Source organism: Neurospora tetraspora, assembly GCF_033439725.1.
Source record: "Neurospora tetraspora strain CBS 560.94 chromosome Unknown B0H65scaffold_5, whole genome shotgun sequence".
NCBI lineage: Eukaryota > Fungi > Ascomycota > Sordariomycetes > Sordariales > Sordariaceae > Neurospora > Neurospora tetraspora.
In genome coordinates, this window is record NW_026944387.1 from 40,393 (window position 1) to 274,664 (window position 234,272).

Below are 234,272 nucleotides of genomic sequence, written 5' to 3' on the forward strand. Positions count from 1 at the left end.
TATTATAATTATACACTATCTGTAGCCTTGGTAATGTAAAGAGCATTGAAGATAAACCAAATTAACTTTTAACATTAAGTTTTTACTCCTACCATAGGAGTATAATGAGCTATAAGGGAGGTGTTGACTTAGTAATATAAAATAAAAATTATCAAATTTTCTGACCCTACTATTGTATTCGTAGACCTAAGTTTGGCTAATTTATACTTGGTTCAATTTTGGATAGCAGTGTCTGAAGACAATAATAGCGGTGCGAAAAGACTTTCTCTTTAAATTATATTAAAAGGTTCGAAATATCGTGTAAATAGTTAAAGAAGTTAATTAATTCGGTTAAATAAATTGATAATCTCGTTGCTAATTAACCTTAATCCTTCTTTAAAACTATCAAAGTTTCCTAAATAAATTAAGTCTTCGTTAAAAAGTATATTATAAATATAAATAACACGGTTAATCTACGGGTTCTAAACTTAATAAATAAAGGAGGTAGTGTAGCTGACTAAGAATCTAATCTAAGCTTTTAATTAAAGTTTTTTAAACTATTACTCTTTCTTTTATATAGTACCTATTATCGCGTATACTTTATAGTTGTAAATACGTAAATAATTGAAATTAAGCTTACGAGGCTCGGTTTATATCCTCTAATAATAAGTAACGAAAGTATAGTATTTTTCGTATAGTAACTTCCAATTATAGAAATATTTAAACGATTAATTAGTAAAATAAATTATTATAGAGATAATTTAGGATTAGAAGTTATAAAAAAATTTATACTATTCGTTATTATCATAGGGCTAGCCTGTAATATAGTTACACTACATTAACTGCACATATACTATACCAAAGCTAATACTATAGCTTAGAACTATATATTCACGCACTAATTATATATCCTAATTACGTGTAGCTTCACATACGCGCGTACGGACTAGCCTACTAAGCTCTCGCCCATATAACTAATCCTCTACGTACACTTTCCTTTCTTTCTTTCGTATAATAATATATATTTTACCCTACCCCTAATAGTACCCTCTCGCCCTATAACAATTTATTATACTTTACTATTATATTACGTGCATTTACTTAAAGGAAGAGTAATTATAATTAATTTTAATCGTTATAATGTTATTAATTTAATATTATCGATTTATAGTCAAGATTTGTCCCTATACGATTAAAATTCCGCGTTACAATCCTAGTTTCGAATTAAGTAAATTATTAAGCCGAATATCGCTATTAAGCAACTTATATTCTCTTTTTCTCTTTTACTTACCCGGCGTATTAATTTAGCAATTAATATTTAACGATATTATTTTATACGCTCCCTTGGTAACTGATAACCTTTTTACTATTATTACGGTCGGTACCCTCGCTATTCTAAATCTAACTAATTAAAAATATTATTCTAACGTTATTTAAGCCTTCGAATCCTTTAATAATTAAATAATTTAAATCAATATCGCTACCGATTATACGTTTAGCCTTACTTAATTCCCCGTTTTTAAAATAATTTTTAAGGCCTTTAATTACCTTCTTTATAATAATATTATTGCTACCTGTATTTAAGGTTAAAAACTATAGGAAGAATTTAAAATTTACGAAGCTAAATTCGCTACTATCTAATATAATATTAAATGTCGTAATAGTAATATTATTATAATTTAAATTTAAGCCCTCTTTTATACGTAGGAAATAATTAAGAATTATGATAAAATTATTCGCGACTTTTGTAATAGTTACGCCGACGAATTTACTACTATTTTTGGTATTTATTCTAGTGTTATTAATACCCTTATTAATAATATTATTGCTTTAAAATAAGAACTCGACGATTTCCGTAAAAATTCGAAAAAGGCATATAAAAATAATGTAATAAATATTTAAAGTACGTTAATGATTTTTATTAATGTTTTATTGCCGTTTTTAAGGCTAAGCCCGTTTCTAAACCCGAATTTATTATTCCCCCCCTTAACGAAGATCCTAATAACGATGAGGACCCTAAAGACTTTAAAATAATAATTTCTAATAACGATAGTAGTTATAAATTAGTATTACGTATTATTATATTTCCTACTTTCGATAGTAAAAATATTTTTATCGAGCGCGCTGCCAAATACTATACTTAATATCTCTATATTAAATTAATTTAAGTTAATAAACCTAAAAGTTTCGTTACTGAACACATTAAATTCTCGTTAATTACCTACCCTATCGAGGGCCCTCCCTTCGAAGCTATCGAAACCGAATTTAATAAAGTTTTTATTAGCGAACCTACTAGATATAGTATAGCCTTCGAATTGTTTCATAAATTTAATAAAAAGTACGATAACGTTAATATTATTGTTTACTCTCGTTGTCAGTTAAAAGAGTTAAAAATAATTAAAGGAATAAAATAGTAGGACTTCGAAAAGAAATTTACCCTCCTTATTGATCGCTATAATTTCGATAATAGTATAAAAGTTTACTATTTCTATTAGAAGATTAATAAGCGAATCCGTATTACCTTCGTTTATTAGAGCAATTAATCTGCTAATAATAAGTATAAGGAGTAGTTTATTAAAGCCTATAATTTAATTAAGAATTTGGAACATAACAATTGGTATAAGAAGAACGTTAACCCCTTCTATAAAATTAGTATTACTATTAATACCGGTACTACTACTTCCGCTCCTAAAACTAATATTAATTAGGGCGGTAACGCTATAGACTTTAGTACTATATCCGCTTCTAATATTTAATTCTCCTATATAATCAATAATAAAGTTTTAAAATTTCGTATAAAGAACGGAATATATATTCGCTATAATAAGAAGGGTTATGTTTCGGCCGAATACCGCTTTCGTATTAATTTTAAGAAAGAAGTTAAATCCTCTAATTGTAATAAAAATAAAAATAAGAATAAGAACGGCGGTAATAATAATAATAATAATAATAATAATAGCGGTTAGTAATCCGCCTAGGGTTAATATAATTATAGCTAATAACGTCTTTATAACGGCGGCGGCTACTAAATTAATACTATAAGTACTATTCCCCCTATAAATATCTTAACGGGCGTTCTAACTCCTAATACCCCTAACCCTAGCAATTACTACTACTTAGTTCCTATATATTAGCCCGGCTTTGTTAATCCTATTATAGGCGACGAAAACGGCTCCGTTTACAATTAAGGAAATATATAGCTTCCTAATTAAATTACGTTTAGAAATACTAATCTATAGGGTAAAGAAAGAAAGGAAAATAGGGGCCTATCCTTATGTAGTTAAATATTATTAAAATAAATAAATTTTTAATAAATAACCGTTATGAATACCCTAATATATTGAGTCTCTCTATCTACCTCTCTTATAAATTATATAAATTATATAATTATACCCTTATTAATAGTAATTATACTATTTTTAATTTTATTAACCGTAATTTTATTTATTATTACTAGCTCCCTTATTTTAAATTCATAACCCCCAAAATCCTTTATTTCATTAATAATTATATTAAAAGTAGTATTATTTACTTTTTTAAATTAATAATATAGGTAGGCGTTTATTACAAAATAACCGACCTATTTATTTACAATTTAATAGAAGATAACCCTATTACTTTAAAATACCCTTAATTAATTTATTACACTCCTAGTATCGATTAACTTAGCAATTCATTCCGCTTTAACCCTACTTTCGAATAGTACAACTACTTCCCTTATAAAATCCTAATTTACTTTCATTACGCCCCACTAATTAAATAGTATACGCTTCCTATTAAAGTAATTAATATATACCCCGTATATAAAAAGCCTTCTTATAAAGAAATTCCTAACGAAAAGGAATTAGAATTATTATAATTAAAGTCTATACCTCGCTTTTTTATTTCTCTAATTATAAAGAGAGCCGTCCGCTAGTAATTTAATTACTTTGAAAATCGGGTTACTACCTGACTAGGGACTACGCCTATTAGTAAAACCCTTAGCAGTTTAAATTAAATATTAATATTCGCTATTATACTGCCCCAAACTAATCCCTACATTTCTCTAATTCCTTATCGAGTAATTGGAAGGGTCTATATTAATAATACTAAGAAATTATCTATACCGAATTTTATTTAATTAGCCGAAAAATATAAATTGTAAATTATCTATACGATTCGAACTAATATAAAGGAGGATATTAAAAGAATAATTGAAGAAGAAAAAATAGAAGAGGAAGGAAGAACTTTAGACCCTAATAATATTAATGACGGTCTAATAGAAGATATAATAAAGGAAGTATTATAAAGAAAAGGTTAAAAGTATAAGCGATTCTTTAGTAACAATTTCTATTATTAAATCAACGCTCTAGTTAATAAAGGGGACAAAACCGCGCTACGAACAATAAAAGGAATTAATTCTATATACTTTACTAGTAGGGACGAAGACTTTCCCCGCTATAAAAAATTTACTAATAATTACTTTATAATTAATAATATTTCTATTAGTAAAATTATATTAGAGAACGTTATTAAATTCTATAAAAAAGTTAATAAACCCCTTAAAACCGACACCCAAATCTAAACGAAGTTACTTAAATAATATTAGTATTATACTAATACTTTTTAATAAGAAGGTTTTAAAATCCTACCCTTAAACCCGTCCTACGATTTAAAATTCGAATTCCGCCTAGGAGTTATACCCTTAGCAGCCCGCGGCTAACTTTTTACCCCCGACGAATTAAACGTTCTTAAAAAAAATTAATAATAGTTTTAAGAAAAGATTTATTGAACCCTTGTAATTAAAAGCTTCCGCTCTAATATTATTTATAAAGAAGCCGGGTAAAAGTGTCCGTATTTGCGTTGATTATAGAAGTATTCATAATATAATTTTAAAATCCTACTATTTATTCCCGTTTATTAAAGAAATATTTAACGTAATTTTTCATATTAAAATATTTACTAAATTCGATATTATCGCTACTTTTGACCATATTTATATTAAATAAGACTACAAATAATTAACTGCATTGATTATACGGTTTAGCCTCTTCGAATCTTTAGTAATACTATTCAGCTTATAGGGCGTACCGGGAGCGTTCTAAAACTATATTAATAATATCTTATATAATATTTTCAATATTTATAAGATTACTTACTTTAATAATGTTTTTATTTATTCCAATAACGTTCGAAACTGTAAACGCTATATTAATAATATTTTCGACCGATTAATTAAAGCGGGCTTTAATATTAATATTAATAAATATAAATTCTATATAATAAATACGAAATATTTAAGCTTAATTATTACCCTGGAAAGTATTGAAATAAATTTAGAGAAAGTAAAAGCTATTATTAAATAGGCGGTTCCAAAGTTTAAGAAATCCCTATAGTCCTTTTTAGGCTTCGCGAATTTTTATAAACGTTTTATAAAGGATTTTTCGATTATAGCGACCTTATTTTACGAATTTACTAAGAAAAATACTACATAGGCCTAGAATAATATTTATTAATAATGTTTTAGAATATTAAAGAAAGTTTTTATAGAAGGACCCGTACTTAAAATTTATAATTAGATTAAGAAAACGGTTATAGAAATAAATACTTTTAATTAGGCTATAGGAAATACTCTTTCCTAATATAGAGATAATAGCGTCTTCTATTTAATAATTTAATTTTTAATAAAGTATACATCCTAAAAGTATAATTACAACGTTTATAACAAAGAATTATTCGCTATTATTAAAGCGTTAGAAGAATAGAGGTTAAAATTCGAAAGGGTTTAATAACTTTTTAATATCCTAACGGATTATAAAAATTTATAAACTTTGTAATTAATAGATAATTTACTTAGCATTATATATAGTAGTCCTAATGCTTATCCCGTTTTAACTTTTTAATTAAATATATATTAGGCTTTAAAAACTTCTGCCTAAACGTATTGAGTTGCATATGGAACGATTACCCTAACAATATAGAAAACAATAGGTTTATAGTATATAAGCGGGCCCTATTAGACCCCTTATAATTTAAATACAATTATTTCTCTAAGGAAGACTCCGCTGCCAACTTCTCTCTATATTTATTAGGTATAAACAATATTAATAATAAATCGATTAACGACTTAATCTAAGCAAATTACGAAACCTCTATCTTCTTATAAAAATTAGTTTTTTACTTAAGGAACGAAATAAAGCGTTAATAGCTATTAATTATCGGGAAACTTTTTTATTACGCTTCCTTAGAATATTATATCATTAATAGTATTACGAAATAGGGGAATGGAATTATTATTAACCTTTATAATACAGAATTTCAATTTTAATTAATTAATTATTAATATAATTCCTTAAGTACCGGCTACCCTAATTATAATGCTATTTACGAATTTTTATAATAAGAATTCTATTAGAAAAGTATATATAACGATATAAAGATCTTTCATAAAAGCTATTTCCAGTATACGAAAACTAAATTAGTAAAGCGAGGCTCCGTTAGCTATTTTAAATCCGTAGCCGTATTTTTATTATTACAAAAGGATATTATAATTAATTATATTACTCCGCTATTAGGAAGAATTTATTTTAACTAAACCTTTAAATATATCATTATTACCGTCGACCGCTTAATTAAAATATAAAACTATATCCTAACTATAATTTTAAAAGTAGAGGAGTTCGCAGACCGTTTTATCGATTATATTTATTCGATTTATAGTCTATTAAATAGTATTTTATCCGATAAAGGCACCTAATTCGTATTACGCTTCTAATTTACCCTCTATAAAAAATTATTAATTATTTATAAATTAACGTCCGCTTTCTACCCCCAAACTAACGCTTAAACCGAAAGGATTAATATAGAAATAGAATAATTCTATTATAGAGCTAGCCTATAATGTAGTTGCACTGCACTAACTATATATGTACTATACTAGAGCTGGTACTATAGCCTAGAGCTATATAATTACGTACTAATTACATATTCTAATTACGTATAGCCTCACGTACGCGCGTACAAACGAGCCTACTAGGCTCTCGCCTATATAGTTAATCTTCTACGTATATTTCCCTTTCTTTCCTTCGTATAATAACGTATATTTTACTTTACCCCTAATAGTACCCTTTTGCCTTGTAATAATTTATTATGTTTTATCATTATACTACGTACGTTTATTTAAGGGAAGAGCGATGATAATCAAATCTTAATCGTTATGGCGTCGCTAATTTAGTATTATTAATTCGAAATTAATTAAAACTTTTCTCTACGCGATTAAGACTCCGCGTTGTAATCATAGCCTCGAATTAAGTAAATTATTAAGCTGAATATTGCTATTAAATAATTTATACTCTCTTTTCTTTCCACTTTTTATTTACCTAGCGTATTAATTTAATAATTAATATTTACCGATATCGTTTTGCGCGCTCCTCTAATAACCGATAATTTTTTTATCATTATTATAATTGGCGCCCTCGCTATTTTAAACTTAGTTAATTAGAAATATTATTCTAATATTGCCTAAGCCTTCGAATGCCTTAATAATTAAACGGTTTAAATCGATATCGCTACCGAATACGCGTTTAGTTTTACTCAATTCTCCGTTTTTGAAACAAATTTTAAGGCTTTTAACTGCCTTCTCTATAATAATATTATCGTTGCCTATATTTAGGCCTAAGAAGTATAGAACGAATTTGAGGCTTATAAAGCTAAATTTATTACCGCCTAATATAATATTAAACGTTATAAAAGTAATACTACTATAATTTAAATTCAAACCCTCCTCTACGTATTAAAAGTAATTAAAAATTATAATAAAATTATTAATAACCTCCGTAATAATTACGCTAACGAATTTAAAACTATTTATAATATTTATTCCGGTATTATTAAGTCTTTTAATAATAATATTATTGTATTAAAGTAAAGATTCGCTGACTTTCGCGCCAATTTTAAGAAAGTATATAAGACATAACGTAATAAGTATTTAAAATATATTAATAATTTTCGTTAATACTTTATTGCCACTTCTAAGGCTAAGCCCGCCCCCGAATTTATTATTCTACCCTCTGATAAAAATCCTAGTAACGACGAAAACGAAATAATAATTTCTATTAATAATAGTAATTATAGGTCGGTATTATATATTATTATATTTTCTATTTTTTAATAATAAAGGTACTTCTATCGAATATACTATTAAATACCATACTTAATATTTCTATATTAAATTTTTTAAATTTTTAAATTAAGGAGTTTTGTTAATAAATATATAAAGTTCTCGTTAATTGCCCGCGCTATCGAAAGCCCTCCCTTTATAATTATTAAAATTAAATTTATTAAAATTCTTACCAGCGAACCCGCTAAATAAAATACGGCCTTCGAATTAATTAACGAACGTAATAAAAGATATAATAATATTAATATTATTATATATTCCCGTTGTAAATTAAAAGAGTTAAAAATAATTAAAAGAATAAAATAATAGGATTTTGAAGAGAAATTTACCCTCTTTATCGATTATTATAATTTTAATAATAATATAAAAATTTATTACTTTCGTTAAAAATTAATAAACGTATCCGTATTACCTTTATTTACTAGAATAATTAGCTTACTAATAATGAATATAAGGAGTAACTTACTGAAGCCCATAATTTAATTAAGAATTTAAAGAATAAAAATTAGCGTAAAAAGAATGTTAACCCCTTCTACAAAACTAGTACTACTACTAGTACTAATACCTCCGCTCCTAAACCTAATACTAATTAGGGCGGTATTACTATAGATTTTAATATTATATCCGCTTCTAACGTCTAACTTTTTCATATAATTAATAATAAAATTTTTAAATTCCGTATAAAAAATAGAATATATACCCGCTATAGTAAAAAAGGTTATTTTTCGGCCGAATACTGCTTTTGTATTAACTTTAAAAGGAAAATTAAGCCTTCTAATTATAATAAAAATAAAAATAAAATAAAAATAGTAGTAATAATAATAATACTAGTAATAGTGGTATTAGCGGCTAATAGCCTACTTAAAGTTAATATAATTACAATTAGTAACGTTCCTATAATAGTAGCGGCTATTAAACTGACGCTATAGGCGCTGCCCCCCCTATAAACGTTCTAATTCCTAATACCCCTAATCCCGGCCCCGGCGGTTACTACTACCCGGTCCCTATTTATTAATCTAATTTCGTTAACCTTATTATAAGCAACGAAAATAATTCTATTTATAGCTAGGAAAATATATAACCTCCTAATTAAATTGTATTTAAAAGTACTAGTCCGTAAAATAAGGAAAAAAACAAGGGCCCGTCCTTATATAACTAAATATTATAAAACTAAATAAATCTTTAATAAATAATTATTATAAATACCCTAATTTATTAAATCTTTCTATTTATTTATCCTATAGACCGTATAAATTATATTATTCTACCCTTATTAATAATAGTTATACTCTTCTCAATTTTATTAACTGTTATTTTATTTATTATTATTAATTCCCTTATTTTAAACTAGCGACCCCTAAACTCCTTTATCTAGCTAACGGCTATATTAAAGGTGATATTACCTACTTCTTTAAATTAACAATATAAGTAAACGTCTACTATAAAATTTTCGACCTATTTATTTATAACCTAATAAAAGATAACCCTATTATTTTAAATGACCTTTAATTAAAATATTATATTCTTAATATCGATTAGCCCAACGACTCTCTCCGCTTTAGCCCCGCCTATAAATAACGGAATTACTTCCCTCGCGAAATTCTAATTTATTTCTATTATACTCCGTTATTTAAATAACATATTCTCTCAGCGGCACCCCTAATTAACACGGCCAGTACGCGTCCTATTTATAAAAAACCCTCCTTCGAAAAAATCTTTAATAAAAGGGAGCCGACCTTTTAATAAATAGAATCCGAAACTATTAAACGGCTATCTATTACTACAATTATTAAAAGAGCCGTTTACTAAAGGTTTAATCGCTTTAAATACAGGATTATTAATTACTTAAATATTATACCAATTAGCAAAACTATTAGAAACCCCGATTAAATATTTATTTTAGTAGCACTCCCAGCGGAAGGACCCCGAATCTCCCGCCCGGCGCCCTATTGTATCGTTAAAGGAATTTATACTAATTTTATTAATTATTACGTCCTAATCCGCTTCTATAGTATTTTTAACGGTCCTATTAACCCTAATAATACTAAAGAACTCTCTATAATAAATTTTAATTAATTAATCGAAATATATAAATTCTATATTATTCGTACAACTAAGGCTAATATAGAGGAAAATATTAAAAAGATAATTAAGGATGATAAAAGAGTGGAGGAAGAAAAAACCGTCTTAAATCCTAAGAATATAAATAATAATTTAATAGAGGATATAATAAAGAGGTTTTATTAGGCCGAAGCTAATAGTGTAAGTAGTTCTTTAATAGTAATTTTCATTAGTAAATTAATAATTTAATTAGTAAAGGGGACGTAGAAACCCTACGCGTAATAAAAATAATTAATCCTATATAATTAACTAGTAAAGAAAAGGATTTCCTAGCCTATAAAATGATTATTAATAAATATTTCGCTACCAATAGTATTTCTATTAATAAAATCACTTTTAAAAACGTTATTAAATTCTATAAGAAAGTAGATAAAACCTCTTAAAACTAACGCTTAAATCCAAACCAAATTCCCTAAACAATACTAATACTATATTAATATATTTAAATAAAAAGGTATTAAAATCCTCCCCCCTATTCGACCTTATAATTTCAAATTCGAATTCCGCCCGGGAATTATGCCGCCCGCCTCTTACGGCCGCGCTTTTAACCCTAATAAGTTTAATATTATTAAAAAGTAGATTAATAATAACTTTAAAAAGGAATTTATTAAACCCTCCAAATCCGAAATTTTAACGCTAATTCTATTCGTTAAAAAATTAAGAGGTAGAGTAGAGTCCGTATTTACATTAATTATAGAAGTATTAATAATATTACTTTCAAATTACATTACCCGTTACTGCTAATTAAAGAGATTCTCGACGTAATTTACCGTACTAGAATTTTTACTAAATTTAATATTATTACTACTTTTAATTGTATTAGAATTAAATAAAGCTATAAATAGTTTACTGTATTTATAATATAATTTGGCCTATTCGAATCCTTAATTATTCCTTTTGATTTATAAAGCGCCCCCGGGGCTTTCTAAAATTATATTAATAATATTTTCTATAATATTCTTAATATTTATATAACCACTTATTTCGAAAATATCCTCATTTATTCGAATAATGTATAGGATTATAAATAGTATATTAATAACGTTTTTAATAAATTAGCTAAGGTAAGCCTCAATATTAATATTAATAAATATAAATTTTATATAATACGTACGAAGTATTTAGGCTTAATTATTACCCCCGGAAATATTAAAATAGATTTAAAAAAGGTTAAAGTAATTATCAAATAGTAGGCTCCCGAATTTAAAAAGTCCCTACAATCCTTCCTAAACTTTATGAACTTTTACCGATAATTTATAAAAGTTTCTTCAATTATAGCGACCCTACTTTATAAATTTATAAAGAAAGACGTAGGATAGGTTTAAATTAAAATATATTAAAAAGTTTTCGAATTCTTTAAAAAAAGCTTTATAAAAGGCCCTATTTTAAAAATCTATAATTACATTAAAAAAACCGTAATCGAAATAAATACTTCTAATTAAACTATAGGTAATATCCTCTTTTAATATAATAACGATAATATTCTCTATCCGGTCGCTTACTTCTTAATTAAATATACTTTATAGAAATATAATTATAACGTTTATAGTAAAGAATTATTCGCTATTATTAAAGTACTAGAGGAGTAAAGGTTAAAATTCGAAGGAATATAGTAACTATTCAATATTTTAACAGACTATAAGAACTTATAAATATTTATAACTAATAAATAATTTGCTTAGTAGTATATATGTTAACTTTAATTCTTATTACGCTTTAATTTCTTTATTAAATATACTTTAAGTTTGAAGAATCTCCGCCCAAATATTTTAAGCCGGAAGCCTAACGACCGCCCGGTTAATAAAGAGGACGACCTCCTAATTACCCGTAAGAGACCCTTATTAGATCCCTTATAGTTCGAGGATAGTTACTTCGGATCTGAGGACTCCGTTACTAACTTTTCACTATATTTGCTAGGTTAAAATTTTTTTAGTACGAAATTATTTAATAATTTTATCCGTACGAATTATAAAACTTCGGTCTTTTTATAGGAATTAGTATTATATTTAATAAACGAATTTAGAAAGTAATAACCACCCAATATTAAAAAGGTTTTCTATAGGGCCTTCGCGGAATATTATATTATTAATAGTATTGTTAAATAGCGAAATAAAATTATTATTAACCCTTATAATAAGAATTTATAATTTTAATTGATTAACTATTAATATAATTCCCCCGGCGCGGGCTATTTTAGTTATAATGCTATATATAAGCTTTTATAACGCAACTTTTCCTAGGAGGGAATATATAATAATATATAATTTTTTTATAAAAATTATTTCCTATGTATAAAAATAAAATCCTTAAAGTAGAGTTTAATTAATTATTTAAAATTGGTAGCCGTCCTATTTATCCTATAGATTACGCTTTTAATCCATTATATTACTCCGTTATTAGAAAGTACCTACTTCGGCTAAATATTTAAATATATCGCCGTCGTCGTCGACTACCTTACTAAAATATACTATTATATCCTAATAATAAATTTAGAAACCGAAAAGTTAGCCGACTACTTTATCGATTATATTTATTCGATTTATAATCTTTTAAATAATATTTTATCCAACCGGGGTGCTTAATTCGTATTACGTTTCTAATTTTCCTTCTATAGAAGGCTATTTATTATCCGTAAGTTAATTTCCGCCTTCTACTTATAAACTAATACTTAAACCGAATGTATTAACGTAGAAATAGAATAATTTCTTCACTTATATATTAATTAAGCGTAAACGGATTAAGTAAAGTAATTACCCCTCGCCAAATTCATAAATAATAACGCCGTATTTTCAATTACAAATATTTCCCCCTTCGCGAATTATAATTATTACCCTCGTATAAATACCGAACTTCGTACCCTATTACCGCCGGATTTATTACTAGTTCAACTTCAAAAGTACTATAAAGCTAATAAATTTATAAATTACTTTTAAAAGATTTAAGACTTTATAATTTAATAATTTTAGTATATATAAGAATAATGTAAGGATAATATTAATAAAAAACGTATCAATTCGTTTAAATACTATATTAGCGATATAGTCCTTTCAAATATAATTAACCTCGTTAACAGCTGCCCCTATACGAAATTCTTACCTATTAAGAAGGGCTATTTAAAATTATTCGAATAAAGTTTTATATTATTTATTTTACTCTACTGATTGATATAAAATATTCGCTAATCTTCTATATCTTTATAATATAATTATAATTTAGTAAAGAGTTACCCGATAAAATATGTCTTTAAACGTTAGGGTAAATAATAGTCGGGTTATAATTCGAATGGATAATTAAGAGGAATACGAAGAATAGGCTTTCGAGAAATTTATTGACTACGTTTAATTGGGCGGTAATTTATATTAGTATTATTACGTTCAATAGAAGATTAATGACCCTACTTAGGAGCCCGTTAATAATATTATTAATTATAAATATTGCTTATACCGTTAGAAGTCTAAAACCTCCTATATTACCTCGCTACCGACTCTCTAAGTCCTACCGCCGATTTTTTAATTCCCGCCAATAATTCTATAACCCCGGAACCTCCGTAGCGCCGTTCCGTTCGCTTCCAATAGGAGATTGCTTCGGTTATCAATATAACGAGGCCACTTCCAAATATAATTATAATAATTAAAACGAATATAATGGTTAGTAAGGATATAGAAGATAAATTGTATCTAGTATTTGGAAAGATTATATAACGGTTAATAGATATATAGTTAAGAAAGTTACCCCTAACGTAATTTGTAGATTATAATAGAATATTGGATTTGAGGGGATAAATCTATTATTATACGTATATATAGATTTTTTTAGTTCTACGAGCTTCTTTTGAGGGAGGATAGTATTATAGGGCTAGCCTATAATGTGGTTGTATTGTATTGACTATATATATACTATATTAGAGCTAGTGCTATAGTCTATAGCTATATACTTACGCACTAGTTATATATTCTAATTACGCGCAGCCTCACGTACGCGCGTACGAACTAGCCTACTAGGCTCTCGCCCATATAGCCAGTCCTCTACGCACACTTCCCTTTCTCTCCTTCGTACAACAACGCATATCTTACCCTACTCTCAACAGTGCCCTCTCGCTCCGTAATAGTTATTATACGTACCTTTTCTTTAATTATACCCCTTAAATACTTAGTACCGCCGTTTTAAATTTAAATATTAAGTATTAAAGGTTTGAAAATAATAAAACCTATAATTAATTTATTTTTAACGTATTAATTATTAAATTCGTTATTATATTTAATATATTTAATTTTATTGTTATATTAGTAGTTAATTGTATTGATAACCGAAAAGAGCCTTTTAATAATAAATTTAGTTTATTTATTTATTATATAAACGTCCTAAATAAATTTAATCTACTAATAAATAATAGATACAACGTATTTAAAACCTCTTCTCCCTTCTTTATAATCGAAGAAATTAATAGTGAAACGTTCCCCTGGGCTAAACCTTCGGTCGTGTAATTTCTATTTAACTTATTATTTAATTTTTAAAATACTATACCCATTGTATTAATAGATAGCGGGGCTTCTAAATCTAATACCTTTAATATTATATAAATATTTGAAGACTTAAGGACTATAATAATTAAATTGCTTATATTAGAATTTCGTAGGTATTTTATATGCGCGATAGCTAATAAAAGAATTAAAGCGATTTTAATAAGTAAAGAAAGTGGCGCAATTAAAGGAAAGGAGCAAATATTCAAAGATTGTTTAATAATACATTTTTTAAAAGAAATAAACAAATAAGCGGTTTAATTAACGGAGGTAATTATTAAAGGGTTTATAGTCCTAATAAAGTCTTTACTTTCAAAATAAGCGTAATAATATAAAATTTATAATAAAGTTAAAATAAAAAATTACTTCTTTTAACTGCAATCTTAGAATTCCTTTCTCTCCTTATATTTCTATATCTATAATCTTACAACCCTTAATAAGTATTTAAAAATCTTTAACCTAAATGTAATCCTTTAAGGACGTTACTCGAAATAATAAAAAATAATTAATTTCGTTAAAAATATAAATAAAAGCCCTAAAATTAAAGATTATAAAATTCGTAAGTAGATCAATATCCCCTTTATTATTACTCGTATTAAAGGTACTTTATTTAACGAAAAATACTAAATTATAAATATTAATTTTTATCTCCTTTATTATCGTAACGTGATAATCTATATAAAAGTAATAAAGCGGTCCCGTATTTAATTTTTAACTTTCTTAACTTCTTTTTTAATTTTAGGATATTTTTCAAAATTCTTATTAATAAACTTTTAAATAAAGCCGTTCAACTTCTATTTAAGATTATCCTTAATTTTAAATATTAAATACTAATAGCACGTTATTAAGTAAAGGCTTCGTTCCCAAATTCTATAAAGCGGTGTAGTACCTCCTCTTTTTTTTAATTATAAAGAATTTTTTGTGCTTTTATCCGCGTTGCGTTTTTTCTTTATATTTACTTTCCGCTTCTTTTTATAAATAGAATTAGGAATATCCTTTTTATTAAATACGAATTTTTGCGAATAAAGCAGCTAATACTCTAAACGGTACGAACTATAACCTTTTTAAAATTAATTAATAGTATAGTACATTTTGGTATATTAACCGTTTTAAAATTAATAAATATATCCTTATATTTTAAAAATATCTCTTCGAATTCGTTATTGAATTTCTAGGAATTATTAACCTAAATAGACTTATATTTACAAATTATATTAATAAAGTTAATAAACTATAAAGTAGGGGAAATTACTTTATTAATTCTAAATCGCTTATTGTTAATAATAAGGATCTCCTAATTAGATAATTACTTTTTAAAATCCTTAGGTTATTTTTTTAAAGTCTCTTTAATAAAGGTTTAATAATTTCGACGAACCTTAGCAATTTAATTAATAAAGTAATAATTAATTTAATTCTTAATTTCTTTAAATTAGTTGTAAGTAGATTTATCCTACTTAAAAGAAGTATTAGTATAGTAGGACGCAACGTAAATACTTATCTAATTATAAATTCGGGTATTAATATTATCGAAATCTTTCTAATATTTATAGCGAATATTCTCTATATTATTAATTTAATTATATATTACTTTCCTAATAATTATTAGGTCGGTAGAAGGGTTAATAATTATATCTTCCCTAATATCCTATTCGGTATAATATTTATTATTTTCCTCTTCCTCGTCTTCTTCTCCCAAACTTCCTTCTTTATCGTCTTTATTAACGCCGGCGGCAGCTTCTTCTTAAAGTTAAATAGCCGTAATAACTTTAATAACAATACCGTTCGTATTAGTAACCATAGTAATAGTAATAATTATTATAATTATAATTATAACCTTGTTAACTCGTATTCCTCTATTAAATTTAACGAACTCCTTCTTTATTATTAGAAAGCAATCTTTTATTTACTTAGTAAGGAAGAAGTCTTCCAGCTTTAGGGGTAGAACTCTTTAAATTATAAATCTTCCTTTAAGTAGCAAATTTTTAAAGTCCTAATTATTATTAGCGAATTTCTTAAAAGCTTTATACTAATTAGGCTAATCGGAAGGGGTATTGAAGATACCTATAATAGCCTTATTGGTAGATTCTTTTAATAAAAATATAATTAACATTATTAGTTTCATAAGGATATTCCTTATAATCAATAATTATAGCGTTGATTGTAAATACGCAAATCAGATTGTTAATTGTTAGATGTGATAGTTCAGAATTAATTAATTAAAGAGTGTGTGTATTTGATTCACTTAGAAGGTATGGGGGGTGTTGGGGTAACGTAGATATGCCCAGAAATTAGGTAATATTAGGGGCCTGGGCAGCTAACCCACATAGAGTTTAGCTAGAATCCCAGAAATCCACCCTCTACTCTGACAACTTTAGCTTTGTGATTCGGTTTAGCCTTGCGAATTCCATCTTTCCATCTTTCCATCTTCCCTGTCTCAACTATTCTTCTGCCACCCAATAAACTCCCACAGCACCATTTGCTACGACCACAATGCTAAAATCAACATACAAACCCTCCCCCGGTGTTCTCCCTCCTCTTCCACCAGGCTGGACCGAACACAAAGCGCCCACCGGGCACACCTACTACTACAATGCCTCGACCAAAGAGTCAACCTACAAGCGCCCCGGCGTTACCCCGACCCCTACTCCTCCCGCCGCCGCTTCTCCGTTCGGTCCTCCGTCCGTTTCGCCAGTCCCCGGCGCCCATCCTCTCGCCACCGCGCCAGTGAACCCCTCGATGAGCTACCTCCAACACCAATCCGTTCCCGCGATAAACCTCTCCGATCCACGCGTTGCCAATGCGTTTATGGCGCAGTATGCCCAACAGTTCCAACCTCAACACCAAGGAGGGCGAGGGGGTTTTGGAGCAGGAGGCAGAGGCGGCAACCAGCAGCAGCAGAGGCCGCGACCACAGCCCGTGGACAAGCCGAAAGCCAAGATCGCCATCCCGGGCTGCGAGCCGTGGTTCCTCGTTTACACGAAATACGGGAGGAGATTTGCTTATAACCCGGTGAAGAACGCGAGTTACTGGCGCATTCCGGAGAAGATCTTGCCAGCAGTGGTGGAGTTGGATAAAGAGCGGATAAGGAGGAAGGCGGCGGGGGAGCCACCGCTTGAAGAGGACCCGAAGTACAAGAGCCATGAGAAGGAGGAGGAAAAGGTGGAGGGGAAGGATGCGGAGCAGGGTCAAGAGGAGACACACGACTACGACAGCTCGGAATACGAAGAGGTAGAAGTAACCGACGACGAAGGCGCAGACCACGACGACGCCGAGCACCCCTCCAAGCGCCAGCGCACCGAAGACGAAAACCAGGGGCCGATCGAATTCACAGAAGACGACTTCGCCGCTCAGCTCGCCATGATGGAAGGCGACGGCATGGACATCGACCAAGAATACGATTTTGCCGCACAAGAAGAAAACGTCGAACCCCTCTCCGATACCGACGCCCGCCTTCTCTTCCGCGACCTCCTTGCCGACTTCCGCATAAACCCCTACTCTCCCTTCCAGAAGCTGATCGACGAAGGCGACAAGACGGGTGTCTTCTCTGACCCGCGGTACACCGTGCTCACATCGATGCGCGAGCGCAGGGAAGTCTACGATGAGTGGTCGCGCGAGGCCATCCAAGCCTTAAAGGAAGCGAGGGCCAAGGAGGAGAAGAAGGACCCTAGGATACCGTACCTGGCTTTCCTACAGGAACACGCGACGCCGAAGTTGTACTGGGCTGAGTTCAAGAGAAAATACCGGAAGGAGGAGGTAATGAAGGATTCGGCGCATCATAGGAGCTTCAACGACAAGGAAAGAGAAAAGTTGTACAGAGAACATATCAACAGGCTGAAACTGCCGCAGTCACAACTCAAGAGCGATTTGAAGAAGTTGCTGGAGAGCGTACCGCTCCGGCAGCTCAACAACCGCTCCTCTGTAGCCAGCCTCCCGAGTCAGATCCTAGCAGACATCAGATACATCTCCCTCGACGCTAAAACGCGCGACGAATTCATCGAGGGGTACATCCAGGGTCTTGCCCCTCCGCCAGAGGTCGAAAGTGCTGCGGGAGAAGAGGAGGATGAGGTGCTAAGGAAAGCTAGAGAGGAGAGGAAGAAGAGAGAGAAAGCGTTGGAGGAGAGGGAGAAGAGGGTGGAAGAGGAGAAGAGAAGACAAGAAAAGAGGCTAGCGGTCGAGAGGGCGAGGTTAAGGGAGGAGGAAAGGGAGTTGCAGAGGGCTATGGTTGTTGATAAGAAGGGGTTGCAGAGTCAGCTGGGTGGTGGTGCTGCGGCTGGCGGGGAGGCGCCGAAGGATGATGGGGCGAAGGAGGAGAGAGGAGGGAGTGAATAAGTGGCCGTCTCATGAGATGGCATGTACCCAAAATTGATCATCAGCATAGCGCTCAGGAGTTTCATCTTTATACCATGCTGCAGTTCGAAGGAAAACCAGGTATCATGTATTCAACGAGTTATTGTCCACCGTACATGTGGAAGAATGGAAGCAGATACACTTCAAATATCATATACAAAGCCAAATTGGCATCAGGCCTTCGTGGCACACCTCGTCGAGTCATCCATCAGCCGTCATCACTCCTTTGGCCTAGCAGTCGGCCTAACTCTCCTCACCGTCGCAAGCGTAGTCGCTACAACCGTCTTCGTCCCTTCTTCCCTTCCAATCCCAGGAAGAGCCTCAGGCCCGCGGTGTGCTGCCGCCTCCGAGGCCCATTCCGATAGCGTCCCATTCCCACCATCCACTCCATCCATCCCCGCCCGCCTCCTCGACCCGCCCGCCGCATACGCCTTGAACAAATTCAACACCGTCCAATATGCCGGCTTCTTCACATAATTATTATCCCACATGCACGCCTCCCCCTCCGTCGGAATCTCGCTCGGCACCCACGAATACTTGTCCGTGAAATCCCACACCGTCACCCCCACGCATTTCCTCCCGCCTCCATACCCCTTATTAACCTCCAAACAAGCGCCCACCACCTCTCCATAGTCTCGCGCCTGCGCGTCCCACATCGCCCTCGTGCTCGGCAATTTCAGCGGGCTGTGTCGGATATCCAGCTCCGTGATCGCCACCTCATCCACCGCCTCCAGGAACTGCTGCATGGTGCTGACGATCTCGGCGCGGGAAGGGACGAGGCCGACTTTGAGGTGGGATTGGAAGCCGACGCCGTGGATGGTGCCGCCTTGGGCCTTGACGGTGCGGAGCATGGCGAGGGTTATGGAGATTTTGGGGCCGGGAGAGAGGGAGGGGGATTCGAGCGCGTAATCGTTGTAGTAGAGCTTGGCGCTGGGGTCGGCTTTGGCCGCGGTGTTGAAGGAGAAAGTGATGAAGTCCAGGCCCATTGCTTTGTACACTCGGGGGGTGTTAGCTTTAGGGAAAAGGTGAAGTGGTGAGGGAAAAGGAGGAAGACATACTTGGACTTTGCCTGAACACTCCGTTGTCGTCGATGGCTTCATTCACCACATCCCAAGCATAGCACCGCCCCTTGAAGTGCCACGCCAGATTCTGGATGTGTGCGGTGAGGATCTTTTCCATGTCGGCGCGAGAATACGTCGTCTCAACTGTGAGGTGCTTTCTGTCAGCCCTTGATCATTCAATCATTTCCCATCCTTCTTCCTCTCTCACCAGACCTCACCACAATTCTCAGTCAGAGTCATTGGAAGAAACCTACCCCAAGAAGGCAACCCCTTATACCAAACCATGGTATGACACCTCAGTGTCTTTGTCCCTCCCACTCCAGCTTTTGCCGTATTTGCTACAGCATCGGCTTCCGTCCAAGTGAATACCCCTTGGACCTCCTCAATATTCTTCCATTTCTGCGCATTGATGGGGGTCAGCGAACCAAACTCGCCAGACCCCTGAAGCACAGACATGTACTGCTCGTTGGAGAGACGAGGGTTGTCGACGGCTGTGCCGAAGTAGGAGAGGCCGGCGAGTTTGGCGTACTTGTCGAGCTGTGCGGAAGCCAGGGGAAGGGAGGCGAGTGTTAGAAGGAGGAGAGGGAATGGGAGGGAGAGAAGGAGGGAGAGAAAGGGTTGGATAACGGGAAGGATGGTGGATGGGAGCTTCATCTTGATTTGTTGGAGTGGTTAGATGGTAGTGTGTAGGGAGGCGGAAGATTTGTGGTGCAAGGTCAGAGAAGGACGCGACAACCTTATAGGTGTCGGCGAAGAACTCAAGGTTCCAAAGTTTAATCTGTCGCCGGTTGGCGTGGTGAATGGGTTTACTATGGGATTTATCTCGGTTTGCAGTCGTAACCTGTGACCACTCGGCGAGTGAAGGTTCTGGCGACCCAGCGGGGTCTAAAAGGTTTGAAAGGTCTGGAAGGCGTTCGAGCGAGCCGCCTCTTACGTCGGGGTCCAGAATTTACAACGAGCGAGGTTTAGCACTCATCTTATACTCCCACCTTCTTCTCCTTCCTTCCCAAGGCTTGATCAGGAACAGGCGACGATCGAGAGAACTTGGAAGCGAGTGCTACCTTATCAGAAAGTCCAGTGACCATAAGCGGCCACCAATACCCTCTGTTTCCGCTCCTCAGTCGAAGTCACACCACTCATCAGAACATATTTCCTAACTGAGCCTTCCCCTCCCCAGTTTTAAGTCCGATGGGTTCAAAGTTTGGAAGAACTGGCCGGGAAGAACCGAGCAGAAGAGTGAGGGAGAGGGGTTAGAAAGGAGTAAAGGAGAGGGGCAGCTCGGAGCCAGTCTCGGAAGAAGCTCGGAACAAAAGCTGACGGCGACACAAAAACCTCCTGTTCCCGTGATGATGGTGTTCGGAGTAGTGATGCTGGTGGTGTGGTAGTGAGCGGATGGCTGACGCCACGATTTCTGTTCAGGAACTTGGTTGATTCGTCCTCGGTTCTTGAAGTCCAGCTCAGAAGTGTTTAGAATCTCCTATGCGTGCTTCTGCCACTAGTCAAGGAAAAGTCATATGAGATATCGGAGCTCGTGAGTCTGGATCTAATCGAAGCAAGTAGGCGGCGCAAGAGCGTAGTGCCGGTGATGAACTCCCGAGACGGAGAAGTTGACCGCGTTTGCAGACAGTCCATGACGCACTTGAAGGCATTTTAGCTCCTGTGTGTCATTCCACAACGCGTCCCAAGATCTTGGGACCGAGAGAGACACAGGTGACTGGATGGAATGTGCGAATAGAGCCTCAGTCATACTAGGAACACTGGACTACTGCGGTGTCATTCCATGTCTCCCAGACTGTCCCCAGACGTTGGGCTCCAAGCTTCATGATTCATCATCCTAAGACTTGCCCAGATATTGACCTGTCACTTCCCCAGAGTTTCCCCAGACTTTAATTCTCCGAGATTCCAACGGTCTGGGCCACGTTTTCACCAGATATAGAACGAATCACACCATGTAGCCAGCCCAAGAGCAAGTAGAACTGTCAGAAATAAGGTGCAGGACCAAAGTTTACGGTGGTCATCACGCATCACGAGTAGATGCTGTGTCTCCATGATATAGTATTGTATATAGCAGTCTGGTTGACAAGTCATCGCTGCCGTCATTGACAGACGCACTCGACGTTGGTTGATGACCGAGACAGGAAGGTTCAATAATAAGGCCAAGGAAAGGAGTCTTGAGACTTAGAAACTGACGGCAGGATCTTGCATTTTGTCTTGTAAGAAATCTGACAATGCCACTATGAAGTGCCGATGCCAATGCCCGTCGCCATCTTGTGACGAGCTAAAAACCTGCAATGTAGTCGTGACAACTTGGCTGTGTTACCTTTCTTGTCTATCTTATTCCAATCGAGGACCTTTCTTACTCCAGTCGACTTTCAAATTGGGTTGTGCTACTCATCCGAATCTTGGGCACCCAGGCCATGTGAGCGTTTCCCCTCCTTAAATCCATCTTCGTTCCTACAGCATTCAATGATCAGTTAGCTTTGTGACACCAAGCCCTCAACCTTCTCAAGCTTTCAGACTTACAGCTAGTCCTCGTGGCCTTTCGGAGAGCATACGTAATTTGACTCCCTTTGCTGGCTGGAAGCTTGGTGCTGTCCCGAATAGAGGGAGTGAACATGATACCCAGATCCCGCCTTTAAAACAACTCAACAACCGGACTACCACATTCGTCAGCAGTGGCGCACCTCCCTCTTGCCATTTCAGTCCTTTGACTTCAATAAATGTCCGACTGGCTGGCCCGCCTTTTCCTTTTATTTTTCGTCTATTCCTCATCAAAAGAAGATGGTGTGAATGATAGGTAACCCTCAGACTCAACCCCAAAGGTTGGAAGACTTTCACTGACGTCTCTGAAGTGACAGAACGGCATAGGCAATACTCGTCTGTGCTGTATTAACAAGTTTCATAATGGGTATAAGTACTACAAGATCCTCGCTCTTTCCAACCAACTCGCTCGCTCATATCATCCAACCTTATAATCCTACAGCTTACACCAACCAATCCCAAATCTTCTCAATTATGGTAACAGGAGGCTTATACTCTCTCTGCCAATGCTCATCCTCCGCATCAAGCGCTGCCTTTCCAGTCGTGAGATCGGCCTCCACCGGCTTTATGACTTTCGGTCGCTTGATAATCTTCCAGCCACCGTAGAGGAGGAAGAAGAGGGGGATGCCAATGTAGGCAGCGATGAAGCCTGTTTAAACTTGTTGTTAGCACTTCTATTGAGTAAAGCGAGGACACACCCGGAAGGCCTTGAAAAAGTGGCCGCCGGAGGCGAAACGGAAACAGGGACGAAGTGGGAGGAGCCTTACCAGAAACATCCCAGTTGCCCTTGATGAAGACAGCAAACCCGTTGAAGATGATGATGATAACAAAGTAGATAAGCGCGAACCAAGCCGTGTAAGGTTGGAACCTGCTCTTGAAGACCAAGGTATCGCGGTTGATGCCCTGGGCCTTCAGCGCCTTGTAGAAGCGGAGGTAAGCGATGCAAACCGAGCACCAGGTGAAGAGACTAGCGATGGTAGTCAAGTTCTGGAACCAACCGAACGCCTTTGCGGCACCGCCGTTGGAATCGACAGAGAGGTAAGTGAGGGCGCCGATAATAGCCGTGGCGGCAACAGCGTAGTAGGGCACACCCTTCTTGCTGCAAGTGAGGAAGATGCGCGGGGCCTGACGGTTCTGCGCCAAAGCATAGAGGTAGCGAGAGCCGGAGTAAAGGAAAGCATTGCCGGAGGAGGTGGCCGAAGTCAAGATAACAGCGTTGATAATGGAGGGCAGGACGGAGATGCCAGCGTTCTTGATGCCGATAACCCAGGGGGAGGCAGCAGCGTCGGAGCGGCCTGAGGCCTGAGCGCTGAGAAGGCCCGGGTCTTCGGAAGACACGAGGACTCCAATGGCGAGAGAACCCAAGACGTAGAAGAAGAGGATACGCCAGAAGACGCGACGGACGGCCTTGGGGATGTTCTTGCGTGGATTTTCGGCCTCACCGGCGGCAACGGCGACCATTTCGACACCACCATAGGAGAAGGCAGCGTTGACGAGGGTGGAGAAGAGACCCAAAAAGCGTCCAAGATCGCCGTGCACCTGAGACGGATATTCTTTCATAGCACCTGGGTGCTTCCAGTAGCGGAAACCGAGACGTTCGTGATGCGGGTTTCCGCCGAGATCGACAATGAACGCCATGATGAGCAAGCCGACGATGGTGATAATCTTCAAAGACGCAAACCAGAACTCGGCTTCACCGTAGAGGGAGACGGCAAAGATGTTGAGGAAAATGATGACAACCCAGATAATGCTGATCCAGACGGCGACGTTGACGCTTTGAGCGCCTTCCCAGAAACCAATGACGAGAGCGGCGGCAGAGATTTCGGCGCATAGGGTGATGGCGGCGGCGTACCAGTTGTTCCAACCGACAGCGAAACCGAGAGCATCGTCGACGTATCGAGCGCAGAACTGAGGGATAGCACCGGGAAGAGGAAGCCATGTGGCCATCTCACCAAGACACTGCATCATAGCGAAGATAGCGACACCGGTAAAGGTATAACCGAGGAGAACGGAGAGAGGGCCGGCTTGGGTGAAGGCCTTTCCGATACCGAGGAAGAGACCGGTACCAATGGTTCCACCGAGAGCAATGAACTGAATGTGACGCGACTTGAGCCTATGGTTGTTGTCAGCGACGCGATTGCTAAGACAAGATTGGAGTGGTACTCACCCACGGCTCACGTAGCCATACCTGGCCGCGTCATCTTCACCACCAAGGACAGCGGCGCCCTCCATATAGGCATCGTTCTTCTTTTCGGATGAGCTGTATCGTGGAGGGACGCCGGCCAATTCCGGGTCGGAAGAGTGTAGGTGTTTTTCCGCCATCGTTCCGACGTCGATTCTGGGGAGTGTCGAGTCGAAGCTGAGCGGGAGAGGGTGATCAGAGTAGCATCAGCAGTGCGACAGAAGACTGACTGCAGGCGCAACGCGACAGGAACGGGGGAGATCTGGGGGTTATAAACGATGGGTAACAAGATGGGCGGGGATAGACATGTGCCCGTGTAAGGTTAAGGTTGACGGCAAGGGCCTCGTTCATGTCCCGTTCAGCCCAGACCCAGGCAGGTTCATGTCCGCGTGCGTCTCGGTCTCTCTTCGACAGCCATAGTACATATACATGCAGCAGGCTGGAGGACGGCGAGGGTACGGATCAGACTGAATGGAGGGTACGTACTGGTAACTGGAGGATGAACATGGCTTTGCTTCTTCTTTGTTACACTTGACCGGGGTTGTTGTCGGTGTCTCATATTGCAACCCACCCATTGCCGGGTAGCACGCCACCAGTCTGCATGGCCAAATGCCCTCCCATATGAGGGACTGGCCAATGGACGTAATCTGGTGAGAGAGATATCGCCGTAAGACAGTCCAAGGAGCAAGGACACCACACTGGTCCAGCTGCGGTAATGGCGTACGAGGCTGTGTGGGGGGTTGACTTGATGATAACAGCTCCGTTCTTGGCATAAGTGGTCTGCACCCCCCCTCGAGCTTCTTTGTTGGTGGTGATGGAACGGGTATGCCGTGGTTTGGGAATGTCGGCGGGCTGCCTTGTCCGTCACTGGACGGGAACCGGGAGTGTCCTTGGCCACCTTCACGCCACTGTCTTCAGAGAGTTCTGATATGATATCGTGATTGCATCACTGGAGGAGTTCGAGGTGTTAGTGACAAGTGAGAAAGAAGGGGATGAATAGTGCATTGTCCACTGGACTGGATATCGGAGGACCATAACCGATTCGGAATGCTGATCCGGCATCTTCTGCCAGTGTCAAAGTGCATCGGACGCATATGTACCACTCTCCTGGTACACTTGCGCGAGCCGAGCGAGAGGGCATGAGGTCTGGCCTCTGCTGTCAGCCCAACCGAGTGCCATGTTCCTTTGTGTGTGTTGCTTGCCGGTCGATGTTGGTGTCGCACTGATTGTCCGCTTCGGTGATTGTTTCTGGAACACATCCCGTCCATCTCAGACGGGACGGTCGCCAGTTGGCACAAACAGGCAGACACTGCTCTGTCACTCGGTTATTCTGGCAGGAAGGAGGTCATCGTCGCGGATTGGAATTGCTCCTGCCGTCGAACAACACTGCCTCCCACGTCCCGACGTTCTTATCATTTGACGTCGCGTGATTGGTTTGAGTGGTAGATGAATGGTTCCCATCCGGGGAAGGTACGGAAAGCCACTTTGATGCCAAGAACCCCAGACCGGAAGGTGCGCTAAGACCACTAAACAGGGGCCCAATAGGCCCACTATATCCACTGAGGCCCCTAAAAGCGGGCGCTACCTGTACTGATGTAACAGGCCTTGAGTCCTCCACTCCACTCTTCACTTCAGCCAAGCCGGGCGCCTTCCTGTCATCCGACCTTTATCTCGACTTCATTCGATCGGTCCTTCTCTCATTCAAGCTTTTCCTCCAAGACGAACCGAGCCGGGACAAGACAAGTCAAGCACGCCAAAAGGCGATCAAGCAACGGGCTAACAAAGAGGCAAGAGCAGTCAAGCTTGTGGAAGAGGCCATCGGTTGATGAGCGATGAGAAGAGGTTCTCATTTCCCTTTCCCAGGCAAGAGAGAGACAGAGGAGCACTCCAATTCGTTCCTTTCCCGATGCTGTTTGCGACGATACCGTATCGTACGCGTTCCTTATCACGAATTTGTCCCATTCCGGCCACCTTCTCCCACCCCCATTCCTCGCTTGGCCAATGTCGTTACACTTCCCCTTCACCCATCATGATAAGGAATCGAAACACTTTCTGAAACCATCTCCAACCTCCTGTCATCGTCGTCAATTGGACCCTTCATCATTGTCTGCGCCTTGAATCATCACTTCTCACATACGATTCCATGAAATACAGGTCAGTAACCCCTTTTCCTGTGCTTCGTCCGGGGGACTATTATGCCCAGCCCGGAGCATATTACACTCAGTTCACCAACACGGTCTTCCCATTCGACAACCGCTTCGACCACCCAAATGAAGCCATTCACCAAATAGATTGGGTGTTATCACGGCCATGGCTTGCATCCTGTCGGATTGCGGTGCAACCCCAAGCGGCAACTGAATGTCTGGATCATCTTCATCCTTCAATCCTTCACCTGCTTCAACCCGTAAGAACCGATGGCAAGCGAGCTGCAAACGGCAAACTGCCTTCTTCACACGCATTCCAGAATGTGGCCTTGAGAGTTCTGACACCTTACTTGACGGGAAACCTTTGCATGATCCAATCCCACAAACATGGTGGCATGGAGCCGTCGCTGGCCGCCTTCATGTTGTGTCGACGGTGTGGGAAAGCAACACCACGTACAACGCACGAGTGGCAGCCCAACGAACCCAGATCTATGGAACCATCAGATAGAAGTGGTATGTGACAGTTTGACATATCCTACGGATACTCACCTCGCACCTATACACGTCTGAGTGACGTTCAATGCCTAGAGACTAGTGCTTACCGCATGTCTTATCTTCACCGTTCTGACCGTTCGTTGTGTTCACTTCTCGGTCAGTGAAAAACAACCTTTCTTTACTGTGCCATCTTCACAACGGTCAAGTGTCATCTACCGTACCTAGAGCTTTCTTTTCTTCTTACCGCCTCTCTTGGTGACTTCATTTCCAATAACTTCGGGTTTTACTGAACCTTTCGTTTTCGCAATTCCATGAAGCAAAGATTGCCTAAAGGTAGACTTTGCATTTACAGCCACTCGGCCTAACTAGAGCCTCAGACACCAGCTGTCCAATGACCACTCGAGAAACAATGAGCACAAAATTCTCAAGTCCGAGGCGAGGTTCAGGCGAGGTGCCACAGACACACGACCTTCCTGTTGCGTACATGGCGTCCCCCTTCAAGGCTTCGCATCGAGGCAGACAACTTCTGTTGCAACACAACTCAGCTCCCCAAAAGGCTACCTTGGGCGCACCTCGAGGCAACCTCAAGCGAGGTTTGATGTTCCAGAATCCTTCTCTTTCCTCGATCCCATCCAAACATTTGGACATGTTGGGCACCGCGGCCGACCCAGCAACCATTGCAGGTCCCACACGCACCATGAGCCACGATCAATGAGCCATTCAGCTCAAAGCGGTGTTCGGTGACGAATTTGCGTCGTGGTTCGTAAACAGTAGCAATGTGCGAAAGGAGTTTCTGCTTGAGTACTTCAACCCTCGTACCATCAACTACATGACTACGAAGGAAATTTAGTTGACGATGCAACACGTGTTGGTTCCATGTGTTGAGGTCCTATATTTCTCTTGGCCATCATCACATTTCTCCTCATTTCCTTACCTAACAGTGGCGCGATTCCTTCTGTTCCCCGGGCCAAAGGACCCTTGTGTTTGCCTTGATGGCTTGATGGCTTCACTTCCCCGTGGGGTAATATCCCCACAACGTTGGGGTGTTTTCCCGTGTCTGGTACCTGCCTCGAGGGTGCCTTCCTCTCACTTTTTTGATGAATTCTGACAAAAGGAGTGGCGTGGAAGATTGAGCACTTCGCTCCCCATGAGTAATTCAACGAGCTTAGGTGTCAAATGAAAATACTCCAGTATCTTACATAAACTTACAGGTACCGTAAAGCAGCAATGGAGGTCAACATCCGACGGGGATGATGTTCGATGAGGTGAAATCGACAAATGATTCTGCAGGGTCTGATGGTAAGCTACTTGGTCTAAAGGTAAGCCAACCTAAGGGCCGCTCGGCTTGACGGCCTATACATGACCTACCGGTCTTTATGTATGGGATCGTGCATGTCCTGCCAGCGGTGGCCACTTGCGGCCGCTTTTCGTTCATTCAGTTACCTTTTTTCTTTCTTTTTTTCTTCTTCACAAGACAAACATAACTGGGTAAAGAGATACCTTCAGTTTTGGGCCCCGAGACCCTCAATTCGACGATTGGAGCCGTTGAATCGGGATAAGTGAGTGCCACCCGCTGCAATGTACAAACTGACTCGCCTTAATTGAGCATCATCTATTTCGGGACACGGAAGGTGCGTACTGTACACTGTTTCAATGTTCTGATATCAGTTGTACAGGAGCCAAACGTTTCGTGTTACCGAGTGAATGCGGCAAGCTCCGGAAGGCTGAGGGTGCGGTTTGAATCCATGTCAAGGGCGCGTCATTGATTGCGGCTTGGATTTGTGAGAAAATGGTCCTTCCTGTCAGATGTATATAGGCAGTGAAGACGAAATCAGAAGCGGGATGGATAGCACGAAGTATCCAGATGTCTTAAGGATCAAGATGTGAAGGAGGTAGTTAGATACAATTGAATTGTCCAATGTTTCGCGGCCGGCAATTTCATTAGAGGCAAGTTAAGATGCCTCGGAGATGCCTGCCGGGATGGCCTAGGGTGCTTGGCATTCTCGATTCCATGCTGCGGGATATACATCGCGAGCTGTGATTGGTAGAATAAGTGCGATAGTACTGCCTCGGTGTTTTAAAAAACCAGCACAAGGCGTGCTCTTTTGACCATACTGTCAAATTATATCCGAATCAATAGCATTTCCGGTCTCCCGGAGCTCTCGGCGAGTTTCCGCAGTGGGGGCATCGATGATCTTCGGCGCCGGGAGGGGTAACCACGCGCGCGACGACAACTTGGGATTTGGGAATGGGGTCAAAAGTGGGCTCGGCATGAACGCGTGGGAGTTGATCTATGACGCCGTAGCCAAGCTTACAAATCGCATCCATCTCGGATACCTTTTTAAACAACTCTTCTCTCCCTTCGTATCCGTCTGCGACTCTTCTTCTTCCAAGGTATCACCAAACAACTGAACACCCCAACAAACATCACAATGGCCTCCAACCCTCCCTCCAAGTGCTGCACCGTCGGCTTCCGCCACGAGTAAGTCCACCGCCATACTCTTTACCCCAATATCTTACCTACACAACCGTCACTAACATTAGTTTGTTTCCAGTGGCGAGCCAACCGGCTCCATGACCAAGGTCGCCGACAAGTGGGACGCCTACATCGCCCAGCCCTCTGGCTCCCAGAAGACCGGCAAAGCCCTTCTCTTCCTTCCCGACATTATCGGCATCTGGCAAAACTCCAAGCTGATGGCCGACCAGCTGGCCGCCCAGGGCTACCTTACCGTGGTTCTCGACATCTTCAACGGCGACGCTCTCCCGATTAACCGCCCCGACGACTTCGACCTCATGGGCTGGATGACCAAGGGCAGCACCGGCGATAACCCGCATACCAAGGAGGCCGTCGATCCCATTGTGCAGGCCGCGATCAAGGAGCTGAAGGAGAAGTATGGAGCGACCAAGATTGGAGCTTTGGGCTATTGCTTTGGTGCCAAGGTAAGCTACCTTTCCCTTTTCTGCCCACTTAAAGGCGCTGGCGATGCTGTGCTGGTCTTTCCCCCTTCTCGAAGCGCTCGCTTTCCCTTTTTCAGCAGTCACTGACATCCCCAAAGTGCCTGGTCCGCAACATGACCGCCACCGCCCCCTTCACCGGCATCGACGTCGGCTTCATTGCCCATCCCTCCTTCGTCGACGAGGAGGAGCTCGCCGCTATCAACGGTCCTTTGGCTATTGCCGCCGCCGAGACCGACTCCATCTTCCCTGCTGAGAAGCGTCACAAGTCCGAGGAGATCCTCAAGGAGACGGGTTTCCCCTACAACATCAACTTGTACTCCGGCGTCACCCACGGCTTCGCCATGCGCGCCGATCTTAGCAAGAAGCCGGAGAAGTTTGCGAGGGAACAGGCGTTTGCGCAGGCTGTGGCTTGGTTTGAGGAGTATTTGGAGTAAGGGGATGGAATAGATGAGATACCCGGAGTGTAGTGTACGTGTACGAACCACAACGATCTGATGAATGTGAAGAGAAATAGTACAGTCACATACAGCCCACACCAACATCCTTCCTGTCATGTCCGCTTCATGATCTGCCCAACTCCATGCTCCATTCCCCTTTTTAGAGAGGCTTCTGGTAAACCCTATACCTAGCCTTCCTCGCCAACAACGGCCCCAGCTCCGGGATCCCCTCAGACAAATCTACCTCCTTGACATTTTGGTACCCAGCTCTTTCGTACCACCCCGCCAGCTTCGTCTTCTCCTCATGTTCCCACCCGTCTCCCACCACCAGCTCCACCTGCATCTTCTTCCCTCCCTTCTCCCTCGTCCAGTCCTCGGCGAACTTGAGCAAGTCCCTCCCCACTCCGGAACCCCGGTATTCAGGACGGCAGATTAAACATCCGAACTGTCCGATGAGTGAGGACGGATCAGGGTTGGAATGGGAAGGGGTCCTGGAGGAGGGTTCGGGAGGAGGCAAGAGTTGCACGCGGCCGCAGCCCAACAGATACTCAATGCACCCCCGTGAACAGCCCGGGAGCCATGCGACGGCTAGGGTGCCGCTGGTGATGAAGGAGCGGACCTCGGCCGGGTTGGTGCGGGTGAAGGGGTCGATGGACCAGAAACCGCGTTCGGCGTCGGTGTAGATTTCATTGATGAGGTTGGTTAGACTGTTGACGAAGGTGTCGTCTTCGGCAAGGTAGGCTGGAGCGATGGAGATGTCGGCGTTGATACGGCCCCGGAGAGGGGGACTGGGGAGTTGGGAGGTTGCGATGACTTCATTGGTGTTGAGCATGGCGACTTTTTCGTCGGTGAGAGGGGCCGAGGGGGCGGTGGAGGGGGATTCTGTTGAGGCGGTCATTTTGAGATACTGAAGGTGAGGTAGCGAGTGATGAACTGCTTATGTTCGTGTATTACACAGTAAGTCCCGATGGGTTTTATATCTGGAGACATCGGAGTGATACCCCGATTTTTGTAAAGTGACTCAATCCACTATTTCTTGATCGGAAAAGCGGCCGACCCTTGTCGATGAAAGGGCGTGGTAGACCATGTCGGTCGCAGCATCTCCATCTCGAACCGTATCATCGGAACGAATATTCCCTGCCATGCCCTCGTGGCATATGTCAACGTCGAGATATCGTCGGCGTCGGTTTTCCGATCTTACTCGGCCGAGGAGGTTTACTTGAGGTAGAAATGCTGACAAGGCAACAAGAGGGTATCAACCCTAACCCCACAGATGACAGAAGAGGTCAGCAGCTCCTTCGGATGGACGCCAGGCTTTCCTCTCGATGAAGGCCTATTGGTATTGAGATCACTCGTAGCAAGCATGCCGACTGACGAAGCAGACTCTCGTCACTGGGTGGTTGAGCAGCTAAAACAGTGAAGTTGATGTCAAAGGAAGGAAGCAAAGGTGAGTACTGATAAGGCTGATTGAGCTGATAAGACATGTTGCCAGGGGACACTTTACAGGCGTCTTCAGCAGCTCATTAGTGGAGCTACCTTAACGGCCAGCAACCGCAACGTCATTGGCGCCAAGGCTGAACCACGCGCCGATCCTCCACTTGTCTTTCTGTCGGCCTCGTCCTATTCTTTGATCTTTTGTCAGTCCACGACAACCGTCTTGCTCTCGGTTCCTTATGCGCCCAACAACATGAAGACACTAGGCCAGTCATAACAACTATAAGAACTGCGGTAAACACTCCGCCCGGACGAAAACCATGGAGGGTGACACTGCGGTCCTAAATGGCGGACAACAGAACGGCCACGGTCCACGCGCCGCTGTCTCCAACAACGACACCAACACACAAGCACATGCTCCGATAGCCGCCGATTCAGAACATCTACAAGTCATTGATGTGAAAGCAAGCGTCGAAGATGGTGACGAGCACTCCAACACAGCAACCAGCCATCTTCCATCCCCGCGTCTTACCGCAAGCGACCTGGCAGCGCGAGCTGCCCACAACACCGACATAACATCTGCGAAAGCTACGAACGGCACCACGGGTCCAGAACCCTCGAACGACCGCCTTACCCCCGTCAACGAGACATTGCCCTCTGCTACTCCCACCGAGCCCTTCGTGCCTTTCGTCCATCTCTTGACACCCGAGCCCGAGAGTCAACCAACAGCAGCTCCGGCGCAACCTCTCAGTCCCAACCACTCCAAGACCCGAAGCCGATCAGGGACAAAGACAGCTGCTCATGATGGAGTTCGCCGTCTGTCCGCGTCCAAGATCCAAGAACTGACGAACGCTCCCGAGTCTCTGCCCATTGCGACAGCTCCCGACCGCCAGCCCGCTGAGCCTACATTCTCACCAGCTCTCGCCGAAGTAAGCTCCAGACTCCAGTCTCAACTGGGAATCGCAAATGGGAATGGTCCAAATACAACAAGCACGAGAACTCACCCGCAAAGACCTACAATCGCCCCGCGAACGGTGTCTACTCCACCGGTGAGCAGGCGTCTGACGGCCACAGCCGCCCAACAAGCTCATCCAGCTCAGCAAGCCTCGATCCGTCGCAACTCGTACCAGCCGAATCCTCGACCGCCGCCTCTCGATCTCGATGGAACAAGCAACTTTGACCCTGGCGCCGAACCCAGGGCCGGCCCTCCACCACGCCAGCCCGAGCCTGACCCGGCGCCCCCATCCCCCATACCGCAGTCTATCCCTTTACCGCCCATGTCAGTACCTACACTCTTACAACTCGAGCTGGCTGGATCGCGACCGAGTCCCCTATACATCCACCACTCGTACACTAGCGACATCCCCTACGAGTCCAGCGCAATCAAGTTCGAGCGGTTGAAGAACTTCTTGATTCTACCCTTCGTCCTCGAGAGATCTATAACCTTTGGTGCTTTGGCTTGTCTGGACGCTTGGTTATGGACCTTCACTATCCTACCAATGCGCTTTGGGATTGCCGTGTCAATACTCCTTCAGTGGTGGGGATACGTTATCGGCAAAGAAACTCGATGGCTGGTGGGATTCGTGTGGTACGGCCTTGGACGGATGTGGAGGCGCGGTCGGCGTGGGCGGTCAGAGTCCGTGGCCAGTACCGATGGTCAGCGGTCACGGAGTCAAAGTCGGGTACGGGAGCAGCCGGTAAATAACAGTACCAGTGCCACCACCGCCGGCGCCGACACCCGTCATCCCAACCTCCGCATGGCTCCCGGGACCAAGCCCCCCGGTCCCAGCCGCCGAGGCAGAGGCTACCTTGGCCACCGTCGGACCAAATCCAACCCGTCCAACCTGACGCACTACAACAAAGCCGACCTTCTCCAAGGCGCCGTCGTCATCGTCTCCTCCATCGCCCTCATGTCCCTCGACGCCTCGCGCATGTATCACTCTATCCGCGCTCAATCCGCCATCAAGTTGTACACCATCTACAACCTGCTCGAAGTGGGCGACCGTTTGTTGGCTGCCCTCGGGCAAGACATCTTCGAATGCTTGTTCAGCAACGAGACGTTGTCGAGGGATAGTCTAGGCCGCAGCAAGGTCTTGCTCCCCTTGGGCATCTTTTGCTTGGCGCTGGTGTACAACATTCTGCATGCGGTTATCCTGTTTTACCAGGTGATAGCGCTGAACGTGGCTGTTAACTCGTATAGCAACACCCTGCTCACGCTGTTGATGAGTAACCAGTTCGTTGAGATCAAGTCGGCTGTGTTCAAGAGGTTCGAAAAGGAGAATACCTTCCAGATGGCCTGTGCCGATATCGTCGAGCGGTTCCAGCTGTGGATCATGCTGTTGATCATTGCCATGAGGAACGTGGTCGAGGTTGGCGGGCTTAGTGTGCCCGGGTATGGCAGCGAAGATGCAGGCCCTAGTTCCTTTCCGCTGCATACGGCGAGTATACTGCCCGCGAGCTTTACTATCCTCCCCAGCTGGTTGTGGAGCGGGGAAGTGTTGAGCCCGTTTGTGGTGGTCATTGGCAGCGAGATGGTGGTGGATTGGATCAAGCATGCTTATGTGATCAAGTTCAATAATATCAAGCCGAACTTTTATAGCAGGATTCTGGATATCTTGTGTAAGGATTATTATACGAATGTACGTAACCCCCTCTTCCCGCTTCTTTCATTCACCTGCTAACAGTTCCAGGCCTTCGTAACGCCCCAGTTAACCCGCCGCCTCGGCCTCCCCCTTTTGCCCCTATCCTGCCTCTTCATCCGCGCCTCCTTCCAGATCTACAACATGTTCGTCGCCGTCCATGTTCCCACCCCCTTGCCGCCCTCTACGCAGACTTCACTATCCGTTGATTCAGCTACACCCTCTCCAGCTATGCTAGCCGCTTTGGACCGTCTAGACAAGAAGATCCGCATCGCTCTAGGCCGAGCGGTATACGGCTACCCTTTCGGAGAATCCGGTGGACTAGGGGATAACGTTTCTGGTCCGGCCTCGGCTCCCATAGGGGATATACCCGAACCAGCTGGCCTCGCAACTCACATTTGGCACTCGGTGTCCAAGTGGTTGCCCGAGTGGAAATGGACATCCGACGACGTCATTGCTTTCCTGACCATGATAACCGTCTTTCTTCTGATCTTCTTGGTGCTTCTTATCTTCAAGCTTTTACTAGGCATGCTTCTACTCAGATACTCGCGCGATCGATACGCGAGGATGAAGGTTAAAGAGGCTGCCATTGCTGCTGGACAAGCGGAGAAGGAGTCATTTGAGACAAAGGGCAAGAGGGTGGGAGGGTTTGGACAGGTCGAGGTGGGAGAAGAAAGAAGGAGGTGGATTTTTGCTGATGATCCTAAGGGGCTCAACAAAGTGCGGGAGAGGGAGAAGGGGGGTGGAGGAGGGAAGGGGGGAGGGGGAAAACAAGAGAAGGATTTGGGAACGGTGATGAGGTATGAGATGATTGCCAAGAGGATATGGTAAAGAGATGCCATTCTGGGAGAGCAAAAGCGAATGAAGTTTGAGGTTATTTATTCATTACACCCGGGGCCAGAAAAGACGTATGACACTATCCCTGTATCCACATACCTCTGTTATTGGAGTTCGGCTGGAACAAAAGGCAATGCAACATCTTCCCTTCCTGATAGCCTGCGGCGTCATTGGCATCTGCAGTTGGGTAATGCTGTCTTTAAACAGAGGTGCGCGAGTTTTCCTTCCTAAGCAAATCACCCTTGCTGCTCCTGCACGGTTCCCGAATATGCCTCTATTATTCCTTATCGTATCAATCGAGGTTCCATGACCGACGATCGCCGTTGCGAGGTTATAAGTTCTTCAGTATTCACATGGATGTGCCATTATGTACCGCTCAGTTGGTTCCTCGTTGGTGGGAGTGCATGATTATTGAGGCCGTTGGTCTGGATAAAGCCATCAATCTCCTCGTTGAGTACCTAGGTCAAATCAGTGACAAGATGGAAGCAGCCGGAACGAGACTCCAGGAGATGGCCGCTCAAGACCCTGGCCCTATGGTGAGGGATAATGTTGACAAGTACCTGCACTCGGTGTACACGATCATGACTGGGCATTATGAGTGGACGTCCGTATCTCCCTTCCCATTTCCTTGCAGAGGCTGAGAAAGCTGACATCTAAACAGGTTAGCAATCGAGCGGTATGGTCTTGCAAAGAAAGGGTGCAATGGTTGAAGGAGGATAAGAGTGTTATTATTCCTTTGTAAATACCACAACCTTATTGTGTGATTGGGACGGGGCGGCGAAGACATAAGATGTTTGAAGAAACGTAGTATTTGAAGTCAAGTCTATAAACTAAGCTGAAGGATCGTCTTGTGTCAAATCCAACGATAAGGTAGCTGCAACAAAGTATAATATGCACTCTGAATAACAGACTGATTTGATCAATAGCTCGAGACCAGGTTATCGCACACACTGCAGCGGGTTGTGTCTGTAGAATCATGTATGAAGATAAGTAAAGAAAAGAAGAACAGAAAACGAAAATGCCAACATGAAAGAAATAAATCAGTGCGGTATCTAGCAAATAAAAAGGCAAGGACTGTTTGTATCCGATTTGTGTGACAACCAAGAGAGAAGAAGGAAACCAACACCAACCACCTCATGCGCCGTAGTTCCTGCCCCCATGTTCTGTTGAAGTTCCGCCGCGGCCGCGTGTCCAGCACATGTTGATTGCTCCGGTGGCAACTGTATCCCGATATCCAAACCCTATAATCCCATCCCGTAATCCCAAGTCCCACCTCTTGCTAGTCAAAAATTCCAAATTCCATCTCTTGTCGTGTTCATATCCATATTCATCTCACATATGATCATTTCTCATCCCATCATGACTTTCACCTTAGTTCGCCACACTCGCAGCCCTCTTCACATGGCGCTCTCCATGTCCCTCCTTGGAGGTCCGTCTCTCCCTTTCCTTCCCATCTTTCTCCCGCCTCTCGTCCCTCTCCTTGGTGGCGATCTTCTCATCCTCCTTATCCTTCATCTTCTTGAACAGCGACTTAATCATGTTGTTCTTCTTCTTTCCGCTGTCTCCATCATCCAGATTCACCTCCTTGCTGCTGCTGGTCCCGACTCTCGAAGCCGTCTTTCTTTCTCTTTCCTTGGTGTCCTTCTCCCTCTCTCTGTCTAGCTTGGAGCGAGACGAGGACCCACCGCCGGCTTCGCTGCGAGTGCTTGTGCGGTGAGAGCGGGAGCTGCGGTAGGAAACTTGGGAGGAGGCGCCGACTTCGCTGGTGGCTTTGTCTTTCTTGTCGCGCGAGGACTTGCGGTCGGGGATGTCGAGGTCGTCGCGGTGGCGTCTGCTGCTGCTGGTCTTGTCTTTGCTGTCGCGATCCTTGCTGTCCCTCTCCTTCTCCTTCCCATCCCGCTCCTTATCCGAATGCCCCCCCACGGCATCCCTCAACCTCTCCCTCAATCCACTCGGCTTATACTCCTTCTTGACCGTCATCCGTCTCGCCAATCCCACCTGAGAGACCGAATCATCCGGGCTGACCTCCACCTCCTCCTTATACTTCTGTCTCAGCGCCTTATCCGCCTCCGGACTCCTCAACTCCACCTCGGCCTCCTCCTCACCCGTTACCACAATCCCGCGTCTCCAGCACTCAATGGTGCTCAGCTCCTCGTCCAGCACCAGCGCATCTTCATGCCCTCCCGCAGCACCAGCCCTTGCCCCTGCATCAAATCCCATGGCGCCCATAGCAGGCCCACTCCCATTCCCAGACACCGCATTCATCTCCACCGCCGCCTCCTTCTGTTTCGCATTCCCCTGCGTAATCTTCCTAATGATCTTCCACCCGCCAAACATAACCACCATCACTCCGGCGGCAATGCCAGTGCCAATCAAGAACTGCGGCGAACAAAGCAAGGCATAAATCGCCGGACTGCCACCCTTCAAAAACGCCAAGAAAGCAGGGCTCATCTTCCCGATCATGGCGCTAAGCTCAGCCAGCGACAGCGCAACAGCCGCCGCAGCTTCGGGATTCTGCTGCAAATTCTCGATCATGGACGACGCCGACGCCTGCATGCAGTGCGCCTCGATGAGGAAGGATTCGATGCGGGAGATGAGATCCAGCGCTTCTTTCTGCTCGGGTTCTTGGGGCGTCAAGTCGGGGGCGAAGGTGGGGATCCCCTGGGGTGGGACGGGGTAGGAGTGGTTGTTATCGTGGGAGGAGCGGTGACGGCCGCGGTCGAGGTCGTCGCGCAGGTGCAGGTCGGGAGGGAGGTCGCCGTAGGCTAGGTCGTGGTCTCGATCCTTGTTCTTGTTCTTCGAGGGCGGAGCTTCGGTATGGTGACGTTTAAAGGGGTTGCGACTCCTGCTTCCTGAAGCGGCGACGTCGAAGGTCGGGCTGGCGGGCATGGTGTTGGCGTAGTTGAGGGGTGGTCGGCTGGCAAGTTCCAAATCCTTGCTGTACCCCTTTGGCGGCTTCGATGGAGCTGTTGCCGATATCTCCGTGTAAGTTTTGAGATTGCCCTCCGTCAGGGCTGTCGAGGGAGTCGGGGCTTGGGACGATGATCGCTTGCGGTGGGACTTACTGCGCGAAGCGGAGGTGTAGCGAGAAGCGAAGGAACGGGTGTCATCATCGTGGGATTTGCGGCGTCCACTGCTGTCGCCGAGAAGCTTGCGATCCCTAATGTTGCCGCCGTCGAGCTTCTTGATGGGACCCCGGGAGTCGTATTCATCGTATCCTCGACCTCGGGGAACTGTGATATGAACTTCTCCGCGTGATCGCCCGGAGGAATAGCTGCCGTTCTGGAAGTCGCGCTCCGCCTTTGCGGCTTCTTTCCTCTCGCGGTATGTAGCTTTGGCATCTTTGAAGATGCCCATCAGCTGCCTCCCCTATTTCGGAGTTGTTAGTAAATGTCCAATCGGCAGGTGAGACAAGGTGGGTGACACAGACAGGGGAGTCCTTACCGTGCTGATGATCTTCCCCGAGTTGTTGACGATGGTGATAATCTCTTCGCCTGGCATCTTGGCGGTTGGTATATGTCGTCTTTAAGTGTTGTGGTGTTGATATGCTGGACCTGAAAGGACCAAAGGTGCTGTAGGCGTTGTAATGGCGGGGTACCACGCCTGGAGTAATCGAGTGTTGTTCCCAGCCAGTGGTTGACTCGATCGTGGTTTGGGGCCGTTGTTGTCGTTGAGGGGTATAGGTGTATCTGACGAAAGAACAGGAAACCAAGTAACAAAAAACGTAATGTATGGGAATATGGTCTTGGTGAGTCAAAGAAGAAAGATGCAAGAGTTAAAGTGGTTTTTGTCAAAGGATCGCGCGGTTCGCTTGTCTTCGCTTGTCGGTGCCAGCCCCCTGGGAGGAAAATGTGGATACAGCGCCACTCTTCTCTCTTGATGTTCCACTCTCTGGGCTGAGCTTCAACTGAGGTAGCCGGGATCTAGGTTGTATATTTCGATTTTAGGTCGGCGAGGGTCGGTCGTATGTAAAGATTCGAATGTGAAGAGTCCAGTAAGAAGTGAGAAGAAGGAGGAGAAAGAAGAGAAGTAGAAACAAAAGTCAGGGTAAGTAAGGTCCAGGTCCAATACGCCAGGGCCGGGAATATTACTATTCGTTAATTCGTCATGCTATGACATGCCCTCCCTCGTAGGTTTTTGACCGTACAAGTCAGTCCAGTCATGTGTAAGCCACCGTCCTTTTTTCTTTCTCTTTTCTCACTGGAGAAGAGACAGCCCGGAGAGCCCAGAAGCAGGGAGGGGACGAGGGGAAACGGTCTGGGACTGAGAATCGGAACGAGACCTCCTCCACTATCGATTCATGCTTCATGCTTCCTCCAACCCGAGTCTTGTCCTTGCAAGCCCTCCCACCTTTCCCCGTTCGGAGACGAGAATATCGACAGCCAGCCAGCATGCCTAGCATACCAACGCAAGCAATCAACGCAAGCAAGCAGCGTGAATGGCGGAAGATGCGTCCTATGCGTAGCATTTTCAGGGCTGCTTGCTGCTACTTGGAGTTGACGGCACTTAACCAGTCGATGCTCAATGATACTGATTAGACGTTACCATTGATTGGGCGAGATGTGGGCAAGATGTCAGAAATCGGGTTTCCTTGCAGTTTGTCACATTCGAGGAATTCCTGAACCTCAGTCGTCTTCTCACTCTCTTCTCAACCTCTTCCCCTCTCCCCCTCTCTTTCGATAAGTTGAAAATATCACCGCGATGAGGGGTCCTCGACCCGATGACCAAGCCCCCAGGATCGGGGAAGTACAGTTCAATGCTGGTTTGATTGTTAGCGCGGTTCTTGAGACAGGGGTCAGCAAAAGTACACAGAAAAACAACGGGACAACCACATTCGAAACGGAAAATTGGACAGAGTATATAAAGCGGCCAAAACGCATCTGGTTGATACCAACTTCTTGCATGAAATTTGGTGGAATGGTGGTTGAGTTGCAAAGAGTGCGTAGTGAAGTCCCGCGCTAACAATCAAACCAGGGGTGAACTGTACATGAAACTCTCTTCACCCCCACTCCCACCAAAGAAATGTTTGTGGATCTCTTCACCGCTCGTCTCTCCGCCCTCCCGTCGATTCCATGGGTGAGTGAGATGGCCCGTGCTCCTTCGGCTACCTCCCCGGCGGCGGTTCGCTTGGGAAGTCTGGAAACGAGGCGCTTCACCTTGGTTGTGGCGCGCTTAACCCTAATCAACCAATCTGATCTCGAAGAAAGTGTGTGTGGAGCTACTTCAACGGTGTCCCCAGCCACTTTGGAATATCCAATCGTCGGTGAGATCGGCTATCGACCGAGTCCCGCTGTCTCCACCGCTCGTCTGGTCTCGGTCGGGAACACCCGCGGACGCGCCAGCGAGAAGGTGAACAAGGTGAGTCGAAACACCCAACTCGCAATCAGAGCGACACGCGGAGGATATACATACTAAATGGACAAGAGAAGATCATGATCTTCTTCCACTCCATTGCTGAAACAACATCAGCGCCAGTTGCTCCCGTTGATCGGTAGGTGACAGGCCCGTCAACCACCTGTCGTGTTACGAGCACCCCGTAAAAAGACCCGGCGGGAGCGAACACTGGCGCTCTGCAAGACAGACAAGCAGAGACAAGCGAATGGTCCAATCACCCACCAACCACCTCGTCGGCCTTGCTCTCGAGACCGTGAGAACGGTTCGTCAGTGGTTGAACTGGTGCAAAGAGCATGCATTAGGGGCATGCCAAATCATCAGTTGCCCCACTCCCACCTCGCGAGATTCCGTGAGTCCGCGTTGAGTGCTTGTATGGAGAGTCTGAGAGTTAGTGATGGTCGCAAGTGGCTTCAAAGTCAAGATTCTCCGAGTCCCCATGTCTTCCGTGAAATATTGAGTTGACCGCGCAAGCAGCTGGCGTGCCGCGTACGCAGGTATCCTTTCCCCTCTCTTACCTTCCTTCGTTCTCTCATGATTCAAGGTATTCGCATGTCAGCTTGCGCTGCATTGTCGCAAGTCCCAACGCCATCGTCGGGTGAAAACGAGTCAACTACGGGTTAGAAAACAATCTAAACTCAGCGTTACCACCAACGGAAAGCCTGTGCCCTTCAATTGGAGACACGACAGCAGTCCGATCTGTGTGGTGTGTGTGGGTGCCCGTCTGAGCCATCGTGATGGATGGTGGTCCGTGCGGTGAGTCACTAGCCAGGAAGACACCATCGAGATGGAAGCAGTACTGAAAGTCAAGTGTCAAAAGGGATGTGAGGTTGTTGATACTGTACCGTGAGGTCGATGGGTGACGTTGAAGCAGAGCCCGTACACGCAATGCGTCGATCGTGTTTGTGTCGAGGGCAACCTTATCGCAAAAAGCAAGAAGACAACGCTGAGAAGGAACAACAACAAAACGCTTCAAGCCAAAGTGCTAAATATTCAAGCCAAATAGCGCGTCTATCATGCCAAGGAGTGTCAACATATCCAAAAACCGCGAACGCTATGCGTCTAGTCCAACATGCATAAAAATTCCAAAACATGAACACAAAGTCCAAAAGCTGCAAAAAACCGTTGAAATAACCCGAACCCTGGACATCAAAACAATCCCCATGCTTATGTCGTCAAGGAAGAAAAATGATGAAGGATAGGGTAGCATGCAAGCCATGCCATCATCCTCCTCCTAGGAGATGAAAACAGGAAGCCGATTGCCTCTGAGCCCGCTCTTTGGGAATTCCACTTGCTTGTCCTTGTTGTCAAAGTCATGTAATTGCAGCCAGCACAACATCCTGAAGACCAGAGTGCACCAGGTTTCCTGTGCCTCTTTGGTGTCCGCAATCGTTGCGCCCGCCTCGTTAGATGGCTTGAGTTTGTTGAAAGATTCGACAGCACGTCCGGTTGCCCAGGGGAGGACTTGATCAAAATACCTGTCCATAAACTTGCCCTGCCTATCTTCTGGGTTGGCAGCGCTGAGTTGTTCAAAGAATGTCTGTGGCGTTGGCTTTTTCCCGTCTTTCGGTGTCTCATCTCTCGCTTCGGGTGGTTGTGCGCTATCGTCCTTCTGAGACTCCGTTTCTGGTACATTGATGATCCTGAGCACTTCTTGAATATGCTCACGAACAACAAGATCCAGAAGATCGCGAGGCACGCACTTCTTCAAGTACACGTCGCACGTCTCAATGGCTTGATGCAGTGTATTGAGAAGAGGAAGATAATACCCAGGCACAACCGGGGGCCGATCTTTCTTATCTCCTTGGAATTCTTCGTCTTCGTCGTCTTCCTCCTCTTGCTCGTCTGGATTAGCAGCTCGCCATTGTGCCAGCTCCAAGGTTGTCCGTGCTCGTTTCTTCGGTGACTGCCACGGGAACCAACCAGTAGGCTTCCTTTTGGGTTCATGTGCCCCTGTCAGCTCAGCTTTTACTGTGACGATCTCCTTCCTCTTCTCCCTCTTTTTTAGCCATTCAGCTTTTCGATCCTCCATTTCCAGTTTGTCTTGTTCGATCAATCTGTTCCTCTCCTCTTCTCTGTGTTTGACGTCCAATCTGTCACCGTCCAATTGCTTCAAGACCTTTCCGGCCAGGTCTGTGATGACTTTAATCTGAGGTGTCTGCTCCCTTTCCTTGATCCGTTTTTCGTATTCTTGAATGAGCTGAGAAAGGTTGAAGAAGTTCTCGTCCCAGGTATACGGAGTAGGATTTGGGAGCATGCGGTAGTAGCTGTTCTCCTTATAGAGGGACTTGCCAAGCATGCCGATGATCTCGAAAGGAACTGCGTAGCATGATTGTTGGCCAAAGTGTTATTGAAACCAGAACAGCTCTGTAAACGTACCTGCAAATAGGTGTTGGTGCTTGGCACCTTGAAATAATGTCTTGAAGTAGTTGGCCGTGTTGGTATTGCATTTGAGCGCGACCATGGTCTCAGCAATTTCCAGCATACTGCCAAACTGGAGCTCATCGGGATCCTTGGCATCAATTCTGCGGATGTCCTCCTCCTCCTGGAATAACGTAGGAACATACCCAAAGCACAGCGACTTGACGCCATCCACAGGTATGATTCTGTTCTCTCGAAAGCGGGCCTTGCCGCAAATCTGAAAGGTAAAGCAGAGGCCGAGGTCGGCGACGGTGCTACCAGTCAGCATGAAACCGTTGCCTTCAGCGCGGTATTTGTCCCTTGATCGATCGAACTCCTTCCAGTAGATCCCCATCATGGCGGCGATTTCGACTATGTGGCACATGGTAGTGGTGGCAAATGGTTTTTTGACACTGGTGGGCATGTTGTCCCAACTCTGGGGCTTGGCCTGAAGGGCAACAACCAAGCTGTGTTTTGGTCTGGGGAAGATCTTGTTTGATGTTTTTATCGGGCCCAACTGGTTTTCGCGTGACTTCTCGTGATGATCTTGGACCCATGCGGCGCTGGTCTTCTCCATATCGTGAATTGTTCGCAAAAGCTTAAGCCAGGTGGCTTCTTCGTTATCGGCCGTGTGCACGCGGTTGTGCTGAATCTGACGTTGTCTCTCCTTTGACTCTTCGTGCGCCTTTTGCGGCCAACGCCAGAATTCCCAGATGCTGTTCTGGTGCTCGTCCTGCTCCTCTGTTGCTCCTGCGCGGCCTTGTGGTTTCCAGAATGTCAATCTGCTTCTTTGGATCTTTCGCAGCTGTTCTTCCACCTGTTTTTGATCCTTGGACGTCCAGATCCCGGCTTCAATTTTGCTCTTCTCTTTATGTGTCAGGAAGAGGATATCCGCGCCCTGCACGGGACCTCTCTTGTTGTCTGGCTTACAGACGAATATCACGGGCGTCTCGAACTCGACTTCGAAGCGAAGCTCTAAAAGGCGGAACCTGCGATGTACCTTTGCGAGCCAGCCGCCGGAGAGACTCTTTTTACAGTTGGCGTAGCCTGTGGCAGACGCGAAGTACTGTTGGGCAACTTGTAGGAATGTTCCTATCAACGCCACGAGCGAGATAACGAGGGCGGCCGTTTCGACTCTGTCGCTGCCGCCCATGTTGTCGGTATAGGGGATGGCCCCAGGCGCAGGAACGAAAAGAGGCCGCTATGGACAAGTTGAGTTGGGAAAGGGCATGGGTGTAGATTTGGGTGTCGTTTGGGTTTCTCAAGCGTCGTAGCAGTGACCGTGTCTGGGTATGACTGTATTCGTGACGTGATGGTGGTCTCGTGGTTGTTGTTGGTGTCGTTGAATCGTAGGAGCGAAGAGGCAAGCGAAGCCTGACGGAAGGGGATGCTACTCTGTTATGTAACAGACATGACCTGGAGCAAGAAAAGAGAGGGTGATCAGTGTCACTATTGTAAGAAACAGAAGAGGTTTAGGAGGGGGGCGCAGCAATATCAGTTGTGACGACGACGTACTTGGACCTCGAATGCTACCTCTAAGGAGGCTCTGCCGCCGCCATGGTGTGTGCGACGGTAAACAACCTCTTTGGGTGCGACATGCTGGAAGAAGTCTGGACGTGGTGATGTCGGGCGGATCTGATAGGGTAGGACGGGGTGATAGAGGTGGTCGGGGTGGTCGAACATGGGTTCTTGTTGTGTGTGTACCCGACGAGGGTCGAGAAAAGGACAAGGTCACCAATGGTGGTAATGGAAATTCGAAAGGTTGTTGAGAGGTTGCATTGGAACTGGACTCGACGGAGATCAGATGGCGGAGGCACTGCGCTAACAATGCGCTAGGATTTGGGGTAGGCATCCGTCTGCAGCGGGCAGACAGCTGTCACTCTGGCACTGTTACTTCCCGCGCGCCGCGCCTTCCATCCCATCTTCCACTTCTGGTTGTTAAATCTTTCCTCTTGGACATCGTATCGTGAGATGACACAATTCTTTTTCATCCTTCGTAACTTCCATATTCCTCGCCCACTCCTTCCGCTTCAGCTCTCATATTCAAAACATAAAAACTGAGCTATCAACTTGAAAGGCGGAAATGAGGTGATCGAGCCTGCCGTGCTAGGTTGCTGCATGTCAGCACCGATGCTTTCCTCTTGGGAAATGATTTCCTTTTCAGCCCCCAACTTCCATCTCGCAGGAAGGTTCTGGCTCTTTTGGCCTGTTTCATCGTGGGCGACCTCCGCAACCACCACAGCAATATCTAGGCAGAAAATTGTTGAGACATGGCCACAATGCAAGTCCATCGTGGTTTCTAAATCTAGACCAAATATCCACCAAGTTGCCCAGGACTTGGCCTTCTCTTCAATTCCTTGCTGCTGCGCCTTGTTGCTTGCGTGGCCAAAGAGGGGGTAAAATGATTTGTTTACGTTTGACAAAACAGTAACTACCCCTCACAGCCCGGTCGGTAGCATATCGTGAGCATTCAAGCAACCAGGAGCCAAAGATAACGGACGGACGAAGAGTTTGCCAGTGAGTGACGTTCGAGATCAGATCGAAAGTGTGGACAATGTTGAGACCAAAGCCCAGGCAAAGCTGCTTCCCAGCTACAGTCCAAGCATATGAACTCGAACAATCCTATCCAGGCCATATCAATGGGTCAATTCTCTCTACTGAAACCACTTTCCGATTTTGACGAACGTTGACCGAAAATGATATGCAGCAAAGCTCCTGGATGAATATCAAGTCAATGGACGTGCCTGTTATAGACTGTTAGTGCTTCCTAACTGCACTGGCAAACCACTTTAGCTCTTTGCCGGCCGGCTGTCCCCTCGCGGCAGGCAACTATGTCCATCTCGCGGGGCATCGAGGTTCTCAATCACCATCGTGACGTCACTGCTAGCTTGGGACAAGAGCTTCTTGACCACTTCGTTTCTGATTCTCGGGCACATTTCCATTTTCCTTCGCTCTTTCCTTTTGCCAAACATATCATTTCACACTGAAGAACTGCCATTCTTTCCCTTCATCATCCATCGCCATCCCGACCCTAAAGGTCAAAACCACCAACACAACCACAACCACAACCATCTCGACCATCACCACCGCCAACATGTCTTCCTCCTCCGACCACACCACCTCCACAAAATACAGCGACAGTCGGGACGTGCCCACCCCCTCCCTCGCCTGCCACGACCCCTCCAACCCCTTGATCCCCGGCTCCCCCAAAACCGCCCTCTCCTCGACACTCGAAACAGGCGCCTCTCTATCTCAAGACTTCGCCCCCCTCAAATCCATCTGCGGCCACCTCAACGCCTTCCACGTGTACGCCTCGGACCCCACGCGCGTCGTCGAAGCAAACCACTACTGCGCCCACCTGACCGAGGACGTGCGGCAGTGTATTCTCTACGACAGTCCCGACCCGGGGGCCCGGATCTTGGGAATCGAGTACATGATCACACCCAAGCTGTACGAGGCGCTGCCGCAGGAGGAGAGGCGGTACTGGCATACGCATGTGTTTGAGGTCAAGAGCGGGATGTTGATCATGCCGAAGCCGACGGGGTTGATGCCGCAGGTGGCGTGGGAGAAGGCGGAGCGGACGGAGATGGAGCAGGTTATCACGCTCTATGGTAAGATTTATCACTTGTGGCAGGTGGATAGGGGGGATAAGTTGCCGTTGGGGGAGCCGCAGTTGATGACGAGTTTTACGGAGGAGAGCCAGTTTCCGGATATGGAGAAGGTGTTGGATGAGAGGGACAAGAGGTTTCCGGGGGCGGATTGGAGGGCCAAGAGGGAGAGTAGGAAGGATATTGAGGTGCCGGTGCTGCATCCTGGTGAGTTTTCTGATGACCTTGACATGTTCCCTTCTCTCGGATGTACGCTAACTTCTGGCGACAACAGATGCGGATTGGACGTGGAAGAAGGACAAGCAGCAACAATGAACAAACATATCTCTAATACCGTACCTAGATTGTAATACATAATGGATCGAACCTTACCAACAAATGTCCCACGACGCCGTAAATACTACCAACATACAGGAAAATAAGAACCAAAAAGACACCGATACCCCCTACAATGCCGTCAACGCCTTGACCATCTCTGTAATTACAAACCGAGGCCCATCCGGACCGAGCTTATACTTCAACCCAAACACGCCCATCGTAACCGCGTCACCATCGATGGCAAATTCCACATCGATTGTGTCCTGTATTACTCCGTTAGCATATGCCGTCGTCCAAAGGAAATCCGACTTGGTCAAACTTACCGGATAAACCCCCCTAACCGCATTGTTCTCGAGCTCCTCAGGCAGCACAAACTCCTGCTGCTCTCCGGTCTCTCCCATCACCTTCACTTCCTCCTCGCTCACCAGCTCCATCCTCATCACCTTCTCTTGCTCGTCCTTGCCTGCCTCGTTGCTGTTGTAGTCGGAAGAAGGCATAGGCACACTCAAAAAGTTCACAAACCCATCCACCACCACTCCAGTCCACTCCTTGATCTCCCAGAGTCCCACGCCAACATTCTCAACATCAGAGATCTTGTACAGATCCTCTTGGATTCGCTTGGCCATGCTCAGCAGACTTTCTTGGACTCGAACGCGCAAGGGCACAAGGCAGAGAGTTGGGTATGGGATTTCGGACAGCTCGGAGGAGCGGTTGGCGAGGTAGACCCCAAAGACCACGTCGCTCCATTTTCCCTCAGCGGGGGCAGTTTCAGATAGAAAACGTGCGTAAGCAGCGAAGAAGAGGGCTTGGATTGAGACCCCGGCCATGGCGCACAGCTTCTTGATCCTGGAGATGTCTGCAATGGCACCGTGTTGGACTAGAGAGACGCGCCGCGAGGGTTGTTGGGGTTGATGCTCTAGAGCTGGGGCCGACTGCCATATGGTTATGGTCCCTGACAGGAGACGAGAAAGTCCGTCTACCAACGGTCGGAGGAAGTCTGGTAGCCAGGTGGACTGCGGTGATGGTGTTTCCTCTGCCTTCTCTGGAGCTGATGCCGTTGTGGGTGCCTGTGATTCTGTTGACGAATTTGTCGCCATAATGTCCACGATGGGGTCGATTGGTGTCGACTCAGCGCCAGCGAGGTATTCCGTCCAGAACTGCTTCGCCCTCGCTCTCTGCTGCGTCCGCTGTCGGGTATACCCCTTCCAGACCTCAAGTGACTTGGACTTGCCCGATTCCCCAGTGATTCTGGCACCGGCGCACAAGGCTGTGAACCGGTCAATCATCATTGGCAAGCTCAACGCATCGTACAAAGCATGATGGATCTTGAATCTCAAAATCCAATCCCCATTGTCAGCCTGTTGACCACCCATGGAGTTAAACGGCTGGACTAATCCAATTTGACCCTTGCTTGACATGCTTGACCACTGTCTTGGATCGCTGTCTTCGACTGAGTTATTAACGACAGCATCGGGTGTGAGAATGGCCTGTACTACCGGCGTCTCGGGCTGGTCATTCGCCAAGAACATGGTCCGCAGAATGGGGAACTCAACAACCAGAGACTTCCAAGCATCCGAGAGGGTGGACTTGCTGACGCTGCCGGTCAGACGATAAGTGAATGTCGCGTGGAAGACATCGCCACGGGTATTATGCCAGACGGAAAGCATGTGGACTTGCATGGCCGTGGCGGGTAGGACGGCCACGATTCTGTCGGTTATCAGCTCAGCGGAGGAGGAGATGATGCCGGATTGGGAGAGGAGGGTAGCGATGTGCGTTGCGTCGACATCCTGTGGAGGGAGAGAGGTGTCGTTGATGGTGTTGCTACTATGATTGTTTTCGTTCGGAGCCGGGGATTCGGTAGAGGTCGCAGCAGGCTGCTCTTCGGCAACAGTAGCAGCCTGAGCCATGGCAGAGATACTCCTTGCCTTCAACAGCTGGCGGAGCGGAATGGATACCCCCTTTTTTCGCAGGAGAGAAACGACCTTGATGGCGGAAATGGAGTCCAGACCGAGGTGATAGATGTTGTTGCCCTTCTGGACCGAGGATACCTCCAGGCCAGCAACTTCTGCCAGGACAGACCTGATGTTCTCCTCCAGATCCGACCACTCTCCACCAACATCTGCATCGTCTACCAGATCCCCGCCATCAAAGGGGACAGTGTCTTCATCAGCTGCCGGAGTAAAACCGTCCAACCCACAGACACTCATCTTGCCTCCTTCAAACTCCAAAACGCTCTTCTCTCCACCGTCAACCAAATACCTCAACACCTTATCCAACCTCTCCAGCAACTCCTCCGCCCCCTTCTCATCATTCAAAAATTGCGAATCGCACGCCGTTCTCCAAACCAACTTCTCCCCCCCATCTGCGCCAGAAACAACCTCCATCTCCACACAGACGGGGTATTCAACCGCTGAACTTCCAACCACTGACCTCACCAGCACTTCACCATCTGCCCCTGTGTTACCGCCGGGCACCCCTCTTTGGAGTACAAAGAGCGTGTTGAGAAGCTGTCCACCCCCTTCCACCAACCGCTGCATCTTTCTGAGAGGGAAATGTTCCCTCCCACCGATATCGTTCGCAACACTTTGCATGTACCGCAACCACCCTCCTACATCTCCATGCAGCACGCTTCTGACTGCCACCGTGTTCATGGTAGGGAACATGAGCTGTTCAGCTTCCTCTGAGGCGGCGCGGCCGGAGAGAACGACACCGAACATGACGTCTAGGCTGCGCGTGGCGGTTGCTAAGACGGCGGCATGACAGGCTTGGCCAAGTGTTTGAAGAGTTATGGCGTGCTGCTTGGTGAAAGACTTGATCTTGGAGAAGTCGAGCTGGGAGACGGTTTCGTGCCGGTAGACGACTGAGGACTGATCAGGGGAAAGCTTGGGGTAAAACGTTGGTTTCGCGCCCGCCAGGTATCCAGACCAGAAAGAGGTCGATCGGTCATCGCCTGAGCGGATGATGTCCTTCAGGTATGCTTCGTACGATGGGCGGGGTGTGTACCGGCCCTCGTAAGCGGCTTGAACATCTTGGTGGAGGAGGGAGAGGGACCACCCGTCATAGAGGGCGTGGGCGATTGAAAGAACTACAAATCTCCTGTCACCCAGTGTCGCAAACATCAGTTGCAGAAGGTCGGACTTTCCATCAGCTTTCCGAGCGCGGGCGGTAGCGGATTCGGCGATGATGAATAGACCTTCCTCGCTTTCAACTTCCATCTCACTGATGGCCTCTTTGGGAAGTTGACGGTGGACAACCTGCAAATAAGCCCACTCCAACATGGGATCATCCACCATGAAGAAGGACGTCCGCAAGATCGGGGAGTCGGCGATCACGGTTTGCCACGCAATCTTGAGCTTGCCCAGGTCGATGTGCGGCTCAACCTCCATGATGTCGTGGTTGAAGTACAGCTGGAAGTCTGAGTGGATCATCTCGGCGACCATGCCATCTTGGAGAGGAGTGGCGGGGAAGATTGCTTCGACATCTTCCTCATCTTGTTCCCCGCGAATCTTGTCAACGAATTTCTCCCATGGGCTAGGGGAGACCTTCCCTAGTAATTGGTCGCCGTTCGCTTGCGCGCCATTCGCGAGCGTTTGTTCCTTCAAGTAAGGAAGCAATCCCTCAATCGTCTGTCCCTTCATCAACTCGCTTGGCTTGATGCTGACACCCAGCTGTCTCAACCGCGCAGAAAGCTTGATAGTGTCGATACTGTCCAGACCAAGCTCCAGGATTGACGTCGTCTCGGTGACCGTGTCAACAGCCACCTCCGCCAGAGTCCCAATCTGTTCGCGAATTATCTTGGTCGCCTCAGTCCAGACAAACCCGGAGTTTCCCCTCCTCTCCTTGATGTCCTCCACGTTGTCAGCCACCTCTTTAGGTTCTTGCTGCTCCATGACTGAGTTAGCCCCATCACCACCCATAATCAAACCCTCCGGATCCTCCCCTATCTCACTCAAAACCTCCACCAAGCCCTCCATCAACCCCTCCACCACCTCCTTACCAACCACCGCCTCCTGTGCAACAATCAACAACCTCACCTCCCCATCACTCGTCAAAGTCGCCTCAAGCGCCAGCGGATAATCAGCCTGCATATCGACCTCCTCGTCCATGACTGTCCACAACTCCTCCCCCTTAATTATACCTGCCACTTCCACTTTCTGGGGCTTTGAAGACTGCTCCTGTTGGAACGAAAACAACACCTCAAACAGCCCCTTCCCGGCCTTTCCAGACCACTTCTGGATTTTTCTCAGCGGTACATGCTGCCATTCCACCACCTTTGAATTCCAGTCATGGCAAATCTTCACCAGCTCCTTGTACTTCACTCCTCCTTCCCCATTGCCGACCGAAGCATGGAACGGCAGCGTGTTGAAAAGCGGGCCAACGACGCGCTCGGCACCCTCAAGCTTGATAGCACGTCCCGAAACAATCACTCCGATCGTTGGGTTTCTGACACCGAGCTGTTTGGCTAAAACGGCGACCCAAGCAGCTTGGAGGAGGGAGTGAGTGGTTACTCCTAGAGTTTTGGTCAAATTCTGGAGAGTGAAAGGGGTAGTTCTGTGGGAACTGAGGGCTTTTGTGCTGGCGCTTTCGGTGACGGCGAAGGTCGGCTCGGGTGTGGCGCTCCTGAGATGTGAAAGCCAGAAGGTTTTGGAGTGGGAGAAAGATTGAAGGGGTCCATGGTAGAGGGCTTTGAGGAAGGATGGTTCCTTCTCAATCTGACCGGCCTCGCCACGATATGCAGAGGCCACCTTCTTGAGGATCAGCTCCAAGCTGTTGGCGTCGTAGATGCCGTGGAAGATGTGCAACACCAAAAGCCTCTCTTCCACCAAATCGGGCTTGCGAGTATTAAACAGCTGGAGTTCCATCGTGCGTTTGATGACCCCCTCGGCATTGTCCCGCAGCCACTCCCTTCTCGTCTCCTTCACCGTCTCTTCCACCTCAGCCTCTTCCTCAACCTTCAACCGCTTCCAAGCCAGCCTTGAATCCGTTGCTCCAGGCTTGACAGCAACCTGGACAAATCCCTCGGTTGTCTGCACGAACTTGGTCCTCAGAATCGGGTACTCCTCCACCACCTCATCCCATGCACTCTCCAACCTCTCCACATCCACACCCTCCGCCACCTTGAACCGGAAGGTATTATAATACTTCTCCCTCCTGGCAATCATACCGGCTTGCAACCCCGTACAAGGCGCCACATACTCCACCTCCTCTCTCTTCACGTCCAGCTCTTTGCACACGTTTGCCAAGTGGCGATGCTGGGATGCTTGCACGAGCTGTTTTGCCGCGGCAACTTGGGCGGTGTTAGACTGCGCTTTGCCTGAGTCCAAGGCACGTGACAAGTCGGCAATGAGCGGGTGGCTGAGGATCAGTGACGGAGAAGCTTGAGCAAAACCGGATCGCTTGAGCGCCCGGCTAAAGCGGAGGGCGGAAATGGAGTCGAGGCCTAGTTCGAAGATAGAAGTGGAGGGGGCGATGATGTCAGGAGAGATAGAGAGCATCTTGGCGACGACGGCGGCGACTTTCTGGCCGGTTGGAGTCAAGCTACCGGAGGCGCCGGAGGCAGAGGGGGAGAAGCTGGCCAGCTCTTCCTGGGTCAGTGAGGAGAAGAGACGTTTCAACTCTTTGATCTCTGCTTTGTTGTTGGCGCTGAGTGGCATGTACGGCAGACGGACGACGTATGTCGGAACCATGTACCCGGGGAGCTTTGCGCGACAGGCTTGTCTGACCTTGTGTACCAGCTCAACTGTGTCATTTCCGTCTTTGATCACCTCCAGCTTCTGCTGCTCCACCCCCTTCTTTCTGATGGCAGTCGTCACGAAAGCAACCAAGAAATCCTTTCCGGCCTTTTCGTTGCGAATCACCACCGTTGCCACATCCTGCACCTCCTCCACACCCACCTTGATCGAATGACTAATCTCTCCGATCTCCAACCTCTGCCCTCTAAGCTTCACCTGATCATCCGCTCTACCCAAAAAGTCGAAGCAATTATCATGCAAAACTCGGACCAGGTCACCAGTGCGGTACACCTTCTCCTCTTGGCCAAGTACCCGCAAAGTAGGAAATCTCTCCTTGGTCAAATCTTCCCTCCCTAAATACCCTTTACCAACCAGCTTGCCGGAGACGCACAACTCGCCAACAGCGCCGCGAAGAACAGGCCTATCCGTTCCTGGCTTGAGGACGTACGAACCCACATTGATAAACTGCCGCCCAATATTGCTCGCCCTCCCGTTCCTGGGAACTCTCGGGTACACCGTCACGCCAATCGTCGCCTCCGTCGGACCGTAGAAGTTATAAATAACCGCCTTGTCACCCCACACATCCAGAATCTCTTGCTTCAGGGACTCTCCGCCAGTGATGAACACGCCACGACACAAGGACGGGACATCATCGGGGTGCAACAACCTAGCCAGAGAAGGAGTGAGGTCGATGTGCGTAATCTCCAATCGGGAGATGGTCCCCGCGAGATCTTCGAGAATCAGGTCCTTAGGAGCGCCGACGAGGGTAATACCCACGGACCAGGACCAGTATTGTTCGAGAACCGAGACGTCGAAGTGCAGGGAGGCGAACTGGAGCCAGCGGGATGTGTCTTCCCAGTGGCCAGTGAAGATGTGCTGGAAGGCGAGCATGCATTGGACTGTGTTGTCGTGTGTAATCTCGCAACCTTTGGGGGTGCCGGTTGTGCCGGAGGTGTAGAGACAGTATGCCGCATCAGATGGGAGGAGCTCCCGATCGAGGACCGGAGGGTCGGCTGACAATCCCTCCAAAGCCTCGAGATCAACGCCCAACACAGGCACTTCCACTACGAAGTCCATCTTTTCGGCCTTTCCAACCGTGGTCAGCAACGCGGTAGCCCCTGAGTCTTTGACAATGAACTCCTTCCTTGCCTCCGGCGCTCCAGGATCCAGTGCTACAAACGAGCATCCCGCCTTCAGGACACCCAAGATAGCAAAGAACGCCTCAGGGCACTTGTCAAAGTACACCGCCACTATATCTCCCACCTTGACATGTTCCGACAACATGTGTGCAGCCCTATTTCCGTTGGCATCCAGCTCGCGGTAGCTCCACTCCCTCCCCAAGGGGTTTCCACGGGGGTCAAATCCATCAGCAAAGAACAGGGCCGTCTTTTCTGGAGTCTTGAGAGCCTGAACTTCGACAAACTGATGGAGGAACTTGATGTTGTCCGGTACTGGTAAAACGGGCTCTTCCGGAGGAAGGATAGCGAACAGCTCCGGCCGCAGCTCCAAGAGTTCATCCTCGTCGGCAGAGGGGTGAAAAGCGAGGTACTCCACCATCGCTTGGAACTGCTTCAACACAAGCTGAGCTTGCTCACGAGGGAGGACGTCGTCGAAGAAAGTGACGGCGTACTTCACCTCTCCGTTGGGTTGAGGCTCGACTTCGATGGAGACGGGGTAGTCGATCGTCGCAGCATCCTCGACCAGGCTCCATGGCGCTTGCTGTCCAGCCATGGAGATGTTCGATGAAAACTTCTGATAAACGACCAACGTATCAAATAGTCCCGTGTCCGGCCTTCCAAGCCACTGCTGAATCTTCGCCAACGGCTGATGTTGCTGCTTGTACAGCTCGGCATTGTACTTCATCATTCCCTGTAGCAACTCTTCGTTGCTCGTGGTGTTAGCAGCGATGACCGGCAACGTGGTAATGCACGGGAAGACTGCATCCCTCGTCGCTTCCGTGTTCCTTCCAGAAAGAACCACACCAAACGTCACCGACGCTTCTCCCAAGTATGCCGACAGCACCCGGGCCCAGGAAGCCTGGATGAGCACTTGCATGCTATACCCCGACTCCGCCGCGGCTTTCTCCAGCTCCGACAATGATAGGCCCCCTTGCAGCGCTTCAATCTGGATCTTCCTCATCGGCTCCTTCAAGGGCGTCATCACAGGGAAACTGTTGATGACAGTCTTTTCGGCCTGCCCCTTCCAGAACTCCTCCGCCGTCTCTCTAGAAGTCTCGATCTGCGTCAGGATATCGGCCACGGCGACTTCAGTTTCAGTCGGCGCCAGCGGGATCAAGGATTGGCCAGAAATGGCTTTTCTCAGTTCCGCTATGAGGACTTGCAGAGAATGGGCGTCGTAGAGGACGTGATGCATGCCGACGTGCATCGTCAACCCATCATCGTCCTCGATAAGAGCAACACCACACGGCACGGGCTGCTGTCCGCTCAGGATGCCGCCAGCGAGATCACCCCGCCACTTCTCAACATCAAAGGGCTGACCCTTGATCGCAATCACCGGCTTGCTGACGGCGTCAGGCTGGTATTGAACCATAGCAAAAGCGCAGTCGTCATGCTCAACGGCCATAACGCCAGTGTGGAGGATGGGTTGCCCCTGGAAGAGCATCTCCCACGCCTTCTCCAAGTCTTGCAGCTTAATGCCGGCACTCTTGTCGACCCGGTACTCCAGAAAGTTGAGGTAATCCCTCCCTCCGCTCTGGGCAGACCGCACGAACTGCATCCACATTCCTGACTGCAACGGGGTACAAGGCAGAACCTTCTCCACGTTCTTGAGTTGAACTCTTTGGGACGCAAGCTGCAGTTCAAGCTGGGACTGGACCTCTTCCCCGAATTTTGCGGTGTCATACGTGACGGTCTTTGGCTCGGTATCAGCAGCCTTGCTGTTACCCTTCTGGCCCCCAAGAAAGGCAGCCAACCCAGCACAGCTAGGATGCGCAATGACATCGCTGGCGTTGACCTTCATACCTTCAGAACCTAGTTCCTTCCGCAGCATCGAAGCGATTTGCACGGCAGAGATACTGTCTAGACCGACTTGGTAGATGGTCGTCTGTCTTCCAATGCGACGGTCCTTGTTGGTCATGAGCGAGATAAGGACATTGCGGATACGGGACTCAAGATCGGAGCACTCTTCTTCCTTTGCGTCGTTTTCTTGGACATGAGGGGCCGACGAGGTTGATGCTCCGGTATCATCGAAAGGCAGCTGTGTGAGCTTGTCTTTCAGGCTTGCGGGAAGGGTATCGAATCGCCAGATGTGCGAGGCTGGGTACTGCAGAAAGTTTTCGAGGGTGGTAAAGAGGAGATCGAGAACCAGGTTGGCGAACTCCTTAGAGAAGTGTCCACTGTTTGAGTTTCAGCACGCCTTTTCCACCGGTTGGGATACGAATTTTGAGATGACTTACCCCTCCAGATACAAATTCACCAGCAACTCATCCTTCTTCGCATCAGGCACGAACTCAACCACGATCGGGACCTGCGTTAGTTATCTGTCAGCGCAAATCCTACCATCTATCATCCCTTCATCACCATCACCAATAAGTCATTTGGCAAAGGACAACTCACATCCATACCACCCTCATCCCTCACCACTTCCCACACGTTGTTCTCCTTTTCCCCATATCCTCCGCCTTGTTGCAGCAACAGAAGAGTATCAAAAAGCTTCTCTTGGGCTTGGACAAGTCCTTGTACCTTCCGCAAAGAAGCAAACCCGGGGCCCTCGAGGATTCTAGCCCCCAGTTGCCCAAAAGCCTTGACCAGATCAAGATTCCTGCCTTCCTGGAGGTCATCCAACCTCATCCTCACCGGGACCGTGTTGAAGCAAGGCGCCACGAGCTCATCGATTCCCTCAATTGGCAGGGTCCGGCCGCTGAGTACATTGCCGAAGCATACATCTTCCGTCCTCAGTAGCACAGACAAGACGGTGGCCCACGAGGCTTGGACAAGGGAGAGAAGTGAGACGCCTGAATGCTTGGTCTTGCTGAGAATCTGACTGAGGGGAGTGGGGATGGGGTTTGTCAGTAAAGCCGGCGCTGGCAATTCAGCTGAGCTGGAAGAGGAGAAGTGGAACGATCTGGTTAGTAGACGAAGACGCAGTTCTGCGAGCTGCTCCCTCCAGAACGTCTCCGTCTCCGGTGCCCATGCAAGTGCCAGACTCTCGCGTAGGAACGGCTCGTATTTCGGCGGGGGCGGGAGATCATTGCCGGCAAGAAGTTGTTCGACTTCGTAGAGCAAGCGCTGGATGGCTACTCCGTCGTAGAGAGCATGGTGGCATATGAATGACAGGAACCTGTCGTCTCCACTGTTGATGATAGCAAGCGAGATAGGCGGTTCAAAAGTGTCGACCGGCTCTGAGAGAGTTGAAACATGCTTCTCGATGACTTCATGCACATCGTCGGTTGAAGAAACACCAAACTCCAACCATGGAACCTCCCAACTCCCACTTTCCAATACGACCTGGATCATTGGCCGCTCCGAATCCTCAGTGGATACAAAAGCCGTCCTCAGAATCCCCTGCCTCCGACAAGCCTTGGCCCACGACGTTGTCAAGCTTTCCACATCGCAAGTAGCTCCGAGCTTCAGCAGCATCTTGTTCACATACGCCCCGCGCCCTCTTCCAACAGAAGCAGCAAGCATGCCCTCCTGCAGCGGTGTACAAGGCAACACCTTTTCTACCTTCTTTCCCTTCTCCTTGAACTGCTCATTAATAGCTTGGGCAAGCTCTTCTGGCACCAACGGCTCCAGGACTTTCTCATTCGTCGCATCCGCATCCGCATCCTCTTCTGCTGGTGCCGCTGCCGAGGAATCGGAAGAGAGCGACTCGGACAACGCCAACGCGATTCTCGCAACGGCAGCATTTCGGAGGATCGCTGAGATTGCGAGGCGCTTGCCGCCGAGGTATGATGAAAGCTGCTTGGAGAGCTCGATAGCAGAAATGGAATCCAATCCGAAAGCCGTGAGGGGCGTCCATCTCTGCACACTGCTCCTGTTAACCGCAAAGATGCGGCAAACAATTTCTGCGACTTTGCTCTCGGTTTCTGACCACTCCCCGCTGTCATCATCGCTGTCGCTGGAGCCAATGGAAGGGCTAACGGAAGCGAGGTACTCGTGGGTTAAGGAGGTGAAGCTCTCTTCGAGGAGGCGGCGGTCGAGTTTGCCAGATGCTGTGACGGGCAGCTTGGAGAGGGGGATAATGAACGAGGGGATCATATAGCTTGGTACTCGTGCCTCGACGGATTGGAAGATGGAGCGAACTTCGCGTTTGAGGATATCGTCGAGTTCGAGGATCTGAAATGCTGTTTCGCGGCCATTGGTACCGGGGACGAAGAAGCTGACGATTTGCCCTTGCTCTGAGCCAGTAGAAGCCGCTCCTTTCTTCGACCTGAGGAACAGCGTCGCGCACTCGACCCCGTTGCCATCCCTCTTCCCGCTCCTTCCTACGACCCCCTTTTCTTCCACCCCATCCGCTTTCTCCACCGACTTACCTCCAGACATATGTCCAGCACCTATCTGGGCCGCCGCCTGCACAGCAGCATTAACCTCACCCAACTCAACCCTCTGTCCCCTGACCTTAACCTGCTCATCCGCCCTTCCCCAGATCACCAAACTACCATCGGCCAGCATCCTACCCAGATCACCCGACCTATACACCCTCCCCCACTCCTCGTGCACCACGAACCTTTCGCTCGTCAGTTCATCCTGCCCCAGATAACCCTTAACGACCTGATCTCCACCGAAACAAAGCTCGCCGAATCCACCCACGGCAACCAGCTCGAGCTTATCGGAGTCAGTGCCGGGGTACACCACGAACGCGCTGGTATTGGGGAAGGTGAAACCCAAATGTCGGATCCTGTGACGGCTGTGACGGGGAGGGACAACCATGCGCTTGACGGAGCAGATATTTGTCGTCTCTGACGGTCCGTACCCCTGCCATAACTGCTTGTGCCATTTGCTTGCAACCGCGGGAGTCATAGGTTCGCCTGCTGTCACCAGAAATTCCACGTTGGGGACATGTTCAGGGGAAACAAGGGAGGCAACGGTAGGCGTCATGGAGAGGTGAGTGATACCGAGTGAACGGATGGAGCGTTCGAGGTCGTCAAAGAGAGTGTCGTTGGTGCCAGAGCAGAGGGTCAATGATTGGGTCCAGGCAAAGAAGATCTCAAAGACTGAGACGTCAAAGGCCTGGGAGCAGGACTGAAGGAGGCGGGATTTGCCGGGGATAGATGGGTAAATGCGAGATAAGACGTCGAGATTGCTGACCATGTTGAGTTGGGTAACGCAAACACCCTTGGGGACGCCGGTAGAGCCGGAGGTGTAGATGATGTAGGCGACGCGGGAGGTGTCGGCTGGGATGTTGAGGTTCTCATTGGAAAGCCCCTCGAAATCGGTCGTCCCAAGATCCAGGGACTCGACACCCGTGACTTGTGCGAGCTTCATCTTGGATAAAGTATCAGTGAGACAAAACTGAACACCCGCCTGGCCAAAAACTGTCTTAATCCTTTCCACCGGCGTACTGGATAACAGCGGCAGATACGCACATCCAGCCTTGAGGATTGCCAATATCCCCGCATAAAGAAGCACCGACTTCTCCATGACAATGGCCACGATATCTCCCTCCTCCACGCCTTGACTTTTCAACAGCCAGGCAATTTTGTTGGCCGTTGCATTCAACTCCCGATAGCTCACACTCTTCGCTTCCACGGTGCCATCTTCCGCAATCGTCTCCGCGAAGCAAAGTGCCTCCTGATCCGGGTTCCTCTCAACAGCCGACTCGACGGCCTTCGCCAAATCTGGCACGCCTTCAAGCATCTTTGGCTGTTCGTTGTAGATCGACAACAGGCTCTTTGGGAAGACATTCTTAAGCGATGATACTTCCGCGTCCAAACTGTTGAGCATAGCCTCAACAAGAACACTCAATTGTTCCCCCATGACGGCGATCTGTGCCTCCGTAAATGCATCAGTGTGATATGTGAGCGCCAGGTCGTACCGATCCTGTTGGGGCTCGACTTCAACGAGAAGTTTCGTCTCGAGCCAGTCCCGTCCTTGTTCCAGCTCCACAACCTTCCCCTTCTCGCCCTTATCCGCATCCCCAGTCAGGTTGTCGAGTGTCTCCTGGTAGACAAAAAGCACCTCAAACGGACTCTGCCCGGCCTTGATCCCCGCAACCCTCTTAATATCCTTCAGTGGCAACACGCTGTGCCTACCCACCTCCCTACCCACCGCCTGCACACTCCCCAACAGATCTCTCACCGTCCTTACACCTCCCAAATCCGTCCTCAGCGGCACCGTAGCAATGCACGGTCCGACGATCTCCTCAATACCCGGCACTGGAATCGTTCTTCCCGATGTTACAGTGCCGATGACCACGTCTTGACTTCCGACGTAAACGCTCCATAGCCAAGACAAAGCAGCTTGGAAGAGGACTTGTGGGGTACAATCCAGTTCGCGAAGGACGGACTTGACGTGCTGGGGAGAAAGAGACGGAAGATGGACGGAGTGGGACTGCACAGTGGAAGAGAGAGCGATGTCGGGTCGCAGTTCCGGGGTTGAAGGAGGTTGGAAATCGGCGAGGTGTTGAGCCCAGAATTCGCGGGCTAAGTTGCAAGAGCGGCGGTAAGGGGCGGAGTGGCAGTAGGTTGCGACGGCGCGGAATGAGGGACGGGAATTAGGAGTGGAATCGTTGATAAAGGAGTGGAGGTCGGAGAGGAGGAGGTCTGTTGACCAGCCATCGTAGATGGCATGATGGATCTGGAGGACGGCTGTGATAGGTGATGTGGCTGAGGGAGGGGAGAGGAAGATGCGGAAGGGGCGGAGGAAGTCGTCATCGCCGAAGAAGGAGAACTCCTCGGAAATGTTGTCGGCCACCGAGATCAGGGAGTCGTCAAAGGAGGTGAAGATGACCTGCAGGAATTGGCCGCCATGGTGAACGAACCCAGTCCTTAGGGCCTCGTTTGACTGCGCCAGCTGAAGAAACCACGACCGGACATCCATCTCCATGCAGCCCTCCGGAAACTTGAGCTTCAACCAATTGCAGTATGCCCTCGGGTTGGCCGTCGTCTCGGATAACATCGCAGTCTGGAGCGGCGTACAAGGCAGTACAGCCTCAATACCCTCAATCCGTCCCTTCAGCAAGTCGTTGTTGACCGCAATTTCAGCCGGCTGAAACGTCCTCATCTCCTCTCCCTGGTTCTCCTCATCATTGGTGCCCTCAGCCTCAAGATCCTTAATAACTTCCCTTAGAGCTCTTATTGTTCGAACCCCCAGGATCTCATTCGCCCCAATTTGCACGCCAGTCGTCTTTCTCAACGCGCTCGCGAGCTTGATAATACTCAACGAGTCCATGCCCGCATGCATCAAACTCTGGGTCGGGTGCACGACAACTCCCAGGATATTTTGCACCAACACATGGATCTGCTTCTCCTTCTCATCCCTGCACTCTTCCTCTTTTGGCGGCCCACTAGCTTGGATGGCTTCGTACTCCGCCACCAGTCCCTTTCTGTCCACCTTTCCTGACGCCAAGCGAGGGAATTCCTTCATGACGATAATGTCACCGGGGACCATGAATCCCGGCAGCCAGGCTTTGCACAAGTCTTCAATCTTGGTGGGCATGGAATCGACAGAGTCGACAGCGCAAAAGAGGACCAGGATTCCCTTGATCACCGCTGCAAAAGCGGAGTGGCACCCCGGAGTACGCAAAGCGGCATGTTCGATTTCTCCTAGCTCTATGCGCTGACCGCGGAGTTTGACTTGGCCGTCGCCAATTCTACCCATACATTGCATTGTGCCATCTGGGAGCATGCGCGCCTTGTCCTTTGTGCGGTAGAGCAGACCGTAGACGGGGTGGTAGACGAAAGCTTCAGCTGTGACTTCTGGGCGGTTTAGGTAGCAGGGAGCTAGTTGATGGCCGCCGATGGCGAGTTCACCAACTTCGCCGAGGGGGACAACCTTAATCTCTGAGGCGTCGTCTCCCTCCTCTGGCATAGCCAGGATGAAAGAGGAGACAGTATCGAAGGAGAAGCCGATTAGGCCGGGGACAGAGTCCGCAGCAAATGCGGGTTGGACGGTGCAGTGGATAGCTGCTTCGGTTGGGCCGTACATGCCCCAGAGGATACTCTCCTTGGTACCATCGCCACCGAATTCGCGAACGACAGGCTCCGTAAGCATCTCACCGATGGTCAGGAGCAACTTCACACCGGGTGCGTTCTCTCTCTTGCGCAACAAACTTCCAGCGACCGATGGCGTAAGCTCGCAAGCGTCCACTTCCAACTCATTGATAACCCCAGGCAAGTCATTGAGCATGGCCGATCTGTTACAGCTCACGAGTGTCTTTCCCCTGAACAGCGGGAAGAAAATCTCAAAGACGGAGACGTCAAAGGTTGGTGCGGCAAACTGGAGGAACCGCGAGAACTCAGGGATGTGTCGATCATGTGCTAGCAAAGACTGAGTGGCAGAATCGTGGGTGATGGGCACGCCTTTGGGAGTTCCTGTTGAGCCGGAGGTGTACATGACGTAGGCTAAATTGGTTGGTGTTGGTTGCCTGTGTTCGACTGTCTCTGTCGATGTGAAGACCTCATCGGTGAGTATGAGAACCCTCTTGCCCGTCTCATCCTCAGATACCCTCTCCGCCAGCTCCGGGGTGGTGATGACGAGCGCAGCTGAGACTTCATTCAAGATGAACTTTGCTCTCTCCAGGGGAATATCCAGGTTAAGCGGGCAGAAAGCTCCTCCTGCTTTGAGGATGGCCAGTTGGGCAATGTACAAATCTGGGCATTGGGGGATGAGTACCGGAACAATGAGTTGAATGTTGTTGTCAGTTACCGGCCCGGCGAGAGACGATATCCTAGCCGCCAAGGCGTCGGATCTTCGATGCAGCTCATGATATGACAGTGAGACTCGCGAGCCATCAGGGGCGAGGTAGTCAATGGCGAGTGCATCATCGTCTCTTGTTTCGGAGCGGTGTTGTACGAGGTGATGAAGGAGACTGGGACCTGGGAGTCTCGTTGCTGGGTGGTTGGCGATGGAGAGGGCAACGTCTGGGTCTGGGTCGATAGTTGCCATTGTTGGTTGGTGGTGATGGCCTCTTTAAGCCTTTTGTTGTTGATATGGCCTGCCAATGAAGCTCTTCAGCACGATGAACTGCTATTATTGCGCCGGATAATGGCCGTTTGTAGCGGTTGCGCAGCGGGTGTAGTGGGACACCGGGACGGGAGGCTGCTGTAAGTGATATGATCCGGTGAGACTGTCCAATGAGCAATCAGGCGTCCCGAGTAACTCCAGTTGCTGTCGCTGTTAATGATATGCAGACTGATATGCCCAAAACGTCAGCTCGAGGTCCCAGGGCGTTAATCTCATTCGCTACTTGCCGAGGGCGGCCATGTGTTAAACATGAGATATCGAATGGACACAACAGAGGGATACTCACGATGTCTGGCATTAGTGATTGGCCGTGATTGGAAACCAAGGGAGTGTCGTTGCCAGTTGATGTTTGGTGATTTGATTTTGTGCAGAATCATTGGTCAGTGGCCGACGACGTGAAGAGGTTCAACGTTGCAGTTGAGGTGAAGTGTGGTGGTTGTACCACTGAACATGAAAGCTTCTTTTTTTCTTGGGATTGGGAGTTTATGATGGACCATCTATCCCGGAATGCCAAGCGGTTGGAGGTCGCAGATCAGCGGTGTCTGTGGTGGACGACGTCGGAGTCACGATGTTTGTTGAAAGAAGAAGACGACGTGATGTTGGATCATGTTTGGCATCCTTTGCGACAAGCTCGACAAGAAATCTCAGTGGAGCTGCGATGGATCGCTCGAAACTTGGGAAGTTGCGATGCAACTGTCCTCCCTTGTTTGCCGATGGTTTGGCAGGTGCCGGAAATTGCGTCTTCCTCTTCGAAACACAACGGCATACGTTCCTTCCGTGCTCTCGGCTGTTGTCCCGTGTTTCCTCCGGTTCCGGGCCCGGTGGATATATGCAAGGTACCGCTACCCTTTCTTTCCGTAATGCCGGTCTTGGAAGTTATCACATGCAGACGATGTCGCAATGGAAAACAAACTGAAAATGTAGATACTTCTTTGTTGGTAGCGGCCTCGGACGAGAATGGAAGCGCACTATCGTCCCAGTTCTCAGTCACAACAATACCCGTTGTCAGATACTTCATACCCATCATATTCAACTTCAAGATCGATATGCAAACTCTTCAACTTGTCAATCACACCGGCCGCCGGTGACAGTACGGCTGTTTCTTCATCGAGACTAAAATCCGAGAATGGTGTAATGACCTGACGAGGTTATGACCTGAGGTTACAGTGGAGGCGTATCGATAGCCGCCGTTGGGTGTTTCCTCCACTGTGCTGTGCGATTGCCCGTCTTATTTCTCACTACACGGCAATGGCTCGTATGTCCTTTCCCCGTTGCTTTTGCTTTTTCATACGTGTTTTTTGTCTTTTCCACTTGTCCACGACGTTAAATGCCAGGAATTGTACCTGCCTGACTTTTTTTAGCCCATTACATGTTGATCGATCCACTAGCTTACGTACCACTCTTGCTTGAACATCTCGATTTGCAACACTGGTTTGAACACTATCATCATCCCAACTGCCATGTGTTGGGAGCCGAATAGAAACTCAAACGCCTTGTCTTGAGTACATCACACACGTTTCGAAAGATGCTGTTGGATGGCCTTAACTGTTCATCGGTGGACGCCCCTCGTTGTCGTTTGCGTCATTAACGACAGCACGGCCGGGGTTGGTGATGGTGGGCACCGGTGAAGTGGATCCCCCACGGCCCCACGTCCCCCGCCGCCGGCATCCGCTTCCACTGCAACCATCATGGCCTCCGTTTTGAATCTTTCTACACCTGCCACCACTCACCGTCCATCTTGAATTCGTGTTGACGCCGTTAGTTTTCGTCCGCGTGTTTATCAGATCCACCGTCCCTCCGCCCTCGTGTCATTCGGGTTACGTTCGGCTCAAAAATTATCTGATGCCAAGGCCCTAGACAAGGGGGGGTTTCATAACCCCCCGGTGTCGAGAATTTTTATCTGATCCGATCATCGGCCATCAGTTAGACCCCCCTTCCCAATTCCCGCAATTTTCCATCTGATGATCTGATAAATCGCGCTCACGTGAAAATCGCGCGAGTGTTGAAACACCGCCGCCAGCTCCCATTGTGATATGATATCCCTGCCAGTGAAAACATGTGCAAGACAGAAGATCGAAGGTGGGTATTCAAAAAGTATGCCAATGATATTTTGCTTGAATTGCAAAACCAGACAAGCAAAGCTATGCCAAAAACCATGACCAAAAAGCAACACAAATTATGTACAACAGAAGTAAAGTGACATGAGGAAATTTTCCTTCCAAAACCCCAAATGAAACCCCCCAGGTATTTTTCCGTTCCAGATTCAGACAATCATATAAAAAGAAAACCGCTCTCGCTGTGACACAACTGAAGCACAACATGGTATAATCATACTCCCTATTTAAGCACCGAAAATCGACTTGACGATCTCGCCAGACCGTGTAGACAGAACCGAAAGAAGGGTATCAGACAACTGTTGTCACCGTTAGCATCACCATCCAAGATATACCAAGTCATCAGATCAGGGGAAAACTTACACCATGAGTTCCCTCACAGCACCCCTGCAACCAGATGCCACTGCCCTGTGCAACCTTGCCCTGTCCAAACTTGACCGAATAATCGCGATTGGCCTCGATTACCCTCAAGCTTTTCTCCTCACCCTCGACAAACCACCTGTCCTTAGACCCCTTAACAGTCTCAGCGACCAGCGCCTCATCAGCCTCAGGCAACAGCGGCCACGTGGGCTTGAGCATATCCACATGCGCCATGCGCTTGTAGCCCGTAGCGCAGATAATCACGTCGACATCGAGCGTCTCCTCGTCCACGATGGGTCCATCGGTGTCAGTCTCCTCCTCGCCGTAGAAGTAGCGGCCGACCTGGATCTTGAGCTTATCACCCTTCTCGGAGACCGAGACGATCTTGCGCGCGGCCATGATGCGGTGGGGCCATTGCGTCTCGTCGGTGCCGAGCACGCGGCGCTGGTGGTACATGACCTCGTAGAGGTGCTCAATGAGCTCGAGGCGGACAACGCCGTAGTTGGTGGCCTTGGCGTCGGCGAGGAAGTGGGAGCGGTAGGCGGAGGGGCGGGAGTGGATGGTGTCGATGAATTCGGGGTTGAAGATGGAGTTGACACTAGTAGAGGATTGTTAGTTGCATCCTAGAAAGACGGAGGGAAGGGGATAGATACGTACAAGGGCGAATCATCAGAGGGCTTCATGAACTCGGAGCGCATAATCATATAAGTCTTGGAGTTGGGGTAAAGGTTCTGAACGTTGTTGAAGATCTCCGCCGCTGACTGGCCAGCACCGAGAACAGCCACGCGCACGGGAGCGGACTGGTCGCTGAGGAGCTTGGGAATCACGCTGGCGTACTGGCTCGAGTGGATAACGCGGGGGTGCTTCTGAGGAAGAGGCTTGGGGATGGAAGCCTGGCCGCCGAGAGCAAGCAAGACGTTGCGAGCCTGGAAGGTGGTGATCTCGCCAGTAATAATGTTGCGGGACGTAACAGTGAAGAGCTTGTTAGGCCCAGAGGACTGAACGGGCTCAACAGCAACAACCTCAGTCTGATATCTTACGACGTCATCGAAATGGCGCGCGCACCAGCGAAGGTAGTCCTCGAACTCGACTCTGGCAGGGGTGAAGGTGCTGAGGTTGATGAAATCGATCAGGCGATCGTTCTGGTGAAGGTAGTTGAGGAAGGTGAAGTGGGAGCGGGGATCGCGGAGGGAGGCGAGGTCCTTGATGAAGGAGATCTGCATCTTGGCTCCGGGAAGGAGCATGCCGGCGTGCCAGGCGAAGTCAGCCTGCTTCTCGAGGAAGAGGACCTTGGGCGACTCAGAAAGCTTGCCGGCCTCGATAGCGTCGTGCGTAGCGATGGCGACAGAAATGCTGGCGGGGCCGAAGCCAACGCAGACGAGATCGTGGATCTCATCCGAAGGGGTGGGCATCAAGTGGCGGCTCTTGGAGAAGTTCTTGTAACCATTGCTCACGCCATTGACCACGGGCTCGGAGGTGTAACCACTGGACGAGACAGAGGAGGAGTCATCCATGATGTTGCAGCAGTGAGGCGACATTTCTAAATGTGGTGTGAGTTGTGTGGACTCTGGGGGTCTGCTTTGATTATGTCTAGACGGCGGGATGACGGGATGATGGCGGCACAATAACAGTCGAGCTTGGGCGTTCCCCGTGTAGCTGGCTGCGGGGAATTAAGTTGAATGGCGTATAATGTCCTGTGTAACTTGGGGGTTCTGTCTGCTGCAGTGAAACCACGCGTTAACTCCAACTGCACATGCAGGCTTGTAGCGTGAAGATGTCAGGAACGGTGTTGCCCACGTTGTTTTGTCAGGGACCGACGCAAGTTGTAGAGTAGAAACCGGGAAGAGGTGATGTTCAAAAAACCCAATGGTAGTGCCGGATTGCTTTGGATGATGGAGGAGGTATAGGAGAGGGGAAGGGAGAAGAAGGGAAGAAGGAATGGGATGGGTGGCAGAGGCGGCCGTTTTGATAGAGAGAAGGGTTCGTTGTTGATCTTTGACCAGGGGAGGCAATTCGAAGCAAGGGAGCATACCGTAACTTGGAGACAACCTGAATTGACTCCATTCCGCTCGTGGTTTATTCCTCCGCTGGCCCGCTCCTGACCCCGTCAGTAGGTAAACATGCACCGTGTGTCGCCATTCCCACTCTGAATACATGGTGTAGTGTCCCATCCCATGTTGCAGTTCTCTACCGCTCTCTGCTTCGTCGGCTACTCTATCCGGGTTGTGGTGCAATCCATGGCATGATTCCAACGTTGGACTGCGGGGGACTCGAAGACGACATCTCGGTTGGTGTCTTCATGCCCGTTTCTCCCGTCGCCATGGTGTTGGGGACATGGTGTCAGGACGGCATCTTCGTATCGTCATGGGACTCTCGCTTCTCGACGATGGACGGCATCAGTGCGGGTTGACAGTGTGGCTATGAGCCTGTGACGGTGTCCTGCTGGGGGTAGTTCAGTTGTTGTGACGGTGATGACGGTGGACCGAAACGAGTTCAATTTTGGATGGATATGGTGGGGTCGGTAGCGAACCATGATGGAGGGGTCGGGTAGGGTAGCAAACTTCCAAACGGATTCTGGTTGGCCAATTGCCGCCAAGACCCGGTTCTTGCCCGTGTTCGTGCTTCGCAGAAGGTGCCAAGTGGGTGCGCCAGGTTCGGATCCAGGATGCGTCAGGCGGCATCGGCATTATCTTCGGATCAGATAAGATGAGATCAGTGGGCACTTTTCAGCATGTTTTATCTGATCTCGACCACTGATCAAGCGCTCGTGGCCCGAGACTGTCTCCTCTTTCCGCCTCTCCGAAGTGCGGACATGGGCCGGGAGTGAAACTGTGAGCAAAAGGCTAGCACGTAAGCACGGGTACGACGCCGGATGGAGAGGAATGGGCAGGTGAGAGAAAAAAAATGTTTATCAGATCGGACCACGGTGGAGTGGGGTTGCATTGGCAGTCCGCCTTTTGTTTTTTCCAAGGATTGCGTCAGCGTCCGTTATTCCATCCCCTGTCGGTTTGGGTTTCTTCAAGATCCGGAAACCATGGACAAATAGACCCATTTCCGTGCGTATATAGTCCCCCCTACATTTTATCATTAAGTAAGCCCAGCCGCCCAGCCTAGCCGCCTAGCCGCGCCATTATACTATATATATTGCTACCCAACCGCCGCCGCTGTCGCGCTATCTATTAGCAATCGTTAGTATTGAGTGCAATTAAATAAAGTTATTGCGAAACTTTATCTTAGTATTAATCAACTATTTATGATGATTATCTATTATCTTTATTATTATTTCGTATAATATATTCGATTATATAATATTCGCGTAGTATTTATTAATATACTTCGTTCACCTGCTTAAGTAAATTAGGAGCCTAGCCGATTAAGATAATTAACGTTAATAGGATTTAAATAAAATCGTTAGTAAAATGCTCTCAATTCCGCTTTAAGGAATTATTCCTAATTAGGGTACACTTCCTCTTATTACATTTCTATCGTTATTAATCTACCGCCGCTCCTACGAATAAATAAGAATATAATTACCGCAATCTCCTAACAAACGCACTATTAGATAGTAATTTTTAATACTAGCGAAGTTTTTAATACTAACAAAGTTTTTAGAATTAATAAAGTCTTTAAAGCTAGTAAAATCTTTAAATTAATATTAGCCCAGCCTTTATTTACTTCTTTTCATTATAATAATAAAATTATTATTTTCAATTCCTTATAAAACTACGCAATATAATAGGGATTTAAAATTATATTAATAGGTAACATAAAAAGTAAAAAGAAAAGGGAGGAAGGAATTATTATGTAAATCGATTATCGCTATATATATAGCAGTATTTATAGGTTTTTTAAATAGAATATTCGAAATATATTTTCGAAGCGTTTCAATTACTTATATTAAATACAAATTGTATTAAGGAAAAAAAAAAGCAATTAGTAATTCATTAAGAAAATTAATAATATTTGTAACTATAAATTAAATATTATTAATTTTATTAATAATATTACTTACTAGTAATAAATCTGATATAATTATAAGGAAATTATTAATATAGTTATTAAAAAATTATTTAATATTATTAGAATAAATGTCCGTTAAATTACTTATTATTTAAATAGTACTTTCGAAGATAAAAACGTCGCTCCTCCTCCTAATATTACTAATAATTAACTAATTATAGAATTACGTAGTCTTTAAATCTTTATTATAGCTTAAGAAATTTAAAATATTTAACAAGGTATTTAATATATAAAATATAATTTTTATACTTTAATAAAAATACTTATTAATTTATTTAAGTAATATAAAACGATGTATAATACTAAATATTATATATATTAAAATTTAATTTTCCCTAAGTAATAAAAAGTAGCGCGAATCTTTTAAACTTTCGAATAATATATCGAAATATAAGAAAGAACCCGTACGTATTATTAATAAATAATATATATAAAATATTATTACCCTTATTGATTATTTATTGTTTTTAATTAACCCCTTTTTTTTCCTTATAAGTTAACTGCTTTAACTTTTCCCTATTCAACGTTATAAATATTAATACTCTAAATTATAATTTTAATATCGCTTTTAACTTCGCTAATAGTAAAAGAAAAGATAATTTTATTTAATAGTTCATTTATTTAAAGAAACTTTAAATTGATTATAAAATTTTAAACCCTGCCGTTTTTAGTAATAATTTTAATAGAGGGTTTAAAAAGGCTACTATTGCTACCTATTTAAATATACTATATTAATTATATATATAGTATATTATAAAAAGTATAAATTATTATATTAAAAAGAAATAAATTTAATTAAAGGGTATTAAGCTAATCTCCGATATTAATTTATTAAATCCCCTACGAATTATTTAGGATTTAAATAATAATAGTCCTAATCCGCTATTATATGAATGCCTCGCAACCGTACCCGAGGACGAAACTAATATAGATAAATATATCGATAATAATTTAAAAGAGGAAAACCTGAATAAAATTAAAAACGATACCGCCGTTAATTATTTTAGCGAACGATTATTTTAATATAGTAATTTCTTTATATAATTTATTAATTTTAAACTTATATTAAAGAACTATAATAGTAAAATTACTATTAAAATTAAAAATCTCTTTCTAAGGTTTCTCTAAATTTTCCTCTACTCTCTAAGTATAGTCGCGGGCCTTAATAACGTCGTTATAAATTAAATAATTTAAAGTAATAATTATATCGCAAAAAACAGGGATAATCGCGAAAGCGAAAATGTATTCTATAATCAAATTCGAAGGAAAATTAATAAAAGATTACTATTAAATTTTATAAATACCTTTACAAAATTATTATAAATTGCTTAATTTACAGAGTTAAAAATTTAAAGGGTTCCGATTATAATAATTATAATAAAATTATTTATAATAATTAGAACGTCCGATATTAATTACTAAATTAATTATAATAGTAGTAATTTTTTATAGTTATTATTTTTAAAGTAAAAAGGGAGAAGGAATTAGATACCTAATTAATTAATTCCTAATTCCGTTTAATAATAAATTCGAATTTTATATTTATCTTATTGATAAGGGCCTAAGTCTTTAATTACTTAATTAATTAATTTTTCCTTTAAGCGTACGTAGCGTAATAATAAAGTATAATAAATTATTATAGGGCGAAGTACTATTAAGTATAGGGTAAAATATATATTATTATATAGAAGAGAGGAAAGGAAAGTATATATAAAGAACTAGCTACATAAGTAAAAGCCCTAATAGGTTAGTCCGTATACGCGTATATATATAATTATACGTATTTATTATATATATAGTTAATACGTATACAGTTTTGGGCTATAGTATTAATTCTAAATATAATATATAAAGTAGTTAATATAGTACAAGAATATTATAAGTTAACCCTATAATACCAACTAATTCTATTATTATTTGGGCGCTTCTTAAAAACCTAGACCTCCTCGCTCCTCCTCCCTCTAATTAATTATAATATAATTTATAAAACTATATTATATGAATAATAAAACATAGTTAAACCTCTATAATTATAGTACTACTTTTAATATTTATACGAAGGGAAGAAGGAGGGTAAATATTAAGGAATTTAAATAGAAAGGCAAATCTCTAACCGCCTCCCTAATACTTATATAGTAGGTATTAAAATTAAGGTAGGTACGTATATTTTAAGTAACAAGTATAATATATATAATAATAAAGTTAATATAGGGGATAGTAGTATTACTAGTAACTATAGTATTAACCGTCTTAGTAGTAGATAATTAATTAGATTGATGATTCTAAATAACTTTATATAAAAAAATAACGCTAACGACGTAGATTTAGCGATGCGCGAGTATCGATTTTATAGCCTTAATTATACGTAATATATTAGCGTAACTAAGCTAGGCTGGGCGGCTAACTCAACGATAAATATGGGGGGGACTATGTGCGTATGGAAATAGGTCTATTTGTCCATGGATTTCGTTCAAGATCTGCCTTTGAATGATTGAGCTGAGTTGACCATTGAGTCAGTGTCAAGGCAACACTCTGAATACCATCACTGGCAGTAGGTAGATGTATCGAATGTCTACTCGCCTCCAGGGCCTCAGTCCATCACGCTGAGCATCTGAAGAGACAGTCACTCCCTCATTGGAATGCAGCACCTGAGCACCACCGACTCCTCAGTCCTCGCCCACACTCTTCCCACATTTTCACACACAGCGGGATAAAAGTTTGACTCATCTCCATCCGTACTGGGTTGTTTGGTCCGACCCGAGGTGCACTCCGTTGTGGGGGACTGGATCCTGTCGTCCAATGGTTCGGCAATGGCAGGTCTTTAGCCTTTTCAGGAGCACCCTGCGGGACAATATCTGATGATCTGATAAGATTTGATCCTACCATCAGCATCCATCAGCACCTTGGCACATGGAAAATGTCGGATCATGATCCCATCACCGAGACAAAAACGCCAGATCATTCCCTGCACGTGTCAGTCGCCGTTTTGGCTCCTCCGTTTGTCTTATTACCGACTCCGCTGTCACCGTGGTGTTGAACTCGTTGGTTGATGGTGACGGGACGGATGCAGAGGTGGAATCGCATTTGTGACTGTCGGCGGAAGGCGGAAGCAGACGTGGAAGCTCAAAAGTCTGGACGACGGCAAAGTTCGTCCTTCCGAGTCAGGTCCGCAAAGGGGATTGAGAAGGGACTGAACTTGGCAGGACCGATCAAACTGAAAGGACCAGCCAAAAATTGCCTCAACGTTCCTGCCCCGTTCTTGACCGGCCTTCGTCAACTCCTTATTCCACTTTCCATTTTTGTTCGGCGTCAAGCGATCCCCAAGTGTCTGGACCGGGAAGGCGCGCAGGTACAGCACGAAACGAGTGTGATCTGGATCACTGATGGACGGGCGCGGGAAATGGCGACTGCACGGTCCCTTCCTCGCATGGGTTGATGTCAGTATGCCAGACTGGTTGCGAGTTCGGCTAAGGTACTAACAGCTCTCAATGAGTTTATCACCACTTTATGTTAAGCATCCATCTGAATCTGCACGTTCAATTACAGCCTGGGCCAATTTCATTCTTGTCTTCCGCGAGTGCTAAGTTCTCCGCATCACTCAACTCGAACCTCAACAACACCTCATCCAAATCCCCATCATCCGCAACATCATTCTCCATCCCCGCCCTGCGTGAACCCTACCTTTGTGGGCTGAAACTCTTCTCCATTCATTGTCACCTCATGGCCGGCCATAAACCAAGGCTTCCGAAACAGTAGCCCGAACCCACAGCGTCCACACGATGCCCGCCTCCTCCAGAAAAGGGTACTTCCGCCGAAGCTATCAGAACGATCATCCATCACGTCCCTGCGTGGCCCTGCCGATCAAAAGTGTTTCCATGTGTCGTTGCCAAGGTCACAGTCACTGCTGGAGTGGCCGCTGGAGACTGGACGCGAGCAAGCTTCGGCGTTACGGTTATTTCCTTTCTCGTCTTCTCGTGGCAATCGTTGGACATATCTGCTCACAGGACGTGCCGTTGTTGTCAATGGTGTTTGATGTTTCAGAACACACTTCCTTCTGAGTCCGAGTTTCCAGTCTGGTCTCGTTTCGGTTGTCGTTGACAAGTGTGTTGACAGCTTCAAGCACTGTTTATTCTCTGCCACCTGACAACCCACGCCTGTTATGTGTGTTTGGTGCGCACTACGACACCCCTTTGGCACATTTTACATTGGCGTACCTTTTCACACTGGCCTGAACATCAATTTCCCTTGAGGTTGCGGTAGAAGTAATGCCTGGGTTCTCGGACTGGTTGTTTGCAACTTGGGGGCTCAAGTGAGTCTCTTACATAGAAGAGTGACTTCATCTCTGCTGGTTTTGTTTACGGGTTGCTTTGGGGCACGCTCTTCATTGGGGTTTGATTAATAAACTTTCATTGACCTTTGTGCTGTACTACCAAGGGGAGGACCGAAACTGGCCATGAATGTCCCGTAATGGCTCAGTTAAGCACCAACCCTCTCTTCAAGAGGAAGGTGACTATGCCAGATACAAGCGCTGGACCCGTTTGCTTAGGGTACCAAGCAGGCAGTGTGACTAACATTACATTATCTTACATTGCGATACTCTTCATTTTCCCTTCTTCTCGTCCTTCTGCTTCTCATTTCCCTTCTCTTTCTCCTTGCCATTCACAGCACCAGCACCAGCACCAACATCACATTCCTTCTTATGTCTCTTCCAATCCACCATCTGACACTCCCTCGAACAATACCGTGCTTTCTTGCACTTGGAGCACTGATTCAACTCGCCTCCATTCTCTCTATTCTTTGGCTCATTGCAAAAATTGCACCTGTGCCTTACAGTGGGCGTCGTGGTTGCCGTGGCGGGTACAGATCTGGCATTAGCTGAAGCCGACTTGGTGCTAGCAGGAGGCGGGGCTTGAACAGAAGTTGGACCTGAGGTTGAAGGCCGCTTCGGATTCAGAGCCAAACTAGCGGCTTTAGCCGCCAGAGTTTGAGTCTGGGCTTGAGTCCGAGCTCGAGCAATCTCAGCTTGAAACTTGGCTTGAAACAACTCAGCTCGAGTCTGAGCTTGAGTCAAGCCAGTGCCAGTTGAAGCCGTAACCGGAGCTGAAGTCGAGGCTGGTTTCGGAGGCCGTATTTCGAGTCCTTTCGTGGACAGTGTCGAGCGAGTGCCAGTTGGAGCCGCCGTTCGAGCCGGAGCGGAGGCCGGAGCTGACCTTGTGGGGTTGGTTCGGATCCTTTTCGCAGCTGGAGGCTGGCTAATGCCGGTTGTAGCCGGAGCCGGAGTCGAAACCGGAGCTCTGGCCGGAGCTGCTGCCGAAGTTGAAACCGCACTCGGACCCGTACCTGCCGCCGACTCCACCACGGCAAGGCCAGGAGTCACACCTGTAACGGGACCAGTATGAGGATGGAGAAGAGGATGCCAGCTCATCGGGTGTTGATACGGTTCTCCAAGCCCTGGACATCCAAACGGTAAACTGATCGCCGCCCTAACAAGATGCGGCCGGATCTCCTTCCATTGTGGAACTGGATAGTCTTCACGCACTGACCAACTCTCAGGCAGTTTACCCATGCTACACGAGCAAAACACCGGATCATCCTTATGAAAGTTGGTCGCCACCGGTACCCTCTGCTTCGCCTTGTACTCGCAAGCCGGTCCATGCTCCCATGTCTGGCCGCGACACCGCTCAGCAAAAGCAGGTAAAACCTCCTTCCATGTTCTCATCGTCTGGGACATCACCCCTTGAGAATAAATAGGCATCGGCGGCTCGATGCTCCCGTCAGTCAAGAATCTGGGCAAGCTCTGGCGCAACTCCTTGGTGATCACCAGCACAGCGGTGTCCAGTATCACCGTCCCATGAGCCAAGTCCAGACAGATGCCGTCTTTCGCAATGAAGATGAGGATTCGTCTCGTCCCAGTGCGAGAATGTTCATGTTGATTACCGGTGGCAGCATCCCAGCTGACCCAACTGCCGGTGCCGGTGCCGGTGCCGCTCCCGCTGCCGCTGCCCATTCCCTTGCCGCAGTCAAGACATTTATCATGGCAAGTGCAGTCCGGCGGCTTCCGGCTGGGAACAAGGTCGCACACCGCAAACACACTCCTCCACTCTTGATCCTCCCGTGCCGTCGGCCTGAGACTTAAATCCATGTGCCTCCAGAATGACTTCGGCCTCAGTATCCCGGCCGCTACGTCAAACAGCACGGACAGGGACATTCTTAACTCGAACCTGGAATGCTCACCGGCTGTGTTCAGATACCGATTTAGAGCATCAGTAAGCTGCTTGTCCTTTTCCTTGAGCTGCTTGTCCTCGTCCTCGGGAGAAGCGCTTTTCGGGACTGGGTCAGCGTGCTGAGAGAGTTGCGAATGAATTGAGGCTTCGCGTATGGATAACTGGTGCTGGTAGGTTTGCAGCTGCAACCACCAGAGGCAGAAGCGGTCAGTGCTGCGGAGGTGAGGGTCCGGGAGGCAGCCGATGAGAGAGCCGGATTGAGAGAGTCGGGGGAGGGTGTCGAGAGGATTACCAGAAGACGACGAGGGGGATGACAAAGAAGATAAATAGGAGGAATGTAAATATGGGAGGGACCAGTTCATTGGGGTTTGAGTGCCTGGCTCCAAGTGGACGGGATGAAGGAAGGATGGGGTAAAGAAGGTCCTCCAAGCGAAGGGGTCGACCGGAGTTACTAGGTCGATGAAGCCTTTGGACCGACAAGGGCGGGTTCGTCGCATTTCATGGTTGGTGGGAAGCGGAACGTCGATGAGGAATTTCAAAGGACACAAGTGGGAGGACTTGGGGCCGTGGGAGAAGAAAGAAGCGGTGGGGTCTTTGGAGATGATGAGGTGGTAAGAGCAAGGGGTGACCGCCACCGAGCGGACTTTGCATTCCCTGTTTGCCAGTCTGTCCAGGAGACGGTCGGTGAGGAAGGTAATTCGAGTGCTTATCGAACTGATGTGTTGGTGGTTGTCGTCCATCTTGGCCGTCATCATCGTCTTGAGCGCGGAAGGCACAGGCTCCTAGCCCTGTGGTGTTTCCGCAAACCCGCACATCCTCGTCACTCCGCTTTGGTTTGGCATGTACTGACTGATGAACACAGATGGATCGAAACCCAAATTAGCCTCAAAGATCTTCAGGTCCATCTTCAGAGTTCCCGTCGCCAGGAAAGAAAGTTCGTTCCGCCGCGCAACATCTGGGCCAATCGTAGGCACAACTTCAACAGTCACCAACCCCGTCACTGCGTCCCTCATCAAGATGCTGGTAGGAACCATGAAGCTGACGAACAAATCGCTCTGCCCCTCCCACCCAAGGGGATCTGTCTCGATGTTGAGCCTGAACCGAGGCGTAAAATGCCGTCCTTTGATCTCGAGCTCACCAAACCCCGTCTGCAGAGAAGTAAACAAGTGGCCAGGCATGTTGGCGACAGGTTTACCTTCGTGGTCATGCGTAGGACGGATGCAAGCCTGCAAAGCCGGGACGTACGCCGGCTTGATCTTTCTCCTGCCCCTTCCTCTAACAGTTGTCTCGGGTTCCAAGATGTGCAAACCCGTCTCCAAACTCATCATGATGGTTTGCAAAGCGACAAGTGTGTTGCGGGGGATCCGGACCGTGACGGCGAGAGAGCTTGGAATATTAACCCAGTTGTAAAGACATGTGTTGTGCTTGCTTGCACTGGGGATTGCCTCGTGGGCGAGGTTGTACACTCTCGGTTTGATCAGGCCGTCGGGGTCAGTGATGGCGTGCTCGGGGGAGGAGTAGGCACCAAAATGGTGGAGGATGGTGGAGAGCTCCTGATCGAAGGATCCTTGGGTTTCGACATAGTTGACGAGGGAGTGCTTGAGTTCTTCAAGCATGGCTTGCAGCGTGCGGTGCCAGGCGGTGGTCTGGCGCGAGGGTGAGGAGAAAACTGGGGAGACAGGGACGGCTGAGGGGGCGATGATGGTGGATGGGGAAGACGAATCCGAGTCGCTATCGGATAAGTCTGAGAAGTGGTAGTAGGGAACAAGGGTGGGAATGGGGGAGGAGGGAGGCTCGTAGGGGTCTGATCCATCGGGATTGAAGTTGGCGTCGCGGTCGGAGTTGGAAGTTGCGGCGCTGTCGTCATGGCCGTCGTCGCCGTCTGCGGTTGCTGGCACCGAGTTGGTGGAAGTGGATGGATCGGGAGAAGAACGACAGGCTTCAATGGTCGCTGCGAGGATTTCGCTGATCTCGGCATTGACCGAATCTGTGTCGGGCTCGGACGACGTCTTCCAGATTTCGTCCAGAACCGAGAAATCCATCGGCCCCATGGACTCAGTCTCAGACGGATCAGAGTTTGGCAGTGGCTCGCCGATGATTACCACTCGGTCCTGAATGATCTTCAAAAGCGACGCAAAAGTCGCCCGATTACATGTCCTCGAACTCAACAGCCTGAAGCCCACTCCACGTTTGTGAGCATTTCCTTCAGCACCTGGATCACCAGCGCCATTGCCATCGCCATCGTTCTTCCGCTCAAACAAGTACCTTGACTCATACATCCTTGAGTAAACTTTCATCAAAAACTCCACAAGCTCTTCAGCTTGGAACCGGATCTTGCGCAGTGGCATCTCCGTCCGCTCCTTTTCCCACCTCTGCCTCTGGTTGCGGATTTCGCCCTGAATCTTGAGCTCCAGTTCTTTGAGTGCTGCTTTCTGAAACTCCCTGGCTTCGAGCAATTCCTCCCGTACTTCCGGCGGCATGTTGCGGAGTGGCTCTGGGATCTTTGCCTTGGCGGTGGTCTTCTTCTGAGATTTCTTCTTCCCCTTCGCTTTTCCTTTTCCTTGTTCCCTCTGTTCTTCTTCTTCCCACTCCTCTGCCTCCAGATCCATCAAATGCTGATAGATCTCCCTTGTCGACTTCTCAAAGTTCTCGGTCTCCCTCGCAAATTCTTCCTGCGCCTCACGCAGAGAGGGGGTTGGGCCCGGCCAGGTGTTGTTGCTGTTGCTGATGGTCCAGTCCCTGCCGCTGCCGTCGGTGGGCTGGTGGTAGACGGGGCGCTTCCACGTTAGGCGCTGGTTGAAATACTGTGCAACTGTGGCTGGAGTGGGGATTGGAGTTGGGGAGGGCGCGGGGGAGGCACCAGAAGGGGGAGGAGGGGGAGGACTCGGTGTTAGGAGAGTGGGTGGTGCTGGGGGAGGGGTAGAATGAGGGGAAGAGAAAGTGGGTGGCGGAGCAGAGGGATAAGTGTTGGTGTAGTAGTCTACTGGTGAGAGACCAAGGAGGAGGGACATTGTGAGAAGATCGCCATGGAGAAGAGTGTTTGCTACCTCCTGTGGGGTTTTCGGTCCCAGCCTCGCATCGTTGCTGGTCGAGGACCGAGGCAGGGGAAGTGTGTGCTCGGTGTACAGCGTGGAGGCCAGCCGGTTTTCGAGGAGGGGAGAGGTCGCGATGAGCACGTTCAGCGCCCCGAGATCGTCGGCCAGAGAGGACGTGTCAATGACGTGAAACGACACAGGCGCTTGACACCTATGCGACTCGCTCGGCACTGGCCTGTAATCGTCGCTGTCGAGGATCAGAGGATCAAACGAATCCCGGAAGCGATACCAATTGCCAAAAGCCGGATCCATGGGATTTCCAAGGGCAACTGCCTTGTGGTGCTGAAGGGTGTGCGCAAAAGCGAGCGCATCACCGACGAAGAAACGGAGGGTGATGCGGCCTTCGCGCCAAGCACGGCGAAAGGAGTCGCACCAGTCGGCGAACTCTTGCTTGGCGACGTCGACGAGTCGTTCCAGTTGCGAGGTTCCTTGCTTTGGGGGTGGCTGACCGACAATGGGAAGGTAGGCCGGTGCGAGGTGGAATCCTTGGAGAGGGTCGGAAGAATGGTCGATGAGGACGCCAGGGGAGGGAGTGGTGAAGAGGGGGTTGATCACCTCTCGGCGTTGGATCGTGTCCACCCTTCTCTTTGCCGTCTTTTTTCGTCTTTCCTCAGCCTGTTTCCAGGATTCTTGCGAGGGCACTTTCTCCTTTTCTTTCCCCTTTCCCTGCTTTATGTTGTCCTCCAAATCAGAATCCGTATCCGTGCTCTCGTCTGTATCCTCATCCTCATCCCTCCACTCCTCCGAACCTGTCGTCACCCCCAACCTCCAGAAATGTTCATTTGACATCGTCGCATGAAGAGTCGCCTCCAAGCCTACCGGCATCGCAGCCCTGAACGAGCACGCCGCCGCTCTCGTAGCGGCGTACGCGACTCCCACTTCTTCCTCCTCCCTTTTAAGCACAGCGGCGCCGACGCGCTTGAAAAGGCCATCTGACAAAGCCTCTTGCTGGGCGGATTCGGGACGACAGAACCAGGCGTCCCAGATTTGTGTGAGCAGCTTTAGAGTGCCTGAGTCCGTGAAGCGGATGCCGCTTGTGGGGTTGCGTGGATTGACATCTCCGATGGGGTTGGGCTGTTTGGGTGTGTAATCTTCCTGTGCCTCAGGCTCTTTGCCCTTCTGTTTTCCCTTTCCTTTTCTCTTTCCCTTCTTGCCGCTGTTGTCGCTCTTCGATGACATGGAAGGATAGGGTTGGAAGCCCCGGCCCCGACCGTAAGGACTTGCGTTCCATGTTGACATCGTTGAGCCAACAAGGCGCAGCCTCATGGCTTGCGAACGGACGAGAGAGCTGAGGTTTTCGCTAAGGTGTTGGTGGTAGTAAATGGCGAAGAGGTCATCAGACGTGGGCGGGGGGTGAGGTAAGCTTGGGGAGTAAGGGGAGGAGGGGTCGAGGTCGAAGTCAGGGTCGATGAGCAGGGTGAGGAGGAGGATGTTGCGCGCTGTGAAACAACATCAAGTGGTTAGTCTAGCTCTTGAAGATGTGGAGGGGTGAGAACAGGAGAGGGGAGGGAACATACCGATCACCAACCGATCGACATCACAACAAGTGATATCCAACTGGCGCGTTTTGTCCATGTGCGCTGTGAAGAGCACATTTCGAATGTCGCCGGACCCGAGAAGCAGGATGTTGACTGGCCCCTCTTCGCCCTTTTTGTCCGGCGGGATGTTCTCCGTCAGGCAAACCGCGGGGGTGTCGCCGAAGGGGTAGAACGTGCGGGTGACGTTCGGGCAGCCTGGTGTCAGCATCTTGGATGGATGTTTGCGGGATGATACGCCCGTGTTGTGGATGGAAAATTGTGTGAGGTTAGTTTGGGAAGAGGAGGAGAGAAATTTGAAGAAGCGATCTGAGATCGATGGCTTTGTACGCGCTAGAAGTGGGGGTGGCCTGTCACTGGGAAGAGATCAGGTGAATGGGAGAAAGCCGAGTGAATGCAAGAATCGACAAGAAGTGAAGGACGGGCACCCCTGAAAGATCAGATGGAAATTACGTAGGGCTGCGGCCTGGGAAGGCTGAATGATGTTGGCCAGGTAACAAGATGAGGGGTCACGGGTTATGCTGGTTGTAAAGCTGTCTGGAAGCAAAAGGCAGTTGCTGTAATCTTGGGCATTGTTGTCAAGGTGCTCGGAAACACAACTTCTGGCTTCTACAAGACAATTCGGTCATGTCAACATACCAATCTCGTGGATTGGAAACATAAACGGTTCGTGTCGGCGCAGCAGTTATCATCGACTAGGTTTTCGACACCCCTCCCTGTGGTGATACGCAAAGGTTCGTCTACCTACACATTTCTTCCTCTTCAGTTTAAATGCAAGTTCCTTGTCGGGTGCATCACTCACGAGCTTTGTCTGACCAGCTTGATGATGACTCCTGGCTTTTTATCCACTTTCCACCACACGAACATTCTTGCTGAAGGTGAGCGATCTGTTCAAAGTCCCACCGGCCCTTTCACCGTCGGCAGTCCCGGCTTGGTTCCTTTAGTGAGGTCCTAATGTGATCGGTTGCGAGCGGGTTAGACAAGGAGTCACGGGAGATGGCTTTCATCGTGCCGGCCATGGCTGGACGCGTTAGACATCTGAGTTCTTCAAGACTTCTTTCGTTACCTTGCGAATACGATGTACGTAATTCATGTGAATGAAGGGCCAAGTGGCTGAGGAAAGAGGTTGTCAGCATGAAGACTACCACCAGCCGAATAGGGAGAGTACCCATACAAGAAAATCCTCACATAGACTTCCTTTGGTGATGTGCTTGCATCAGTTACCCGTCTAAATCATCATCAAACAACTCGACACGGAGTGCGTTTGGATCCCAAAAGTACAAGTGAGCACAGGACATACCACCTATAGTAGCTCCGATGAATGCCTGCGAAGCTTCCATCTTCCTCTATCCAAACAAACAATCCACACTCGAAGATTGTTCTGGTCCCAAGAAGCTGCCTCTTTTTAACATGATCCCTTGCTGAATCCAGCGACGGTTACCATAAGCCCGGTTCGTGACAATGCTTACCGGGCGACAATAAGAAAGACAAGGGGCGGAAAGGCGGAAGACAGAGGAAATACGAAGGACATCACCTGTGCTTCCAATGGTAGAATCCAGAACTGATCAGATGCCTGAAGAAGCACCACAGACAGAACTTAAAACCCTCATCATCCTGCTCTCCAACTGCTCGTATTCAGACAGTCGATCCACTGCGGACACTCCGAAAACTCACAGCATCTTCCAAGCAAGCCGTCCTCGAAGCCGATAACCCAACAGCAACTTGTGACCTGTATCAGATCCCCCAACAAATTCACATCACACCGTCACACGGCAACAACATCAACCATGTTGACGCCAGTGGGCACCGGCGTCCTGCGCTACAGCTACCCCATGGGCGACACGCCAGCCGTGTGCTTGACGCAGGACATTCCCTCTTCATATCGTGTTCCCGCTCGCACCCGCGATAAAAACGACGAGCAGAAAGAAGGAAAGGAGAAAGAAGGAGAAGAGAAGGAAGGAGAGGAGAAGGAAGGAGAGGAGAAAGAAGGGGAAAAAAGAGAGGGAGAGGAGAAAGAAAAGAACCAAGAAGACAACGACAGTGGCTACGATCAGGAAGACCCAATCAGCATCTTGCTTCTTGGGTGTGGAGATCTTCGCAAGATTCTCTTCACGATCAACCATGATGGTAAGTCAGTCTAGCCGTCCATCTGTTGCAGGACGTTGCTAACTGAGTAATAGAAGGTCGTCAACTAGACATAACCTGCTGTGACAACGAGCGAAGCATCATAGGTGCGTACTCACCTCTCACATCCGTAAATGATAAAAAAGAAGCTTTGACTGACCTTCGTTTCCCACCACACAGCCCGCAACATCCTCCTCCTAACCCTCCTCATCGACATGGACTCCCAACCCCCCCTCCCTCCCTCCCTACACGACCTCTTCCCCATCTACTACCACCTCTACCTCCCACCCCGCCTCGCCAACCTCATCGTCTCACAAGCCCGCAAACTGGTCGACGTTTCCGACTCCCTCCAAGCCTGGCACAAAAGCACATACGGCCGCGGAGGCATCCGCTTCTGTGACTCGTACTCCCTCTCCCGCGTCCGCGAAATCTGGCAATGCTGGGCTCAATTCGACGGAAACGAGCCTACGATTACTGACCTCAAAGCCAAGTTCGAAGCGGACCTGGCTGCTACCAGAGATGTGAAAACCGATGAGAGAGTGGATAGCACTGGCCGTGGTCTTGTCTACACAGCAGTAAGATCAGCTGCGCCGGCAGTGGATGATGATATGCACCATCTGAACGATCTCCATCAATGGTTTTGGAGGGTGGGGCTTATTTCCATGTCGCTCACCAAAGAGAGCACGCAGGTTAACCCGATGTTTGTCACGCCGGATGGGCATGTGAGGATGCACTGGGGGTTGGATCCGCTTCTTGGGTTTCCGTTGGCGGAGGCGTATACGAGAATGGTGGACGAGCCGGAGGGCTGGGGGGCGGACGATGTGAGTTCACGGCAGAAGGTTGTGGCGCTTGTTATGGGGAAGTTTGCTGCTTGGTGCCAGAGTTTCAAGGACGCATGGGCGGAGGGGAGCGTGGTGACGAGGTGGTTTGTCGGTGATGCGGTCGCTTTTGGGCATACTTTGCAAGGTCTTGCGAGTGGCTCAATACGAACCCCCCACTGGTATCGCAGCCGGCATAGCTTTAGGCCCTTGAAGCTTGATGGGGAGGATTACCAGCCCGACAGCTCTACCCCTGCCCCGTTATCCTTTATGGTTATCGACACCTCCAACCTCATCGATGACCTCGGCGCACTCAACGTGCTAGTAGCCACCTCCCCGGTGCTCGAAAACAACCTAGCCGCCACGCTCTACACCGAGATACTCACCCGCTACCACCGCACTTACAAAGAAGAAGCCGACAACCTCCTTTGCGGCCCCCTCTCCACCGTCGCCCTCCTCCTCGGTCTGTTCTGCGTAGAACATTCCACCAACACCTCCCCTTACCCATCCCAGGATGCCATGACCTACCAAATGATGAAAAACGGATCTGCTAAGCCCAGAGACGTGCCTCCAAAGTTGTACCAGCCATACGAACGGCTGAGATGGAAGCGGCCCATAGCGCATTAGGCGTGCGCTTTCAACCCACCACCATCTCCCGAATCTATGTCTCTGCCGGTGTACCCCATCAAATTCAACGATAAGGACCTCGTCGGCCTGGTTCACCAGATATACAAGAAAATGTTCTGGGACGACTGTCAAGACGACATCATCGCCGCCATGATGACCAACATGACCCTTGCAGGCGACGGCGGCGCCCACGAACGAAGATCTAACCACAAGCTCTACACCCCAGCTAGCTTTGCTGCCTTCCTCAAATTGATCAGGAGTAGAGTGCAAGTTGGCGACTGGACCGCGACCATTGAGGCGATTCTCGCCCTAATTGAGCAGGAACCGAGAAGGCAACCACATGGAGACAGTGAGCCGGTCGCTGATTACACTCCGGAGTTGAGGGCCTGGCTGCACCTGTTGAGAGTGTATACATCGCCTGAATGGCCGGGGTCCTACAACGCCAGGAACTCAGTACCGAAGAACGAGAGGATTTGGCAGTTGAAGACGTGGGTGAACATTCCGCCGGTGATGTGCGTGACGGTGGTGGTGCCTCAGCATAAGTCACCTGTGGTGGGCAGGTTGGAGAGGGACAATTTGGGGGTTGGAAGGCCGAGTTTTGTTGAGTGTGCCATTTCCAAGCCGGGCAACGACAAAAGTTGCCACGGGTTCGCGTCGGTACAAATCGGTTATGGATGGCCGCAGCACGAGAATACTCACATAAGAGGCCCCGGGTCGATCCTCAAAATTACCATGCGTCCCCCGAGCTTGGAAGGGAAATACCATTTGATGGTGTCCTTTATGGTCCCGACGTCGGTGCTTCTGACAGGACATCCTGAGACGTCGATGGTGAAGGTCCAGTTCCGACGGACCCCCAATGTCGGCGATTATGGAGATGATCTTGGACCCGGACTGACCATATACGAAACGCCCCTCCACAACTATGATCAGGTCATCATCACCCGATACCCGCCTCAGCTTGGTGGCACACCGACTGTGCATGAGTTTCCCAGGACCTTACCTCCCCCGGATCTGCCGGCTAGCGCCACCATCGCAGCTGGCATGAACGGCACACGATACGAAATCACCTCCCTCACCGCACGCCTCCAGTTCACATCCCCCGAACTGAACTCCCGTCTCGCAAGCGGTTACACCGCCCACTGCCGCCAGGTATCACCATGTACATACCTCATCACTCTCAGCGGCAGCTTTACCGCGAGCCGCTGTGACATGAAGCCCATGAAAGCATCACTCCCTGTACCCGAAGACGAACCCGAAGTATGCACATGGGAATCAGCATTCCCCTTCTCCTTCCCCCTTCTCTCAGATGTAACCAAAGCACAACTTATTACCGGCCCTGCAAGTCCTGACAACAACTTCATCGAGCTGACCGTCGCCACCATCCGCCCAGAGGTTTTCCGGGCAACCATCTCTTCCCCATCGTGGATCTACCCCGTCCTCCTCCCCTCTTATTCTTCCTCGCCTATGCCAATCTCATGGTCCCTCCCCTACCTCCCCTGCTTCGACGACCTCCCAGTCATCGACATTGAGAAGATTCGCTCCTCTCTACCCTCATGGCCCCGCTTTACCCTTTGGCTCAACTTCCAAACGTACACCTTTGCCGATTGGGAGCATCAAATGATGGAGAACCAACCGCCATCCCTGCTAGATGACATGCTGAGCCCTGGAGAGCTGTCCTGTTTGCATTGGAAGAAGATCGTGAGGTACATGATTTGGGAGTTTGCGGGGTCCGGGAGGAGGCAGAATGTTTTTGCTGTTCGTCTGGAACGTCAAGAGAGGGTGGAGATGGTCTTCTTCGTGTCGTGTTTGAGGTTAGACGTGGCGAATCGGTGCGTGGTGCTTGATGGAGCGGTTCTCGTGAGGACGGCGGAGACGGGTGGATTGATGGACGGATTGGAGAAGGCGTTGAACGATACTGATACTGAGCTGGACACATCCCTTGATTATCTCGACACTACACCTGACGGCCTCCAGCTCTGGAAGGAGATCCTCCCAGCTTACGTCGAGCGTTGCCGAACCTGGGAGCATGACCCCGAAAGGTGCGAGTACCTCCACCGCGCCAGTGCAATGGGAGTGGTCACCCCAATGGATATTGATGACGATGAGTCCTCGGTTCTTTGCAGCTGTGGCAACGGACGACTCCCGGACAATGATAGGATCCCGCCAAGGGTGTGGGAGAAGATCAAGAAACATTTGGTGAGTGTGGCTATCTCCCCTCCGTTTGGATGTCCATTTGTCGAGGAACCATATGTCCCGGAGGATAAACCCATTGTGAATAATCAGGCTCCGCCGCCGCCGCCTCCTCCTCCTAAAGTTGTGTGCAGGAATTGTAAAAGAGAAAAGAGAAAGGATGGAGGGGAGTTGGATCATACTTGTCCCGTTTGCGGTGGAATGAAGTACTGTTCCAGGGGTTGCCAAAGGGCTGATGCACGGAGGCACAAGAAAGAAGAGTGTCCTGGTGGGAAGGGGAAAAAGAAGTGAAGGTGAAGCAGGATGTAGAGAAACACAACGTAGTAGTAAGCTTGTAACATAGAACATCAACTCAGACTGTCAAACCGTGCTCCCCAACCCTATCGCCCCTTCTTGTCCTGCCATTCTTCCTTAACAAACTCAGCGCATCGTTCCGCAACCATGACCACCGGTCCCATCGTATGCGCACTCGGGATCTTGGGAAACACGCTGGCATCTGCGATTCTCAAGTTCTCAACGCCATGGACCTTGAGCTTCTGGTCAACCACGCCTTCTCTTGGGTTTCTTGACATCCGGCAGGTGCAGGAAATGTGGAGGCTGGAGACGCAGACGCGGGAGGCGTAGGCGTCTATCTCGTTGTCCATGATTGTGCGCCAATTCGATTTTTGAAAGTGCTGCTTGTTGGGTTCGCTGTTGGTGGACGTGGAAACAGATGGTTGTCCGGCTCCAGTCAAGAGGTCTTCTTTACCAGGCACAGGGACGGGTTCCTCATCTGCTGGCTTCTTCCTCCTCTGGAGCCTCTGCAACAATCCCGTCTTGGGCTCGTAAAGAGCGTCCAAATACACCAAATCCATTCCCGGCGCAATCATCAGTGGTGCCTCATACGGATACCCCGTGTTCGTAAACTCCTCCGCCAATCGCATAGTGAACCGCACCGCCTTCCTCATCGTCACTCGATCTCTGTCATCGCTCATCATCGGGTAACAGATCTTCGGATCAGCCAACGGGTCATCAGAAGACGCAAGCTTGACATGCCCCCTGGAATACGGTTGGATGAGCGTCGTGTACCACGTGAAAAGTGACTTGCCGGAGATGTTCACGGTCAGGCAGTTGACGGGGTTGATCATGATCTCGACGTCCGGGATATTCTGAGGAAGAGAAGCGTCCATGGTGTCTTGGTCTGAGTCGTCGTTGTGTCGAACGGTCATTGTATTCTCGTCGAGAGCTGCGGTGTGTACAAAGATGCTGCGGGGGGTGGTTCCATTGACGAGTAGGCCTTTGCCGAAGAAGAGGTAGAGGAGGAGGTGCCAGAGGAAGACGAAGGCGCTTTCTAGGCAGTGGAGGGTATGTTTGCGTGGGAGCTCCATGATGATGGGGATTGATGTATGGTCGGAGAGACCCTGTCCTACTGCTGGGAGGTCATGGATGACTGGGATCTCGAGGGACTCGAGATGGTGGCGAGGTCCGATGCCACTCAGCATCAGGAGCTGGGGCGTACAGATGGTCCCACTGCAGACAATGACCTCCCTTCGGGCTTTGACCGTGTACTCGCGGCCACCTTCTCGAACCCTCACACCCGTCACCCGTGTCCCATCCTTGCTGAAGAAAAGGGTCGAAGCTACCACTCCGGTACAGATCTTCAACCCCTTCCTCTCCCTCGCCGTCTCCCTCGGCAACCAAGCCTTATACGCCGACACTCTCTGACCCTTCCCATCAACAGTCTGATCCATCACAAAGCATCCTTGTGCGCTTGCACCTGCATCATTCACCCCCTCCCCCACAGGTAACCCAACCCTCCTTGCCGCCTTCTCCACAAACGGTATACACCCTAGCTCGAACCCCGGCTTCCTAGTCTTGACCACATCCTCGGTCTTCCTAAACCACGGATCGACCATATCCCAGCTCCAGTGCTCTAGTCCATACTCCTCTGCCCAAGCGTTATACCCGCCCGCTACCCCTCTTGTCCATAACAAAGCATTGATTCGTGTCGCCCCGCCCAAGGCCTCAGCGGTCCAGAGTGCTGCTCGTCTGCCATTGGCAGCGGGGATCGGGTCGGAGTCGCGACGGACAGACTGGAGGAACGGGAATTCGAAGTTCTGCGAGAGAAGGGGTATGCGAGAGAGGAAGTTGTCGTGTACTCGGCCTTTTTCGAGGAGGAGGACGGAGACGTTGGGAGATTCAGAGAGGCGCGAGGCTAGGACGCAGCCTGCTGTGCCGCCTGCAAGGGGGAACCAGTTAGCTGGGGGCTGACCTGCACGAATGGGGGGTTGGGGACTAACCGCCGACAATAATGTAGTCAAAGGTTTGGTCGTGGATATCGGCCGCGTGGACTGTGGGGTAGGACGGCGCGAATGGCCACATCGTCGTGGTGGTTGAACAGGAAGTTGGAGACGGGAGAGCGTCTGTCTGGGCCTTTGTGCTGACTTCGGCTAAAGCGCTGTATTACAGGCGGTGTTACGCTGTAAGGATGACGTGCATCCCGCAGCCTCCCGTCCCGTCCCATCGAGGCTGATCTTCAAACACAAACACCACAGCCTTGTATGGAAACACCCAAGGTAAACAACAAAACAAGAGGTATCATTACTGTACTTATCTATCGCTTTTCCGAGCCCATTCATCTATCCCAACTCCTTTTCCAATCCGGACATCTAGAACTTCCACCCGTTAGGACCGGCCCAAGTGCCCTTGACCATGGCATTGAAATACACCCAAGGGAAGAAATCCTTCTTCAGGTGATAAAACGCCCGTCTGGGTGTTCCCTGATCCAAGGCGCCACCCACCACCGGCAGTCCACCAAACGTCTCCTTCGGCACACCCGCATACTTGAACTCAGCCAACATGACCTTGCCATACTCCGTCACCAGCGGGCACGAAGTATACCCATCATACTCCAGCGCCGGCTCCTTGCCCTCCAAGCTCCTCAGCAAGTTGCCCACAAGAACGGGCGCCTGCGAAGTAATAGCCGCCGCAGTCTTGGAAGTAGGCAAGCTCGAAGCGTCGCCGGCCGACCAGACATTCTTGAACTTGGTGCTCTGCGTCGTAGCCTGGTTCACATCGACGAACCCAGCGGCATCAGCCACCGCGCTGTTCTTGACAAAGCTGTAGGGGCCCATCTTGGGGACGACGTGCAACAAATCAAATTCCCTGGTGATCTTCTCCGCGCCCTTGGCGAACACCGCCTTGTTGCCGTTGACCTCCACAAGATCATGCGCAAACAGACCCTCCACTCCGCGCTCCTTGCGCAGCTCCTCCAGCCGCGCAGAGTACTTGGGCACGCCAAACATAGCCGGCAAAGCAGTCGCAAAAGCGATCTGGATCGCGCCGGACTCGGGAGCGGAAGGGTTATAAAGCCCCGCACGCTTCCAGTGGTCCAGAGCCATCCACATCACCTTCTGCGGGGCGCCAGCGCACTTGATCACGCCAGCGGGCTGCGTGAAGATGGCCTGGCCGCGCTTGAGCTTTTCGATGGTGGGGAAGACCTTGCTCACTGTATGGGCGCCGTAGATAGTCGACACGGGCGCGCTGGGGTCAGCGAGCGCTTCAGGCAGGCCCTTGATCTTGTCGTAGGTGATCTCGATGCCGGGAACGACGATCAAGTGCTCGTAACCGATCTTGTCGCCGTTGGCCAGGGTCACGGAGTCCGTCTCGGGGGAGAGCTGCGAAACAGCCTGGTTGTAGAACTTGAGCTTGGGGTCGATGAGGGAAGCCTCATCGCGGCGCAAAGAGAGGGCGTCCTTGAGCCCGCCGCCGACGAGCGTCCAGCCGGGCTGGTAGTGGTGGTACTGAGCTGGGTCGATCACGGCGATCTCCTCGGGCGAGAACTTGCCGGTGCGCAGGAGCTGGTGAGAGATGGAGAGGCCGGCGGCACCGCCGCCTACTACGACGATGCGGTGCGAGCGGGAGGTGCCGGTGACGGGAGCGGCGGAGACGGAAGCGAAGCCACGGCGAAGAAGAGGGACGGCGAGGGCCGCAGCCGCACGGGGGGCAGCGCGGGTGGCTGCCGTGAGGGCCGTCTTGGTGATGAGTGAGCTGCTCATCTTGAAGCTATATCCGCTATCGGAGATGAGCTGATGTTATTGTGTGTGTGTGTGTGTGTGTTGGTGTTTGGGTGAAAACGAGTGTCGTGATACGACAGTCAGTGAGTGAGTGGACTCAAGAAAAAAGACAAGACAAGATGTGTTGAACTTGTAACAAGTCTCAAATCCGAAGCGATCACCTCATCGTCGACTTCTCATCTTCCTGAGTCAGCATCCCGAATCATGCCCGATAGCCGCCGAGTGGGGCTTATTTGACGGATCCGGGGCCGGTTGTCGGCGATTAGGTGTGGGAGCACGGGCCATCTTCCAGAAACATCATGCCACTTCTCATCTCATCTTGGATCTTGGATGGTCTTGGATGATGGAAAACATGCTCATCCTGAATATCGTCCCGGAACAGAACGGGAGGAGGCCGTGAAAGTTCCAGACTCGGTCGTATGTCTGTGCAGCTGACTGAGCGGGTTTGAGGCCATTCCAAGTCACATGTGTTCCTTGACCCCGAACATGTCGGCGACCATCCATGATTGATAACTCGGCGACGTTCATCCCCGAGACATGGACGCGGCCCGGCCCCGGGACTCGGTCGCGATGTGTGTGATATATCTGTCCGTGAGATCCGTGGTGTTTGAGCTGATATTTTGCAACCGTTCTTGATCCAGTAATAAACACCGATTTTCACACACATCAGCAACCATCACAAATCTCACCATGACATCTTTACAACCCTATCTCGCTGAGATCTGCCAGACGACAACCGGTCTCTTGACAAGCAGCACCTGCGCTCCATGTCTCTACCACATCCGACGTCTCGCAACATCGATTCCAAGGAGTGCATCAACGATCGCCACCACAAAATCTCACATCTCAACCTCTTCAACGACATCACCCAACCAAAGGAGATCAATCCACCAATCCCATCCCCCTCGCTCACCACAACGACAACATACACATCTCCATCGCATAAACCCCTTGCAAGCCTCATCACCCCTTAACAGCCGAACATACACCACCTCGCCCTCCTCTTCACCCCCACCGCCTGAACCAACAATAACCCCCATCTTCGAACCCGTAACCTGCACATTCCAATACCTCGTCGCCGACCCTCTCACCCTCGTCGCCGACCCTCTCACCCTCGTCGCCGCCATCATCGACCCCGTCCTCGACTACTCACTAACCGACAACTCCATCACCACCACCTCCGCCGACGCTTTACTCTCTCTCATCCAATCCAAGAGTTACAAAATCGCTTGGATTCTCGAAACGCACGCCCACGCCGATCACTTATCTGCTTCTTCCTACTTGCAGAAACGGTTGACGGAGATTCAAGGGGAGGAGCACAAACCGCCTATTGGCATCGGCAAACGGATCGGGACTGTGCAGAGTTTGTTTTCAAAGAGGTACGGGGTGCCGGAGGAGGAAGTCAAGGAGGTGTTTGGTTATCTGTTCGACGACGACGAGGTGTTCCGGATTGGCAACTTGGAAGCGAAAGCGATTCATCTTCCGGGGCACACGCCCGATCATCTGGGGTACAAGATCGGGGATAACGTTTTCTGTGGCGACAGCCTGTTTAACGCGGACATAGGGACTGCGAGGTGTGATTTCCCCGGTGGGAGTGCTCATGATTTGTACCACTCCGGTCGGAAATTGCTTCAGAGCTTGCCGGATGAAGCCCAGATTTGGACGGGACATGATTACCCGCCTGAGGACAGGAAGGAGCCGGTTCCGTGTTTGACGGTTAAGGAGCACAGGGAGAGGAATAAGCACTTGAGGGATGGAATCACGGAAGAAGAGTTTGTGAAAGCCAGACAGGAGAGGGATCGGAACCTGGCGGCGCCGAGGTTGTTGCATCAGAGTTTGCAGGTAAACATTCGGGCGGGTAAGCTGCCGGGGGAGAATGAGAGTGGGTTGAGGTTATTGCATCTGCCGGTTAAGATTAAGACGGACAAGAAGTGGTGATTTGGACGATTTGGTAGGCAGAGGGGCAGCTAAGAAGGGGAAGGGAAAAGGAAAGGGGAGAGGCGCGCACCTTGAATACACTCAACTAATACATTACCCACCTTTCATGTGTGTTCACCGCGGTTGACACGGCTCGTCATGTGTCCCAGGCCTTCTCGACCCAAGTTTATGCCTTAAACTCTGTACCAAACGCTTCACCTTGATTTCTACATGTCGAAGCACATCTAAATTATGTGTTCTTGCTCAATGCTTTGGCATTTCAATGTGTCTCTGTGGCCTTTCGGGAGTTTCGGAAGGCCTTGTTCGGGTTCGGAGCATTGGACTCAAAGTATTGCGTTTGCTTTCACGATGGGATAAGACAGTGAGATCATTATGAGATGAACTGAAGTCTGCGATGAGATGGTGGTTGTACAGATTAAAGTACCTAGTACTCTAACAACAGAGGCAGGCGCCCCCAGAGATAAGTAGAAACCACTTCCACCGCGCTCCATGATGATGGCTTGCCTTGCAAGCACATTGTCCCAATATTGGGAATTCCGATGATCGATAAGACGGCAGGTACTAACTGTCGTACTACCTGCAAACGAAGAGAAACGGAACCGAGAAAAGAGAGAAAGCAAACAAAGAAAACAGCTAGCAAGTCGGTAAAAGCTAGCGAAAAAGATTAAAGTGACCAGACACCAGTCTCCACGGGAAGACAGATGACAGAGAACCCCTTCACGGACTGACCGTACCACTAGGTACCATCACACAAACCCTCATCATTCAACAATCTCTCCCTCCTCCACCTCCAACTCAAAATCATACCTCTCCGGCACCAACGGATCAACCCCCAACGCATACGATACCATCTCCTGCTCATGCTGGTGAATCCACCTGAACCGATCATCCAGCCTCCGATACGTCCTTTCGTAGAGATAATAATCATCGTACCAAATACGGAACCACGAGCTCATCACGTAGCTCATGACCTCTTCGTTGGAGCGACTGTCCAAGATGGTCTGGCGCACGGGTCGCAAGCCTTGGTACATGTGCTCGACAAAGATGGTGAAGCAGGTGTACCGCCGGAAGAGGTCATCGAGTTGCTGTGTGGTGAGGGGTGGCACGATGAGGAGGTCGTCTTCTTGGATGGGGAAGTCCGAGACAATCGGCCTGCCGTACTCGGCCCAGTTTGCGAAGTCTCCTCCAGGAAGACGGAAGTCTTCGCGGAGCTTGCCCCACCCGAAGAGGACTTGGAACTGAGCCCTGTCGAGGGCATCCGACATCAGCGACCTCGCGAAGGCTGTCAGATGCCGTCTGAACGCGGCCATGCCGTGCTCCCTCAAAAAGCACCGATTGCATCTGGGCTCCCTCAGCTCTCCCAACTCGGCATCTCGCACCAAATACTGGTCTATCTCCCTCACCAGCAAATCTTCCGTCTTGTACGCCGCGATTGGCAAACGAAACTGTGACGCATCTTGCCACTTGGCGCAACCGCCGCAGCGAATGGTGCACATCATCCATGTGTACGCCTTATTTCGCTGGTTGCCGAATTGGGTGAAGCGGCGGCCCGTTTCGGCGAGAGGGACAGGGTGAAACAAGGTGGGGAAGCACCTGTCAAAAAGATTGTAGAAAGGCAACTTCCGCCCCGTGGCCACTGGTAAAGGGGAGAAGCCCTGCACGGGGTTGTTGGCCGGGTTAAGATGACGCCAGTCGCCCCGGAGAAAGCGGCATTCATTGCAACGACGGTTGTGCCGGCGGAGGCCGCAAATTAGGAGTTCGGCGTCAGACGCAATGCGGTCGTTCGCAGCTAGGGTGTCAGCCTCTTCGTCCGCGAACCAAAGGAACTGGTTGACACCGTTATGGGGCATGTCTTCCTCTGCGTGGGTGGCCTCATAATGCCGCCTCCGGACATCGGCAAGTGACTCAAGCTCATGTCGGGCACGGGTATGCACTCGGTGTTGGATGATCCGGGCTCTCACGTGGTCATCCCGTCCGTTGAGATACCACCATTCGGCAAGGCGGTTAGCCTCCCTGCTGCCGGGAGGGGGCTTGCGAAGGTCGAGCCGCAGGATGTTGTGGTTGTCAAACATGGTGTGCGGCAAGAGCTTGAGGCAGCCTCCGCAAGCGTACTTGTTGGCTTGCCAGTCCTTGGAGCCAATGGGAGGGGTGATCTGATTATCCCTGCTTCTGATGAGCGGTACGATGCCGCCGTGTTCGGGAATCAGCTCAAGGGCGAGCAGGCGCTGGAGGAGGTTGGCGCGTGTTGGGTGAATAGTAGCTCGAAGAGCCTGGCAGGTCTGGGCCAGGTTGATCAATGAGATGGGATCAACGTTTCCCAGGATGATGAGGAGGATGTCCAACGGGACATTATGCAACGAGATGACCGGCATTTTCGTTGAGTGCTCGAGGCGGGGTGAATTGTGAGGAGGTACGGTGAGGTATGGCGAGATGACTGACGAGTTGTGTGGTTATATATATGCCCAACCCAGCCTGATTTTCGTGATGTTGCGTTGCTTGCCTTTCTAGCATGAAAAAAGGATGTATGGTCGATGATGTCGAAGTGAGGAGAAAGTAGTGAAAGTGGAGGTTGACGCGTCGTCAAGTCAGATGGCCGAACGTGACGGCAGACGATTTCAAGCTGAGTATCGTAAACGGAGGCTGAGTAAAACGATCTCTGCGGTAAAGACTTGGTGATGAAAGATTGAGAATAAAGAAGAGCGGGGTGAAATGGCGGAAGAAGAGGAGAAGGGAGAGAATGTTTGAATCTCAGCTTGCAAGATCAAATAGTGGAATGCTCTTGAAGAAGTCTGGGAATACGCGATCAAGGTCGACGCGTCGTAAAGTTGGATGGCTGCAGGCGACAGATGAAGTTGTATCAAAGAGAGAGAGGCTGATGAAGGACGACGAGATTGACGTGAAAGAGGGGTATCGTGATGAAGGAGAAGAAAACTTTGGTGATGAGGTGAAAATGAGATTGGGTTGAAGGAAGGAAGGAAACCTGGAGAAGCGAGACGAAATGCGACTGTCGATTTCTCAAATGGAAGGAACGTCAACTGAGGTTAAAGTGAAGTTGAAGGAAAAGGTACGACTTGACGAAGTTGAAATGGAAGGTACGAATTGACGCGGGGCCAACGAAATAGTGGGGCAAGCACCGCTCACGGTACGTACCCCCGTATCTTATCGTGCCGACCCACGTGACTACCCCGAACGTCACCACCCTCTCTCGGCAGTACTTCACTCAAGCCTTGACAGCCACAATCACAAAACGAGCAGGAAATGTCACGAACAACAAGGCTGAATTACTTTCCAACAAGATTTCTGATATTCAAAATATTGAGTCACTATTCACTTTCTCAAATTCCTTCGATAAAAACTACATCCCCCTCCCTTTGTTAGCGAGCGTGATCATAAAACCTAGTACTTGCCATGGAAAAAAGCGTCTTGGCGGCTAGCGCGACAATCAAAGTGCCACTCCAAGAGCGCGAGAGGACTATGGGGTGATTCAATGCTTACCACAAACCAAACACTTCACCCCCCTCTCAAGCTCCTTATCCGCCTTCTGCTGGACCGTGATGGTCCTCACCCCATTAGGGCACTTGTTGACATAATCGTCTTCAAACTCAATGCCCAGCTCTTGAGCCGTGGCGCAGAGAGTCTGTTCGTCTGGGATCGGCTTGGCGGAGCCGCAGGTGCGGCAGATGGCGGGAGTGAGGGGGATTTGGAAGCACATTTTGGTTGTGGGTGATGTATGGTGATACTCGGTGACTGAGCACTGAGTACCTATTGTTCGTAAGTTTAAGTGGATGTCTTGATCGGTATGCCTGTGGGTGTGAGTGTGAGTCTGATCCGGATGGGAGAGATGGAAACTTCATGTTTGGTCCGGCATGTCTTCTGCATTTATATCTTTTCGCGAGGTCGGAATGCTCGCGGATATTCGGAGGAGTTGGGTGTTGTTTCGACATAATGGCATTATGTTGATGGTGGTGTCCGATGGATCGAGCTGTTATGTCGACACAATGGCCTTGTCTCGATGAACAGTGTTGCTAGGCGAAACAAATTGGACAAAGAACAAAGGAGATGAGGTCTCAGGAACAGGCAAACTGCCGCGAACAACAATGGTGACTTTACTATGCCCCAGCCGTGTTGAAGACATGTCGACTTGGGAAAGACAACTAAGAAGGATACAGAACATGATAGTGAAACAAGGAACGAACTTCTGGCCTGAATAATCGTGAACGAGTGTTTACTTCCACGACAGATCACTTCCGGTCCCCAGGCCGTCATCCCATCTCAGCACCGTGCCAAGCCTTGCCTGCCGTGCCTGCCCCTTCCGCCCACGGCACCAACACCAGCGCCCCCTTCGTACCCCAGGGGACCTTATAACCCGTCGCCCCAGCCTCCGTTTGCAACGTTGGTTGGCCGAGTGGACTTGGGGTTGCACACCGCTTCCCCACCACCACTCGCAAGGCCATGGGTTCGATTCCCATGGTGGCGGCTGTTTTCACTAGACATTGGCTCAGGCACAGTACTTCTAGATTCTCTAGAGTACACGGGGGCTCCGGCCGCCCACATCCGTCTTCCTGCGCCACCGTAGTGAACAGCTGTGAGTCTCTGGGGTGATTGATACTCGGTGGGGTGGTTCCCCTGGGTATCAATCTGGCCAGCCAGCTTGTCTTTTTCTTTTTTCTGCCTCAATTTCCCATTGCCTTTTTTTGCCAGTTCATCATCCATCTGTTTCAATCTGTCGATAACAGACCATCCCAGAGTTCAGTTCCCACTGATAGGTAGAACCTGGCCGCCCACAATACCCTCACACCACTCCCTATCGTCACTAGCATCCATGAACCCGTACTCTTTCTCTTCATCCCAGCTCTTCCACACCCCACCAACCGCGCTGTACGCGCTGTACCTCTCCAGTCCGCCCTTAGGTACAGGATCTCCATTGACGTTGAGCTTACTACCGCAAGCAACCTGGATTATCTCTTTGGCAGCCTCCAGCTCGGTGATATCACACGTTGTCGGCACCCCCTCGGAGTAATTGCACACGTAAGCTTTGACGCTGCCAAAGGTCCAGGAGGCTTTGGAGCGCGGCAGGAGGGATAAGTGCTCGAGATTTTGGGAAGTGGAGTACAGTTTTGAACTGTCATTCCAAGCGTCCCTTAGCCCCAAAATAGAAGTAAAACTGTTATATTGACACCAAATTCCCAGCATTGCCGACGCGGAAAGGAGGTCGTAAGCCCGTTCTGTCTCGTTCACAGCCTATGATGAAATCAATTGGTCAGATGCCAAGGGACACCAGATCTTGCCCATTGGGATAGGGCCAGAGCTGGCGCGCAGGCTGTGCTTTGTGTTGACTCCTTGTTGTTGGATGCTTGCGGAGTTCCCGAGGGAGTTATCGGGGTAGCGAGGGTTGAGAGGGCGCGGGCCGTCACCAGGGGAAGCGGGATCAGAATCATGAAGAACTGGAGAATGGCCAAATGCATGATTGCTGATGTGCCTAGAGGTAGGCTATAGGACTGGAGATAGGTTAGGACATGGCGGCTCAGAGTTTAGAGTGGTTCCTCACAATCTTCTCGGGAGAATTCGTAACTCTTCTGTCTGTAACTGAAGAAAGGATGACTGCATCAATGATGATGATGAATGGTAGCTTAAAACCGGGGATCACTTGCCTTTTATATCCAGATACCGCCAAATAATCATTAACACTGGAAACGTATCATAGCTGAGTCTTACCAGGCAATTTTGAGCAAAGACACCTTTCTGGGAGAAAGAACACCTCAGCCCTACGTGGAATACATTGTGCTGGGTACTTTCGGGTAGCAAGGGTACTACCGCGCTGCGCTTTGCTGTCCGTTACATCCACGCCTGTGCCTGGTATGACATCTTGTGAGTTGTTGCGATGTTTACCCTGCGTGGCTCTCGTCATCTTGTATCGCCCAAACACGTTTGATTGTAGCGTAACATACTGACTGGGAGTTATTCATATCACAGTTGTGCCCTCACTTCTTTTTCTGGCGGAACGAAGTGCCGACTCACATGCCTATTTCGTGACCACGATTAACACTTTGCGAGGGAAAGGTTAGGTAGACGCGGCGGGATGGACGAGCGGAAGGCTACGGGAAGGCCAACTCAAATCAACAAGAAAAAGAGCGAAATGGTTGTTTTAATAAAGGTATCATGACAGAAGAGGGCGAATTGGAGACGAGCGACGATGGAAAATGAAATCGGTGAGCAACTGAAGAGGGAAGAAGAGAGGGGAGCCGGCTGCACAAGTTGACGGACGGGCAGAGTTGCTCGGCACCGAAAAGCTTTCCGTTTCGAAAATCTGCCGCGCTTGCTGATTTTGCGAAATTGCTTAGTGAAGTAGCAGGCATCCGCCATGGCAGGAGCGACGGCAGCATGTCGGGTTAGGGTTCACGATCTTCAGGCCACCACATGAAGAATTTGGTCGACAACAGAGCATGAGTCGAGACCTTTGGATGCTTCGACTGATCAGCGTAATATATGGCGTGTGCCCAGGATTATTTCGGGCCAAGGCGGTGATCATCAGTTGGCGTGTAACGTGAGGTCGAGGACAACCCCGAGCAAACAAGGTGAAGATGGCGATTTCGTTGTCAAAGAAGTCCAGATATCCGTGGTTCATGAATTGAACTGTTCGTCTTTTGAAATCGCGCAGAATAATCCCATTGATAACGAGACGCTGCACAGTACAGTCCGCATTGTTTTCAGAGCGAAAGATGCCCTCAAATGGAGGAGTGTCCCCTGATGTGTTGATGCGAAAAGACATGTCGTTGAGATGTCGCGGAACGTATCGAGTCAGTACGCTATTGATCGTGATGCTCATCCCGGTCGTAACTAACAGAAATATCTGGTTTTGTAGGGGAATGTTGTTAAGAACTTTTGCAGGAAGAGCCTCCGCTGTTAGGGCTCGCCACCTGCCGGGAATGGTGGGGTGATGGCTGCATAAAGGGACCTGGAGCGGGGTGGTTCAGGGGGCAACAGGGGGTCTTTTAGCGCCCTAAGAGGTTGAAGCGGTGGGACGGCACAGCGTTCTGGAATGTCAATATCAAAAACCGATGACATCATAGCGTCTGACGCAAGCCCAGGCCGGACTGTGACCAATCACGAGCGGCGTAACGTCATGGCGGGCAGAAATCCCACGTCTTGCTTTCTCTTTTCGTCACTGCCACATCCCGGCATCGTCTTGTTTATCATTGCTTGGATACGGGATGCATGGAGGGCAGCATTGAAGTTCTCGGCATACCTACCTATCAAGCCACACCTAGGCCTTGTCTTCTTGTTCTGGACATCAGCAGAGACAGAATGCAATCATGCTGATGCCCTCTTTTGTTTCTCCTTTTCCTACTTTACTCAACTACTACGGCGATCGATTGATCTCTTTCCTCTTTTCTTCCATTTAGTCTTTTCATCTATCCACGCCGATCAACCAACCTACCTGTACATACCTACCTACCTACACCTACCCTCCAACAACAAACGCACTCGACATATCCGACCGACCAACACCCAGAACCTCCGATGGCCGACAAAGCATCGTCCTACGAGGTCGAAAGGAAGGAGGATATGCCCAGTGCCTCTCCATCGTCACAGCAACTGGAGGGAGAAACACTCGAAACAACAACGCGACACGGTCGTCACGGCCGCAGACACCATCATGGTCACACAAACGGTCTTGCCCCCCCGGGGCACACGCAACCCCATTCCTCCGCCTCCTCCGCGACAGCTGTCAACATGCCCGTTGGCGTCGACAACATCCCCCTCGACACCGTCCCGACCTTAGACGATACCCCGGGCCTCCCCCGCCTAAAGTACAACATGATGGACTACAAATGGAAGCTCATCGTCGTCTCCTCCCTGCTCGTCATCGAGTCTTCCCTCCTCCCCATCGCCCTCTTCTACGGCCTATGGTACGGCACCGACCTCCGCCACGGAATCGTCTTCGCCATCATCACCGCCTTCTTCGGTCTAGTCACCGGCATCGAATTCGGTCTTCGCTCATTAAAGCTCATCCTCTCGCGCGACGAATACCGCCCGCTCGGCACCGATCCCGTCAAAGACCGCTGGAAATTCGACTTCACCCACATGACGCTATCGTTCGGGTACACGTACATGACGGGCATCTTGATCGGCGCCTCGATCCCCCACGAGCCGATAGTAAAACCGCTGGCGATGCCGGTTCCGCTGTTTTTTATCCAGATGGGCCTGCAATTGTTGTGGACTGGATGGGCGAATAGGAAACACAAGAAGGCGCCGTGTAGGATTAGTTCGGTCCCCAAGGGAGGGAGGGTGCCGCCGTTGGTGTTGACTATTGTGGAGGATATTGTTGCTGTTGATGGTGCCGGCGGGAAGGAGTATAGGAGGGCAATCAACGCCAGGTATGAAGTCAGCAAGAGGTTTAGGGAGATGGTGGCGAGGCAGAATTGGTTTTGGGGAGTGGGAGCGCTGGTGGATGGGGTGGCTACGATGATTGTCATTTGGACGATACCGCAGGAGATTGCGTATGGTGTTGGTATGTTCTGTCCCCGTCCCCGGTCGAATTATCGATAATAATTGGGATGCTAACGTTTGGTGTCAACAGCTTGGGCGAGCCCCCTTATCTTCTCCGCGATATGGACCGTCATCACCGTCATCTGGGTCAGACGAGATCTACGACGAGAAAAGGCAGAGTGGCGAGCAAATTCCGAGCCGTCATTGTCGAATGCAGGGACAGACACACAGGAGATGCAAGAACGGAGTGCTGTCTAAGTCAGGGTTTGGAAAACAAAAAGACGATAGAGTTTGTTTCTTTGCATGTCAGCGAACACGGGTTTGGATGGTTCAGTTTGTTTTCGCGTTTCCTTTCTCTTCCAAGGCAATATACCCACGCATCTTTTTGACGAATTGGATTGGTTCCTTTTGCTTGATCTGCTCTTGGTACGTGTCATTTGCATCTAACCGCCGAGCCCTTGATGCCCAAGGCCAACTTCAGGTATTCCTGCGTGAGGCCGACCGTCTTGCCGGCCGCCATGCGCCACCCGTCGTTTGCAACCAGGCGTCCCAAAAATTTCTTGAATTTGAACGGTTATTGCTGTTATTTTCCCAGGTCGAGCGATATCTTTCCCTTTCTCTTTTCTGTGGTGCTCTAAAGTTTGCGACACCCGAGGATTTCATTCCTCCCTCGACCCGCGAACGATTTTGCAATCCCTCATTGCATAGAGCGGAACTTCCAGTATCACGACATCAATATGGCTCCTCCTTTCCCGAAGACGACTGGCATATCACCTGCACCTCTCAGCTTCGGCCTCAACACGCTGTCTCTCAACTTCATCCCACCCCTCTTCTATTTCCTTTCCAAAACTCTTGAAGGAATGTTCTTTCCACCCCAACCCTTCGCCCCTCTCCCTGGCAGCAAATCCAACCTGCTCGGACCTGTCTCTCCCAACACCTGCAGTCTGACCGAGCCTGAAGAAATTTCCATCTACAACGACCGTCGCCGTATCATTCAAGCCGGACAATCTTTACTGGCGTGCTTCTTTACCATCTTGCTCTGCCTGGCCGCCCGCTACTCCGAGACCAAACTGAACAGGAGTTCCGATAAAGGGAGGTGTGCATACTTTCTGGAGCAGTTCAAACTCTTCACTGCTGACTCCAATGATCCCACTGATCGCGAATGGGACGCTTTGATCCCCCATATGGTCCCTTCACACAACGATTACCGCATTAGCCAACGTCGTGAGGCGACCATATTACTTTTTCGGGTTATGATCTCGGGCTGTTTGTGTCCGATCGCGGAGTATCTTCTATGCGCCAAGGAAGGGGTTGCGGAACGATTTTACAACCAAACACGTGGAGAGAATAATATATTGCCGCTTTTCATCATCTATCTGGTCTTCAGATACGGGACGCTTCCTTGTGTCCTTACTGGATTGACCAGTGACCTCTTAATGGGCATCATCTTTAAGGGGACGGAAGACGATAGGGCGGTGGGTTTTTGGGATAGGTGGATTGAGAAATGGATAAAGGCACACCAGATGGAGAATGCAGTGGCAGAGGCAAAGTGGATGGCTGAGATGAATATCATCGAGCCAGGAGACGGTAACTTGTACATCCGTTCTCCGGGGCGAATCATCAAAACTCAAACAATGTACGCAAAATGAGGCTTTCTTGCCTGACATATATTAGCATGTGTACTTGGGTGTGTTCAAGTCCTCCTCTCCGTGTTGCGGACTTGACTGGAGGAGAAATGGCTCCCCGCTTATAACCACTGGAATGTCAATCTTTTGGTGTGTCGGTGTTTGGCACGCGACACTCACAACACACCTCTTCACGCCTGTGCTCTGTACATAAACAACTATCCCATTACTTGAACAAAGCATCTAAGCACCCTGTTTACCCCTTCGGGGATCATAATCTGGTTCCATTCAAAATTGAACACTGACCTTCTTGCACAATGACCATATCTTGTGCATGCATAAGATTCTGGCCAATCACGGCCCTCATACATCACTTATTCCGAGCCCTTGCATCGTGGATGCTGACACTTTGCGGACTAAACAATGCGGCGTCATTCTTCTCATTTTCTTGTGACTTGGTCCTTCAATATCTTGCCTTCTCTAGCGATCATCTCAAAATACCTGTCATTCTTCGCTTGTGTTGCAAGCGAACCATGAATGAAAAAAAAAAAAAATTTTGAAAAAAAAAAAAATATATATATATATATATATATATACATTCCCGTATCACCCGTGAAACAATCCGAGGATCAGCTACTCGAAATGGATTTCACGCACGATCTCGGTCAGCCAGAGCCGCCAGAGCCGCGGGCTGGGGTGTGAGGCTCATAACTGACGAAGATGACGAAATTTTTTCGATTTCCGAAACGACCCCAAGTTGTTTCAAAACAAGACGCCATCGCACTTTCCCACGTTAAACACCAGATAGAAATCGACACTTGAACACAACAAACTACCGCTTTATCTCATTCAACTGGGTTTTATCCCCCACACTATACTAGCCAATCACACCTGGAGAGAGACTTTCACGGCGCGCCTCAACGGGGCATGCAGAACTCAGCAAACCACATAATTGGCTAGGACAGGGGGGGATAAAACCCAGTTGAATGCGGTACGTTTGCGGAAAGATCATCATGTTATCCATCTCCCAAAACCTCCACATATTGGATCAACCCAGCCGCATCGTCTGCATCTAACCGCCGAGCCCTTAATGCCCAAAGCCCACTTCAGGTCTCCATGCGCGAGGCTAACCGTCTTGCCGGCCGCCCTGCGCCACTCGTCGTTTGCAACCCGGCGTCCATAAATTTCTCCGACTTCGAAGACTTCCCCGGTTTCTTCACCCAGATCGTACACCTCCTTTCCCCCTTCTTTTCTCTGCTGCTTGATACTACCAGACAATCGCATGATTCAGTCCTTGGAGGTTTTCATCGACACGCAATTTACCCCCAAAGCCAAAAGCTCTGCGCAACTCCCAATATCTCGAAGGGGCGTAAATATGGCCCATCTACAACCTGAACCAACCTCACCTTACAACTTCGGCCTCCGCTCCGACTTCGAGATCGCCCTTATCCAACCCTTTCTCTACTTCTTCTCGGGAGTCTTTCTCGACATATATTTCCCATCACATGTGGCTCCGAAACCCACAAGTCCAACGGAACTGGCCTTTCCCAACACTTGTACGCCCGACGAACATCTGACCTCACCAGACCAACGCCGGAATACAATTGGGGAGCAGGCACTCATATCCCTTATGTTTATCCTTGTAATAATGCGTGCCTCCCCCTACCTTGACTTCAAGGGGCCCGATCCCTGGGCTTTTGATCTTCCCCTCGCCTGGCCTTCCTTTCTCAAAAACAAGCTCCTTGCTTCGGAGCATGTCCTGCCGCCTGATGATTACCGCGTGACCCAACGCCGGGAGGCAATGCGGCTGCTCTTTTTGGTGGTTATCTCGGGGTTGCTCTGCCCCATTGCAGACTATTATTGTGGGCGCGGAGAGGGAGCATTTGTCTTTTGGTTCGACGCTGTGGAGTTGCCCCTGTCATACGTCGGAAGCGTACCTCTAACGATCGCGGTCATTCTCGTCTTCTATCGGTATGGAGTGTCGTGGGGAGTGCAAGTGATGATGATGCTTTCGCGTATAACTCTGCCGTGTGTGGCTACGGCGGCGGCCAGCGAGGCGTTGGCGTACGCGACTTTTGGCAGGAGGTATGGCGTGGTGGATATTTGGGATAGGAGGATTGAGAAGTGGGTGGAGGCTTGGAAAAAGGAGAAATCCAAGGCGGACAGGGAGGTTCGGGATGAGGTGGAAATGAGCGAGAGGAATAAGGAGTTGTTGGTTTGGCGGAGGGGGATGAAGGAGGGGAATGGGTATGGGCCTGATTATTGGTTGCCGAGGGAGAAAGGGCCGCGAGTGTGAGGTTGGGGCAGTTCACGTATTCGGTCGTTGTGGAGGAAGACGTGTATAACCCTATTTTCATGTAAGCCGATGATATGGCCCGAAAGCAGCAAAGGGAGTTCGTTGGAGGTCCTTGATGTGTCGTCTCTGCACACTTTGCACAAAAACGTTGGTCCCCACCGGTACTCGCTGCACAAAATAGCTTCTGACCAATCACAGCCTAGATACGTCAGTTATTCCGAGCCCATGCATTCTGCACGCTGTGATCAAAACGAAGAAGTTGCATCCGACAAGTTCCAGCACTGAAGGATTGTGATTCCCGAAGGATTATCTCCCATTATATCTGTGGATTATGATTTATGTCTTTGCTCAATCCGTTTCAAGATGATTTCGAGATATGTCTTTTGCTTTAACTTCTATCGGCCCACAGAAGTAAACACAACCTCTTTGATCGTGAGCCCGGACTAAACCCCTCCGCGCTGGGGAGCACGACGAGCAGCAGCTCGACACCTTTTGGGTGCGGCTCATGTTTCTTTTTCTACCTGGAGACGGGGCAAGACCAAGAAGCTCTAGATTGACGAAGACGACGCCGAGATTTGAAACTGTTTCCACTTCCCGAAGCAACTTGTTTCCGGAAGGAGACCCCATTTCAACCACCCTCCCCAGTCATGAAACGGGAATCGAAACCTCAAGACCCCGGATCGCCCTTCACAAAAAAAGAGCATCAAGTTATCCATCTCCCACAAACCTCCACGAAATTGATCAACCAAGTCGCTTCGTTAACCTATTTTATTCTAGCAAGCTTCAATGCTATGTACCGCCCGGGCTCACAGCATCCACGTTGGCTAGATGCACTGCTTTGGAGTAATTCTCCGCTTCACTGCTTCAGCGCTAGCAGGGCGGGAGACCAAGGAAGATTTGGGTACGGTGACACCTGAAGCGCCTCGACTTCCGGAAGCGGCAGTCGGGAACGATGAGGATACATTCCGAACTCTTCCCTTGCTGGGATCGTGCATGAAAGCGTCGTACTGAACCGTTGTACTATGTAAGGACGCGAAAGCGTGGCACGGCAGACGGAGAGGATTGAGGATGCATGATGATATGGAACATCCGATTAAGATAAAGAACTGTGGTCCGGGGAATTCTGGGTTGATCTTGCTTTCTTCTTTCTTTTCGTCGTCTGTTATGCGATTTTGATATCGGCTTTCCGGCTAGGACTTGAACAATTGCCTACGCGCATTCTGGCCAGAACCAACTGAAGAAGTCCTCAAAAAAGAGCATCTACAACACCAAGAACAAGTTCAGGATGGCAGCAGCAGCAGCAGCAGCAGAACCCATCCAGGTCGTAAGTTTCATCGGCTCGCGTGTCCCTCGAGACGGTCAAAGGTATTAACCATGCCGTTCCTAAAAGGACCACGATGTGGTTGGCGATCTCAACGTGGACGACAATGAGTCCATCAGAGATGCCGAGACTCTCTACGGTTCCACACAATCTGTCACCGCCAGCATCTACGACTACCGCGACGTCCATGGCCGTCTATATCAAGCATCCAAGACAACAGAGTACATCTTCCCCGTAGACGAACAGCACCTCCAAGGCTACGACCTAGCGTGCGTTTCTCCACTCCACATCTTCCACTTCCACAAACTAACATGTGCCAGCCACGAATACATGCTCATCCTCTTCTCCAACAAACTCTACCTCGCACCCATCTCCAACCCCCAAACCATCCTCGACATCGGCACTGGCACCGGCAACTGGGCCATCGACATAGCCACCGAGTCCCCCTCCGCCTCCGTAATCGGCACCGACATCTCCGCCGTACAACCCACCTTCGCGCCGCCCAACGTGTCCTTCCAGATCGATGACGCCCAGCTCGACTGGACGTTTCAACCCAACCACTTCGACTTCATCCACTGCCGCTTTCTCTACGGCGGCATCAATGACTGGGCCAAGCTCTACCGGCAGGCCTACACGCACTTGAAACCAGGCGGCTGGTTCCAACACGTCGAATTCGACATCGAGACCTTATCTGAGAACCCAAAGGTCCAGAATGATCAGGACCACGTCTTCAAAACGTGGTGTCGACTCTTCTGGGCTGTTGGGGACAAGACGGGTCGTACCATGCGGATTGGGAGGGATGGAACGATGAAAAAGTTGATGAAAGAGCAGGGGTTCACAGAGGTGGTGCACAAGAGCTACAGAGTACCGATTGGAGCGTGGGCAAAGGATAGGAAACTGAAGCAGGTTGGTTTGTTGAATTGGCACTATATCGATCAGAGTCTGGACGGGTTTGCGGTGTATCCCATGGGTCAGGTGCTGGGATGGAGCAGGGAGGAGGTGAGCGAGTTGGTGAATAGGATGAGGAGAGCGATTAGGGATGTGAGGAGTTTGAGTTATTATACGGTGAAGGTGGTTTATGGGAGGAAGCCGGAGGAGGGGCGGTGACTCGAGGATGGAGATGGCGTGGATGAGACTACCTTACCTAAAGGTACTGACGGGACTGAGGGATTGGTCAACAGGATGGATGTTTTTTCCTTGATCAACCTCTGAGAGAAACTCTATCTGTGTTCAAGGCAGGAGGGATCAAGTGGGAGAAGGAGAGAACCGACCACCCGACGATATTCACATATCCGTGCCAAGGATTTCGAATTGAAGAAGGAGCGATATGTCGATCGAATCCTTCACCAAATGTTTCCCTCGGTGCCACCTGCCATCCGATCCAGAACTCTCTGTTTGGTTGCCCCGCCCGGGTCTCTGAGTGGACCATCCACTCCCGTTGCAGTCCTGCCCGAGGACAAGTTTCCAACTGACTGTAATTTTTGCGCTGGTCTCAGTTCTTGTTCCCGTCCTCCCCTCTCGTCGTTCCCCTCCAGGGCATCATCCATTTTCGCGGACCTTCGCGATCTAACCCGCCAACTGGGAGCAATCCACTAGACACTCGCTCTCCTCTTGCTTCTTCCACTGCTATGTAAGCGCACCATCCTTAGATCGAGGGCATCTCCATCAGCGTTTGGCCATTCCAGGCAACGGCAGTGCTAATCCTCATCATCCTCCAACGATTTAGTTGCCATCCCAGTTCAGCCGCACCACGAGAATACCCCAAGTCGCCGCCATGTCGGAGCCCAATCGGCCACACCAAATCATCGAGAATGAGCACGTTCGCAGATTGCGCGAGAGACTTCGGAGGATGGGGCGCGAACTTCCACCTCCCGAGGATTTGGTGCCAGAAGACTTCATGAAACCACTCTTCATGAAAGAACCGAACCAGGTAACGACGCCCGCGCGTACCCTGTCACCCCTGCAGCCAACATCACGACCTGTGCCCCAGTCTCTAAATTCCCGCGACTCCGACGAGCAGATTGTTGAGAGGACATCCACAGAAGAAGAAGAAGGAACGGAACAGGGGCGCAAGTCGAAAGGGTTGCAACCTGAAATAGGTATTGCCATTCAACAGCGCATCAAGGATTTGGAGGAGGAGAAGTCAAGGTCGGTGTCGCCCCCGCAACAGCAGAGAATTACATCGTTCAAAGATGCACTCGAGGTACACTTGCAAGTAAAGGGATCAAAAGCGGCAGAAGTTGCATCCTCCCGTACTACACTGATGCAGTTACTCTATGACAAGGTCATCGAGGCTCAGACAGCAACGTGGGAAAACACCAAAAAAACACTCGCAGCCCACGCCGATATGCTCATGGAGAGCACCGATGACCCGTCCTTACGGAGCATGTCTGTCCAAGAACGAGAGGGAGCGTTTAAAATGTTACAACTTATCGAATCTGAAGTGGCCGCAAAACCCACTCTTACAACAACCACAAATCCTCGTCATAAACCCAGGTTCTATGCTGTTCTCGGCGGACCAGGCTCGGGAAAATCCACCATCTGCGCATCATGGGCCAAGCTGGATGGCGGCGTTATGCACATTGCCATTGGAGATATCTTACGTAGCGAGGCAAAGCGGCCTGATAGCCCGTATGCCGAAGTTCTCAAAGCCAATCTTGCAAAAGGCGCAATCGGCGATCCGGAGATGACAGTCGGTCTTATCAAGGACCACATGCGCACAACGATCAAAGCCGCAAGCGGGCCTATACACACCTATCTTCTCGACGGTACGTATGCCGTTCTCGCACAGGACAACACGTATTGTGGCCGTACTGACCCCTTCTCAAACCAGGATTTCCCCGTGCTCTTGCATCGGCCCAATACTTTGAGCGGACCGTCGGTCCTCTCAGTGGAGTCATCATCCTCGATATACCCGAGGCGACTCTCATAGATCGATGCCGCCAGCGAAACCGGTCCGATGACAACGAGGATGCCATTCGCGAACGCATCCGCGTTTATAACACCAAGTCAGCCGAGGTTGTCGCTGCCTATCACCTACAGGGCAAGGTTTCTTATGTGACACAGCCACCTGACTCGCATATCCGGCCGTGGACAGGAGTTTTGAGCGCTATGATGATGGACTCTTACTTGCCCTTGGACATCCCCGAAACCGTGCTTCGAGATGTTGTTGCTTGCGGAATCCTCATCTGGAGGTTCTGTGACATACGTTACGATCGCCGCGGGGGAGATGCTCGCTGAGAGAACTGGCGCTTTGCGTTTATCTGGGAACGGTACTCTCGCCCTGGGGGTTTAGCGTGGGGAAAGGAAGGACATATTAGGAGGATTGAATGCAACAATTATGAGGCAGCAGGTGGTGAGCGTGATTTCAAGCGGGTGTGACTCGTGGATCACCGCGGACAAAATAGAGACGACTCAGACGAAGACCGTATAGAGATAGAAGCAAATTCAGCGAAAACATGGATACACAGTTTCTTTGTTGTTGTTCTTCTTCGGGTTTCTCAAGTTGGGAACGTAAGAAAGCGGACAACCGCTTGTTATAGGAGTGAACAAGTTCAAGTGGACTACGGTCAATATTACGGATGATGCTCGATCTCCCTTTCACATCCTGGCTCTCTGCGTCTCCGTATTGCTTCGTTTGCAGAACAACGGTCTTCACTCATACGACAGCCGGTAATATTTGGTTCCAAGTACATGTCTCCAAGAAGTTATCTATCTCAACCCTCTACCTACATGCTATATCTGGCCCAAAACCATCAACATCACCGCTGTCGTCTAGCTACTATCTGCACCTGTACCCTTCTTCCCATACCCCACAAGTCCTGCACTTCCTCCTGAAAATTCTGGTCTCCATTCGGGAAGTCTCTGACACAATACACGTTCACAAGAGGAGCAGAGGCGCAGAAAGTTGAAAATATAACTGGGATTGGGTTTTATCATTACTCGCTTCTCAAGGCCATTCTAGCGGTTGCCGCCTGGGCGCGGAATGAACCAAACACCCACTCAATGATCCTTTCCTCCGCAAAGGCAATGGAGGTTGCGTAGACACGGCCAATAAGGGCATGTATTCCCAGAGCGTCCAGCAGGATCTTCTCGGTAGTACCAGCCGCAAGGTTGGCCAGAAGGAAAAGTGCGCAGTTGTCGTCCGGGGTGATACCGAGCGAGAAGTATTTGGGGTGTGGATAGCACCCTTATAAATGTACCTCTAGGAAAATCCAGCAGGCTTGGGGTATATTCTTCGCAACATCGAAGATGCACCAGAACTCTCCCGTCATTCTGGCGGCTGGGTGTATGCGCTGAACACCTCTGCTGTTAGAGGACAGTGAACCCACGGTCGTGTCGGACGGCATGTTATTTCCTGGAACGGTCTTTGATGTAGGTGATGTCGTAGATGTAGGACGTTGGTAAAGTTGATTTTCCAACGATTTGGGTGCCGGAATACCGAGAGGGAGAAACCATGGATTTGAACGCGGTGGTGTATGAGACATAAAGAGGCTGGCAGAGTACTATATAAGACTGGGAAGAGAGAGGGCCTTGTGGTGTTGGTTTGGACAGCTTATCAACATCCAGCTGATTATCATGGTTCCTGAGGAACGCTCGCTCGCAAACAAGGTGAACTAGCGGGTCCAGGGACGTTAATATAAGATAGCCGAAGCTCAAAGGGGAAACAGTCTTGAGATAATTCCAAGTTTGTAGCAAGTGTTGAAATTTCCCTGCAATGGCTGAGTACGTAGGTCAAAATCTGATATCCGGGAACCAACGGTCTCGAGTTCATGCTTCAGCTTGTTGCCAATCCAATTCCACCTTCAAGTTAGATCACGGTGGCAGCTTCGAAAATGGTGAAGCCAAACCCGACCCGATGCCGTTTGCTCTTTCCCCTAACAATGCTTGACACCAAACTGGGAACTTTTGAAATTGGTAGTCGCGACCCAGGGCGGGCGAAATGACCCCGCCGGATTGCATGAGAGGGAGCCAATCTCCGCAAGTTTTTTCTTTGGCCTCGCCATCTTTCTGTCCGAGTCCCCTCTGGTTTCTTTGCTTTGATCCTAGCCCGGCCTATTCTCATCCCTCGGCCCCAAGTCTTGCTCCTCTCACCAGTCCCGTACCTTCGTCTCCCACCCTTTCTTCCGCCATGGGTCAACCTCTCGGTGGGCGTTTCGCTCGGCCGGTTCGTGTCGGTGTTGCCGTTACTTACATGTACACATGGCGGCACTCACCAGGTACGGCCAATCTCTCTCGAGTTGTCCCTCGTCCTCAACTCACTTCTACGTCGATCTTCCGCATTTCTCATCCCCAGTCTCGTCAGTTTAACAACTGTGGTTCACAAGACCCAAAGTTGGAGTGCTCAAATCTCACATATATGGAGATAAAGGGCTAGAGAACGGTCACGACCGCCACTCTATGGAACGTTTCTTGAGATCTTGTCTTTAGAAAACCGAACTTCCCTGTCCTTCATGTTTTGTTTTCCTTTGTCCCAAGTTGGCCCGGGCCTCCCGTAGGTATTATTTCTTTCTTTCTTTCCTCATTCTACTTCTTTGCCTTGGTTTGACTCACACTGGGGTGTTGACACATCGCATTGAAGTGTGCCGAAGGACATCACCAAAAGCCACACATCAACAGTCAGATCTTCATCATCGAGGGCTTGGTCCAGGAACAAGTATCTCATTTCCCTTGGAACAGACAACCACATTGGATCTCCGTGAACAAAGCTTCAACAACCGCCAGTCGCTGAGAGTATTTTTTGTTCTTATTTGATTTACGGTGCTGGCGTGATCATGGCACCCAGTCTTCCCTATTTGCCTGCTTTTCAGATTCCGCTGGCCATCCAAACCCCAAGCTGGCGCTTGCGGGAGAAGTTCCCTAGCCCATAGACCCATTGCCCCAAAGTCCCAACAAAATTCTATTCATGAACGCGGCGATAGATGGTGGGCCAACCCACTGGTATCTCCCATGGGAACACCTGCGTCACCACAGTTCTTGTTTCCCTGTCATACCTCCCATCGAAGAACTTCCGCTCCTGGTCTACAAGTGTGAATTGATTCTCGGTTGGCGACGCACCTGGTAACCTGTATCTGTTTACCGTGGCGACATGCCTAGCCTCGACGACAACCCCTTTCTTCACGTTGCCCGCCAACTGCTTCAGAAGTCCGACCAGGTATTCGGTATGCTCGCACTCCTCGCGGATAAGAATGGTTACCCTTTTGAGCCTTGTCAACCTGTTTGTTCTCCAAGCCGCCCTAATGGCCTCGTTTTCAACAAACAATTGGAGACATTGTCGTGCGGGCAGTTCTTCGACGCCATCTTCTGTTTCGATCCACAGGCGCCTAAACTGTAAATCCAGCTCTGTCAACCCCCGGCACCGCTTGGTGATCGTGTTTCCCATGTTCACGAGCTTTGTAATCCAGGTTTCCGTTCGTTTCCTTGAAAACACTTGATCTTCAAGTGTCTGATGATGAACGAGTTGGGCCTGCCGATCCTGACCAGCCAAAGTCTGTGATGCGTCAGATCCAAATAAAAGGTGTTGGTGGTGTAGAAAACCATCGCAGCCTCACGAGAGAACTCCCGAGATACGCGCAACAGGGTGGGGAGCGGATCATAGAGCGGACCAGCAGCTCTACGGGCATCTTGGACATCGTAATGGAAGATTGGTGGGGGCAGGGTGTTATGCGGCACGATCGTGTTTTCGGAAGTGAGCAGGACGCCATACACCATATTGCGGATCTCTGCCGGCAGTTGGAAGAAGGGAAAGGGTCCCTGGGCGGCCCTAAACCGGGCGGTGGCGGCGGCGGCTAAACGCCTTAGATTCTGAGCCTGCAGTAGACGAAGTTGATTCTGGTAGTCAGCGATCGCGTGGTTGGTAATCGCGAGCTGAGCCAAGGTATTGCCCGAGGAAGCGACCACTGGGTTAGTTGAGGGGGTAGTAGATGCACTACTAGGGCCGGCAGCAGAGGAGTCCTCTACAATGGCCGTGTCTTCGGCGCTCTCGTCGACTAGATGAGAATTTGGTGTTAGATCCATCTCGATTCAAGGTTGAGGTGTGTTGTTAAAATGACGTGGCAAGACTAGGTAGGTATATATAGAAGATGGAAAGGGGAGACACGCAAAACAATGCTGGATGGAGGATTAGGGGCTGCCTTTTATCCTTTAAGTTTGGATGTCGTCGTCGTTTGGTGAGAAGCTTTGCGAAGGCAAATGACCAACATGGAAAGCTGACAAACTCAGATATCAACAGAAAAGGTGACTGCCAAAGATGTGTGCGTGTGTGGGTGTAAGGGAGGCGTAATAGGCGAAAACAAAGAGTGGGAGATATGATCCGGGCATCAAAGAAGGGAGGAGACCAAGCAAACAACCGCCGTCAAGCATGAAGGCTGACTGGAAGGACCAGGCGTGAACCGTAAAGCGCTGAACGATGGTAACATCGGCCCTTTGGGCATACCACGATACCAAGTCTCCCGACCAGTTAGGCCTGCCTGAGATCTGCCCGTGGCCCTACACAGCCCTGACTTTTGACGGGCTTTGTACCCACGCGGCCTTCATCGAAGGAGTCAATTTCGGTCATGCCCAGCATGACACAACTGCGACCGACCCTGACGCAACTAGCATCTCGGAGGCTGATATCGATGTGTTGGAAGTGTCGGCGGAGGAAGGACACGAAGCTTATAAAAAGAGACATCGGGAATATTACCACATGATGAAGCTGATGTACCCGGAGCGCTGGCAAGCCATGGTAGCCAAGAAAAGTCCGTGGAAATAAGAAGCAGTACTGGGACCGGAAGATAAACCGCCCAGAAGAGCATCGTGAGCTACGGCTCAAGTACAGCCTAGCCTAGCCGCAGAGACTGAAGACTGCAAGGCCAAAAGGGCAGCGACATACACTTGTCGGTTGCCTTTAACACGGATGTCATTAGGCTTCAGGGTGTCAAGGGGAGAGGCCAGCGGGTGGGGTTCCTCACCAACCCTCCAGGGTGGTAGCTTCTTGGATGGAGGGGAGGCTCTGACGACGAGAAGGGGTAGGAGCGGGCTTGATGGGAGTCCCCCGCCGTATGTGCTTTCGTGCCAGGCTTGGAGGGAGTCGGAAACGTCGACCAGTTTGGACCCCTGTGAAGCCAAGGCCTCCATCTACTTCTTCTTGGCCGCACGCTTCTCTCTAGCCTTCCTTTTCTTCTCCTGCTTGGCCAGCTCGGCGAGAGCCTCCTTGCTGAGATTGGGCCTAAGGCTGATAGAAGGGAGTGTAGAGGTGTGGCTTTGGTGGGAACAAAAGATAAGGGCAGATGTGTGTTACTGGCGGTGGGGACTTCCGAAAAGAAATTGTAGCCTTTGCCCGTTGACACAGAGCAAGTTGAGGACCATCCAAATCCCTACGGCAATGTCAGTTGTCCATGATTGCGAGAAACCACCATTCTGGAATGAGACTTACGGGAACAACCAAAATACAATCATCGCAAACTTCTTGGGCGAACCAGATCGGCTCTCGGGCCAACATGTCACGGAGGGACACCGTAATGGGAGAGGTTGGTGGGAAAGGGAGAGAGAAACGACGAGAGTGGCACACGGCCCAAAAGGAGTCAAAGAAGGGTAAGGGAAAGGAGATCAACTTACTTTCGCCTTTCTCTGGGGAATCATCGTCTTCGTCCTCGCGGATCTCGCCCTCCTCAAGCGAGTCGTCTTCCTCTTCGCGGATTTCTCCCTCTTCGGGAGAGTCTTCTTTATCATCAGCGGCGGCGGCGACAGATGCAGCGGAGTCAGTGCCTGGTGCGGCGACAGGGTCGGCGACAGGTGCTGCGACGGAGTTATGGTTGTCGACTTGGTCGCTAGCAATTCTGGAAGAGTTGGCGGACGATATTGTGGCCTGGTGGACTGGTGAGCTAGTAGCCGAAAGAGTATGTCGTCGTGGTGAGACAAGAGAGAGTAAAAGGGGGAAAATTGCAAGATAAAAGGTTGCTTGCGTAGTGCTATTAGGATATCTTAGGTTGTCGAGAATGGAAGTTTGGCAAATAAAGGAGAGAAGGAAGGGTGAGATGGGAGCTGGGAGCAGAAATCTGACGAGATATATGGTCAGTGGAAGGGCATTCACTTGTCGACCTGCCAGTGAAGGGGCAGCCGGGCAGGAGGGTCAAGATCGGATGGAATGGCACGCATGAATGGAGTCCTATAGGGATCAGTCTGGTGGATCCAGACTTTATACCAATCATACAATGTAGTACTGAACTCTCCCTTGAGGACTTCCCTGGCTGCCTTCGCAATCCGCTGGCCACTTCCAACCTCCGGTTGAACGCTGCCCTCAACTTCGTGTGCGTCAGTTTGGGTAGAAACACCAGGTAGGAAATGCTGGTATAGGGCGGTGATCATATCCTCCTGCTTCTTGTTCGCTGTCTTCAACTCTTTGACCTCTTTTTGTAGCGAGGCAATTTGGGCCGCATGAACGGCCATCTCCCGGCAAGAACGAATATAATTCTCATGACACTCGGTCAGGAGCTGTGTATCGACGAGCGCCTGCTCATCTAGCGGGGCATGGCAACCTTCGTCGGCCTGCTCTTCTCCCTTTGTCATGAGGTCTGGGCCGTCGGGCACCGGAGAGGGGTCGCGGGGCTCAGAATGATCTGGGTGAGGCGGAGGCAGCATAGTAAAGCTCACACACTTCCAGCTCTCTTTGTAGGTGATGGGTTGATATCCCCGCTGGGCGCAGCTCTCTTGCTACTGCCTCTCGTCTCCCTAGGTTCCCAAGTGGTGGGGACCTAGATACCATCAGCATATGTTCTCCACGTTGTTTTTAACGGTAAACAAGAACTTACCTCATGTCTCTTGTTCCTCGGAGTGCGACTACACTGTCACCGAGGAGGAGCTGAAGAAGTTTGGTCGACTGGATCGCATGGCGGCCAGAATGTATGTCCGGACTGCTTTCGTCGTCTCACAAACGGTGTATCACAAGATCGCTTCGGGTGTTAAGATGGATCGCAAGGCACGAAAGGACATCGCTAAGAACGCCGCCAAGTTCAGTATGGATCTGGCCCCACGCTTGGATATGCGCACGCTCAATATATACCTCGACGACTTGGATAAGCAGTAGTAGCCGGCAGTAATGACAATGCCGTTCACTGATACCAAACGCTTCCCGCTTTTCTACCGGCCTAGACGCACTTCTAATTTTATCAACGCAGCAGGGGAAATAGTCGATCGCATTACCAAACACACTCAGGCACCTAGTGAATCATAGGAGATTACTAGGGCTAGAGTGAAAGAGGACATTGCGGCTGGTATGGCCATCAAGGGTTTGGTAGAGCGGAAGCACCCGCTCCAAAAACTCTTTAGTGATTCTGAACTCATCATCAGGGATGTTCGGGCCTTGGGGCGCAGTGTTAGTGAGCCCGTCGCGGTGGAGAATCCCGCCCCCCCCCTTCGACTACAACGTGTTCAAGGACAAATACGATTGGGCGGACTGGAAGATCAACGGCTTCAACCTTCGCCATTTACTCCCTCACCAGGTTGCCTTGTTCCTCGGAGTGCGCTGAGTAGCGCCTTGGGCCTTTTGAGGCGTTTGCTGGGGAGGGGGGGGGAGGAATGACCGAAATCGCACTATGGTGCGACGGATCTTACTGCCAGGAGAGTAGGAGAGTGGGGAGGGAGGTTATGCGGTTAACTATAACCGCATAGACCCAACCGACTCTTATAAGTCGATACAAATCAGAAAAGGATGGCCTTACCGGAATCCCATCGCAGCGAGATACGCCGCCAAACATCAAACCTTCCACTGGAAAAGGTCCAGTCGGACCCATGCAAAATGCATTTGGAGTCACCGATGACCGGCATCCTCCACGAATTGGCCCTCAGGGTCTCGGTAATTGCAGCCATCGACACTAACACAACGCCGCTAACATCTGGCTCAGTTACGACATCTCAACCTCACTCCATCCACAGCCCATATGAGCTAACCAAAGAATTAGTCGATCACCTAGAGAAATCCGGGCAGAGCTCGAGCGCCTAGGAGAGAATCCTGGGCCTGAGGAGCCGCTGCCTCCCGCGTAGGTGGTGGCAGTGGATCCGAGGTATGCCGTTCTGAGAGGTACTGAAGCTACCCAACGATCCGGAAGCTTCCAGTTGTTGAAACGCTCCTGGCCTTGTTGGCGGTAGTTGTGAGATAAAACGGCTGCTCTAGCCTCTGCCGCCGCCATGGTGATACTGTGACGGGGCTTTACTCCTGCGGTGGTCATCGAAATCCGCCGACAGCATCCGCTGGGCTAGAAAACCGCGGAGAGTGTCATAATGGCCGCCAGTTCGACCGATTGGGGCGGGGAGGAGGACGTGGGCTTTCGCCGGCCGCGAAGCTGTCATCCGTGGGAGAGTCCGGCACGACAAAGGCAGTTTGTGGTGTGGCTCCTGGAGGAGGCCTGCGACTGGCAGTAGTACCTGCTGGGCCAGTGGAAAAGACGTCGTCGATGTTGATAATATTGTATGGCCGAGAGCACCAGGGCGGGTATCGGGAGGAGGGATTGGAGAGGTCGCTAGTATAGCTTTGTGTGTGATAGTATACCCAGTGAACCTTGGGTGACGACCGCTACGGAGGTGGTGAAGAGGCGCAAGATGGTCTGAAGATTTTGGTCTGCCGATTCGTGATTATGCTGCAACTGAAAACAGAACTTGATGCGAACGGTGAAAGTGATAGCCCTGGATGGCCGGGTGAGCTTTGCCTTTCGCGTTCTTGAAACAGATGAGTTGACGCGAGGAGAGCATGTTTTTTGGATGGAAGAAGGTGGTGGGGAAGATCCGAGGTTGACGGAAGTGGTTGGGGGGCAGATTGCTTTTGTACTGGAAAATCAGCTGTGGGTGTGAGAACATGATAGTATGTTGGAGGTGTCCCGTGTCACGTGCGGCCAGCCATGGCTCCCTTCACCAGGCCATGGCCCCACCGCACAGGGCTCCCTCTCACTCATTTCTAGACTTCCAAACTTCTCGAGTCTTCCCCTCTACAACTTAATATATTACTATTATTATTAATTCCTTTCGTTAAGTTCAGCCTATTTATAGGTTATAAGCCCTTTCGACGTAACTGTTATTTAATAACTATTGTATAAGCAATACCTTAATTTCTTCGATGTTGCGTACGACCAATAAGAAACCCCCCTATTAACCTTCGTTTTCGATGTCGAATTGACCGATAAAGTACCCTAATTAATTAATTTCGACGTTGTATTGCGACCGATAGGTTATCACCCCCCATCCCTCCCCCCCCAAATTAAGCGACGTTAATTATAACTAACCTTAAAGGAAGTAATTTAACGAAAGTAAATTAATTAATTATCGATAATATTAGTAACCTCGCTATACGATTACGATCGACCTTTCCCCTCCTACGTTACCATCGTTATTTATTCGTCACCGATTTTATAAAAATTATTTAAAGCTTATTAAATATACTAATTATTCCTCCTTAGATTATTTTACTTTTCGTTTTATTAATTTTAATAGCTAATGATTATACGATAGGTGAAATTTCTTCCCTCATCGTCCTTAAAAGCGAATTTAACGTTAATAATTAGAACTGTACTTTATAATATAAATTTAATTGCGCTAATATCTTCGAATATATTATTACCGATATTCCTAAGCCTACTAAAGTTATTAAACTTAATAAATATAAAGTTTAGCGTATTAATAGAATTAAAGCTATAAAAATTATATAAACTACCTTTAAGGATAATAAAGTTATTACTATTTTCAATATTAACGGCTAGGATTAGGATAGTACTAACCCTAAATATTTCTATAATTTTATTTGTAAAATTGTTAGTAAAATTATTAATGAAGTTCGTGTAGATATTTTGGAGGAGTATATTAATTTCCGTCGCGGTAATTTCAGTTCTATATCCTCTTTCCTCATCCGTTATAACTTCTTACGTAAGCGCGTCGTTGAATATAGCTTTAAGATTGACGAAAAGGTTAAAGTTTTTAATTTTTATAATATAATTAAACGTTAGTATAGTATTAACGTTAAATTATAGGCTATAGAGATAGCTAAAGATAAGCTTACTACCTTCTAGCTTTTTACTTATTTATTTACTTTCGGTAATATTAAGGCTCGTATAATTAACTTAATTCTTTAAATTTAGAAGTCTAATACTATTTTATCGGTTATCAAGATTAATAATAAGAAGGATTCTAATAATAAAAATTCTTCATTTACTAATAATAAGGTCTATAAGGATTTTAAGTATACTACTTATACCGATTGTGGTTAAATTATATATAAGAGTTTTAAAATATTTCCTATATAATTATTATTATAACCTTCGTATAACTAATTGCTAGTAGTACGACCCTAATTAGGCTCCTGCTAATTAGTTTAAAAAGAAGGAAGCTATTAAGAAGAAGGCTACTAATATTAGTACTACCGCCGTAATTAGAATTATTAATATAATTCTAACTACCTTTAGTATTATTAGATTTATTTTACTCTTTAGTAATTTTAGTTATAAAAGTTATATTAATACTTATATTAAATAGAATTTTTATTAGAATTTATAGCGAGATTAAAGTATATTAATTCTACTTTATATTAGATGTAATATTTATTGTATAATATTGTTGAAATTTAATAAGCTTTTAAGGCAATATTAAACTTTATAAAAGATTTCGTGGTCTATAATTTAGGCTATAGATTTAATATTTTTAATCATATTAAATAGTTTATAGATTTTTGACCTTTATTAGAATTAATTAAATATATTATTAGCGATAGTATAGTTACCCTATTTTACTATATTAGTATAATCGAATTAATAATACTAATAACGATAAATATTCATATTGGAATCCTAATTAAAAATATTATTTATTCCCTTTTAATACTAGCTAATTTATTATTAATTAGGGTTCTTTTAAAAGGCGGCTTAATCTAGGATATGAAAAGTAACTAAATTAATTTATAGAATTAGAAGTAACTATTTAGTATAATTACGTTAATGAATTAGTAGTCCTTCTGATTATATAACTTTATAATTTCACTTAGTCCAAAATCGAAACTAAGAACGTTATATTAGCTTTTATTAATTATTTAATAATATATAAAAGGATAATGTACGCTAGAAACGAATAAATTATAAAAACTTATTAGGAAGTAGGTATTATATTTAATAATATATGAAATTATATTTATTATAGTTGTATAAAAGTAAAGGCTATTAATATTATGCCTAAATACGCTTATGTAATCACTACTATTCTAATTTAATTTATTCGAGCCGATATTATTTAGTATAATCATTTAAACTATTTAGCATAGCGCTATTACGTCTATTTTGTATATAAAAATTCTAGCTATTATTAGGTAGATTTTTATAAGATTAAGGGAGAGGCCTTTATTAAATTGAAATAGTTTAAGAAATGGATTGAGCTCTAGATAGGTTTTAAGGTTAAGATTATTAGCTTTAACGGTAGCCTAGAATAGGGTTTACTAATTAAAGAATTCTAGAATAGTTAATTATATCGGTAGATTAGAGAAGAAGTTATTCAAATTTATAAAACTACAATATATACCCTATAGATGAACGGAAAGTTTGAAAGAGCGGGTGTAATTATTATAGAGTGTACTAGAGCCCTAATAATCGATTTTAAAATACTTCCCTATCTTTAATCCTTTATAGCGTAAAATGTAATTATAATTATAAATCTAATATTTTAAAGGTTAACCTAGAAAATAAAAGACCTTATAAACTTTTTACTAGAATTATACCTGGTTACCTCAAAGATGAAATCAAGCTATAAATTAAGTACTTGCGTAGTTATTTCTATACTATATACTATTATATTAAACCTTAAAAACGTATTAAAGGAGATAAATTCGAGGAACATAATCGACCAAGCTGCTTAATCGGTTATAATGACGCCTATAGTTGTATTTATTGGATTTAGAACCCCGAAATTGGTTAAATTATATGCGCTAGTGCGGTTAAATTTATTAAAATAGATTAATCCGAATCTCTAGAGGAGGGGGCTATTTAATACGCTATTATCTTTAGCGATTAAATTATTTAGGAGACTAAAGATATTACCAAAAATAATATTTAATATTGGATTAACATTATTAATATTAGCGTACCAGTAGACTCCCCAACCCTATTTTAATAGATTACTAATAAGTTTAATCTTATAGAGAAGAAAGACGTAGTTTTCGAATTCCTTCCAATTTACTACCTTATTCCAAAAGCTACAAGGTTTTTAGAATTAGTACCGGAATTATCGTTTCTAGCGCCCGAACTGTCGTCTCAAAAACTCTAACCGATATCCCTATCACAAGATTACCTATAACTGCCTTGCACATGCACGGCTCCTACCATAGGCAATCGAACCTCGTACCGTACTATTACTACTATTAGCCAATAGTATATTACTTATATATATACGTATAAGTTTGGTTCTAAATATAGCTTAGCCCTACCCTATATCGCCAGACCTCTATACACTTCTCCCTCTTCCTCTCTTCGTATAACTATATATATCCAACCTACCCCTTAACCGTCGCCTTACCCTTTAATAATTAATTATACTTACTATTACATTACGAGCGTACAATTTTATTCAATTCTATCGCCGCCGTCGTAAGATTTTCTGATGTACTTGCAATCCCTTATTGTATTATAATAGAGCTTTATCGTACTGCGATAATATAAATACTAAAATTATACTGCAATCCCCCTAAGAAGCGCCTATAAAGTAATATACTTCCTATTTCCTAAATTATAAGGTAATATTTTATTCTATTTAAATTAATTAAATTAAATAATATTGTCGATTACTAATACTAATATTGCAATTTCTACTATTAATTTAATTATCGACCCCGCTTACAAATAACTATTTAATAATATTACTAAGGCCCTTAATAATCATCCGAACCCGGGCAACTTAATTAAATAATCCGTTTTCGACTTCGCTTTATAATTTATTAATTATACTGCCTTCCTTTATATAATTATCGTGCTTATTCAATTTATTTACGAAAACGTAATTAAAATTAACACTTTCGCCGCCACTATAGAAGACGCCCTTATTAATAAAAATACTACAATTAATAATCTTACTAATAAAATTACTTATTTCGATAAGTAATTTATAATTACTTAAAATAATTTCATTAATATTAATACTTCCTTTAATAAAGCTAACGACGTATATAATAAAGTAAAAAAAAAACGCTACTTCTAAAATTAAAGAAAAGAACAATATTATTAAAGATTTAAAAAAAATTATCTACTTAAAAATTATCCCCTCCCAATTTATCCCCCTACTAAATAATAACGATAATATTACTATATTTACTATTATTACCCGTAAATCGAAGATTAATAAGGACCCTAAGGCCTTTACTAATAAAGGTAGTATTATAATTAAACATACCGAATTTTACGATACCTAGCGGGCTAAGATCGAATTCTTTTAGTTCTAAAATTCGTAATATTTTAATTCTAATAAGCGCTTTAAATTTACCTAAATTATATAATACTTTAGTAGCGCCACTTTATATACTTTATCCCCCTATACTATATTACTATTAAATGAGGCCGACGTAAATAAAAGGAAGTAGAAGATTAGCGAGAATCTCTTTACTTATTTAAATATTAAAAATAACCGTATAAATCTAACTTTAGAATTATATTGTAAATTCGAAAATTTAAAAATACGTAAAGGAAAAAAGTAATTTATTTTCAAAAATAAATTCATTACTCTGATCGACCGATATAATTTAAATAATATTATAAAGACTTATTACTTTAAAATAAAAATTACCGACGATATCTATAATGCGATCGTATATTAATAAGACCTTCCTATATTTGACGCCTACGAAAAGTAGTTTATCTTCTATTATAAATTTAGAACCAACTTTAAAGATTATGATTAGTGTAATTAAAACGCCGTTCCTTTTTATAAAAAATAATTCTAAGAATAAAAAAAGTTTTAATAATACTATAAATATTAATGCTATATTCGCTCTTAATATTTTGTTAGTTAAAACAATCGATAAAGTTATGTTCGATTATTATTTTTAAAATAACCTATATAAGCGCTATAGTAAAGAAGGTAATGAGGCTATTAATTACTATAATAGTATTAATATTACTATTCTTTGCATTAAGAGGAATAGGAATTGTTGTAATAATTGTAACTATAACGGTAATAATAGCGGCGCTAGTACCGCTAAACCCGCTATAAAATAGGCTAACTATAGTAACGCTACCTATATTAACGCTATAGGTATTAGAAAGGCTACTCCTACTGCTCTAACTGCCATAACTACTCTAACCCCAATCCCCGCTATTAAATATAGTATAGGAAATATAATACCTCCTTGCTAAATTGCGCGGAGAAGCTGTCGTCTTTACTTATTATAATAGAAGAGGAGGATAGAAATTGAGTAAATTTAAAAATAATTTAATTAAAAAATTTAATTTTACATAACTATAATAATAAATATAATTTTTTTCCCTTATATTATTTATAAATTATATAATATTAGAAATAAATATACTACCTTGATTAATAACGGATATTTTACATTTGTTTTTATTAATTATTAATTCGCTACTTACTTTATATTATTACTATGGAAATTCGCTAGACCGAAAGCCTTATATTTAATTAACGGAGTATTAAAGGATATTATTACCAATTATTATTAAATTTAATTATAAATATGATATTATACCGAAATAATTATTATATTAATTTATAATTTTATAACTAATTATTCTATTATTTTAAATATACCGTAATTAAAATACTATAACTCTATAATATTATAATTAAACGGTTCAGTCACTTTTATAAGCGAATATATCAGCTGCCGCTATTTATTAATAGACCTCCTAAAAATTCTATTCCGGGTACCCAAAGCGTAGGACTACAAAAAACGCTATTAGGAGGCTATTAACTACGCAATAACCCCTATACTAACTATAAAAATAAAAGAATTCAAACCTATTATTATCGAAAACTTTAATCCGATAATTATTAGCTACTTAATACCCGTATAACGGGTAAAATACGCTATAAAATAATAATTCGCAAAGTTAGAGGCGCGGCGGACCTATATAATATTAAAACCTTCAATTATTTTAAAAACCCCTATTACCCTAGAATCTACCCAAACGGTCATTAAGCCTGCAATCTACCGCCTAATTATTAGAATTCGGAAACTTAACGTAAATTATCGCACCCTAATTTACTAAACCTATTATTTAAATAACCCCGTCAACCCGAATAATACTAAAGACTTTAACGTAGCGAATTTTAATTAGTTCTACAAAATATATAAATTAAGGGCTTTCCAGACTTCGTATACAGAAATTAAGGAAATTATTAAGGAAGCTAGAGCGGAGGAAGAAACCCCAGCTAAAAAGGGAGAAGGAAGTATCCCGGACCTTAAAAAGTAAAAAAATAATAAAAGCATTATTAATAGAAGGGTGGGGATAGGACGTGAAGAAACGAAATTAGGATCGTTAATAAATTTAATAATAGAAAAAATAGTAAAGGAAATTATAATAAAAGAAAACGCTAAATATAAAAAGTTTTTAAATAAATACTTTTATATTTAAATTGACGTTTACATAAATAGAAATTCTAAAGTCCCTATTCGGGCTACTAAATTAATTAATGAAATTTATTTGAATAGTAAGGAGGATAGAAATCTCGAACGTTATAAAAAAATTATTAAAATCGTTAAAACTATAAAAGAAAACGTTATTAAACTCTATAAAAAAAGTTTATAAACCCCCTAAAACCAATAATTAAATAAAGGAAAAGTTCTCTAACTAATATTAGAAGTATATTAATGTTTTTAAATCAAAGAAAATTATAATTATACCCCCGTACTACGCTTATAATTTAAAGATCGAATTTAAATTAAAAGAATAGCTGCCGTATTTTCAATCCTACCTATTTAACCCCAACGAATTAAATGTTATTAAAAAGTAGATTAACAATAACTTTAAAAGTAATTTCATCTAATTATCCGAATTAAAGGCCGCTTCCTCTATCCTTTTAATAAAGAAACCGGGCGGAAGAATATATATTTACGTCGATTATTAGGTGATTAATAATACAACTTTTAAAAGTAAATACCCCCTCCTATTAATTAAAGAAATTCTAAACGTTATTTATAAAATGAAAATCTTTATTAAATTTAATATTATTACTACTTTTAACTATATCTATATTGTAAAAGGATACGAATAGTTAATAGTATTTATAATACGTTTTAAACTCTTTAAATCCCTAGTATATCCTTTTAAACTCTAAAGCGCTCCCGGCGCTTTTCAAAACTATATAAATAATATTCTATACAATATTTTTAACGTATACGCGACAAAATATTTAAATAATATTTTAATCTTTTTTAATAACGAAATAAAATATAAAAAGTATATTAACGACGTTTTGAAACCGTTAATTAAAATTAATTTATAAGTAGATATCAATAAATGCGAATTCTATATTAAGAAGACTAAATACTTTAAATCAAGTATTATACTAAGAAATATCGAAATAAATTTAAAGAAAATTAAAATTATTACGGATTAATAACCCCCTACTTCTAAAGAATTCTTATAAAACTTTCTAAGTTTTATTAACTTCTATTATCGTTTTATTAAAGGATTTTCGTTAATAGCGGTACTATTTTACGACTTTATAAAGAGGGATATAAAATTGGATTAGACTTCAATTTAATAAATTACTTTCGAAATTTTGAAAGTAGCTTTTAATAGTAGACCTACTTTGTATATATATGATTAGGCAAAGAAAATAATCGTTAAAACCGACGCTTCCAACTAGGCTTCTAGCAGTACCCTATTATAATACGGCGACGATAGAATCTTAGACCCGGTAATTTACTTCTCGTTATAATATGTTACCTAAGAATATAATCATAATATTTGTCACGGTAGTGGCAGACTACTACACTAACCAGCCCGTGTCCCCGCAAAAGGGTACAAGTAACCGAAGCTGGCAATTCGGTCGCTCAAGTGGTCTTATATAGTTGTAATGACAGATGCATCTCACAAATGCCATCACAATATTTATAATAAAGAATTATTAACTATTATTAAAACGTTAGAAGAGTAGAAATTAGAATTCGAGAGCATATAATAATTGTTTAATATTTTAATAGACTATAAAAATTTAAAGATTTTCACTAGAAATAAGTAATTAACCCCGCATTATATATAATAATTATAATTCTTAACCCATTTCGATTGTCTAATCTACTATATCCCCAAAGAATTTACGTCCTAACACTTTAAATAGGAAACCCGAAGACATTCCCCTAAATATAGAGGACTACCGTTTGAAGGTACGTAACCGTAATTTAATCGACTTAATTAAACTCGAAGACAAGTATTTAGAATTAAAGCCTAATATAGAATTAGAGCCCGGTATAGAATTAGAAACCGTATCTAATATGTCCGTTGAGACTCTAGATTTTGAGGAAGAAATTTTCTTTTTTGCCCTTAACGTTTTAAAAGAATTAGAAAAATTAAATCATAAAATTATTAATAATAATTATACGAAACTAGTATTAATATAGGAAGCTACAACTTACCTATAGGACTGCAACCGGTGGGAATAGCGCCTATATATTAAAAAGAAATTAAAGTTAATTTTTTTAAAATATTCTATAATAGGAGGCAAGACTTACTATAGGGGGAAAGTATTTATCGACCCGAATAATACTGTTACCTATTTATAATTAATTTACTGCGCTTACTTATTATTAATAGCGGGATACCCGGATACAAATAAAACTTAAATATAGATAAACAAATACTAATATTATTTAAATATAGCGGAAGCCGTTAAAACCTATTATAAGGGATATTTTATTTACTTTAAAATAAAAGTATTATAATAGGTTAAGATTGATTATTTAAAGCCGATGCCGGCCGCTTTCGTATTATAGAACGATATTTCTATCAATTATATATTACCCTTCCTAGAAAGCCTTTATTTAAGTTAAAAGTTCAAATATATTACTATTATAGTAGACCGCCATATTGAAATATAATATTATATTACTACCGAAATTATAAAAATAGAAGAATTCGCTGACTATTTTATTAAATGGGTATATATCCTATATAACCTCTTTAATATTATAATATTAAATAGAGGCCCCTAATTGGTATTAATATTTTAGGCTATAATTTATAAAAGATTAACTATTAAAAGATTATTAAATTCCATTTTCCACCTTTAAATAAGTATTGAAATAGAATATATTAATATAGAACTATAATAATATTTACGGATATTCGTAAATTGGGTATAGACGGACTAGGTTCGTTAATTCCCCTTAATAGAGCTCGCGGGTAATAATATAGTATTAGAAACTATAGGAGTAACCCTGTTCTTTATTAATTACGGCTTCTACCTACGAATAAATATTGAACTATCTTTAGTTACCTCGTTATAAATTTCTTTAATATAGTAAAAAGAATATTTAAATGCGAACGAATTATTAGCCTACTTCGAGACTATTTAGAATTATGTTTAGACTTTAATGAAGAAGGTATAGGATTGTTACGAGTTAATACTAATAAAGAATAATTAAATATACTTAAATACTGGGTTAGGGATTTAATTATATTAAATACGATTAACTTCGTTAACGGCCGCCCTTATAATAAATTATACTTTTAATAGGAAAGCCCATTTAAAATAGGTTAAATAAAATTATACGATGTAAAATTAATATTGTTTATTAATATAAAATATTTGCCAATTCTCTATATATTGATAGTTAAGCCCTTTAAAGGGGGACTACCCAGTTAAACCGCTATTTAGAAGGACGTAAGAATAAACGAAGGTAAAGTAATAATATAGATCGATAATTACGAAGAAGTCGCGGAATAGGAATTAAATGAACTACTATCCTATAAATAAAAGGGAAATAGTTACTATTAATTTTATATAATCGTATAAATTTATTATAACTCAACCGAAAAACTGCTAATTAATGTAATTAATACGAGGGAGGCTATTAAAACCTTTTATAATAATTACCCCGATGTACCAATCCCGCTCGAAATTAAGTAATAGCTAAAAATTAAAACTATATTATAAGAGAAAGCGCTACCCGCTTTAGTACCCCGCTTATTAACGACGATTATATTGCCTATTCTAACGCCCCGCTTACCAAAGATTATAATATTGAAGCGTTCTAAATGTATTATAGATTTAAAGGAATAAATTAATTCGCTAATAAAGAATATTATAATTAAACTAGTTAACCCGCTAATAAAGAAAAACCCTAATTAATTTATAGAAAAATTGTTAATAGAGAATTTAATAAAGATAAATGAAATTTTTAAATATATTTTTAATAAACTATCGGAGATATATTAAGGGAAGAGGTTCCCTACGAGGAACGTAGTGGAAATGCTAGAAGTAAAGATATATTGGTAGGGAGATAACGATTAGAAACCGGGCGAAATTAGGGATATAAGGAGGATTTCGGAATTACGAACGGAAGAGTTCGAATAAACGTTTCGATTACGGATAGAAGAGTTTAAAGACGGGGATTAAAGAATAATTTATTATTTCGTATATATATAGATTTTGAAGCTTTAGAGTTTCTTTTATAGGGAGGTAGTATTATAGGATTACTTATAACTGCTTTACATATATATAGCTCCTGCTATAGGTAGTCGAGCCTCGTACTATACTATTACTACTATTAGCCAATAGCATATTACGTATATATGTACGTATAAGTCTAGCTCTAAGCATAGCTTAGCCCTACCCTATATTGTTAAACCTCTATATACTTCTTCCTCTTCCTCTCCTCATACAACTACGTATATCCAACCTACTCTCTAACCGTCGCCTTGCCCCGTGATAATCCCATCCCCTACCCGAGTCTCACAACGAGCCGATACGATGAATAGAATAAAAAGAGAAAGATTTCGTTAATTTTAATAATTTTAATAAGGAAGATCCTATTCTAAACGACGCGTTTAACAATTCTTTTAATAGATTCGAAAGCGCAGTCGAAGAACTTAAAGAAACTATACTTCAACCCCAATTTATTCCTTAACGTTAAATTCAATAGGAAGCTCCCCAAACTATTATCCCTATTAAGAAACTACCCAACTTATCCCTCGAAATCGTTAAATTTTAATTTAATATTCCTACGCTAATGCAAAAGCAACCACCCCGCTAATTAGAATCCTAGCCAAAGTCCTAGCTAAAGTTCTTAAACCCACCTTCGATAGAATAATCTTAATAATAATTAAAAATACCGGCAAACGAATTAAATTAATTAGAATAAATATAAAGTAGCCAACCTTTTGAAGTAGAGCCCTTAAAAGTAAGCGAAAGTAAACTTCGTTATTTAAAAATTAAACCGCCTAGGTATAAATACGAATTTTAGCGCACTGTTAATAGTAATAATAATATCGTAAATCCTAACCTAACCCTCCCTACCTTCTTCTATAGTATTATAAAAATAAACCGTATAATTCGCTTCCTCGAATATTACCTTATAGTTATAAAAGCTCTTTATAACCTCATTTAAATTAAAATAAACTATAATATCTCTAAGAACTATAATTAAATTATTAAATTAACTAATTATAAATCGTATTAATTACCGGTAATAGAGAAGTAAGTTAAGGTACTAGAGGATGCTGGTATTTACTTTTAAATTAACGTACTTCTAATATAAATATATTACTTAGTAAATAGGCATATAATAAAAAATACAATATTAATTTAATAGAATATATAACCCACGCTAAATAAATAATTTATAATAATTTTAAATATGATAAATGGGATTTGTAGGATATCGATATTATTATTACTAATTTTAAATATAAATAGTACCATTTTAATATAATATTTCTGAACGTACTAATCCCTAAAGAAAATAAGAAACATTATATTAAATAACCGATTAGTTTTAAAAAGAAGAATTGCAAATAGGTTTATTAATTAATTCGAACCCTATATAAATTAAAATGTAAACCCCTATTTTAATTCGAAACCCTATTATTAATTTTTTAAAAATTAAGCTTTACTCCTATCGCTATTAATCTTTATCTTTTCATTAATAATATTTTAAGGGCTATTATAGTCCTTTACATCGATAATTTCTTCGTAGCTATAATTAATTAGAAGATTATTAATCACGTTAAAACCGTTTTTAAACAGCGGTTCAAACTCAAATATTTAGGACTTATTCGAACCTTTTTAGGCTTTAATATCGTTAAAAATCGAATTGAGCATACCGTCTTTATTTTATGAGAGCGATATACTAAAATAATTATTAATAAATTTACGAAAGGCTTCGTTAAAGGGTAAGACCTTTATCCGATTAAAATTCCTTAGCCTCCGAACTATAAGATTTACGGGGGTAAAGAATTTTTTACCTAATAGAAAATCTCTATTAAAAATATTAATTCGTTAAATTACTTATTTATTAATACCCGACCGAATATTATATTTACTATTAATAAATTAAGTAAGATTAATATAAAGCTAACCAACCGCTATATTATTATAATAAAGTATTTATATTTATATTTGATTAGCTATTTAAATTTAAGTACTATTCTTGGAGGATTCTTCTTACCGATTAATAATTATATTAATTTATAATTCAAGGTGTATACGAATACCTCTTTTATAAGTAATATTCTAAATAGGAAGAGTACTATTAGGTATATTATATTCCTTACTTACGGCGCTATCTATTAGAAGTCTAAAAAGTAGAACTTCGTTATAATTAGTACGACGGAAATAGAGTTCGTAAATCTAATTCTTAACGCAAAATTATTAGAATAGATTGGAAATATATTAAAAGACTTAAGTTTTAAGATTAATACTAACTAAATTCTTCATACGGATAATAAAAATGTTAGGAATCGGGTATTTAATATTAATATCCCGGCTCGTAACCGCTATATTGATATATAATATAAATAGTTAATTAAGTAAGCGGAAAAGAAGGCGATTAATATAATTTATTTAGCCGGAGAAAATATATTAAGAAACGGACTAATCAAGGTATTAAAGGCAGATAAATACATAAACTTTATAAAGTTAATTGGCCTTATCTAGAAGAAAATTCCCTAGGATTGAAAACACCAAATAGAATAATTACTATATAAACAGTATACTACTTAAATTAACTCCCTTTAATTCATTTTAAGAGTCTTTCAGTCTACGGGGGTATATTGGAGGTATCCCGTATTACGTGCGGCCAGCTATAGTTCCCTTTACTAGGTTATAGCCCTACTGTATAGGGTTCCCTCTCCCTCATTTCTAGACCTCCAGACTTCTCGAGTCTTCCCTTCTATAACTTAATATATTACCATTATTATTGATTCCTTTCGTTGAGTTCAGCCTGTTCACATAGTATGTGTCAAGGAGTTACCAAGTCTATCGGTCAGTTTGCTTGCATTGTGACTGAACTGTGACTTGCTCCCTTCCTATTCCACAACCTTCCTTTTCATATTGTTTCGCTGCCACGGAAGGAGCGTTGCCAAAGTCACCCCCTTCGTCCCCCTGCCCCACCGAGAACCTTGATGAGCTCAGCATGCATTCCTGCAAGGCAGTCAAGCAGAACCTGAGAAACTTGACTTTTTTTCTTGGCCAAATCTCCTTCCCGTCCTTTTCCCAGCACAACTTCTTCCCCACAGCCAATTCACCTACCTCTATATACCAGAACACGCCCCAATAGAACCGACAGGATGCCGCCAGTTTACGACGTAGAATACGATATGAACAAAGACGGTACCGTGACTCCTTACCTCGTCGAGTCGATTCCTCCTCCCGAGGTTCCAGCCCTGTCCTCTACCACGAGTCCGGCCCCATTGACGTCGACTACTGGTCTCTACTTGAGTATGCCGACTAGGATGCGGCTGTCAGTAAGGATCCAAAGAAGCGTGCCTCTGCGGCTCCACGACCTGTCGCCGGGAAGAAGAGATCGAGGAACGGAGATGGCGAAATGGAGAAGCGCGTCAAGAGGCAGAGGCTGGACCGCGATGGATCTTTCCGGACGGCGTAAACATCTTTCGCCCAGTATGCTACTTCTACCCCCATGTCCCACTCTTCTTGAAGAGAACTAACTGACCACTGCGCCAACAGCCTCCTCGAGCAACAAGCCATACATTGCAACCCCGCCTCGAAGGGTTATTCCCGACTCCTCCGCCGGCCCTCCTCTCCATGGCAACTTAGAACGCCATAAGATAACCAAGGACCATATTGCCAGGGAGAATGGGACCTATGTTCCGCTAAAGACAAAAGATGGCGAGCTGGAGTGGTACTGTGAGGTGTGCGACCGGGGCTGGACGGACGAGTGGTCTCTGCGCTTGCACGAACGGAGGTCGTACGACTCCTCCCCTCGCTCTCTGGGCCCCCCCTCCGCCACCACCACCACCACTCGTATCGCTGCCGCTGCCGTCGCCGCCAAGCCCAAGGCCGCCCGTAAGGGCAAGGCCAACGACACTATCGCGCGGCATCTGAGTACCTCTACTAAGATGCACCTGTCATGTGCGGTATGCGTTCTAGAGGTAGCATACACCCGCTACGGCTCTCGGGACTTCCAGAGACAGTCGCCAAGTTTCTCAACTGCTTCCCCGAAGGCTACGAACGCGAAGATGTCTCCGGTGAGCGCCTATTGTGCAGCCTCCGGGCTCTCAGCCGCAGCGTAGAACTGCAATTCGGCGGTACAATAGCTCCTACTATCGAGGAACTCCATACTTTCGCCCAGAGTGCCGTGATGGATGATAAGGAGAAGCACATAACCATGGGTAATGGGGTCAGGTCATTGGAGAGGGACTACAGCGTCGACCAGCTGGCGAGCATACAACTATGGTGCGGCGTCCATGAGCGAGACCTTGTGTTTGGTTGCCTGATGAGTACCGGACTACTCAACCTCTACAACAACGACAACACCACGGCCGCCACGAGTGTTGTGTGGCTCTACAGTTCGAATGACGGACGACTATACCGACCACTTCGAGGCTCTCCGCAGACCGACCGTCTCAGGCTCGCAAAATGGCAAAACCTCACGCTGCATTATGAGATACGGCGCCTCTTCAGTGGACACCTTTGAACGACTCAATGAGCTGATGGCAGCATAGCGTCGGGAGATGTGGGAAATATCAGCATAGGCTGTACTGCCGCAGGGTCGCTCGTTAGTCTGATGACCGACGACTTTGGTGCTGATCACCCTATGGTGATAGAGGCAGCGGCGCTATGTGAGGGTACCTATCAAAGAGGACTATGAGTTGAACGAGGATCTCAAGCTGAATTTGGAGAAAGAAATCAAGGAATATGAAGAGTGGATGGGCAAGTCTCAACTCCCTCGGCCGCCACCCGGACCCGCTTCGTGACGAGGAAAACAGAAAGTGAACGCTGTGGTAATTGTGACATCTGGGTGGTGGCGTCGGTAACAACAATCGACTAATAACAATTTGGTATCTGACCTCAAGCAGACACGGAAGTCATCGATGACATCCTGTTACTGAAGAAATCTCTTGCCATCCAGTCAATATGTTCCGCTCTTTTATCCACGTCAAAGACACGTCCATCTGATGTTTATTTTCTGTCATCGAGATACTTTCCGTCTCAACTTGAGATGCGGCATGTCGTCTGTTTGCTTTGCGAATGGGAGGAGTGAACAACGGGAAAGCCCTAGGTACCTAAGACGCCCGTGAAAGGATGAAGCCCTCGCACCCAAAGAGGCTCAAGAGACTCGGGAGAACTATGAGAGGAAGCGAGAGAGACTCTCGTCCTCGTACGAAGATGCCATCTCTCAGAGCCGCAAGTTTTAGTCTGGAAATAGATGTCCGTTCCTTTCCCTAGCGTACAGGAAAGACCCCCTTGGAGGTTATCATGGACAAACTGCCCATGCCAGAGCCGGACCATAAAGGCGCTTATGGATGGAGTTTCCCCGACGATTGATATGACAGACGGATAGACGGCCAGCTCCCGCACACATCCTTACACTCGATTGAACGACTGGCTCTCGGAGAAGGGGTAGTCGAAAGGGTAGCGGAATGGCGCTGGCATTTCTACCTTCCCGAACTGGACGGACTGCTCAGCCTTATTGACGAGGAAGGTAAGACTGCGACGGCGGAGGAGACTGAGGAGATCTAGGCCGCCAATGATCGGCATGTTCTGATTAATCCAGTCGTCGTTCGGATCTTTTTCTCTGGCGGCGGAAGAGCTGGCGCCGCGGTCGGCCGGAGGTTGAGAGGCTTGAGTACGGCGAGGTGCCATTTTGATGGTGGGTTGGCGTGCGGATAAAAGGTTCAACGAAGTTGGTTGGGATAAAAGGTTCAACGAAGTCGGTTGGGATGAAAAACGGAAAACGAGATGAAAAAGGGAAGATACCTTACGATCTATCTTTATGCATGGATCTGGGTTATGCGCTGGGGTGGGCAACCTGGAGCCATTGTGTTTTGGTCCTTGATGAGTCCGCGATTGGTCCGGGGCAATTGGGATCAAGAAAACGAGTCCAAAGTGGTTGGATCTGGTGCCCGGGGGACGAAGGTGTTTGCCAGCTCCAGAGGGCTCATCGAAAACGTTCTCCCAAGATCCCACCATCCCCAATAGATACCTAACCACAAGAACAAGATGGCCCATGAGGCCCACTACAGCGGCAAGAACGAGAAAGGGTATGTGTGCCACGTTTCTGACCACCGTTCTTTACCTCTAGCCTGCAAACCCCACCGCCTGTGTTTCGATGCGGTTGGTGCTGTGTTCCGGAAGATCGGCGGTGGCGAGCACGGATAGACAGAGAGCGAACCCATCGTACATGTTCAAGACGTTGTCCATGGGTGATCTGTAATGGAGGTGGCAGCTTCGAGACTTTTCTTCGATAACGGAGGCCTGATTTTAGTGTATTTATGCTAATTCAGAAACAGATAATGCATATTGAGCTTGAGCATCAGCTTCTCAAAGCTCGGCACGGCGCACCCGTCATCCGGCGTCGGAGACCCCGTTCCGGTACGTCCAACCGTCCCACCACTTCCACGTTTTCCTCCGCCTCCCTCCTCTGTCACATCCAGAGCGAAGGCGTGCGCGAGAAGAGGGCTGCCAACAAGGATGAAGTCAATGCCAAACAAAGGGAGTACAAGGCAAAGTGGAAGATTGAGGACCCTGAAGCATACGCCGAAGCACTCGAGAAGGCCCGCCAGAAGCACGCTGAGAAAAAGGATGAACTCAACGCGAAGCAGCGTCAAAGGTGGGCGGAGAAGAAGGATAAGTACAATACGAATGTGCGCGAGAAGAGGGCTGCTAACAAGGAGGAGGTCAGGGCTAAACAGAGGGAGTACAAGGCAAGGTGGAAAGCCGAGAATCCAGAGAAGCATGCCCAGGAACTCGAGAAGGCCCGCCAGAAGCGGGCTGAGAAAAAGGAACATGAGACTGCGAGAAGGCCGAGGATGGAATGAGTGTAAGAAATGCAATGACGAGTCAAGCAATGACGAAAACGAATCAAGCAACAGTGGAAGTGACAATGACGTTCACGATGACCGTGACCAATATCAATCAAGCCACGAAGGAAGTGATGATGACGGTCCCGTTGAGCCCTCTTCTCCTCCTCCTCCTCCATCCTCTTCTTTTCCTCCGCCCTATCCTCCATTGTATCTCTATTGACTGTATAATCAATCCAAAGAAACTTGCCCAATCCAATCCATTGGACGGTGTTGGGGTCGGTCGGGTGGTCACGCGGCGTTTTGGGGGGGGTTGGCCGTTGGGACTTATTGGGACTTGGAACGCTACCGCATTCGATTCGATCAGAGATGTCAGGGTTGCTGTGGATCTTGAATGCCTTGTGCCCAATGATTGTGAGTTAGCAGCTGGCGAAGATGTCCATAGCACACAGCAAGAGGTTGAGACAAGCATCACAACAAAGGTTGCGCAGGCTGATGTTGGCACTGATAAACCCCGGCTGGCCCTTGATGATCCAAGAAGAGGTGTGGCAGTGGATCATGGTAGCCGACATGTTGTCAAACGAGGTGAACCAAGAGACTTTCCGGGATCGGGGGAAGATTGGCGTTGGAATCATGGTGGAATAACCGAAGATGATGGTTGGTGGTCCGGTTGCCGTGTGGGAAGAATAGCTGTAGCAGATCAAACTCGGTCATGACATTTGAGGTTCTGGTAATCACGAAATCAAGGAAACAGAGTTTGAAGTAAAATCCCACTTCTTTTTGTTTATCACGAGCCCAACACCAGAGACCCAGTCGAGGTAGCTATCACTCAACCCGACCTTTTCTCCCATCAACAATTCCGGCATCCAAAAATCTCAAATTCCTGTTCAACTCCAACCCCTTACGCACCGTTGCGAAGTCTGCACAAAGGCCTTCCCCTCTCCAACACATTCGCGTTGCAAGTCAACCTCGAGTCCTCGATGCAAGTCAAGCGAGAGCCACCTGTCATTATAACTCCATCAGCTTTTGTTCCCATCTCTCAACTTCCAACAGTTACCGGCGAGGTAGGGCACTCACAGTTATTAACGCCAGCAGGCACGCACTTCCCCGACTGGCCATTGACCTTGCAAATATCCTGCTTCAAGCTGGTATTCGCGACACAGCAAGCGCCGTTGGGAACGGGGCGGTTGGCGTTTTGGCGGGCGAAGATATCCCGGCGGAGAACGGAGGTGTCGGACTCGACGACGGCAGCGTTGACGGAGAGAGCCGTGAGGAAGAGGGAGGTGAGGATGGTGAACTTCATTTTGGCTGTTTGGGGGTTTGGGTGGATGAAGATGTAGATGGTATTAAGGCTGGCGAGCTGGTGGTTGCCGAGAAGTGGGATGTAGTGAAGGAAAAGACCGGCCGGCGGTTAGTGAAGTGAAGATTGGTGTATGAATGAGTGGATGTGTTGATGAAGGAGGAGAGAGACTTACAACAAGGGAACAAGGTTGACTTTATACCAATGCCACCCTTCGGTTAGGAAGACATTCGGAACTCGGTACCGAGGCTCTTGTCTGTACCTGCAATCAGTGTGATGGTGCCGAGTTACGCTTGACGCCGGAAAGACTCGTTTCCAGAATGAAAGGTACAGCTCCTGAACCCAAGCGGGAGCTGAGGGCACCTTGACAGGGCCATGACAGGGCGGTTACAAGCGCGTAACTCCCACACGAGATCTCAATCCGGCTCCAAGGAGGGCTGTTGTAACAGGAGGCGTCAGACATGGCTGGGCGTCTCGAAGCCCTACGCTTGTAGGGGCTCAGGGGGCGCTGTTAGGGCTTGTTCGTGTCGCAGGCGGGAGTTCGGGCGAAAGACGTGCCCCACCTTCCCTATTGGTCAATAACACCCCCTCTTATTGGCTGTACCTCGGAAAACATGGCAGGGGAGAGCTTGCTGGCGGAAAGGGAAAAGAAGACAGATTGGACGACGGTGACATTGCTGGATCTTCTGGTCAATTCGTCAACGTCACTAGTCCTATCGATAGGCAACAATGTTAAGGAATTTCTGGTGCCCCTCCTCGTCCCCAACCCCTATGTCTTCCCTAGGCTGGGTTTGCTTTCCTCCCTCCTCCACGCCATTTCGCCTCTGCTGACTGCTTATCAGGCCACCATGCTTCATGCTCCAATCTGCGCGCTGCCAACACCCGTGCTAAACTGGCTCTTCTTCAGCAACCACTCCTCCATCGTCAACATGCCCGGGAGCTCCTTCCTCCTCGCCTCGATATCGGCCTTGTAGCCCTCGCTCGCGAACCAGCCGATCATCAAGCCGAGCTCCTTGGAAAGGAACGTCAACAAACTTCCGGCCAACGAATACGTCAGCGGGACGGGATACCCAGTCGCCTTGGAGAAAGCCCTGCTGAGCTGGTCAACCGTCAATTCATCCCCCGCCAGCCCGACCGCCGTGTGATTCCAATCCTCCGGGTCGTCAAACACCTTGGCCGCAAAGACGCCGATATCATGCACCGCAATCCATTGCAGAGACTTCCCATTCTCTCCCAGGTGGTTCTTCAACGCAGTCAAGAACAAGCTCGTCGGCATGCCAGGCTTGAGGTTGTCCATGAACGCCACAGGCCTCAGGATCGTCCAGCCCATCCTGGACCCAGGCTGCTTGCCGCACGTCGCATTCAGATAATCCTCAATCATCTTCTTGGTCTGGAAGTGCGGGATAGGCGTCGGGTTGTCCCAGCTCCGAGCATCGCCGCCACGCTCGACAGAGCTGTACACAAAGTGCTGCACACCGTTCGCAATGGCGCCGTCAATGAGAGCCTTGCCTTGTTTGACCTCGCCGTCAAACGTCACGCCGGGGCCCATGGAGACTTGAACCGAGAAGACGCCCCAGATGGGGAGTTGCTGCTCGCCGGCAATAATCTTGGCCGACTCGAAGAGTGCGGGCACATTGTCGAGGTTGCCTTCAACCAGCTTGACGCGCGGGTAGCGCTTGACGAGGTCAAGGGCCGCAGGGCTGTCGGCTTTGCGGGTGACGGCGAGGATCGAGAACTTGTCGCCCGACTTGTCGAGGTCCATGAGGGCGTCAATGACGGCACCGCCTTGCTGGCCGGTGGCACCGGTGACGAGGATGGTTTTCTTGCTCCTTGTGAGGGACGTCATGGTGTCAAGTGTGCCGATGCTGGTTTGACAGGTTGTGTTGGCTTGACAGGGTCCAAGTGATGGATGACAAGTGACAGAGGTGGAAAGGGGAGTGGACCTGAACGAGTGAAAATGTGAGAATGGTGGCGGGGGTTGTCTACCACCAGCTGTCACAAATTCTCTTTCCATTGCCCGTTAGCCACTGAAAAGTTCCCAACTCGGAGTTTCTTGAATACCCAAGTGGGAGACAGGAAAGACGTGAGGACAGTGTTAGTTCCGATGACCGACGACACTGACATGAAAGTCCCAACTGGAGTGGCAGTGACCGCCGCAGCAGTCGCGACTGCACCTTTACAGACATGGCCCAAGACATAACATTGGAGAACATGTTGGACCATTTTGGGATCTCGCAATCGCTAACTGCCAACTCCCATCAAGCGACGACATCACATTGCGTGACATGCAGTCCAAGCCTTTCCTAGCGGCATTCATTGAGCGTCCAGGCTTCTCAACATGTCTGCAATGTATCATGCCCATGCTCGAGCGTAGTTTTCTGGGACAACATGGCACGTCCTTTGCAGGAGAATGGACGCAGACCATGCACCAACCTGTTGGCAGGGTCATGTACGAGTTCTTAGACTGCACGAGCCCCAGGGCTATGGCGATGCACGAGCCCAGGTGAGTCCAGCTTTGAGAACCCTTCACCAGTCATGTGGTATATGCCTGCATATGTGAAGGAAGAAAAGAAGGGAGTGAGCACAACTCGGGGACTTGTCGATCACCGTCCTCCACAGACTTTTATCCTCATTTTCACCCTAGCCAAAGTTCGCTGAGCCTGTCTCGCACTCACCTTGACAGCCATTTCACAGCCTTTCAGTGTTCATAGGAACATCATTCAGTATATCGTTTGAACTGAGCCACGTCGTCGCCGCTTAGTCAGTACGTCAACTATCACCACACCTCCCACCGACCCAAATTATCCCGCCTTTGTCAGAGAAGCCATCATTACCACTCAAGATCGTTACTCATCACGGTACCTAAGCATCACAAACCTCAGCAAACACCTCTCGCTACAATCAACCACATCTACCATCACCAACCGCCAACATGACAACACCCTCCACCCCTCCATCTCGGAATCACCCTATGGACAACCTCGTCCAGCCTGTTATCCCCTCCGGCCCACCACCTCCCCTGTCCCTCGCGGATACACGCCTCAAAACACTTCGACTCCTCCTCCAAGGCTACAGCTCCCTCTCCGTACCTACTCTCCTTCAATCCCTCAGTCCCCAGTTTACGCACGAGGTTCTCCCCCAATCCCTGGGGATGCCAGTGAGGGGCAAGGAGGACTTTGCTCATCATGCTGCCATGGTTTTCTCAGCCTTCAAGAGCTTTGAGATGAAGCCGACAGAGCTGTGGGAGGACCCGGACAAGGGAGAAGTGATTTTGAGGTGTGCGATGGAGGGGGTCTTGAAGAACAAGGAGGGGCCGGAGGGTGAGAAGGAGGAGAGTGGGGCAGAGGGGGACGGGAAAGTGGAGGTGGAGGCCAAGAAGAAGAAGGTCACTCCCTTCGTGGATGTGGAAGACGAGTCCAACCCTGATGAAGACCCTGAACTTGAGCCGGTGGACCTAAGTAATATCTTAGGAGACCTACCAGAGCTACCAGACAGACCAGCGACAGTCCTGAGTCCCATCACGGAAGTCACCGAACCCTCACAATTATCTCCCCCCTCCTCCCTCGATCTCTCCTTCAATCCTTCCTCCCAGGAAGAACCAACATCATCACCCCCAACATCAGAGGACTCGCCCCGCTCATCGCCACCAGCCCCAGAAGAGCCCCTAGAAGAAGACCCAAAAACATCCCCATCCACAAACACCGAAATTCACTGGAACAACGAATGCCTCCTCATCATCTCCTTCACGCCTTGCGGTTCTCAAATCTCCAAAATCCAAGAATTCGTCGACTCCGCCAAAGCAGTCGAGATGAAGAAGAAACACGCCCCCAAGGGCTTCGACGAGGCTTCAGCGCCTCCACCACCAACTTACAAGCCCGCAACATACCTCAACCTAGATACTCTCAAACTCAAAGACGGATCCGGGACTCTCACCAACGTGACAGTCACCGAGCTCCCACCATCGTCGGTGCAGAATCCTGTATCCTCAGTCGAGAGTCTGGGGAGCATCAAAGGGGTATCACCACCCAACCTAACTGTTAGGCTTGACCGACTAGACAGGGGAGTTCAATGTGGCATGGACAGCCTGCAAGACACGCTAGACACATTCAGCACCACGACCGAGTACCCTTCCCCCGAGGGTCAGAACTCGTTCTGTCTTGACCGTGTGGGGGGATGGCATTCGACTGAAGGTGCAGATGGTGCAGCATATGAAGCCAAATTTGAAGCCGAAGTCGAAGCTGAAGTCGACCCCAACGTTATTTGCCTAGCAAAGAGCGAGTCTAGAAAGATCAAGAGGCTCCGGTTTGCCAAAAATGTGGAGGATATCAACGTTTTCTCTTCTTCCGGTGATAGCTCTTATTCTTCTGTCGAGGGGTCAGGATCAGGAGGTGGGTCTGAGTCTGGACATTTTCATTCTTCTTCGGGATTTTGGGCGTCAGCGTCGGGTGATCCAGTCGACGTCGACCACCACGAACATGATGAAAGTAGAGAGAAGAAGGGATTGGGCTGGAGCAGCACCATTGCTGATACGATCGAGGTTATCAACCATTTTGTTCCTCCCTTACTTGTTCCCGTTCATTTTGTTGACGGGAATACTACCTCTAGGCATGTGGCTGTCAAGAAGGAGTGGGTTTCTGGAGCGACGTTCGTTGCGGGGTTCGCGTTGGGGAAACTTTGGTTTGGAGGAGGAAGGGGAGGGAGGTCCTGGTCGGGGTAAGTAATTAACTGACGGGATGAAAGAGGTCGGGTGGTGCAGCGAAAAGGGCAAATATCCAAGAAGAGAAAAAAAGGAAAGGAGGGACAAAGAAGAAGAAGAAGAAGAAGAAGAGAAGCAATCTCATGATGTTAGCGGAGATACCCTGGTTGGATGATGATGCCACAGGAGTACATAGTACCAGCACAGTTGAAGAAGAAATTGATCTACCTATTAGGACTTTTCCTGCCATCACCACGTATAGTGGCTACAAGATGTGAAGAGGACGAGTGAAGAAGACCTGTAACAAATGAGATGCGAGCAGTTTTTCTGGAGGGACAATAAGGATGGAAGCCTTGTGAACAAATGGCTCGAGGCGTTCGTCAAACCATCAAGGTAAACATTCTCACGGTCAGGTCACTTGTCTGAACTTTTTCTGCGCCGAACGAAACTTTGTTCGGTTTCATTGATAAAAGCGCAGCTAACATTGTAACATACACCCTTGTATTCCATTATCCCCCCATCATTACTCCCGATTGTTCGTTTCCCATGTACCTCCAACATAAATAACACTGGTGCTTTCTTCCCTCTTTCCTTTTTGTCTCAAGCAATATTGAAACATGTCTTTGTCACCTTTCCAACAATTATCTTGAACTCGCCACCTTCGGAGCCTCTGCCATCCCTACCATAACTTCGTGTCTTCCCATCATTCACATTTCACAGGAAGCTAACACCCCCAACCCTCCCCGCCCTCAACGTAGTCCACAACGCCACCGTCCCCGCCACCGCCGGCATCACCAACCTAACCAAATTCAGTCTCGCCCACTTCCTCGCATAATACTCCGCCAGCGCCGCATCCGTCTTGCCCTCCCTCAACCCATCAATCTTGGCATTAATCGGCTGCATATTGACCGCCGAGTGCACCACCGTGATCAAGTGGCACAAGGCACAATATGCATAGTACTTCCACGCGTTTTGTCCTGACGTAGACCCCCCAAAGGCTTGGGTGGAGGAAGAGGAGCGCGAACAGGCCCAGGCGGCGTAGCCGTACCCCAGGATGCCCAAGGTGGAGATGGGTCGGAAGAAGACGTTGCCGACTTTCCAGAAGACGGGCCATTGGGTGCCCAGGTGTTTGGCGGCGCTGGCGTGGGAAGGGGAGGAGGGGTGGGGGAAGCCGATGAGGAGGGCGGGGACGCCCATGAAGGATTGGGTTATTGCGTTGCCTGGGGAGGGTAAGGGGTTAGTTTGGGGGGCTCGGTTTGGAAGGGAGGTGAGGGCAGTGGTGGTGGTGGTGGTGTTGGGACATACCGAGAAGGATGAACGACATGGCAACGGTGGTGCCAACGACGGCCTCGGTGGGGATAAGGCTGGAAGAGGAAGACATGGTAGCTAGTATGAGCAGTGCTGTGCTGTGCTTGCCCCTTGCGATGTTGTTTCAATGGACTTGGTAGCCAAAAAGGAACTTCACAATGTGTTGAATCTTGATGTTGTCAGAGCTCAAGTCAACCGCTTCGTTGGAGGACTTTGGCCTTGATAAGCTGAAGGGATGAGTATTGGAAGCACCCATTGGATGGTTGTCTTCAGGGAGCTGAGGGAGGGGTTCTCTGGTGCCGGGAGTTCATGCCGTGGAACCACCCTTCGCTCGTCTCCGGCCGGCAACTATTGTGTAACGGTTGATGTTTACACCTCTAACAAAGGGCAACCGCATTTGCTCCTTCCGTCACCGCCGAGGCACTAAGCAGTGCTCGCTACGTACCAGGTAACTTGGCGTGGAACTTGGAAGGTGCAATGTCGGTGCAATGTCAAACCGTCACTCGCTCCTTCCACTTGTCAGTGCAGCGCATCGAGTAGAATGATTGAGGTTGGTAATCTCGCTTTCAACAGATTTACTGCGAGCAGTTCCCGTCAAGGAACCCGACGATACCGTCCGAACCGGCGAGTGCCGTTGACCAGATCAACGCACGGACGGCGGAGGGAGGGGGAAGGCCGAACTTGACGTCCCGGGGGCGAAGCCATACCGAAGAATCCCGCCAAATCCAGAAACGAGAACCTCGCTTCCTTTCTGGGTGCCGAGCGCCAGCAGTACTGTATAGTGCAAGTCCGAGTCTGTACATTGGAACGCACGTAAGTTACAGTGGTGGACAATTCTTCACCTCTTCACTAACAACGCGGGCCTGTATGACACCGCCTCCGGCTGCGACTTGATGTACGTTGAGGCGCTGGCATATCGGCGCCCAGAAAGGAAGCGAGGTTCTCGTTTCTGGATTTGGCGGGATTCTTCGGTATATAAACAAGGGAACTTGCACTGCCATGACTTTTCACGAAGTTGCAAGAATTTTACTGGAAGGCAAACGCAACATGTGGTGGCAGTTAAGCAGCTTTACCTTGCTATTCGTTCGCCTCCAAGCGCACCATGCAGTGCAGAGTGCAGCAAAAGTGCTAACCAGTTTTGATTTTTTCCACGGGTGAGAATATATAATCTTGGGAACTTGCCATCGCTTTGGCGGGCGTTGATCCAGGACAATCCTGGGTATCCGGTGGTAACGGGCATGACTGGCTGAGTGCAGTGGCTGGGCAAAAGTTGATGTTATTAAAACAGTGAAGTCTTAGTTATGATACCAATGACAATTAATAAGCCAATCTATCCGTGGATGTTTGGTGGTGGTGGCTGAGCTGGCCAGGCATAAAAGTGTCCCTTGTGGCATTCTCGCCCTTTTAATGCCTCAGAGTCAGGCAGTTGCCATCCTGTCAAGGGATCGGAGATTCGGACCTACCACATGTCCGCTGGCATCCTGGACGGAAGGCACGTTTTGGTCGGCGTTGCACAACATGAGACGGAAAGATGCTTTCTTACTTATGGGAGCACGCTCCATTCTTATGTAAGAGAGAAGGTTCTCTCTTCGTCGTTTCTCAATTCTTGTGACTCTTTTCCCCGAACAAGCCAGTCCATTTCACCATCGCGAAAATCAAGGCGAGAACCACAAATGCGCAACACCCGACACCCTTTCCACCATTTCTTCACCCATCCCCCGGAAACGCCTCTGTTGACAATTTGACTAGCAAAAGACTGCACCCATTGCGCTGCTTCCAAACTGCGCACCACCTTCACCTCACTCGAGTCCAAGAAAGGAGACAGCCTACACACTCGCAGTGGAGTCTAGCCTCGCGATCTTGATGCGGATACCCGCCTCCTTCCTCAAATCAACCACCGCCTTTTCCATAACAACCTCCTCCAATGACTCATTCGTTTCGTGTCCGTTCACGAGTACAACCGGGACCGCTGCTGCCGGTGAGTGAGATGGAATCTTTACTGTCGATTGCGGCACCTTTGGCTCCTTGATCACATTCGGCTTCCCCTCTCCAAGGTTCCTCAGCCACTGTTCTCTCTTCGCGCGATCCTTTGCCTCGGACTCTTTCCAGATCCTCAACGCTTCCATCTTCTTCTTTTCCGAACGGGGCTCAAATTCCATTTGGAACGGATCAGGCTTGATGATAAGCAGCGAGTTGCTCTGGTCGAGCGGGACGGGTAGTTCCTGGCCCGTTACGGGATCACGCTTATGCTTAAGGTTGAACAACCAGGCCAAGGCACCGCATCCCACAATGAGTTCATCTTGGGTGAGTGACATACCGAGACACTGGCGCTGCCCCCATCCAAAAGAGCTAAGGCCCTTGATGGTCGGATACTGCGTCAGCGGTTCCTGGTACGTGGGCCAGCCCGGTTCGAGCCAGCGCTCAGGACGGAAGTTGTCCGGGTCGGGGTACTTGACGGGGTTACGGAGGAAGGACCTGTCTTCATCAGCATCTCATCGAGCAAGAATCACGGCTGGGCAGGAAGGACAAACCAGTCAAGGGGAAGGATGCGGGTTCCCTTGGGGATGAAAAAACCCTGGTAGTGATCATCCGCCTCGGTCTCGTGGGCGACACCTGTGGGCACGTTCGGCTTCCACCTCATTACCTCCTTGATGCAAGCACGGAGGATAGGTAACCGGGGAGCGTCTTCCAATCTTGGCATACGGCCACCGCAAACCTGGTCGACTTCCCTTTGAACAGCCTCTTGCCATTTGGGGTTGTGAACCATTGACACAAGCCAGTAGGACATCGGACCCACGACGGTAAAGATTCCAACCAGGGCCAACATCCCAATGACAGAAGATGCCTCATAGTCACCAGAAATGCTGGTCTTGAGGGACGTCTTCTCGAGAAACTGGCGAGTCCAGCATGGGCGTAGTTCGCCGTGCGCCAACTTCTCCCTGCATGTCAAAAGACGCTCCATCCACCACGCTTGTTGTTCATCGTGACGTTTGCGCTCTGCTCTCTTCCAGGGGTTGATCAAGGTTGGCAAGTGCCAGAGCGGTGTCAAGACGTTGGTGATGGGTCCAGCCGGTGACATCTGTGTCAAGAGACCCCAGGCGCTCTTGGTACAGTACTCACTGAGGCTCGGATCATCCCATGTCAACTGGCACATGATCTTGGATGACATGTCCTCGAGAGAGTGTTGGAAGTCTTCGGGGTTTTCGAGAAGGCGGGCCATCCATCGCTGGACCTCAAAGTACATTACACTGTAGTAGTGAGCTTTTGTGGCCTCGGCCAGATAGGAATGACTGAGTTTTCTTTGACGCGCCCAGTATTCTGTGGTTTTTTTTTGCTTTGTCAGCCTCTGCTTCTTTTCCGCCTGGACCATCATAATTCTCAGGGGCTTGTTTACTTACGATTGTGGCCCATCAGGGGAAGGTATTCCATCGACCCATACGCGCTCTTGGAGTCAAACAAGGATTGAATGACTGGCCGATCCGAGTTATACTTGGCGCGCTTGACCAGCAAATCCTCCGCTACCTTCTCATCGGTCACGACGATGAATTCGGCACCAAGCATGGTGGTTCGGTAGAACCCTTGTTGTCCATATTTGTCCGCCCACTCCTTGAACTTGAGCCACATGAACTGGATAGGAAGATCATGGACGCGCCCCAAGTAGGGTATCTGTGTCGGCCCCGGTATTCCATTTGGGTCGTTTATCTCCCTAAAGGCTTTGATGAAGTGCACAACGGCCACGACCAACAACAACAGGCCTACGATAACGAGAGTAAGCGGCTGCATCGCGAGAACGAATGATGAGTAATAGGGAATGCAAAGGACAATCTGAATTGGTAAGTCCAACAATGAAGGGGTATCTCAACAAAAGGCACTTCGACCGGTCTGGTTCCCTGTTTAGATAGGATTCATTGCCAGTATGGCTGACAACCGCGAGTTCTAGAAGCCTGCCTGCCCGCATCCTCTCTCTCCTCATTATTGCCTGGACGACTGTCGATGTATACGCAATGCACGGACGACTTAGCACCTCCAGCCTCCAGGTGGAGTCCGAGCGCCAATGGCGATATCTTCGGTTTCGACAGCAGAGGTGTGAGAGAGTGACAGTAATGGGGGGGACGAGGGTGCTGAAGACCCAAAAAGATGCAAAGATAGCATCATATTGTTCGGGTAAGCCTTGGAGCCCCTACTTTGTGTTTATCACCACTGAAAGTGTGTCAGTTTGGAGTATTGAAGGGTCTCGTGACAACGGCGGAAGGACACCAACCCTTATTGGAACGGCAATTATCAACTTGATCAATAGAGCCTGACTACTTTGCAGGTATCACGGTTGACAAGGGTGGGGTGGTAAGTTGTGGCCGTTCCTGGATCGTCAATGAACTGACTTTATCCCCCCCTTACATGACGTCGCTTCCTTGATAGAGCGAGTACCTTGCCTTTCTGATCCCTACGCACGGCATTTCTGCAGCGGCGCTGACATTTGGACTGCACAGCTTCGAACATTTTCACGCTATTGCAACGTTACGTCTGCTCTCTCAGGACTCAGCCTTGCACAAAGGAAGAAGTTGTATTGTTCAAGGCAAGAAGTGGGTGGCAGTGCACATAACAGAGGTAAGAAACATGTGTTTCCTTGTCTTTTAGTGATGATCGGGAGCAGAATGTATAAATCGCGTGACTGAGTTTCTATAATAAGGACAACCTCAGCGCCAGAATCAGACCAACAGGAAAAGTTTTTGAATCCCGGAGGTGACGCCGATAGACGAGAAGCAGACGGAGCTGGAAACAACCGGATTTGAGAACGCTGAGTGTGGATTGTGTTTCGTGAGTGCCATGGAGCCTGACAAAAGAAGATCAGAGGTGAAAGCTAACTTGAGGATAGGGCGATTTTTTGAGTTCGGTAGCTCTGTTGCGGGACTTCAAACTAAGAGCGACTACTGAGAATGACAAGACGGCCTGGTCACTTGACTTGGAGTTGGGCCGGAATGAGTGTCGGCTTCACTTGCCTTCTTGTGACCACACTGACTTTCCCAATCCTTTTACTAAGGCTCTTCGTGCTCCCTGGCTAACTAAACCAGTTCAAAGCACGTTGATGTATGCACTTCAGGCTGCGTCACGTTGCATGCTTTGCTGCGAGCGGTTTTTATTTGGTTGCTGAGGCGGGACGCATGCCGGTTAGACTTAGGTCAGGCACGGACGCGAAACTTCTAAAACATGAGCACAGATCACGAAGTGCAATTCTTCTTTCGTTGCTTTTCTCGCTTCGCTTTTCTTTTTTTTTCCTTCTCTCTGTTACGCTCTGAGGCGTGAAAGAGTACGGGAAAGTGAGACCCGACCGGATTTGCTCCAACCCTCGACCGAAGTCTTGGTGAAGTCTTGGTCACAACTCACGGCTATTTATTTAAAGGGAGGCGGTAAGTGCGATACCCCATAATGGCTGCAGATATACTGTGGAGGTCAATCTTTACATGATGTAGAAGTGTCTGCGAAGGCAACTAACGGTCTCGCTTTCTCCTGCCTGAATGGCACCAGCGAGAAAGGGTTTCAGTTGCTTTGGCAAGAATCTTCTGGCATAGGCACGCAATGTGGGTGAAATAACAGCGATGAGGGTCCCCAAGGCAGCTCTCAAGGGATCTCCCAAAACAGGAGGGGTCTGCACCCAACCCACCTGAAATAACCTGTGACCGCACTTGGCTGATCGGAGCGTTGATCAAGGCTTTGACAAGATCGAGAGCTTGCAGTTACCGAACGACAGGCGATGAGGCGGCCGGCGCGAAAACTGCGAGAAGTGGAACGACTAAGGACGTGTTTGAGAGGCTATGTTGAGGCGCTGTTGATGTGTCTGCGCCGGTGACGGTGTTGCCACTTTCTCTTGTTTGAGGAGATTTGGTTGGAAGGGTTGAAGTTGATCCTTGCGATGGCAAGCCCCGACAAAAGCAAAGCTTGGATCAGGAACCGAGTGTTGAGACGAATGCGTGGGATGAGGGGGACTTGCTGGGAATGCGAAGGGGTTCCGTTGTGGGTTGAGACCGGAAGCGAGAATTCAACGAGCTTTTGTTTCCGTCTCTGTTTCACTCTCTTGCCTATTTATCGCTCACTTCTTCTTTCATGGGTTGTTCCACGCTTCCTCAATCTACATTCTCTGATCTAGAGCTTCAGGTGCTTCTCAAATGTCCATCAATTCCCGTGGATTTACATGCATTGAGTGTCGATAAAATGCTGAAATCAACAAATCTCCATGTTTACAAGCACAGAACGACACCAAGGAAGCTGTCCAGGCTACTTCAACTGCCGGAAAACGTGCTCCTACCAGGATGCATCCATGATTGTGAAATGCAGATGCAAGCAAGCAAGCAAAAATCGGAGTCTCGGGACGCGTTGAAGAGGCCAGACTCCAGACTCCAAAGATAAAGAAGATGGGACATTAGGTGTGAGACTCGGGGAGTCAGAACCCATTTTCCTGAATTTAGGTGGTACGGATGTGAACGATCGGCTGTACATCCCATCGTAGAGCCATTGTGCTGTCTTCTGTTTGGGTATCGCAAACCCTTTCCCTCGTAAATCTCACCCTCCCCGGACATCCCGGGACGGCGCGGGCCGCGGGGCCCGGCACGGAGCCCGGAGCCCAGAGCCCGGCGATCGGCCGGACACCTCAATTCTGAACGAACAAAAAGGCAAAGTGTGTGTGGGTGATGCGCCGCCGGTTCGCATACGACACAGGCAAATCTTACTCACGTCAGCTTACTCCAGGTCAACGGAAGGCACGGTCAACAGGGAAAGCTCAACAAATATGCCCAGTCACACAAGTTCCTAGTGGATCTCGTTTGAGAAAATCATTTGTGAAACCGAGATATCATAATGTGGCGACCGACTTGCACTTCGCGATCGCCGGGGTTGTGTGAAAATAAACAGAACAAAAAACAGGTGAAGATCAAAAAAAACCAAGACGAGGCGCAAAAACAAAAAGAAGGTAGCAAAAGAGAAGTGAGGGAAAAAAAGACGAAAAAGAATGGGGGCCACCCGGGGATTGAACCCGGGACCTCTCGCAAGAATGCTCAGGATTGAACCCTAAGCGAGAATCATACCACTAGACCAGCGGCCCGTTTGATTTGTTGAACGCTGTACCACAGTGGAGTACTTATAAGCCCCACCCAGCAGGATCCGTTCGCCCCTCGTGAAGGCTCACGATGTTGCATGCTGTTCATTTCAGTTGTTGACACTTGACGATAATTCCTGCAAAAAAGAGCACGGGACTTTCCACCAAAGAATTGGGAAGTGCAGGTCAGGGCTGTGCACTGCTGTGCACGACAGGACAGATACATACATGAACCTGCCGCGCTGCCATGACGAACCTGCATATATCTATGCTCCCGGGCCCCTTGTTAGCTGCAGTGACGAAAGCGAGGTCAAGGCAATCAATGCGCGCTGCACCTGGTGCTTCTGCACTTAGACTTGTGACTAGCGCTTGAAGGCATGACGCACGACGCAAGCACAGTTCAATCGACGTTTCTAGAGCCGAGTCCTGAGCTGGGATGAGCTGATGAGGTAGGTATCTGGCAACCTGGTAGAAGCTGGCGGACTGGGAGGGTGGGCAAAAATGAGTTTCCAGGGTGAGCGCATCCAGTCGGCGACGCCGGAGCCGGAAGTTTGGTGACGAACAACTGTTCCGGATTGCCTCGCCGACGACGAAGATGAACGCCTTTCTTCATACGGTGTGTTGTAGGTAGTGGTGGTGGTGGTGGTGGTGGTGGTGGTTGAAGGTGCCCACGTGCCGGATGCTATGTTGCTCGTTAGGTGCATCTGACGTGAATGCAATGTACATACCTTACCTTAGTACTATCTAAGCACTGCTGCCACGCGCAGACAAGAGATTCAGGACTATTGAGCCGTGCCGTGCCTAATCCGCATTTCCGTTACCCCGGTTGTCTTGTACCTGCCGCAAGTAGTCAGTTGTTAGTGCGCAATGATGCTCACGTATAACAGCAAACTAACACACCACAGAGGAAAACTACAGACAGAAAGGACGGCGAGAACCATGCTATTCGCCCACCAATGTCTGTCTGCCCTGCCTTATGCTTCGCTGATGAGACAACACCACGCGCCAAACCGGAAGACCAGCTGAAACGCCATCGTGATCTTTCCCGTCCAGCACCGACCCCTTCCCACCCGGAGATCCACACGGAGGATCCCAGACGGGAATACTCAGGCCTTCTTTTCACTTTAATTCGGTAGCCGCCTTCATACGGTACTGGGCTTCACAGACGAAGCGTTCAGAAGTAGACCAGATCAATTGCAAGTTAGTTCTACTCCTTTGGGTCCGCATCACCTACTCCCTCTATGGTTTTGCATCGAATCGTCAGGGGGCTGGGGCGCTTCAAGGCCTGACGAGTACCACTTCACACAAAGGTTTGAATCAGATAACGAGTCGGACATAAGCTACAACATTGAAGCGGAGGGGATTAAGGCATATAAGAAGCTATAAATAACGTACGCTATTCTGTCCTTGTCTACCTATCGTACTTGTCAAATTCCTCCGACACCATCCCACTCCTTTTCCGGGATTCCAGCTCCAAGAACAGGCTGCTGCCTCCCACAGCACGAAAGTCGTCGTTATACCCAACCTCAGCGTAAGCAAAAAAACCCTCCTCCTCCTCTTCTTCTTCTACCTCGCTTCTAGTCGCCTCTGCCGCGCAAATTAGTCTGTGATAACACTGTCAATGTCACAAGGACACTGCCCTTTTGCCACCCAAAATGGGGGACAGAACTCCGACTCGCTCGCCTCACAGGCTCGTCTGTCCAAAGATCTGCTATTTGAGGACAAGGTTGTGGTGGGTTAGAAGTAGATTGACACAGGGGGCGGGAATCACGTACTTATACCCGCTCAGTGTTCCTTGCCAAGCAAATTTCTCAAGAAAAGTAAACACCTACCTGACTTCGGCGTTTCACCCGGTTTTCGGCCCCTGATCACCGACCAGTTCGACCTCCAGCATACCGGCACCAGGGACAGATTGACGTCCATTGCTTCCTCAGCACGCGGACCGATCCTGAATCTTGCTCTCCGTGTGTTCCACTTTTCTACCTACTTCAAGAAAGGCCCAGCGAGGTTCGACTTTGCCTGAAGAAACAAAAAAGCACTAACACTTCTTCGTTCACATGCCAATGACCCTTCCTGTGAGTACCAACCATAACCTCAGCCCTACCAGACCGCCTCATCCATGCTTATTCCAGACATGCTTCATGTCTCTGGCGCATGTCATGGGCATTGCTACTGTGCTGATAAGCTTGTCGCTGGCCGGATTCTGTGCTTTTGAGACCAGATACAGCGGTTTCGACAAAGGGTTGATTGGTCAGTCAGCCTGGGATGTCTCTGTGAGGCATTCAAGTAGGTACAAATCACCTGCTCAAACTCGAGCAGACCTTTGCTTATTTTGGTAACCTTGCTTCTCCGGTGGGAGTCGCGCACCTTCGACTTCTCCATCGTCTTGTTTCAGTTACCTACACCCCCTTTTCCCGCATAAACCAGTCACAAGTCAAGTCCCTGAAGTCCAAATGATGAACAGTCAGTCATCCACAGCCGCTTCCCTTCCCTCCTTCCTCTCCTTCCTTGCATCGCATGATGCCTTCAAGTGCCGTAGAAGTCCCTCTCGTGGCCAGTCTACCTATAGCTTCCATCAGTAGCTTTAATGGCACGCCGGCTGGGGCGAGACCAAACCTACCTTCTCCGGTCCCCTGTTCGAAGAGCTGCCACTAGCAGTCCGTAAATTCTTGGTTCTCGGTCGACTCTCTGGGCTGGTAGCATGCAAAGGCGAGGCTGTCAACAGACCACAACGCCCAAAATTGAGCAATTTATTTTCCTGGCACGCTGCTTGCTGGCAGTCGGTGCACCAAGGTCCCCACGCGCAAGCTTCAAGATGCTTGAGCCTCCGATTGATTCGGAAATCAAGGCCTTGCGAGCGAGCAGCACTTCGACTGCGAAGTTATCTTGTCTTGACTTTGACTTAAACCGTCGAGGCAGAAGTCGTTCCACCTAGGTATGCCTCATATCTACTTTCCTGGTCCTTCCCCTGAGCTCCTTCTCCCATCCTCCTGTCAACCGCATCCCAAATATTGAGCATCAAGTTATTCGAATGTATTACGAGCCTGCTGGTTGCCGGTGACCGTTTAAAGGCTCAGTGCAGTGACCCTTGAGTCAGCTGAGGTCGTGTGCATGTGCGGACTGTGATAGTGGTACGATAGCAAAAGGCAAAAGCAACATGTGCAGCAAAAGCAACAGCGAAAGGCGAAAGTAGAAGGTGAATGTGTTTCCAAACCTCAACATCCGTCGGTCCGTCCTATGCCTCATCATGGGGTATTGAACTGTGGCAACCTCTGTACCTGGCTGGCGCAGGCATTCCGCTTTCTTTCGTTTCTCTTTCCTTCCTTTCCACTTCCAGCCAAAGATGCCTTCCCTTGTGCCATTGACGACCCTTTCCCAGTCTTCTTTCGCCCTTCTTGCCTCTCGAAATCCGCCTTCCGCTCCTTCTTGAGTCGTAGATGTATCATAATGCTGAGTGAGGGGCTAACCGTGCCGGCAGGCGGTTACTCAAGTGTCCGTTATCGGCGAAGAGGGGTTGTGGAGGGGTCTGTTGAAGAGTAGGAGTAGCGGCCAGAGGGTGTAAGAAAGGACATCCCATGGGGACTTAACATCTGAACAGTGGCAAGGAAGTGACATTGCCGTCCATTTCCAACAAGCGTAAGCTTCAACAGTGCGACTCCCGCACTGCAGGACATGCAGCTGCTGCTTACAACCACGAAAACCGGAACCGAAGCCTCGGTACCACCCGCCTCGATGTGTTCAGGGGCCGATGTACGGTTGGCTGACTGCCAACTGGAATGTGTTTGCCCATGGTCTTGGTTTTAGTGCCGGAAGCTACAATCCCCGTGTAGGAATCGCTGGCGCCTTCGGGTCCGACACCTGCATTCTTTATCCTTCTCCAGGGTTCAGAGCTGACAGAGAGGGCATTCTGTAGGTGTGTGCCATATACTTATATGAAGTCTCCCCACTTACCGGCTTTCATCAGCTTTCTTCCCCGGACCACAACATTCGAGCTAAACACCATTGAGCAACCCACACCAATTACAACATGCCCTACATCACGGAAGGAGAGCCCAGACCTATCGGTTCATATCCGGACTCAGGCATCGATGTTCTTATTGTGGGAACCGGCCTGGCCGGCCTGACGGCAGCAATTGAGTGCCGTCGCAAGGGTCACAAGGTCCGTATCCTGGAGAAATGCCCGGACATCAACACCCAAGGTTAGTGTGTGCTCTTTGAACAACGCTTATGTGTCAAGAGTCGATGTTGGCTGACACATCCTTGGTCAGGCGACATGTACTTCATGGGTCTGTCTGCCACCAAGTTTTTCAAGCACTGGCCTGAGATGGCTGAGGAGTTTGACGGGATATCTCTCCACAATGCCTGGATTGAGACCTACAAGCACGAGGGAGAATTGGTGATCCCTCCCATCAGGGTGGCTGAACGACTCCGGGAGGCTGGACTTGATCCTGACACTCCTCCTGGGCTCTTTCAAATGCGTCCGCTTGTTTACCGGATGTATATTCGTCAGGTGGAGCGACTTGGAATCCCCATTACCTTCAACAAGAAAGTTGTCGACTATTGGGAGGACGTGCAAGCCAGAAAGGGCGGAGTCGTTACTGAGGACGGCGACAGATACGAAGCGGATGTAGTGATTGCGGCCGATGGTGTCGGGTCAAAGGCGCAAAAGCTGGTCGGAGGTCAGGTTAGGGCCATGAAGTCCGGCAGAGCCATGTGGCGCGCGGCGTTTGACATCAGGTATCTCGACCAGAACCCCGAGATCAAGGAGTTCTTCAGTATGCATACTCCGGAGGGCGGTGGAAAGCCGGAGCCCATCGTCCGTACTTGGCTTGGGTAAGTGTGACCCATATACGTGTTGTCTGCGTACCTAACTAACGTTGTCGACAGACCGGGAACCTATGCCATGAGTCTTACTCGCCCAGACACCATTATCTGGATCATGAACCACGACGTTACGGGTTCCGAGAAAGAGTCTTGGACGCATACGGTCGAGGCAGACGACGTGTTGAAGAACATGGACAACAAACTCACCAAGCCATGGGCGGCCGAACTCAAGGAGTTGATCAAGCTTACTCCGCCCAAGACCATTATCAACTTTGAGCTCTTCTGGCGCAATCCTCAGCCCAAGTGGGCATCTCAGGGTGGTCGTGTTATCAACATTGGTGACGCCGCCCACTCGTTCTTGCCAGCTTCGGGAAATGGGGCAACCCAAGCAATCGAAGATGCCGTCAGCCTGGCGGCGTGTCTCCAGATTGGTGGAAAGGAGAACGTAGCACAGTCGGTGCGTGCCCATGTTCGGATGCGCTTCATTCGCAACGCGTGCGCTCAGAAGCTGGGCTTCAGCAACGCCGAACTGTTGCAGGACACCGACTGGAACAAAACGAGAGTGGATTCTCGCCACGCCCAGCCCAGGATGCCCAAATGGGTCTGGCAGCACGATCCGGAGAAGTATGCGTACGAGGTTTACGACCGCGTGGTGGATAGCATGAAGAAGGGCATTCCGTTCGATAAGGACTTCGACATGCCGCCTAACTACCCGCCCGGGTACAAGTACGAGCCGTGGAAGATCGAAGACATCAGGGACGCCTTGCGCGCGGGAAGGAAGGTCGAGCTGGGTTCTGGAGATTGGAGTTGAGTCAGTCGAGGGTCATCATCACCATGTAGGGCATTACTCTCGTTACTAGGACCACCAACGGGTGATCATCTGATACATACGTACTTGGCTTAGATTGGAATGTTATCATCATTGATTTCCGCCCGCTTTGTTGCTGTGACGCAGGATATTGTATCTGGTTGTGACCAAGTGTGTTGCTGTCTCGTAATGCAAAGATCGCGACAGGATGGCACATGGTGAGTTCCGGGTAAGTTTTCGCAAAGAAGGATGGCTGACCTTGTGCTTGGAAGGAGTGTCCATTGGGTGCGGAGAGCAAAGGAAATGCCGGTCTGGAAGAACAGAGACTGATAGGGTAAACTCCTCCTTCCCTCATTGACTGACGCGATATCTGGGGAGTTCCTTCCCCAACCTGGCTGTCGCAATTGTCAGCGAGGTCAAGATAAGCGCGCCTTCCATTCCAGTATTTGGGACCTTGTCTTGATCCGATTTCGGAAATCATGCGTTCAATTCCGACCAGACTGTTATTTTCCGTAAATTAAAAATTACCTATCATTACATTCGTCTCCTTTACCGTCCCTTAACCTCCTCCGGCACCACAACCAGCGGGTTATACTCCTCCTTCAAGACAGCATCGCACACGCCGTTCCCTCCACAGCTACCAGCCAAGTTCTTCTCAGCCGCAAACTCGGCCAAACCAAGGTATGTCTTCCCATCAACACCCAGCCTGGTGAACTTCAGGTTGAAGCTGCTCATCGGATCGCCTTCAACAGTATTGTTTCCCTTGACAACCTCAAACATGAAATACCCCTCCTGCACTTCGCTGCAATTCTGGACCTTGTCAAACGGCGACTCCCCCGCAGCTTCGTTCCACTCGGCGGTGCAATCGGCCGTCATGTCCGGCCCTTCCAGTCCGGTTCCAGGCTCAGTGATGGTGAGGCTGATGGAGCTCAGACCGGAGCTGCCTGTGGCGGATTCGCTGGAGGGGCGATGCGTCTCGATGCGGGAGATTTACCAGGGGATGGGTGGTTCCGGCTCGGCTTCTGGTGTCTCTTCGGCCTGACGGACTTTGAGATCGGAGGACCTGTTCCCAATTTCCTTCGGAGTCACGCGGACGGGAGTGGACTCGGGGCGGAGGTTGGCATAGCAGAAACCACTGGCGGCGCACATGAAGAAGAGGTCACGGTCAATCCCGCTATCAAGAGTGACGGAGCCGACGTAAAGGTTGCCGTCGTTGGTCAGGCGCGTGAAGCGGAGGATAAAGTTGCTGATGGAGGGCCTTTCGGAGGAGGGGTCTGCTCTCAGGACTTCAAATTCCCACGATCCGTCTTCTACTGGCGTGCATTCGAGCGCTGTGCCGTATGGCGTCTCGCCTTTGGTTAGGCCGTCCCATTCAATGTTGCAATTTGCTGTGGCATTGGTGGCGCTGTTGGGGTCCGTGATGGTGGTCTTGATGTAGCTGATTGTGCTGCTGCCAAGTCGACCGGATGGGGAATAAGTGTCAACTTGGACGATTTCCCATGGTGCCAGTGCATGAGCGGCCACAAAGGTGCTTGATGCGAGGGACAAGATCCCAAAGAGAGCCGGGGGTCGCAGCATGATGGTGGAAGGTCAAGGGAAGCGGTTAGATGTCAGATTTTGGATATTGCATGATGGAACTTTGTCGAATGGGTTGAAGAAGACAAAGCCGATATCTTATACAATTCTGAAGTGTTTGGGTATCGCCGAGGTCATTGGCAAAGACATGGTGTTGTGGCAACTTGGAGGAATAGGGGTGTGTTCCATGAGGTTACACGGAGGGAATAGTGGGTTTCATTGTCCCACCAAATCCGGGGACGTCAAAGCTTTCCATACCCTGAAGGAGCCTCAAATCCGGGGTGCAATGCATCAATCGTGGTTCAATTGTTGGTGTTGAGCCGATAAGGTGCTTTATCCGTAAAGTGTCATGGCACATTCAAGGGTAAGCGAAATGAACAGCTCTGCAACGGGACGTACTTGCACACTTTGCCCAATTCGGTACCAGCGCAATGACATCGATATACTTTGTGGTACATTAAAGCAGATGTTGTTGCGCATCTTCTGCAAATCGTGCTCAGGAATTGTCTTTCTTCGATGGTATGGGGAGAAGTGGTGATTTCGGCGAGTGTCCTTGGGGACTATCGCCGAGGACGACAACGGAGACACTGGACATAAAGGGCAGGCTGCACTAGAGCAAGGCAAGTGGACGAATGTACAACTTGGCGAGTTTGGGGGTGGCTTCTAGTACCGTATGTGATTATTTTAAGGGGGTGGAAGCTGGGGATGGCTTCGTTTTTTCCTGTCTTGTGTTGTTGACTACACAGTATGTCGCTGTTGTCCCGTTCTGTATTTATGTGGTTGCGTTTTGCTTGTGTAATGGTACGTGTATGTATGAGATGGATCACGAATGAAGGGAATGATGATGTATTGAGTGTATTGATTGAGGGATCCAGCTAACGATGGCTGGGAGAGATCGCCAGCTATATAGCTGGCGATGACAAAGAACGAAGGTCTGCAAAGGAGGGGATTCTGGGACGTAGCGGTCTAAGCGACAAACGCCCAGAATCTTCTCACAGTATGATATTTTAACCGGTGAAAATTACGTGCCTCTAGAAGGGAAAGTGAATGTTACGTAAATTACGCAAGTGAAACAAACCCAAGCAAACACTGACGAACACAAACCAAATGTAGCCTTCTGAAAACGAACCAAACCAAATGTAGCATAAAGCGGATTTGCTTTGTTTCTTTTCGAACGTTAGATGGAACCCAGTTGAATCTTTCAATCATTATACGAGAAAACAGAGCGACAGAGGCACGGAATGCGTATCAGTCGTTTGTGGGAGTTGGAAGTTGAGGTTGTTGTGCAGGTACCCGTGCCTGCCGTGGGATGGTCATGGCGGCATCTCAATGTGCTGCCGCTATCGGATGCTCCCACTCTGTTCGATGGAAGTTAACACAAGCCCCTCCTTCCATTTGACGACTTTCTGCCAAGGAGGATGCGAGTCCTGCCCTCCTTGATCGCTCATCGCAGGGAAGGTGATCCCGACAGCGCAGGTGACTCGGTGATGGTCTTGCCTTAAGACTCGGAATGTCCCTTCTGACTCCTTGCTGAGCGTTCCCAGGATGCTGACGCCAATCTGAAAGTCCGCTGCCTTCAATGCTTCGCCTTCCTTTGCTTTCCTCGCACTCGTTGGCGAATCTCTCACGCACAGTATCCCGCGCCAGAAACCTCCAATTTTCTCCTTCCATCCATCGGAGCAAATCGATTACTTCCATCTCCCCTTTTCAAGCCCACTCAACCGCCCTACGGACACTAGTTCTGACCCCGAAGACCGCCTGGTTGACTGTGAAATGGGCTCCGAAAGATCTGGGCCAATAGCGGGCACTCAGTACCTCGCCTTTGTTGCATCTTTTGCTGTGTGTAAGTAGGTATTATCTATCCTCCCCCACCGTCTGACTTTGCAACGCGAAAGAGATTAAGTCATGACTGAGAGCAAAACTCGACGCAGACCGTTGCTAGCACACCAGCAAAGGCAACAATGAGCAGACCGCCCTTGGTTCGATCCTGAATCATGCATCAACAGCTTTCTCGTCCAACGACAAGCGATCCGACGATTTCCCCGTGTTTCAAAGAGCGAACATCGATGCCGAATAGAAGAGCCACAGCCTGAAGAGAGGGAACTTCAACAAAGGGGCAAATGGGAAGACAAAGCTTCAAAAGCCGAGACAAGCCTACGGCGAACTTGCCAACACTGCCATTGGTCCCTTGCCACCGGAGTCAGATCTTGCGGCTGGTTGGGACAGACATGGTTCTTGACCTCCTTCTGGTGACCACACGATAGAGGGTTTGGGCTCCTTGGGTGTCCGAAGTCGAAGCCCGACCCTCAGCTTTTGCCATGAACTTGTCAAGCTGTTGGCCGCTGTTCCCCCTCTCCTTTCACAGTTCCACACTCGTGATGCGAGCTTGGTTGTATCGATTCCCTGGCCCAGTCCTTCTTCCTGCCCCTATACCATTCGATTGGAAACTGTTCTGACCCTCTCTTCATAGCCACGAAGGCTATCCTGCCAGTTCCTCCTTTTCACATTGAATGTCGACGAGATTCTCGACCACACCATTACCCAGTGTTACACCAAGATTGAACAAGGGTATGCCAAGGGTTCGGCGTACTCTCCATTCAGCAATAGCCATTCGCATGGGTTGCGTGTCAGGGTGATCTGATTCGACGACCGAGATATCAAGACAAGGATGATGTCAAGCATACTCCGAAATCCTTGCCGAGACAATCGCTGAGGCATTTATCAGCCACGTGTGAGAAGGTACCAGCAACATGCTGACAGCCTGCTGCTGCAAGCCCATCGAAGCATCTTATCAAAGCGGAAGTTGGACTCTAGGCCTTCATCGTCCTCCTAGAGCGATGATGGGCCTATTGCTAGTCAAAAAGGGTTCGAACACCATGTAAGCACTTACCAAGAGGTAGGCCGAACTCCTAACAGTTTTCTCGTTGAAGCGCTCCAGTCATGGTGATACTAGAGGGCGAAAAAGTGCCGGATTGTTGTTCTGAGATCCGCCATGTGAGAACTGATATAAAACGTTGCAGTCCTGGATTCTGGCAGTGGACGTTGCTGGTTATAACGGAAAAGGTTGGGGTGCCGGAGCATCCGGTTGGCTGTCATCCATCAACAACCTCTTCTTCGAGATTGGCTCAGCTGTCCTCCCAACGTCCACAGAGACAGGATTGTAAGCGATCCAGGGCCAGTGTGCGTGGGAGGTTTGAGTGACAGAGGGAGCACCTGACGACACCTGATGCATGGGTCACAGCCAGACCGGCCACGACATTGACGTGGAACGGTTCAATGCACTTTCTGCGTTGCTCTCATCGTCACTGGAGCTCACAAGAACGACGATGGGCCAAAGAAAGGTTGCGGCGTTGAGGACAAATTCTTGGCGTTCTGCAGTCGCAGTCTGGTTGATGCACGTCAGGGCGCACAATTCTCTTCTGCAGCTAGCGGTAGCTGTCAATTTGGTGGGCCATATCTAGCCAGTAAGACGAGGGTTCTGTAAGAGGACTAGCCTCCCAGCCACCCCAACAGCGCTGTAGACCTTCCTAATACTCTGGGATCTCCTAACCTGTGTATGCAGTCTTTCTACTCCACACACTCGATTAATATAGCGATTAACCTATATTCTCTACATTCACATAACTGTGCATTCTAATAATTAATAGTTTAAATTCGTGATTCTTATACTATATGAATATATTTAGAAGTACGAAATCTATTTATATAACCCTTTATACAAAAAATTATATTCCTATCTAAGGAGTTTACTTCTAAGTTTAACCAACCTTACTTCGATACCCCTTTAAAGTTCTATAAATAGAATAATAAACTCTTAGGGTGCGTTAAAGGTTTGGACCTCACTAATTATTTATTAAGCTTCGAATTAGCCGTTATTAAGCCCTAAGAATTATATTATTCTAATTACGCCTTCAAAGCTATAGCTACCTGCTATATCGAAAGAGTTCGAAAATCCCTTTAACGCTTTAAAGTTAGGGTCCTAATTCATTATACTCTGGCAGCCTTCAACGCTACCTCTATAACTACTATTAAAGATTTTAATAATAAAATTGAAGTTATTAACTAGTCTGATGAAAGTTGGTTAGCTGATATTATTATTTAATTGGCTGATTTCAATCCCCCGGCCGTTAAGGAATACGAATATAATAACACTATATATAATAACCGTTAGAAAACCTACGAATTATTTAAAACTAATAATATTAACCTTCGAAAATAGATATAGGAAATTATATACTTAAATTATGAAGCTAATTCCTTCGCGTCTTTGGAGTTTACCGTTATATAGTATATTCGGGTCTATAGTATTTATAATTACTATAAAGAAAATACTATAATCGAAGCACGCTAACGTTATTATAATTATATTAAACATTTATTAAGCGAGTCTAATAAGAATTCTAATAGAATAAGTAAGTAAACCGACGGCTAGGATTTAATTATAATTAACGTTATATAATATAAAGTCCTAAAAATTGAAATAACCGTTACCTAATTTAAAGATTTATTAAACTACTTAAAATTTGTTCGCCCTAATTAAGTATCCGGAATTTCCAAATTCTTTAGCGAGAAAATTATAATTAATACTCTTAATTTCCGTATTATATTCGCAGACTTTCATTATAAGGGCCTATACAAACGACCTTTAATTACTGTAGTTAAAACTAAAGGGTATAAGGGAGCGTTTAGAATAAGTATTACTTTTAACGGTTTGTAAGGTAATAATATGAGGTAGTCTATTCGTACTGTTGGAAAGGTCTTACCGGACTGTACCCTACCTACCCTATATACCTTTCATTAGCTACCGCAAGGAATTGCGATATTAATTACGACCGCGATAGCAATTGCGATACTAATTGTACTTTTTACAACTACAATCGCGAATATATTCCGACTGTAGTAGCGATTTAAATTCTAATAGAAGTAACCTTGCAATGACGATACTAAATATCGCAATTTAATTTCAATCGCTATTTCAATCGCTACTACGGTCGGAATTCAATCGGGGTCGCAATCGCATTGCATCTTAGTACTGTAGTCACTATCGCAGTCGCTATCGGAATGCCCGGGCGCGATTCCAATAACGAAGTACATAGTCAAATCTAGAGTAATAGAAATAGCTATTTCTAATTGGCTACACGGGGGTTGGGGTGGGTAGGGTACAGTCCGGTAAGACCTTTTTAATAGTACGAATAGACTACCTCAATAATATTAAGTATGAGGACGTTGGATTTAGTAGAATTTATAATTAATATAAAAGGAAGTATAATACAAAAGTTAAAGATTATTCCCTTCGTTGTAAAGTAAATAAGGAGGGTATATATATTATTAAATAGTATTAATATATATTCTGCGCCCTAATTATAGCCGTAAATTTATATTAGAAGCTTAATAAGAAAACCTAAAATAAAGTTGTAAAAAACCTTAAAAATAATATAGAATTAAGAATAGAAGTTGAAGTTTATAAACGAAAATAGTAAAATAATACGCTTAACCCCTCTTTAAATTTAATAATAAGAATAATTAATTCTCCAACGAAAATAATACTTATAAAATAACATTTAATATTAACGAAAAATTTTATATTGGGGAAGGTTTAAATATTTTTTTTAATAATAATATAATCTTGGACTTTAAGAATTCTCTGTATATAGTTAACGAAATCTTTCGTTTCCTTAACTTTCGTTATACCCTATAAGATAATAGGCTTTAGGCTAGGGATTCCTATATTCCTATTAAAGGATATAGGAATATAAATATTATTATAAAAGGAATTAAAGGACCTAAAGAACTTCAATTTAACAATATAGCTTTCTATTTAGATTTTATAGCTAATTTTGTATTTTTCTATTTTTTATATAAGAAATGTCTCTATTAGGATTAGAAACCCCTAAATAATTATTTGTATGCTTTAAACGATTCTTTTTTTAATAGCCTTTCTACGTATTATTATTAAATAATTTTCGAAGATTTCTCTCTAATTTTCTCGAAAGCCGCTTTCTTTATGCGACGAAACTAATTTAATTTGCTAATTAATTAAAAGTATTATAAGAAAGAAATTATTATTTAATATTATTGATTTGGTTATTATAATCCCTAAGTATTAGATTATTTTAGTAACGTTGTAGGGGCCCGCTTTAAGGGACTTATAATTATAAATTGCAACGTTTATATAATATCGAAAATAAAGCGATAAATTAAATAAAAATTTTAAAACTATAATTATAGATTTAGAAAAAGATTCGCCGTCGATTTCCTAAATTATAATAAGAGCTATTAAAGATACTATATTGTTATACTTATTACTTGCTGGTATATTAAGTATATTTAGGATTATTATATAATAAACCGGGAAATTATAATTATTACTTCCTTCTTGAATGACTTCTTTATTATATTCATTAATTAATATAATATTTAACTTAAAGTTACTAAATATAATAATAAAATTACCGGTTCTAAAATAATAAAAAAACTTTTTCGCTTTCAAAAGTATAATTATACAGCCTTCTACCTTAAATACGTAAATATAGAACGGTAGCGTAGAACGTTTGGAAATATAATTAAAGAGAAATTTTAAATACTAAATTTAATATATATTTTACGAAAGATTTATAATTAGATATTATCTTTATAGCGGTCTACTTTAATAACCAATCGCCTAAATAATTCTACGATTAAAAACTCACTTATAAACGGTTTTATATTTTTATTATTTACTAAGATAATTTCCATATATATTATCCTTACGTAAATTAAATATAATATACTTATATATTTATAATTATAAAGTATATATAATAATTATTACTGTTTAAAAGAAGGAGTAGAAATATTAGAAAATAAATTTTAAAATTTAGATAGGATACTTTATCGGTTACGTAGCGTCTTCAATCTACCAAATTTAAAACCTAATTATAAATATAATTATTAATACCCGCAATATATTATTTAATCAAAATATGCTTTTTTTTTAAGGAGGTACTAAAGGAAGTAAAATTTCTATAAATTACTTCTCATAAATTTATAATACTATTTAACTAATATAACTAATCTTAACTAATATCAAAAATATTAAACTTAATAAGTAACTGAATTAATTTCAAGGATACTTAAATATACAATTTCTTAAATTTATTATTAGAATTTAATTAAACCCTTTAAAAAGGAGAGACCGACCGCAACTCTCTAAAACTTTAATTAGAAAATTCAAATTCCCCCGCTAATAAAATATCCTTCGACTTTATCCTTAATAAAGATTACCATATTTTTCCTAATATATTATTATCTACGTCCTTCTTTATAAATTTTTACTTCGATAAATGTACTAAAAATAAAATCTATTACGGCTTCGAACTATAGAATGCTATATTTAACATAGGAAAATTTTATTAATTTATAGTTAAATACTATAGTAAAGTAATTATAAAAGTAGAATTGGAATGCTTTTCCTAGAAAGATAAAATTATTACCCAAAAGGAATTTAATTCCCTCGTTTTTATAAATAAGTTCTAAATTATTTACTACTAAAAATTACCGCCGCCGCTAAAGAATTATAAACTTTTTTAATTATTACCTTTTTAGAAACTTCTTTAAAAAAGTAGAGTAAATTTATTTTAATAGTTATAAGGAAATAGAAATTTGGGTAGAAATTGATATGGATAATTTAAAGACCAAAGGAAAATAATTGTTCGATTATATATAAATATATATATATAAATTCTTTAAAACCAGCAAATTTATCAAGATTAAAATATATTTAATCGTATAAAGAAATTAATAAAAGAAGGAAATAAAGTAAGAAACGTATATTTCTATATTCGGTAGCCGATCCTTCCGTACCCTTATTACTATGATCATATACTTTAATTTCGAATTTATTTAATATAATACCGTTAATACTTTCGTTAACGCTTATATAAATAAGGAAATTTATATATATATACCCCTAAGATACTAAATATTAAATAAAGTATATAAAATTATAAAGGCGTTATATAAATTATAATATTCTCTGCTTTTCTAATAACGTAAATTTACTAATGCATTTACTACCCTAAATTTCGAAGTAATCCTAAAGAAACCCTATATTCTCGTTAATAATGGCGTATTTATTCTCTATTACATCGATAATATTATCTTTACTTTCTACTATAATAAAAGCGAAGAAGCCTATAAATATATAAATAGCTTTAAATAGCAATATTATTTTATTAAAAGTAAAGAGTTATAATAATTTCTAAGTATTGAAATTATACGAGATTATAAAATATAAAAGATTTAATTATTTTAATAATTATATTTATAGAAAATATACCGCTTTATAAATTATAAAAGAATAATGTAACTACCTATTATTAATATCGAACTCGTACCCTTCAAAAATAGAGTATTTAATAAATTAATATATTAATACTTAATTAAAATCGGCTCTATTTTCTATATAGTAATTATAACGCGACCTAATATTACCTTCGCTATAAGCCGCCTCGCTAAGTATAATTATAACACTAATTTAAATTATTATACAGCTATAAATAAAGTATTATACTACTTATAGGCTACTATAAATATAGCGCTATATTATAAAAGCGAAAATACCCTATAAAGTATACTAAATATATCCTTTATAAATAATTCTATAGATTAAAAGAATTTATACGGTTTTACAATTAAATTCTTGAGTAGTTTAATATATTAGGGAACTACTAAATAAACGACTATAATTATATTAACGATTAAAATAGAGCTTATTACCCTTTTAAATATAGTAAAGGAAGCTATTTTTACGATACGTTTGATACGAGGCTTAATCGTAAAATTCGTAAATTTTATCCCTACTATCGATTATAATAATAAATAAACGATTAGGGTAATAATAGTCGAAGCCTCTAAACTAGTAACTAAATTAAAGTATATAGATATTTATAAGTATTACTTTAAATCGGAGGTTATAATTAGGATTATTAAAATTAAGTATTTAGAAACGGTAAAAATACCTATAGACGGTTTAACGAAAGTATTATCTTTATAGAAGTATATATAATTCAAAGGATTGTTAAAAATAGCTTCAATTAAGGAGAAGAAGGAAAAGAAGGAATATATAATAAATTATATTGAATTAGAAGACGTAGAGGAAATAATTAGAAATGGGAAGGCAATATATAAATAGTTTCAACTTCATTCCTAAAAGAGATTTCAATTAGGGAGGTGTATCAATTTAGTAGGCTATATCTAATTAGTAAGACAAAGGTTCTATAAAAGGACTAGCCTCCTAACTACCCTAATAGCGCTATAGACCTTCCTAATACTCTAGGATCCCCCAACTTATGTGTGCAGTCTTTCTACTCCACACACTCGATCAATACAGCGATTAACCCATATTCTCTACATTCACATAACCGTGCATTCTGACAGTAGCCAGACAGCATTTTATCTGTAAGATCAGCCCACGTTCCATCGAGGCGAGCCCAAGGTAACGTGGAAGTCACCCTCGGCCAGGAAGAGCCCATTTATTTTGCATGGGGTTCTCTCGGCTATCATAAACACTGTAGGCTCTCACAGGCTACCCCGTCACCGGTCTCCTCAACCAGGAGCAACCTGAAACCAGAAAAGCATGCCAACCAGACGACGCAAAGGTACCCACGGTAAGCCGGATTTGTGGTGGTTACGGCGCGGCTCGTCCTTATTAGCCCCCCGCGGCCCGGTGCTCCCGTTGCGATAGGCTGCACACCAAGCGACCGGTGAAGCTCGCGATGGACACTCGGTCAACAACTCCCGGTAATATCGTGAGAACGTCAGTCCATTTCCCTTTTTTCCCCATCGCTTGACGGATAGGAGAAAATACTCTTCCCACGGTCACATACTGCCGTTGGTCAACCGGGACAGGGAGAGCGTTGGGCTGGGGTTCAACGCTACTGTGTTTCCTTCTGTTGGGTTCTCTTGTTATGTCCAATGAGGGAAAGAAGTCGGGTGTTTACTTCCGGAAAGTCTCTGGGCGTTTTATCCTGCGATTGTTACACAACTCAATTGAACTGACCGAGTCGATTATCCTTGTCGCTCCCAGCTCCACCGTGCTTCATCATGGAGAAGGATATAAATCCCGGGAAAGTACCTTCATGGGATCAAGTGGTCTCTTCACAGAGTAGAGCAAGCACAGCATTCAGCAAGAGCCGCCACCACAAGTACAAATTGCACGGAAAGAGAAAGATACTACTAGGTATCACTCTACCACGGTCAACCCACCATTCCTCACCCTCCTTGGCACATTTGCTGTACACAATGCTTCCCCTCAACAACATCACTCTTCAGAGTCACATCACCCTCCGTCTTCAGCAGCTGGATCTGCTACTCCCGAGCGCTGGTCCGCTCTCCATCCCATCATCAGTAGACGAAGGCATTCAGAAGGTTCCAGTGAGTGTTGAGATTCCTCCTTCGACCACTTTCAGTTCATGTATTTACCCTTCGTTATCAGGGCCTGCCTGGTATCCGCTGTTCCACATGCGCCGCCAACGGCGAGGATGTTTGGGTTATCCCAGGCCGTGCATGTGGCTTCTGCCGCACTCCAGCCATGCGGGATTGACGGATAGGAGGTTATGCAAAAGACACCTTGGGAACGATCATGGTTAGACAACACTCGCTTTATAGAAGGGGTATACTCCACGTACGCCCAAATACCCTAAAATACGCTATTTTCCCCCTAGGTGGGTCTATGACACCTAATGTTAACTGTTATTATAAAAACTAATTTTAGCGGTAAAATTTCGCACTTTCAATGTATGAAATATTTCCTAGTATCAATAAGTGACACGCTATTATAGTTCAAAGTAACTTACAACCTCCGTAATAAATACTTTAAAATATACAATTTATACACTAAAATAGGAAAGATAAGGCTCTTAGAACGTATATATTATTATAAAGTAAATAAGAAAGGGAATCGCTAATCGCTTAAAACGATAGCATTATCTTTAGTCGTGCCCGGCTAAATTTTATAAGGGTTAGGGTTATTTAGGTTAGATTACCTATAGAGTAGTACATTTTCCTAAGGTATGGCTAGTAACTTCTCTATTTTTCGAGCCGATTAAATATTGTATACTTTATTGAATTCAATCCTTTCCCTTTTAATAATTGGTTTGTTACTATTCCTATCGTCATCATTATTGAATTGGGAGGAGTAGATATTTTGAGATGCTTGTTGCTAATTACAGTATTTATAGTGACCTATATTAAATGTTAGAAATATTAGAAATCTGGTTTTTTATACCAAATACGGCCTGTTTTATATAACAGCTGACATTAGGAAAAATGGCGTGTTTGTAGGGTCGATGGGCGTGCGTGGAGTGTACCCCTTATAGAAGGGACAATATAGTAACGGCATCGGAGTTCAACATTTGTGTTTGGAGTTTGGAATGGTTAAAGGAAAACTGCTTCATGGTCGGATGGCATCTTTGGCAAAGCATCACGGTCGTTCAAAAACCGAGACGGAATCCTGGCGTAGATCAATCAAGACGGTATCGTTCGTGGCGGCCTCTTTCTGTCGTGCAACACTCCTTGACATCTGTCTCCCTGCACCGTTCGGTTCGAGTGGACGTCGTTAACGGTGTCACCCTCATCTCCATCTCATCACATCACTTCAGCCCCGATCACAGCAGCGGCTGCGCGACGTGCCACGGCCGCGCGTACTTACTGCAAGAACAGAGAACTGGGACAGTCGGCTATACCCCGAACTATGCAAGAGGCAGCCTTGCAAGGCTGGACATGGTGTCAAACAAATTCGGAAACAAAACTACCGATTGGACCGGTACACGAGATACACGTGCCGTACGTCAGTGTCTCACAGTGTAAAATCGAGGTGTAACAACATATCGGTCCCGCCTGGGGTTAGTTCAAGTTAATCTCAGTCGTCCCCTGGTTTTCTTTTTCCTTTCTAGAAGAATCTGGAAAGTTTCCGTTGTCGCCTAGTGCCCTTCTTGCCATGCGGCCTCCTCCGTGGCCTTTAGACTAATGCAAGTGTGTCCAAATTAGGCGCGGTGTGATCACATCAAACAGGACATGGAGCAAATTGGCATCTGAAGACAGACATTGTGTTGATGATGTCGTTTCTTTTGTGAATGGGCATCTGGTGCTTGGATGTTAAACGGGCCTTTTGTGACCGAATGGAAGAAAGAAAATACAACAAATGCCTGTCCCTAATATCGTTCTTGGAGACATCAGGCCACTCCGTTAACGCCATTGAGCACCAAAACGCCAAGTATGCATACATCATCCGAATGTGATTCCTTTCTTTTCACCAGCCTATTAAACCTAGAAAGTCCTCCTCTTCACACTCCCCCTCAACACACCCCTTCCATCCTCCTCAAACAACACCCCCCACTTCTTGTCCTCACCATCCTCGCCCTCACAATCCATCGCCAAAAGCCTCGCCTTCAAACTCAAATCCGTCCCATACCTCACTCCCGCGTTCGCTCCAGCCCTCAACAACCTGCGGACCAACTCCACCACATGTTGTTCATTCTGTCTCGTCCGAGTCCAGTAATTACTCTGCTCCAACTTGCCCACAAGCAAAGCCAGGGGGGTAGCACCATCGTCATCCGTTGTGTGCGGATCGGTGCGGTGGTCAGAAAGTAAAAGGGAGGAGACTTCGAGGTTGAGAGATTCAGCGGCGTAGTGCAAGGGCGTGCGGCCGCCGTTGAGGGGACTGGAGGTGCGCGCGTTGTTGTCGGCTTTGCTGTAGGGGGAGGAGAGGATCATGGAGGTAAAGGCGAGGGCGGAGTTTGGGGAGGAAGAGGAGGAGGAGAGGGAGGCGAGGTGGAGGGGTGTTAGGTTTGAGAGTCTTGTGACCTTTTTCGAAACTGGTAGTGGTGCTGGCCATTGTTCGTTGTGTTGTTGCTGTCGCTCTTGCTGTCTGGAATGGAAACTCGCAGTGGCAGTTGAAGCGCTCCTCATCCTTGGCCTGCCCCCAATCGTACCTGCCAGTTTGCTTGGGAGCTGAGCAGGAAGGAAGAGTTCGCAACTTCCCGTTACGTTGGCTCCCTTTCGGAGGAGCACTTTCACAACTCGCTCTTGTCCGCCAGTCAGAATTGCAACATCCAAGGCGCTGAGCCCCTTCCCCCACTTTCCATCGACCCCAAGGGGTAGGCTGGTTTCTCTGGCATCAACTTTTGCGCCGCGCTCTAGGAGGAGGGAAACTGCTTCGGGCACGCCGAGGATGCAAGCAGCGCTCAACGCGGTAATTCTTCCTGGTTGTGATTGTGCGGAAAGGTGGGTTGATTCGAATGACAGAGGGAGGACGGAGACGGAAGTGTTGGGGTCGGCGCCCAGGTCAAGCAAGAGCCGGAGGATTGCCGTCTGACCTTTTGGACGAGTCGAGAAGAGGGGGCAGCGGAGCACGGAAAAGAGGGGGGTGGTCTCGACCGGTTGAGAGCCAACTTCGGAGGAAGTAATGGTGCAGCGCCCATTGATCGGGACCATGTTGGTCAATATATGGGCGACGATTTTGTCTATGTCGAGATTGGAACAGGCCAGATAGAGATCGGTAATTTTGTGGTGGTCGGTGATTGCTCCTGCCGTCTCGGAGTCGGAGTCGGAGAGCGAAGCGGTAGAACCACTGAAGAACCTCGTCACCTCCTTGGGAATCTCAACTTTCCATCCAAACACTCCCTTCTTTCTTCTTCCACCACTTCTCTCCCTCTTTTCCTTAATCCTCTTTTGCTCCTCTATCCTCTCCCTCACATCACTCTGCTGTGCCAACGCAAACACCCTCGCCACTAATTCCTCATCGGCAGCCTTCTCCGTCCTCTCTTCTCGTTCCCTACACTCGCACTTTGGCCCGTGAACGATGATACTCGGCACACCACCAGGAAGTAGTGTGGGTATCGCCAGACTCCGATTCGGCTTTTGAAGTTGCCGGCAGACTCCTTGCGGTCCTTGGCGCGGACGCGATTTCCATCCTAGGGCGGACAGGCGGGCCGAGGCGGCGAGGAGGAATTGAGATGGTTGTGAGGGTGGTGGTGCTTTCTCGAATGCGAACGTTGTAGATGGAGAGGCAGGGATGGGCAGGGCGGGGGAGAGGAGGGTGAGGGTTGGTTTCCTGACCTCTGGAGGTGGTGTCTGGGGTGGTGTTGGCGGTAGGAGGATGGTTTGTGTGTTGGTGGTCTTGGTCATTGTTGTCGTCGCCATTTTGGGTGGTGTGGTGTTGCTGCCTGACGTCCACTGTTTCCTTCAACGGTGATGTCTGGTACTGGCTGTCAGAAGAAGGCAAAGCACAACAGCACTACCGACTGCGACCATCGCGAGATATACCAATACCACGGATCCATCCCGTCAAGGCTGCCACATAAGAATGTCAAATCCCGACCCATGGCGGCGGGCCCGGCGTGGTGGTGCTGCGGTGATGGGTGAGGTGGCACTGCACCTAAGCTGACACCCTGCAGATAACGCTAACGACGGCAACAAATCACTGGACGGCTTCACGAACACCCCGTAACCGCCACCACTTGGCAGTAGCGATCACCCTAATGCCCGCCGCAACACCCGGTTTTCTGTCAGCGATCCCCCGGTCCCGTTGATGCAGCCGCTGCTCGGCCTCTGGCCTTGGAGGATCTTGGTTTTTAATGTCCGCAAGGCGTAGGCACCCGGATTCCGAAGCGATACGAGTGCATGCGAAACCGATGGGGAGATTGGAGATTGCCACATTGGGTCGGTTGCGAGGAGACACAAGAACGGTGAGAAGGTGAGATGACTGAGATCGGACTTATCCATGTCTGGGAAGGGAAACATTCCAGAAGGCATGTTATTGTCATCGGTCATATGCGTCATTGTGCGACCGAGTTGCTTCGGTTGATAAGGAATACGAAGGGAGCCGCCCGTGATGGAGTCGCAATGGTGATTGCCGAGTCAAGTCAACGGTTCGTATCTCGGTGCGATGAGTGGGGTGATGCCGAAAATTCGAGAACCAGCGCGGACCGATTATGCCTTCTCGAGAACTCAATTCTGTGCCTCCAGCCATCTCATATTCATCCTTTCCCAGGTGAGCAAACCCTCCCTTTCTGATATCATCACCCTGACAAGAGCGTCAGAAAAGGAGGAGAGCACAGCGAAAGAAAAACGACCAATCCCCTTCAACCACTTTTCCAACCGCTAACCAAGCCCACAAGGCTCAGCACATCCGCTATCTCTGTAGCAGGGTTTCAGATCCTCTAGGCTACAGCTAGCCGTCAGAACTCAATTCTAAAAATGGCCAGTCGGAGTGGGCCTGTGTCTCTCCTCACCCATGACGTATGGTGCGCTTAACGCGGCGTCTGTCTTGGGTTAGAGGTAAGCGCGAGTGTTTGGGGCTTGGAAGATGGGATGGGGCTGTCCTTATCAGGGACTTGTTTTGCTTATCTTGTCCTCTTTTCCTGATTTCTTGTCCGAACTTGTTCAGTTCCCTTCTCCCACATTGAAGACTATTCGGTAAAAAGGCGCGATATTGTTGTTGTACACGGTAGAAAAGAGTGTCCGGAAAGTCGTCGGCAAGTTGCAGACGACAAGTCCGGTCAGTCATGTCTTGGCGTCAGCAGCGCCAGCGCCAGCGCCCTATAAGGCAGGGGTCGGCCACTGAAAAGGACGGTGAACGACAACTGGACGATAGGATGGGAATTCTCAACAACAAAGCATTCGAATGATGGGAAGAGGAAAGAAGAAGCCCATATCCAAAAGGCCAATGGAGAAACGAAACGGGCGGCAGCCAAGTTGGAACTTTGATGATCTTTTTGCCATGACTTTACCATTCCCGCCCAGGCCAAGCGGTATCCCACGGAAAACATGTTGGAACTTCTCAGGCCATGTCTTGGTCGACTTTACGCCATGATACTCGCATAGGGCTCAGAACCCGGTTAGGACCATCCAGACGCAGCAAATTTGCGATAATGCGTCCATCAGTCTGCTCCGAGTCAGTCTACGACATCAAACGAGCCTCTTGCAGATGCCCATCTCCCAGCAGGGTTAAAAGGCCTCCGATTCGGTTGCCGACGACGATACTGTAAATTGCGCTTGGCAATCTTGAAGCTCGAACTTTGTCCCGGTATGGCATGCCGATATGGATAATCTCATCCTTCTCTTTTGACCAGCTGCAACTCCACCCGGTCTTCTGACTCGGTGGTACTTCAACCGGCAGAAACCGAACACCATGTGGCAACGGCATTGTTCGCGCTCCTATCACAGTCAGCGACCTAACAACTACTCGTGGCCAAACCACCACCCTCCTGGCTGCTTGCATATAGTCTCTTATAATCCCAAATGTTTTAGGAGAGGGGTCAAGGCCCAAGACCTCATTAGAGTATATTACCTTTCTCCCTCCTGTCCAAGGCAGATCCCCTTCCTCGCCAATAAGCTTTTACCCCGGATTTAACCACCAAGCCGGCCAATATGCGGCAGTTCACCACGGCGGTACTGGAAATCTGTGGCCGGAGCTCGGCAAGCGGCTCAACCAATGGCAACGACATGTTGGCACGAAGCAAGATTCATGGTTGCAGTTTGTCGATGAGACTTCATGCCGCGCCCTTTATGTTGACCACGGCATATCTGGAACGATGCTCATGAGCCCGGGCGGGCGGGCGGCAAAGAGGAACATGAGTATAAGGGTTGTCCTCCATGACATCTGCCTGAGAAGGTCTCTCTCGCTCTTGTCTTCTCCTTGGCTCTTCGAACTGCAACTCACTAGCTTTCCCCACCGGTACCTCTTCTCTTCGATAGCTCTTATCCGAACACACGCTCATCGAGCCAAGCCATCACCATGAAGTTCCACCACCTAGCCCTCACGGCCTCCCTCCTCTTCCAGGAGACACTAGCCCAATACGCCACAGCAGCCATGATGCGCTTCCAATGCAGCCAACTCTCCATCGAGCGTCTCGACCCGCTCGTCAACCCGGGCATGCTCCCCTCCACGCACATGCACCAGATCGTCGGCGGCAACTCCTTCAACGCGACCATGACGCCGGGTGACTACGACCCGTCCGCCAAGTCCACCTGCACCACCTGCTCCTTCGCCGAGGACTTTTCCAACTACTGGACGGCCAACTTGTACTTCCGGGCCAAGAACGGGAGCTATAAGCGGGTGCCGCAGATGGTTAACCTGGGACTGAAGGGCAAGGGGGGGATTACCGTGTATTATATCCCGCCGTATGATGGGAAGACGAAGGTTACTGCTTTTAAGCCTGTGAGTTTTCATGGACCCCTGTCAGCTAGCGTAGGTAACTGAGTGATAAGACGGACCGGACACTGACACACCATCCAAGGGCTTCCGCATGCTGGTAGGCGACGCCATGCTCCGCTCTAACCGCGGCATGCAAAAGCAAATCTGCCATCGATGTGAGCACAACATTGAGCAGAGTCCCTTTGGCGGTGCGCCCTGCACGGGCGATGATACCGTCACTTTTCCTAATAAGATGTGTCCGGGTGGGATTCGCACGACTATTACCTTCCCTACGTGAGTCCAGCCCTCCTTCACCATCACCTTCTTGAACCAACAGGCAATCAGCTGCTGGGACGGCAAAAACGTCGACTCCCCCGACCACAAATCGCACGTCGCCTACCCCTCCACCGGCACCTTCGAGTCCACCGGCCCCTGCCCCGCCAGCCACCCCGTCCGTCTCCCGCAACTCATGTACGAAGTCATGTGGGACACTCGGCAGTTCAACGAAAAGGCCATCTGGCCCGACAAGGGACAACCGCTTGTGTACTCGATGGGTGACGGGACCGGGTACGGCCAGCACGGCGACTACGTGTTTGGGTGGAAGGGAGACGCGCTACAGAAGGCGCTGGATGCGCGGTGCAGCGGTGATCGGTGCTCGCAGCTCAAGACGCAGACGCCGGAGCAGGCGTTGGCTTGTTTCAAGAAGCAGACGGTGAAGGAGGAGACGGAGGGGTGGGTCTCGGAGCTGCCGGGGGGGATGCAGGTTACGTATCAGTAGAGGATATGAAGGAAAGAAGGAAGGGGGTAAGAGATGTTGTTTGATGGAAGATGGGGCCAGCCCGTTACCGTGTTATCTTATATCCAACCTATATCCAATCTGTACCGCTGTCATAATGTCATAACGTCGTTAACCGTTCCATCGTTTTGCTCTTCCTTCACTTACCCCCGTTCATCGACCGCCTCCACTCCTTTTTGATTTCTTCTAACAGTCCATCAACAGTCAACACATCCACCGCCGTACCCGCCAACGCCTTTGCAACTCTCAAACTCCTCTCGAACGACAGCCTCGTCCCCGCACTCTCCGCAAACCCCGGATTGTGCGGCCCCGCCCCTCCCGGTCCCGGCGGTATCTCAAACCCGGGCATGATACTCGGCATCGCGTGAGCAATATCGCCCTGATCCGAACTAGCACCACTCCACCCCCTCATCTTATCCACATCCTGATCCTCCGGAATCTTCTTCGGCCCTCCAGCCTCATTCCCATCCCCATCCCTCCCTCCATCTCCCTCCTCGGGAACCAACGGATTAAAGTACCGCACATAACTCCTCCCTAACAATCGATTAGGCACATGATCCTTGTAAGCCATCAACCTCGTCACCTTGACCTTCGCCCCCGTCGCCATCGCGCCCGCATCAAAACACGCCATCACCTTCCCCAGCAGCTCCTCCAACCGCCTCTGCGTCGCCGCCCGAACCACAAAAATCCCCGCCGCATACGCATGAATGATATTCGGCTTCGCCCCGCCATCCGTAATATGTCCCTGAATAATATCACTCGGCATAGTCTGCTGCCTCAACACACTAATCCCATTATACGCCGTGATCAACGCGTCCAGCGCGTTAACACCCAACCACGGCTCCGCCGCGGCGTGCGCTTCTCTGCCAAAGTATTCCACCTTCATCCGAATGTACGCGGTCGTGTGCGTGAGGGCGCAATCGCCCACCGTGCCCGGGTGAGAGATGAGACTGATGTCGACGCCGTGGTCTTTGTAAGCGCCCGCGGCTAAAAGACGGATCTTACCTCCGCCGCCTTCTTCGGCGGGCGTGCCGAAGAGGACGACGCGGCCGGGGAGGGAGTAGAGGGAGAGGAGATGGGCGGTGGCGAGGGCGCCGGCGAGGGAGGCGGTGGCGATTAGGTTGTGGCCGCAGGCGTGGCCGATGGCGGGGAGGGCGTCTGGGTTGGGGGTTGGTGTCAGTTTTGCTTGTGGTCTAGAACGTGGCGATGTCGAGGTTATGAAATGCTGGGGTGATGCCTGCTGTGTTCAGGCACTTGTTGGGATGGATCACGAGATAGGATGGCATGGGGGAAGACAGCGGGATATGAGGGAGCGGGAGGGAAAGATGGAAGTGGACATACCCATCTCAACGTTGAACGAAACACAAGGTCCCCGTCTGCCAGTGTCGTAAACAGCGACCCAGGCCGTCTTCATGCCGTACGCCGACCGCGTCACCGTCCATCCTGGTTGTGTTTTCATGTACGCCGTCAGCGTGTAATGGGCGATGACTTCGCCATACCCAAGCTCAGGTTTGTCGTGGATCTTCTTGTTGATGGGCCATAGTTCCTCGGCAATGCTGTCGATGTAATCGCTGATATCGTTGAGGAAGCGCGGGCGACGCAATGCGTTGGCTTCTTGGTGGGTGATGATCACGAAGTCATCCTCGTCGATCTCGGGCAGCGTCTCGGTCTGGGTGCTGGAGTCTGTCGCCATGATGGACTTGGGATCATCGATGACCGGCGATATGGAGAGCGGGTAGGGCTGAGCGGGAGATGGACGACAGGGACAAGGACAAGGTCATGATGGAAATGGAGGCGCGATGTTTGTCGTGGACAACAAACAAAACAGTGGACGCCACGTCATGGGGACCGCTGAATGGTGGGGGCTGTGGCCAACCACGAGCGCTAAAGCCCCTGAAAAGGTGGGGCACACAAAGGACCCTTTCAGCACGTGCGACGGCGGGCCATTCCGTGTACCCCTGACATCTGAAGACTCCCCAGACACTCGACGAGAACAAAGGATTCTTTCAGCTTGCGACTCTGGTGGTTTCATGGTGGCATCTTCTTTGACTGCTTCTGCTCTCAGAATTTCATGTGATGCTAACCAGGCGACAGTTCAACCATCATTATCGGACGCGAAGTTAAGAACATCTCCAAACTGGGTGTACACCGGAAGAGCCCGCAGTGTCCGCATTACGTGGCGTTCAGGCAACCGCGATTGTTTATCTGCGTTTACTCAAGTAATCCTGCCTAAAGTGTTCCCTTCTGGGGCCATCGAAAGGTACCTAATTTCCACGTTACGCAAGATATCACCGAAGGCGGCAGCAAAAGTCAAAAGCTGGGAACATCTGGGGAGGCACAAGGACCAACAGAAAACCTTGACGCCAACCTTCAGTTCTTTCCCATTCAGCTCAGCGGTATCCCGTCAACTTCTTTATTGCGTTTTAGCGGCAAATAATTTCGCAACCAACAAACCGGGACTACAATCAACACTCATCTCCTCAAAGCCGTGTGCGGAATCACAAACCTCGCCATGACTCTCCACCAGTTCGGCGTCTCGCTTGAGACGTACCTCATGACCAACCCCACAATCAAGGGTGTGATTGTCAGCGCCGTAGTCCTCCACCACGACCAAATCCTCTTGATTCAGCGCGCGGCAACCGATGGCTTCCCCAACATGTGGGAAACTCCCGGCGGCGGAGTTGACCTCGGAGATGAGACGCTCTCTCACGCCCTGACACGTGAACTACTCGAAGAGACAGGCCTTGTCCTCAAAGATGTCATGGGACTTCTCGACCAACTCGAGTTCGAAGGAGCATCAGGCGAAGGGCGATATCGGAAACTCACGTTCCTTGTCTCTGTCGAGGATGCAGACGGTCAGCATGAAGACCCCCAAGTTGTTCTCAATCCGATGGAACACCAGGATTTCATGTGGGTCTCAAAGGATGACCTCCGCACCGGGTTTTGCGGGCAAAGGGAGATCAAGTTCGCATATCCTGGACAACGGGAAACACTCTTTGCCGCCTTCCGAGCCGATACAAAGACGCCGGGTGGGACAAAAGGGGTCAACGGTGCTGAAGAAGCGGCATGAACGGGATAGGAGCGGCAGACGAACAGTGCCGGCCTCGGGGACAAGGGCGACACTCGGACAATGATTGGGCCACAGACCATGTGCACGGCCGGAACCCCCAGTTGGAGACTCGGGAACCCGTCAACAGTTCCAGGTCCCGTCCCATTGACGGGAATGAAAGCGCGAGATATCACCGATCTGGATCCGGGCTACTTCCGATGTCCGGTTCCCAGATCTGCCGGTCCCTGCATCGGCGTATAGAGTGCATTATTAAACACCACTCCGAGTCGGGCAGCATGCGCGGGGATATCTGGGGATATCTGAGATCGAGACTTGGGTGGATCTTAAAATATCACAGAACCATTTCCACGTATGATTCAGCCATATCAAATTATCTGACTGGACCTGTGGCCACGCAAGCCACAAGCCACTGACCTTTGTTTCATGCAAAGATAACCTCCACCAAGCACGTTTTCCTTTCACGTTCTCGAAGCTTGACTTTGTTTCATCTCCCCTTGTTCCATGCGGGTGGCTCAGGGGCACGCACCACCCAAGATGTATCTGTCTTTGTCCTTGTAGATTTCCGGGTGTGGAAGAGGCTATTCCCATGTTCATTCATTTTCGAAGCCCGTACTTGTAGATTATTTCTTACACTCTTATAAAATGACAATAGTTCCCCTGTCCTATCTTTTCTTTCTTTTTTTCCAGCCAGCGTTGACTAACTCGAATCGACCACTCATCTCGATCAAGTTCTTCCAGCCGCCTCACACGTAAACCTACCTCCCACCAGACCAGCTCTCAAACCAAAACCACAAACTTCAAACAAGATGTTAGCCAACGCCCTCGCCGTCTTTGGCCTCATGGCCACCACCCTCACCTCCGCCGCCGTCATCCCCCCCGTCCGCCGCGGCGAAGCCATCGGCATCACGCCTCACGACAAGTACTCCTCCTCCGTCGGCGTTCTCGGCTGCAAAATCGACATCAACCGCGTAGCCTACTGGCCGTCCTCCGTCTCCTGCAACGACATCTGCGTCCGCGTCACCGCCAACGGCCGCTCCGTCACCCTCCTCAAGATCGACAGCTCCACCGGCGCCCACGATATCAGTTACGACGCCTACGCCTATCTCCAAAACGGCGTCGGTGCTGCCGGCGGGGCAGCCCTGGGCGGTGCCGTGGATGCCACCTACGAGTACGTCTCGCCCGAGGAGTGCAGGCCTCTTATCAAGACGCCTGACGGCAAACTGCCCTTCTCGGCGGCGAACTCGATGAGCTTTGTCAACTCTTGCCAGGGCGGTAGCTGGGTTGGCAACAACTTCCAGCTTTATAACATTGCCGATGCCAGGTGCCAGTGGGGCGAGGATGTGCCCTGCAGCTTTCCCGATTTGGCTGTTACCAACCAGCCGGATTGTGGAGCGGGACATATCTTGGGTATTCAGACGGTGTTGCCCGAGGAGTATCCGGTGGTGGATATTCCTTATCCTAACTGAGTTTGGTTCGACATCATGAGCCACGAAAGATACACGGCGTCACGGCATTTTCACTTCTTTTTTTAGTTTTTCTGACGATGGATACTGTGGGCGGGTTTGCTGTACAGGAGTTCTTGGGATATGATTTCTTTTTTCTTTTGGAGGACCTAGACGGGGTTCATGTTTTCTCTTCTCTGGGACATCATTTGGAGCACAAACTCAGGACATACACTGGGTGCAGCTTCAGGGATCCCACGCGCCCCCCAAAATACTTAGTACGGGACCTGGCGATTTTCCTCTTTTTCTTCTCATTTTAGACCCTTGGCTGGGCTTTTTTTTTTTTTTTTTTTTTTTTTTCTCCTCGCGGAGGGCATTTCACGAGTTATGACGTTACGGTATCTTATACCTCTAGACCTCTAGACAAAAACAAATAGAATTGTCTAAACAGCTCACATTTCACAGGCGGGTATTACAACATTTGGGACTCGCTTTTGCACCTTGATCGCAATTCCCATTCATATTTCCTTCTGCCGAAGCCGGCATCTACCATTTGCCTCTCTCATGTCGAGCCTAGAAGCCCCAAAGACACGAGAATTCCTCCGAAAGCCATCATGAATTCCAGGACTATGCCCACGATGTCAAACTCTCTAACTCCGCGCTATGCATTGCTCACCCTTTGAGACAGACCACAAACTCCAGACTTCCCAATCTTCCCGCAAGTGCCGATTCCGAACCGAGACCTTCCTCTGAACCTGTTCCAAGCCCGCGACAAGGTCGTCATGAACCATTTCGGGCTGTCAAGTTACCGAATATCGAAGCCATGAATGGTAGGTAATGAAGATCTGTTTATCGCCATGCCCCGCCGAAGAGAACCGCAAAGTTCAAGCCCCCAAAAACATCTAAGCCTGGCCAGGACCCTTCACCTCCACAAAATCTCCACTGGGGTAGCGGATATTCCAGACATCCTGTCCGGCTAGCGGATTCTGGCTGCCAAGAGTGTGGGTGCACTTGGCCTGATTGAATCCGTTCTTGAAGTCCGGAGTCTCGCAAATCTCGTTGTAGCCGAGATTGCACTGGCTGTCGTAGATGTTCCAAAGCTCAAAGTTCTTAGCGATCCACGAGTTGGGGGCGTTGAGAACGCAGTTGGAGATGTAGTTGATCGAGGTGGCTGCCGAGAAGGGGAGTTTGCCGCTGGCGGTTCCGTTGATGAATTAGCGACAGTTGTTTGGGTCCACGGTCTTGTAGGAGGCCGTGAAGCCCTCGCTGGGCTTGATCTGGTTCTTCACGGTGGCAGGGTAGCCGGTTTCGAGGTAGTTCCAGTTGTTGAAGCTGATGTCGTGGGCGCCGACAGAGTTGTCGACGCGGAGGAGAGTTACGGTGCGATCGAAAGCCGTGACCTCGACACAGATATCGTCGCACCCGATGGCCTCAGGCCAGTACGCCATGTGATTGATGTCGACTTTGCAGCCGAGGACACCAACAGACGAGGAGTACTGATCGTGGGGGGTGAGCCAGATCTGGCCAGCAGCGGCCAGTTTGGTACCGTTGCGGCCGTCGCTGAAGGGGGCGGCAGCAGTGGCGTTGAGGAGGAGAGTACCCGCAAGGGCGAAGAAGGAGAAGAAGGCCTTCGAGAACATCTTGTTGACCGCGATGGAGATGTCTGTGAGTGTGGTTGTTGCTTTCGGGTTTGTTGAAGGCAAGAGACTCCGAGACTGCTTCTTGTTGGTGCTGAGGAAGTGGAAATGTGGAAGAAGTGGTGGGAGAAGGGGGGATTTTATATCTAGAGGAGAGGGCCAATTTCCAGATCTGTGGCGGGTGAATGGGAGCTCTCCACATGCCATTCACCATCATCGCGGAGGTTGAGACGAGACGAGAAGGTTTTTGGTGAAGGGAAGGCCTGGTGAAGAGACCCGCCAACGGCCGGCAGAATCCATCCCGGAGCCTCAGACCAAAAGCGGTGGTGGGAGTCATCCTCGAGTTCAGACGACAGCAGCCTCTGGGTGAAGGTACCGCTCCGTTGGTATTATCCGAGGGCACTGTCTTGAGCGTGGAAATGGGAGCAACTTGTGTGTAAACCCACAAATGTCTCGTCTGGACTGGGAAGAGAAACTTGAGTTAGCATGTTCGATCCGATTGGATTCATTTTGCGCGTTTCTTACCTGCCGTTTGGGTTTGGCAAGTAGATGGGATTCCAACCGTGAAGCACGCATTGTAAGGATGGAGGCGACCAAACTCCCAGTCCAAGGTTTTCGAGGGGTCCTGGATCCTTCAAATCCTCCTCTACGGCCGTTAGGATATTGAGCGTTATGTTTCGATGATGTAGGAGAGGCCCAAGTCGATTAGTGATTTTGAATGTTTGTCCCCTCTGCAAATAAAATGAGCATGATGAACTTGAGTGGCATTTCTTTTCGTTTTTCTCCCGGCGGTGGTGGTGCTCACCGTCGTCGGGACCAGTCTGGTGTGAGGGCATGAGAATCGGGTGTGCATCAGTCCGCATAATACAAGGATCACCCCCTCCAACATTTTCCAGAACATTTTCACTGCTGCTGCGACTCCTGGTAAATTTTGCAACGAAGACTGGAAGGAAGGAGCCTGAGTAGGACCAAACGAGGAAGTCACAATCACAGAAGAAAGAAAGTGGCCGAATAGGTTTATGTCATTCCTTCCTGCCGAAGCCAGCATCAACTACGCGGCTACCATCGGGGAGCATGATGCTCAATCCTTGAAGTCTATGTACTTTTGGACTCCAGTCCTCTATCCGCCAGCTCCCAATGCATCTTTGCCGACCAAGCCCATGCACCCATGATGAGCGCTCATCCCGAAACTCAAAACCGACCTCCTCCTTATGCGACCCATCCGTCCTGGACGCCGTGGTATCTCAAGAGAAAAGGAAAAGTGTGTCGAAATGGTGTGTTGTGCCGCCGGTTTTCCATGTCTTGTGCTTAGGGAGCATCGACAACCTCACCAGAAGGGTAGAGGATGTTCAGAACATCCTGTCCCGTCAGGACGTCGTTGGAGCCCAGAGGGTGCTTGCAGGTAGCCTGGTTTGCACCAGGGGCGAGCGTGCACAGCTCGTTGAAGCCGTGATTGCATACGGGATCGAGGATATTCCACAGCTCGTAGTTGTTGCCAACCCAGGTGTTACGGCCGGCGGTGCACGAGCTAATGAAATTCATGGAGTTGGCTGCAGTGAAGGGGAGCTTACCCGAGGCCGTCTTGATCAGGTGGCGACAGTTCTCGGCTGGGACGAAGTTGGAGTCGGCGGGGAAACCACCGCCGGGCTCGATGTGGCCCTTGACCGCCGGGTAACCAGTCTTGAGGTAGTTCAAGGCGTCGAAGGAGATATCGTACGCGCCGCCGGATTGGTCGATCTTCAGCAGAGTGACCGAACGACCGTTGGCAGTGACCTCGACGCAGATTTGGTCGCAGTCGACAGAGGAGGGCCAGTAGGCGACCCTATTGATATCGATCTTACAGCCAAGCACGCCGACTGAAGAAGAATACTGGTCATGAGGGGTAGTGCCGTTGCCAGGGATTTTGATGGCCGAAGCAAGCTTGATGACGGTGGTGGCAAGGGCGAGAATGACAGACTTGAAGGACACCATCTTGTCGGTTCTTGATGTTGTGTGGCTTTGGGAGTGTGGTTGCGACTGTCCTGTTGCCAGAGTGAGAAGAAAGCAGGATAGGGTATTCTGCTTCCGGGTGGTCGATGGAGAGGAAACCGAAACAGGAGGAAGTGCTGGTGGAATGGGGGATTTTATATCTAGAGGAGGGAGGAATATCGAGAGACCATCTATTCCATGGGCATTGGGGGTCCACCCAAAAGCCAAACGGACCTCGCGGTCCATTCACTGGTCCTTCTCATCTTGAACCCTTCCCACGGCTCACCCTATCAAGATACAAGTGAGTGAATGGGAGGCGAACACATAATAACTGGGGGTGGTGGGTCATTTATCTCTTTTTCGGACGACTTTGAAGTAAACGCGGAAAATCTCGCACAGTACAAGGGCTGGTGACTGCGAGGTTGACGTCCGCCGTCACTCCTCAACAGTGCCACGCCATTGTCTTCTCATGACGCCGAACACGCGTTGTCTGTTTGGATATTATACCGCAAGGAAGTACGATGAGAGATTTGTTGTGCTTTGCAAAGACGCAGGGTCAGAAGTTGTGTGTTTTGGATGACTCAACCTTCCCGTCGTCACCACAAAAGCGGGCAAAGGGGGTCGACTTGAAAGTGAATGGAGAACTGCAACTCCAACCGCTTGCCAAGACGGCAGCTTATCGAGGTCAGACCACCAGGTGGTCATGCGAGCCGGCGAAAGTACCTTATAAAATGAGCACGATTTCCCGTCCACAGCTTCAGACGAGAAGGTTTTCTGCCCAGGTACCGCGTAAGTGTGCTGCCCATATCCTGTGGGGAATCTCAGTCATGGAAAAGACCATTCACGGGCACGGAACCTGCTCTGGTCCGGACTTGTGACGACTCCAGCCGTTTTTGACGTCGTGAGATGAATTCTGCCGGCCGTCAACATGCCCCTTCACTGAAGAGACTGCGTTTGAAGCTGTAGGAATCATCGTTCAGGTGAAAGGGAGCATCCCCAACGACTTTTTGGTCAGTGTCTGCGAGGGATTCAGTGGCATGGAATGACGGATTTTGATCAGCTGGTAGTTAGAGGCCACAGGACGGGATCACTCCAATACAGCGTCATCAAAACAATTTTTGCATCGTGCCTTCTGTTTTTACCGTGAATTTGATGACAGTCATTGTGGAATCGTGACTTCCTTCTCGCTTGCTTCCGTTTTAAAATGAGGGACATGTATGCGCTTGCAATCTCCACGTCTGTCAACATCGCACCTGCTCAAAAGCAATCTGGACGGAGCATCGGAGTAGGGAAAACGCTTGAGTGTCAAACATCTGAGATGGCTGGTGCTGTTGCACATTGAAGTCTGGCATAGGACTAAAAGGTACTTAACTGAGGAATAACAATGCCACATGTCACCATCTCGTCCGCAACATCTACCTACGCAAGTTCCCCCTTAATCTGTATTTTTGAAGAACAGACTCACAGCAAACGCGTGTGTCTACGATGATATATTTCAATACTGACCCTGCGCAGGAGCCCGCTGTGGAGTGAGGATGAATACAAAACCGGAGCCTCAATCGCTTGTCAAACTGCAGGGCTGTTGGGGCCAAACGACGGGCACAGTGGTTGTCATCTAGCAAAGCCCCCCACTTGCCTCCCAAGGATAGAGATATAAGACGAGCAAAATATCCCAGAAGTATTTCAGGCGAGCATCTTTCGTCGCCAGACCACAGGTGTTCTGTTGGGGGTGGAGTCTTTCCCATGCCAGTGGTAAATGCCCCAGGGCTGCCTGGAGGTAGAGGTAAGCCCTTCACCTAGAGCTTTCTCCTCATCTCAACCTTCGGACCCTTTCTTTTCAGGATTGATGCGGTGTGTCATCAACTGGTGTCTCTCACCGATGGACTTCCTCATCCGAAGCGTCCAGACTGTGGTTTGTTGAAGCTTCACAGTGTGGGATGAAGACTTCTGACCGTATCCAAGCCCATTCACTCAACATTCTCATCTCAACTATCCTCTACCCTTCACTCGAAATGTGGTTTTTGGGTGGATCTCAATATTTCGGTATTTCCTCCTCCTCTAGATATAAAAACCCCCCCTCCCCAGCCTTCCTCTTCCTTATCCAATCCTCATCACCATCCCCCTTGAAGATCAACCTCCAAGATCTTCAACAGCGAAAGACAAACCCCCAAGTCTTATCCCGCAACCTCAGCCCCTAGTCTTCTCTCGAACTACCTCTCAGTCGACACTAGACATCTCCAACATCGGCAAGATGTTTCACAAGGCGATCTTTCTTTCCGTAGCCTTCTTGGCTGCTTTCGGCTTCGCCCAGGAGCTTTCAACCTCCATCGTCAAGGCATCACCCTCTTCTCTCGATCCTCACTCCCCCATCAGCACTCCCAGTGCTCATGTCAACGTCGACAAGCGTCAGGCCTCCGGTACCGGTAGCCTCTACGATGTCACCCCTCACCCTTTCTTCTCGTCCTCCATTGGTGTTCTTGGTTGCAAGATCAACACCAACCGCGTCGCGTACTGGAAGGAGGAAGTAGATTGCGACAACATTTGTGTCAAGCTCACCAACACCACGAACGGCCGTACCGTCACTCTTCTCCGCATCGACCACTCCGGCGGTGCCCACGATATCTCATACGACGCGTGGAACTACCTCGCCACTGGAAATCCCGCGGCCCCTGGCACCGCCATCGCCGGAGGCGCCATGGGCAAGCTTGACTACCAGTACATCCCCGCTGATAACAGCAAGTCTTTGATCATGGACGGTTCCGGAAAGCTTCCCCTTCAGGGCGCAAACTCCATGAACTTCCTCTCGTCTTGCCTCAGTCGCAACACCTGGGTCGGCAAGAACTACCAGCTTTGGAACATCAACGATTCCTTGTGCCACAAGGGTTATGACGAGAAGTGCACCTTGGCTCCGGGTGCCAACCAGGCCACTTGCCCGCATGCCTTGGGCAGCGGTGTCAACGTTGAGATTACCAACCCGACCGATCATAAGGTCATGAACATCGAGTATCCGACTGAAAAGCCGATTCCTGCTGTCGGCTAGTTCGGTCGGGCGGTGCTTGCCTCAGTCTTCGACAATTCCCTATTTTCAGTACACCTTCCCTCCTTTCTCGCACGGTTTTCTTTAAAGGAGTGACGGCAGTAACATCCTTGGGGGGTGGTAGAGGTGGAATCTGGAATTGGAGGTCAGCTTGGGATCATCTGTCGTTTAGCGAGGCGTTCGGAATGGAAAGGACGGGATACATAGAGGTATAGAGATCACTGCTATAGATGTAGATGATCATTGCCTCAGAGGCAGGAAAAGAAAATGGACCAGATAGACAGATAGTTGCTGGTCATTGCTGGTGGTAAAATAACATCGAAACCATTTCAGCTACAACTCGACCTTTCGCTCTCATTGACATTATGTCCTCTGTGACCAACTCCCAGCCACCGAACCACATTCTCCTACTTTTTTGTTTTATTTCTGTGCATGCCTCTTATATACCTACCTCAATAAATTACCATAATGTCAGTGCCAGGGCACGTATTGTCCTGAGCCCCGAGGAACCACGGTGATGATCTGAGTGTCCTAAGATTGCCCATCCTGACATCACGGGCTTTCTCTCATGCCGGCTTATATAGTACTCTTCCAACTATTTCAATCTCGACACCTGTGACTTCAAATCTACGGGTTCTCCCCTCACGCGGAATTTTGGGCCTCGGGACGCCTCGTAGCATGCCCTTGCCCTACCAGCATACCACTACCACTGCGGTCCATGTCCTTCTCCCTCCCCCTCGCGGGACCCAGGGCCGAGAAAAGCTCGACGAGGAGAATATCGTCCATGTCCCGCCGCCGCCGCTGCGCGCTGCTGTCTTTACATCTACTTTCAACTCCGACTCGTCCTCCTGTCGGCTGATGGAACGAAGAAGACACTCGTCAAGCGGCGCGACTCATCTCGGACGAATCGGCCATGAACTCAGGCCTCAGGGGGTTCGCCTTGGAAAGATATGATCTGCGACGTGCAAGAAAAGAAGGTTGAGGAGCCACACGAATAAAAGCCGAAGGAACACCATGAAGAGGCGACAGTCCACCAAGAGTTGGTAGGTAGCTTCACAACTCCCAAGTTGCAGCCTCTCGTGACCAAGGCTGAGGGAAAGGTAATAAAGCAGGACTCGAACGTAGAAGAGGAAGCGGAAAAGAATAAGGAACAACGATCTCAAGCGACAGCCGTCATCGATCAGTTGGAGGCTGGCGTTGCCGGGCATTATCATCAATGGAAGGGAAACCCCGTTTGGGAGTTGGAAAGGGAGTGCATGTTTCGCCCCAATTGTGTTGTAATTGTGGTGAACTTTGAAAAGTGGAAGGAAGGAAGTAGGGAGAAGAGAAGTGCGAACAAAAGGACTTCTTTCCAGGACTCCAATATCTTGCCTGCCGGTGACTTGCATCGCGCACCATGCAGGAAAGAATTACCAACGTGCAGTAGATAGAGGGCAACCACCTTCTCTTTTCCATGGAGGTCATCACATGAAAGTGGGAAGGAGCACTGAGCACGGAAGAGGACAACGCTGTACCGAGTTTACGTGTAAAAACAATACTGGTGAATGTATGTGCAGTGAAAAATAAACTCATCTCCATTACATATCTCGTATCTTCCTTGCTCGCGTCACCATTCACCAAACTGATGCTCCCACTTTACAAAGCAGGGCACTCCCCCGCCAACCACCAATTAATCCCCGCCACCAACCCGGCCACCTCTCCATCGCCATCAAAAGCATCAACACTCACCACATTCGGATACCTCTGCCCATTCATCTCGCCCTGCGCCCACAGTTTCTCACCCAACGCCCTGTTGGCATCTACTCCATACTTGACGATACTACCGGTAATCATGGTCTCGACGGGCTGCGTCAGTGTCCAAGACAACAAAAACATGGCATCATCCGCCTTGGTCCGATGCGTCTGCAGCTTGGAGAACTGGTCAGTGATCATGTTATTCAGGTTGTTGGTGTTGGCGTAGGAGTCGAAGATGGCGAGCTGGCCGCGGAAGAAGAAACCCTGGTTGGCAAACTTGGAGAGATCGACGTGTTTGTTGTCGGAGGTGATGTCGTCAACGACGAAGAGGACGGTCGCAGCGCGGGAGGCATCGTTGGGCTTTGATGGGTCGGAAGGCGGGAGCAGGTCGGAGAGTTTAAGGTAGGTGAGGTCGGTGTTGGGCGTCGTGATGTGCGTAGCCCGGTTTTTGACAGCCAGTAGCTGGGTCATCAGGTTCTCCCACTCCTGCTGGGTAAGATGGGCCTTGGGGTTGCCGGAGAAGGTATCGGTGTTGAGGCCATGACTCAAATTAATCACCACCAGCTCGCCCGGGTTCTTCTCCGTAAACTCATTCACCTCCCTCACGATATCCGCCACCAACTGGCCATTCCCCCCCTGCCACCCATCCAACACCTTTTCTTTATCACCCCCTCCCAGCTTTCCAATCTCCTTCGCCAAATCGCCCAAGCCAGGAACCTTATCCAGTCCCGAGGGCAGCTTGATACCGTCAAAAAAGGTATAGTGCCCCGTCGCCCACTTCCCGCCCGCAATCACAGGGCGGACATCGAACCATCTCGCTCCCGCCTCCAACTGCTTGCCAACCGTCATCTGACTAGAATGACACTGCACCGACTCCGGTCTGGCTTTAACCAGGGGCGTACCGCCAGTGAGCAGCGACATGCCGCTGTTATGTGTTCCGGGAAGACTGATTTCCCTCAGCTTCAAACAATGCATCCGCCCATACGCCTGCTTCATCCACCCCGTCGGCAGGCCCGGGCTCGCCATCAGCTCTTGAGCGGGATCAAATTTCGCATTCGCCCCCGATCCACCAGAAACTTGGCTCATAGCCGACGGCGCAGCAGAAAGGACAAAAGGCATGTTATTCCCCTGATGCCAATCCAACCTCCTGACTGACCCGACGGGGTTATTCATAGCCGCCAAACTCTTCCATTCCACCTGCAACACGGGCCCGTCCCGTCCGCGGTACTGGAACTCCACCTCCCCTCCTCCTCCTTCACTTTTTAACTCATCAACAACATAGCTCATCTCCGCCGCATCATCCTTATGCGTCTTGGCCTCAATCTTCACCCGCACGCTGCTTCCCGGTTGCACAACATCCGGGAAACTGTTGTCCCAAACAGGCATCTGGTAGGAATGTCCGCCTGTCTTGCGCAGAGTGAAGGGTGTGGCGTTGATGAGAAGCAAGTAGGCTTGGTTCTTCTGGAGGGCCGCTTTGGCTGAGGAGGAGAGGGTTGATAAGGTGTTGAGACCCGTGGGGTCGGAGCCGGGGGTTGAAATGTCCAGGTGTTGGGCGGAAGGGGGGTTGGTGAGGTGGGTGAGGAAGGTGGTGACGGAGTCGAAGAGGGGGGCGGCTTGGACGTTGCTTGTTGTGAGGGCGAGCGCCGTAACGAGAGTTTTGAAGATGATCATCTTGGTGGTTGGTGGGTGGTAAAAAGAGTGACGTCGGTGAGGGATGAAGGAGTGAGTTAATAAATTGGACCAGTTGATGAACGAGAGACTGTGGTAAGGTGACGCTCTAGAAGAACCCTCGAATAAACCTTTACTATCTGGTGGTTAGCTCTGACCTCTCCAACCCATTCATTAACAGATCCAGAAGAAGAAATACCTTGCTCTTTATCGAAATCCACAGTTCGCAGTTCAGTGTTGCTTCACCCGAGGTGAATCCACCTAGTGAAACTCGAGGTAACCGTCCCCAAACTTCAGCCTCTATTGTTCTCGAAGCAACAGAAACAATCTGTGTCACTTCTAAGAAACAAAAGCAGAAACAGAACGGAAAGAAAAAAAAAATTCATTCCATCTTCAATAGGGGGAACCACCCCTTTTTATTCATCATGCTATTTGAGGTCGAATGGTTGGAATGAGATGATCGACATGTGCACCCAATCTCGCCAATCTCGCTAACACCCGCCCAACCGGGATCATGTACCGTTCTTTCAGGGATGGCATCGTGAAGGGCTAAATAAGCGACACCTAAACGGGAACTGCATGAAGACAATGAGATGAGGTATGGAGTCGTGTCCCAACAATATAAAAGGGGGGGTTTATTCCCTTCTGCAACCGTTTGGTTTGCTCGAGTGCTTTACGTGTCTGGTTGAGTTGGGTGTATCGTGTGTTGAAATGTTTCATGTTCGTTTACCCCTGAATGACTACTCGATGTATTCGATGGCAGATGGACAATGTAATTGGGGGGATGCACTTTTGTCAGGAACCAGTCGTTGACTCGTTGGGTCCACAAAGACATTCGCATGTCATAATGGAAGCTGCTATGATCGAGGTCTCAGATAAGAACCTGTCTGTGTGCACCGGTCAGCTTCCAAGTTTGAGACATGGGTTGAATCTGCGAGGCCTCCGTGAATGACAGGACGAAGCAGAAGAAGCATCCAAAAGGGGGTCATAATTGAGTGAGTAGGATGGTACCGACACAAGAAGCAAACGAGCAAGGAAGTCAGGAAGATACGAGCCATGTAATAGAGATGAATTTTTCCAGTACCACTGCCACTACTACCTATCGATCTATAATTACTAGAATAGACTTCAACAAGTACCTGGCAAACCCGGTCTCGTGCCGTACTGTGATTAAATACGTCCTGTGACTTTGAGTGCTGGTAATATGGGGTATCGTATCGTGTATCAAAACTGAACAGAAAAAAAGACAAAACATAACTGTGCATGCCATCGCCCATCATGAATGCTCCGTCGTCATAGCCATTGCAAAAACCATCGAAATCATAACCCATGAAACAAAACCCGCTTCCAGACCTTTTACATCTCATCCTCGAAGAACTTGATAAGTGTCCTCACGCCCGAGACGCCCAGACCCATGAAGGGATAGCAGATGTACACGAGATCATTTGTCGCGCCAAACTTCTCGCGGAACTCGGACTTGTTCACCAACTTCAACTGCTGACAAATAGTCTTGTACGTATGGCTCAGTATCTTTGCCCTCATGCCATTAAGATGACCACCGGTAACCATCTCCGGCAGCGCACCGGCACCGAACGTCACATTCCTGACACCGGCCTTGGCCAGCATCTGGATCGCAGCTGAGATCAAGGCCTCGATGGTTCCGTTGGGAGAACCGGGGAAGTCCAGGGCGAACTTGATCTGGTACCCGTTTGCCGGAGAAAGACGGGCGAGGACGCACATGGCGGCGACCTCACCATCCTTGTCCTCGGCCCACAGGTAGCGACGGTGCTCCATGTCGACCCACGGACGGACTTCGGTGATGTGCACCTGCTTCTTGCCCTTGCGGTTGTCCTTCCAGTCCTGGATGCGCTTGTCGCACTTTTCGCGGATGTGTTCGGGCACGGGCTCGCCGATGGGTACCTCGTGGATGGAGACACCGGCTTCTTCGGCTTGACGCTCCTTCTTGGCGACCTTCTTGGCCGAGTCGACAGACACACGCTCTTCGGCGACGCAAGAGAGCGAACGCCAGCCGAGTTTGGAGCCGAGAATGTCCTCGACTTCGGGACCGACCAAGAGCCAAAGAGGACGCAGGTCCTTGCGGTGGCGCATGTCTTGGAGGAAGGCGCGGATGACGAGCTGGTATTGACGAGGGTCGCAGAGGGGGTTGCCCATGACCAGGGCATAACCGTTATCCTCAGCGTAACCAATGGCAGCACCGGTTTGCTCGTGGCGCCAGACGTGGTAGCGGTCGTCGAGCCAGGAAGTGTTGGTGGCGTCGCCGTAGTTGACAATGAGCTTCTCGACGGGAGGAAGCTCGAGACCAGTTTCGCCGTGGTCATAGTCGTAGGAGTACTTGATGGTATCGGCTTCGGGGTGGGGGAGCCTGCCAACGATCTCCTTGTGTTCGGGAAGGGACTTGGGGTCGCGGGGATAGAGAGAGGCGTTGCGGATGTCTCCCAGGTTAAGGAGGAGGAACACGATACGCTCGAGACCGATACCGCAACCAGCGTGGGGCAGGACACCATACTCAAAGCCCTGGAGGTATTCTTGCATGCCGAGAGGCTCAATGCCGGCCTTCTTCATGCGCTCTTCGAGGAGGTGAGGCCTATGGATACGCTGACCACCGGTGGTGATCTCCTGACCACGAAGGAATATATCGAAGGAGTTGGTGAAGCGGTCATCCTCGGGGTCAAGATGAGTGTAGAATGGACGAACAGAGGATGGGAACTTGTCGATGATGTAGTAATCCGTTTTGAACTTCTCCTTGATGACCTGGCCCAACTGAATCTCGGCACGGGTGCTCAGATCCTCAGTCTCGGAAGCGGGTTTACCATGGTCATCGGTCCAGCCGGAATCGTTGAGGAGCTTGATGGCATCCTTGAAGGGAATGATGGGGGTCTCTGGTAACCAGACCAGGTCCTCATGAGGGAAACGTGTCTTGATGATCTCGATCTCCTTGCGGTACTTGCCGTAGATACCCTTGAAGATCTCCTTCATCAAGCCGTCGATAATGTGCATGGCCTCGTGGTAGTCTTGCTCGATGGCCATCTCCAAATCCATACCGGTGTACTCGGTCAAGTGACGGTGGGTGTTGCTGTCCTCAGCACGGAAGACGGGGCCGATTTCGAAGACACGGCCAAAGTCGGCCGAAATGCTCATCTGCTTGGCCAACTGGGGACTTTGGGCGAGGAAAGCATTCCTGCCAAAGTAGTTAACCTTGAAGACTTCGGCACCCGACTCGGTAGCTGCGGGCTGCAACTTGGGAGTATGGATCTCGATGAAGCCCTTGTCTTCGAGGTATCGGCGGAAAATGCTGCAGATACCGGCATTGATGCGGAAGATGGACTGAGCGGTGGGTGTACGGAGAAAGGCAATGCGGTTGGAGACACGGACTCTTGTTGAGGCCAGAGACTCCAGCTGGTGCGTCTCGCTGTCCATCTCGACGTGGTCAATCGAGTGGACATCGACGGGGAGATGCTCGTCAAGAGGGACGACGAGGTGCATGCTCTCGATCAACACCTCGGCATTGTGAACTGTACACCCCTTGATCTCCTCAGGAGGTTGTTGTAGCTTTCCTTCAACGTGTACGAAACCTTCGGCGGTGATGTGCTCGGCCCAGCGGACAAAGTTTTCGGAGACGACGCCATCTCTGACGGACAGGACGCCCTGGACGGTCTCGATCTGGTCGCGGAAGATGACAAATGCGAGCTTGGAGCTCATTGCGCGAACGTGGTGGATGCGGGCTCGGAAGCTAACGGTCTTGCCGACATTCTGGTAGTCGTTGACGAGGGCTTGAAGGGACTTTGCCGGGGCGAGGGCTTCCTCTTCTTGTGTTCCGTATCGTCGAGCCATCTCGGGGCCGTCGGCTTCGTGAAACTTTTTTTCTTCATCGCTGCGTCTCTGGACCGACAATCGCTTCTCCTCTTCGAGCTGGTATTCCTTTGCGACCTTCTCCTGGACCTTGCGAATGTTCTTCTTTGCGCGCTCGTCGTCGAGTTGGTCGATATCGCCGATCTTGGGTTTGCTCATGTGGTTCTTGGCCGACGAATGGCCGATGATGCGGTTGAGCGCCAGCAATGGCTTCTTGAGTTTGCCTGGCGACATGGTGGCTGATGATTTGGGGGTATCTGGGTGGGTATCTGTTTTGTTTACTTGGTGATGCTGGTTGCGTGGGACAACGACTTGTGAACCTTGCGGACTGTGTGGCAGCCCCAAGACAAAATGGTGGAGTAAGTCAGGCCGTGTGCAAACGTGACAGCCTGCGATACGATTGAGATGGTGATGGAGACTGAAAAGAAAACCAAAGCCAGGTGAGAGTCAATAGAGCAAAGAATATTTATTAGGAAAGTGAAGGAGGGAGACAAAGAGTGATGACGAATGTTCGGGAATTTGCTGGGGAACCTTGATTGCACCCCGGTCACTTGCCGGTTGGGCTTTGCTTGGTCAGAGGGGCAGAGGCGGGCATGGATGTTTACAGCTTGTGATTCAGGGCAACAGCCACTAAAATGACAGCAGACTTCAGATGTCCGCGGAATGGGACGAGATGTTCGTTGGGACGTTGTGCCTGGAAATCCAACAAGTCTGATACTAATTACGGTATGATTGTAATTCTTGGCCCTTTCCGAGTTTCCGAACAGGTATCGATGTACTGTAACGGATCGTGATCATCGTCAAGGACATGGCTGTCAAAGTCCATCATCCGCTCCCCCTCCACTTCGGCCGTACGCAGGTACATATCGTTGACAGTTTACTGAGAGGATGGCACCCTCAAGAGTCTAAGTAGAGTATATCGCCATCATCCATTGTGTTGATCAATCATTGTCAGTTGAATATGACCGAGTTTCTTGTCCGGTACTGCCATTCCAATGTTTCATCCAACCGTGGTTTGTTACAGAAAAGGTGCCCACCTCCTAGGAAGCCATGTCAAAAATGCACTTGCCCTGTCAATGTCAGCTTGTCTTTGTGACTGTCCGCTGTCAGAGGAAACTGAAGGCTCGGAAATTGGTCCAGCCACCAAGTACGGAAGGAGCAAACGACGTCATGGTTCTTATGACGTCACCGTTTATGCGGCGCCAAGATCTCGGTTGGGCGGCCAATGTCGGCAGAAAGAGGGCATCAATGTCAACATGAAACAAGACAAAACATTGCACGATTGATAGCTGAGGTTTAAAAATGAATGAACAAAAGTGGGCGGGAAAATCTCGATGCATATTATCTGACGATGGTGTTGTTCTTTGTTCAAGTTGATGATTGTCGCTCTTTCCGTTCCAATTCGTTGCCGGCGGCGGTCGATCTTCTGTGGAGTTCTTTTTCTTATCGGGGCTTTCGCGGCAGGCGATAGTATTCGATAAGGTCTTATCAGCGTTATCGCACAGCCAGAAGTGGACCAACCAGTCCAGCCACCCCATGGCCGATGACATCAACCCCCCTTTCAATTCCTCTCCTTGTCTCTTTTCCTTCTCAGCCCACTGATCACAACTCCACACAGCCTTGGTTGTTAGTTGTCCGAGTCCTGTTCCTGTCCTTGGATTGGAGACTGGAGCACAACAATGACGGATTGTTGTTGTGGCACTCATGGAGGTAATGCGACACACGAGAATCGACAAGCATTAAATCGCTGAATTATTATTTTGTCCATATCCCACCTTTGGTGCTACCTCTTGTCCTCTAGACACTCCCTAGAAGCAAAATCATCATCACCTGATTACTCTTGATACCCGTCATCTATCGTAACTCTTTGCTGACTCTGTCGCAATATCATTGTTTACTCCCAACAGTCTGCCCCCTAATAGGTCGAATCGCCAACACCATGTCAGGCGCAAAGCTAGTCCCCAACATTCCCACCGTCGAGGGTATTCCCATCCCGCCGACCACCTCGAAGGACGAGGGAAGCTGGGTGAGACCAGAGACCGCCGACGATGTCAACAACCCGGCCTCTTCGCGGTGGTATCTCAAGGCACAGGCCTCTGCTCTGCGATCCGGCCAATACATCGGCATGACCCTCCATTACCTCGCTAGCCCTCGACCACCAAACCCCAGCTTCACCCTTACGATCCCGTCGCTACTCTCCAAGTACAAGGGCACTTTTACCCTCCAATTCTATACACCAAAGGGCTACCAAGATGCTTCTAAGCATGGCAAGCGATACCCGGCAGTCGTCAACTTCCACGGCGGTGGCTTCACAATCGGCAACGGTACCGACGATGCCCGATTTGCTCGCTACGTCCTCGATACCTGCGACGCCGTCTTCGTCTCGGTCGATTACCGTCTCGCGCCCGAGTATCCCTTCCCGACCGCGGTCGACGATGCTGCCGATGCGCTGTTCTACATTATCCGCCAATCGGCCGATCTGCACATCGACCCCATGAAGCTTGCGACATCCGGTTTCTCAGCTGGCGGCAACATCGCTATCACTGCCACGCTGCGCTTCAACGAACACTTGAAGGAATTGGCCGATCCCGAGAACAAGGCGCCCCCAGTTCCCGAACACAAGATCCGCGCCATTGCGACTTGGTACCCCGTCACCGACTACAGCGTCTCGCGTGCCGAGAAGCGCGCCACCTGCGTCAAGCCCGAGCACACGTTGCCTCCTACCATGACCAACCTGTTCGACGGGTCTTACCTCTACCCTGGCGATCTCAAGATGGATCACCCTTGGTTGTCTCCGTCCAGAGCCAGCAACGAGGAACTCAAGGAAGCCATCCCGCAGAATGTGCTGGTGTACACGTGTGAGTGGGACATGCTACAGAAGGAGGGCGAGGCGTTCGCCAAGAGGCTGGCGGCCGAGCCCCTGAACAAGACGGTCCATCACAGGATGATTCCCGGGGTTCCCCATGGCTGGGATAAGAGTCCGGATCCGCTGAAGCCGGCGATGCACACGCAGGAGGTGTATACGGATTGTTGCAGGAAGTTATTGTCGATTTTTAATGCGGTTGACTGACTGATACCCCGGAGGAGTTACTGGCAGGCCTGTTTGGAAAGAGAGAAGCTGGTTATAGAGAAGGACGAACAAACAAATACGGACGAGTAAACCTTGATGATAGTAACTTCTCCTCAAATCATGATCACTTTTACATATTACTCCTGTATGAGAATTGAAAATGGCAACTAACCTTTTTAGGATCCTGAACCATTGCTGTAGCTATCCCAAAGAGGCTGCACTTCTCCCATAGGTTGCTTAGAAATCATTGAATCAAAGGGGAAGCTGAACTTGACAAGAATCAGGCACCGTTCTTGGCATCGTGTGTTGGAGTGTAGAAAGTGTAACGGAAATCGCAACACCACGCGGTAGTGCTTACCAATTCGGCGTTAACAACATATCACGACATTACGGATTACCTTAGCAATTCAGCCACTCGTCCTACTCGAACCCCGCGAAGTATGGAATACCAAGCATGACAATCATAGCGTCTTCGTCAAAGCATACATAACCCCATCTTGATCCCCTCAAACGTGGAGTCTTGACACAAAATCCTCGCATCAACCTTCTCTCCCGTCCTTCCCTTACCCACTACATCAATCAATCTACCATATCAAACCCATACCAACCATCTCTAGTACCTACCATTAAAAACAACCCCAACACAACAGTTTATCATGGCACCAATCCGCCTCGCCCTAGTCGGTCTCTCCTCCTCCTCCTCCTCCTGGCTCTCCCTCGCCCACCTTCCATACCTCTTATCCTCTCGTGGCCAACAGAAATTCCAAATCGTCGCGCTCGTCAACTCCTCCCTCTCCTCCGCCGAAGCCGCCATCAAGAACTACAACTTCGACCCCACCATCGTCAAAGCTTATGGTAGTCCCGAGGAGCTAGCCAAAGCTGAGGACGTCGATCTGGTAGTCGTGGGAACGAGGGTTGATGTTCACTACAGTAACATCAAGCCGTTGCTGGAGGGGTGGAAGGCTACTTCTAATGGAAAGGCTGCCGGAAAAGAGAGGGAGAGGGGGGTATACTCCGAGTGGCCACTTGCTAGTAACTTGGCCCAAGTAGAGGAGTTGATTGCCCTGGCAAAGGAGACGGGGGTGAAGAAGACGGTGGTGGGCACGCAGGGGTGGGCTAGTCCGGTTGTGCAAAAAGTAGTAGGGGAGTTGTTGAGGGGGGGAAGGATTGGGAAGGTGTTGAGTTCGGAGTTGAGGCTGAGTGGGTTGACGGCGGAGAGGGAGGCGGTACAGGAGAAGACGGAGTATTTCACTAAGAGGGAGGTGGGTGGGGGTTTTTGGAGTATTGGGGGTGGGCATTGTGAGTTATTTCCTTTGCTTTCTACCCTTTTTCCCTCCTGTCAAGATGAGATGTGGGCTAACAAAAAACAAAAACAGTGATTGATTTGTTGCAAAGTGCTCTCGGAGAGCTCTCCCCAACCAGCATAAAATCCCACTTCCACATCCAACGCCCCCTCGTTCCCCTGAAGGACTCTACCGGTGCCATCATCCGCACCGTCACATCCAACGTTCCCGACCTCGTCTACGTCACCAGCTCGCTTCCCTCTTCCGACACCGTCCAGCAGAACGCAGCCTTGCATCTTCGCATGCGCCGCGGCCCGCCCTTCCCCGGCGAACCAGCCTTCGTGTGGTCGATTACAGGCGAAAAGGGAGAGATAAGGGTGACCAGCCCGGAATCGGTAGCGATCATTTTGGGTGCGGGGGAGGTGAAGGTGGAGGTGCATTATTACCAGACTGACGAGGTGGAGGAGGTGGAGTGGAAGTGGGAGGGGTGGCAGGAGGAACTGCCGGCGCCGGCGAGGAATGTGGGGAGTGTTTATGAGGGGGTTTGGGAGGCTTGGACACATGGAGAGGGTAAGGAGGGAGGGGAGAAGAGGTATAATGATTGGGAGGTGGCGGGACGGAGGCATGAGCAGGTTGAGAGGCTGTTGGGTGATAATGGGTTTTGAGGTGTTATGAGGGATGAAGATTTGGGATTGACAAGGCTGGATTAGAGTTCCAAGGGAAGTTTGAACAATCTGATGGCGTTTTCTCTGGCGACCATCTCCTTCTCTTTGTCGGGGAGATCGACTCCTTTCCACCAGGTTTGCGCTTCCTCGATGGTATCGTAGGGGTAGTCTTTTCACAGTCAAAGTCAGTTCCCTATCTAACGAGGATTGGCAGATAGCTCGCCTATAGAGAACAAGCACCTCTTCACCCCAATCTGATCGATGCAGAACTTGAGTCCAGGAGTCGAAAAGAACCCTGACGTCGTAATCGAGATGTTATGCTTGAAGTAGTATCCGTAATCGTGTTTCGACGGTCTCGACGCTTTCTTCACTGGTTTGTTGTACCAGTGGTCGGCTCGCCAGAGGTTGAAGGGAATGCTTTCGGGGTACAAAACCCGGATCAGCGTCGTTCATCACATGCACATCACCATCGCCATCATCATCACTCGAGGTATCACCGGGCTTCACAAACGAAACGCAAAACTCACCCTTCCCCAAGATGTCCAACCACCACTTGCACCCCAGGGAACTCATCAAACACCCCACTCGAACAAATCGCATACAAATGCTTGCTCAAGTCCAAATGGAACTGCACCGCGGCTCCCAACAAGTGCTTCCGTTCTCCCCACCACCCCTTCTCCCCTTTCTCCCCCCTCTCCCCAGTTGCCCCCTCCCCTTTCCCACCGGCTGTTCCCGTCCCCTGCCCCAACTCCTTATTAGGCGGATACCGAGGATGCATATAAACCGGCACCCCCAAATCCTCCACCCCCTTCCAAACGGCCTGTACTCTTTCGTGTCGTACCACTTCTTCCCCCTGTCCCCCTCTCCTCCTGCTTCAACTTCTTGATAGTCATTGATAATCACCCCGTACATCCCCAACTCTCTAACAGCCCTCCTCACCTCCCCCGCCGCTTCCTCCGCATCATGCATAGAGACACTAGCCAACGCCCCAAACCGAGTCGGGTTCTTGCTAACCTCCCTAGCAAGCCAATCATTTGCCTCTCGCGCGAGCTGTTCAGCTGCGAGGGGGGAGCTCTGGCCTTGTGGCCCCGGGGAGGTCAAGGAGAGGAGCATGTATTCCACGCCATGGGCGTCCATTTGCGCCAGACGGGTGTCGTGGATATCAAGGAGATGGGTGGTGTGGCCGTGGAGATGTTGGAGGGGGTTGCCGGAGGAGGTGGAAGAAGAGGAAGGGTTGAAGAGGGTGGCTGTTTCGGCCATCCAGGCGATGCCGGAGGGGTTGAGGACGGCTTCTTCGATGGCTATGGTGCCCTTGGGGGCTTTATTGGTGGTGTTGACGTCCATTTCCTGATGAAATAAGTTATTCGTTCACGTGGGAATCAGTGCTGGTGCGGAAGGGGTCCGTAAGCTGTTGGAAAGTCCCCGGAAGGTTCTTGGAGATGTTGGGGATGTCCACTTGAAGGAGGGTTTACCTTAGTGAGGCAGGCATTTCGATCCTTTAAAGCAGAGGTGCTCAAGAAGGGAAGTTGCCCCGTGATAAACTTCTTTTCTTCCCTGTTGATCGACAGGTCTGTCTTCCTCGTTGAACTTTATCCGGAGAGGTTTTCAATGTCCCTGCGCCGCGGCCGCTGGGGGGAAATATCCGAACCTCTGCCGTCACCCCCCCGCTGTGTGTTTTATCGCCTGCAGGAAGGGGCCAACACGAGGGTCTTGGTAGCGGGGCAGTTTCAGGGGAGTACTCAGCTGCGTACAACGCCATCAGGGTGCTATCGCCGGCAACCGAAGGCACCGGAACGGGAATAAACACCGCTGATTGGACAATCGGTCGAAAAGTCCTTCGTACTTCCTGTGAGTTGTGGTAGCAATGGCGATGTTGGCGTGGTGGTCGTCTGTGGGTCGAAACACCACAAAACACCACTCAAGATCACGGTAGAGACGGCGAACGAACCCGGTGGTACTCGGTATGCCTCAAAACACTTCGGCGGTCGATGCGGCCAATGATAGACTTCGGATTTTGCCTGTCGGACTCGTAAAATCCGAACTGTGTCAGCCGCCAAGGATCAATGTCTGACAGGAAGGATGAAGAACCGGATGGATGAGTGTCATTACGAAGAGGCGTTTGCCCCTCCTCTTGCTCTCCCCGGTCTTCATTATCCTTGCTTGTTGTTGTCATTTAAAGTGCTTGATATCCCCCTCCTCGGCAGGTTCAAGCTCCAGACATCAACCGGCAGGACCATCACGACGTTGCAGGAATCCAATATCAAGCCGTCAGTCATCTATCAGCGTTGTATCACGAGCCTATACCCATATACACCACCCAAGATGTCGACTTCAGTGAACGTGAACGGCATTGAGTTCCAGCCGAGGCTGCTCATCAACGGCGAGGTAGGTGCTCCTGTCACACCCAGATGACCGAGTGAGGCTAACAACATCCAACTGCCAGTTCGTCGAAGCCTCCGACAAGGGCACCTTCAACGTCATCAACCCGGCCACCGGCGAGATCTCGTGCAAGGTCCCCGAAGCCACCGAAGACGACACCAACCGCGCCGCCGCTGCCGCAAAGGCCGCTCAACCAGCATGGGCCGCCCTCGACCCTACCAAGCGCGGTGCCTACCTCAAGAAGCTCGCCGCCTTGCTCCGTGAGCACAAGTCGACTCTCGCCCACCTCGAGGCCATCTCCATGGGCGTGCCCGTCAGCCACTACATCCACGCCGACATGGGCGCCGACGAGCTCGACTACTTCTCCGAAGCGTGGCCGCATATCCAAGGCCAATCCAGCGTCAACACGCCCGGCTACGTGGCCATGACTTTCCGCCAGCCCTTCGGCGTTGTCGCTTGCATCATCCCCTGGAACGTGCCCGTCTACTTCTTCGCCGCCAAGGCCGCCGCCGCTTTGATCACTGGCAACACCGTGGTCCTCAAGTCTTCCGAGAAGGCGCCCCTCGCCGTCGCCTACGCCGCGGAGCTGATCACCAAAGCCGGTTTCCCGCCCGGCGTCTTCAACGTCCTCTCCGGCCACGGCCTCCCCTCCGGTCGCTGCCTCGCCCGCCACATGGACGTGCGCGCCCTCTCCTTCACCGGCTCCTCCCGCACCGGCAAGCTGATCCAGGAGGAAGCGGCCAAGACCAACCTCAAGAGCGTCACACTCGAACTAGGCGGCAAGTCCCCCGCCATCGTCTTCGACGACGCCAACATCGAGCAAGCGCTGTCAGCAACCATGATGTCCATCCTCGTCAACTCCGGCCAAGTCTGCATGGCCAACTCGCGCGTATACGTCCAGAAGAGCGTAGCGCCCAAGTTCATCGAGGCCTTCACCCAGCGGATGGCGGCCGTTCGCGGCGGTAACCCCCTAGACCCGCAAACGCAAATGGGTCCCCAAGCGGACGAGGTCCAGTACAAGAACATTATGTCCTACATCGAAGAAGGCAAGAAGAACGGCACGCTGGCCGTGGGCGGCAACGGCAAGTTGGACGAGACAAAGGGGTACTTTGTCGAGCCGACGGTGTTCCTTAACACGCCTGAGGACGCCAAGATCATGAAGGAGGAGATCTTCGGTCCGGTGCTGAACATCAATACGTTTGAGACCGAGGAGGAGGTGATTGCCAAGGCGAACGATACCGAGTTTGGACTGTACGCGGCCGTGTTTACGAATGATATTAGTAGGGCGATGAGGATGGCGAAGGCGCTGGAGAGCGGGTATGTCAGTATTAATTGCTCGAGTCCCACGATGGGGAGGGATTTGCCGTTTGGTGGGTATAAGGGCAGTGGGCAGGGGCGCGAGGGGAGGTTGTACAGTATGGATCACTTTTTGGAGGTTAAGAGTGTTATTATAAAGTTGGATGAGGCCAAGTTGTAGAGGAAAGAGGGTGGGGGTGATACTTATGCCAACGGGAAGGAAAATGATAATGGGAAGATGTTTGGATGAACGGCCGTCTTTGTCGGGATGTCATTGCCCGAGATGCGCTTTGACCAGGCGATGTGAATAAGTGTTCTTGCGCTATCAGATACTGCCCCACTCTGCCGCACTTACAGCACCTCTTCTGTTAAGAATCTAACTGGACACCCTCTTCACCTCTTCAGCATGCACCACCTCTTCGCCCTTCTTCTCCGAATTGACACTGTCCGACTCGTTTGCAACACCACCGCGACCAACACACACATACTTGCGGAACTTCCTCGCCGGTAACCGCGCCTCGAACATCTGGTCAATTTCCTCCAAAGTACGACCCTTGACTTCAGGCAGGTAGAAGTACACCCAGAGACTGCATCATCGTTAGCGCATCGTTCACTAACCGGGAGACAAACAGACACAGACCGGGAACACTCACGCAGAAATCCAGCACGATGGCGTCCAGATATACCCATACTTCGGCCCCCGACGCCATGCTCAAAGCCCAATCCGAACTCGACCGCGTCATTGGCCCCCTTTGCCGCTCGCCGCACTGGGACGACGCCCCCAACTTGCCGTACCTAAACGCCTACGTGAAAGAAGTCCTCCGCTGGCGCTCCGTAGCCAACATCGGCGGCCAACCGCACTCCAACACTTCACCGGACTGTTACCACGGCTACTACATCCCGCCGCATAGCTGGGTGCAGGGGAACGTGTGGGCAATCCACCACCACGAGCGCGAATTCCCGGATCCCGATCGCTTCTACCCCGATCGCTACCTCCCTGGTAATGACCACCACCGTCCCTTCCCGGGCGAAAAGGGGTACATGACCTTTGGCTGGGGCCGGCGGGTCTGTTCCGGGCAGGCGCTGGCGGAACAGGGGACTTGGATCACTGTTGCGCGCTTACTCTGGGCTTTCACGATAAGGAAGTACAGAGACCCGGAAACAGGAGCGGAGGAGGAGGTGGATATCTTTGCTTATACGAATGGGCTGAATATGCGGCCGCAGCCTTTCCGGTGTGAGATTGTGGCTAGGAGTGAGGAGGTGAGAAGCACGGTGGTGAGGGAGGGGGAGCAGGCGTTGAGGGACTTGAAGGTGCTGGAGGGGGAGAGTAGGTATAGGATGTCAACGTTTTATCAGCAGAAGAAGAGAGAGGTGGCGGAGATGCCGGAGTTCGATGAGAAGGGGAATATTAAGATGGTCAAGGTCAAGTGAGGGACGTCTGTTGATGTTTCGGACTTGGTGTAGGCAGCTACTTGCTGCGACCAGGACGTCGGCTGGTGGGCGGTCTATGCATATGGCAGAAGTTGTTGTTAATGAAGCCCATCGCCAAAATAATCAGGGGTTTGTTTACAGGGTGTGGATCCTCGTCACCGACCTCGGGAAAAAAACTTGCAAAAAAAAAGGATCTGGTCTCTCCCGCCGGGAATTGAACCCGGGTCTCGAGCGAATCGAACTGATGTTCAAGCTTGACAAGCTCACATACTGACCACTATACTACGGAAGATTCACAGTTGTTGAGCAACTGTCGTAGCTGATTGATGGAAACGGTTCTCGTAGCTACTGCTTATAATCGCATGCACATTCTTGGTGTTTTGCAGCACCATTTTGGCAACACCAAAACTCAGTGCGGACACTCTGTGATAGTTCGACAGTAATGCATTACCACTTCTCCGATTCTTGCGTAGGAGTAGGGAGGTCTCTGAATTCAATTGCGGATTGACGTGCAGTTGCACATGACTGGCTATCACGCTGCTACGGCGGCCGGAATTGAGCGCATCCCCTTGGTCAACGCCGTTGCATCGTGAAAGCCAGATGACTATTGGGAACGCGGGATGTGAACCGTCAATGAGACTGAATGAATGTCCAAGTATTGAAATTTGCGGTGAAATACTCACTCCTATTGCTTTCACGTACCGAACAGTCCATTCGTTCGTTGCACTTTGTCTTTGACCCCCTCACTACCTACCCCTGCCCATAGGACCTCACCCATCCGCCACCTTTCTATCAGGGATGAGGGGAAGGCTCGGCAGAATCGGATCTTCCAAGATGCAACCATCATAGATAGGCTGAATGAAATGCTCATGCTGCCGGAACCCAACGATGATTAGCGTCGTAGGACCAAGTGTTTCCAGTTCGGAACAGGATTCCGCTTTGGGACAATGAACAATCCCCCTCGTTGTCTCTCATCAGTTCCAATCTTGGTCACAAAACTATTAAAAGAGATTATTGAGGCAAAGCGACGTTGAAATGCCTTTGAAGTCGGTATGTCTACGGTGCACCTGATCACACAGTGAAGAGAGCTCTCAAGCCGGGAACCGGGTTGGGTTGGTTGTCTCTTCTGAACCTCTCAAGTCAAGCTCATCCATCAGTAAAGCCTGGAGATGAGGATCTGCTTTGAAACGTTCAACAGCCACATAACTATGCTCTCCCGGTCATACTTGTAACCCCAATATCAAACCTCCTTTGTACCACCCAGAAGTCCGCTTCAGTCCCTCAGCAAGATCCCCAGAACTCCTCACCTCTCTCGGTCTCACTCACCTTACCACAACCATCCCATCACCACCAGACCAGACCGCCTTCACAATGTCCTACCCCAAACCCCCTACCGGAATCAACGTAATCATCGTCGGCGCCGGTTTCGCCGGCCTCACCACCGCCATAGAATGCCACCGCCACGGCCACCACGTCACCATCTACGAATCCTTCCCCACCCTCAAAGTCCTCGGGGATATAATCTCCTTCGGCGCCAACGGCGGACGCATCTTCGCCCGCTGGTCCGACGGGGCCATCGCCCGTCGCCTGCGCGAGTTGAGCATCGACTTATCGCAGTACGGATTCAGAATCCATAAATACGATACCGGGGAGGTGGTCTACCATCAACCCACCCCGCCGCAGAACCCAGAGGCGCCGGTATTTAATGGACACAGGGGGGAGCTGCATCAGGTGGTTTTTGAGTATGCTAGGGATGAGTTGGGGATTGAGGTGAATTTGGGGAGGAGGGTTGAGGGGTATTTTGAGGATGAGGAAAAGGCGGGGATTGTGTTGGGTGATGGGGAGAGGGTGAGTTTGGATTCTTTCCAGTCATTCGTCTTCGAAGTGCGGGTGTTTGGAGAGAGAAAGTATGCGGACTGACAAGTAATAGGTGACCGCGGATATCGTAATTGGCGCTGATGGCGTCCGCTCTAAAGCCCGCCAGTTGGTCCTCGGGTTCGAGGATAAGCCCAAGAGCAGCGGGTATGCCGTTTGGCGAGCTTGGTATGTCACACTTTCACTCTTCTCCCATCATACATCAGCTAAACGCATCAGGTTCCCAAACACCGACATGATCCTTGACCCCCGAACCTCCGAATTCTGCTCAAACGGCGACACCTTCAACGGCTGGATCGGTCCCGACGTGCACTTCCTCTTCAGCACCATCAAGAACGGTTCCGACTGCTGCTGGGTGCTCACCCACCGGGATGAGCACGACATTGACGAGTCATGGTCCTTCCCCGGCAAACTCGAAGACGTGTACAAAGTCCTGGAGGGGTGGGATCCCATTTGCAAGGCCATTGTGGAAAAGACCCCCTCGTTGGTGGATTGAAAGCTGGTCTATCGCGATCCGTTGCCGACGTGGGTGAGCAAGCATGCGAGGATTTTGCTGGTGGGAGATTCAGCGCATCCGTTTTTGCCGACTAGTGCCCAGGGCGCGACGCAGGCTATGGAGGATGGGGTTACCATTGCTGTTTGTTTGAGGAGGGCGGGGAAGGAGGGGGTGCAGGCTGCTGTGAGGACTCATCAGGAGATCAGGTGAGGACTTGAACTTCGTTTATTTGAAGGGTTGGATACTGACATTGTTGCGCAGATACGATCGGGTGAGAGTTGTGCAAAGGACTGGGGAGACAACAAGGGATAGATGGCACAAGACTGATTGGGAAAAGGTCGCCAAAGACCCAAAGAGCATTGCCTTTCCTCGCGAGGACTGGATCCATCAGCATGATGCTGAGAAGCATGCCGAAGAGGTATTTGATGAGATCTTCAAGCGGTTTACTGGCCCGGAGAAGGAGCAAACCGAGCCATTGGTTCCCAAAGAGGAGTCGGTGGCAGTTGCGTGACGGACGTGATGGCAACGGTGGCTTCCAGCAGGGACATTGTTACCAGATGTATGGCGCAGAAGGCTTCTTTTTGTTTGATGAACTTGAACACCATAAGTCTAAAGCGTGCAACTTCGACCTGCGTGATTCACGACGAAGTGACGGTGTTCGTCGCTTACCTTACTCTTTGCCACGGCGAACGGGAGTAGTAAGCACAACATTCAAAGGATCCTTCAGCCACAAATTCCAGCCCAACATATCCTTGGCCCAGTTCTTGCCCTTTTCATCAGCCAAGCTTATGTCGAAATTCCAAAGCATTCGAGCGAGAATGAGTCTCATCTCAACATTCGCAAGACTAAAAAGATGGCAATGTCAGTACAGCGAGAAACATCACGACACAACGAACATCACTTACCTTTTCCCAATACAATCCCTCGGACCATAGGAGAACGGCTTCAGCGCATCTGCCTTATCCTTCTCAAAGACCGGATCCCGTTCTTCATCATCCATCCACCGTTCCGGAACAAACTCATCCGGTTTTGCAAAGTTCCTTGAGCTGTGGGTCATCGCCACAGGCCAAATTTCCAGCGTAACCTGTCACCCTTCATCATCAGCACTCGCTCTTTCATCAGTTCAAATGCAAAAAAAGCTGAACTCACCCCAGCAGGTACCCACCTCCCGCAAATCGTATCCCCCCCATCCTGACAAACCCTCGGCATACTCAAGCTCGCCGGCGGCAACACCCTCATAGCCTCATTCAACACCGCCCCCAAGTATTTCGGTCTCCGGGCGCTCCACAAATCAATGTCCTCCTCCCTCTTAAACGTGCTCCTCACCTCCTTCGTCAGCTTCCTCTGCACATCCGGGTGTGCCGCCAACAAGAAAGCCGTAGCCGACAACGCCGTCGCCGTGCTCTCCGACCCCGCCAGCATGATTAACCGCATATTATACACAATCTCCTCCTTCGACACCTTCTTGAGTCCGCCTTCTCCCTCCGCGCGATGCATGGCACCAACAAAGTCCAGCCGTGTAGCCGAGTCCTCTATCGCCAGCCTCTTTTCCACCTGCTTGGCAGCAAAGTCCTGCTGTTTCGAATGGGGCGCTGAGAGGCCGACTGCCCAACCGATCCACGCGGTTAATGACGGGGACGGACTGTACCACTTGACCATCATCCGCTTGCCGTACATGGTTGTTGTGTCGAAGACTGCTTGTACCCACGGATGCAGCCTCGAGTTTTCCAGACAGCCGAGCGGTTCGCCGAAGGAGAGGTCGCCTATGAGGTCGAAAATGACGCAGTTGAACCAGGCCACGATGTCTAAAGTACCTCCAGGTCTGCCTTGGCATGTCATGTCCTTGAGCCTGCGGATGAATAGGTCGACGTGTTTTCTGATTACTGGCTCTTGTTCTTGCAGGCTCTTTGCACCAAATCCGTGTGCTAACACTTTCCGTACGCGCGTGTGCCCATCGCGATCCATGCCAAGCAAGGTCTGTCGCTGCATGAAGAAGAAGCCCTCGACGTCCGTTGGATTTTGCCCATTCCCTTGCTTGCGATGTCCACGGATGTCACGATATGCGTCTGGGTCGGTGTATGACAGAATGTTGGGCGCTACGCGGAGGACAGGACCGTAGCGCTCGTGGAGATTATGCATGACGGTGTTAGAGCGGCCGCGGAGGTAGGTAATGGCGTAAGGGAGGTGGAAGGCGGCGTAGAGTCGAGGGCCGGGGTAGTGGCGAAGAGGGTGAAGGTAGAGGTTGTAGAGAGGGTGGAAGATGAGAAGGCATATGACCTGCCTGTTCATTAACCGGTGTTGTGGAGGGAAATAGAGACGTTGGACTTACTACTGCTATCAGCATCACGGGGAGGGAAAGGAAGTCGAAAACATCTTTCATCTTGACGCCGCGGTTGTTCAAGACAACCCGAAAATCTGCTGGAACAAGTAGCCCTTGCAACTTTAAGGAATACAAGAAGGATGAAATGATGACCGTTTTCCGCGTTCTTACCTCCTAGTATAGAAGTTACGAAGTTGACAGCTCGCCATGTCTTATACCGTCTAGAGCTCCCATGTAGCTCGATTTCCCCTCCCGCCATCTACCGCAAAATTTCACTCATAACGGAGATGCTTTGTGGATCATGCTAGGATTATGAGCCAATCCAGTTGGCAAGATGTTGCATATGTACCTAGCTGAGAGAGAGCTAAAACCGCCCGCATAGGGCGTGTCCTTTCCTAAAAGAGCATCTCCGTAATGAGTGAAAAAAAGCGGTAGACCGTCATGTTTGTTCTTGTCGAAGCTTGATCAGTCGCGACATGGAGACCGCTTTTGTACTGTATTAGAAGTGTGGTGTTTGGTGACTCGTCACACAGCTGAGAATATCCCAGCATGGATATCAACGCTAGCCAGATGGGCTCGCCCGGACAGAAAAGCTGAGACCTTTTTTGCCGATCACCCGTTAAGATTTGGCATACAGCAGTGTACAATACTGGTTTGGTTGTTAGCTCGAGACCTCTGGTCAACTTTCCTAGGCGTTTATATATCTAATTGATCCGTTTCGTTCCACAACCAAAGCGTGATCTTACCTTGCATATGCTATTTTGAAAAGTTGATATGCCATATTGAATCTTGTTAATGCCTTTCCGATCCGTACCTAGCCATTTTGTAAAAGGTCTCAGCTTTTTTGTCCTGGACGAGATGGGGTTTCTAGCTCAGAGGTAGTTGTAGAAAAGAAACTAGAGGGTATGTGGAGTTACCAGTTCCCCTGTTTGAGTATTCCGGAATAGAGATTCCCTCCTGGAGCAATAACGTTGGGACCGAGTGCCCCAGGTATGCCTTCTCATTCTCGAAGGCATTCAGAGTCATCACACCAGTTGCAATACCGGCCACTCCCTCCTCTTCTCTCTCAACTCGCTCATCGCCTCATCCACACTGTTCGCCAGCTTTTCAACACGTCCAAGCCAGCCAGTGATGATTTCCCTCTCGCAATATGCAGAGAACAAACCCATACGACGATAAGTTGGCAATTCCTCCCGAACGCCCAGTGACTCCACCAAACAAGCCGCCCACGAAGCCAGAACAATTATCATTGACCTGGCAGTACAACCTTATGGGAAGGAGCCTCAGATCTTGATGCTTGATCGTCTCAGGCATTGGTCGGTCAAACACAATGTCTGTGTCGAACTTGACATTCCGGTCACTGTCGTAGGACACCAGAACTTCCAGTCCATTCATGGTTCCGTCGAGAGAGGTAGCCCATTGCTCAAAAACTTGCTCGGTGTTGAACTTTGCGTCCAGTAGACCGCGCAAGACGATGCGAGAGGATGTCTCAAAAGCGATGTAGGGAGCTTCCGGTCCAAGTGGTTGACCCGGCTGTATGGACTCAACCTGAACCATATCCTCAATGTGGTGATGGCTGCCCGGTAGAAAGGTCTGGAAAAAGATCTCTGTGGCACATGACGCCCAGGACCAAGACGGAAAGAGCTCAGAAACCTCCTTAGCGCGAGCAATCATTTGAGGATTGCTCTTGTCGATCTCGCCATCCCGTTGCCAGAGGAGCTGCTTGATCAAAGATGCCTTCCACAGTCCGGCAACGCATCAATCTGGCTCCAACTCTTCGAAGAACCCCGCCAGTCGGTTGAATATGCCTCTGAGCGCAACCAGCCTGTCCGCCTGCTTGGTTACCTCCGTTTTGGAGTAAAGTGTTGCGAGCCCTTCCCAGATCTCATCGGGTCTTTTTGCGCTTGTGTAAGCATCAGCAAACGGGAACCTCCCCATAGAGGTATGCTGCCTTTGGGCGTATACAGATAGATCAAGGAAGGGGTTTGACGATCCACGGCAGATCCATGACGGAAAAGACTCGCTTGCCATGTGCCTCTGACACCGCCAGATGAGCTGCTCGCCGAAGTCTGGTCCATCATGGATGATTGTTCGTTCCAGTCCTCTGGTGAGTCTTGAATGATGCAGAGGGAATAGATCCAAACATAGCGAACACCTAGGGCGCGAGCAACTGCAGCAGCGTCCTTATAGACTTGAGGTAACCTGTAGGTCGGGATTGAGTCTTGATAACTGGCTTTGTTGTAGCTCTTCATGCTGGTAATCTCCGTTTCGGCCGTCCAACGATAGCTGAGAGTGACGTATTGGATGCCACCTGTCCTATTGACGAGGGATTGGCCATCGACCAATCTGAAAATCGGTTCTTCCACGGTCCCGACGTCGATAAAACGGATTTTATGCTGATAGTTGTACGTGTCGACCAATATCGATCTCCAGTTTGAACACTCATCATGACCCTCAAGGCATGCCGTCAGCCACCTCCGTACTTGTGCAAAAGCAGCCGCGTTAAAACTGATGGCTGACGAAGGCTGGACTATCGTGAAAGAGCGACCAGACAAGGAAGGATCTCGCCATGTGTCGAAAACTAGATCAGTCACCCAAGTTGTTTGGTCACTGTTTTGTTCAGGCTGGAGAAGACGCACGGGTTGAAAGCGCAAAGGTTGGGCCGCTAGAGTCTCAAACCTTTCACCAAGGGCATACTTTGTTGGAAGTCCGTGCCCTGCCCAGTGAATGGCACTGGGTCGCCCATTCACCGGCACTCCCTTCCAGGTATTTAGGCTGCCCTGGTTTCCGTTTCTCCTCTTCCGTTAGACAACTTCAGAATCAAGCCCTTTTCGTTGTCGCCTTTTCCAGCCTCCATCATACTTCCACTTGTTTTCATTGCTTGCGAGGACCTCCAACCCCATTGGGAACTCCTTGCTGTCCCATTCCCTTTCCAGTGTGCATCGAAGCTGGAAGTCCTTGTTGATATCATACCATTCGGAATATCCATGGCGTTTTCCAACAATCATATCGGGGGAAAGCAGAGAATCTAGGAAAACTCGGCATAGGTGGCAACCAGCCTCTGCTGATTCATGGAGGTCGCGGATGGTGAAGTCATGCAGGTGCCATTCACCCTGATCCGTTGGCATGCCGCCGTCCTGGTCCCAGAACCACGGCCCATCCGTCGGGAAGATTGTTTTACAACGATCACAGAGATTGTTGACTTGTCTGGAGTTGCAGCGAGAGTTACTATTGTGTTCATCTGGTTAGCCCATTTTGTGAGGCTGCAGTAGGAGCCCGGGGAGACGAGTTAGGTTCGATTCGGACCGAGACAAGAAAGTTGTCCAGGCCTCCAAGGCTGGGAAGTTTTGTCAGTTGAGCCATCTTGGGAGGACGATCACGGGGACGAAAGAGTCCAGCGATAACTGTAAGCACTATCCCATCGGACAGTTAGCCAGGCATAACCCTAACCCTGTATTTCGAGACAGTACGATAAGGAGACGACCGCCGCTGTCCCATGGTGAGCTATTGTCCAAGATATTTTTCCGGAACCCGACGGCGTGAGGAAGCATGAAAGAAAGAGGTCCGGAAACGGCGCTATGTCGGGTGCGTCCTAGAACTTGTGTCGTCAGGGAGGATAGCCAACCGAGAACAAAGAGTCGATCCAAATTGGATCATGGTCTTTTGTATGGTGATGAAGACACTCATGTCAAAAGGAAGATGCACTTGGCGTGGTGGGTGCGAATTTCAAGAGTTACTTTGCGATCAGATAAAGCCGGCATATTGAAATCTATTCTAAGCTGGCCAACTCCCAGTCCGCTTGTTACAAGAGAAAAAAAGAAGGCAAGGAAAGCGAAGAAAGGAAAGACAAACACCCCCATAACAATCAAGAATCGACATGATCCTCCCCCTCACCTCGTAGCTGCTCATAGAATAATTTCTCTGTCCAGTCGAAAACATTGTCGTATTTGAATCCCTTTGCTCGAAAGAGGCGGTTGAAAATCCGACGAAGGTACGAGTAGTCCGGCTTATCATCGAAACCCAGTGATCGGGTATAGTTGATATACGTAGCGAATTCTTTGGGGAGAAAGCCGTCGCACAGTGCTTCGCCTGACAAGCTCTCCTTCATTTCCCCTACCCGCGCCCTCCATATCCGTTCGTCCTCCGTAGCCTCAACGCCCTGCCATGGTAGGGAGCCGCGGGCAAATTCTACCAAGACGTAACCGAGAGACTCCAAGTCGTCGGCCCATGATGTGTCTTTCCCGCGCGTTAGTAAAGGGACGGATGATCTAATAGTATAATAAAAATACCTTACTTACGGCGGCCGTTGTGGGCTCTGAGGCTTGCGTACTGTATAGTGACCACTTGGAGACCCGTTGTATTCTTGCCACTCTGGGCCTCATCAAAATACTGTGCGATGCCAAAATCAATTGCGTAGAGCGTATTACTCTGCTTTCCCACCCCCATTACGAAATTGTCCGGCTTGATATCGCGATGGAGGATGCCCTTGGAATTGATGTATTGGATCCTGGAAATAGCTTGGTCGGCGATAAGAAGGATGGTCTTAAGCGAAAACCTTCGGCCGCAATAGTTGAACAGATCCTCAAGCGACGGACCTAGGAGGTCTAGAACCAGTATATGGTATTCGTCCTGGAAGGTAAAGAGCCGCACTTGCGGGATTCCCACCCCGCCGGACAGCTCCTGGTATATATTATTCTCGCGTTCGAGCAGTATGGGGCCGGCGCTCTCATCATAGTATGTAAGTTTCAAAGCGACGTCCTCGCCCGATTGCATATCGGTTCCTACCAAGGGCAGTCAGCGGCGGCCGGGGTACAACATGGAGCAAGGCACGCACCTTCATAGACAAGCCCGAAGCCTCCCTCGGCGACTTTGCGGTTAACGCGGTACCTCTGGGCACAGATGATGTCCTAGGGGTTATGTGAGCTATTTCCCGTCTGCTGAAACGTCGGGGACCTGTAGGTAGGTACCTCTACTTACCTTCATTGTGACGTGGTCATGGTGAAGTTGCTCGCTCAGTCCAGGAGAGACTGGAAGCACTTGATATATCATGTTTTGATCTCAACACGCTCTAGGCATGTATGGGGCTGGGGTTAGCTGCCTTCCGTAATTTCTTTTGTTTGCTGAAATCCCTCCTCATTCACCTCAGCTCCGCTTCCGGTGTGCATGCCAGCACCTTCTTTGTTTGCTGAAATCCCTCCTCATTCACCTGATCCCTTCATCCTCTTCACCTTGTCTAACTGTATAAGCGCCTGCCGCCGTCATTCTCGTTGCGTTACTGAATTGATGATTCCTCTACAACACATGTCACATTTTGATCACAACACACAACAAACAGAAAGGGGTGCAGTGTCAGCTCAGTCCTTCGTCCTTCCCAACTCCGCCCTCTCCGCGTAGATAAAAGCCCGTCATGGCGAGCGCGCAAAGTCGAAAGAGAGCCCCGCAAGAGCTACACTGCCCCAACGAGAAGATCAAGTCGGGTCGCACACCTCACCAGCCGTCCAAGAATATCTGTACAGCTGAACATTTGTACTGCCGTTACTGGCCTCCCCATCTCTGGGACAACTTATCTCGGGTTCCGCTCGCGCGTATCGCACTTCGAGAACTCGACCGGCGGAACAGTGCCCCACGGCCAGCACCAGCACCAGCAGTGCGCACCGCTGACCTTGCTCGGTTCGCACGACACGGCGGCCCAGATCTTCGCCATCTTCGAGGGGTATGCCTGCGCTACAATATATGAGAAGACGGGACGGACGCTGACCCGCTGTCATAGTACACCGAACCGGAAGGCGCCGTACACATCATGGCTTCCCCTTCCACGGCTACCCGTGTTAAAATCGAGCCGGCAAAGACGCCAGCTTACAATGTGGCTTTCGAACAGCTCATGATTGACTATTCCGCCTATCCTGTGTTTCACTACTTCCCCGACAACCCGGACGCCACGATTCCGGAGCCGAACAATCTTGAGGAGGAACGTGAGGTCCTTTCAAAAAGGAGGCCGTCCCTTGACTCATTTACGGAGAGGGAGTTTCAGGTGTTCCGACGGAACAACGATGCTGCGACTACTAAAGCTATCGTTGACCGCACCGTGGTCCTATTCATTGCCGGCATGTCCGATATCCCCAGTGGGGGAAAGCTCCTCTTCTCCAACCTTGAGGCGATTGCTCAAAATGTCATCAAACCGGCGCCCGATTTCTTCGACGGAGCTCACCTGATGGCCATCCATAAAAAGATCAGAAGTGCTAACGAGGACGGTAATTTGAGTAAGCTGATCATCCCTACAAACGACGTCGATACTCCGGTGCTACCCAACTTCTTCATGGAAATAAAAAGTCCTACGGCCAATGCCCGCGTTGCGCAGCGACAAGCAATGCACGTCGGCGCAATCGGAGCCCGTGCTATGCAAGCAGTCATGAACTATGGCAAGGAGGAGCCGTCCTACGACGGCAATGCCTATACGTTTAGTTCGACCTACTGCGACGGGAGACTCAAATTATTCGCGCACCACGTCGCGCCGCCGACCGCGCCGGGCGGCCGGCCCAAGTACTACATGACTCTGGTTGATTCCTGGTCATTAGATGACAGCATCGACTCTTTTCGGAAAGGAGTTACGGCATTCCGGAATGCACGGGATAGGGCGCGATGGCACCGCGACAATTTCATTCAGGCGGCGAACGCAAGAGCACACCAGTCCGACGGGGCGGCGCCACCTGAAGCAGAAACCGGTGTTGAGCCGGCTACAAGCTTCGCAATATCTCATGCACTCCTCATTAATGAATAGCGATGCAACTCCCCTCCCATACGAAGGCTCGAAATGACATTTGTTGGCCTTCGCTTTCTCCAAACCCGTCTGCTGAGTGGTCGCGTGCACCCTGGACCGGCAGAATTGTCCCTACTCCCCCTCGGCTCCCTTCATAGGAACCACCGTGCCTTCGTTCCACCGATGGCCACCGCTGCCATAATCCACACACAACCACATCGTTCAGCTGTACTTCTATCATTGAATAGTGTGTCCGGCAGATGTGCGACTCATACCCCATCGACGGACGGGATAAACTCTCTCAGCAAAAACAATGCCCAACGCCCCTCCATGAAAGAACGAACAGACCCGGCGCGTTAGTAGCCAAAGCCGATACAAGCCACCGTCAACACATCAGGAGCAAGCACATCCAGACATCGTTCACTGTACTAGACTTTTTCCATTCCATTGTTTTTTATAAGGGGCAGAAAGGGGCTCGCCCGGGACAGAAAAGCTGAGACCTTTTTTGCCGATCACCCGTTAAGATTTGGCATACAGCAGTGTACAATACTGGTTTGGTTGTTAGCTCGAGACCTCTGGTCAACTTTCCTAGGCGTTTATATATCTAATTGATCCGTTTCGTTCCATAACCAAAGCGTGATCTTACCTTGCATATGCTATTTTGAAAATTTGATATGCCATATTGAATATTGTTGATGCCTTTCCGATCCGTACCTGTAGCCATTCATTTTATTTTTGTGAGGTTTGGGACAATTCGGGATACATCTCGTCCATTCAGTATACCAGGAGTACCAAGCTAACAAACAAACCAATAGTATTAGATTGTAAAAGGTCTCAGCTTTTTTGTCCTGGACGAGAGGGGGTAGGTAAGCGAGGCAGGGGGAAAAAACAATCCTTTCATGACAATGGTCAGCTTTTCCCGACTTTATGACTTACTATTTATTACCCCATGTCATTGCATGAGGGTCGTAGGAACTTGGTCATCATCCATCAATTCGTGTTGTAGTATACAATGGGTTGTGTGTGGTGTTACAAGGCGACCGACGTGCCTGTCTGTCCGCTTCCATCTTTGTCAAATCTTCACGCCAACCGTGACAGACCTATGTAGCATGTTATCCATGGAGTTTGAAACGTATACCATGAATTCCCACACATTCACGGAACCGCGAGTATGTCGCGAAATGTCGAGACGTACATAGAGACTCGTGGGCTCCGTTCCGTATTCCTTCTTCCGAGCGGACTGGAGTGTATGCAAAAAATGGGGTATATTCCGTTTGTGGTAATTGAGTGTGAGCCTCGCTCCATGTCTCTCGTCCTCTGTCCTCCTTCAGCTCCTCCTTTTCCTCATTCTTCTAGCGTTGCACGCACTTCCGTCATCATTTCGGATCCGTAGCATATCGGGGAAGGAGTTGTTTAATCGAGACCGTTCTCCGACTTCCAGCGCGCAAGGTAGGTGGTAGGGTTCCTGGGGCCGAGCTTGTCGCCGGGGAACTGGTCGTGGACGGGGCGGATGGTCTTGGAGACGAAGGGGGTGAGCTGTTATCGTTTCTCTTGTTAGCACAGTCCTGTTCTCTTCACCATCATCCCTTCCCGATCCCTCCTCCAGCACTATATCCCCAACTCATTCCATTCCATCCTACTCCAACCCCAAACCCGGACGGAAAGAGAGGACCACCCACCTTGAAACCAGTCAAATCTGGGCACACATAGGTGCGGACCTTGCTGTAGTCGATCTTGTAGGTACCGTAGCTGGTGTGCGTACCCATGGAGCCGGTGCGGTTACCCTTGTAGAAACCCTTATTGACATCCTTGGTGGTGAGGCGCAACTTGCGGTACTTGAGACCTTGAAGAACGCGGGTGGGCTGCATGGTGGGCTAGAGGATGCGCTTTGCGCGGCGACGACGGAGGGTGTTGTTGTCGGTGATTCGGACGGTGAAAGCCCTCGGTGGTTAAGGGTTGAGGTGGGCGCAGAGGGGGGGGAAGCTCGGCGTTATGGGTGGTGGAACGGAGACGGGATCCGCTACAAAGGATTGAAGATCCGGCGCACGCGACAGGAACGGAGACAGGACTCGGACTGGCGCTGGACAGCGGACGGCGACGGGCGAAGGGCGACGGGGCTGAATTCGAGAAATCGCATCGACGTGCCGGGGCCGCGCCGGGTCGAGGTGGAGCCTTGTCAAGAGCAATTGGACCAATGAAGTGAGGTTACCAGACACAGGTACCCTTGTAGCCTGCCGCAGCCCCGCAAAATGGGTGGGTGTTGGACGCTCACCGCCAAAAAATAAACTATCGATTACAGAGGCGGCAGAAAAAGTTTCGGGGGAGCTGTTCACTGGCAGTTGAAACTTCGGGTCACTTCGACCTCCAGGACCCGTGCAGGCAAAAGTTGGACATTGCATCCATCCATCCACCCAACGACAAATTCACCACCCACTTTTGCGTGTACCGACCTCGAATTCGACTGAATCCTTCCAACTCCCATTCAGTCAATCCCCAAATACCAGCAAAATGCCCGGCCGTCAAGCCCATGGCAGGCCTCTAATGCCCAAATCCGGCGGAGGGCGTCCCAAGCACAGAGTCAACAACAAGGCCGCCGACAAGAAATCCCGAGACAACGTCCTCGACGCCTTCGCCATCGCCGCCGAACAAGTCCCCCAGAAGAAAGCCAAGGGCGTCCGCACACGAGACCTCGACGAGCCCGAAGAGCGCCCCCAAAAGAGACAACGAGATGACGACGATGAGGACGACGAAGACGAGGATGAGGAAGATTTCGAGGACGCCAGGCCACAGAAGAAGAAGGCTAAGAACAGCGACGACTTCGAAGGCTTTTCCGACGGTGGCGAGGACAGCGACGGCGAGGAGTGGCATGTTGGTGTAGGCGCTGATGACGAGGACTCGGAACTCGACTCTGATGAGGCTTTTGGAGAGAGTGACGAGGAGAAGTTTGATGGATATGCTTTCAGCGGGAGCAGCTCGAACAAGAAGGGCAAGAAGGCGAAGAAGGGTGGAGACGGCAGTGATGAGGAGGAAGAGGAAGAGGATGACGACGATGATATGGAGTCGCTCGGTTCCGACGCTATCGACCTCGCCACGGCACTGGATCAGTTCGAGGAGAGTGACGAGGAGGAGGAGGGTGAAGAGGGATCAGGATCGGAAGACGATGCGGACAGCGAATCTAGCGAAAGCGAAGACAGCGACGAGGATATGGAAGACCCTTCCAAGCTCGACAACCTCCAAAAGATGATCTCCGGATTTGCGGGCGACGACGAGGAAGAGCAATCAGGCTCGAAACCAACAAACAAACTCAGTCTCTCAGATCTCGGCCTCTTTGGCGTCCAGGACCCCCACATGAAGAAGTCTCTCAAGCTCATGAACAAGGAGGAAAAGGCCGCCAAGCCTGGCCAGTCCAAGAAGCTCGATATCCCTCTTGCAAAGAGGCAACAAGACAAGCTCCTCCGCTCCGCCGCCTACGAAAAGACCTCCGAGACGCTCGAGCGCTGGATCGACACCGTCAAGCACAATCGCCGCGCGGATCACCTTGTCTTCCCCCTCGCGCAAAATGCCCACGACGCCGGCCTCGACAACCAAGAACTCCTTCCCGTGACCAAGGCCACGGCGGGTACCGAGCTGGAACAGACCATTCTCGCCATCATGGAGGAATCTGGCTTGGGACCCACCAACAAGCCCAAGAAGGAGGACCAGGACGACGTCGAGGAGATCGTTGCCCGCAAGGGCCTCTCGGCCGCTGAGATGCAGGAAATTACCCGCCAGAAGCGCCACGAGCGTGAGCTGTTCTCGCGCGAGCAGGCCCGCCAGAAGCGCATCAAGAAGATCAAGTCCAAGGCGTACCGTCGCATTCACCGCAAGGAGTTGCTTCATGACGAGCAGGAGATGCATGATGCCATGGTTGAGGCGGGAGAGATCGACTCAGACGAGGAGCGCGAGGCTCTGGACAGGAGGCGAGCCCTCGAGCGTGTGGGTACTCGTCACAGGGACAGCAAATGGGCCAAACTCGGCAAGAAGGCCGGTCGCGCGGTGTGGGATGATAACTTCCGCGCTGGGTTGACGGAGGCCGCGAGGCAGAAGGAGGAGTTGCGCCGCCGGATTGAGGGACGTAGAAAGGGCGAGGATTCCGATGACAGCGGGTCTGATGACTACTCGGCTGAGTCGGGCGACGAGAAGAACGACAAGGAACGGTTGCTGGAACAGCTCGAGCACGCTGCGGCCTACGCGGACGGCGAGCCCGAGTCGGCGCTCATGCAGATGAAGTTTATGCAGCGCGGCGAAGCCCAGAAGAGGAAGGAAAACGAGGAGATGATTGCACAGATCCGCCGAGATCTCGACTCCGACTATGACTCTGACGGTCCTGAAGAGACGGATATCGGCCGGAGGCAGTTCGGTATGGGCAAGAAAGAACTCACTTTGCCTGGCCAGCAGGCTGCGGCTGCTGCTCAGAAGAAGAAGGAGAAGAAGAGTATCACAACGGATATGTTCAACCTCCAAGTAACACCACAACAAGCGGTCACTACCCAAGTTGACATATCCCTCGCTGCTTCCGTCGCCGGTGCCTGGTCAAAGGCTCCTCAGGAGGGTCGCAAGAGCAGCAAGAAGGCCGCCAAGGCCTCCGTCGGCGAGCTGGACCTTTCCAACGCCGCCATGCTGGCCTCCAAACCCAAGCTCAAGGACGCCGCGGCCAAGGAGAAGAAGTTATCATCTGCTCCCGCCAAGGGTGCCGCTACCAAGGCCGCCACCACCGTCGACGACTCCTCGTCCGACGATGAAGAAACGATCCACCTCCCCCTCGCCATCCGCGACCAAGAACTCATCAAGCGCGCCTTCGCCGGCGAGGACGTCGTTGGCGACTTCAACCGTGAAAAGGCCGAAGTGGAAAAGGAAGACGACGACAAGGAGATCGACAACACTCTGCCCGGCTGGGGCGGCTGGGTCGGTGAAGGAATCTCCAACCGCGAGAAGAAGAGGCACACGGGCCGGTATGTCACCAAGGTGGAGGGTGTCAAGAAGGAGAAGAGACGGGATTTCAAGCTCAAGGGGGTGATCATCAAGGAAGGAAGGGTCAAGAAGGTTTGTTTTCTTTTTCCTCCCCCCTCTCCCATGCTAGCAGTATGGTTATGATTATGGTACAATGGATAGCAGTGCTAACAGATGACAAAAAAAAAAAAAAAAACAGAACGACCAATACCTCGCCACCTCTCTCCCCCATCCCTTCGAGAGCCAGGCGCAGTACGAGCGCTCGCTGCGCATCCCCGTCGGCCCCGAGTGGACCACCAAGGAGACGTTCCAAGATGCTACCAAGCCGAGAGTCATTCTCAAGCAGGGCATTATTGCGCCCATGTCGAAGCCTATTCTCTGATTGTGTGTTGACTGGCTGCTGTGGGTATCGATTCCGTTGGTGGTTTTCTGGTGTTTCTCTCTCTCTTCTTTTTTTCTTTGTTCGATATATCTATGGAACTGGGGCTGGTTTGGGTATTTGATACATATGTTTGCCCGCAATTTTTCTGATGGGCGTATTCGGTCTGTCGTATCGTCACGTACCATATAAGGGGTCTTTGTCATAAGGGGGGGTTCTGGGCAGTGTAAAAAGGTTGCATGGTACTACCATGGTACCCTGTTTGTATCTTCATAGACGGGAGTTAATTAAGGTCGGGTTCAATAAGTGTCGATGATCCTGGCAGTCTCGTCTTCAACATTCATGTAGTCAAGAGAGGTAGTTCTTGAAAGGGGCATGTTTCTGTTCACGCTGTTATCTGTTGTTGTGTCAAGTACGAACCTTAGAAAGGGGTGTTAATAACGTTTTTACCACGACCTTGGGAAGAATACAACCATTCCATAGGCTAGAGCCTTGATAGACTGTTTCAATATTCTTTGTCTAACTCTCAGAGGCTTTATGACTCCAAACTCCCGAATTAGTATTAGAAGTCAAGGTCACCGCTTATTCTGAATGGAATCATCCGTCCTGGAAAGAGCAGAATGGAGTTTGCAAGTCGCTGGCAACTCAGATGTTGACAAAACGCTACTAATACAGTGATATCATAACTCAAAAGGAAACTCAAAAGTAACTGCAACTAACAACAGCGATCACCCATTATTCCCTCCGCTTTTTACCAATCACCACTTCGCTCCATGGATATCAAACTAACTCTTCCAAACCGACAAATGAGCAAAGGATATCTAAGAACAAACTCAAAAAAAGTTACACTTCCACTGTCTCGTCACCACCCAAGCTCTGGATTCCGCTTCCTAAGCCAGCTTCTGCTCACTAGCAGTAGGAGTAGGAGCACCGGTACTCAAAAACTCATCAGCAGTAACGAACCGATCCAGCCCCGGTCTGCTTCCCAACGTCCCCGGGGTTCCCGGAGTAAGAGGTGTAGGCAACGACATGCCTATTCCCCTCGTGGCATCCAGTGGTTGGGTAGCATAATTCCTCACTTCCACCTCTTGGGGAACAATCCGCTCCGCCTCCTTACTGTCTCCATCCACCTCCACTTCATTCTTCAGAGCACTACCACTGCCCGTTGCCACGCCGTCGACCGCTGTACCAGACTCCGGGGCTTCAGCAGATGAGTAAGCGTCATCTGCGCCAGGCATCAACGACAAATTATCCCTCGACGCACCAGCGCTGGTCCCCGGCGGACTCTGCAGCACTCCCGTCCCCGCGGTGAACCTACTCCTCCCGCTCTGCAACGTGATCATACTAGCCGTCTCTGCCTTCTTGCCCAGACTAAACGGCGTCGCCAAGCCATCCACAATCGGCCTCTTCCCCGTCGCTCCGACCTCTGGAGGCTGATGATGCTGTTCCTCCAGCTCTCCCTTGCGGTAAGCCAAAATATCATCGATCTGCATCCTCTCGTGCTCTTCACCTTCATGCGGCCCCGTCTGCCCTTTATCCGCAACACTCTTGTATCTAGACCCAGACAGTCTGGTTCCGAGACCCGGACGATCAACGCCAGCGGCCGTTTTGCCTTGGATGCCGGTACCTTCCTGGTTTTCGATGTCGGTGTAGCTCCTAGCGCCCTCACCTCCGTCAGCTCCCTGGACGGTTTTGGTGGAAACTTCTCGGTCGGCAGCGCGATCGGCCTTTTCCCCGCGTGCAACAGTCATCTTGTCGTGTTTACTGCCCCACACGCCCCAGAGACTGAGACCCCAACTCTTCTTCTCCTTCTTTTGGTCCTTTTCGCGGTGGCCGATCTTTCTGCGGCCTGCGAGCGCTGAGGGAGGGGGCACGTCACCACCGGGGAAGACTTCGTAGCCGCCTTCGCGCATGTCCTTGATTCTCAGCTTGTGGACCTTGGATTTGGTCGAAGCAAAGCGGGAATCAAATTTCTTCTTGTGGGCGAGCCACTTGCGCACGGGGCCGGCTTTGATTACGCCTATGACATTCCGGTCCATACAGCAGGCTGGGAGGTCGGAATGTTCAGGGAGAGGTAGGATCAGACCGGTGGTGGTGACGCGTTGTCGGATCATGTGCTGGTGGAAGGGAGGGAGGGGGTCGCCTGCTTTGCCAACTGCATTGGCTTCGTTCTCCATTTCGGCGACCGTCTTGGTTCTCTTATTCTTAGGCTTGTTGGTCTTTTTCTTGGGCTTCTGCTTGGGTTCTAGGTTCGGCTGGGTTGGGTCAACGGCGGGCTGATTGGTGTCCTCGTCAGACTCATCCGCACCCTCATGGCCGGAAATGACAGAGACATCGTCATCATCCAGAATGTCAATCTCCCTCCGCTGAGCGCGGGCAAGGGCCCAAGCGCCGAATTGGGCGATGGCTCGGAACTGGTATTTCGCTGGCCGTGTGAAACTCAAAGTAGGAGCCACATGGCACAGGTCATCCCAGACTTGGAGCTGGACGTCCGTCGGTGGGTATTGCTTCAGCTGAGCCCAGGCGTGTTCGTCCATCATGGCTTCGGGTGGGAGGTATTTCTCGGGGTGGGCACACTTGTGGGCCAGGTAGATCTGTTCGTCGCGCAAGATCTCCGCCCCGCCGGTCATGATGAGGAGAGGAGGGAGACCACCAAGGGTGGGTTGCATAATCGGGCTAACCAAGGGATGATTGAGCATCTCGTTAGTGGTGTACATCTGGATCTGCTCTTTGATATCGATTTGTTGGCCGTCGATCATGAGCGACAGGCGAGTGGGTTTGTCGATAACGTCGCCAATGGTGGGAATGCCGCTGTTGGAATCCGAACTGCCCTCCTTCACGCCGTCGCCCTTCTTTTGTTCGACAGCAATCTTTTTCAGCTCCTCCATCTCATCCTCATCAGGTGGCGGCCATGCCCTAGAGGGTCTGTGATGGAACCCATGAGGCGGAACGTAGTCCAATGGACAATCTCCCGCAACACTGGGGAACGAATGCGTAAGATCGGCCCATGGACTGATCAAAACCGCACCGGCCGGCAATGGGATGCCCTGATCTCTCAGAATCACCAACAGTGACAACACCATGCCACCACCTGCCGAATCACCCGCCAAGATAATCGTCTTGGGCTCCTGCTGCGTCAACAAGTACAGATAAGCAGCCAAGCAGTCCTGCAACCCACACGGGAACGGAAACTGCGGCGCCAGCCTGTACTTGGGCGCAAACGCTCTGGCCCTCAGCTTTCGCGCATGTCTCTGAATCATGAAGCGGTGCTCATTGACACTACCAAAAAAGTACGCACCTCCATGAACATACAACATAACGCGATTGCCCGGGTCGGCATTCTCCTTGCGCTCTTCGTAGTCGGCCTTCATCTCGATCCATTCAGCCTTCAGCGGGCTCTTGGGTTTGCGCCATTGCCACCACTCGCGGCCGCCGACACGGCGAATACCTTCGGGACCGAGTTGTTCGTGGAGCAGGTTGGCGGCGCGGGAGAGTTCATACTCGGGGATTTCGACCTCGTCGACGCGTACCCAGGTAGGATGAGGGACCCATTGGCCGGTGAAGGCTTGGAGTTCTTCGACGGGACGGGAGGATGCGAAGTCGAGGAAGGAACGGATTAGGTGGAGGCCTTCGTCGTAGGAGAGTCGCTCGGTGGGTTTTTGGCGGACTCCGTTGCGGTTGAGGTACTTTTTTCCGGTCAAGTTAGCGAGCGATCATTTGTGGATTGTTGTGGACGAAAGAAGATTAAGGTTCATCCCGGTGGTGGATGGGGAGTGGAAGATGGGATGATTAGACTGCTGTCTTACATGACTGAAGAAGGTGGAGACGACTGTTGGCGTGACGGCCATGCCAATCGTCGCCGTGTTGAGAGGAGGCATCTTGCTCTCTGTTTACTCCGTCATAAATGAATGGCAAAGGTGTTTAGGTATGTTTAGTTGGAAAAGAAAGAGAGAGAGCACGGCCAAGATATTTTAAATATCAGTCAAAGCCCAAACCAAGGGATCGGGCTTAATACGGGCTTCAAGGGGCTGGGCCTGCCACTGAAAAGGGATTGGCTGGTACCTGAACAGGAGACGGGATTGGGAAAGAGTGTCAACCACCCAATGGGGGACATGATGTCATTCCCGTCCATTCAGAGAAACAGCCAACAACAGGAAAGTACCTTCAACTTATTCGTCCATTGAACCCGGACACATGTTTGGTTCCGAGGGAAGGCAATCACATCTTGCCGCGTTGTGGATTAGTGCACAACATTTGTACGGTGTCAAGTAACACAAAAAGGGGAAAAGAGCAGCTTCAATATTGGATCAGATGCTGCCGAGAAATCATGAAATGACGATGTCTTCTGAAAGGCACGCTATTCGGCACTTGTTGCGCCCAGAGTTGGAAGAGTCCAGGATTGTTATGGCAGGCAAAAAAGCTTATCTCCTTACTCGTCAGGTCTTCAAAACCGAACTAGGGCGACTGTACTTTTCGGTATGGCGACTGTGTGGGCCACCCTCTAGCCACACATCTGCCAGGCGGCCCAGTAGCCAAAATAATAGGGCATATCACTGCCCGCTAAATTGCAGTACACAGTAACATTGTACAACATTTCTATATCAGACATACAAAAAATCGAGAAAGTGAGGTTATTCGAAGACGTACATTAATCTATAAATATATAATTTGACTACTCTAAATAACTGCTCTATAAAAGATTGTTCTATTGCCAGCAATACTATTATTGCTAGTATAGGGGGTTTTGTATACTATAATTATATTAACTATTTAGGAGAGAGTATTAGGCATACCTATACAGCTAGTACTTATACTACTAGTACCTATATTACTACGGCTAGGTATAGGAGTACTCTACTAGAGCTCGCAGTAGAAGGTTTAGTTGAACTGAAGGTATTCCTATCCCCATCGTTATAGTTCGTATTAAGGTAGCGAACTATACGCGGAATTACTAATTCTTTCGTACTATATTTACTTAGGTAGTTTAAATCTCTTAGAGAGCCGTAATATTAGAATCTAACATCCCCTTATACTAACTCAACTACTACGTAACAATAATTCTCGCCTTCTTTGCAAGCAGTTTAGCTAGTACCAGCGTATCGTAAATTGGCGTATCTCGTATACTAGCCCCCTTTCAATTTGCCTCTAGTACTACTTACTATCAAAGAGCGTATAGTAATGCCTACAGGCTATTAAGTATCTACCAACACTTATTAATAACTGTCTTAAGGTCCTACTTACAGCGGATAGCGAAGGTGGTAACTATTAAAGGTTTATCTAAATTTAAGAACTAGTAAGAGTCGATAGCGGTATATACTAGCCAACCACCAGTCTTTAATAGAGTAACTATCTTATACTAGTAAAGCAAACTATATTGCTTCTTAAAGTTGCCAATACATATTTCGCCCTCTCTTCCATCCTTTATTTTATCCCCTACAATCTTAATATTATTGGCTAATAATTTAAGCGCTGCAAAGCTTACAACGAATTTGAGGGTCTATAAGATCTTATAGTCGTAGTAGTATACAGATCGAGAGACTTAATAGGCATACTTCTATAAGAAGTTCGTCTTAAGGCAGCTAAGCGTACTCTCGATAGCCTTAAATAGTTCATCAAACTAGATATATTGATTAATAAGCTAAGATTTAAATATACTATATACCCTCTCTATTCGAGAGGTTATACAGATACTAAAATTACAATAAATACTAATAGTAAAATAGGCGAACTCCTAGCATAAAGGGAAGTAAGTATTTTCAAGGTAAGTAAATAAATTTAAATATAAAAGAATAGAATTAATAGTACATATAGGGATAATAATAAAAGTAATAATAAATAAGATAATTAACTAAATTATTTAGTACCAAAATTAACCTTTAAAGTAAACTACTCTTTATTAAAATCCCCTTCGGTTGGGGTATATATAACTACGTTCTATATAGCAAAAATACTATTAGCATTATTAACCTACTTGCGTTTAGAGGCACCGCTTATACCTACGACGAAGCTGTTAACGTCCTTAAAATATACATTTTTAATACCTTTATTAAAATATTAAACGTAATCGTTTTGCCGTAGTAAACGTAAAGCAATAGCGCGAGAGGTATAGTCGTAGTTAGTAGAGTTAATATCTAATTTACCTATTTTCTTTAAAATAGGAACCATTATTACTACGGTTCCCTAGCGCAGTACCCTCGAACGAACCCACCTACTTCTTCCTCGTATTAAACGCGACATTTTTTATAATATACCAAAGGCAAATCTAATATTATATATTATTCAAAACAACCCGCATAACATTCTTATATACTTTATCGTAATTTATAATTATCACAAACGGGCGAAGAATATTCTCTTTAATAAGAAGCTTCTCCAACTATCGAAAAACCTAGGTAAAACACCCCTCCTTCTCGCTACTCAATAAATAGTACCTAATATTAAAGGGAATATATATAAAAGTTATTCTGTATATTTATAAAAGAAATATATTAAACTTATTAACTTTATACGTGCAATCCAAACTCTATACATCAAAGTTCCTCTTTAATTATTTAATATACTCAGGGTACGTCTAAAAAATCCTCTCTACGCGAGTAAAAAAACTTTCGCTCCTTTAAACCATCCTTTCAATATATTCGAATATCGATACCCGGGGTAGTAAAAAGAATATTAAAGAATTATTATATTAGGGTAAGAATTCTAACTATTTTCTTTCTATAGGCGGTAAGTATATTATTTACATCTAATTTAGTAATAACGATACTAGGGAACTCTTTTCTAATAATAGCGGCAATATTAGCGGCCGTTAATCTAGCCTAACTACTAAAGCGGATAATCTTAACGGTTACCTCCTCTATTCGTTAAAGACAGCAATTAACAGCCATATATCTGACCGTATCTAATCGTAACGCGTAATTATATTAATCGGACATTATTATAAAGAACTACTTACTCCTTTTCTTAAGAAAGACAGCCTTCGCTTTCCATCTATAATCTTTTTTACCCAACGTAGCACGCAAGCGCTTCTTTACGTCGATAAAGGTAGAATATAAGCCGGTATAGACCGCTCTCTCAGCACACTCCAAATCGATACGGGTTAGTTTACTATCTACGTAATTATTCGACCTCCTCCTTATAACCACAAACCTCGCAGCGCAAACAGTATCTTATACTTCCTTAATGAACGTATTAATATCGCACTAATTATTATATATAAAGTCCTTGAAGGGGTAAGAAGGCTCTAGGAGTTCTAACTCCTCCTCTAGAATCACGAACAAATCTATCTCCTCTTCGGGCTAACTAAATAGAGGTAAGCAAAGAGCGGGAAGAGAGGATAGGGACTCGCAAAACTCTATTTCTTCAATCGCGATAAAGTCTACTTTATCCGCGGGGAGGCCGGTAGCGATAGGAGACGGTAACCGCTTCTCCTCCTTAATAAATTCGTTAATATTAAAAAAATTATAGTCATTATTATGAAGCTTAGTCTTAATCCATTTAATCGAGGGCACGGGGCTGGGGGTACGCGCGGGCGCCTCGTTTGGTTAGGAGAAAATAAGGTCGATAATTTCAATTATCTACACACGACGCAATTAATAATCCACTCTACATTTACTCAACACCATGACTTACTTTGGCGATACTAGTAATGGCGACAGTGACAGCGATTCTACAGCTTCAATTCAATTATTGACTTAGGTGTATACTAGTAGGTACAATACGACGATCGTTAGTACAAATATTCATAGATGTCGCTTACGTGTAACTTTAGGCGTGGCTAATATCCATAAACATGTGGCTAGAGGGTGGCCCACACAGTCGCCATACCGAAAAGCACAGTCGCCCTAGTCGGCCCGTTCAAAACATGATGCGAGGGCACGGGCCACTTTACCTTAATGTGCTTCAGTGGATGCTTCCAGGGGACCAATGCCCCGCGTCACCTCGAGCTGCCTGCCACGCCGAAGCTATTCCCAGCACGACTCCGAAGTCTGTCTCGAAACTCGAACTATATTCAAATCATACAGCGTTGCGACTCCGTCCTTCTTGATCCTCTCCAGTCATCGCGCATTACATTCTCGTCTTCAGCAACCCAATCAACTCTCCTAGCTGCAACGGCATTGCGTCGGTGTCACCTCAACACCCCGCAGACTCCAACTCCCAGAGCCGCGCAGCTTCGGTTCGACCTCGATCAGTCCAGCGTTGCTATTCCTCCAACACAGTCGCATACCCAATCCAGCTTCGGCGCATACAACTAGTCAAAATGGCGACCCAATACGAAGGTACGTCCCTCCCCCCGTCTCTCCCCAAGCTCTCCCCCCACCAGCGCATCACTAACCACCACCCTCTCCCCTCCAGTCGAACACAACATCAAACCCTCCTCCACCCCCCGCAAACGCCGCCAAGTCGACATGTCAACCTTCACCTCGCACCTGCACAACATCAACCCCGAGAACTCTTCTAGCACACACCACAACAACCCGCACGCGACCGCCAACCCCGTCGACCTCGCCGCGCTCTACCGGCTGGTCCAAGACCAAATGGGCGTGCTCGCCACCACGGCACCGACTGACGAAAACCGCGACTTCCTCATCTCGCTGAGCGAATCTCTGGACGAAGACATCCTCCGCCCGCCCACGCAAATCGAGGGTGTCTCGCAAGAGTTTTTGGATGGGCTGGATCGGGTGGACAGGAAGAAGTTGAAGGAGGACGAGCAGTGTCCCATCTGCGCGGAGAGGTACCTGGATGATCAGTATTGTTTGGTGGTGGAGCTGCCGTGTCATCACTCGCATCGGTTTGACCTCGAGTGTGTGGGGCCGTGGTTGAGGAGTAAGGGGACTTGTCCGATGTGTAGGAAGGAGGTGGGGAAGAGGAGGGAGGTCGTTGTTGAGAAGAAGGCGGAGGAGGAGGAGGAAGAGGAGGATGATATGGATGGGTTGTATGCTTGAGAGGGGTGGGCTGCGAAAATAAGGAGGAATGGGGCTCGAGGGCCAGGATTCAAGTCGGCTGGACCTTTCGCGCTGGATGATACAAATAAAGCGTTGGATTTCCATTGTTGAGCACGATGAAGCAAGCCTGATTTCGATGTCTATTAGGCCTATATATGCCGATAGGAGCAACAGTCCTGTTGTACCTGTATCCTCTCCCATGCCATCGATATAATGAAACAAAAGCCACTGAACAATTGAAATCCCTTTCGTGTCTCATGACGCAAGATGCAACCCATAACCATCTTTTTGTCTTTCCAGCATCGTCCTCCGTAATCTTGCAGCAGCGCCCTTCTCGCCATGCAAGTCGTTTGTGCCAGGCCGCGCACTTGTTCTCCATGCCCTTGATGTTGTGCAGACGACCCAGAGCCTATCTCTCCATCATTGACACCGCTCAGCCCCGGCTGCTCCCAATCCTTCACCTGCTCAATCCTTTAGGCGTCCTTAGCACTAACGCCCTGATCCTTACTCTCCTGATAATGCGTCTTCCCCCCCTTCTTACTCCCCGCCGCCGGCCCACCACTCTTCTTCCTGTCCTTGCCCATACCAGGCGTCTTCTCCCCCTTGGACATATCCCCCTCGGTAGGATGATCGCCCTGGGGCCTGGAGAACTCTCTGTTTGCTCCCGAAGTCTCGAGCGGGTTGCCGTTGGACTCCTTGCCGGCGGACTCGGTCTCCCCGTTGGGCGACGTGTTCTTGGGGTCGAAGGCCGTCTTGTCTAGGTGCGCCACTTCGTCGTCCGAGGCGTAGCTGGACCCTTCGGAGCGGCGCGGGCGGACGGTGGTCCGGTCTTCGGAGAAGTCTTTGTCGGTTTTGAGGGAAGGGGTGGGGTGGTAGGCGCGGGAGACCACGAGGGGAGTGGATCTGGTGATGGATCCGGCTTGGTTCGTGGCGGCGCTGGCCCGGAGGAGGGTCGTGGCGCGGGTGAAGAGTGTTCGGGAGGCCATTGTTGTTTTGGTTGTTATTGTTTGTGGATTAAGATTATGGATTCTGTTGCTGGACGGGTGTAATGTTCGTGATACTGTTCTTATTCAAGATTGATTGTTTTGTTTGGATTCGAGTGTAGTGGTGAGGAAGACGCGTTCACATAAAGTGTTGTTGCTCGGTCTAAGTGCCTTGATGCCTGTCAGGGACAAGTGACGTCACCAGGTGCTGAACGCATTTGGCGGTCCGGGGAACTGATCGTCCCCGCTGTGGGGCTGATGAACGGCACTCTCTCCGTCTCTTGCCTGCCGGTGCCAGCCACCTGTCCAATCTGCGCCCGTCCTCCTGACAGTATCTGCCTGCCGCCAACAAGCTGCCATTTTACGTCCGTGCGCGAGTGCAATTTCCGCCAGGTGCAGGGAAGTTTGCACTCGTGCACAGGCCATCCCCCAACACCTATTTAACCATGGGCCCCCCTCCCATTTCTTAGACTTTTCTTCTCCTCTTTTTTTTCTTCATACTTACCTTGGTTGACTGCGCGGAGATCAAGAAAACCGCGCCGTATGGCGGAGAGCCTGCATTGCACATCGTGGTGCTAGCCGTCATGAATTGTCCTTCGGGGCCGTTCCGGCCGTAATTTTTGATGTCATACCTTTGCGAAAGCAAAACAAACCCTTTTTCACTGTGTTCGCTCCTTGAGGGGGGCGACGTGGGGAAGAAGCTTTGAAATGTTGAAGTGCTCGGTGATGGTATTGCGCTTTTGGAGGGAGGGAGAAGCGATGTCGGTTGACTGTAAGCACCTTCTCCCCAATGCTGGCTTGGCTTCCTCTTCGATGTTTCTGTCGCGTCAATTTTCTCGACCTCAACCGTCGCAGCGACAAATTTCCTGACCCGTCTCGCAAGATCCCCGTCCGTTCCATTCGGATCACCGGCACCGCATTTCCTCACAACCCACTATAATCCGACCGACTATAATCCGTTGCATTTCGGTCCGTCATTGTGATCGCTCCCGTCTTGGGTTTCAATGGCAAATCTCCACGTTCCATTCCCTCTGTTTCAACCATCATCTCCATCACCTCCCTGCTGGCTCCACGGACCGAGGTTTACTGTGTACAACGTCGGCTTGCAACCCTATCCCACGACATCACCGCCGAGGACCCTGACACCGACGCGTCCTTCGGCCGGCCCCTTCCGGTCTGCTCTGTATGCCATTTTTGCGTTGCGGATTTCGACGAGAAGTTGATGGCATGATAATCGCCATAGCAGAGTCGATATAAGATATTCTCAACGGTTGCCAAGGCAGACGAGATATCGTACTCACGCTTGCGACGTCTATCCACGTCAACCGTCGCAAACCTAGCCCGAGTAAGCCAAAGGTTCATGGTCCGCCTTGTTTCCGGAAGATCTTCAGAAACAATTTCACGACGTCTCAAGGACCAGGAGGAATGGAGTCTCTCCGACTGGCCCAAATATGAGAATCTCGTCTTGTCTCTCTCCCTCGTCTTGGAAGTTCATGCTTGAACACTTGAAGCTATCATCAACAGAGCTAGTTCCAGGCAAGCTCCCCCAGCTAGTCCAGCACTGGTTGCTTTCGGTAGTTCTCCTACCGAGTGCCCAAGTGATGGAACTCACCCATGCAAACATGCTCAAGAGCTCATCACGCCAGGAGATCACGAGACATTGTCTCTTGTTGTTTCCCCAACCCATTTCCATCATCAGGGGACCAAGGAAAGTGAAGAGGAAAGTGAAACCAGACTGAATGACGTACACCATGCTCTACTTTCTCCGCTGTTTGTTCAATAGCCCCGGAGTAATGTCCGAAGATTGATGCCCTTGTTCGCTTCGGTAGTTGACAGCGGCAGTAAAGAAAGATATAACCCAAGATATTCCCTTGATATTTCCAGACTCTGGGGAAGCGATCCGAGATAAGACAACTCCTCTTGCTCTACCTAGAGTAGAGTAGCACCTCGGGATGGTACCGTCACCGATTCTAACGGCGCACTACCTGAGTCTAGGTATTCTCCACGATCATGATGTTTGCAACCCAAACTGGGTTGAAGAAGATTCAATATAATGATCTCTCTTATCTAAGATTGTGCAAACCCAAAAATGGAAAGCTTCCAGAAAAGCGGTAGAACAGTGGACATTACTACCGGCCGGGGTGTCTGTCTGTCAGCCAAACAGGGGCAAGGTTCGAAACCCAATCAATCACTTGCTTCGACTTGCGTACCAACCGGGCCAGCCGACCAATCACTCAAACCAACCCCGGATCACGTTCACTCTTTTGGGTTTCTCACACATTCGAAGGAGGCGGGCGTGGCGGGAGGCCAGGCCAGGCCAGGGGCGCGCCCGCGTGTGTGTGGCAGAGACGGAGACGGTCGGTGTGAGACGGACGACCACCATCCTTTGTCCGTTTCTTGTCTTGCCATGCCCGTGATAGGTACTACTGCGACGGAATCTGCGATGCAACCCCCCCTCCCTCGTTTCAGAGTGAACACAAGTTGAGAAACTATCAGCGGGAAGGAACGCAGTGCAGTGCATTGATACCGCCGCGCCGCGCTCCTATCGCGCAAGAAATATCATTGCTGACCGACCTGAACAACCGGTTGAACGACATGAACCTCGGCGAAGTGGTAAGTGATGGTTGGTAAAAGGCGATTGAACGGACGGAGGAGTGTTACGCTTTGGGGACGTGGGACGTGGGACGGATAGGCGCACCACAGATGTTACGTTTGGTCGACGGCAATGCGAAAGAAATGTGAGCAGTCAATGTCTCATAATCGTACGCCAATCCTTCAATGTTGCAGCCACCCGTTGAAGCACGAGCACGAGAACGGGTCCCTGCCGTTGAAGGATGGGGGGACTGGAAGTTGAAACTGTGGACGTGTGGCACTACATTCTTGTCATATGCTTACATGTATGTAGGCGAGAATAGTTCGGGCAGGCCGTGATGGTGATGATGATGTTGTCAAATAGTCGTTTCAGATGAAAAGAGTCCCGTCAATGTTTGAGCTGGCTCTTGTGAGCTGGCTCTTGTTTGCCTGATATCATCATCGTCAGCAACTTGTAGGCACTTGTTGTCAAACAGAGAGAGCCCAGCACGATGGTAATCTGGAGTCAGCATTTCTGCCTCCCTGAGGGGGAATCCGCCATCATGGTATCACGGTCTGTACGTAGGTAACACCAACCCCGTGGGTGGTGTTGGTGGTTGTGGTTACACACATCTGCACTTGCCACGCTCCAATAGATTAAACCATCCCGCCTTTCAAAGAAACAGTGATAACTCGTGCATATATATGTATTTCTCGTGCCGTAGTTCGCACGTGGTAAGGCAAGGATATTCCTATCCGCCTCGTTTCTGCCTCGTGTCGATAACTGGGAACCTGGAACCAGTAACCAGGGAAAACGCTGCCAGAATTGATTCGATATCGCGGAAAGGGCGGAAAGAAGATATTTTTGGACAGACTTTTTTTTTTCTTTGTTGACTTTTTGTGATCAACTGGGATTTTCGTATTTCAGGGGATACCTACCCGGGTTCTTTGTTGCGGTGAAGCATGGCTCATCAGCATGGTGTAAAATGACGAGACGTTGTGATGATCGAATCTGATCTGCGTCTGATGTCGATGACAACCCCCGTGGTCCGTTTCAGAGCAGAAGGATCAATGTTCGTCTCCGACGAGACTATAGAGATGCATTTGTCCTTCTGAACGCACG

General features: G+C 48.3%; 66 protein-coding genes and 2 non-coding genes across 68 annotated transcripts; 31 read left to right on the forward strand and 37 right to left on the reverse strand.

The window, feature by feature from the left end:
- Positions 1-17,268: 17,268 nt before the first annotated feature.
- Positions 17,269-19,107, forward strand: B0H65DRAFT_427743 (uncharacterized protein; the record flags this gene model as incomplete). Its single annotated transcript, XM_062824707.1, has 2 exons — positions 17,269-17,449; positions 17,504-19,107. The coding sequence occupies 2 exons, from the start codon at positions 17,269-17,271 to the stop codon at positions 19,105-19,107; spliced, it is 1,785 nt and encodes a 594-aa protein (XP_062680024.1).
- Positions 19,108-19,343: 236 nt separating this feature from the next.
- B0H65DRAFT_429605 (glycoside hydrolase superfamily) lies at positions 19,344-20,840 on the reverse strand (the record flags this gene model as incomplete). Its single annotated transcript, XM_062824834.1, has 3 exons — positions 19,344-20,122; positions 20,184-20,330; positions 20,441-20,840. The coding sequence occupies 3 exons, from the start codon at positions 20,838-20,840 to the stop codon at positions 19,344-19,346; spliced, it is 1,326 nt and encodes a 441-aa protein (XP_062680025.1).
- Positions 20,841-23,170: 2,330 nt separating this feature from the next.
- Positions 23,171-25,049, reverse strand: B0H65DRAFT_427759 (amino acid permease/ SLC12A domain-containing protein; the record flags this gene model as incomplete). The annotated part of the gene is made up of 3 exons (XM_062824708.1): positions 23,171-23,376; positions 23,495-24,840; positions 24,895-25,049. 3 exons carry the CDS (start codon positions 25,047-25,049, stop codon positions 23,171-23,173), a joined length of 1,707 nt encoding a protein of 568 aa, XP_062680026.1.
- Positions 25,050-29,980: 4,931 nt separating this feature from the next.
- On the forward strand, positions 29,981-30,940 carry B0H65DRAFT_428539 (dienelactone hydrolase; the record flags this gene model as incomplete). Its single annotated transcript, XM_062824770.1, has 3 exons — positions 29,981-30,030; positions 30,104-30,488; positions 30,605-30,940. The coding sequence occupies 3 exons, from the start codon at positions 29,981-29,983 to the stop codon at positions 30,938-30,940; spliced, it is 771 nt and encodes a 256-aa protein (XP_062680027.1).
- Positions 30,778-32,035, reverse strand: B0H65DRAFT_214814 (uncharacterized protein). The gene is made up of 2 exons (XM_062821977.1): positions 30,929-32,035; positions 30,778-30,784 (listed from the first exon to the last, which is right to left on the reverse strand). Exon 1 carries the CDS (start codon positions 31,839-31,841, stop codon positions 31,104-31,106), a length of 738 nt encoding a protein of 245 aa, XP_062680028.1. The 5' UTR covers positions 31,842-32,035; the 3' UTR covers positions 30,778-30,784; positions 30,929-31,103.
- Positions 32,036-32,512: 477 nt separating this feature from the next.
- B0H65DRAFT_558577 (eukaryotic membrane protein family-domain-containing protein) lies at positions 32,513-36,184 on the forward strand. Its single transcript, XM_062830105.1, has 2 exons — positions 32,513-35,016; positions 35,068-36,184. Exons 1-2 carry the CDS (start codon positions 32,698-32,700, stop codon positions 35,845-35,847), a joined length of 3,099 nt encoding a protein of 1,032 aa, XP_062680029.1. The 5' UTR covers positions 32,513-32,697; the 3' UTR covers positions 35,848-36,184.
- B0H65DRAFT_467702 (uncharacterized protein) lies at positions 36,185-36,644 on the forward strand. The gene has a single exon (XM_062826919.1). The coding sequence runs from the start codon at positions 36,207-36,209 to the stop codon at positions 36,492-36,494; it is 288 nt and encodes a 95-aa protein (XP_062680030.1). The 5' UTR covers positions 36,185-36,206; the 3' UTR covers positions 36,495-36,644.
- A 580-nt stretch (positions 36,645-37,224) lies between these two features.
- B0H65DRAFT_427643 (uncharacterized protein) lies at positions 37,225-39,354 on the reverse strand (the record flags this gene model as incomplete). The annotated part of the gene is made up of 2 exons (XM_062824703.1): positions 37,225-39,222; positions 39,298-39,354. The coding sequence occupies 2 exons, from the start codon at positions 39,352-39,354 to the stop codon at positions 37,225-37,227; spliced, it is 2,055 nt and encodes a 684-aa protein (XP_062680031.1).
- A 3,124-nt stretch (positions 39,355-42,478) lies between these two features.
- On the reverse strand, positions 42,479-44,797 carry B0H65DRAFT_428499 (uncharacterized protein; the record flags this gene model as incomplete). Its single annotated transcript, XM_062824766.1, has 3 exons — positions 42,479-43,563; positions 43,624-44,311; positions 44,462-44,797. 3 exons carry the CDS (start codon positions 44,795-44,797, stop codon positions 42,479-42,481), a joined length of 2,109 nt encoding a protein of 702 aa, XP_062680032.1.
- Positions 44,798-44,915: 118 nt separating this feature from the next.
- On the reverse strand, positions 44,916-45,629 carry B0H65DRAFT_214958 (uncharacterized protein). Its single transcript, XM_062821978.1, has one exon. The coding sequence runs from the start codon at positions 45,494-45,496 to the stop codon at positions 45,035-45,037; it is 462 nt and encodes a 153-aa protein (XP_062680033.1). The 5' UTR covers positions 45,497-45,629; the 3' UTR covers positions 44,916-45,034.
- Positions 45,630-46,738: 1,109 nt separating this feature from the next.
- B0H65DRAFT_509399 (uncharacterized protein) lies at positions 46,739-47,567 on the forward strand (the record flags this gene model as incomplete). The annotated part of the gene is made up of 2 exons (XM_062828309.1): positions 46,739-47,459; positions 47,527-47,567. 2 exons carry the CDS (start codon positions 46,739-46,741, stop codon positions 47,565-47,567), a joined length of 762 nt encoding a protein of 253 aa, XP_062680034.1.
- Positions 47,568-47,698: 131 nt separating this feature from the next.
- On the reverse strand, positions 47,699-63,369 carry B0H65DRAFT_575164 (uncharacterized protein; the record flags this gene model as incomplete). Its single annotated transcript, XM_062830610.1, has 4 exons — positions 47,699-47,833; positions 47,894-56,657; positions 56,718-56,788; positions 56,878-63,369. 4 exons carry the CDS (start codon positions 63,367-63,369, stop codon positions 47,699-47,701), a joined length of 15,462 nt encoding a protein of 5,153 aa, XP_062680035.1.
- Positions 63,370-65,753: 2,384 nt separating this feature from the next.
- Positions 65,754-67,617, reverse strand: B0H65DRAFT_215182 (L-lysine 6-monooxygenase (NADPH-requiring)-domain-containing protein). The gene is made up of 2 exons (XM_062821979.1): positions 66,579-67,617; positions 65,754-66,519 (listed from the first exon to the last, which is right to left on the reverse strand). Exons 1-2 carry the CDS (start codon positions 67,457-67,459, stop codon positions 65,904-65,906), a joined length of 1,497 nt encoding a protein of 498 aa, XP_062680036.1. The 5' UTR covers positions 67,460-67,617; the 3' UTR covers positions 65,754-65,903.
- Positions 67,618-74,541: 6,924 nt separating this feature from the next.
- Positions 74,542-81,006, reverse strand: B0H65DRAFT_575168 (uncharacterized protein; the record flags this gene model as incomplete). The annotated part of the gene is made up of 3 exons (XM_062830611.1): positions 74,542-76,947; positions 77,026-80,699; positions 80,778-81,006. 3 exons carry the CDS (start codon positions 81,004-81,006, stop codon positions 74,542-74,544), a joined length of 6,309 nt encoding a protein of 2,102 aa, XP_062680037.1.
- Positions 81,007-82,627: 1,621 nt separating this feature from the next.
- B0H65DRAFT_429118 (uncharacterized protein) lies at positions 82,628-84,364 on the forward strand (the record flags this gene model as incomplete). Its single annotated transcript, XM_062824802.1, has 3 exons — positions 82,628-82,679; positions 82,737-82,922; positions 83,100-84,364. The coding sequence occupies 3 exons, from the start codon at positions 82,628-82,630 to the stop codon at positions 84,362-84,364; spliced, it is 1,503 nt and encodes a 500-aa protein (XP_062680038.1).
- A 111-nt stretch (positions 84,365-84,475) lies between these two features.
- B0H65DRAFT_509404 (uncharacterized protein) lies at positions 84,476-86,790 on the forward strand (the record flags this gene model as incomplete). The annotated part of the gene is given in 4 exon segments (XM_062828310.1): positions 84,476-84,924; positions 85,003-86,635; positions 86,648-86,693; positions 86,762-86,790. 4 exon segments carry the CDS (start codon positions 84,476-84,478, stop codon positions 86,788-86,790), a joined length of 2,157 nt encoding a protein of 718 aa, XP_062680039.1.
- Positions 86,791-86,974: 184 nt separating this feature from the next.
- Positions 86,975-88,915, reverse strand: B0H65DRAFT_427598 (GMC oxidoreductase-domain-containing protein; the record flags this gene model as incomplete). Its single annotated transcript, XM_062824699.1, has 3 exons — positions 86,975-87,043; positions 87,166-88,772; positions 88,834-88,915. The coding sequence occupies 3 exons, from the start codon at positions 88,913-88,915 to the stop codon at positions 86,975-86,977; spliced, it is 1,758 nt and encodes a 585-aa protein (XP_062680040.1).
- Positions 88,916-89,202: 287 nt separating this feature from the next.
- On the reverse strand, positions 89,203-90,591 carry B0H65DRAFT_428004 (uncharacterized protein; the record flags this gene model as incomplete). Its single annotated transcript, XM_062824723.1, has 1 exon — positions 89,203-90,591. One exon carries the CDS (start codon positions 90,589-90,591, stop codon positions 89,203-89,205), a length of 1,389 nt encoding a protein of 462 aa, XP_062680041.1.
- Positions 90,592-90,805: 214 nt separating this feature from the next.
- On the forward strand, positions 90,806-92,927 carry B0H65DRAFT_215293 (beta-lactamase-like protein). The gene has a single exon (XM_062821980.1). It carries the CDS (start codon positions 91,300-91,302, stop codon positions 92,545-92,547), a length of 1,248 nt encoding a protein of 415 aa, XP_062680042.1. The 5' UTR covers positions 90,806-91,299; the 3' UTR covers positions 92,548-92,927.
- A 381-nt stretch (positions 92,928-93,308) lies between these two features.
- On the reverse strand, positions 93,309-96,259 carry B0H65DRAFT_549483 (uncharacterized protein; the record flags this gene model as incomplete). The annotated part of the gene is made up of 2 exons (XM_062829661.1): positions 93,309-94,981; positions 96,043-96,259. The coding sequence occupies 2 exons, from the start codon at positions 96,257-96,259 to the stop codon at positions 93,309-93,311; spliced, it is 1,890 nt and encodes a 629-aa protein (XP_062680043.1).
- A 1,037-nt stretch (positions 96,260-97,296) lies between these two features.
- B0H65DRAFT_575212 (uncharacterized protein) lies at positions 97,297-98,669 on the reverse strand (the record flags this gene model as incomplete). Its single annotated transcript, XM_062830612.1, has 4 exons — positions 98,199-98,669; positions 98,096-98,133; positions 97,824-98,045; positions 97,297-97,788 (listed from the first exon to the last, which is right to left on the reverse strand). Exons 1-4 carry the CDS (start codon positions 98,227-98,229, stop codon positions 97,297-97,299), a joined length of 783 nt encoding a protein of 260 aa, XP_062680044.1. The 5' UTR covers positions 98,230-98,669.
- Positions 98,670-100,281: 1,612 nt separating this feature from the next.
- Positions 100,282-101,295, forward strand: B0H65DRAFT_428711 (uncharacterized protein; the record flags this gene model as incomplete). Its single annotated transcript, XM_062824778.1, has 2 exons — positions 100,282-101,059; positions 101,129-101,295. 2 exons carry the CDS (start codon positions 100,282-100,284, stop codon positions 101,293-101,295), a joined length of 945 nt encoding a protein of 314 aa, XP_062680045.1.
- A 136-nt stretch (positions 101,296-101,431) lies between these two features.
- Positions 101,432-102,794, forward strand: B0H65DRAFT_215361 (uncharacterized protein). Its single transcript, XM_062821981.1, has one exon. The coding sequence runs from the start codon at positions 101,775-101,777 to the stop codon at positions 102,684-102,686; it is 912 nt and encodes a 303-aa protein (XP_062680046.1). The 5' UTR covers positions 101,432-101,774; the 3' UTR covers positions 102,687-102,794.
- A 790-nt stretch (positions 102,795-103,584) lies between these two features.
- B0H65DRAFT_467747 (uncharacterized protein) lies at positions 103,585-105,179 on the forward strand. The gene has a single exon (XM_062826920.1). The coding sequence runs from the start codon at positions 103,945-103,947 to the stop codon at positions 104,956-104,958; it is 1,014 nt and encodes a 337-aa protein (XP_062680047.1). The 5' UTR covers positions 103,585-103,944; the 3' UTR covers positions 104,959-105,179.
- A 958-nt stretch (positions 105,180-106,137) lies between these two features.
- B0H65DRAFT_589359 (S-adenosyl-L-methionine-dependent methyltransferase) lies at positions 106,138-107,604 on the forward strand. The gene is made up of 3 exons (XM_062831030.1): positions 106,138-106,282; positions 106,349-106,548; positions 106,600-107,604. Exons 1-3 carry the CDS (start codon positions 106,244-106,246, stop codon positions 107,384-107,386), a joined length of 1,026 nt encoding a protein of 341 aa, XP_062680048.1. The 5' UTR covers positions 106,138-106,243; the 3' UTR covers positions 107,387-107,604.
- Positions 107,605-108,698: 1,094 nt separating this feature from the next.
- B0H65DRAFT_429645 (adenylate kinase-domain-containing protein) lies at positions 108,699-109,519 on the forward strand (the record flags this gene model as incomplete). Its single annotated transcript, XM_062824838.1, has 2 exons — positions 108,699-109,047; positions 109,113-109,519. 2 exons carry the CDS (start codon positions 108,699-108,701, stop codon positions 109,517-109,519), a joined length of 756 nt encoding a protein of 251 aa, XP_062680049.1.
- Positions 109,520-112,065: 2,546 nt separating this feature from the next.
- On the reverse strand, positions 112,066-113,296 carry B0H65DRAFT_558593 (uncharacterized protein; the record flags this gene model as incomplete). Its single annotated transcript, XM_062830106.1, is given in 2 exon segments — positions 112,066-112,698; positions 112,710-113,296. 2 exon segments carry the CDS (start codon positions 113,294-113,296, stop codon positions 112,179-112,181), a joined length of 1,107 nt encoding a protein of 368 aa, XP_062680050.1. The 3' UTR covers positions 112,066-112,178.
- A 1,101-nt stretch (positions 113,297-114,397) lies between these two features.
- On the reverse strand, positions 114,398-115,900 carry B0H65DRAFT_443120 (uncharacterized protein; the record flags this gene model as incomplete). Its single annotated transcript, XM_062825614.1, has 4 exons — positions 114,398-114,494; positions 114,561-114,636; positions 114,878-115,143; positions 115,464-115,900. The coding sequence occupies 4 exons, from the start codon at positions 115,898-115,900 to the stop codon at positions 114,398-114,400; spliced, it is 876 nt and encodes a 291-aa protein (XP_062680051.1).
- Positions 115,901-132,024: 16,124 nt separating this feature from the next.
- Positions 132,025-133,391, forward strand: B0H65DRAFT_549492 (uncharacterized protein; the record flags this gene model as incomplete). Its single annotated transcript, XM_062829662.1, has 3 exons — positions 132,025-132,175; positions 132,422-132,799; positions 132,883-133,391. The coding sequence occupies 3 exons, from the start codon at positions 132,025-132,027 to the stop codon at positions 133,389-133,391; spliced, it is 1,038 nt and encodes a 345-aa protein (XP_062680052.1).
- An 820-nt stretch (positions 133,392-134,211) lies between these two features.
- B0H65DRAFT_467756 (uncharacterized protein) lies at positions 134,212-134,730 on the reverse strand. Its single transcript, XM_062826921.1, has one exon. It carries the CDS (start codon positions 134,558-134,560, stop codon positions 134,282-134,284), a length of 279 nt encoding a protein of 92 aa, XP_062680053.1. The 5' UTR covers positions 134,561-134,730; the 3' UTR covers positions 134,212-134,281.
- On the forward strand, positions 134,722-135,940 carry B0H65DRAFT_539990 (uncharacterized protein; the record flags this gene model as incomplete). The annotated part of the gene is made up of 4 exons (XM_062829134.1): positions 134,722-134,958; positions 135,235-135,289; positions 135,352-135,594; positions 135,758-135,940. The coding sequence occupies exons 1-4, from the start codon at positions 134,918-134,920 to the stop codon at positions 135,938-135,940; spliced, it is 522 nt and encodes a 173-aa protein (XP_062680054.1). The 5' UTR covers positions 134,722-134,917.
- A 482-nt stretch (positions 135,941-136,422) lies between these two features.
- Positions 136,423-137,258, reverse strand: B0H65DRAFT_467758 (uncharacterized protein). Its single transcript, XM_062826922.1, has 2 exons — positions 136,795-137,258; positions 136,423-136,719 (listed from the first exon to the last, which is right to left on the reverse strand). Exons 1-2 carry the CDS (start codon positions 137,018-137,020, stop codon positions 136,619-136,621), a joined length of 327 nt encoding a protein of 108 aa, XP_062680055.1. The 5' UTR covers positions 137,021-137,258; the 3' UTR covers positions 136,423-136,618.
- Positions 137,259-137,870: 612 nt separating this feature from the next.
- On the reverse strand, positions 137,871-138,863 carry B0H65DRAFT_509414 (uncharacterized protein; the record flags this gene model as incomplete). Its single annotated transcript, XM_062828311.1, has 1 exon — positions 137,871-138,863. The coding sequence occupies one exon, from the start codon at positions 138,861-138,863 to the stop codon at positions 137,871-137,873; it is 993 nt and encodes a 330-aa protein (XP_062680056.1).
- Positions 138,864-139,949: 1,086 nt separating this feature from the next.
- B0H65DRAFT_558596 (uncharacterized protein) lies at positions 139,950-141,734 on the forward strand (the record flags this gene model as incomplete). Its single annotated transcript, XM_062830107.1, has 3 exons — positions 139,950-140,980; positions 141,077-141,332; positions 141,390-141,734. 3 exons carry the CDS (start codon positions 139,950-139,952, stop codon positions 141,732-141,734), a joined length of 1,632 nt encoding a protein of 543 aa, XP_062680057.1.
- Positions 141,735-142,149: 415 nt separating this feature from the next.
- Positions 142,150-143,277, reverse strand: B0H65DRAFT_558597 (uncharacterized protein). The gene is made up of 2 exons (XM_062830108.1): positions 143,019-143,277; positions 142,150-142,933 (listed from the first exon to the last, which is right to left on the reverse strand). Exons 1-2 carry the CDS (start codon positions 143,092-143,094, stop codon positions 142,428-142,430), a joined length of 582 nt encoding a protein of 193 aa, XP_062680058.1. The 5' UTR covers positions 143,095-143,277; the 3' UTR covers positions 142,150-142,427.
- Positions 143,278-144,847: 1,570 nt separating this feature from the next.
- Positions 144,848-146,804, reverse strand: B0H65DRAFT_549499 (cytochrome P450; the record flags this gene model as incomplete). Its single annotated transcript, XM_062829663.1, has 3 exons — positions 144,848-145,496; positions 145,553-146,339; positions 146,420-146,804. The coding sequence occupies 3 exons, from the start codon at positions 146,802-146,804 to the stop codon at positions 144,848-144,850; spliced, it is 1,821 nt and encodes a 606-aa protein (XP_062680059.1).
- A 3,220-nt stretch (positions 146,805-150,024) lies between these two features.
- B0H65DRAFT_t340 lies at positions 150,025-150,114 on the reverse strand. Its single transcript has one exon. It is a non-coding gene; the product is annotated as a tRNA-Pro (tRNA).
- Positions 150,115-152,165: 2,051 nt separating this feature from the next.
- Positions 152,166-152,801, forward strand: B0H65DRAFT_539993 (uncharacterized protein; the record flags this gene model as incomplete). The annotated part of the gene is made up of 2 exons (XM_062829135.1): positions 152,166-152,394; positions 152,536-152,801. 2 exons carry the CDS (start codon positions 152,166-152,168, stop codon positions 152,688-152,690), a joined length of 384 nt encoding a protein of 127 aa, XP_062680060.1. The 3' UTR covers positions 152,691-152,801.
- A 1,298-nt stretch (positions 152,802-154,099) lies between these two features.
- Positions 154,100-155,850, forward strand: B0H65DRAFT_495131 (uncharacterized protein). Its single transcript, XM_062827784.1, has 3 exons — positions 154,100-154,307; positions 154,377-154,941; positions 154,996-155,850. Exons 1-3 carry the CDS (start codon positions 154,136-154,138, stop codon positions 155,741-155,743), a joined length of 1,485 nt encoding a protein of 494 aa, XP_062680061.1. The 5' UTR covers positions 154,100-154,135; the 3' UTR covers positions 155,744-155,850.
- Positions 155,851-155,919: 69 nt separating this feature from the next.
- On the reverse strand, positions 155,920-157,318 carry B0H65DRAFT_526043 (uncharacterized protein; the record flags this gene model as incomplete). The annotated part of the gene is made up of 2 exons (XM_062828850.1): positions 155,920-156,340; positions 156,788-157,318. 2 exons carry the CDS (start codon positions 157,316-157,318, stop codon positions 156,290-156,292), a joined length of 582 nt encoding a protein of 193 aa, XP_062680062.1. The 3' UTR covers positions 155,920-156,289.
- A 10,278-nt stretch (positions 157,319-167,596) lies between these two features.
- B0H65DRAFT_549503 (uncharacterized protein) lies at positions 167,597-167,897 on the forward strand (the record flags this gene model as incomplete). Its single annotated transcript, XM_062829664.1, has 2 exons — positions 167,597-167,728; positions 167,790-167,897. The coding sequence occupies 2 exons, from the start codon at positions 167,597-167,599 to the stop codon at positions 167,895-167,897; spliced, it is 240 nt and encodes a 79-aa protein (XP_062680063.1).
- A 1,567-nt stretch (positions 167,898-169,464) lies between these two features.
- B0H65DRAFT_215571 (ankyrin repeat-containing domain protein) lies at positions 169,465-171,775 on the reverse strand. Its single transcript, XM_062821983.1, has one exon. It carries the CDS (start codon positions 171,494-171,496, stop codon positions 169,622-169,624), a length of 1,875 nt encoding a protein of 624 aa, XP_062680064.1. The 5' UTR covers positions 171,497-171,775; the 3' UTR covers positions 169,465-169,621.
- Positions 171,776-173,834: 2,059 nt separating this feature from the next.
- B0H65DRAFT_215531 (uncharacterized protein) lies at positions 173,835-175,348 on the forward strand. The gene is made up of 3 exons (XM_062821982.1): positions 173,835-174,515; positions 174,595-174,785; positions 174,837-175,348. Exons 1-3 carry the CDS (start codon positions 174,093-174,095, stop codon positions 175,267-175,269), a joined length of 1,047 nt encoding a protein of 348 aa, XP_062680065.1. The 5' UTR covers positions 173,835-174,092; the 3' UTR covers positions 175,270-175,348.
- B0H65DRAFT_526053 (uncharacterized protein) lies at positions 175,280-177,250 on the reverse strand. Its single transcript, XM_062828851.1, has 2 exons — positions 176,629-177,250; positions 175,280-176,445 (listed from the first exon to the last, which is right to left on the reverse strand). The coding sequence occupies exons 1-2, from the start codon at positions 176,978-176,980 to the stop codon at positions 175,427-175,429; spliced, it is 1,371 nt and encodes a 456-aa protein (XP_062680066.1). The 5' UTR covers positions 176,981-177,250; the 3' UTR covers positions 175,280-175,426.
- A 318-nt stretch (positions 177,251-177,568) lies between these two features.
- B0H65DRAFT_215611 (NUDIX hydrolase domain-like protein) lies at positions 177,569-178,482 on the forward strand. The gene has a single exon (XM_062821984.1). It carries the CDS (start codon positions 177,800-177,802, stop codon positions 178,355-178,357), a length of 558 nt encoding a protein of 185 aa, XP_062680067.1. The 5' UTR covers positions 177,569-177,799; the 3' UTR covers positions 178,358-178,482.
- A 681-nt stretch (positions 178,483-179,163) lies between these two features.
- B0H65DRAFT_575250 (uncharacterized protein) lies at positions 179,164-179,868 on the forward strand (the record flags this gene model as incomplete). Its single annotated transcript, XM_062830613.1, has 1 exon — positions 179,164-179,868. The coding sequence occupies one exon, from the start codon at positions 179,164-179,166 to the stop codon at positions 179,821-179,823; it is 660 nt and encodes a 219-aa protein (XP_062680068.1). The 3' UTR covers positions 179,824-179,868.
- Positions 179,869-180,701: 833 nt separating this feature from the next.
- Positions 180,702-181,515, reverse strand: B0H65DRAFT_539997 (uncharacterized protein; the record flags this gene model as incomplete). Its single annotated transcript, XM_062829136.1, has 2 exons — positions 181,022-181,515; positions 180,702-180,970 (listed from the first exon to the last, which is right to left on the reverse strand). The coding sequence occupies exons 1-2, from the start codon at positions 181,437-181,439 to the stop codon at positions 180,702-180,704; spliced, it is 687 nt and encodes a 228-aa protein (XP_062680069.1). The 5' UTR covers positions 181,440-181,515.
- Positions 181,516-182,731: 1,216 nt separating this feature from the next.
- Positions 182,732-183,407, reverse strand: B0H65DRAFT_495147 (uncharacterized protein; the record flags this gene model as incomplete). Its single annotated transcript, XM_062827785.1, has 1 exon — positions 182,732-183,407. The coding sequence occupies one exon, from the start codon at positions 183,405-183,407 to the stop codon at positions 182,745-182,747; it is 663 nt and encodes a 220-aa protein (XP_062680070.1). The 3' UTR covers positions 182,732-182,744.
- Positions 183,408-185,655: 2,248 nt separating this feature from the next.
- On the forward strand, positions 185,656-186,444 carry B0H65DRAFT_549511 (uncharacterized protein; the record flags this gene model as incomplete). The annotated part of the gene is made up of 1 exon (XM_062829665.1): positions 185,656-186,444. One exon carries the CDS (start codon positions 185,656-185,658, stop codon positions 186,442-186,444), a length of 789 nt encoding a protein of 262 aa, XP_062680071.1.
- A 1,515-nt stretch (positions 186,445-187,959) lies between these two features.
- B0H65DRAFT_467792 (PLC-like phosphodiesterase) lies at positions 187,960-190,269 on the reverse strand. Its single transcript, XM_062826923.1, has one exon. The coding sequence runs from the start codon at positions 189,844-189,846 to the stop codon at positions 188,077-188,079; it is 1,770 nt and encodes a 589-aa protein (XP_062680072.1). The 5' UTR covers positions 189,847-190,269; the 3' UTR covers positions 187,960-188,076.
- Positions 190,270-190,888: 619 nt separating this feature from the next.
- Positions 190,889-194,390, reverse strand: B0H65DRAFT_215624 (uncharacterized protein). Its single transcript, XM_062821985.1, has one exon. It carries the CDS (start codon positions 193,945-193,947, stop codon positions 191,200-191,202), a length of 2,748 nt encoding a protein of 915 aa, XP_062680073.1. The 5' UTR covers positions 193,948-194,390; the 3' UTR covers positions 190,889-191,199.
- A 1,262-nt stretch (positions 194,391-195,652) lies between these two features.
- On the forward strand, positions 195,653-196,783 carry B0H65DRAFT_526066 (Alpha/Beta hydrolase protein; the record flags this gene model as incomplete). The annotated part of the gene is made up of 1 exon (XM_062828852.1): positions 195,653-196,783. One exon carries the CDS (start codon positions 195,653-195,655, stop codon positions 196,781-196,783), a length of 1,131 nt encoding a protein of 376 aa, XP_062680074.1.
- Positions 196,784-197,080: 297 nt separating this feature from the next.
- B0H65DRAFT_215642 (uncharacterized protein) lies at positions 197,081-199,037 on the forward strand. Its single transcript, XM_062821986.1, has 2 exons — positions 197,081-198,082; positions 198,160-199,037. Exons 1-2 carry the CDS (start codon positions 197,440-197,442, stop codon positions 198,729-198,731), a joined length of 1,215 nt encoding a protein of 404 aa, XP_062680075.1. The 5' UTR covers positions 197,081-197,439; the 3' UTR covers positions 198,732-199,037.
- On the reverse strand, positions 198,773-200,075 carry B0H65DRAFT_509432 (uncharacterized protein; the record flags this gene model as incomplete). The annotated part of the gene is given in 5 exon segments (XM_062828312.1): positions 198,773-198,900; positions 198,955-199,148; positions 199,259-199,391; positions 199,455-199,558; positions 199,576-200,075. 5 exon segments carry the CDS (start codon positions 200,073-200,075, stop codon positions 198,773-198,775), a joined length of 1,059 nt encoding a protein of 352 aa, XP_062680076.1.
- A 978-nt stretch (positions 200,076-201,053) lies between these two features.
- B0H65DRAFT_509433 (aldehyde dehydrogenase domain-containing protein) lies at positions 201,054-202,587 on the forward strand (the record flags this gene model as incomplete). Its single annotated transcript, XM_062828313.1, has 2 exons — positions 201,054-201,116; positions 201,175-202,587. 2 exons carry the CDS (start codon positions 201,054-201,056, stop codon positions 202,585-202,587), a joined length of 1,476 nt encoding a protein of 491 aa, XP_062680077.1.
- A 341-nt stretch (positions 202,588-202,928) lies between these two features.
- On the forward strand, positions 202,929-204,056 carry B0H65DRAFT_467807 (cytochrome P450). Its single transcript, XM_062826924.1, has 2 exons — positions 202,929-202,951; positions 203,039-204,056. The coding sequence occupies exon 2, from the start codon at positions 203,076-203,078 to the stop codon at positions 203,835-203,837; it is 762 nt and encodes a 253-aa protein (XP_062680078.1). The 5' UTR covers positions 202,929-202,951; positions 203,039-203,075; the 3' UTR covers positions 203,838-204,056.
- Positions 204,037-204,129, reverse strand: B0H65DRAFT_t339. Its single transcript has one exon. It is a non-coding gene; the product is annotated as a tRNA-Asp (tRNA).
- A 1,079-nt stretch (positions 204,130-205,208) lies between these two features.
- B0H65DRAFT_549517 (uncharacterized protein) lies at positions 205,209-206,719 on the forward strand (the record flags this gene model as incomplete). Its single annotated transcript, XM_062829666.1, has 5 exons — positions 205,209-205,685; positions 205,768-205,880; positions 205,932-206,195; positions 206,247-206,414; positions 206,470-206,719. 5 exons carry the CDS (start codon positions 205,209-205,211, stop codon positions 206,717-206,719), a joined length of 1,272 nt encoding a protein of 423 aa, XP_062680079.1.
- A 159-nt stretch (positions 206,720-206,878) lies between these two features.
- On the reverse strand, positions 206,879-208,588 carry B0H65DRAFT_575270 (cytochrome P450; the record flags this gene model as incomplete). Its single annotated transcript, XM_062830614.1, has 4 exons — positions 206,879-207,053; positions 207,114-207,292; positions 207,358-208,485; positions 208,538-208,588. 4 exons carry the CDS (start codon positions 208,586-208,588, stop codon positions 206,879-206,881), a joined length of 1,533 nt encoding a protein of 510 aa, XP_062680080.1.
- Positions 208,589-209,400: 812 nt separating this feature from the next.
- B0H65DRAFT_575271 (uncharacterized protein) lies at positions 209,401-210,202 on the reverse strand (the record flags this gene model as incomplete). Its single annotated transcript, XM_062830615.1, has 2 exons — positions 209,401-209,424; positions 209,783-210,202. 2 exons carry the CDS (start codon positions 210,200-210,202, stop codon positions 209,401-209,403), a joined length of 444 nt encoding a protein of 147 aa, XP_062680081.1.
- Positions 210,203-210,603: 401 nt separating this feature from the next.
- Positions 210,604-211,011, reverse strand: B0H65DRAFT_401523 (uncharacterized protein; the record flags this gene model as incomplete). The annotated part of the gene is made up of 1 exon (XM_062823785.1): positions 210,604-211,011. A coding segment is annotated over one exon (408 nt), but the record flags the coding sequence as incomplete, so codon positions are not given.
- A 2,134-nt stretch (positions 211,012-213,145) lies between these two features.
- On the forward strand, positions 213,146-215,783 carry B0H65DRAFT_558613 (uncharacterized protein; the record flags this gene model as incomplete). The annotated part of the gene is made up of 4 exons (XM_062830109.1): positions 213,146-213,164; positions 214,177-214,241; positions 214,299-215,215; positions 215,512-215,783. The coding sequence occupies 4 exons, from the start codon at positions 213,146-213,148 to the stop codon at positions 215,531-215,533; spliced, it is 1,023 nt and encodes a 340-aa protein (XP_062680083.1). The 3' UTR covers positions 215,534-215,783.
- Positions 215,784-216,248: 465 nt separating this feature from the next.
- B0H65DRAFT_467810 (mitochondrial ribosomal protein L27-domain-containing protein) lies at positions 216,249-217,469 on the reverse strand. The gene is made up of 2 exons (XM_062826925.1): positions 216,965-217,469; positions 216,249-216,821 (listed from the first exon to the last, which is right to left on the reverse strand). Exons 1-2 carry the CDS (start codon positions 217,151-217,153, stop codon positions 216,699-216,701), a joined length of 312 nt encoding a protein of 103 aa, XP_062680084.1. The 5' UTR covers positions 217,154-217,469; the 3' UTR covers positions 216,249-216,698.
- A 96-nt stretch (positions 217,470-217,565) lies between these two features.
- On the forward strand, positions 217,566-221,100 carry B0H65DRAFT_215759 (Utp14 protein-domain-containing protein). The gene is made up of 2 exons (XM_062821987.1): positions 217,566-220,367; positions 220,474-221,100. The coding sequence occupies exons 1-2, from the start codon at positions 217,794-217,796 to the stop codon at positions 220,654-220,656; spliced, it is 2,757 nt and encodes a 918-aa protein (XP_062680085.1). The 5' UTR covers positions 217,566-217,793; the 3' UTR covers positions 220,657-221,100.
- A 131-nt stretch (positions 221,101-221,231) lies between these two features.
- B0H65DRAFT_467813 (Alpha/Beta hydrolase protein) lies at positions 221,232-224,978 on the reverse strand. The gene is made up of 2 exons (XM_062826926.1): positions 224,460-224,978; positions 221,232-224,339 (listed from the first exon to the last, which is right to left on the reverse strand). Exons 1-2 carry the CDS (start codon positions 224,529-224,531, stop codon positions 221,544-221,546), a joined length of 2,868 nt encoding a protein of 955 aa, XP_062680086.1. The 5' UTR covers positions 224,532-224,978; the 3' UTR covers positions 221,232-221,543.
- Positions 224,979-228,518: 3,540 nt separating this feature from the next.
- B0H65DRAFT_575283 (uncharacterized protein) lies at positions 228,519-229,595 on the forward strand (the record flags this gene model as incomplete). The annotated part of the gene is made up of 2 exons (XM_062830616.1): positions 228,519-228,929; positions 229,006-229,595. The coding sequence occupies exons 1-2, from the start codon at positions 228,911-228,913 to the stop codon at positions 229,593-229,595; spliced, it is 609 nt and encodes a 202-aa protein (XP_062680087.1). The 5' UTR covers positions 228,519-228,910.
- A 473-nt stretch (positions 229,596-230,068) lies between these two features.
- Positions 230,069-230,581, reverse strand: B0H65DRAFT_427454 (uncharacterized protein; the record flags this gene model as incomplete). Its single annotated transcript, XM_062824690.1, has 1 exon — positions 230,069-230,581. The coding sequence occupies one exon, from the start codon at positions 230,579-230,581 to the stop codon at positions 230,069-230,071; it is 513 nt and encodes a 170-aa protein (XP_062680088.1).
- Positions 230,582-231,977: 1,396 nt separating this feature from the next.
- B0H65DRAFT_443150 (uncharacterized protein) lies at positions 231,978-232,331 on the reverse strand (the record flags this gene model as incomplete). The annotated part of the gene is made up of 1 exon (XM_062825615.1): positions 231,978-232,331. The coding sequence occupies one exon, from the start codon at positions 232,329-232,331 to the stop codon at positions 231,978-231,980; it is 354 nt and encodes a 117-aa protein (XP_062680089.1).
- Positions 232,332-234,272: the final 1,941 nt, after the last annotated feature.

Bases quoted from the DNA above. Each gene is read 5' to 3' on its own strand.
- B0H65DRAFT_214814 (XM_062821977.1), bottom strand. From the start codon at position 31,841: ATGACCGCCTCAACAGAATCCCCCTCCACCGCCCCCTCGGCCCCTCTC.
- B0H65DRAFT_558577 (XM_062830105.1), top strand. From the start codon at position 32,698: ATGGAGGGTGACACTGCGGTCCTAAATGGCGGACAACAGAACGGCCAC. The intron at 35,017-35,067 runs GTACGTAACCCC...TAACAGTTCCAG, and splicing joins GTAAGGATTATTATACGAAT to GCCTTCGTAACGCCCCAGTT.
- B0H65DRAFT_467702 (XM_062826919.1), top strand. From the start codon at position 36,207: ATGGATGTGCCATTATGTACCGCTCAGTTGGTTCCTCGTTGGTGGGAG.
- B0H65DRAFT_214958 (XM_062821978.1), bottom strand. From the start codon at position 45,496: ATGCCTACCCCAAATCCTAGCGCATTGTTAGCGCAGTGCCTCCGCCAT.
- B0H65DRAFT_215182 (XM_062821979.1), bottom strand. From the start codon at position 67,459: ATGTCGCCTCACTGCTGCAACATCATGGATGACTCCTCCTCTGTCTCG. The intron at 66,520-66,578 runs GTACGTATCTAT...ATCCTCTACTAG, and splicing joins CCCTCTGATGATTCGCCCTT to TGTCAACTCCATCTTCAACC.
- B0H65DRAFT_215293 (XM_062821980.1), top strand. From the start codon at position 91,300: ATGACATCTTTACAACCCTATCTCGCTGAGATCTGCCAGACGACAACC.
- B0H65DRAFT_215361 (XM_062821981.1), top strand. From the start codon at position 101,775: ATGGCTCCTCCTTTCCCGAAGACGACTGGCATATCACCTGCACCTCTC.
- B0H65DRAFT_467747 (XM_062826920.1), top strand. From the start codon at position 103,945: ATGATTCAGTCCTTGGAGGTTTTCATCGACACGCAATTTACCCCCAAA.
- B0H65DRAFT_589359 (XM_062831030.1), top strand. From the start codon at position 106,244: ATGGCAGCAGCAGCAGCAGCAGCAGAACCCATCCAGGTC. The intron at 106,283-106,348 runs GTAAGTTTCATC...CGTTCCTAAAAG, and splicing joins CAGCAGAACCCATCCAGGTC to GACCACGATGTGGTTGGCGA. The intron at 106,549-106,599 runs GTGCGTTTCTCC...AACATGTGCCAG, and splicing joins CTCCAAGGCTACGACCTAGC to CCACGAATACATGCTCATCC.
- B0H65DRAFT_467756 (XM_062826921.1), bottom strand. From the start codon at position 134,560: ATGGCACCTCGCCGTACTCAAGCCTCTCAACCTCCGGCCGACCGCGGC.
- B0H65DRAFT_467758 (XM_062826922.1), bottom strand. From the start codon at position 137,020: ATGAAGTTCACCATCCTCACCTCCCTCTTCCTCACGGCTCTCTCCGTC. The intron at 136,720-136,794 runs GTGAGTGCCCTA...TTATAATGACAG, and splicing joins GCCTGCTGGCGTTAATAACT to GTGGCTCTCGCTTGACTTGC.
- B0H65DRAFT_558597 (XM_062830108.1), bottom strand. From the start codon at position 143,094: ATGTCTTCCTCTTCCAGCCTTATCCCCACCGAGGCCGTCGTTGGCACC. The intron at 142,934-143,018 runs GTATGTCCCAAC...TACCCTCCCCAG, and splicing joins CATGTCGTTCATCCTTCTCG to GCAACGCAATAACCCAATCC.
- B0H65DRAFT_495131 (XM_062827784.1), top strand. From the start codon at position 154,136: ATGCCCTACATCACGGAAGGAGAGCCCAGACCTATCGGTTCATATCCG. The intron at 154,308-154,376 runs GTTAGTGTGTGC...ATCCTTGGTCAG, and splicing joins CCCGGACATCAACACCCAAG to GCGACATGTACTTCATGGGT. The intron at 154,942-154,995 runs GTAAGTGTGACC...CGTTGTCGACAG, and splicing joins ATCGTCCGTACTTGGCTTGG to ACCGGGAACCTATGCCATGA.
- B0H65DRAFT_215571 (XM_062821983.1), bottom strand. From the start codon at position 171,496: ATGGCGACGACAACAATGACCAAGACCACCAACACACAAACCATCCTC.
- B0H65DRAFT_215531 (XM_062821982.1), top strand. From the start codon at position 174,093: ATGAAGTTCCACCACCTAGCCCTCACGGCCTCCCTCCTCTTCCAGGAG. The intron at 174,516-174,594 runs GTGAGTTTTCAT...ACACCATCCAAG, and splicing joins AGGTTACTGCTTTTAAGCCT to GGCTTCCGCATGCTGGTAGG. The intron at 174,786-174,836 runs GTGAGTCCAGCC...ACAGGCAATCAG, and splicing joins ACGACTATTACCTTCCCTAC to CTGCTGGGACGGCAAAAACG.
- B0H65DRAFT_526053 (XM_062828851.1), bottom strand. From the start codon at position 176,980: ATGGCGACAGACTCCAGCACCCAGACCGAGACGCTGCCCGAGATCGAC. The intron at 176,446-176,628 runs GTATGTCCACTT...CCCCCAACCCAG, and splicing joins TTCGTTCAACGTTGAGATGG to ACGCCCTCCCCGCCATCGGC.
- B0H65DRAFT_215611 (XM_062821984.1), top strand. From the start codon at position 177,800: ATGACTCTCCACCAGTTCGGCGTCTCGCTTGAGACGTACCTCATGACC.
- B0H65DRAFT_467792 (XM_062826923.1), bottom strand. From the start codon at position 189,846: ATGATCATCTTCAAAACTCTCGTTACGGCGCTCGCCCTCACAACAAGC.
- B0H65DRAFT_215624 (XM_062821985.1), bottom strand. From the start codon at position 193,947: ATGTCGCCAGGCAAACTCAAGAAGCCATTGCTGGCGCTCAACCGCATC.
- B0H65DRAFT_215642 (XM_062821986.1), top strand. From the start codon at position 197,440: ATGGCACCAATCCGCCTCGCCCTAGTCGGTCTCTCCTCCTCCTCCTCC. The intron at 198,083-198,159 runs GTGAGTTATTTC...AAACAAAAACAG, and splicing joins GAGTATTGGGGGTGGGCATT to TGATTGATTTGTTGCAAAGT.
- B0H65DRAFT_467807 (XM_062826924.1), top strand. From the start codon at position 203,076: ATGGCGTCCAGATATACCCATACTTCGGCCCCCGACGCCATGCTCAAA.
- B0H65DRAFT_467810 (XM_062826925.1), bottom strand. From the start codon at position 217,153: ATGCAGCCCACCCGCGTTCTTCAAGGTCTCAAGTACCGCAAGTTGCGC. The intron at 216,822-216,964 runs GTGGGTGGTCCT...AAACGATAACAG, and splicing joins CAGATTTGACTGGTTTCAAG to CTCACCCCCTTCGTCTCCAA.
- B0H65DRAFT_215759 (XM_062821987.1), top strand. From the start codon at position 217,794: ATGCCCGGCCGTCAAGCCCATGGCAGGCCTCTAATGCCCAAATCCGGC. The intron at 220,368-220,473 runs GTTTGTTTTCTT...AAAAAAAAACAG, and splicing joins AGGAAGGAAGGGTCAAGAAG to AACGACCAATACCTCGCCAC.
- B0H65DRAFT_467813 (XM_062826926.1), bottom strand. From the start codon at position 224,531: ATGCCTCCTCTCAACACGGCGACGATTGGCATGGCCGTCACGCCAACA. The intron at 224,340-224,459 runs GTAAGACAGCAG...ACCGGAAAAAAG, and splicing joins TCTCCACCTTCTTCAGTCAT to TACCTCAACCGCAACGGAGT.